This window comes from Leiobunum rupestre, chromosome 11, assembly GCF_980474605.1.
Source record: "Leiobunum rupestre chromosome 11, qqLeiRupe1.1.hap1, whole genome shotgun sequence".
Lineage (NCBI taxonomy): Eukaryota > Metazoa > Arthropoda > Arachnida > Opiliones > Sclerosomatidae > Leiobunum > Leiobunum rupestre.
This window is the reverse complement of record NC_143394.1, coordinates 27,908,850-28,196,565: the sequence shown is the minus strand read 5'-3', so window position 1 is coordinate 28,196,565 and position 287,716 is coordinate 27,908,850. Positions and strand designations below refer to the sequence as shown.

The 287,716-nt window shown below is 37.8% G+C and overlaps 8 protein-coding genes and 1 long non-coding RNA gene across 13 annotated transcripts; 5 read left to right on the top strand and 4 right to left on the bottom strand.

Annotated features, from left to right (window-relative positions):
- The first annotated feature begins 124,227 nt into the window (after positions 1–124,227).
- LOC149922136 (uncharacterized) lies at positions 124,228–163,636 on the top strand. Of its 3 annotated transcripts, none has more exons than XM_090164132.1 (11): positions 124,228–125,273; positions 158,446–158,532; positions 159,548–159,639; positions 159,878–161,177; positions 161,249–161,356; positions 161,424–161,597; positions 161,661–161,882; positions 161,950–162,084; positions 162,163–162,292; positions 162,367–162,447; positions 162,521–163,636. In XM_090164132.1, the coding sequence occupies exons 1-11, from the start codon at positions 125,248–125,250 to the stop codon at positions 162,605–162,607; spliced, it is 2,442 nt and encodes an 813-aa protein (XP_090020258.1). In that variant the 5' UTR covers positions 124,228–125,247; the 3' UTR covers positions 162,608–163,636. The 3 variants fall into 3 exon arrangements, with proteins under 3 accessions (XP_090020258.1, XP_090020256.1, XP_090020257.1); XM_090164130.1 differs by lacking the exon at positions 124,228–125,273 and adding an exon at positions 157,678–157,896; XM_090164131.1 differs by lacking the exon at positions 124,228–125,273 and adding an exon at positions 158,011–158,120.
- A 388-nt stretch (positions 163,637–164,024) lies between these two features.
- LOC149922135 (uncharacterized) lies at positions 164,025–165,457 on the bottom strand. Of its 2 annotated transcripts, none has more exons than XM_090164134.1 (8): positions 165,236–165,457; positions 164,966–165,175; positions 164,837–164,905; positions 164,690–164,774; positions 164,526–164,626; positions 164,392–164,462; positions 164,276–164,334; positions 164,025–164,218 (listed from the first exon to the last, which is right to left on the bottom strand). In XM_090164134.1, the coding sequence occupies exons 1-8, from the start codon at positions 165,260–165,262 to the stop codon at positions 164,130–164,132; spliced, it is 711 nt and encodes a 236-aa protein (XP_090020260.1). In that variant the 5' UTR covers positions 165,263–165,457; the 3' UTR covers positions 164,025–164,129. The 2 variants fall into 2 exon arrangements, with proteins under 2 accessions (XP_090020260.1, XP_090020261.1); XM_090164135.1 differs by having other exon boundaries at positions 165,248–165,455.
- On the top strand, positions 164,267–168,073 carry Use1 (Vesicle transport protein Use1). The gene is made up of 9 exons (XM_090164133.1): positions 164,267–164,281; positions 164,385–164,480; positions 164,547–164,611; positions 165,439–165,623; positions 166,247–166,299; positions 166,510–166,588; positions 166,654–166,819; positions 166,874–167,046; positions 167,803–168,073. The coding sequence occupies exons 4-9, from the start codon at positions 165,504–165,506 to the stop codon at positions 167,983–167,985; spliced, it is 774 nt and encodes a 257-aa protein (XP_090020259.1). The 5' UTR covers positions 164,267–164,281; positions 164,385–164,480; positions 164,547–164,611; positions 165,439–165,503; the 3' UTR covers positions 167,986–168,073.
- A 3,775-nt stretch (positions 168,074–171,848) lies between these two features.
- On the bottom strand, positions 171,849–226,088 carry LOC149922133 (protein Wnt-2b-like). The gene is made up of 6 exons (XM_090162934.1): positions 225,648–226,088; positions 199,474–199,730; positions 188,023–188,087; positions 186,561–186,764; positions 175,224–175,489; positions 171,849–172,269 (listed from the first exon to the last, which is right to left on the bottom strand). Exons 1-6 carry the CDS (start codon positions 225,713–225,715, stop codon positions 172,068–172,070), a joined length of 1,062 nt encoding a protein of 353 aa, XP_090019060.1. The 5' UTR covers positions 225,716–226,088; the 3' UTR covers positions 171,849–172,067.
- Positions 226,089–239,019: 12,931 nt separating this feature from the next.
- Positions 239,020–240,044, top strand: LOC149922132 (uncharacterized). Its single transcript, XM_090162860.1, has 2 exons — positions 239,020–239,346; positions 239,417–240,044. Exons 1-2 carry the CDS (start codon positions 239,139–239,141, stop codon positions 239,977–239,979), a joined length of 771 nt encoding a protein of 256 aa, XP_090018986.1. The 5' UTR covers positions 239,020–239,138; the 3' UTR covers positions 239,980–240,044.
- Positions 240,045–244,494: 4,450 nt separating this feature from the next.
- On the top strand, positions 244,495–245,231 carry LOC149922131 (uncharacterized). Of its 2 annotated transcripts, XR_016477394.1 has the most exons (4): positions 244,495–244,655; positions 244,774–244,895; positions 244,972–245,034; positions 245,102–245,231. It is a non-coding gene; the product is annotated as an uncharacterized LOC149922131 (long non-coding RNA). The 2 variants fall into 2 exon arrangements; XR_016477393.1 differs by having other exon boundaries at positions 244,972–245,228.
- Positions 245,232–266,883: 21,652 nt separating this feature from the next.
- On the bottom strand, positions 266,884–270,427 carry Smox (Smad on X protein). Its single transcript, XM_090162786.1, has 6 exons — positions 269,722–270,427; positions 268,184–268,521; positions 268,059–268,127; positions 267,746–267,994; positions 267,541–267,678; positions 266,884–267,466 (listed from the first exon to the last, which is right to left on the bottom strand). The coding sequence occupies exons 1-6, from the start codon at positions 269,916–269,918 to the stop codon at positions 267,198–267,200; spliced, it is 1,260 nt and encodes a 419-aa protein (XP_090018912.1). The 5' UTR covers positions 269,919–270,427; the 3' UTR covers positions 266,884–267,197.
- A 420-nt stretch (positions 270,428–270,847) lies between these two features.
- Rheb (Ras homolog enriched in brain) lies at positions 270,848–272,588 on the top strand. Its single transcript, XM_090163072.1, has 8 exons — positions 270,848–271,117; positions 271,488–271,559; positions 271,630–271,697; positions 271,761–271,843; positions 271,904–271,960; positions 272,031–272,078; positions 272,151–272,232; positions 272,295–272,588. The coding sequence occupies exons 1-8, from the start codon at positions 271,069–271,071 to the stop codon at positions 272,382–272,384; spliced, it is 549 nt and encodes a 182-aa protein (XP_090019198.1). The 5' UTR covers positions 270,848–271,068; the 3' UTR covers positions 272,385–272,588.
- A 928-nt stretch (positions 272,589–273,516) lies between these two features.
- On the bottom strand, positions 273,517–275,362 carry LOC149922128 (uncharacterized). The gene is made up of 2 exons (XM_090163071.1): positions 274,251–275,362; positions 273,517–274,190 (listed from the first exon to the last, which is right to left on the bottom strand). Exons 1-2 carry the CDS (start codon positions 275,122–275,124, stop codon positions 273,790–273,792), a joined length of 1,275 nt encoding a protein of 424 aa, XP_090019197.1. The 5' UTR covers positions 275,125–275,362; the 3' UTR covers positions 273,517–273,789.
- Between the last annotated feature and the right edge of the window lie 12,354 nt (positions 275,363–287,716).

Here is a 287,716-nt window from a genome sequence, read left to right as displayed (position 1 = left end):
TGCAATCTACATTCCTAAGAAGTTCCCTCGTTCACGTTTTTAAGAGGTGGCTTAACGTAGCTTTATTCTTTGCAATCTACATTCCTAAGAAGTTCCCCCGTTCAGGTTTTTAAGATGTGGCTTAACGTAGCTTTATTCTTTGCAATCTACATTCCTAAGAAGTTCCCTCGTTCACGTTTTTAAGAGGTGGCTTAACGTAGCTTTATTCTTTGCAATCTACATTCCTAAGAAGTTCCCTCGTTCACGTTTTTAAGAGGTGGCTTAACGTAGCTTAATTCTTTGCAATCTACATTCCTAAGAAGTTCCCTCGTTCACGTTTTAAAGAGGTGGCTTAACGTAGCTTTATTTTTTGCAATCTACATTCCTAAGAAGTTCCCTCGTTCACGTTTTTAAGAGGTGGCTTAACGTAGCTTTATTCTTTGCAATCTACATTCCTAAGAAGTTCCCCCGTTCAGGTTTTTAAGATGTGGCTTAACGTAGCTTTATTCTTTGCAATCTACATTCCTAAGAAGTTCCCTCGTTCACGTTTTTAAGAGGTGGCTTAACGTAGCTTTATTCTTTGCAATCTACATTCCTAAGAAGTTCCCTCGTTCACGTTTTTAAGAGGTGGCTTAACGTAGCTTAATTCTTTGCAATCTACATTCCTAAGAAGTTCCCTCGTTCACGTTTTAAAGAGGTGGCTTAACGTAGCTTTATTTTTTGCAATCTACATTCCTAAGAAGTTCCCTCGTTCACGTTTTTAAGAGGTGGCTTAACGTAGCTTTATTCTTTGCAATCTACATTCCTAAGAAGTTCCCCCGTTCAGGTTTTTAAGATGTGGCTTAACGTAGCTTTATTCTTTGCAATCTACATTCCTAAGAAGTTCCCTCGTTCACGTTTTAAAGAGGTGGCTTAACGTAGCTTTATTCTTTGCAATCTAAATTCCTAAGAAGTTCCCCCGTTCAGGTTTTTAAGATGTGGCTTAACGTAGCTTTATTCTTTGCAATCTACATTCCTAAGAAGTTCCCTCGTTCACGTTTTTAAGAGGTGGCTTAACGTAGCTTTATTCTTTGCAATCTACATTCCTAAGAAGTTCCCTCGTTCACGTTTTAAAGAGGTGGCTTAACGTAGCTTTATTCTTTGCAATCTACATTCCTAAGAAGTTCCCTCGTTCACGTTTTTAAGAGGTGGCTTAACGTAGCTTTATTCTTTGCAATCTACATTCCTAAGAAGTTCCCTCGTTCACGTTTTTAAGAGGTGGCTTAACGTAGCTTTATTCTTTGCAATCTACATTCCTAAGAAGTTCCCCCGTTCAGGTTTTTAAGATGTGGCTTAACGTAGCTTTATTCTTTGCAATCTACATTCCTAAGAAGTTCCCTCGTTCACGTTTTTAAGAGGTGGCTTAACGTAGCTTTATTCTTTGCAATCTACATTCCTAAGAAGTTCCCCCGTTCAGGTTTTTAAGATGTGGCTTAACGTAGCTTTATTCTTTGCAATCTACATTCCTAAGAAGTTCCCTCGTTCACGTTTTTAAGAGGTGGCTTAACATAGCTTAATTCTTTGCAATCTACATTACTAAGAAGTTCCCTCGTTCACGTTTTAAAGAGGTGGCTTAACGTAGCTTTATTTTTTGCAATCTACATTCCTAAGAAGTTCCCTCGTTCACGTTTTTAAGAGGTGGCTTAACGTAGCTTTATTCTTTGCAATCTACATTCCTAAGAAGTTCCCCCGTTCAGGTTTTTAAGATGTGGCTTAATGTAGCTTTATTTTTTGCAATCTACATTCCTAAGAAGTTCCCTCGTTCACGTTTTTAAGAGGTGGCTTAACGTAGCTTTATTCTTTGCAATCTACATTCCTAAGAAGTTCCCTCATTCACGTTTTAAAGAGGTGGCTTAACGTAGCTTTATTCTTTGCAATCTACATTCCTAAGAAGTTCCCCCGTTCAGGTTTTTAAGATGTGGCTTAACGTAGCTTTATTCTTTGCAATCTACATTCCTAAGAAGTTCCCTCGTTCACGTTTTTAAGAGCTGGCTTAACGTAGCTTTATTCTTTGCAATCTACATTCCTAAGAAGTTCCCTCGTTCACGTTTTAAAGAGGTGGCTTAACGTAGCTTTATTCTTTGCGATCTACATTCCTAAGAAGTTCCCTCGTTCACGTTTTTAAGAGGTGGCTTAACGTAGCTTAATTCTTTGCAATCTACATTCCTAAGAAGTTCCCTCGTTCACGTTTTTAAGAGGTGGCTTAACGTAGCTTTATTCTTTGCAATCTACATTCCTAAGAAGTTCCCCCGTTCAGGTTTTTAAGATGTGGCTTAACGTAGCTTAATTCTTTGCAATCTACATTCCTAAGAAGTTCCCTCGTTCACGTTTTTAAGAGGTGGCTTAACGTAGCTTTATTTTTTGCAATCTACATTCCTAAGAAGTTCCCTCGTTCACGTTTTTAAGAGGTGGCTTAACGTAGCTTTATTCTTTGCAATCTACATTCCTAAGAAGTTCCCCCGTTCAGGTTTTTAAGATGTGGCTTAACGTAGCTTTATTCTTTGCAATCTACATTCCTAAGAAGTTCCCTCGTTCACGTTTTAAAGAGGTGGCTTAACGTAGCTTTATTCTTTGCAATCTACATTCCTAAGAAGTTCCCTCGTTCACGTTTTTAAGAGGTGGCTTAACGTAGCTTAATTCTTTGCAATCTACATTCCTAAGAAGTTCCCTCGTTCACGTTTTAAAGAGGTGGCTTAACGTAGCTTTATTTTTTGCAATCTACATTCCTAAGAAGTTCCCTCGTTCACGTTTTTAAGAGGTGGCTTAACGTAGCTTTATTCTTTGCAATCTACATTCCTAAGAAGTTCCCCCGTTCAGGTTTTTAAGATGTGGCTTAACGTAGCTTTATTCTTTGCAATCTACATTCCTAAGAAGTTCCCTCGTTCACGTTTTAAAGAGGTGGCTTAACGTAGCTTTATTCTTTGCAATCTAAATTCCTAAGAAGTTCCCCCGTTCAGGTTTTTAAGATGTGGCTTAACGTAGCTTTATTCTTTGCAATCTACATTCCTAAGAAGTTCCCTCGTTCACGTTTTTAAGAGGTGGCTTAACGTAGCTTAATTCTTTGCAATCTACATTCCTAAGAAGTTCCCTCGTTCACGTTTTAAAGAGGTGGCTTAACGTAGCTTTATTCTTTGCAATCTACATTCCTAAGAAGTTCCCTCGTTCACGTTTTTAAGAGGTGGCTTAACGTAGCTTTATTCTTTGCAATCTACATTCCTAAGAAGTTCCCTCGTTCACGTTTTTAAGAGGTGGCTTAACGTAGCTTAATTCTTTGCAATCTACATTCCTAAGAAGTTCCCTCGTTCACGTTTTAAAGAGGTGGCTTAACGTAGCTTTATTCTTTGCAATCTACATTCCTAAGAAGTTCCCTCGTTCACGTTTTTAAGAGGTGGCTTAACGTAGCTTTATTCTTTGCAATCTACATTCCTAAGAAGTTCCCCCGTTCAGGTTTTTAAGATGTGGCTTAACGTAGCTTTATTCTTTGCAATCTACATTCCTAAGAAGTTCCCTCGTTCACGTTTTTAAGAGGTGGCTTAACGTAGCTTTATTCTTTGCAATCTACATTCCTAAGAAGTTCCCTCGTTCACGTTTTAAAGAGGTGGCTTAACGTAGCTTTATTCTTTGCAATCTACATTCCTAAGAAGTTCCCCCGTTCAGGTTTTTAAGATGTGGCTTAACGTAGCTTTATTCTTTGCAATCTACATTCCTAAGAAGTTCCCTCGTTCACGTTTTTAAGAGGTGGCTTAACATAGCTTAATTCTTTGCAATCTACATTCCTAAGAAGTTCCCTCGTTCACGTTTTAAAGAGGTGGCTTAACGTAGCTTTATTCTTTGCAATCTACATTCCTAAGAAGTTCCCTCGTTCACGTTTTTAAGAGGTGGCTTAACGTAGCTTTATTCTTTGCAATCTACATTCCTAAGAAGTTCCCCCGTTCAGGTTTTTAAGATGTGGCTTAACGTAGCTTTATTCTTTGCAATCTACATTCCTAAGAAGTTCCCCCGTTCAGGTTTTTAAGATGTGGCTTAACGTAGCTTTATTCTTTGCAATCTACATTCCTAAGAAGTTCCCTCGTTCACGTTTTTAAGAGGTGGCTTAACGTAGCTTTATTCTTTGCAATCTACATTCCTAAGAAGTTCCTTCGTTCACGTTTTAAAGAGGTGGCTTAACGTAGCTTTATTCTTTGCAATCTACATTCCTAAGAAGTTCCCCCGTTCAGGTTTTTAAGATGTGGCTTAACGTAGCTTTATTCTTTGCAATCTACATTCCTAAGAAGTTCCCTCGTTCACGTTTTTAAGAGGTGGCTTAACGTAGCTTAATTCTTTGCAATCTACATTCCTAAGAAGTTCCCTCGTTCACGTTTTAAAGAGGTGGCTTAACGTAGCTTTATTTTTTGCAATCTACATTCCTAAGAAGTTCCCTCGTTCACGTTTTTAAGAGGTGGCTTAACGTAGCTTTATTCTTTGCAATCTACATTCCTAAGAAGTTCCCCCGTTCAGGTTTTTAAGATGTGGCTTAATGTAGCTTTATTCTTTGCAATCTACATTCCTAAGAAGTTCCCTCGTTCACGTTTTTAAGAGGTGGCTTAACGTAGCTTTATTCTTTGCAATCTACATTCCTAAGAAGTTCCCTCATTCACGTTTTAAAGAGGTGGCTTAACGTAGCTTTATTCTTTGCAATCTACATTCCTAAGAAGTTCCCCCGTTCAGGTTTTTAAGATGTGGCTTAACGTAGCTTTATTCTTTGCAATCTACATTCCTAAGAAGTTCCCTCGTTCACGTTTTTAAGAGCTGGCTTAACGTAGCTTTATTCTTTGCAATCTACATTCCTAAGAAGTTCCCTCGTTCACGTTTTAAAGAGGTGGCTTAACGTAGCTTTATTCTTTGCAATCTACATTCCTAAGAAGTTCCCCCGTTCAGGTTTTTAAGATGTGGCTTAACGTAGCTTTATTCTTTGCAATCTACATTCCTAAGAAGTTCCCTCGTTCACGTTTTTAAGAGGTGGCTTAACGTAGCTTAATTCTTTGCAATCTACATTCCTAAGAAGTTCCCTCGTTCACGTTTTAAAGAGGTGGCTTAACGTAGCTTTATTCTTTGCAATCTACATTCCTAAGAAGTTCCCTCGTTCACGTTTTTAAGAGGTGGCTTAACGTAGCTTTATTCTTTGCAATCTACATTCCTAAGAAGTTCCCTCGTTCACGTTTTTAAGAGGTGGCTTAACGTAGCTTAATTCTTTGCAATCTACATTCCTAAGAAGTTCCCTCGTTCACGTTTTAAAGAGGTGGCTTAACGTAGCTTTATTTTTTGCAATCTACATTCCTAAGAAGTTCCCTCGTTCACGTTTTTAAGAGGTGGCTTAACGTAGCTTTATTCTTTGCAATCTACATTCCTAAGAAGTTCCCCCGTTCAGGTTTTTAAGATGTGGCTTAACGTAGCTTTATTCTTTGCAATCTACATTCCTAAGAAGTTCCCTCGTTCACGTTTTTAAGAGGTGGCTTAACGTAGCTTTATTCTTTGCAATCTACATTCCTAAGAAGTTCCCTCGTTCACGTTTTAAAGAGGTGGCTTAACGTAGCTTTATTCTTTGCAATCTACATTCCTAAGAAGTTCCCCCGTTCAGGTTTTTAAGATGTGGCTTAACGTAGCTTTATTCTTTGCAATCTACATTCCTAAGAAGTTCCCTCGTTCACGTTTTTAAGAGGTGGCTTAACATAGCTTAATTCTTTGCAATCTACATTCCTAAGAAGTTCCCTCGTTCACGTTTTAAAGAGGTGGCTTAACGTAGCTTTATTCTTTGCAATCTACATTCCTAAGAAGTTCCCTCGTTCACGTTTTTAAGAGGTGGCTTAACGTAGCTTTATTCTTTGCAATCTACATTCCTAAGAAGTTCCCTCGTTCACGTTTTTAAGAGGTGGCTTAACGTAGCTTAATTCTTTGCAATCTACATTCCTAAGAAGTTCCCTCGTTCACGTTTTAAAGAGGTGGCTTAACGTAGCTTTATTTTTTGCAATCTACATTCCTAAGAAGTTCCCTCGTTCACGTTTTTAAGAGGTGGCTTAACGTAGCTTTATTCTTTGCAATCTACATTCCTAAGAAGTTCCCCCGTTCAGGTTTTTAAGATGTGGCTTAACGTAGCTTTATTCTTTGCAATCTACATTCCTAAGAAGTTCCCTCGTTCACGTTTTAAAGAGGTGGCTTAACGTAGCTTTATTCTTTGCAATCTACATTCCTAAGAAGTTCCCCCGTTCAGGTTTTTAAGATGTGGCTTAACGTAGCTTTATTCTTTGCAATCTACATTCCTAAGAAGTTCCCTCGTTCACGTTTTTAAGAGGTGGCTTAACGTAGCTTTATTCTTTGCAATCTACATTCATAAGAAGTTCCCTCGTTCACGTTTTAAAGAGGTGGCTTAACGTAGCTTTATTTTTTGCAATCTACATTCCTAAGAAGTTCCCTCGTTCACGTTTTTAAGAGGTGGCTTAACGTAGCTTTATTCTTTGCAATCTACATTCCTAAGAAGTTCCCTCGTTCACGTTTTTAAGAGGTGGCTTAACGTAGCTTTATTCTTTGCAATCTACATTCCTAAGAAGTTCCCTCGTTCACGTTTTTAAGAGGTGGCTTAACGTAGCTTTATTCTTTGCAATCTACATTCCTAAGAAGTTCCCCCGTTCAGGTTTTTAAGATGTGGCTTAACGTAGCTTTATTCTTTGCAATCTACATTCCTAAGAAGTTCCCTCGTTCACGTTTTTAAGAGGTGGCTTAACGTAGCTTTATTCTTTGCAATCTACATTCCTAAGAAGTTCCCTCGTTCACGTTTTAAAGAGGTGGCTTAACGTAGCTTTATTCTTTGCAATCTACATTCCTAAGAAGTTCCCCCGTTCAGGTTTTTAAGATGTGGCTTAACGTAGCTTTATTCTTTGCAATCTACATTCCTAAGAAGTTCCCTCGTTCACGTTTTTAAGAGGTGGCTTAACGTAGCTTAATTCTTTGCAATCTACATTCCTAAGAAGTTCCCTCGTTCACGTTTTAAAGAGGTGGCTTAACGTAGCTTTATTTTTTGCAATCTACATTCCTAAGAAGTTCCCTCGTTCACGTTTTTAAGAGGTGGCTTAACGTAGCTTTATTCTTTGCAATCTACATTCCTAAGAAGTTCCCCCGTTCAGGTTTTTAAGATGTGGCTTAATGTAGCTTTATTCTTTGCAATCTACATTCCTAAGAAGTTCCCTCGTTCACGTTTTTAAGAGGTGGCTTAACGTAGCTTTATTCTTTGCAATCTACATTCCTAAGAAGTTCCCTCATTCACGTTTTAAAGAGGTGGCTTAACGTAGCTTTATTCTTTGCAATCTACATTCCTAAGAAGTTCCCCCGTTCAGGTTTTTAAGATGTGGCTTAACGTAGCTTTATTCTTTGCAATCTACATTCCTAAGAAGTTCCCTCGTTCACGTTTTTAAGAGCTGGCTTAACGTAGCTTTATTCTTTGCAATCTACATTCCTAAGAAGTTCCCTCGTTCACGTTTTAAAGAGGTGGCTTAACGTAGCTTTATTCTTTGCAATCTACATTCCTAAGAAGTTCCCCCGTTCAGGTTTTTAAGATGTGGCTTAACGTAGCTTTATTCTTTGCAATCTACATTCCTAAGAAGTTCCCTCGTTCACGTTTTTAAGAGGTGGCTTAACATAGCTTAATTCTTTGCAATCTACATTCCTAAGAAGTTCCCTCGTTCACGTTTTAAAGAGGTGGCTTAACGTAGCTTTATTCTTTGCAATCTACATTCCTAAGAAGTTCCCTCGTTCACGTTTTTAAGAGGTGGCTTAACGTAGCTTTATTCTTTGCAATCTACATTCCTAAGAAGTTCCCTCGTTCACGTTTTTAAGAGGTGGCTTAACGTAGCTTAATTCTTTGCAATCTACATTCCTAAGAAGTTCCCTCGTTCACGTTTTAAAGAGGTGGCTTAACGTAGCTTTATTTTTTGCAATCTACATTCCTAAGAAGTTCCCTCGTTCACGTTTTTAAGAGGTGGCTTAACGTAGCTTTATTCTTTGCAATCTACATTCCTAAGAAGTTCCCCCGTTCAGGTTTTTAAGATGTGGCTTAACGTAGCTTTATTCTTTGCAATCTACATTCCTAAGAAGTTCCCTCGTTCACGTTTTAAAGAGGTGGCTTAACGTAGCTTTATTCTTTGCAATCTACATTCCTAAGAAGTTCCCCCGTTCAGGTTTTTAAGATGTGGCTTAACGTAGCTTTATTCTTTGCAATCTACATTCCTAAGAAGTTCCCTCGTTCACGTTTTTAAGAGGTGGCTTAACGTAGCTTTATTCTTTGCAATCTACATTCCTAAGAAGTTCCCTCGTTCACGTTTTAAAGAGGTGGCTTAACGTAGCTTTATTTTTTGCAATCTACATTCCTAAGAAGTTCCCTCGTTCACGTTTTTAAGAGGTGGCTTAACGTAGCTTTATTCTTTGCTATCTACATTCCTAAGAAGTTCCCTCGTTCACGTTTTTAAGAGGTGGCTTAACGTAGCTTTATTCTTTGCAATCTACATTCCTAAGAAGTTCCCTCGTTCACGTTTTTAAGAGGTGGCTTAACGTAGCTTTATTCTTTGCAATCTACATTCCTAAGAAGTTCCCCCGTTCAGGTTTTTAAGATGTGGCTTAACGTAGCTTTATTCTTTGCAATCTACATTCCTAAGAAGTTCCCTCGTTCACGTTTTTAAGAGGTGGCTTAACGTAGCTTTATTCTTTGCAATCTACATTCCTAAGAAGTTCCCTCGTTCACGTTTTAAAGAGGTGGCTTAACGTAGCTTTATTCTTTGCAATCTACATTCCTAAGAAGTTCCCCCGTTCAGGTTTTTAAGATGTGGCTTAACGTAGCTTTATTCTTTGCAATCTACATTCCTAAGAAGTTCCCTCGTTCACGTTTTTAAGAGGTGGCTTAACGTAGCTTAATTCTTTGCAATCTACATTCCTAAGAAGTTCCCTCGTTCACGTTTTAAAGAGGTGGCTTAACGTAGCTTTATTTTTTGCAATCTACATTCCTAAGAAGTTCCCTCGTTCACGTTTTTAAGAGGTGGCTTAACGTAGCTTTATTCTTTGCAATCTACATTCCTAAGAAGTTCCCTCGTTCACGTTTTTAAGAGGTGGCTTAACGTAGCTTAATTCTTTGCAATCTACATTCCTAAGAAGTTCCCTCGTTCACGTTTTTAAGAGGTGGCTTAACGTAGCTTTATTCTTTGCAATCTACATTCCTAAGAAGTTCCCTCGTTCACGTTTTTAAGAGGTGGCTTAACGTAGCTTAATTCTTTGCAATCTACATTCCTAAGAAGTTCCCTCGTTCACGTTTTAAAGAGGTGGCTTAACGTAGCTTTATTTTTTGCAATCTACATTCCTAAGAAGTTCCCTCGTTCACGTTTTTAAGAGGTGGCTTAACGTAGCTTTATTCTTTGCAATCTACATTCCTAAGAAGTTCCCCCGTTCAGGTTTTTAAGATGTGGCTTAACGTAGCTTTATTTTTTGCAATCTACATTCCTAAGAAGTTCCCTCGTTCACGTTTTTAAGAGGTGGCTTAACGTAGCTTTATTCTTTGCAATCTACATTCCTAAGAAGTTCCCCCGTTCAGGTTTTTAAGATGTGGCTTAACGTAGCTTTATTCTTTGCAATCTACATTCCTAAGAAGTTCCCTCGTTCACGTTTTTAAGAGGTGGCTTAACGTAGCTTTATTCTTTGCAATCTACATTCCTAAGAAGTTCCTTCGTTCACGTTTTAAAGAGGTGGCTTAACGTAGCTTTATTCTTTGCAGTCTACATTCCTAAGAAGTTCCCCCGTTCAGGTTTTTAAGATTTGGCTTAACGTAGCTTTATTCTTTGCAATCTACATTCCTAAGAAGTTCCCTCGTTCACGTTTTTAAGAGGTGGCTTAACGTAGCTTAATTCTTTGCAATCTACATTCCTAAGAAGTTCCCTCGTTCACGTTTTAAAGAGGTGGCTTAACGTAGCTTTATTTTTTGCAATCTACATTCCTAAGAAGTGCCCTCGTTCACGTTTTTAAGAGGTGGCTTAACGTAGCTTTATTCTTTGCAATCTACATTCCTAAGAAGTTCCCCCGTTCAGGTTTTTAAGATGTGGCTTAATGTAGCTTTATTCTTTGCAATCTACATTCCTAAGAAGTTCCCTCGTTCACGTTTTTAAGAGGTGGCTTAACGTAGCTTTATTCTTTGCAATCTACATTCCTAAGAAGTTCCCTCATTCACGTTTTAAAGAGGTGGCTTAACGTAGCTTTATTCTTTGCAATCTACATTCCTAAGAAGTTCCCCCGTTCAGGTTTTTAAGATGTGGCTTAACGTAGCTTTATTCTTTGCAATCTACATTCCTAAGAAGTTCCCTCGTTCACGTTTTTAAGAGCTGGCTTAACGTAGCTTTATTCTTTGCAATCTACATTCCTAAGAAGTTCCCTCGTTCACGTTTTAAAGAGGTGGCTTAACGTAGCTTTATTCTTTGCAATCTACATTCTTAAGAAGTTCCCCCGTTCAGGTTTTTAAGATGTGGCTTAACGTAGCTTTATTCTTTGCAATCTACATTCCTAAGAAGTTCCCTCGTTCACGTTTTTAAGAGGTGGCTTAACGTAGCTTAATTCTTTGCAATCTACATTCCTAAGAAGTTCCCTCGTTCACGTTTTAAAGAGGTGGCTTAACGTAGCTTTATTCTTTGCAATCTACATTCCTAAGAAGTTCCCTCGTTCACGTTTTTAAGAGGTGGCTTAACGTAGCTTTATTCTTTGCAATCTACATTCCTAAGAAGTTCCCTCGTTCACGTTTTTAAGAGGTGGCTTAACGTAGCTTAATTCTTTGCAATCTACATTCCTAAGAAGTTCCCTCGTTCACGTTTTAAAGAGGTGGCTTAACGTAGCTTTATTTTTTGCAATCTACATTCCTAAGAAGTTCCCTCGTTCACGTTTTTAAGAGGTGGCTTAACGTAGCTTTATTCTTTGCAATCTACATTCCTAAGAAGTTCCCCCGTTCAGGTTTTTAAGATGTGGCTTAACGTAGCTTTATTCTTTGCAATCTACATTCCTAAGAAGTTCCCTCGTTCACGTTTTTAAGAGGTGGCTTAACGTAGCTTTATTCTTTGCAATCTACATTCCTAAGAAGTTCCCTCGTTCACGTTTTAAAGAGGTGGCTTAACGTAGCTTTATTCTTTGCAATCTACATTCCTAAGAAGTTCCCCCGTTCAGGTTTTTAAGATGTGGCTTAACGTAGCTTTATTCTTTGCAATCTACATTCCTAAGAAGTTCCCTCGTTCACGTTTTTAAGAGGTGGCTTAACATAGCTTAATTCTTTGCAATCTACATTCCTAAGAAGTTCCCTCGTTCACGTTTTAAAGAGGTGGCTTAACGTAGCTTTATTCTTTGCAATCTACATTCCTAAGAAGTTCCCTCGTTCACGTTTTTAAGAGGTGGCTTAACGTAGCTTTATTCTTTGCAATCTACATTCCTAAGAAGTTCCCTCGTTCACGTTTTTAAGAGGTGGCTTAACGTAGCTTAATTCTTTGCAATCTACATTCCTAAGAAGTTCCCTCGTTCACGTTTTAAAGAGGTGGCTTAACGTAGCTTTATTTTTTGCAATCTACATTCCTAAGAAGTTCCCTCGTTCACGTTTTTAAGAGGTGGCTTAACGTAGCTTTATTCTTTGCAATCTACATTCCTAAGAAGTTCCCCCGTTCAGGTTTTTAAGATGTGGCTTAACGTAGCTTTATTCTTTGCAATCTACATTCCTAAGAAGTTCCCTCGTTCACGTTTTAAAGAGGTGGCTTAAAGTAGCTTTATTCTTTGCAATCTACATTCCTAAGAAGTTCCCCCGTTCAGGTTTTTAAGATGTGGCTTAACGTAGCTTTATTCTTTGCAATCTACATTCCTAAGAAGTTCCCTCGTTCACGTTTTTAAGAGGTGGCTTAACGTAGCTTTATTCTTTGCAATCTACATTCCTAAGAAGTTCCCTCGTTCACGTTTTAAAGAGGTGGCTTAACGTAGCTTTATTTTTTGCAATCTACATTCCTAAGAAGTTCCCTCGTTCACGTTTTTAAGAGGTGGCTTAACGTAGCTTTATTCTTTGCAATCTACATTCCTAAGAAGTTCCCTCGTTCACGTTTTTAAGAGGTGGCTTAACGTAGCTTTATTCTTTGCAATCTACATTCCTAAGAAGTTCCCTCGTTCACGTTTTTAAGAGGTGGCTTAACGTAGCTTTATTCTTTGCAATCTACATTCCTAAGAAGTTCCCCCGTTCAGGTTTTTAAGATGTGGCTTAACGTAGCTTTATTCTTTGCAATCTACATTCCTAAGAAGTTCCCTCGTTCACGTTTTTAAGAGGTGGCTTAACGTAGCTTTATTCTTTGCAATCTACATTCCTAAGAAGTTCCCTCGTTGACGTTTTAAAGAGGTGGCTTAACGTAGCTTTATTCTTTGCAATCTACATTCCTAAGAAGTTCCCCCGTTCAGGTTTTTAAGATGTGGCTTAACGTAGCTTTATTCTTTGCAATCTACATTCCTAAGAAGTTCCCTCGTTCACGTTTTTAAGAGGTGGCTTAACGTAGCTTAATTCTTTGCAATCTACATTCCTAAGAAGTTCCCTCGTTCACGTTTTAAAGAGGTGGCTTAACGTAGCTTTATTTTTTGCAATCTACATTCCTAAGAAGTTCCCTCGTTCACGTTTTTAAGAGGTGGCTTAACGTAGCTTTATTCTTTGCAATCTACATTCCTAAGAAGTTCCCCCGTTCAGGTTTTTAAGATGTGGCTTAATGTAGCTTTATTCTTTGCAATCTACATTCCTAAGAAGTTCCCTCGTTCACGTTTTTAAGAGGTGGCTTAACGTAGCTTTATTCTTTGCAATCTACATTCCTAAGAAGTTCCCTCATTCACGTTTTAAAGAGGTGGCTTAACGTAGCTTTATTCTTTGCAATCTACATTCCTAAGAAGTTCCCCCGTTCAGGTTTTTAAGATGTGGCTTAACGTAGCTTTATTCTTTGCAATCTACATTCCTAAGAAGTTCCCTCGTTCACGTTTTTAAGAGCTGGCTTAACGTAGCTTTATTCTTTGCAATCTACATTCCTAAGAAGCTCCCTCGTTCACGTTTTAAAGAGGTGGCTTAACGTAGCTTTATTCTTTGCAATCTACATTCCTAAGAAGTTCCCCCGTTCAGGTTTTTAAGATGTGGCTTAACGTAGCTTTATTCTTTGCAATCTACATTCCTAAGAAGTTCCCTCGTTCACGTTTTTAAGAGGTGGCTTAACGTAGCTTAATTCTTTGCAATCTACATTCCTAAGAAGTTCCCTCGTTCACGTTTTAAAGAGGTGGCTTAACGTAGCTTTATTCTTTGCAATCTACATTCCTAAGAAGTTCCCTCGTTCACGTTTTTAAGAGGTGGCTTAACGTAGCTTTATTCTTTGCAATCTACATTCCTAAGAAGTTCCCTCGTTCACGTTTTTAAGAGGTGGCTTAACGTAGCTTAATTCTTTGCAATCTACATTCCTAAGAAGTTCCCTCGTTCACGTTTTAAAGAGGTGGCTTAACGTAGCTTTATTTTTTGCAATCTACATTCCTAAGAAGTTCCCTCGTTCACGTTTTTAAGAGGTGGCTTAACGTAGCTTTATTCTTTGCAATCTACATTCCTAAGAAGTTCCCCCGTTCAGGTTTTTAAGATGTGGCTTAACGTAGCTTTATTCTTTGCAATCTACATTCCTAAGAAGTTCCCTCGTTCACGTTTTTAAGAGGTGGCTTAACGTAGCTTTATTCTTTGCAATCTACATTCCTAAGAAGTTCCCTCGTTCACGTTTTAAAGAGGTGGCTTAACGTAGCTTTATTCTTTGCAATCTACATTCCTAAGAAGTTCCCCCGTTCAGGTTTTTAAGATGTGGCTTAACGTAGCTTTATTCTTTGCAATCTACATTCCTAAGAAGTTCCCTCGTTCACGTTTTAAAGAGGTGGCTTAACATAGCTTTATTTTTTGCAATCTACATTCCTAAGAAGTTCCCTCGTTCACGTTTTTAAGAGGTGGCTTAACGTAGCTTTATTCTTTGCAATCTACATTCCTAAGAAGTTCCCTCGTTCACGTTTTTAAGAGGTGGCTTAACGTAGCTTTATTCTTTGCAATCTACATTCCTAAGAAGTTCCCTCGTTCACGTTTTAAAGAGGTGGCTTAACGTAGCTTTATTCTTTGCAATCTACATTCCTAAGAAGTTCCCCCGTTCAGGTTTTTAAGATGTGGCTTAACGTAGCTTTATTCTTTGCAATCTACATTCCTAAGAAGTTCCCTCGTTCACGTTTTTAAGAGGTGGCTTAACGTAGCTTAATTCTTTGCAATCTACATTCCTAAGAAGTTCCCTCGTTCACGTTTTAAAGAGGTGGCTTAACGTAGCTTTATTCTTTGCAATCTACATTCCTAAGAAGTTCCCTCGTTCACGTTTTTAAGAGGTGGCTTAACGTAGCTTTATTCTTTGCAATCTACATTCCTAAGAAGTTCCCTCGTTCACGTTTTTAAGAGGTGGCTTAACGTAGGTTAATTCTTTGCAATCTACATTCCTAAGAAGTTCCCTCGTTCACGTTTTAAAGAGGTGGCTTAACGTAGCTTTATTTTTTGCAATCTACATTCCTAAGAAGTTCCCTCGTTCACGTTTTTAAGAGGTGGCTTAACGTAGCTTTATTCTTTGCAATCTACATTCCTAAGAAGTTCCCCCGTTCAGGTTTTTAAGATGTGGCTTAACGTAGCTTTATTCTTTGCAATCTACATTCCTAAGAAGTTCCCTCGTTCACGTTTTAAAGAGGTGGCTTAACGTAGCTTTATTCTTTGCAATCTACATTCCTAAGAAGTTCCCCCGTTCAGGTTTTTAAGATGTGGCTTAACGTAGCTTTATTCTTTGCAATCTACATTCCTAAGAAGTTCCCTCGTTCACGTTTTTAAGAGGTGGCTTAACGTAGCTTTATTCTTTGCAATCTACATTCCTAAGAAGTTCCCTCGTTCACGTTTTTAAGAGGTGGCTTAACGTAGCTTAATTCTTTGCAATCTACATTCCTAAGAAGTTCCCTCGTTCACGTTTTAAAGAGGTGGCTTAACGTAGCTTTATTTTTTGCAATCTACATTCCTAAGAAGTTCCCTCGTTCACGTTTTAAAGAGGTGGCTTAACGTAGCTTTATTTTTTGCAATCTACATTCCTAAGAAGTTCCCTCGTTCACGTTTTTAAGAGGTGGCTTAACGTAGCTTTATTCTTTGCAATCTACATTCCTAAGAAGTTCCCTCGTTCACGTTTTTAAGAGGTGGCTTAACGTAGCTTTATTCTTTGCAATCTACATTCCTAAGAAGTTCCCTCGTTCACGTTTTTAAGAGGTGGCTTAACGTAGCTTTATTCTTTGCAATCTACATTCCTAAGAAGTTCCCCCGTTCAGGTTTTTAAGATGTGGCTTAACGTAGCTTTATTCTTTGCAATCTACATTCCTAAGAAGTTCCCTCGTTCACGTTTTTAAGAGGTGGCTTAACGTAGCTTTATTCTTTGCAATCTACATTCCTAAGAAGTTCCCTCATTCACGTTTTTAAGAGGTGGCTTAACGTAGCTTAATTCTTTGCAATCTACATTCCTAAGAAGTTCCCTCGTTCACGTTTTAAAGAGGTGGCTTAACGTAGCTTTATTTTTTGCAATCTACATTCCTAAGAAGTTCCCTCGTTCACGTTTTTAAGAGGTGGCTTAACGTAGCTTTATTCTTTGCAATCTACATTCCTAAGAAGTTCCCCCGTTCAGGTTTTTAAGATGTGGCTTAACGTAGCTTTATTCTTTGCAATCTACATTCCTAAGAAGTTCCCTCGTTCACGTTTTTAAGAGGTGGCTTAACGTAGCTTTATTCTTTGCAATCTACATTCCTAAGAAGTTCCCTCGTTCACGTTTTAAAGAGGTGGCTTAACGTAGCTTTATTCTTTGCAATCTACATTCCTAAGAAGTTCCCCCGTTCAGGTTTTTAAGATGTGGCTTAACGTAGCTTTATTCTTTGCAATCTACATTCCTAAGAAGTTCCCTCGTTCACGTTTTTAAGAGGTGGCTTAACGTAGCTTTATTCTTTGCAATCTACATTCCTAAGAAGTTCCCTCGTTCACGTTTTAAAGAGGTGGCTTAACGTAGCTTTATTTTTTGCAATCTACATTCCTAAGAAGTTCCCTCGTTCACGTTTTTAAGAGGTGGCTTAACGTAGCTTTATTCTTTGCAATCTACATTCCTAAGAAGTTCCCTCGTTCACGTTTTTAAGAGGTGGCTTAACGTAGCTTTATTCTTTGCAATCTACATTCCTAAGAAGTTCCCTCGTTCACGTTTTTAAGAGGTGGCTTAACGTAGCTTTATTCTTTGCAATCTACATTCCTAAGAAGTTCCCCCGTTCAGGTTTTTAAGATGTGGCTTAACGTAGCTTTATTCTTTGCAATCTACATTCCTAAGAAGTTCCCTCGTTCACGTTTTTAAGAGGTGGCTTAACGTAGCTTTATTCTTTGCAATCTACATTCCTAAGAAGTTCCCTCGTTCACGTTTTTAAGAGGTGACTTAACGTAGCTTAATTCTTTGCAATCTACATTCCTAAGAAGTTCCCTCGTTCACGTTTTAAAGAGGTGGCTTAACGTAGCTTTATTTTTTGCAATCTACATTCCTAAGAAGTTCCCTCGTTCACGTTTTAAAGAGGTGGCTTAACGTAGCTTTATTCTTTGCAATCTACATTCCTAAGAAGTTCCCTCGTTCACGTTTTTAAGAGGTGGCTTAACGTAGCTTTATTCTTTGCAATCTACATTCCTAAGAAGTTCCCTCGTTCACGTTTTTAAGAGGTGGCTTAACGTAGCTTTATTCTTTGCAATCTACATTCCTAAGAAGTTCCCTCGTTCACGTTTTTAAGAGGTGGCTTAACGTAGCTTTATTCTTTGCAATCTACATTCCTAAGAAGTTCCCCCGTTCAGGTTTTTAAGATGTGGCTTAACGTAGCTTTATTCTTTGCAATCTACATTCCTAAGAAGTTCCCTCGTTCACGTTTTTAAGAGGTGGCTTAACGTAGCTTTATTCTTTGCAATCTACATTCCTAAGAAGTTCCCTCGTTCACGTTTTAAAGAGGTGGCTTAACGTAGCTTTATTCTTTGCAATCTACATTCCTAAGAAGTTCCCCCGTTCAGGTTTTTAAGATGTGGCTTAACGTAGCTTTATTCTTTGCAATCTACATTCCTAAGAAGTTCCCTCGTTCACGTTTTTAAGAGGTGGCTTAACGTAGCTTAATTCTTTGCAATCTACATTCCTAAGAAGTTCCCTCGTTCACGTTTTAAAGAGGTGGCTTAACGTAGCTTTATTTTTTGCAATCTACATTCCTAAGAAGTTCCCTCGTTCACGTTTTTAAGAGGTGGCTTAACGTAGCTTTATTCTTTGCAATCTACATTCCTAAGAAGTTCCCCCGTTCAGGTTTTTAAGATGTGGCTTAACGTAGCTTTATTCTTTGCAATCTACATTCCTAAGAAGTTCCCTCGTTCACGTTTTTAAGAGGTGGCTTAACGTAGCTTTATTCTTTGCAATCTACATTCCTAAGAAGTTCCCTCGTTCACGTTTTAAAGAGGTGGCTTAACGTAGCTTTATTTTTTGCAATCTACATTCCTAAGAAGTTCCCTCGTTCACGTTTTTAAGAGGTGGCTTAACGTAGCTTTATTCTTTGCAATCTACATTCCTAAGAAGTTCCCTCGTTCACGTTTTTAAGAGGTGGCTTAACGTAGCTTTATTCTTTGCAATCTACATTCCTAAGAAGTTCCCTCGTTCACGTTTTTAAGAGGTGGCTTAACGTAGCTTTATTCTTTGCAATCTACATTCCTAAGAAGTTCCCCCGTTCAGGTTTTTAAGATGTGGCTTAACGTAGCTTTTTTCTTTGCAATCTACATTCCTAAGAAGTTCCCTCGTTCACGTTTTTAAGAGGTGGCTTAACGTAGCTTTATTCTTTGCAATCTACATTCCTAAGAAGTTCCCTCGTTCACGTTTTAAAGAGGTGGCTTAACGTAGCTTTATTCTTTGCAATCTACATTCCTAAGAAGTTCCCCCGTTCAGGTTTTTAAGATGTGGCTTAACGTAGCTTTATTCTTTGCAATCTACATTCCTAAGAAGTTCCCTCGTTCACGTTTTTAAGAGGTGGCTTAACGTAGCTTAATTCTTTGCAATCTACATTCCTTAGAAGTTCCCTCGTTCACGTTTTAAAGAGGTGGCTTAACGTAGCTTTATTTTTTGCAATCTACATTCCTAAGAAGTTCCCTCGTTCACGTTTTTAAGAGGTGGCTTAACGTAGCTTTATTCTTTGCAATCTACATTCCTAAGAAGTTCCCTCGTTCACGTTTTAAAGAGGTGGCTTAACGTAGCTTTATTCTTTGCAATCTACATTCCTAAGAAGTTCCCTCGTTCACGTTTTTAAGAGGTGGCTTAACGTAGCTTTATTCTTTGCAATCTACATTCCTAAGAAGTTCCCTCGTTCACGTTTTTAAGAGGTGGCTTAACGTAGCTTTATTCTTTGCAATCTACATTCCTAAGAAGTTCCCCCGTTCAGGTTTTTAAGATGTGGCTTAACGTAGCTTTATTCTTTGCAATCTACATTCCTAAGAAGTTCCCTCGTTCACGTTTTTAAGAGGTGGCTTAACGTAGCTTTATTCTTTGCAATCTACATTCCTAAGAAGTTCCCTCGTTCACGTTTTTAAGAGGTGGCTTAACGTAGCTTAATTCTTTGCAATCTACATTCCTAAGAAGTTCCCTCGTTCACGTTTTAAAGAGGTGGCTTAACGTAGCTTTATTTTTTGCAATCTACATTCCTAAGAAGTTCCCTCGTTCACGTTTTTAAGAGGTGGCTTAACGTAGCTTTATTCTTTGCAATCTACATTCCTAAGAAGTTCCCCCGTTCAGGTTTTTAAGATGTGGCTTAACGTAGCTTTATTCTTTGCAATCTACATTCCTAAGAAGTTCCCTCGTTCACGTTTTTAAGAGGTGGCTTAACGTAGCTTTATTCTTTGCAATCTACATTCCTAAGAAGTTCCCTCGTTCACGTTTTAAAGAGGTGGCTTAACGTAGCTTTATTCTTTGCAATCTACATTCCTAAGAAGTTCCCCCGTTCAGGTTTTTAAGATGTGGCTTAACGTAGCTTTATTCTTTGCAATCTACATTCCTAAGAAGTTCCCTCGTTCACGTTTTTAAGAGGTGGCTTAACGTAGCTTTATTCTTTGCAATCTACATTCCTAAGAAGTTCCCTCGTTCACGTTTTAAAGAGGTGGCTTAACGTAGCTTTATTTTTTGCAATCTACATTCCTAAGAAGTTCCCTCGTTCACGTTTTTAAGAGGTGGCTTAACGTAGCTTTATTCTTTGCAATCTACATTCCTAAGAAGTTCCCTCGTTCACGTTTTTAAGAGGTGGCTTAACGTAGCTTTATTCTTTGCAATCTACATTCCTAAGAAGTTCCCTCGTTCACGTTTTTAAGAGGTGGCTTAACGTAGCTTTATTCTTTGCAATCTACATTCCTAAGAAGTTCCCCCGTTCAGGTTTTTAAGATGTGGCTTAACGTAGCTTTATTCTTTGCAATCTACATTCCTAAGAAGTTCCCTCGTTCACGTTTTTAAGAGGTGGCTTAACGTAGCTTTATTCTTTGCAATCTACATTCCTAAGAAGTTCCCTCGTTCACGTTTTTAAGAGGTGACTTAACGTAGCTTAATTCTTTGCAATCTACATTCCTAAGAAGTTCCCTCGTTCACGTTTTAAAGAGGTGGCTTAACGTAGCTTTATTTTTTGCAATCTACATTCCTAAGAAGTTCCCTCGTTCACGTTTTAAAGAGGTGGCTTAACGTAGCTTTATTCTTTGCAATCTACATTCCTAAGAAGTTCCCTCGTTCACGTTTTTAAGAGGTGGCTTAACGTAGCTTTATTCTTTGCAATCTACATTCCTAAGAAGTTCCCTCGTTCACGTTTTTAAGAGGTGGCTTAACGTAGCTTTATTCTTTGCAATCTACATTCCTAAGAAGTTCCCTCGTTCACGTTTTTAAGAGGTGGCTTAACGTAGCTTTATTCTTTGCAATCTACATTCCTAAGAAGTTCCCCCGTTCAGGTTTTTAAGATGTGGCTTAACGTAGCTTTATTCTTTGCAATCTACATTCCTAAGAAGTTCCCTCGTTCACGTTTTTAAGAGGTGGCTTAACGTAGCTTTATTCTTTGCAATCTACATTCCTAAGAAGTTCCCTCGTTCACGTTTTAAAGAGGTGGCTTAACGTAGCTTTATTCTTTGCAATCTACATTCCTAAGAAGTTCCCCCGTTCAGGTTTTTAAGATGTGGCTTAACGTAGCTTTATTCTTTGCAATCTACATTCCTAAGAAGTTCCCTCGTTCACGTTTTTAAGAGGTGGCTTAACGTAGCTTAATTCTTTGCAATCTACATTCCTAAGAAGTTCCCTCGTTCACGTTTTAAAGAGGTGGCTTAACGTAGCTTTATTTTTTGCAATCTACATTCCTAAGAAGTTCCCTCGTTCACGTTTTTAAGAGGTGGCTTAACGTAGCTTTATTCTTTGCAATCTACATTCCTAAGAAGTTCCCCCGTTCAGGTTTTTAAGCTGTGGCTTAACGTAGCTTTATTCTTTGCAATCTACATTCCTAAGAAGTTCCCTCGTTCACGTTTTTAAGAGGTGGCTTAACGTAGCTTTATTCTTTGCAATCTACATTCCTAAGAAGTTCCCTCGTTCACGTTTTAAAGAGGTGGCTTAACGTAGCTTTATTTTTTGCAATCTACATTCCTAAGAAGTTCCCTCGTTCACGTTTTTAAGAGGTGGCTTAACGTAGCTTTATTCTTTGCAATCTACATTCCTAAGAAGTTCCCTCGTTCACGTTTTTAAGAGGTGGCTTAACGTAGCTTTATTCTTTGCAATCTACATTCCTAAGAAGTTCCCTCGTTCACGTTTTTAAGAGGTGGCTTAACGTAGCTTTATTCTTTGCAATCTACATTCCTAAGAAGTTCCCCCGTTCAGGTTTTTAAGATGTGGCTTAACGTAGCTTTATTCTTTGCAATCTACATTCCTAAGAAGTTCCCTCGTTCACGTTTTTAAGAGGTGGCTTAACGTAGCTTTATTCTTTGCAATCTACATTCCTAAGAAGTTCCCTCGTTCACGTTTTAAAGAGGTGGCTTAACGTAGCTTTATTCTTTGCAATCTACATTCCTAAGAAGTTCCCCCGTTCAGGTTTTTAAGATGTGGCTTAACGTAGCTTTATTCTTTGCAATCTACATTCCTAAGAAGTTCCCTCGTTCACGTTTTTAAGAGGTGGCTTAACGTAGCTTAATTCTTTGCAATCTACATTCCTAAGAAGTTCCCTCGTTCACGTTTTAAAGAGGTGGCTTAACGTAGCTTTATTTTTTGCAATCTCCATTCCTAAGAAGTTCCCTCGTTCACGTTTTTAAGAGGTGGCTTAACGTAGCTTTATTCTTTGCAATCTACATTCCTAAGAAGTTCCCTCGTTCACGTTTTAAAGAGGTGGCTTAACGTAGCTTTATTTTTTGCAATCTACATTCCTAAGAAGTTCCCTCGTTCACGTTTTTAAGAGGTGGCTTAACGTAGCTTTATTCTTTGCAATCTACATTCCTAAGAAGTTCCCCCGTTCAGGTTTTTAAGATGTGGCTTAACGTAGCTTTATTCTTTGCAATCTACATTCCTAAGAAGTTCCCTCGTTCACGTTTTAAAGAGGTGGCTTAACGTAGCTTTATTTTTTGCAATCTACATTCCTAAGAAGTTCCCTCGTTCACGTTTTTAAGAGGTGGCTTAACGTAGCTTTATTCTTTGCAATCTACATTCCTAAGAAGTTCCCCCGTTCAGGTTTTTAAGATGTGGCTTAACGTAGCTTTATTCTTTGCAATCTACATTCCTAAGAAGTTCCCTCGTTCACGTTTTTAAGAGGTGGCTTAACGTAGCTTTATTCTTTGCAATCTACATTCCTAAGAAGTTCCCTCGTTCACGTTTTTAAGAGGTGGCTTAACGTAGCTTTATTCTTTGCAATCTACATTCCTAAGAAGTTCCCCCGTTCAGGTTTTTAAGATGTGGCTTAACGTAGCTTTATTCTTTGCAATCTACATTCCTAAGAAGTTCCCTCGTTCACGTTTTTAAGAGGTGGCTTAACGTAGCTTTATTCTTTGCAATCTACATTCCTAAGAAGTTCCCTCGTTCACGTTTTAAAGAGGTGGCTTAACGTAGCTTTATTATTTGCAATCTACATTCCTAAGAAGTTCCCTCGTTCACGTTTTTAAGAGGTGGCTTAACGTAGCTTTATTCTTTGCAATCTACATTCCTAAGAAGTTCCCTCGTTCACGTTTTAAAGAGGTGGCTTAACGTAGCTTTATTCTTTGCAATCTACATTCCTAAGAAGTTCCCTCGTTCACGTTTTTAAGAGGTGGCTTAACGTAGCTTTATTCTTTGCAATCTACATTCCTAAGAAGTTCCCCCGTTCAGGTTTTTAAGATGTGGCTTAACGTAGCTTTATTCTTTGCAATCTACATTCCTAAGAAGTTCCCTCGTTCACGTTTTAAGAGGTGGCTTAACGTAGCTTTATTCTTTGCAATCTACATTCCTAAGAAGTTCCCTCGTTCACGTTTTAAAGAGATGGCTTAACGTAGCTTTATTCTTTGCGATCTACATTCCTAAGAAGTTCCCTCGTTCACGTTTTTAAGAGGTGGATTAACGTAGCTTTATTCTTTGCAATCTACATTCCTAAGAAGTTCCCCCGTTCACGTTTTTAAGAGGTGGCTTAACGTAGCTTTATTCTTTGCAATCTACATTCCTAAGAAGTTCCCTCGTTCACGTTTTTAAAAGGTGCCTCAAAGTAGCTTTATTCTGCGCACTCTACATTCCTAAGAAGTTCCCTCGTTCACGTTTTTAAGAGGTGGCTTAACGTAGCTTTATTCTTTGCAATCTACATTCCTAAGAAGTTCCCTCGTTCACGTTTTAAAGAGGTGGCTTAACTTAGCTTTATTCTTTGCAATCTACATTCCTAAGAAGTTCCCTCGTTCACGTTTTTAAGAGGTGGCTTAACGTAGCTTTATTCTTTGAAATCTACATTCCTAAGAAGTTCCCTCGTTCACGTTTTTAAGAGGTGGATTAACGTAGCTTTATTCTTTGCAATCTACATTCCTAAGAAGTTCCCTCGTTCACGTTTTAAAGAGGTGGCTTAACGTAGCTTTATTCTTTGCAATCTACATTCCTAAGAAGTTCCCCCGTTCACGTTTTTAAGAGGTGGATTAACGTAGCTTTATTCTTTGCAATCTACATTCCTAAGAAGTTCCCTCGTTCACGTTTTAAAGAGGTGGCTTAACGTAGCTTTATTTTTTGCAATCTACATTCCTAAGAAGTTCCCTCGTTCACGTTTTTAAGAGGTGGCTTAACGTAGCTTTATTCTTTGCAATCTACATTCCTAAGAAGTTCCCCCGTTCAGGTTTTTAAGATGTGGCTTAACGTAGCTTTATTCTTTGCAATCTACATTCCTAAGAAGTTCCCTCGTTCACGTTTTTAAGAGGTGGCTTAACGTAGCTTTATTCTTTGCAATCTACATTCCTAAGAAGTTCCCTCGTTCACGTTTTAAAGAGGTGGCTTAACGTAGCTTTATTCTTTGCAATCTACATTCCTAAGAAGTTCCCTCGTTCACGTTTTTAAGAGGTGGCTTAACGTAGCTTTATTCTTTGCAATCTACATTCCTAAGAAGTTCCCCCGTTCAGGTTTTTAAGATGTGGCTTAACGTAGCTTTATTCTTTGCAATCTACATTCCTAAGAAGTTCCCTCGTTCACGTTTTTAAGAGGTGGCTTAACGTAGCTTTATTCTTTGCAATCTACATTCCTAAGAAGTTCCCTCGTTCACGTTTTAAAGAGGTGGCTTAACGTAGCTTTATTCTTTGCAATCTACATTCCTAAGAAGTTCCCCCGTTCAGGTTTTTAAGATGTGGCTTAACGTAGCTTTATTCTTTGCAATCTACATTCCTAAGAAGTTCCCTCGTTCACGTTTTTAAGAGGTGGCTTAACGTAGCTTAATTCTTTGCAATCTACATTCCTAAGAAGTTCCCTCGTTCACGTTTTAAAGAGGTGGCTTAACGTAGCTTTATTTTTTGCAATCTACATTCCTAAGAAGTTCCCTCGTTCACGTTTTTAAGAGGTGGCTTAACGTAGCTTTATTCTTTGCAATCTACATTCCTAAGAAGTTCCCTCGTTCACGTTTTTAAGAGGTGGCTTAACGTAGCTTAATTCTTTGCAATCTACATTCCTAAGAAGTTCCCTCGTTCACGTTTTAAAGAGGTGGCTTAACGTAGCTTTATTTTTTGCAATCTACATTCCTAAGAAGTTCCCTCGTTCACGTTTTTAAGAGGTGGCTTAACGTAGCTTTATTCTTTGCAATCTACATTCCTAAGAAGTTCCCCCGTTCAGGTTTTTAAGATGTGGCTTAATGTAGCTTTATTCTTTGCAATCTACATTCCTAAGAAGTTCCCTCGTTCACGTTTTTAAGAGGTGGCTTAACGTAGCTTTATTCTTTGCAATCTACATTCCTAAGAAGTTCCCTCATTCACGTTTTAAAGAGGTGGCTTAACGTAGCTTTATTCTTTGCAATCTACATTCCTAAGAAGTTCCCCCGTTCAGGTTTTTAAGATGTGGCTTAACGTTGCTTTATTCTTTGCAATCTACATTCCTAAGAAGTTCCCTCGTTCACGTTTTTAAGAGGTGGCTTAACGTAGCTTTATTTTTTGCAATCTACATTCCTAAGAAGTTCCCTCGTTCACGTTTTTAAGAGGTGGCTTAACGTAGCTTTATTCTTTGCAATCTACATTCCTAAGAAGTTCCCCCGTTCAGGTTTTTAAGATGTGGCTTAACGTAGCTTTATTCTTTGCAATCTACATTCCTAAGAAGTTCCCTCGTTCACGTTTTAAAGAGGTGGCTTAACGTAGCTTTATTCTTTGCAATCTACATTCCTAAGAAGTTCCCCCGTTCAGGTTTTTAAGATGTGGCTTAACGTAGCTTTATTCTTTGCAATCTACATTCCTAAGAAGTTCCCTCGTTCACGTTTTTAAGAGGTGGCTTAACGTAGCTTTATTCTTTGCAATCTACATTCCTAAGAAGTTCCCTCGTTCACGTTTTAAAGAGGTGGCTTAACGTAGCTTTATTCTTTGCAATCTACATTCCTAAGAAGTTCCCTCGTTCACGTTTTTAAGAGGTGGCTTAACGTAGCTTTATTCTTTGCAATCTACATTCCTAAGAAGTTCCCTCGTTCACGTTTTTAAGAGGTGGCTTAACGTAGCTTTATTCTTTGCAATCTACATTCCTAAGAAGTTCCCTCGTTCACGTTTTTAAGAGGTGGCTTAACGTAGCTTTATTCTTTGCAATCTACATTCCTAAGAAGTTCCCCCGTTCAGGTTTTTAAGATGTGGCTTAACGTAGCTTTATTCTTTGCAATCTACATTCCTAAGAAGTTCCCTCGTTCACGTTTTTAAGAGGTGGCTTAACGTAGCTTTATTCTTTGCAATCTACATTCCTAAGAAGTTCCCTCGTTCACGTTTTAAAGAGGTGGCTTAACGTAGCTTTATTCTTTGCAATCTACATTCCTAAGAAGTTCCCCCGTTCAGGTTTTTAAGATGTGGCTTAACGTAGCTTTATTCTTTGCAATCTACATTCCTAAGAAGTTCCCTCGTTCACGTTTTTAAGAGGTGGCTTAACGTAGCTTAATTCTTTGCAATCTACATTCCTAAGAAGTTCCCTCGTTCACGTTTTAAAGAGGTGGCTTAACGTAGCTTTATTCTTTGCAATCTACATTCCTAAGAAGTTCCCTCGTTCACGTTTTTAAGAGGTGGCTTAACGTAGCTTTATTCTTTGCAATCTACATTCCTAAGAAGTTCCCTCGTTCACGTTTTTAAGAGGTGGCTTAACGTAGCTTAATTCTTTGCAATCTACATTCCTAAGAAGTTCCCTCGTTCACGTTTTAAAGAGGTGGCTTAACGTAGCTTTATTTTTTGCAATCTACATTCCTAAGAAGTTCCCTCGTTCACGTTTTTAAGAGGTGGCTTAACGTAGCTTTATTCTTTGCAATCTACATTCCTAAGAAGTTCCCCCGTTCAGGTTTTTAAGATGTGGCTTAACGTAGCTTTATTCTTTGCAATCTACATTCCTAAGAAGTTCCCTCGTTCACGTTTTAAAGAGGTGGCTTAACGTAGCTTTATTCTTTGCAATCTACATTCCTAAGAAGTTCCCCCGTTCAGGTTTTTAAGATGTGGCTTAACGTAGCTTTATTCTTTGCAATCTACATTCCTAAGAAGTTCCCTCGTTCACGTTTTTAAGAGGTGGCTTAACGTAACTTTATTCTTTGCAATCTACATTCCTAAGAAGTTCCCTCGTTCACGTTTTAAAGAGGAGGCTTAACGTAGCTTTATTTTTTGCAATCTACATTCCTAAGAAGTTCCCTCGTTCACGTTTTTAAGAGGTGGCTTAACGTAGCTTTATTCTTTGCAATCTACATTCCTAAGAAGTTCCCTCGTTCACGTTTTTAAGAGGTGGCTTAACGTAGCTTTATTCTTTGCAATCTACATTCCTAAGAAGTTCCCTCGTTCACGTTTTAAAGAGGTGGCTTAACGTAGCTTTATTCTTTGCAATCTACATTCCTAAGAAGTTCCCCCGTTCAGGTTTTTAAGATGTGGCTTAACGTAGCTTTATTCTTTGCAATCTACATTCCTAAGAAGTTCCCTCGTTCACGTTTTTAAGAGGTGGCTTAACGTAGCTTAATTCTTTGCAATCTACATTCCTAAGAAGTTCCCTCGTTCACGTTTTAAAGAGGTGGCTTAACGTAGCTTTATTCTTTGCAATCTACATTCCTAAGAAGTTCCCTCGTTCACGTTTTTAAGAGGTGGCTTAACGTAGCTTTATTCTTTGCAATCTACATTCCTAAGAAGTTCCCTCGTTCACGTTTTAAAGAGGTGGCTTAACGTAGCTTTATTCTTTGCAATCTACATTCCTAAGAAGTTCCCTCGTTCACGTTTTTAAGAGGTGGCTTAACGTAGCTTTATTCTTTGCAATCTACATTCCTAAGAAGTTCCCTCGTTCACGTTTTTAAGAGGTGGCTTAACGTAGCTTTATTCTTTGCAATCTACATTCCTAAGAAGTTCCCTCGTTCACGTTTTTAAGAGGTGGCTTAACGTAGCTTTATTCTTTGCAATCTACATTCCTAAGAAGTTCCCCCGTTCAGGTTTTTAAGATGTGGCTTAACGTAGCTTTATTCTTTGCAATCTACATTCCTAAGAAGTTCCCTCGTTCACGTTTTTAAGAGGTGGCTTAACGTAGCTTTATTCTTTGCAATCTACATTCCTAAGAAGTTCCCTCGTTCACGTTTTAAAGAGGTGGCTTAACGTAGCTTTATTCTTTGCAATCTACATTCCTAAGAAGTTCCCCCGTTCAGGTTTTTAAGATGTGGCTTAACGTAGCTTTATTCTTTGCAATCTACATTCCTAAGAAGTTCCCTCGTTCACGTTTTTAAGAGGTGGCTTAACGTAGCTTAATTCTTTGCAATCTACATTCCTAAGAAGTTCCCTCGTTCACGTTTTAAAGAGGTGGCTTAACGTAGCTTTATTTTTTGCAATCTACATTCCTAAGAAGTTCCCTCGTTCACGTTTTTAAGAGGTGGCTTAACGTAGCTTTATTCTTTGCAATCTACATTCCTAAGAAGTTCCCCCGTTCAGGTTTTTAAGATGTGGCTTAACGTAGCTTTATTCTTTGCAATCTACATTCCTAAGAAGTTCCCTCGTTCACGTTTTAAAGAGGTGGCTTAACGTAGCTTTATTCTTTGCAATCTACATTCCTAAGAAGTTCCCCCGTTCAGGTTTTTAAGATGTGGCTTAACGTAGCTTTATTCTTTGCAATCTACATTCCTAAGAAGTTCCCTCGTTCACGTTTTTAAGAGGTGGCTTAACGTAGCTTTATTCTTTGCAATCTACATTCCTAAGAAGTTCCCTCGTTCACGTTTTAAAGAGGTGGCTTAACGTAGCTTTATTCTTTGCAATCTACATTCCTAAGAAGTTCCCTCGTTCACGTTTTTAAGAGGTGGCTTAACGTAGCTTTATTCTTTGCAATCTACATTCCTAAGAAGTTCCCTCGTTCACGTTTTTAAGAGGTGGCTTAACGTAGCTTTATTCTTTGCAATCTACATTCCTAAGAAGTTCCCTCGTTCACGTTTTTAAGAGGTGGCTTAACGTAGCTCTATTCTTTGCAATCTACATTCCTAAGAAGTTCCCTCGTTCACGTTTTAAAGAGGTGGCTTAACGTAGCTTTATTCTTTGCAATCTACATTCCTAAGAAGTTCCCCCGTTCAGGTTTTTAAGATGTGGCTTAACGTAGCTTTATTCTTTGCAATCTACATTCCTAAGAAGTTCCCTCGTTCACGTTTTTAAGAGGTGGCTTAACGTAGCTTAATTCTTTGCAATCTACATTCCTAAGAAGTTCCCTCGTTCACGTTTTAAAGAGGTGGCTTAACGTAGCTTTATTTTTTGCAATCTACATTCCTAAGAAGTTCCCTCGTTCACGTTTTTAAGAGGTGGCTTAACGTAGCTTTATTCTTTGCAATCTACATTCCTAAGAAGTTCCCCCGTTCAGGTTTTTAAGATGTGGCTTAATGTAGCTTTATTCTTTGCAATCTACATTCCTAAGAAGTTCCCTCGTTCACGTTTTTAAGAGGTGGCTTAACGTAGCTTTATTCTTTGCAATCTACATTCCTAAGAAGTTCCCCCGTTCAGGTTTTTAAGATGTGGCTTAATGTAGCTTTATTCTTTGCAATCTACATTCCTAAGAAGTTCCCTCGTTCACGTTTTTAAGAGGTGGCTTAACGTAGCTTTATTCTTTGCAATCTACATTCCTAAGAAGTTCCCTCGTTCACGTTTTAAAGAGGTGGCTTAACGTAGCTTTATTTTTTGCAATCTACATTCCTAAGAAGTTCCCTCGTTCACGTTTTTAAGAGGTGGCTTAACGTAGCTTTATTCTTTGCAATCTACATTCCTAAGAAGTTCCCCCGTTCAGGTTTTTAAGATGTGGCTTAATGTAGCTTTATTCTTTGCAATCTACATTCCTAAGAAGTTCCCTCGTTCACGTTTTTAAGAGGTGGCTTAACGTAGCTTTATTCTTTGCAATCTACATTCCTAAGAAGTTCCCCCGTTCAGGTTTTTAAGATGTGGCTTAACGTAGCTTTATTCTTTGCAATCTACATTCCTAAGAAGTTCCCTCGTTCACGTTTTTAAGAGGTGGCTTAACGTAGCTTAATTCTTTGCAATCTACATTCCTAAGAAGTTCCCTCGTTCACGTTTTAAAGAGGTGGCTTAACGTAGCTTTATTCTTTGCAATCTACATTCCTAAGAAGTTCCCTCGTTCACGTTTTTAAGAGGTGGCTTAACGTAGCTTTATTCTTTGCAATCTACATTCCTAAGAAGTTCCCCCGTTCAGGTTTTTAAGATGTGGCTTAACGTAGCTTTATTCTTTGCAATCTACATTCCTAAGAAGTTCCCTCGTTCACGTTTTTAAGAGGTGGCTTAACGTAGCTTAATTCTTTGCAATCTACATTCCTAAGAAGTTCCCTCGTTCACGTTTTAAAGAGGTGGCTTAACGTAGCTTTATTCTTTGCAATCTACATTCCTAAGAAGTTCCCTCGTTCACGTTTTTAAGAGGTGGCTTAACGTAGCTTTATTCTTTGCAATCTACATTCCTAAGAAGTTCCCTCGTTCACGTTTTTAAGAGGTGGCTTAACGTAGCTTAATTCTTTGCAATCTACATTCCTAAGAAGTTCCCTCGTTCACGTTTTAAAGAGGTGGCTTAACGTAGCTTTATTCTTTGCAATCTACATTCCTAAGAAGTTCCCTCGTTCACGTTTTTAAGAGGTGGCTTAACGTAGCTTTATTCTTTGCAATCTACATTCCTAAGAAGTTCCCCCGTTCAGGTTTTTAAGATGTGGCTTAACGTAGCTTTATTCTTTGCAATCTACATTCCTAAGAAGTTCCCTCGTTCACGTTTTTAAGAGGTGGCTTAACGTAGCTTTATTCTTTGCAATCTACATTCCTAAGAAGTTCCCTCGTTCACGTTTTAAAGAGGTGGCTTAACGTAGCTTTATTCTTTGCAATCTACATTCCTAAGAAGTTCCCCCGTTCAGGTTTTTAAGATGTGGCTTAACGTAGCTTTATTCTTTGCAATCTACATTCCTAAGAAGTTCCCTCGTTCACGTTTTTAAGAGGTGGCTTAACATAGCTTAATTCTTTGCAATCTACATTCCTAAGAAGTTCCCTCGTTCACGTTTTAAAGAGGTGGCTTAACGTAGCTTTATTCTTTGCAATCTACATTCCTAAGAAGTTCCCTCGTTCACGTTTTTAAGAGGTGGCTTAACGTAGCTTTATTCTTTGCAATCTACATTCCTAAGAAGTTCCCTCGTTCACGTTTTTAAGAGGTGGCTTAACGTAGCTTAATTCTTTGCAATCTACATTCCTAAGAAGTTCCCTCGTTCACGTTTTAAAGAGGTGGCTTAACGTAGCTTTATTTTTTGCAATCTACATTCCTAAGAAGTTCCCTCGTTCACGTTTTTAAGAGGTGGCTTAACGTAGCTTTATTCTTTGCAATCTACATTCCTAAGAAGTTCCCCCGTTCAGGTTTTTAAGATGTGGCTTAACGTAGCTTTATTCTTTGCAATCTACATTCCTAAGAAGTTCCCTCGTTCACGTTTTAAAGAGGTGGCTTAACGTAGCTTTATTCTTTGCAATCTACATTCCTAAGAAGTTCCCCCGTTCAGGTTTTTAAGATGTGGCTTAACGTAGCTTTATTCTTTGCAATCTACATTCCTAAGAAGTTCCCTCGTTCACGTTTTTAAGAGGTGGCTTAACGTAGCTTTATTCTTTGCAATCTACATTCCTAAGAAGTTCCCTCGTTCACGTTTTAAAGAGGTGGCTTAACGTAGCTTTATTTTTTGCAATCTACATTCCTAAGAAGTTCCCTCGTTCACGTTTTTAAGAGGTGGCTTAACGTAGCTTTATTCTTTGCAATCTACATTCCTAAGAAGTTCCCTCGTTCACGTTTTTAAGAGGTGGCTTAACGTAGCTTTATTCTTTGCAATCTACATTCCTAAGAAGTTCCCTCGTTCACGTTTTTAAGAGGTGGCTTAACGTAGCTTTATTCTTTGCAATCTACATTCCTAAGAAGTTCCCCCGTTCAGGTTTTTAAGATGTGGCTTAACGTAGCTTTATTCTTTGCAATCTACATTCCTAAGAAGTTCCCTCGTTCACGTTTTTAAGAGGTGGCTTAACGTAGCTTTATTCTTTGCAATCTACATTCCTAAGAAGTTCCCTCGTTGACGTTTTAAAGAGGTGGCTTAACGTAGCTTTATTCTTTGCAATCTACATTCCTAAGAAGTTCCCCCGTTCAGGTTTTTAAGATGTGGCTTAACGTAGCTTTATTCTTTGCAATCTACATTCCTAAGAAGTTCCCTCGTTCACGTTTTTAAGAGGTGGCTTAACGTAGCTTAATTCTTTGCAATCTACATTCCTAAGAAGTTCCCTCGTTCACGTTTTAAAGAGGTGGCTTAACGTAGCTTTATTTTTTGCAATCTACATTCCTAAGAAGTTCCCTCGTTCACGTTTTTAAGAGGTGGCTTAACGTAGCTTTATTCTTTGCAATCTACATTCCTAAGAAGTTCCCCCGTTCAGGTTTTTAAGATGTGGCTTAATGTAGCTTTATTCTTTGCAATCTACATTCCTAAGAAGTTCCCTCGTTCACGTTTTTAAGAGGTGGCTTAACGTAGCTTTATTCTTTGCAATCTACATTCCTAAGAAGTTCCCTCATTCACGTTTTAAAGAGGTGGCTTAACGTAGCTTTATTCTTTGCAATCTACATTCCTAAGAAGTTCCCCCGTTCAGGTTTTTAAGATGTGGCTTAACGTAGCTTTATTCTTTGCAATCTACATTCCTAAGAAGTTGCCTCGTTCACGTTTTTAAGAGCTGGCTTAACGTAGCTTTATTCTTTGCAATCTACATTCCTAAGAAGTTCCCTCGTTCACGTTTTAAAGAGGTGGCTTAACGTAGCTTTATTCTTTGCAATCTACATTCCTAAGAAGTTCCCCCGTTCAGGTTTTTAAGATGTGGCTTAACGTAGCTTTATTCTTTGCAATCTACATTCCTAAGAAGTTCCCTCGTTCACGTTTTTAAGAGGTGGCTTAACGTAGCTTAATTCTTTGCAATCTACATTCCTAAGAAGTTCCCTCGTTCACGTTTTAAAGAGGTGGCTTAACGTAGCTTTATTCTTTGCAATCTACATTCCTAAGAAGTTCCCTCGTTCACGTTTTTAAGAGGTGGCTTAACGTAGCTTTATTCTTTGCAATCTACATTCCTAAGAAGTTCCCTCGTTCACGTTTTTAAGAGGTGGCTTAACGTAGCTTAATTCTTTGCAATCTACATTCCTAAGAAGTTCCCTCGTTCACGTTTTAAAGAGGTGGCTTAACGTAGCTTTATTTTTTGCAATCTACATTCCTAAGAAGTTCCCTCGTTCACGTTTTTAAGAGGTGGCTTAACGTAGCTTTATTCTTTGCAATCTACATTCCTAAGAAGTTCCCCCGTTCAGGTTTTTAAGATGTGGCTTAACGTAGCTTTATTCTTTGCAATCTACATTCCTAAGAAGTTCCCTCGTTCACGTTTTTAAGAGGTGGCTTAACGTAGCTTTATTCTTTGCAATCTACATTCCTAAGAAGTTCCCTCGTTCACGTTTTAAAGAGGTGGCTTAACGTAGCTTTATTCTTTGCAATCTACATTCCTAAGAAGTTCCCCCGTTCAGGTTTTTAAGATGTGGCTTAACGTAGCTTTATTCTTTGCAATCTACATTCCTAAGAAGTTCCCTCGTTCACGTTTTAAAGAGGTGGCTTAACATAGCTTTATTTTTTGCAATCTACATTCCTAAGAAGTTCCCTCGTTCACGTTTTTAAGAGGTGGCTTAACGTAGCTTTATTCTTTGCAATCTACATTCCTAAGAAGTTCCCTCGTTCACGTTTTTAAGAGGTGGCTTAACGTAGCTTTATTCTTTGCAATCTACATTCCTAAGAAGTTCCCTCGTTCACGTTTTAAAGAGGTGGCTTAACGTAGCTTTATTCTTTGCAATCTACATTCCTAAGAAGTTCCCCCGTTCAGGTTTTTAAGATGTGGCTTAACGTAGCTTTATTCTTTGCAATCTACATTCCTAAGAAGTTCCCTCGTTCACGTTTTTAAGAGGTGGCTTAACGTAGCTTAATTCTTTGCAATCTACATTCCTAAGAAGTTCCCTCGTTCACGTTTTAAAGAGGTGGCTTAACGTAGCTTTATTCTTTGCAATCTACATTCCTAAGAAGTTCCCTCGTTCACGTTTTTAAGAGGTGGCTTAACGTAGCTTTATTCTTTGCAATCTACATTCCTAAGAAGTTCCCTCGTTCACGTTTTTAAGAGGTGGCTTAACGTAGCTTAATTCTTTGCAATCTACATTCCTAAGAAGTTCCCTCGTTCACGTTTTAAAGAGGTGGCTTAACGTAGCTTTATTTTTTGCAATCTACATTCCTAAGAAGTTCCCTCGTTCACGTTTTTAAGAGGTGGCTTAACGTAGCTTTATTCTTTGCAATCTACATTCCTAAGAAGTTCCCCCGTTCAGGTTTTTAAGATGTGGCTTAACGTAGCTTTATTCTTTGCAATCTACATTCCTAAGAAGTTCCCTCGTTCACGTTTTAAAGAGGTGGCTTAACGTAGCTTTATTCTTTGCAATCTACATTCCTAAGAAGTTCCCCCGTTCAGGTTTTTAAGATGTGGCTTAACGTAGCTTTATTCTTTGCAATCTACATTCCTAAGAAGTTCCCTCGTTCACGTTTTTAAGAGGTGGCTTAACGTAGCTTTATTCTTTGCAATCTACATTCCTAAGAAGTTCCCTCGTTCACGTTTTTAAGAGGTGGCTTAACGTAGCTTAATTCTTTGCAATCTACATTCCTAAGAAGTTCCCTCGTTCACGTTTTAAAGAGGTGGCTTAACGTAGCTTTATTCTTTGCAATCTACATTCCTAAGAAGTTCCCTCGTTCACGTTTTTAAGAGGTGGCTTAACGTAGCTTTATTCTTTGCAATCTACATTCCTAAGAAGTTCCCCCGTTCAGGTTTTTAAGATGTGGCTTAACGTAGCTTTATTCTTTGCAATCTACATTCCTAAGAAGTTCCCTCGTTCACGTTTTTAAGAGGTGGCTTAACGTAGCTTTATTCTTTGCAATCTACATTCCTAAGAAGTTCCCTCGTTGACGTTTTAAAGAGGTGGCTTAACGTAGCTTTATTCTTTGCAATCTACATTCCTAAGAAGTTCCCCCGTTCAGGTTTTTAAGATGTGGCTTAACGTAGCTTTATTCTTTGCAATCTACATTCCTAAGAAGTTCCCTCGTTCACGTTTTTAAGAGGTGGCTTAACGTAGCTTAATTCTTTGCAATCTACATTCCTAAGAAGTTCCCTCGTTCACGTTTTAAAGAGGTGGCTTAACGTAGCTTTATTTTTTGCAATCTACATTCCTAAGAAGTTCCCTCGTTCACGTTTTTAAGAGGTGGCTTAACGTAGCTTTATTCTTTGCAATCTACATTCCTAAGAAGTTCCCTCGTTCACGTTTTAAAGAGGTGGCTTAACGTAGCTTTATTTTTTGCAATCTACATTCCTAAGAAGTTCCCTCGTTCACGTTTTTAAGAGGTGGCTTAACGTAGCTTTATTCTTTGCAATCTACATTCCTAAGAAGTTCCCCCGTTCAGGTTTTTAAGATGTGGCTTAACGTAGCTTTATTCTTTGCAATCTACATTCCTAAGAAGTTCCCTCGTTCACGTTTTTAAGAGGTGGCTTAACGTAGCTTTATTCTTTGCAATCTACATTCCTAAGAAGTTCCCTCGTTCACGTTTTAAAGAGGTGGCTTAACGTAGCTTTATTCTTTGCAATCTACATTCCTAAGAAGTTCCCCCGTTCAGGTTTTTAAGATGTGGCTTAACGTAGCTTTATTCTTTGCAATCTACATTCCTAAGAAGTTCCCTCGTTCACGTTTTAAAGAGGTGGCTTAACGTAGCTTAATTCTTTGCAATCTACATTCCTAAGAAGTTCCCTCGTTCACGTTTTAAAGAGGTGGCTTAACGTAGCTTTATTCTTTGCAATCTACATTCCTAAGAAGTTCCCTCGTTCACGTTTTTAAGAGGTGGCTTAACGTAGCTTTATTCTTTGCAATCTACATTCCTAAGAAGTTCCCCCGTTCAGGTTTTTAAGATGTGGCTTAACGTAGCTTTATTCTTTGCAATCTACATTCCTAAGAAGTTCCCTCGTTCACGTTTTTAAGAGGTGGCTTAACGTAGCTTAATTCTTTGCAATCTACATTCCTAAGAAGTTCCCTCGTTCACGTTTTAAAGAGGTGGCTTAACGTAGCTTTATTCTTTGCAATCTACATTCCTAAGAAGTTCCCTCGTTCACGTTTTTAAGAGGTGGCTTAACGTAGCTTTATTCTTTGCAATCTACATTCCTAAGAAGTTCCCTCGTTCACGTTTTTAAGAGGTGGCTTAACGTAGCTTAATTCTTTGCAATCTACATTCCTAAGAAGTTCCCTCGTTCACGTTTTAAAGAGGTGGCTTAACGTAGCTTTATTCTTTGCAATCTACATTCCTAAGAAGTTCCCTCGTTCACGTTTTTAAGAGGTGGCTTAACGTAGCTTTATTCTTTGCAATCTACATTCCTAAGAAGTTCCCCCGTTCAGGTTTTTAAGATGTGGCTTAACGTAGCTTTATTCTTTGCAATCTACATTCCTAAGAAGTTCCCTCGTTCACGTTTTTAAGAGGTGGCTTAACGTAGCTTTATTCTTTGCAATCTACATTCCTAAGAAGTTCCCTCGTTCACGTTTTAAAGAGGTGGCTTAACGTAGCTTTATTCTTTGCAATCTACATTCCTAAGAAGTTCCCCCGTTCAGGTTTTTAAGATGTGGCTTAACGTAGCTTTATTCTTTGCAATCTACATTCCTAAGAAGTTCCCTCGTTCACGTTTTTAAGAGGTGGCTTAACATAGCTTAATTCTTTGCAATCTACATTCCTAAGAAGTTCCCTCGTTCACGTTTTAAAGAGGTGGCTTAACGTAGCTTTATTCTTTGCAATCTACATTCCTAAGAAGTTCCCTCGTTCACGTTTTTAAGAGGTGGCTTAACGTAGCTTTATTCTTTGCAATCTACATTCCTAAGAAGTTCCCTCGTTCACGTTTTTAAGAGGTGGCTTAACGTAGCTTAATTCTTTGCAATCTACATTCCTAAGAAGTTCCCTCGTTCACGTTTTAAAGAGGTGGCTTAACGTAGCTTTATTTTTTGCAATCTACATTCCTAAGAAGTTCCCTCGTTCACGTTTTTAAGAGGTGGCTTAACGTAGCTTTATTCTTTGCAATCTACATTCCTAAGAAGTTCCCCCGTTCAGGTTTTTAAGATGTGGCTTAACGTAGCTTTATTCTTTGCAATCTACATTCCTAAGAAGTTCCCTCGTTCACGTTTTAAAGAGGTGGCTTAACGTAGCTTTATTCTTTGCAATCTACATTCCTAAGAAGTTCCCCCGTTCAGGTTTTTAAGATGTGGCTTAACGTAGCTTTATTCTTTGCAATCTACATTCCTAAGAAGTTCCCTCGTTCACGTTTTTAAGAGGTGGCTTAACGTAGCTTTATTCTTTGCAATCTACATTCCTAAGAAGTTCCCTCGTTCACGTTTTAAAGAGGTGGCTTAACGTAGCTTTATTTTTTGCAATCTACATTCCTAAGAAGTTCCCTCGTTCACGTTTTTAAGAGGTGGCTTAACGTAGCTTTATTCTTTGCAATCTACATTCCTAAGAAGTTCCCTCGTTCACGTTTTTAAGAGGTGGCTTAACGTAGCTTTATTCTTTGCAATCTACATTCCTAAGAAGTTCCCTCGTTCACGTTTTTAAGAGGTGGCTTAACGTAGCTTTATTCTTTGCAATCTACATTCCTAAGAAGTTCCCCCGTTCAGGTTTTTAAGATGTGGCTTAACGTAGCTTTATTCTTTGCAATCTACATTCCTAAGAAGTTCCCTCGTTCACGTTTTTAAGAGGTGGCTTAACGTAGCTTTATTCTTTGCAATCTACATTCCTAAGAAGTTCCCTCGTTGACGTTTTAAAGAGGTGGCTTAACGTAGCTTTATTCTTTGCAATCTACATTCCTAAGAAGTTCCCCCGTTCAGGTTTTTAAGATGTGGCTTAACGTAGCTTTATTCTTTGCAATCTACATTCCTAAGAAGTTCCCTCGTTCACGTTTTTAAGAGGTGGCTTAACGTAGCTTAATTCTTTGCAATCTACATTCCTAAGAAGTTCCCTCGTTCACGTTTTAAAGAGGTGGCTTAACGTAGCTTTATTTTTTGCAATCTACATTCCTAAGAAGTTCCCTCGTTCACGTTTTTAAGAGGTGGCTTAACGTAGCTTTATTCTTTGCAATCTACATTCCTAAGAAGTTCCCCCGTTCAGGTTTTTAAGATGTGGCTTAATGTAGCTTTATTCTTTGCAATCTACATTCCTAAGAAGTTCCCTCGTTCACGTTTTTAAGAGGTGGCTTAACGTAGCTTTATTCTTTGCAATCTACATTCCTAAGAAGTTCCCTCATTCACGTTTTAAAGAGGTGGCTTAACGTAGCTTTATTCTTTGCAATCTACATTCCTAAGAAGTTCCCCCGTTCAGGTTTTTAAGATGTGGCTTAACGTAGCTTTATTCTTTGCAATCTACATTCCTAAGAAGTTGCCTCGTTCACGTTTTTAAGAGCTGGCTTAACGTAGCTTTATTCTTTGCAATCTACATTCCTAAGAAGTTCCCTCGTTCACGTTTTAAAGAGGTGGCTTAACGTAGCTTTATTCTTTGCAATCTACATTCCTAAGAAGTTCCCCCGTTCAGGTTTTTAAGATGTGGCTTAACGTAGCTTTATTCTTTGCAATCTACATTCCTAAGAAGTTCCCTCGTTCACGTTTTTAAGAGGTGGCTTAACGTAGCTTAATTCTTTGCAATCTACATTCCTAAGAAGTTCCCTCGTTCACGTTTTAAAGAGGTGGCTTAACGTAGCTTTATTCTTTGCAATCTACATTCCTAAGAAGTTCCCTCGTTCACGTTTTTAAGAGGTGGCTTAACGTAGCTTTATTCTTTGCAATCTACATTCCTAAGAAGTTCCCTCGTTCACGTTTTTAAGAGGTGGCTTAACGTAGCTTAATTCTTTGCAATCTACATTCCTAAGAAGTTCCCTCGTTCACGTTTTAAAGAGGTGGCTTAACGTAGCTTTATTTTTTGCAATCTACATTCCTAAGAAGTTCCCTCGTTCACGTTTTTAAGAGGTGGCTTAACGTAGCTTTATTCTTTGCAATCTACATTCCTAAGAAGTTCCCCCGTTCAGGTTTTTAAGATGTGGCTTAACGTAGCTTTATTCTTTGCAATCTACATTCCTAAGAAGTTCCCTCGTTCACGTTTTTAAGAGGTGGCTTAACGTAGCTTTATTCTTTGCAATCTACATTCCTAAGAAGTTCCCTCGTTCACGTTTTAAAGAGGTGGCTTAACGTAGCTTTATTCTTTGCAATCTACATTCCTAAGAAGTTCCCCCGTTCAGGTTTTTAAGATGTGGCTTAACGTAGCTTTATTCTTTGCAATCTACATTCCTAAGAAGTTCCCTCGTTCACGTTTTAAAGAGGTGGCTTAACATAGCTTTATTTTTTGCAATCTACATTCCTAAGAAGTTCCCTCGTTCACGTTTTTAAGAGGTGGCTTAACGTAGCTTTATTCTTTGCAATCTACATTCCTAAGAAGTTCCCTCGTTCACGTTTTTAAGAGGTGGCTTAACGTAGCTTTATTCTTTGCAATCTACATTCCTAAGAAGTTCCCTCGTTCACGTTTTAAAGAGGTGGCTTAACGTAGCTTTATTCTTTGCAATCTACATTCCTAAGAAGTTCCCCCGTTCAGGTTTTTAAGATGTGGCTTAACGTAGCTTTATTCTTTGCAATCTACATTCCTAAGAAGTTCCCTCGTTCACGTTTTTAAGAGGTGGCTTAACGTAGCTTAATTCTTTGCAATCTACATTCCTAAGAAGTTCCCTCGTTCACGTTTTAAAGAGGTGGCTTAACGTAGCTTTATTCTTTGCAATCTACATTCCTAAGAAGTTCCCTCGTTCACGTTTTTAAGAGGTGGCTTAACGTAGCTTTATTCTTTGCAATCTACATTCCTAAGAAGTTCCCTCGTTCACGTTTTTAAGAGGTGGCTTAACGTAGCTTAATTCTTTGCAATCTACATTCCTAAGAAGTTCCCTCGTTCACGTTTTAAAGAGGTGGCTTAACGTAGCTTTATTTTTTGCAATCTACATTCCTAAGAAGTTCCCTCGTTCACGTTTTTAAGAGGTGGCTTAACGTAGCTTTATTCTTTGCAATCTACATTCCTAAGAAGTTCCCCCGTTCAGGTTTTTAAGATGTGGCTTAACGTAGCTTTATTCTTTGCAATCTACATTCCTAAGAAGTTCCCTCGTTCACGTTTTAAAGAGGTGGCTTAACGTAGCTTTATTCTTTGCAATCTACATTCCTAAGAAGTTCCCCCGTTCAGGTTTTTAAGATGTGGCTTAACGTAGCTTTATTCTTTGCAATCTACATTCCTAAGAAGTTCCCTCGTTCACGTTTTTAAGAGGTGGCTTAACGTAGCTTTATTCTTTGCAATCTACATTCCTAAGAAGTTCCCTCGTTCACGTTTTTAAGAGGTGGCTTAACGTAGCTTAATTCTTTGCAATCTACATTCCTAAGAAGTTCCCTCGTTCACGTTTTAAAGAGGTGGCTTAACGTAGCTTTATTCTTTGCAATCTACATTCCTAAGAAGTTCCCTCGTTCACGTTTTTAAGAGGTGGCTTAACGTAGCTTTATTCTTTGCAATCTACATTCCTAAGAAGTTCCCCCGTTCAGGTTTTTAAGATGTGGCTTAACGTAGCTTTATTCTTTGCAATCTACATTCCTAAGAAGTTCCCTCGTTCACGTTTTTAAGAGGTGGCTTAACGTAGCTTTATTCTTTGCAATCTACATTCCTAAGAAGTTCCCTCGTTGACGTTTTAAAGAGGTGGCTTAACGTAGCTTTATTCTTTGCAATCTACATTCCTAAGAAGTTCCCCCGTTCAGGTTTTTAAGATGTGGCTTAACGTAGCTTTATTCTTTGCAATCTACATTCCTAAGAAGTTCCCTCGTTCACGTTTTTAAGAGGTGGCTTAACGTAGCTTAATTCTTTGCAATCTACATTCCTAAGAAGTTCCCTCGTTCACGTTTTAAAGAGGTGGCTTAACGTAGCTTTATTTTTTGCAATCTACATTCCTAAGAAGTTCCCTCGTTCACGTTTTTAAGAGGTGGCTTAACGTAGCTTTATTCTTTGCAATCTACATTCCTAAGAAGTTCCCCCGTTCAGGTTTTTAAGATGTGGCTTAATGTAGCTTTATTCTTTGCAATCTACATTCCTAAGAAGTTCCCTCGTTCACGTTTTTAAGAGGTGGCTTAACGTAGCTTTATTCTTTGCAATCTACATTCCTAAGAAGTTCCCTCATTCACGTTTTAAAGAGGTGGCTTAACGTAGCTTTATTCTTTGCAATCTACATTCCTAAGAAGTTCCCCCGTTCAGGTTTTTAAGATGTGGCTTAACGTAGCTTTATTCTTTGCAATCTACATTCCTAAGAAGTTCCCTCGTTCACGTTTTTAAGAGCTGGCTTAACGTAGCTTTATTCTTTGCAATCTACATTCCTAAGAAGTTCCCTCGTTCACGTTTTAAAGAGGTGGCTTAACGTAGCTTTATTCTTTGCAATCTACATTCCTAAGAAGTTCCCCCGTTCAGGTTTTTAAGATGTGGCTTAACGTAGCTTTATTCTTTGCAATCTACATTCCTAAGAAGTTCCCTCGTTCACGTTTTTAAGAGGTGGCTTAACGTAGCTTAATTCTTTGCAATCTACATTCCTAAGAAGTTCCCTCGTTCACGTTTTAAAGAGGTGGCTTAACGTAGCTTTATTCTTTGCAATCTACATTCCTAAGAAGTTCCCTCGTTCACGTTTTTAAGAGGTGGCTTAACGTAGCTTTATTCTTTGCAATCTACATTCCTAAGAAGTTCCCTCGTTCACGTTTTTAAGAGGTGGCTTAACGTAGCTTAATTCTTTGCAATCTACATTCCTAAGAAGTTCCCTCGTTCACGTTTTAAAGAGGTGGCTTAACGTAGCTTTATTTTTTGCAATCTACATTCCTAAGAAGTTCCCTCGTTCACGTTTTTAAGAGGTGGCTTAACGTAGCTTTATTCTTTGCAATCTACATTCCTAAGAAGTTCCCCCGTTCAGGTTTTTAAGATGTGGCTTAACGTAGCTTTATTCTTTGCAATCTACATTCCTAAGAAGTTCCCTCGTTCACGTTTTTAAGAGGTGGCTTAACGTAGCTTTATTCTTTGCAATCTACATTCCTAAGAAGTTCCCTCGTTCACGTTTTAAAGAGGTGGCTTAACGTAGCTTTATTCTTTGCAATCTACATTCCTAAGAAGTTCCCCCGTTCAGGTTTTTAAGATGTGGCTTAACGTAGCTTTATTCTTTGCAATCTACATTCCTAAGAAGTTCCCTCGTTCACGTTTTAAAGAGGTGGCTTAACATAGCTTTATTTTTTGCAATCTACATTCCTAAGAAGTTCCCTCGTTCACGTTTTTAAGAGGTGGCTTAACGTAGCTTTATTCTTTGCAATCTACATTCCTAAGAAGTTCCCTCGTTCACGTTTTTAAGAGGTGGCTTAACGTAGCTTTATTCTTTGCAATCTACATTCCTAAGAAGTTCCCTCGTTCACGTTTTAAAGAGGTGGCTTAACGTAGCTTTATTCTTTGCAATCTACATTCCTAAGAAGTTCCCCCGTTCAGGTTTTTAAGATGTGGCTTAACGTAGCTTTATTCTTTGCAATCTACATTCCTAAGAAGTTCCCTCGTTCACGTTTTTAAGAGGTGGCTTAACGTAGCTTAATTCTTTGCAATCTACATTCCTAAGAAGTTCCCTCGTTCACGTTTTAAAGAGGTGGCTTAACGTAGCTTTATTCTTTGCAATCTACATTCCTAAGAAGTTCCCTCGTTCACGTTTTTAAGAGGTGGCTTAACGTAGCTTTATTCTTTGCAATCTACATTCCTAAGAAGTTCCCTCGTTCACGTTTTTAAGAGGTGGCTTAACGTAGCTTAATTCTTTGCAATCTACATTCCTAAGAAGTTCCCTCGTTCACGTTTTAAAGAGGTGGCTTAACGTAGCTTTATTTTTTGCAATCTACATTCCTAAGAAGTTCCCTCGTTCACGTTTTTAAGAGGTGGCTTAACGTAGCTTTATTCTTTGCAATCTACATTCCTAAGAAGTTCCCCCGTTCAGGTTTTTAAGATGTGGCTTAACGTAGCTTTATTCTTTGCAATCTACATTCCTAAGAAGTTCCCTCGTTCACGTTTTAAAGAGGTGGCTTAACGTAGCTTTATTCTTTGCAATCTACATTCCTAAGAAGTTCCCCCGTTCAGGTTTTTAAGATGTGGCTTAACGTAGCTTTATTCTTTGCAATCTACATTCCTAAGAAGTTCCCTCGTTCACGTTTTTAAGAGGTGGCTTAACGTAGCTTTATTCTTTGCAATCTACATTCCTAAGAAGTTCCCTCGTTCACGTTTTTAAGAGGTGGCTTAACGTAGCTTAATTCTTTGCAATCTACATTCCTAAGAAGTTCCCTCGTTCACGTTTTAAAGAGGTGGCTTAACGTAGCTTTATTTTTTGCAATCTACATTCCTAAGAAGTTCCCTCGTTCACGTTTTAAAGAGGTGGCTTAACGTAGCTTTATTTTTTGCAATCTACATTCCTAAGAAGTTCCCTCGTTCACGTTTTTAAGAGGTGGCTTAACGTAGCTTTATTCTTTGCAATCTACATTCCTAAGAAGTTCCCTCGTTCACGTTTTTAAGAGGTGGCTTAACGTAGCTTTATTCTTTGCAATCTACATTCCTAAGAAGTTCCCTCGTTCACGTTTTTAAGAGGTGGCTTAACGTAGCTTTATTCTTTGCAATCTACATTCCTAAGAAGTTCCCCCGTTCAGGTTTTTAAGATGTGGCTTAACGTAGCTTTATTCTTTGCAATCTACATTCCTAAGAAGTTCCCTCGTTCACGTTTTTAAGAGGTGGCTTAACGTAGCTTTATTCTTTGCAATCTACATTCCTAAGAAGTTCCCTCGTTCACGTTTTTAAGAGGTGGCTTAACGTAGCTTAATTCTTTGCAATCTACATTCCTAAGAAGTTCCCTCGTTCACGTTTTAAAGAGGTGGCTTAACGTAGCTTTATTTTTTGCAATCTACATTCCTAAGAAGTTCCCTCGTTCACGTTTTTTAGAGGTGGCTTAACGTAGCTTTATTCTTTGCAATCTACATTCCTAAGAAGTTCCCCCGTTCAGGTTTTTAAGATGTGGCTTAACGTAGCTTTATTCTTTGCAATCTACATTCCTAAGAAGTTCCCTCGTTCACGTTTTTAAGAGGTGGCTTAACGTAGCTTTATTCTTTGCAATCTACATTCCTAAGAAGTTCCCTCGTTCACGTTTTAAAGAGGTGGCTTAACGTAGCTTTATTCTTTGCAATCTACATTCCTAAGAAGTTCCCCCGTTCAGGTTTTTAAGATGTGGCTTAACGTAGCTTTATTCTTTGCAATCTACATTCCTAAGAAGTTCCCTCGTTCACGTTTTTAAGAGGTGGCTTAACGTAGCTTTATTCTTTGCAATCTACATTCCTAAGAAGTTCCCTCGTTCACGTTTTAAAGAGGTGGCTTAACGTAGCTTTATTTTTTGCAATCTACATTCCTAAGAAGTTCCCTCGTTCACGTTTTTAAGAGGTGGCTTAACGTAGCTTTATTCTTTGCAATCTACATTCCTAAGAAGTTCCCTCGTTCACGTTTTAAAGAGGTGGCTTAACATAGCTTTATTTTTTGCAATCTACATTCCTAAGAAGTTCCCTCGTTCACGTTTTTAAGAGGTGGCTTAACGTAGCTTTATTCTTTGCAATCTACATTCCTAAGAAGTTCCCTCGTTCACGTTTTTAAGAGGTGGCTTAACGTAGCTTTATTCTTTGCAATCTACATTCCTAAGAAGTTCCCTCGTTCACGTTTTAAAGAGGTGGCTTAACGTAGCTTTATTCTTTGCAATCTACATTCCTAAGAAGTTCCCCCGTTCAGGTTTTTAAGATGTGGCTTAACGTAGCTTTATTCTTTGCAATCTACATTCCTAAGAAGTTCCCTCGTTCACGTTTTTAAGAGGTGGCTTAACGTAGCTTAATTCTTTGCAATCTACATTCCTAAGAAGTTCCCTCGTTCACGTTTTAAAGAGGTGGCTTAACGTAGCTTTATTCTTTGCAATCTACATTCCTAAGAAGTTCCCTCGTTCACGTTTTTAAGAGGTGGCTTAACGTAGCTTTATTCTTTGCAATCTACATTCCTAAGAAGTTCCCTCGTTCACGTTTTTAAGAGGTGGCTTAACGTAGCTTAATTCTTTGCAATCTACATTCCTAAGAAGTTCCCTCGTTCACGTTTTAAAGAGGTGGCTTAACGTAGCTTTATTTTTTGCAATCTACATTCCTAAGAAGTTCCCTCGTTCACGTTTTTAAGAGGTGGCTTAACGTAGCTTTATTCTTTGCAATCTACATTCCTAAGAAGTTCCCCCGTTCAGGTTTTTAAGATGTGGCTTAACGTAGCTTTATTCTTTGCAATCTACATTCCTAAGAAGTTCCCTCGTTCACGTTTTAAAGAGGTGGCTTAACGTAGCTTTATTCTTTGCAATCTACATTCCTAAGAAGTTCCCCCGTTCAGGTTTTTAAGATGTGGCTTAACGTAGCTTTATTCTTTGCAATCTACATTCCTAAGAAGTTCCCTCGTTCACGTTTTTAAGAGGTGGCTTAACGTAGCTTTATTCTTTGCAATCTACATTCCTAAGAAGTTCCCTCGTTCACGTTTTTAAGAGGTGGCTTAACGTAGCTTAATTCTTTGCAATCTACATTCCTAAGAAGTTCCCTCGTTCACGTTTTAAAGAGGTGGCTTAACGTAGCTTTATTTTTTGCAATCTACATTCCTAAGAAGTTCCCTCGTTCACGTTTTAAAGAGGTGGCTTAACGTAGCTTTATTTTTTGCAATCTACATTCCTAAGAAGTTCCCTCGTTCACGTTTTTAAGAGGTGGCTTAACGTAGCTTTATTCTTTGCAATCTACATTCCTAAGAAGTTCCCTCGTTCACGTTTTTAAGAGGTGGCTTAACGTAGCTTTATTCTTTGCAATCTACATTCCTAAGAAGTTCCCTCGTTCACGTTTTTAAGAGGTGGCTTAACGTAGCTTTATTCTTTGCAATCTACATTCCTAAGAAGTTCCCCCGTTCAGGTTTTTAAGATGTGGCTTAACGTAGCTTTATTCTTTGCAATCTACATTCCTAAGAAGTTCCCTCGTTCACGTTTTTAAGAGGTGGCTTAACGTAGCTTTATTCTTTGCAATCTACATTCCTAAGAAGTTCCCTCGTTCACGTTTTTAAGAGGTGGCTTAACGTAGCTTAATTCTTTGCAATCTACATTCCTAAGAAGTTCCCTCGTTCACGTTTTAAAGAGGTGGCTTAACGTAGCTTTATTTTTTGCAATCTACATTCCTAAGAAGTTCCCTCGTTCACGTTTTTAAGAGGTGGCTTAACGTAGCTTTATTCTTTGCAATCTACATTCCTAAGAAGTTCCCCCGTTCAGGTTTTTAAGATGTGGCTTAACGTAGCTTTATTCTTTGCAATCTACATTCCTAAGAAGTTCCCTCGTTCACGTTTTTAAGAGGTGGCTTAACGTAGCTTTATTCTTTGCAATCTACATTCCTAAGAAGTTCCCTCGTTCACGTTTTAAAGAGGTGGCTTAACGTAGCTTTATTCTTTGCAATCTACATTCCTAAGAAGTTCCCCCGTTCAGGTTTTTAAGATGTGGCTTAACGTAGCTTTATTCTTTGCAATCTACATTCCTAAGAAGTTCCCTCGTTCACGTTTTTAAGAGGTGGCTTAACGTAGCTTTATTCTTTGCAATCTACATTCCTAAGAAGTTCCCCCGTTCAGGTTTTTAAGATGTGGCTTAACGTAGCTTTATTCTTTGCAATCTACATTCCTAAGAAGTTCCCTCGTTCACGTTTTAAAGAGGTGGCTTAACGTAGCTTTATTCTTTGCAATCTACATTCCTAAGAAGTTCCCCCGTTCAGGTTTTTAAGATGTGGCTTAACGTAGCTTTATTCTTTGCAATCTACATTCCTAAGAAGTTCCCTCGTTCACGTTTTTAAGAGGTGGCTTAACGTAGCTTTATTCTTTGCAATCTACATTCCTAAGAAGTTCCCTCGTTCACGTTTTAAAGAGGTGGCTTAACGTAGCTTTATTCTTTGCAATCTACATTCCTAAGAAGTTCCCTCGTTCACGTTTTTAAGAGGTGGCTTAACGTAGCTTTATTCTTTGCAATCTACATTCCTAAGAAGTTCCCTCGTTCACGTTTTTAAGAGGTGGCTTAACGTAGCTTTATTCTTTGCAATCTACATTCCTAAGAAGTTCCCTCGTTCACGTTTTTAAGAGGTGGCTTAACGTAGCTTTATTCTTTGCAATCTACATTCCTAAGAAGTTCCCCCGTTCAGGTTTTTAAGATGTGGCTTAACGTAGCTTTATTCTTTGCAATCTACATTCCTAAGAAGTTCCCTCGTTCACGTTTTTAAGAGGTGGCTTAACGTAGCTTTATTCTTTGCAATCTACATTCCTAAGAAGTTCCCTCGTTCACGTTTTAAAGAGGTGGCTTAACGTAGCTTTATTCTTTGCAATCTACATTCCTAAGAAGTTCCCCCGTTCAGGTTTTTAAGATGTGGCTTAACGTAGCTTTATTCTTTGCAATCTACATTCCTAAGAAGTTCCCTCGTTCACGTTTTTAAGAGGTGGCTTAACGTAGCTTAATTCTTTGCAATCTACATTCCTAAGAAGTTCCCTCGTTCACGTTTTAAAGAGGTGGCTTAACGTAGCTTTATTTTTTGCAATCTACATTCCTAAGAAGTTCCCTCGTTCACGTTTTTAAGAGGTGGCTTAACGTAGCTTTATTCTTTGCAATCTACATTCCTAAGAAGTTCCCCCGTTCAGGTTTTTAAGATGTGGCTTAATGTAGCTTTATTCTTTGCAATCTACATTCCTAAGAAGTTCCCTCGTTCACGTTTTTAAGAGGTGGCTTAACGTAGCTTTATTCTTTGCAATCTACATTCCTAAGAAGTTCCCCCGTTCAGGTTTTTAAGATGTGGCTTAACGTAGCTTTATTCTTTGCAATCTACATTCCTAAGAAGTTCCCTCGTTCACGTTTTTAAGAGGTGGCTTAACGTAGCTTAATTCTTTGCAATCTACATTCCTAAGAAGTTCCCTCGTTCACGTTTTAAAGAGGTGGCTTAACGTAGCTTTATTCTTTGCAATCTACATTCCTAAGAAGTTCCCTCGTTCACGTTTTTAAGAGGTGGCTTAACGTAGCTTTATTCTTTGCAATCTACATTCCTAAGAAGTTCCCTCGTTCACGTTTTTAAGAGGTGGCTTAACGTAGCTTAATTCTTTGCAATCTACATTCCTAAGAAGTTCCCTCGTTCACGTTTTAAAGAGGTGGCTTAACGTAGCTTTATTCTTTGCAATCTACATTCCTAAGAAGTTCCCTCGTTCACGTTTTTAAGAGGTGGCTTAACGTAGCTTTATTCTTTGCAATCTACATTCCTAAGAAGTTCCCCCGTTCAGGTTTTTAAGATGTGGCTTAACGTAGCTTTATTCTTTGCAATCTACATTCCTAAGAAGTTCCCTCGTTCACGTTTTTAAGAGGTGGCTTAACGTAGCTTTATTCTTTGCAATCTACATTCCTAAGAAGTTCCCTCGTTCACGTTTTAAAGAGGTGGCTTAACGTAGCTTTATTCTTTGCAATCTACATTCCTAAGAAGTTCCCCCGTTCAGGTTTTTAAGATGTGGCTTAACGTAGCTTTATTCTTTGCAATCTACATTCCTAAGAAGTTCCCTCGTTCACGTTTTTAAGAGGTGGCTTAACATAGCTTAATTCTTTGCAATCTACATTCCTAAGAAGTTCCCTCGTTCACGTTTTAAAAAGGTGGCTTAACGTAGCTTTATTCTTTGCAATCTACATTCCTAAGAAGTTCCCTCGTTCACGTTTTTAAGAGGTGGCTTAACGTAGCTTTATTCTTTGCAATCTACATTCCTAAGAAGTTCCCTCGTTCACGTTTTTAAGAGGTGGCTTAACGTAGCTTAATTCTTTGCAATCTACATTCCTAAGAAGTTCCCCCGTTCAGGTTTTTAAGATGTGGCTTAACGTAGCTTTATTCTTTGCAATCTACATTCCTAAGAAGTTCCCCCGTTCAGGTTTTTAAGATGTGGCTTAACGTAGCTTTATTCTTTGCAATCTACATTCCTAAGATGTTCCCTCGTTCACGTTTTTAAAAGGTGCCTCAAAGTAGCTTTATTCTGCGCACTCTACATTCCTAAGAAATTCCCCCGTTCAGGTTTTTAAGATGTGGCTTAACGTAGCTTTATTCTTTGCAATCTACATTCCTAAGAAGTTCCCTCGTTCACGTTTTTAAGAGGTGGCTTAACGTAGCTTTATTCTTTGCAATCTACATTCCTAAGAAGTTCCCTCGTTCACGTTTTAAAGAGGTGGCTTAACGTAGCTTTATTCTTTGCAATCTACATTCCTAAGAAGTTCCCCCGTTCAGGTTTTTAAGATGTGGCTTAACGTAGCTTTATTCTTTGCAATCTACATTCCTAAGAAGTTCCCTCGTTCACGTTTTTAAGAGGTGGCTTAACGTAGCTTAATTCTTTGCAATCTACATTCCTAAGAAGTTCCCTCGTTCACGTTTTAAAGAGGTGGCTTAACGTAGCTTTATTTTTTGCAATCTACATTCCTAAGAAGTTCCCTCGTTCACGTTTTTAAGAGGTGGCTTAACGTAGCTTTATTCTTTGCAATCTACATTCCTAAGAAGTTCCCCCGTTCAGGTTTTTAAGATGTGGCTTAATGTAGCTTTATTCTTTGCAATCTACATTCCTAAGAAGTTCCCTCGTTCACGTTTTTAAGAGGTGGCTTAACGTAGCTTTATTCTTTGCAATCTACATTCCTAAGAAGTTCCCTCATTCACGTTTTAAAGAGGTGGCTTAACGTAGCTTTATTCTTTGCAATCTACATTCCTAAGAAGTTCCCCCGTTCAGGTTTTTAAGATGTGGCTTAACGTAGCTTTATTCTTTGCAATCTACATTCCTAAGAAGTTCCCTCGTTCACGTTTTTAAGAGGTGGCTTAACATAGCTTAATTCTTTGCAATCTACATTCCTAAGAAGTTCCCTCGTTCACGTTTTAAAGAGGTGGCTTAACGTAGCTTTATTCTTTGCAATCTACATTCCTAAGAAGTTCCCTCGTTCACGTTTTTAAGAGGTGGCTTAACGTAGCTTTATTCTTTGCAATCTACATTCCTAAGAAGTTCCCTCGTTCACGTTTTTAAGAGGTGGCTTAACGTAGCTTAATTCTTTGCAATCTACATTCCTAAGAAGTTCCCTCGTTCACGTTTTAAAGAGGTGGCTTAACGTAGCTTTATTTTTTGCAATCTACATTCCTAAGAAGTTCCCTCGTTCACGTTTTTAAGAGGTGGCTTAACGTAGCTTTATTCTTTGCAATCTACATTCCTAAGAAGTTCCCCCGTTCAGGTTTTTAAGATGTGGCTTAACGTAGCTTTATTCTTTGCAATCTACATTCCTAAGAAGTTCCCTCGTTCACGTTTTAAAGAGGTGGCTTAACGTAGCTTTATTCTTTGCAATCTACATTCCTAAGAAGTTCCCCCGTTCAGGTTTTTAAGATGTGGCTTAACGTAGCTTTATTCTTTGCAATCTACATTCCTAAGAAGTTCCCTCGTTCACGTTTTTAAGAGGTGGCTTAACGTAGCTTTATTCTTTGCAATCTACATTCCTAAGAAGTTCCCTCGTTCACGTTTTAAAGAGGTGGCTTAACGTAGCTTTATTTTTTGCAATCTACATTCCTAAGAAGTTCCCTCGTTCACGTTTTTAAGAGGTGGCTTAACGTAGCTTTATTCTTTGCAATCTACATTCCTAAGAAGTTCCCTCGTTCACGTTTTTAAGAGGTGGCTTAACGTAGCTTTATTCTTTGCAATCTACATTCCTAAGAAGTTCCCTCGTTCACGTTTTTAAGAGGTGGCTTAACGTAGCTTTATTCTTTGCAATCTACATTCCTAAGAAGTTCCCCCGTTCAGGTTTTTAAGATGTGGCTTAACGTAGCTTTATTCTTTGCAATCTACATTCCTAAGAAGTTCCCTCGTTCACGTTTTTAAGAGGTGGCTTAACGTAGCTTTATTCTTTGCAATCTACATTCCTAAGAAGTTCCCTCGTTGACGTTTTAAAGAGGTGGCTTAACGTAGCTTTATTCTTTGCAATCTACATTCCTAAGAAGTTCCCCCGTTCAGGTTTTTAAGATGTGGCTTAACGTAGCTTTATTCTTTGCAATCTACATTCCTAAGAAGTTCCCTCGTTCACGTTTTTAAGAGGTGGCTTAACGTAGCTTAATTCTTTGCAATCTACATTCCTAAGAAGTTCCCTCGTTCACGTTTTAAAGAGGTGGCTTAACGTAGCTTTATTTTTTGCAATCTACATTCCTAAGAAGTTCCCTCGTTCACGTTTTTAAGAGGTGGCTTAACGTAGCTTTATTCTTTGCAATCTACATTCCTAAGAAGTTCCCCCGTTCAGGTTTTTAAGATGTGGCTTAATGTAGCTTTATTCTTTGCAATCTACATTCCTAAGAAGTTCCCTCGTTCACGTTTTTAAGAGGTGGCTTAACGTAGCTTTATTCTTTGCAATCTACATTCCTAAGAAGTTCCCTCATTCACGTTTTAAAGAGGTGGCTTAACGTAGCTTTATTCTTTGCAATCTACATTCCTAAGAAGTTCCCCCGTTCAGGTTTTTAAGATGTGGCTTAACGTAGCTTTATTCTTTGCAATCTACATTCCTAAGAAGTTCCCTCGTTCACGTTTTTAAGAGCTGGCTTAACGTAGCTTTATTCTTTGCAATCTACATTCCTAAGAAGTTCCCTCGTTCACGTTTTAAAGAGGTGGCTTAACGTAGCTTTATTCTTTGCAATCTACATTCCTAAGAAGTTCCCCCGTTCAGGTTTTTAAGATGTGGCTTAACGTAGCTTTATTCTTTGCAATCTACATTCCTAAGAAGTTCCCTCGTTCACGTTTTTAAGAGGTGGCTTAACGTAGCTTAATTCTTTGCAATCTACATTCCTAAGAAGTTCCCTCGTTCACGTTTTAAAGAGGTGGCTTAACGTAGCTTTATTCTTTGCAATCTACATTCCTAAGAAGTTCCCTCGTTCACGTTTTTAAGAGGTGGCTTAACGTAGCTTAATTCTTTGCAATCTACATTCCTAAGAAGTTCCCTCGTTCACGTTTTAAAGAGGTGGCTTAACGTAGCTTTATTTTTTGCAATCTACATTCCTAAGAAGTTCCCTCGTTCACGTTTTTAAGAGGTGGCTTAACGTAGCTTTATTCTTTGCAATCTACATTCCTAAGAAGTTCCCCCGTTCAGGTTTTTAAGATGTGGCTTAACGTAGCTTTATTCTTTGCAATCTACATTCCTAAGAAGTTCCCTCGTTCACGTTTTTAAGAGGTGGCTTAACGTAGCTTTATTCTTTGCAATCTACATTCCTAAGAAGTTCCCTCGTTCACGTTTTAAAGAGGTGGCTTAACGTAGCTTTATTCTTTGCAATCTACATTCCTAAGAAGTTCCCCCGTTCAGGTTTTTAAGATGTGGCTTAACGTAGCTTTATTCTTTGCAATCTACATTCCTAAGAAGTTCCCTCGTTCACGTTTTAAAGAGGTGGCTTAACATAGCTTTATTTTTTGCAATCTACATTCCTAAGAAGTTCCCTCGTTCACGTTTTTAAGAGGTGGCTTAACGTAGCTTAATTCTTTGCAATCTACATTCCTAAGAAGTTCCCTCGTTCACGTTTTAAAGAGGTGGCTTAACGTAGCTTTATTTTTTGCAATCTACATTCCTAAGAAGTTCCCTCGTTCACGTTTTTAAGAGGTGGCTTAACGTAGCTTTATTCTTTGCAATCTACATTCCTAAGAAGTTCCCCCGTTCAGGTTTTTAAGATGTGGCTTAACGTAGCTTTATTCTTTGCAATCTACATTCCTAAGAAGTTCCCTCGTTCACGTTTTAAAGAGGTGGCTTAACGTAGCTTTATTCTTTGCAATCTACATTCCTAAGAAGTTCCCCCGTTCAGGTTTTTAAGATGTGGCTTAACGTAGCTTTATTCTTTGCAATCTACATTCCTAAGAAGTTCCCTCGTTCACGTTTTTAAGAGGTGGCTTAACGTAGCTTTATTCTTTGCAATCTACATTCCTAAGAAGTTCCCTCGTTCACGTTTTTAAGAGGTGGCTTAACGTAGCTTAATTCTTTGCAATCTACATTCCTAAGAAGTTCCCTCGTTCACGTTTTAAAGAGGTGGCTTAACGTAGCTTTATTTTTTGCAATCTACATTCCTAAGAAGTTCCCTCGTTCACGTTTTAAAGAGGTGGCTTAACGTAGCTTTATTTTTTGCAATCTACATTCCTAAGAAGTTCCCTCGTTCACGTTTTTAAGAGGTGGCTTAACGTAGCTTTATTCTTTGCAATCTACATTCCTAAGAAGTTCCCTCGTTCACGTTTTTAAGAGGTGGCTTAACGTAGCTTTATTCTTTGCAATCTACATTCCTAAGAAGTTCCCTCGTTCACGTTTTTAAGAGGTGGCTTAACGTAGCTTTATTCTTTGCAATCTACATTCCTAAGAAGTTCCCCCGTTCAGGTTTTTAAGATGTGGCTTAACGTAGCTTTATTCTTTGCAATCTACATTCCTAAGAAGTTCCCTCGTTCACGTTTTTAAGAGGTGGCTTAACGTAGCTTTATTCTTTGCAATCTACATTCCTAAGAAGTTCCCTCGTTCACGTTTTTAAGAGGTGGCTTAACGTAGCTTAATTCTTTGCAATCTACATTCCTAAGAAGTTCCCTCGTTCACGTTTTAAAGAGGTGGCTTAACGTAGCTTTATTTTTTGCAATCTACATTCCTAAGAAGTTCCCTCGTTCACGTTTTTAAGAGGTGGCTTAACGTAGCTTTATTCTTTGCAATCTACATTCCTAAGAAGTTCCCCCGTTCAGGTTTTTAAGATGTGGCTTAACGTAGCTTTATTCTTTGCAATCTACATTCCTAAGAAGTTCCCTCGTTCACGTTTTTAAGAGGTGGCTTAACGTAGCTTTATTCTTTGCAATCTACATTCCTAAGAAGTTCCCTCGTTCACGTTTTAAAGAGGTGGCTTAACGTAGCTTTATTCTTTGCAATCTACATTCCTAAGAAGTTCCCCCGTTCAGGTTTTTAAGATGTGGCTTAACGTAGCTTTATTCTTTGCAATCTACATTCCTAAGAAGTTCCCTCGTTCACGTTTTTAAGAGGTGGCTTAACGTAGCTTTATTCTTTGCAATCTACATTCCTAAGAAGTTCCCTCGTTCACGTTTTAAAGAGGTGGCTTAACGTAGCTTTATTTTTTGCAATCTACATTCCTAAGAAGTTCCCTCGTTCACGTTTTTAAGAGGTGGCTTAACGTAGCTTTATTCTTTGCAATCTACATTCCTAAGAAGTTCCCTCGTTCACGTTTTTAAGAGGTGGCTTAACGTAGCTTTATTCTTTGCAATCTACATTCCTAAGAAGTTCCCTCGTTCACGTTTTTAAGAGGTGGCTTAACGTAGCTTTATTCTTTGCAATCTACATTCCTAAGAAGTTCCCCCGTTCAGGTTTTTAAGATGTGGCTTAACGTAGCTTTATTCTTTGCAATCTACATTCCTAAGAAGTTCCCTCGTTCACGTTTTTAAGAGGTGGCTTAACGTAGCTTTATTCTTTGCAATCTACATTCCTAAGAAGTTCCCTCGTTCACGTTTTTAAGAGGTGACTTAACGTAGCTTAATTCTTTGCAATCTACATTCCTAAGAAGTTCCCTCGTTCACGTTTTAAAGAGGTGGCTTAACGTAGCTTTATTTTTTGCAATCTACATTCCTAAGAAGTTCCCTCGTTCACGTTTTAAAGAGGTGGCTTAACGTAGCTTTATTCTTTGCAATCTACATTCCTAAGAAGTTCCCTCGTTCACGTTTTTAAGAGGTGGCTTAACGTAGCTTTATTCTTTGCAATCTACATTCCTAAGAAGTTCCCTCGTTCACGTTTTTAAGAGGTGGCTTAACGTAGCTTTATTCTTTGCAATCTACATTCCTAAGAAGTTCCCTCGTTCACGTTTTTAAGAGGTGGCTTAACGTAGCTTTATTCTTTGCAATCTACATTCCTAAGAAGTTCCCCCGTTCAGGTTTTTAAGATGTGGCTTAACGTAGCTTTATTCTTTGCAATCTACATTCCTAAGAAGTTCCCTCGTTCACGTTTTTAAGAGGTGGCTTAACGTAGCTTTATTCTTTGCAATCTACATTCCTAAGAAGTTCCCTCGTTCACGTTTTAAAGAGGTGGCTTAACGTAGCTTTATTCTTTGCAATCTACATTCCTAAGAAGTTCCCCCGTTCAGGTTTTTAAGATGTGGCTTAACGTAGCTTTATTCTTTGCAATCTACATTCCTAAGAAGTTCCCTCGTTCACGTTTTTAAGAGGTGGCTTAACGTAGCTTAATTCTTTGCAATCTACATTCCTAAGAAGTTCCCTCGTTCACGTTTTAAAGAGGTGGCTTAACGTAGCTTTATTTTTTGCAATCTACATTCCTAAGAAGTTCCCTCGTTCACGTTTTTAAGAGGTGGCTTAACGTAGCTTTATTCTTTGCAATCTACATTCCTAAGAAGTTCCCCCGTTCAGGTTTTTAAGATGTGGCTTAACGTAGCTTTATTCTTTGCAATCTACATTCCTAAGAAGTTCCCTCGTTCACGTTTTTAAGAGGTGGCTTAACGTAGCTTTATTCTTTGCAATCTACATTCCTAAGAAGTTCCCTCGTTCACGTTTTAAAGAGGTGGCTTAACGTAGCTTTATTTTTTGCAATCTACATTCCTAAGAAGTTCCCTCGTTCACGTTTTTAAGAGGTGGCTTAACGTAGCTTTATTCTTTGCAATCTACATTCCTAAGAAGTTCCCTCGTTCACGTTTTTAAGAGGTGGCTTAACGTAGCTTTATTCTTTGCAATCTACATTCCTAAGAAGTTCCCTCGTTCACGTTTTTAAGAGGTGGCTTAACGTAGCTTTATTCTTTGCAATCTACATTCCTAAGAAGTTCCCCCGTTCAGGTTTTTAAGATGTGGCTTAACGTAGCTTTTTTCTTTGCAATCTACATTCCTAAGAAGTTCCCTCGTTCACGTTTTTAAAAGGTGGCTTAACGTAGCTTTATTCTTTGCAATCTACATTCCTAAGAAGTTCCCTCGTTCACGTTTTAAAGAGGTGGCTTAACGTAGCTTTATTCTTTGCAATCTACATTCCTAAGAAGTTCCCCCGTTCAGGTTTTTAAGATGTGGCTTAACGTAGCTTTATTCTTTGCAATCTACATTCCTAAGAAGTTCCCTCGTTCACGTTTTTAAGAGGTGGCTTAACGTAGCTTAATTCTTTGCAATCTACATTCCTAAGAAGTTCCCTCGTTCACGTTTTAAAGAGGTGGCTTAACGTAGCTTTATTTTTTGCAATCTACATTCCTAAGAAGTTCCCTCGTTCACGTTTTTAAGAGGTGGCTTAACGTAGCTTTATTCTTTGCAATCTACATTCCTAAGAAGTTCCCTCGTTCACGTTTTAAAGAGGTGGCTTAACGTAGCTTTATTCTTTGCAATCTACATTCCTAAGAAGTTCCCTCGTTCACGTTTTTAAGAGGTGGCTTAACGTAGCTTTATTCTTTGCAATCTACATTCCTAAGAAGTTCCCTCGTTCACGTTTTTAAGAGGTGGCTTAACGTAGCTTTATTCTTTGCAATCTACATTCCTAAGAAGTTCCCCCGTTCAGGTTTTTAAGATGTGGCTTAACGTAGCTTTATTCTTTGCAATCTACATTCCTAAGAAGTTCCCTCGTTCACGTTTTTAAGAGGTGGCTTAACGTAGCTTTATTCTTTGCAATCTACATTCCTAAGAAGTTCCCTCGTTCACGTTTTTAAGAGGTGGCTTAACGTAGCTTAATTCTTTGCAATCTACATTCCTAAGAAGTTCCCTCGTTCACGTTTTAAAGAGGTGGCTTAACGTAGCTTTATTTTTTGCAATCTACATTCCTAAGAAGTTCCCTCGTTCACGTTTTTAAGAGGTGGCTTAACGTAGCTTTATTCTTTGCAATCTACATTCCTAAGAAGTTCCCCCGTTCAGGTTTTTAAGATGTGGCTTAACGTAGCTTTATTCTTTGCAATCTACATTCCTAAGAAGTTCCCTCGTTCACGTTTTTAAGAGGTGGCTTAACGTAGCTTTATTCTTTGCAATCTACATTCCTAAGAAGTTCCCTCGTTCACGTTTTAAAGAGGTGGCTTAACGTAGCTTTATTCTTTGCAATCTACATTCCTAAGAAGTTCCCCCGTTCAGGTTTTTAAGATGTGGCTTAACGTAGCTTTATTCTTTGCAATCTACATTCCTAAGAAGTTCCCTCGTTCACGTTTTTAAGAGGTGGCTTAACGTAGCTTTATTCTTTGCAATCTACATTCCTAAGAAGTTCCCTCGTTCACGTTTTAAAGAGGTGGCTTAACGTAGCTTTATTTTTTGCAATCTACATTCCTAAGAAGTTCCCTCGTTCACGTTTTTAAGAGGTGGCTTAACGTAGCTTTATTCTTTGCAATCTACATTCCTAAGAAGTTCCCTCGTTCACGTTTTTAAGAGGTGGCTTAACGTAGCTTTATTCTTTGCAATCTACATTCCTAAGAAGTTCCCTCGTTCACGTTTTTAAGAGGTGGCTTAACGTAGCTTTATTCTTTGCAATCTACATTCCTAAGAAGTTCCCCCGTTCAGGTTTTTAAGATGTGGCTTAACGTAGCTTTATTCTTTGCAATCTACATTCCTAAGAAGTTCCCTCGTTCACGTTTTTAAGAGGTGGCTTAACGTAGCTTTATTCTTTGCAATCTACATTCCTAAGAAGTTCCCTCGTTCACGTTTTTAAGAGGTGACTTAACGTAGCTTAATTCTTTGCAATCTACATTCCTAAGAAGTTCCCTCGTTCACGTTTTAAAGAGGTGGCTTAACGTAGCTTTATTTTTTGCAATCTACATTCCTAAGAAGTTCCCTCGTTCACGTTTTAAAGAGGTGGCTTAACGTAGCTTTATTCTTTGCAATCTACATTCCTAAGAAGTTCCCTCGTTCACGTTTTTAAGAGGTGGCTTAACGTAGCTTTATTCTTTGCAATCTACATTCCTAAGAAGTTCCCTCGTTCACGTTTTTAAGAGGTGGCTTAACGTAGCTTTATTCTTTGCAATCTACATTCCTAAGAAGTTCCCTCGTTCACGTTTTTAAGAGGTGGCTTAACGTAGCTTTATTCTTTGCAATCTACATTCCTAAGAAGTTCCCCCGTTCAGGTTTTTAAGATGTGGCTTAACGTAGCTTTATTCTTTGCAATCTACATTCCTAAGAAGTTCCCTCGTTCACGTTTTTAAGAGGTGGCTTAACGTAGCTTTATTCTTTGCAATCTACATTCCTAAGAAGTTCCCTCGTTCACGTTTTAAAGAGGTGGCTTAACGTAGCTTTATTCTTTGCAATCTACATTCCTAAGAAGTTCCCCCGTTCAGGTTTTTAAGATGTGGCTTAACGTAGCTTTATTCTTTGCAATCTACATTCCTAAGAAGTTCCCTCGTTCACGTTTTTAAGAGGTGGCTTAACGTAGCTTAATTCTTTGCAATCTACATTCCTAAGAAGTTCCCTCGTTCACGTTTTAAAGAGGTGGCTTAACGTAGCTTTATTTTTTGCAATCTACATTCCTAAGAAGTTCCCTCGTTCACGTTTTTAAGAGGTGGCTTAACGTAGCTTTATTCTTTGCAATCTACATTCCTAAGAAGTTCCCCCGTTCAGGTTTTTAAGATGTGGCTTAACGTAGCTTTATTCTTTGCAATCTACATTCCTAAGAAGTTCCCTCGTTCACGTTTTTAAGAGGTGGCTTAACGTAGCTTTATTCTTTGCAATCTACATTCCTAAGAAGTTCCCTCGTTCACGTTTTAAAGAGGTGGCTTAACGTAGCTTTATTTTTTGCAATCTACATTCCTAAGAAGTTCCCTCGTTCACGTTTTTAAGAGGTGGCTTAACGTAGCTTTATTCTTTGCAATCTACATTCCTAAGAAGTTCCCTCGTTCACGTTTTTAAGAGGTGGCTTAACGTAGCTTTATTCTTTGCAATCTACATTCCTAAGAAGTTCCCTCGTTCACGTTTTTAAGAGGTGGCTTAACGTAGCTTTATTCTTTGCAATCTACATTCCTAAGAAGTTCCCCCGTTCAGGTTTTTAAGATGTGGCTTAACGTAGCTTTATTCTTTGCAATCTACATTCCTAAGAAGTTCCCTCGTTCACGTTTTTAAGAGGTGGCTTAACGTAGCTTTATTCTTTGCAATCTACATTCCTAAGAAGTTCCCTCGTTCACGTTTTAAAGAGGTGGCTTAACGTAGCTTTATTCTTTGCAATCTACATTCCTAAGAAGTTCCCCCGTTCAGGTTTTTAAGATGTGGCTTAACGTAGCTTTATTCTTTGCAATCTACATTCCTAAGAAGTTCCCTCGTTCACGTTTTTAAGAGGTGGCTTAACGTAGCTTAATTCTTTGCAATCTACATTCCTAAGAAGTTCCCTCGTTCACGTTTTAAAGAGGTGGCTTAACGTAGCTTTATTTTTTGCAATCTCCATTCCTAAGAAGTTCCCTCGTTCACGTTTTTAAGAGGTGGCTTAACGTAGCTTTATTCTTTGCAATCTACATTCCTAAGAAGTTCCCTCGTTCACGTTTTAAAGAGGTGGCTTAACGTAGCTTTATTTTTTGCAATCTACATTCCTAAGAAGTTCCCTCGTTCACGTTTTTAAGAGGTGGCTTAACGTAGCTTTATTCTTTGCAATCTACATTCCTAAGAAGTTCCCCCGTTCAGGTTTTTAAGATGTGGCTTAACGTAGCTTTATTCTTTGCAATCTACATTCCTAAGAAGTTCCCTCGTTCACGTTTTTAAGAGGTGGCTTAACGTAGCTTTATTCTTTGCAATCTACATTCCTAAGAAGTTCCCTCGTTCACGTTTTTAAGAGGTGGCTTAACGTAGCTTTATTCTTTGCAATCTACATTCCTAAGAAGTTCCCCCGTTCAGGTTTTTAAGATGTGGCTTAACGTAGCTTTATTCTTTGCAATCTACATTCCTAAGAAGTTCCCTCGTTCACGTTTTTAAGAGGTGGCTTAACGTAGCTTTATTCTTTGCAATCTACATTCCTAAGAAGTTCCCTCGTTCACGTTTTAAAGAGGTGGCTTAACGTAGCTTTATTCTTTGCAATCTACATTCCTAAGAAGTTCCCCCGTTCAGGTTTTTAAGATGTGGCTTAACGTAGCTTTATTCTTTGCAATCTACATTCCTAAGAAGTTCCCTCGTTCACGTTTTTAAGAGGTGGCTTAACATAGCTTAATTCTTTGCAATCTACATTCCTAAGAAGTTCCCTCGTTCACGTTTTAAAAAGGTGGCTTAACGTAGCTTTATTCTTTGCAATCTACATTCCTAAGAAGTTCCCTCGTTCACGTTTTTAAGAGGTGGCTTAACGTAGCTTTATTCTTTGCAATCTACATTCCTAAGAAGTTCCCTCGTTCACGTTTTTAAGAGGTGGCTTAACGTAGCTTTATTCTTTGCAATCTACATTCCTAAGAAGTTCCCTCGTTCACGTTTTAAAGAGATGGCTTAACGTAGCTTTATTCTTTGCGATCTACATTCCTAAGAAGTTCCCTCGTTCACGTTTTTAAGAGGTGGATTAACGTAGCTTTATTCTTTGCAATCTACATTCCTAAGAAGTTCCCCCGTTCACGTTTTTAAGAGGTGGCTTAACGTAGCTTTATTCTTTGCAATCTACATTCCTAAGAAGTTCCCTCGTTCACGTTTTTAAAAGGTGCCTCAAAGTAGCTTTATTCTGCGCACTCTACATTCCTAAGAAGTTCCCTCGTTCACGTTTTTAAGAGGTGGCTTAACGTAGCTTTATTCTTTGCAATCTACATTCCTAAGAAGTTCCCTCGTTCACGTTTTAAAGAGGTGGCTTAACTTAGCTTTATTCTTTGCAATCTACATTCCTAAGAAGTTCCCTCGTTCACGTTTTTAAGAGGTGGCTTAACGTAGCTTTATTCTTTGAAATCTACATTCCTAAGAAGTTCCCTCGTTCACGTTTTTAAGAGGTGGATTAACGTAGCTTTATTCTTTGCAATCTACATTCCTAAGAAGTTCCCTCGTTCACGTTTTAAAGAGGTGGCTTAACGTAGCTTAATTTTTTGCAATCTACATTCCTAAGAAGTTCCCTCGTTCACGTTTTTAAGAGGTGGCTTAACGTAGCTTTATTCTTTGCAATCTACATTCCTAAGAAGTTCCCCCGTTCAGGTTTTTAAGATGTGGCTTAACGTAGCTTTATTCTTTGCAATCTACATTCCTAAGAAGTTCCCTCGTTCACGTTTTTAAGAGGTGGCTTAACGTAGCTTTATTCTTTGCAATCTACATTCCTAAGAAGTTCCCTCGTTCACGTTTTAAAGAGGTGGCTTAACGTAGCTTTATTCTTTGCAATCTACATTCCTAAGAAGTTCCCTCGTTCACGTTTTTAAGAGGTGGCTTAACGTAGCTTTATTCTTTGCAATCTACATTCCTAAGAAGTTCCCCCGTTCAGGTTTTTAAGATGTGGCTTAACGTAGCTTTATTCTTTGCAATCTACATTCCTAAGAAGTTCCCTCGTTCACGTTTTTAAGAGGTGGCTTAACGTAGCTTTATTCTTTGCAATCTACATTCCTAAGAAGTTCCCTCGTTCACGTTTTTAAGAGGTGGCTTAACGTAGCTTTATTCTTTGCAATCTACATTCCTAAGAAGTTCCCTCGTTCACGTTTTTAAGAGGTGGCTTAACGTAGCTTTATTCTTTGCAATCTACATTCCTAAGAAGTTCCCCCGTTCAGGTTTTTAAGATGTGGCTTAACGTAGCTTTATTCTTTGCAATCTACATTCCTAAGAAGTTCCCTCGTTCACGTTTTTAAGAGGTGGCTTAACGTAGCTTTATTCTTTGCAATCTACATTCCTAAGAAGTTCCCTCGTTCACGTTTTAAAGAGGTGGCTTAACGTAGCTTTATTCTTTGCAATCTACATTCCTAAGAAGTTCCCCCGTTCAGGTTTTTAAGATGTGGCTTAACGTAGCTTTATTCTTTGCAATCTACATTCCTAAGAAGTTCCCTCGTTCACGTTTTTAAGAGGTGGCTTAACGTAGCTTAATTCTTTGCAATCTACATTCCTAAGAAGTTCCCTCGTTCACGTTTTAAAGAGGTGGCTTAACGTAGCTTTATTTTTTGCAATCTCCATTCCTAAGAAGTTCCCTCGTTCACGTTTTTAAGAGGTGGCTTAACGTAGCTTTATTCTTTGCAATCTACATTCCTAAGAAGTTCCCTCGTTCACGTTTTAAAGAGGTGGCTTAACGTAGCTTTATTTTTTGCAATCTACATTCCTAAGAAGTTCCCTCGTTCACGTTTTTAAGAGGTGGCTTAACTTAGCTTTATTCTTTGCAATCTACATTCCTAAGAAGTTCCCCCGTTCAGGTTTTTAAGATGTGGCTTAACGTTGCTTTATTCTTTGCAATCTACATTCCTAAGAAGTTCCCTCGTTCACGTTTTTAAGAGGTGGCTTAACGTAGCTTTATTCTTTGCAATCTACATTCCTAAGAAGTTCCCTCGTTCACGTTTTAAAGAGGTGGCTTAACGTAGCTTTATTCTTTGCAATCTACATTCCTAAGAAGTTCCCCCGTTCAGGTTTTTAAGATGTGGCTTAACGTAGCTTTATTCTTTGCAATCTACATTCCTAAGAAGTTCCCTCGTTCACGTTTTTAAGAGGTGGCTTAACGTAGCTTAATTCTTTGCAATCTACATTCCTAAGAAGTTCCCTCGTTCACGTTTTAAAGAGGTGGCTTAACGTAGCTTTATTCTTTGCAATCTACATTCCTAAGAAGTTCCCTCGTTCACGTTTTTAAGAGGTGGCTTAACGTAGCTTTATTCTTTGCAATCTACATTCCTAAGAAGTTCCCTCGTTCACGTTTTTAAGAGGTGGCTTAACGTAGCTTTATTCTTTGCAATCTACATTCCTAAGAAGTTCCCTCGTTCACGTTTTAAAGAGGTGGCTTAACGTAGCTTTATTCTTTGCAATCTACATTCCTAAGAAGTTCCCTCGTTCACGTTTTTAAGAGGTGGCTTAACGTAGCTTTATTCTTTGCAATCTACATTCCTAAGAAGTTCCCCCGTTCAGGTTTTTAAGATGTGGCTTAACGTAGCTTTATTCTTTGCAATCTACATTCCTAAGAAGTTCCCTCGTTCACGTTTTTAAGAGGTGGCTTAACGTAGCTTTATTCTTTGCAATCTACATTCCTAAGAAGTTCCCTCGTTCACGTTTTAAAGAGGTGGCTTAACGTAGCTTTATTCTTTGCAATCTACATTCCTAAGAAGTTCCCTCGTTCACGTTTTTAAGAGGTGGCTTAACGTAGCTTTATTCTTTGCAATCTACATTCCTAAGAAGTTCCCCCGTTCAGGTTTTTAAGATGTGGCTTAACGTAGCTTTATTCTTTGCAATCTACATTCCTAAGAAGTTCCCTCGTTCACGTTTTTAAGAGGTGGCTTAACGTAGCTTTATTCTTTGCAATCTACATTCCTAAGAAGTTCCCTCGTTCACGTTTTAAAGAGGTGGCTTAACGTAGCTTTATTCTTTGCAATCTACATTCCTAAGAAGTTCCCCCGTTCAGGTTTTTAAGATGTGGCTTAACGTAGCTTTATTCTTTGCAATCTACATTCCTAAGAAGTTCCCTCGTTCACGTTTTTAAGAGGTGGCTTAACGTAGCTTAATTCTTTGCAATCTACATTCCTAAGAAGTTCCCTCGTTCACGTTTTAAAGAGGTGGCTTAACGTAGCTTTATTTTTTGCAATCTACATTCCTAAGAAGTTCCCTCGTTCACGTTTTTAAGAGGTGGCTTAACGTAGCTTTATTCTTTGCAATCTACATTCCTAAGAAGTTCCCTCGTTCACGTTTTTAAGAGGTGGCTTAACGTAGCTTAATTCTTTGCAATCTACATTCCTAAGAAGTTCCCTCGTTCACGTTTTAAAGAGGTGGCTTAACGTAGCTTTATTTTTTGCAATCTACATTCCTAAGAAGTTCCCTCGTTCACGTTTTTAAGAGGTGGCTTAACGTAGCTTTATTCTTTGCAATCTACATTCCTAAGAAGTTCCCCCGTTCAGGTTTTTAAGATGTGGCTTAATGTAGCTTTATTCTTTGCAATCTACATTCCTAAGAAGTTCCCTCGTTCACGTTTTTAAGAGGTGGCTTAACGTAGCTTTATTCTTTGCAATCTACATTCCTAAGAAGTTCCCTCATTCACGTTTTAAAGAGGTGGCTTAACGTAGCTTTATTCTTTGCAATCTACATTCCTAAGAAGTTCCCCCGTTCAGGTTTTTAAGATGTGGCTTAACGTTGCTTTATTCTTTGCAATCTACATTCCTAAGAAGTTCCCTCGTTCACGTTTTTAAGAGGTGGCTTAACGTAGCTTTATTCTTTGCAATCTACATTCCTAAGAAGTTCCCTCGTTCACGTTTTAAAGAGGTGGCTTAACGTAGCTTTATTCTTTGCAATCTACATTCCTAAGAAGTTCCCCCGTTCAGGTTTTTAAGATGTGGCTTAACGTAGCTTTATTCTTTGCAATCTACATTCCTAAGAAGTTCCCTCGTTCACGTTTTTAAGAGGTGGCTTAACGTAGCTTAATTCTTTGCAATCTACATTCCTAAGAAGTTCCCTCGTTCACGTTTTAAAGAGGTGGCTTAACGTAGCTTTATTCTTTGCAATCTACATTCCTAAGAAGTTCCCTCGTTCACGTTTTTAAGAGGTGGCTTAACGTAGCTTTATTCTTTGCAATCTACATTCCTAAGAAGTTCCCTCGTTCACGTTTTTAAGAGGTGGCTTAACGTAGCTTAATTCTTTGCAATCTACATTCCTAAGAAGTTCCCTCGTTCACGTTTTAAAGAGGTGGCTTAACGTAGCTTTATTTTTTGCAATCTACATTCCTAAGAAGTTCCCTCGTTCACGTTTTTAAGAGGTGGCTTAACGTAGCTTTATTCTTTGCAATCTACATTCCTAAGAAGTTCCCCCGTTCAGGTTTTTAAGATGTGGCTTAACGTAGCTTTATTCTTTGCAATCTACATTCCTAAGAAGTTCCCTCGTTCACGTTTTAAAGAGGTGGCTTAACGTAGCTTTATTCTTTGCAATCTACATTCCTAAGAAGTTCCCCCGTTCAGGTTTTTAAGATGTGGCTTAACGTAGCTTTATTCTTTGCAATCTACATTCCTAAGAAGTTCCCTCGTTCACGTTTTTAAGAGGTGGCTTAACGTAACTTTATTCTTTGCAATCTACATTCCTAAGAAGTTCCCTCGTTCACGTTTTAAAGAGGAGGCTTAACGTAGCTTTATTTTTTGCAATCTACATTCCTAAGAAGTTCCCTCGTTCACGTTTTTAAGAGGTGGCTTAACGTAGCTTTATTCTTTGCAATCTACATTCCTAAGAAGTTCCCTCGTTCACGTTTTTAAGAGGTGGCTTAACGTAGCTTTATTCTTTGCAATCTACATTCCTAAGAAGTTCCCTCGTTCACGTTTTAAAGAGGTGGCTTAACGTAGCTTTATTCTTTGCAATCTACATTCCTAAGAAGTTCCCCCGTTCAGGTTTTTAAGATGTGGCTTAACGTAGCTTTATTCTTTGCAATCTACATTCCTAAGAAGTTCCCTCGTTCACGTTTTTAAGAGGTGGCTTAACGTAGCTTAATTCTTTGCAATCTACATTCCTAAGAAGTTCCCTCGTTCACGTTTTAAAGAGGTGGCTTAACGTAGCTTTATTCTTTGCAATCTACATTCCTAAGAAGTTCCCTCGTTCACGTTTTTAAGAGGTGGCTTAACGTAGCTTTATTCTTTGCAATCTACATTCCTAAGAAGTTCCCTCGTTCACGTTTTTAAGAGGTGGCTTAACGTAGCTTAATTCTTTGCAATCTACATTCCTAAGAAGTTCCCTCGTTCACGTTTTAAAGAGGTGGCTTAACGTAGCTTTATTTTTTGCAATCTACATTCCTAAGAAGTTCCCTCGTTCACGTTTTTAAGAGGTGGCTTAACGTAGCTTTATTCTTTGCAATCTACATTCCTAAGAAGTTCCCCCGTTCAGGTTTTTAAGATGTGGCTTAACGTAGCTTTATTCTTTGCAATCTACATTCCTAAGAAGTTCCCTCGTTCACGTTTTAAAGAGGTGGCTTAACGTAGCTTTATTCTTTGCAATCTACATTCCTAAGAAGTTCCCCCGTTCAGGTTTTTAAGATGTGGCTTAACGTAGCTTTATTCTTTGCAATCTACATTCCTAAGAAGTTCCCTCGTTCACGTTTTTAAGAGGTGGCTTAACGTAGCTTTATTCTTTGCAATCTACATTCCTAAGAAGTTCCCTCGTTCACGTTTTAAAGAGGTGGCTTAACGTAGCTTTATTCTTTGCAATCTACATTCCTAAGAAGTTCCCTCGTTCACGTTTTTAAGAGGTGGCTTAACGTAGCTTTATTCTTTGCAATCTACATTCCTAAGAAGTTCCCTCGTTCACGTTTTTAAGAGGTGGCTTAACGTAGCTTTATTCTTTGCAATCTACATTCCTAAGAAGTTCCCTCGTTCACGTTTTTAAGAGGTGGCTTAACGTAGCTTTATTCTTTGCAATCTACATTCCTAAGAAGTTCCCCCGTTCAGGTTTTTAAGATGTGGCTTAACGTAGCTTTATTCTTTGCAATCTACATTCCTAAGAAGTTCCCTCGTTCACGTTTTTAAGAGGTGGCTTAACGTAGCTTTATTCTTTGCAATCTACATTCCTAAGAAGTTCCCTCGTTCACGTTTTAAAGAGGTGGCTTAACGTAGCTTTATTCTTTGCAATCTACATTCCTAAGAAGTTCCCCCGTTCAGGTTTTTAAGATGTGGCTTAACGTAGCTTTATTCTTTGCAATCTACATTCCTAAGAAGTTCCCTCGTTCACGTTTTTAAGAGGTGGCTTAACGTAGCTTAATTCTTTGCAATCTACATTCCTAAGAAGTTCCCTCGTTCACGTTTTAAAGAGGTGGCTTAACGTAGCTTTATTTTTTGCAATCTACATTCCTAAGAAGTTCCCTCGTTCACGTTTTTAAGAGGTGGCTTAACGTAGCTTTATTCTTTGCAATCTACATTCCTAAGAAGTTCCCCCGTTCAGGTTTTTAAGATGTGGCTTAACGTAGCTTTATTCTTTGCAATCTACATTCCTAAGAAGTTCCCTCGTTCACGTTTTAAAGAGGTGGCTTAACGTAGCTTTATTCTTTGCAATCTACATTCCTAAGAAGTTCCCCCGTTCAGGTTTTTAAGATGTGGCTTAACGTAGCTTTATTCTTTGCAATCTACATTCCTAAGAAGTTCCCTCGTTCACGTTTTTAAGAGGTGGCTTAACGTAGCTTTATTCTTTGCAATCTACATTCCTAAGAAGTTCCCTCGTTCACGTTTTAAAGAGGTGGCTTAACGTAGCTTTATTCTTTGCAATCTACATTCCTAAGAAGTTCCCCCGTTCAGGTTTTTAAGATGTGGCTTAACGTAGCTTTATTCTTTGCAATCTACATTCCTAAGAAGTTCCCTCGTTCACGTTTTAAAGAGGTGGCTTAACGTAGCTTTATTCTTTGCAATCTACATTCCTAAGAAGTTCCCCCGTTCAGGTTTTTAAGATGTGGCTTAACGTAGCTTTATTCTTTGCAATCTACATTCCTAAGAAGTTCCCTCGTTCACGTTTTTAAGAGGTGGCTTAACGTAGCTTTATTCTTTGCAATCTACATTCCTAAGAAGTTCCCTCGTTCACGTTTTTAAGAGGTGGCTTAACGTAGCTTTATTCTTTGCAATCTACATTCCTAAGAAGTTCCCTCGTTCACGTTTTTAAGAGGTGGCTTAACGTAGCTTTATTCTTTGCAATCTACATTCCTAAGAAGTTCCCCCGTTCAGGTTTTTAAGATGTGGCTTAACGTAGCTTTATTCTTTGCAATCTACATTCCTAAGAAGTTCCCTCGTTCACGTTTTTAAGAGGTGGCTTAACGTAGCTTTATTCTTTGCAATCTACATTCCTAAGAAGTTCCCTCGTTCACGTTTTAAAGAGGTGGCTTAACGTAGCTTTATTCTTTGCAATCTACATTCCTAAGAAGTTCCCCCGTTCAGGTTTTTAAGATGTGGCTTAACGTAGCTTTATTCTTTGCAATCTACATTCCTAAGAAGTTCCCTCGTTCACGTTTTTAAGAGGTGGCTTAACGTAGCTTAATTCTTTGCAATCTACATTCCTAAGAAGTTCCCTCGTTCACGTTTTAAAGAGGTGGCTTAACGTAGCTTTATTTTTTGCAATCTACATTCCTAAGAAGTTCCCTCGTTCACGTTTTTAAGAGGTGGCTTAACGTAGCTTTATTCTTTGCAATCTACATTCCTAAGAAGTTCCCTCGTTCACGTTTTTAAGAGGTGGCTTAACGTAGCTTTATTCTTTGCAATCTACATTCCTAAGAAGTTCCCCCGTTCAGGTTTTTAAGATGTGGCTTAATGTAGCTTTATTCTTTGCAATCTACATTCCTAAGAAGTTCCCTCGTTCACGTTTTTAAGAGGTGGCTTAACGTAGCTTTATTCTTTGCAATCTACATTCCTAAGAAGTTCCCCCGTTCAGGTTTTTAAGATGTGGCTTAACGTAGCTTTATTCTTTGCAATCTACATTCCTAAGAAGTTCCCTCGTTCACGTTTTTAAGAGGTGGCTTAACGTAGCTTAATTCTTTGCAATCTACATTCCTAAGAAGTTCCCTCGTTCACGTTTTAAAGAGGTGGCTTAACGTAGCTTTATTCTTTGCAATCTACATTCCTAAGAAGTTCCCTCGTTCACGTTTTTAAGAGGTGGCTTAACGTAGCTTTATTCTTTGCAATCTACATTCCTAAGAAGTTCCCCCGTTCAGGTTTTTAAGATGTGGCTTAACGTAGCTTTATTCTTTGCAATCTACATTCCTAAGAAGTTCCCTCGTTCACGTTTTTAAGAGGTGGCTTAACGTAGCTTTATTCTTTGCAATCTACATTCCTAAGAAGTTCCCTCGTTCACGTTTTAAAGAGGTGGCTTAACGTAGCTTTATTCTTTGCAATCTACATTCCTAAGAAGTTCCCCCGTTCAGGTTTTTAAGATGTGGCTTAACGTAGCTTTATTCTTTGCAATCTACATTCCTAAGAAGTTCCCTCGTTCACGTTTTTAAGAGGTGGCTTAACATAGCTTAATTCTTTGCAATCTACATTCCTAAGAAGTTCCCTCGTTCACGTTTTAAAAGGTGGCTTAACGTAGCTTTATTCTTTGCAATCTACATTCCTAAGAAGTTCCCTCGTTCACGTTTTTAAGAGGTGGCTTAACGTAGCTTTATTCTTTGCAATCTACATTCCTAAGAAGTTCCCTCGTTCACGTTTTTAAGAGGTGGCTTAACGTAGCTTAATTCTTTGCAATCTACATTCCTAAGAAGTTCCCCCGTTCAGGTTTTTAAGATGTGGCTTAACGTAGCTTTATTCTTTGCAATCTACATTCCTAAGAAGTTCCCCCGTTCAGGTTTTTAAGATGTGGCTTAACGTAGCTTTATTCTTTGCAATCTACATTCCTAAGATGTTCCCTCGTTCACGTTTTTAAAAGGTGCCTCAAAGTAGCTTTATTCTGCGCACTCTACATTCCTAAGAAATTCCCCCGTTCAGGTTTTTAAGATGTGGCTTAACGTAGCTTTATTCTTTGCAATCTACATTCCTAAGAAGTTCCCTCGTTCACGTTTTTAAGAGGTGGCTTAACGTAGCTTTATTCTTTGCAATCTACATTCCTAAGAAGTTCCCTCGTTCACGTTTTAAAGAGGTGGCTTAACGTAGCTTTATTCTTTGCAATCTACATTCCTAAGAAGTTCCCCCGTTCAGGTTTTTAAGATGTGGCTTAACGTAGCTTTATTCTTTGCAATCTACATTCCTAAGAAGTTCCCTCGTTCACGTTTTTAAGAGGTGGCTTAACGTAGCTTAATTCTTTGCAATCTACATTCCTAAGAAGTTCCCTCGTTCACGTTTTAAAGAGGTGGCTTAACGTAGCTTTATTTTTTGCAATCTACATTCCTAAGAAGTTCCCTCGTTCACGTTTTTAAGAGGTGGCTTAACGTAGCTTTATTCTTTGCAATCTACATTCCTAAGAAGTTCCCCCGTTCAGGTTTTTAAGATGTGGCTTAATGTAGCTTTATTCTTTGCAATCTACATTCCTAAGAAGTTCCCTCGTTCACGTTTTTAAGAGGTGGCTTAACGTAGCTTTATTCTTTGCAATCTACATTCCTAAGAAGTTCCCTCATTCACGTTTTAAAGAGGTGGCTTAACGTAGCTTTATTCTTTGCAATCTACATTCCTAAGAAGTTTCCCCGTTCAGGTTTTTAAGATGTGGCTTAACGTAGCTTTATTCTTTGCAATCTACATTCCTAAGAAGTTCCCTCGTTCACGTTTTTAAGAGCTGGCTTAACGTAGCTTTATTCTTTGCAATCTACATTCCTAAGAAGTTCCCTCGTTCACGTTTTAAAGAGGTGGCTTAACGTAGCTTTATTCTTTGCAATCTACATTCCTAAGAAGTTCCCCCGTTCAGGTTTTTAAGATGTGGCTTAACGTAGCTTTATTCTTTGCAATCTACATTCCTAAGAAGTTCCCTCGTTCACGTTTTTAAGAGGTGGCTTAACGTAGCTTAATTCTTTGCAATCTACATTCCTAAGAAGTTCCCTCGTTCACGTTTTAAAGAGGTGGCTTAACGTAGCTTTATTCTTTGCAATCTACATTCCTAAGAAGTTCCCTCGTTCACGTTTTTAAGAGGTGGCTTAACGTAGCTTTATTCTTTGCAATCTACATTCCTAAGAAGTTCCCTCGTTCACGTTTTTAAGAGGTGGCTTAACGTAGCTTAATTCTTTGCAATCTACATTCCTAAGAAGTTCCCTCGTTCACGTTTTAAAGAGGTGGCTTAACGTAGCTTTATTTTTTGCAATCTACATTCCTAAGAAGTTCCCTCGTTCACGTTTTTAAGAGGTGGCTTAACGTAGCTTTATTCTTTGCAATCTACATTCCTAAGAAGTTCCCCCGTTCAGGTTTTTAAGATGTGGCTTAACGTAGCTTTATTCTTTGCAATCTACATTCCTAAGAAGTTCCCTCGTTCACGTTTTTAAGAGGTGGCTTAACGTAGCTTTATTCTTTGCAATCTACATTCCTAAGAAGTTCCCTCGTTCACGTTTTAAAGAGGTGGCTTAACGTAGCTTTATTCTTTGCAATCTACATTCCTAAGAAGTTCCCCCGTTCAGGTTTTTAAGATGTGGCTTAACGTAGCTTTATTCTTTGCAATCTACATTCCTAAGAAGTTCCCTCGTTCACGTTTTTAAGAGGTGGCTTAACATAGCTTAATTCTTTGCAATCTACATTCCTAAGAAGTTCCCTCGTTCACGTTTTAAAGAGGTGGCTTAACGTAGCTTTATTCTTTGCAATCTACATTCCTAAGAAGTTCCCTCGTTCACGTTTTTAAGAGGTGGCTTAACGTAGCTTTATTCTTTGCAATCTACATTCCTAAGAAGTTCCCTCGTTCACGTTTTTAAGAGGTGGCTTAACGTAGCTTAATTCTTTGCAATCTACATTCCTAAGAAGTTCCCTCGTTCACGTTTTAAAGAGGTGGCTTAACGTAGCTTTATTTTTTGCAATCTACATTCCTAAGAAGTTCCCTCGTTCACGTTTTTAAGAGGTGGCTTAACGTAGCTTTATTCTTTGCAATCTACATTCCTAAGAAGTTCCCCCGTTCAGGTTTTTAAGATGTGGCTTAACGTAGCTTTATTCTTTGCAATCTACATTCCTAAGAAGTTCCCTCGTTCACGTTTTAAAGAGGTGGCTTAACGTAGCTTTATTCTTTGCAATCTACATTCCTAAGAAGTTCCCCCGTTCAGGTTTTTAAGATGTGGCTTAACGTAGCTTTATTCTTTGCAATCTACATTCCTAAGAAGTTCCCTCGTTCACGTTTTTAAGAGGTGGCTTAACGTAGCTTTATTCTTTGCAATCTACATTCCTAAGAAGTTCCCCCGTTCAGGTTTTTAAGATGTGGCTTAACGTAGCTTTATTCTTTGCAATCTACATTCCTAAGAAGTTCCCTCGTTCACGTTTTTAAGAGGTGGCTTAACGTAGCTTAATTCTTTGCAATCTACATTCCTAAGAAGTTCCCTCGTTCACGTTTTAAAGAGGTGGCTTAACGTAGCTTTATTCTTTGCAATCTACATTCCTAAGAAGTTCCCTCGTTCACGTTTTTAAGAGGTGGCTTAACGTAGCTTTATTCTTTGCAATCTACATTCCTAAGAAGTTCCCTCGTTCACGTTTTTAAGAGGTGGCTTAACGTAGCTTAATTCTTTGCAATCTACATTCCTAAGAAGTTCCCTCGTTCACGTTTTAAAGAGGTGGCTTAACGTAGCTTTATTTTTTGCAATCTACATTCCTAAGAAGTTCCCTCGTTCACGTTTTTAAGAGGTGGCTTAACGTAGCTTTATTCTTTGCAATCTACATTCCTAAGAAGTTCCCCCGTTCAGGTTTTTAAGATGTGGCTTAACGTAGCTTTATTCTTTGCAATCTACATTCCTAAGAAGTTCCCTCGTTCACGTTTTTAAGAGGTGGCTTAACGTAGCTTTATTCTTTGCAATCTACATTCCTAAGAAGTTCCCTCGTTCACGTTTTAAAGAGGTGGCTTAACGTAGCTTTATTCTTTGCAATCTACATTCCTAAGAAGTTCCCCCGTTCAGGTTTTTAAGATGTGGCTTAACGTAGCTTTATTCTTTGCAATCTACATTCCTAAGAAGTTCCCTCGTTCACGTTTTTAAGAGGTGGCTTAACATAGCTTAATTCTTTGCAATCTACATTCCTAAGAAGTTCCCTCGTTCACGTTTTTAAGAGGTGGCTTAACGTAGCTTAATTCTTTGCAATCTACATTCCTAAGAAGTTCCCTCGTTCACGTTTTTAAGAGGTGGCTTAACGTAGCTTTATTCTTTGCAATCTACATTCCTAAGAAGTTCCCTCGTTCACGTTTTTAAGAGGTGGCTTAACGTAGCTTAATTCTTTGCAATCTACATTCCTAAGAAGTTCCCTCGTTCACGTTTTAAAGAGGTGGCTTAACGTAGCTTTATTTTTTGCAATCTACATTCCTAAGAAGTTCCCTCGTTCACGTTTTTAAGAGGTGGCTTAACGTAGCTTTATTCTTTGCAATCTACATTCCTAAGAAGTTCCCCCGTTCAGGTTTTTAAGATGTGGCTTAACGTAGCTTTATTCTTTGCAATCTACATTCCTAAGAAGTTCCCTCGTTCACGTTTTAAAGAGGTGGCTTAACGTAGCTTTATTCTTTGCAATCTACATTCCTAAGAAGTTCCCCCGTTCAGGTTTTTAAGATGTGGCTTAACGTAGCTTTATTCTTTGCAATCTACATTCCTAAGAAGTTCCCTCGTTCACGTTTTTAAGAGGTGGCTTAACGTAGCTTTATTCTTTGCAATCTACATTCCTAAGAAGTTCCCTCGTTCACGTTTTAAAGAGGTGGCTTAACGTAGCTTTATTTTTTGCAATCTACATTCCTAAGAAGTTCCCTCGTTCACGTTTTTAAGAGGTGGCTTAACGTAGCTTTATTCTTTGCAATCTACATTCCTAAGAAGTTCCCTCGTTCACGTTTTTAAGAGGTGGCTTAACGTAGCTTTATTCTTTGCAATCTACATTCCTAAGAAGTTCCCTCGTTCACGTTTTAAAGAGGTGGCTTAACGTAGCTTTATTCTTTGCAATCTACATTCCTAAGAAGTTCCCCCGTTCAGGTTTTTAAGATGTGGCTTAACGTAGCTTTATTCTTTGCAATCTACATTCCTAAGAAGTTCCCTCGTTCACGTTTTTAAGAGGTGGCTTAACATAGCTTAATTCTTTGCAATCTACATTCCTAAGAAGTTCCCTCGTTCACGTTTTAAAGAGGTGGCTTAACGTAGCTTTATTCTTTGCAATCTACATTCCTAAGAAGTTCCCTCGTTCACGTTTTTAAGAGGTGGCTTAACGTAGCTTTATTCTTTGCAATCTACATTCCTAAGAAGTTCCCTCGTTCACGTTTTTAAGAGGTGGCTTAACGTAGCTTAATTCTTTGCAATCTACATTCCTAAGAAGTTCCCTCGTTCACGTTTTAAAGAGGTGGCTTAACGTAGCTTTATTTTTTGCAATCTACATTCCTAAGAAGTTCCCTCGTTCACGTTTTTAAGAGGTGGCTTAACGTAGCTTTATTCTTTGCAATCTACATTCCTAAGAAGTTCCCCCGTTCAGGTTTTTAAGATGTGGCTTAACGTAGCTTTATTCTTTGCAATCTACATTCCTAAGAAGTTCCCTCGTTCACGTTTTAAAGAGGTGGCTTAACGTAGCTTTATTCTTTGCAATCTACATTCCTAAGAAGTTCCCCCGTTCAGGTTTTTAAGATGTGGCTTAACGTAGCTTTATTCTTTGCAATCTACATTCCTAAGAAGTTCCCTCGTTCACGTTTTTAAGAGGTGGCTTAACGTAGCTTTATTCTTTGCAATCTACATTCCTAAGAAGTTCCCTCGTTCACGTTTTAAAGAGGTGGCTTAACGTAGCTTTATTTTTTGCAATCTACATTCCTAAGAAGTTCCCTCGTTCACGTTTTTAAGAGGTGGCTTAACGTAGCTTTATTCTTTGCAATCTACATTCCTAAGAAGTTCCCTCGTTCACGTTTTTAAGAGGTGGCTTAACGTAGCTTTATTCTTTGCAATCTACATTCCTAAGAAGTTCCCTCGTTCACGTTTTTAAGAGGTGGCTTAACGTAGCTTTATTCTTTGCAATCTACATTCTTAAGAAGTTCCCCCGTTCAGGTTTTTAAGATGTGGCTTAACGTAGCTTTATTCTTTGCAATCTACATTCCTAAGAAGTTCCCTCGTTCACGTTTTTAAGAGGTGGCTTAACGTAGCTTTATTCTTTGCAATCTACATTCCTAAGAAGTTCCCTCGTTCACGTTTTAAAGAGGTGGCTTAACGTAGCTTTATTCTTTGCAATCTACATTCCTAAGAAGTTCCCCCGTTCAGGTTTTTAAGATGTGGCTTAACGTAGCTTTATTCTTTGCAATCTACATTCCTAAGAAGTTCCCTCGTTCACGTTTTTAAGAGGTGGCTTAACGTAGCTTAATTCTTTGCAATCTACATTCCTAAGAAGTTCCCTCGTTCACGTTTTAAAGAGGTGGCTTAACGTAGCTTTATTTTTTGCAATCTACATTCCTAAGAAGTTCCCTCGTTCACGTTTTTAAGAGGTGGCTTAACGTAGCTTTATTCTTTGCAATCTACATTCCTAAGAAGTTCCCCCGTTCAGGTTTTTAAGATGTGGCTTAATGTAGCTTTATTCTTTGCAATCTACATTCCTAAGAAGTTCCCTCGTTCACGTTTTTAAGAGGTGGCTTAACGTAGCTTTATAATTTGCAATCTACATTCCTAAGAAGTTCCCTCATTCACGTTTTAAAGAGGTGGCTTAACGTAGCTTTATTCTTTGCAATCTACATTCCTAAGAAGTTCCCCCGTTCAGGTTTTTAAGATGTGGCTTAACGTAGCTTTATTCTTTGCAATCTACATTCCTAAGAAGTTCCCTCGTTCACGTTTTTAAGAGCTGGCTTAACGTAGCTTTATTCTTTGCAATCTACATTCCTAAGAAGTTCCCTCGTTCACGTTTTAAAGAGGTGGCTTAACGTAGCTTTATTCTTTGCAATCTACATTCCTAAGAAGTTCCCCCGTTCAGGTTTTTAAGATGTGGCTTAACGTAGCTTTATTCTTTGCAATCTACATTCCTAAGAAGTTCCCTCGTTCACGTTTTTAAGAGGTGGCTTAACGTAGCTTAATTCTTTGCAATCTACATTCCTAAGAAGTTCCCTCGTTCACGTTTTAAAGAGGTGGCTTAACGTAGCTTTATTCTTTGCAATCTACATTCCTAAGAAGTTCCCTCGTTCACGTTTTTAAGATGTGGCTTAACGTAGCTTTATTCTTTGCAATCTACATTCCTAAGAAGTTCCCTCGTTCACGTTTTTAAGAGGTGGCTTAACGTAGCTTTATTCTTTGCAATCTACATTCCTAAGAAGTTCCCTCGTTCACGTTTTAAAGAGGTGGCTTAACGTAGCTTTATTCTTTGCAATCTACATTCCTAAGAAGTTCCCCCGTTCAGGTTTTTAAGATGTGGCTTAACGTAGCTTTATTCTTTGCAATCTACATTCCTAAGAAGTTCCCTCGTTCACGTTTTTAAGAGGTGGCTTAACGTAGCTTTATTCTTTGCAATCTACATTCCTAAGAAGTTCCCTCGTTCACGTTTTAAAGAGGTGGCTTAACATAGCTTTATTTTTTGCAATCTACATTCCTAAGAAGTTCCCTCGTTCACGTTTTTAAGAGGTGGCTTAACGTAGCTTTATTCTTTGCAATCTACATTCCTAAGAAGTTCCCTCGTTCACGTTTTTAAGAGGTGGCTTAACGTAGCTTTATTCTTTGCAATCTACATTCCTAAGAAGTTCCCTCGTTCACGTTTTAAAGAGGTGGCTTAACGTAGCTTTATTCTTTGCAATCTACATTCCTAAGAAGTTCCCCCGTTCAGGTTTTTAAGATGTGGCTTAACGTAGCTTTATTCTTTGCAATCTACATTCCTAAGAAGTTCCCTCGTTCACGTTTTTAAGAGGTGGCTTAACGTAGCTTAATTCTTTGCAATCTACATTCCTAAGAAGTTCCCTCGTTCACGTTTTAAAGAGGTGGCTTAACGTAGCTTTATTCTTTGCAATCTACATTCCTAAGAAGTTCCCTCGTTCACGTTTTTAAGAGGTGGCTTAACGTAGCTTTATTCTTTGCAATCTACATTCCTAAGAAGTTCCCTCGTTCACGTTTTTAAGAGGTGGCTTAACGTAGCTTAATTCTTTGCAATCTACATTCCTAAGAAGTTCCCTCGTTCACGTTTTAAAGAGGTGGCTTAACGTAGCTTTATTTTTTGCAATCTACATTCCTAAGAAGTTCCCTCGTTCACGTTTTTAAGAGGTGGCTTAACGTAGCTTTATTCTTTGCAATCTACATTCCTAAGAAGTTCCCCCGTTCAGGTTTTTAAGATGTGGCTTAACGTAGCTTTATTCTTTGCAATCTACATTCCTAAGAAGTTCCCTCGTTCACGTTTTAAAGAGGTGGCTTAACGTAGCTTTATTCTTTGCAATCTACATTCCTAAGAAGTTCCCCCGTTCAGGTTTTTAAGATGTGGCTTAACGTAGCTTTATTCTTTGCAATCTACATTCCTAAGAAGTTCCCTCGTTCACGTTTTTAAGAGGTGGCTTAACGTAGCTTTATTCTTTGCAATCTACATTCCTAAGAAGTTCCCTCGTTCACGTTTTAAAGAGGTGGCTTAACGTAGCTTTATTTTTTGCAATCTACATTCCTAAGAAGTTCCCTCGTTCACGTTTTTAAGAGGTGGCTTAACGTAGCTTTATTCTTTGCAATCTACATTCCTAAGAAGTTCCCTCGTTCACGTTTTTAAGAGGTGGCTTAACGTAGCTTTATTCTTTGCAATCTACATTCCTAAGAAGTTCCCTCGTTCACGTTTTTAAGAGGTGGCTTAACGTAGCTTTATTCTTTGCAATCTACATTCCTAAGAAGTTCCCCCGTTCAGGTTTTTAAGATGTGGCTTAACGTAGCTTTATTCTTTGCAATCTACATTCCTAAGAAGTTCCCTCGTTCACGTTTTTAAGAGGTGGCTTAACGTAGCTTTATTCTTTGCAATCTACATTCCTAAGAAGTTCCCTCGTTCACGTTTTAAAGAGGTGGCTTAACGTAGCTTTATTCTTTGCAATCTACATTCCTAAGAAGTTCCCCCGTTCAGGTTTTTAAGATGTGGCTTAACGTAGCTTTATTCTTTGCAATCTACATTCCTAAGAAGTTCCCTCGTTCACGTTTTTAAGAGGTGGCTTAACGTAGCTTAATTCTTTGCAATCTACATTCCTAAGAAGTTCCCTCGTTCACGTTTTAAAGAGGTGGCTTAACGTAGCTTTATTTTTTGCAATCTACATTCCTAAGAAGTTCCCTCGTTCACGTTTTTAAGAGGTGGCTTAACGTAGCTTTATTCTTTGCAATCTACATTCCTAAGAAGTTCCCCCGTTCAGGTTTTTAAGATGTGGCTTAATGTAGCTTTATTCTTTGCAATCTACATTCCTAAGAAGTTCCCTCGTTCACGTTTTTAAGAGGTGGCTTAACGTAGCTTTATTCTTTGCAATCTACATTCCTAAGAAGTTCCCTCATTCACGTTTTAAAGAGGTGGCTTAACGTAGCTTTATTCTTTGCAATCTACATTCCTAAGAAGTTCCCCCGTTCAGGTTTTTAAGATGTGGCTTAACGTAGCTTTATTCTTTGCAATCTACATTCCTAAGAAGTTCCCTCGTTCACGTTTTTAAGAGCTGGCTTAACGTAGCTTTATTCTTTGCAATCTACATTCCTAAGAAGTTCCCTCGTTCACGTTTTAAAGAGGTGGCTTAACGTAGCTTTATTCTTTGCAATCTACATTCCTAAGAAGTTCCCCCGTTCAGGTTTTTAAGATGTGGCTTAACGTAGCTTTATTCTTTGCAATCTACATTCCTAAGAAGTTCCCTCGTTCACGTTTTTAAGAGGTGGCTTAACGTAGCTTAATTCTTTGCAATCTACATTCCTAAGAAGTTCCCTCGTTCACGTTTTAAAGAGGTGGCTTAACGTAGCTTTATTCTTTGCAATCTACATTCCTAAGAAGTTCCCTCGTTCACGTTTTTAAGAGGTGGCTTAACGTAGCTTTATTCTTTGCAATCTACATTCCTAAGAAGTTCCCTCGTTCACGTTTTTAAGAGGTGGCTTAACGTAGCTTAATTCTTTGCAATCTACATTCCTAAGAAGTTCCCTCGTTCACGTTTTAAAGAGGTGGCTTAACGTAGCTTTATTTTTTGCAATCTACATTCCTAAGAAGTTCCCTCGTTCACGTTTTTAAGAGGTGGCTTAACGTAGCTTTATTCTTTGCAATCTACATTCCTAAGAAGTTCCCCCGTTCAGGTTTTTAAGATGTGGCTTAACGTAGCTTTATTCTTTGCAATCTACATTCCTAAGAAGTTCCCTCGTTCACGTTTTAAAGAGGTGGCTTAACGTAGCTTTATTCTTTGCAATCTACATTCCTAAGAAGTTCCCTCGTTCACGTTTTTAAGAGGTGGCTTAACATAGCTTTATTCTTTGCAATCTACATTCCTAAGAAGTTCCCTCGTTCACGTTTTAAAGAGGTGGCTTAACATAGCTTTATTTTTTGCAATCTACATTCCTAAGAAGTTCCCTCGTTCACGTTTTTAAGAGGTGGCTTAACGTAGCTTTATTCTTTGCAATCTACATTCCTAAGAAGTTCCCTCGTTCACGTTTTTAAGAGGTGGCTTAACGTAGCTTTATTCTTTGCAATCTACATTCCTAAGAAGTTCCCTCGTTCACGTTTTTAAGAGGTGGCTTAACGTAGCTTTATTCTTTGCAATCTACATTCCTAAGAAGTTCCCCCGTTCAGGTTTTTAAGATGTGGCTTAACGTAGCTTTATTCTTTGCAATCTACATTCCTAAGAAGTTCCCTCGTTCACGTTTTTAAGAGGTGGCTTAACGTAGCTTTATTCTTTGCAATCTACATTCCTAAGAAGTTCCCTCGTTCACGTTTTAAAGAGGTGGCTTAACGTAGCTTTATTCTTTGCAATCTACATTCCTAAGAAGTTCCCCCGTTCAGGTTTTTAAGATAAGGCTTAACGTAGCTTTATTCTTTGCAATCTACATTCCTAAGAAGTTCCCTCGTTCACGTTTTTAAGAGGTGGCTTAACGTAGCTTAATTCTTTGCAATCTACATTCCTAAGAAGTTCCCTCGTTCACGTTTTAAAGAGGTGGCTTAACGTAGCTTTATTTTTTGCAATCTACATTCCTAAGAAGTTCCCTCGTTCACGTTTTTAAGAGGTGGCTTAACGTAGCTTTATTCTTTGCAATCTACATTCCTAAGAAGTTCCCCCGTTCAGGTTTTTAAGATGTGGCTTAACGTAGCTTTATTCTTTGCAATCTACATTCCTAAGAAGTTCCCTCGTTCACGTTTTTAAGAGGTGGCTTAACGTAGCTTTATTCTTTGCAATCTACATTCCTAAGAAGTTCCCTCGTTCACGTTTTTAAGAGGTGGCTTAACGTAGCTTTATTCTTTGCAATCTACATTCCTAAGAAGTTCCCCCGTTCAGGTTTTTAAGATGTGGCTTAACGTAGCTTTATTCTTTGCAATCTACATTCCTAAGAAGTTCCCTCGTTCACGTTTTAAAGAGGTGGCTTAACGTAGCTTTATTCTTTGCAATCTACATTCCTAAGAAGTTCCCTCGTTCACGTTTTAAAGAGGTGGCTTAACGTAGCTTTATTCTTTGCAATCTACATTCCTTAGAAGTTCCCTCGTTCACGTTTTTAAGAGGTGGCTTAACGTAGCTTTATTCTTTGCAATCTACATTCCTAAGAAGTTCCCTCGTTCACGTTTTAAAGAGGTGGCTTAACGTAGCTTTATTCTTTGCGATCTACATTCCTAAGAAGTTCCCTCGTTCACGTTTTTAAGAGGTGGATTAACGTAGCTTTATTCTTTGCAATCTACATTCCTAAGAAGTTCCCCCGTTCACGTTTTTAAGAGGTGGCTTAACGTAGCTTTATTCTTTGCAATCTACATTCCTAAGAAGTTCCCTCGTTCACGTTTTTAAAAGGTGCCTCAAAGTAGCTTTATTCTGCGCACTCTACATTCCTAAGAAGTTCCCTCGTTCACGTTTTTAAGAGGTGGCTTAACGTAGCTTTATTCTTTGCAATCTACATTCCTAAGAAGTTCCCTCGTTCACGTTTTTAAAAGGTGCCTCAAAGTAGCTTTATTCTGCGCACTCTACATTCCTAAGAAGTTCCCTCGTTCACGTTTTTAAGAGGTGGCTTAACGTAGCTTTATTCTTTGCAATCTACATTCCTAAGAAGTTCCCTCGTTCACGTTTTAAAGAGGTGGCTTAACTTAGCTTTATTCTTTGCAATCTACATTCCTAAGAAGTTCCCTCGTTCACGTTTTTAAGAGGTGGCTTAACGTAGCTTTATTCTTTGAAATCTACATTCCTAAGAAGTTCCCTCGTTCACGTTTTTAAGAGGTGGATTAACGTAGCTTTATTCTTTGCAATCTACATTCCTAAGAAGTTCCCTCGTTCACGTTTTAAAGAGGTGGCTTAACGTAGCTTTATTCTTTGCAATCTACATTCCTAAGAAGTTCCCCCGTTCACGTTTTTAAGAGGTGGATTAACGTAGCTTTATTCTTTGCAATCTACATTCCTAAGAAGTTCCCTCGTTCACGTTTTAAAGAGGTGGCTTAACGTAGCTTTATTTTTTGCAATCTACATTCCTAAGAAGTTCCCTCGTTCACGTTTTTAAGAGGTGGCTTAACGTAGCTTTATTCTTTGCAATCTACATTCCTAAGAAGTTCCCCCGTTCAGGTTTTTAAGATGTGGCTTAACGTAGCTTTATTCTTTGCAATCTACATTCCTAAGAAGTTCCCTCGTTCACGTTTTTAAGAGGTGGCTTAACGTAGCTTTATTCTTTGCAATCTACATTCCTAAGAAGTTCCCTCGTTCACGTTTTAAAGAGGTGGCTTAACGTAGCTTTATTCTTTGCAATCTACATTCCTAAGAAGTTCCCTCGTTCACGTTTTTAAGAGGTGGCTTAACGTAGCTTTATTCTTTGCAATCTACATTCCTAAGAAGTTCCCCCGTTCAGGTTTTTAAGATGTGGCTTAACGTAGCTTTATTCTTTGCAATCTACATTCCTAAGAAGTTCCCTCGTTCACGTTTTTAAGAGGTGGCTTAACGTAGCTTTATTCTTTGCAATCTACATTCCTAAGAAGTTCCCTCGTTCACGTAATAAAGAGGTGGCTTAACGTAGCTTTATTCTTTGCAATCTACATTCCTAAGAAGTTCCCCCGTTCAGGTTTTTAAGATGTGGCTTAACGTAGCTTTATTCTTTGCAATCTACATTCCTAAGAAGTTCCCTCGTTCACGTTTTTAAGAGGTGGCTTAACGTAGCTTAATTCTTTGCAATCTACATTCCTAAGAAGTTCCCTCGTTCACGTTTTAAAGAGGTGGCTTAACGTAGCTTTATTTTTTGCAATCTACATTCCTAAGAAGTTCCCTCGTTCACGTTTTTAAGAGGTGGCTTAACGTAGCTTTATTCTTTGCAATCTACATTCCTAAGAAGTTCCCTCGTTCACGTTTTTAAGAGGTGGCTTAACGTAGCTTAATTCTTTGCAATCTACATTCCTAAGAAGTTCCCTCGTTCACGTTTTAAAGAGGTGGCTTAACGTAGCTTTATTTTTTGCAATCTACATTCCTAAGAAGTTCCCTCGTTCACGTTTTTAAGAGGTGGCTTAACGTAGCTTTATTCTTTGCAATCTACATTCCTAAGAAGTTCCCCCGTTCAGGTTTTTAAGATGTGGCTTAATGTAGCTTTATTCTTTGCAATCTACATTCCTAAGAAGTTCCCTCGTTCACGTTTTTAAGAGGTGGCTTAACGTAGCTTTATTCTTTGCAATCTACATTCCTAAGAAGTTCCCTCATTCACGTTTTAAAGAGGTGGCTTAACGTAGCTTTATTCTTTGCAATCTACATTCCTAAGAAGTTCCCCCGTTCAGGTTTTTAAGATGTGGCTTAACGTAGCTTTATTCTTTGCAATCTACATTCCTAAGAAGTTCCCTCGTTCACGTTTTTAAGAGCTGGCTTAACGTAGCTTTATTCTTTGCAATCTACATTCCAAAGAAGTTCCCTCGTTCACGTTTTAAAGAGGTGGCTTAACGTAGCTTTATTCTTTGCAATCTACATTCCTAAGAAGTTCCCCCGTTCAGGTTTTTAAGATGTGGCTTAACGTAGCTTTATTCTTTGCAATCTACATTCCTAAGAAGTTCCCTCGTTCACGTTTTTAAGAGGTGGCTTAACGTAGCTTAATTCTTTGCAATCTACATTCCTAAGAAGTTCCCTCGTTCACGTTTTAAAGAGGTGGCTTAACGTAGCTTTATTCTTTGCAATCTACATTCCTAAGAAGTTCCCTCGTTCACGTTTTTAAGAGGTGGCTTAACGTAGCTTTATTCTTTGCAATCTACATTCCTAAGAAGTTCCCTCGTTCACGTTTTTAAGAGGTGGCTTAACGTAGCTTAATTCTTTGCAATCTACATTCCTAAGAAGTTCCCTCGTTCACGTTTTAAAGAGGTGGCTTAACGTAGCTTTATTTTTTGCAATCTACATTCCTAAGAAGTTCCCTCGTTCACGTTTTTAAGAGGTGGCTTAACGTAGCTTTATTCTTTGCAATCTACATTCCTAAGAAGTTCCCCCGTTCAGGTTTTTAAGATGTGGCTTAACGTAGCTTTATTCTTTGCAATCTACATTCCTAAGAAGTTCCCTCGTTCACGTTTTAAAGAGGTGGCTTAACGTAGCTTTATTCTTTGCAATCTACATTCCTAAGAAGTTCCCCCGTTCAGGTTTTTAAGATGTGGCTTAACGTAGCTTTATTCTTTGCAATCTACATTCCTAAGAAGTTCCCTCGTTCACGTTTTTAAGAGGTGGCTTAACGTAATTTTATTCTTTGCAATCTACATTCCTAAGAAGTTCCCTCGTTCACGTTTTAAAGAGGTGGCTTAACGTAGCTTTATTTTTTGCAATCCACATTCCTAAGAAGTTCCCTCGTTCACGTTTTTAAGAGGTGGCTTAACGTAGCTTTATTCTTTGCAATCTACATTCCTAAGAAGTTCCCTCGTTCACGTTTTTAAGAGGTGGCTTAACGTAGCTTAATTCTTTGCAATCTACATTCCTAAGAAGTTCCCTCGTTCACGTTTTAAAGAGGTGGCTTAACGTAGCTTTATTTTTTGCAATCTACATTCCTAAGAAGTTCCCTCGTTCACGTTTTTAAGAGGTGGCTTAACGTAGCTTTATTCTTTGCAATCTACATTCCTAAGAAGTTCCCTCGTTCACGTTTTTAAGAGGTGGCTTAACGTAGCTTAATTCTTTGCAATCTACATTCCTAAGAAGTTCCCTCGTTCACGTTTTAAAGAGGTGGCTTAACGTAGCTTTATTTTTTGCAATCTACATTCCTAAGAAGTTCCCTCGTTCACGTTTTTAAGAGGTGGCTTAACGTAGCTTTATTCTTTGCAATCTACATTCCTAAGAAGTTCCCCCGTTCAGGTTTTTAAGATGTGGCTTAATGTAGCTTTATTCTTTGCAATCTACATTCCTAAGAAGTTCCCTCGTTCACGTTTTTAAGAGGTGGCTTAACGTAGCTTTATTCTTTGCAATCTACATTCCTAAGAAGTTCCCTCATTCACGTTTTAAAGAGGTGGCTTAACGTAGCTTTATTCTTTGCAATCTACATTCCTAAGAAGTTCCCCCGTTCAGGTTTTTAAGATGTGGCTTAACGTAGCTTTATTCTTTGCAATCTACATTCCTAAGAAGTTCCCTCGTTCACGTTTTTAAGAGCTGGCTTAACGTAGCTTTATTCTTTGCAATCTACATTCCAAAGAAGTTCCCTCGTTCACGTTTTAAAGAGGTGGCTTAACGTAGCTTTATTCTTTGCAATCTACATTCCTAAGAAGTTCCCCCGTTCAGGTTTTTAAGATGTGGCTTAACGTAGCTTTATTCTTTGCAATCTACATTCCTAAGAAGTTCCCTCGTTCACGTTTTTAAGAGGTGGCTTAACGTAGCTTAATTCTTTGCAATCTACATTCCTAAGAAGTTCCCTCGTTCACGTTTTAAAGAGGTGGCTTAACGTAGCTTTATTCTTTGCAATCTACATTCCTAAGAAGTTCCCTCGTTCACGTTTTTAAGAGGTGGCTTAACGTAGCTTAATTCTTTGCAATCTACATTCCTAAGAAGTTCCCTCGTTCACGTTTTAAAGAGGTGGCTTAACGTAGCTTTATTTTTTGCAATCTACATTCCTAAGAAGTTCCCTCGTTCACGTTTTTAAGAGGTGGCTTAACGTAGCTTTATTCTTTGCAATCTACATTCCTAAGAAGTTCCCCCGTTCAGGTTTTTAAGATGTGGCTTAACGTAGCTTTATTCTTTGCAATCTACATTCCTAAGAAGTTCCCTCGTTCACGTTTTAAAGAGGTGGCTTAACGTAGCTTTATTCTTTGCAATCTACATTCCTAAGAAGTTCCCCCGTTCAGGTTTTTAAGATGTGGCTTAACGTAGCTTTATTCTTTGCAATCTACATTCCTAAGAAGTTCCCTCGTTCACGTTTTTAAGAGGTGGCTTAACGTAGCTTTATTCTTTGCAATCTACATTCCTAAGAAGTTCCCTCGTTCACGTTTTAAAGAGGTGGCTTAACGTAGCTTTATTTTTTGCAATCCACATTCCTAAGAAGTTCCCTCGTTCACGTTTTTAAGAGGTGGCTTAACGTAGCTTTATTCTTTGCAATCTACATTCCTAAGAAGTTCCCTCGTTCACGTTTTTAAGAGGTGGCTTAACGTAGCTTTATTCTTTGCAATCTACATTCCTAAGAAGTTCCCCCGTTCAGGTTTTTAAGATGTGGCTTAACGTAGCTTTATTCTTTGCAATCTACATTCCTAAGAAGTTCCCTCGTTCACGTTTTAAAGAGGTGGCTTAACGTAGCTTTATTCTTTGCAATCTACATTCCTAAGAAGTTCCCCCGTTCAGGTTTTTAAGATGTGGCTTAACGTAGCTTTATTCTTTGCAATCTACATTCCTAAGAAGTTCCCTCGTTCACGTTTTTAAGAGGTGGCTTAACGTAGCTTTATTCTTTGCAATCTACATTCCTAAGAAGTTCCCTCGTTCACGTTTTAAAGAGGTGGCTTAACGTAGCTTTATTTTTTGCAATCCACATTCCTAAGAAGTTCCCTCGTTCACGTTTTTAAGAGGTGGCTTAACGTAGCTTTATTCTTTGCAATCTACATTCCTAAGAAGTTCCCTCGTTCACGTTTTTAAGAGGTGGCTTAACGTAGCTTTATTCTTTGCAATCTACATTCCTAAGAAGTTCCCTCGTTCACGTTTTAAAGAGGTGGCTTAACGTAGCTTTATTCTTTGCAATCTACATTCCTAAGAAGTTCCCCCGTTCAGGTTTTTAAGATGTGGCTTAACGTAGCTTTATTCTTTGCAATCTACATTCCTAAGAAGTTCCCTCGTTCACGTTTTTAAGAGGTGGCTTAACGTAGCTTTATTCTTTGCAATCTACATTCCTAAGAAGTTCCCTCGTTCACGTTTTAAAGAGGTGGCTTAACGTAGCTTTATTCTTTGCAATCTACATTCCTAAGAAGTTCCCTCGTTCACGTTTTAAAGAGGTGGCTTAACGTAGCTTTATTCTTTGCAATCTACATTCCTAAGAAGTTCCCTCGTTCACGTTTTTAAGAGGTGGCTTAACGTAGCTTTATTCTTTGCAATCTACATTCCTAAGAAGTTCCCTCGTTCACGTTTTTAAGAGGTGGCTTAACGTAGCTTAATTCTTTGCAATCTACATTCCTAAGAAGTTCCCTCGATCACGTTTTAAAGAGGTGGCTTAACGTAGCTTTATTTTTTGCAATCTACATTCCTAAGAAGTTCCCTCGTTCACGTTTTTAAGAGGTGGCTTAACGTAGCTTTATTCTTTGCAATCTACATTCCTAAGAAGTTCCCCCGTTCAGGTTTTTAAGATGTGGCTTAACGTAGCTTTATTCTTTGCAATCTACATTCCTAAGAAGTTCCCTCGTTCACGTTTTAAAGAGGTGGCTTAACGTAGCTTTATTCTTTGCAATCTACATTCCTAAGAAGTTCCCTCGTTCACGTTTTAAAGAGGTGGCTTAACGTAGCTTTATTTTTTGCAATCTACATTCCTAAGAAGTTCCCTCGTTCACGTTTTTAAGAGGTGGCTTAACGTAGCTTTATTCTTTGCAATCTACATTCCTAAGAAGTTCCCTCGTTCACGTTTTTAAGAGGTGGCTTAACGTAGCTTTATTCTTTGCAATCTACATTCCTAAGAAGTTCCCTCGTTCACGTTTTTAAGAGGTGGCTTAACGTAGCTTTATTCTTTGCAATCTACATTCCTAAGAAGTTCCCCCGTTCAGGTTTTTAAGATGTGGCTTAACGTAGCTTTATTCTTTGCAATCTACATTCCTAAGAAGTTCCCTCGTTCACGTTTTTAAGAGGTGGCTTAACGTAGCTTTATTCTTTGCAATCTACATTCCTAAGAAGTTCCCTCGTTCACGTTTTAAAGAGGTGGCTTAACGTAGCTTTATTCTTTGCAATCTACATTCCTAAGAAGTTCCCCCGTTCAGGTTTTTAAGATGTGGCTTAACGTAGCTTTATTCTTTGCAATCTACATTCCTAAGAAGTTCCCTCGTTCACGTTTTTAAGAGGTGGCTTAACGTAGCTTAATTCTTTGCAATCTACATTCCTAAGAAGTTCCCTCGTTCACGTTTTAAAGAGGTGGCTTAACGTAGCTTTATTTTTTGCAATCTACATTCCTAAGAAGTTCCCTCGTTCACGTTTTTAAGAGGTGGCTTAACGTAGCTTTATTCTTTGCAATCTACATTCCTAAGAAGTTCCCTCGTTCACGTTTTTAAGAGGTGGCTTAACGTAGCTTAATTCTTTGCAATCTACATTCCTAAGAAGTTCCCTCGTTCACGTTTTAAAGAGGTGGCTTAACGTAGCTTTATTTTTTGCAATCTACATTCCTAAGAAGTTCCCTCGTTCACGTTTTTAAGAGGTGGCTTAACGTAGCTTTATTCTTTGCAATCTACATTCCTAAGAAGTTCCCTCATTCACGTTTTAAAGAGGTGGCTTAACGTAGCTTTATTCTTTGCAATCTACATTCCTAAGAAGTTCCCCCGTTCAGGTTTTTAAGATGTGGCTTAACGTAGCTTTATTCTTTGCAATCTACATTCCTAAGAAGTTCCCTCGTTCACGTTTTTAAGAGGTGGCTTAACGTAGCTTTATTCTTTGCAATCTACATTCCTAAGAAGTTCCCTCGTTCACGTTTTAAAGAGGTGGCTTAACGTAGCTTTATTCTTTGCAATCTACATTCCTAAGAAGTTCCCCCGTTCAGGTTTTTAAGATGTGGCTTAACGTAGCTTTATTCTTTGCAATCTACATTCCTAAGAAGTTCCCTCGTTCACGTTTTTAAGAGGTGGCTTAACGTAGCTTAATTCTTTGCAATCTACATTCCTAAGAAGTTCCCTCGTTCACGTTTTAAAGAGGTGGCTTAACGTAGCTTTATTCTTTGCAATCTACATTCCTAAGAAGTTCCCTCGTTCACGTTTTTAAGAGGTGGCTTAACGTAGCTTTATTCTTTGCAATCTACATTCCTAAGAAGTTCCCTCGTTCACGTTTTTAAGAGGTGGCTTAACGTAGCTTAATTCTTTGCAATCTACATTCCTAAGAAGTTCCCTCGTTCACGTTTTAAAGAGGTGGCTTAACGTAGCTTTATTTTTTGCAATCTACATTCCTAAGAAGTTCCCTCGTTCACGTTTTTAAGAGGTGGCTTAACGTAGCTTTATTCTTTGCAATCTACATTCCTAAGAAGTTCCCCCGTTCAGGTTTTTAAGATGTGGCTTAACGTAGCTTTATTCTTTGCAATCTACATTCCTAAGAAGTTCCCTCGTTCACGTTTTTAAGAGGTGGCTTAACGTAGCTTTATTCTTTGCAATCTACATTCCTAAGAAGTTCCCTCGTTCACGTTTTAAAGAGGTGGCTTAACGTAGCTTTATTCTTTGCAATCTACATTCCTAAGAAGTTCCCCCGTTCAGGTTTTTAAGATGTGGCTTAACGTAGCTTTATTCTTTGCAATCTACATTCCTAAGAAGTTCCCTCGTTCACGTTTTTAAGAGGTGGCTTAACGTAGCTTTATTCTTTGCAATCTACATTCCTAAGAAGTTCCCTCGTTCACGTTTTAAAGAGGTGGCTTAACATAGCTTTATTTTTTGCAATCTACATTCCTAAGAAGTTCCCTCGTTCACGTTTTTAAGAGGTGGCTTAACGTAGCTTTATTCTTTGCAATCTACATTCCTAAGAAGTTCCCTCGTTCACGTTTTTAAGAGGTGGCTTAACGTAGCTTTATTCTTTGCAATCTACATTCCTAAGAAGTTCCCTCGTTCACGTTTTTAAGATGTGGCTTAACGTAGCTTTATTCTTTGCAATCTACATTCCTAAGAAGTTCCCTCGTTCACGTTTTTAAGAGCTGGCTTAACGTAGCTTTATTCTTTGCAATCTACATTCCAAAGAAGTTCCCTCGTTCACGTTTTAAAGAGGTGGCTTAACGTAGCTTTATTCTTTGCAATCTACATTCCTAAGAAGTTCCCCCGTTCAGGTTTTTAAGATGTGGCTTAACGTAGCTTTATTCTTTGCAATCTACATTCCTAAGAAGTTCCCTCGTTCACGTTTTTAAGAGGTGGCTTAACGTAGCTTAATTCTTTGCAATCTACATTCCTAAGAAGTTCCCTCGTTCACGTTTTAAAGAGGTGGCTTAACGTAGCTTTATTCTTTGCAATCTACATTCCTAAGAAGTTCCCTCGTTCACGTTTTTAAGAGGTGGCTTAACGTAGCTTTATTCTTTGCAATCTACATTCCTAAGAAGTTCCCTCGTTCACGTTTTTAAGAGGTGGCTTAACGTAGCTTAATTCTTTGCAATCTACATTCCTAAGAAGTTCCCTCGTTCACGTTTTAAAGAGGTGGCTTAACGTAGCTTTATTTTTTGCAATCTACATTCCTAAGAAGTTCCCTCGTTCAGGTTTTTAAGATGTGGCTTAACGTAGCTTTATTCTTTGCAATCTACATTCCTAAGAAGTTCCCTCGTTCACGTTTTAAAGAGGTGGCTTAACGTAGCTTTATTCTTTGCAATCTACATTCCTAAGAAGTTCCCCCGTTCAGGTTTTTAAGATGTGGCTTAACGTAGCTTTATTCTTTGCAATCTACATTCCTAAGAAGTTCCCTCGTTCACGTTTTTAAGAGGTGGCTTAACGTAGCTTTATTCTTTGCAATCTACATTCCTAAGAAGTTCCCTCGTTCACGTTTTAAAGAGGTGGCTTAACGTAGCTTTATTTTTTGCAATCCACATTCCTAAGAAGTTCCCTCGTTCACGTTTTTAAGAGGTGGCTTAACGTAGCTTTATTCTTTGCAATCTACATTCCTAAGAAGTTCCCTCGTTCACGTTTTTAAGAGGTGGCTTAACGTAGCTTTATTCTTTGCAATCTACATTCCTAAGAAGTTCCCCCGTTCAGGTTTTTAAGATGTGGCTTAACGTAGCTTTATTCTTTGCAATCTACATTCCTAAGAAGTTCCCTCGTTCACGTTTTAAAGAGGTGGCTTAACGTAGCTTTATTCTTTGCAATCTACATTCCTAAGAAGTTCCCCCGTTCAGGTTTTTAAGATGTGGCTTAACGTAGCTTTATTCTTTGCAATCTACATTCCTAAGAAGTTCCCTCGTTCACGTTTTTAAGAGGTGGCTTAACGTAGCTTTATTCTTTGCAATCTACATTCCTAAGAAGTTCCCTCGTTCACGTTTTAAAGAGGTGGCTTAACGTAGCTTTATTTTTTGCAATCCACATTCCTAAGAAGTTCCCTCGTTCACGTTTTTAAGAGGTGGCTTAACGTAGCTTTATTCTTTGCAATCTACATTCCTAAGAAGTTCCCTCGTTCACGTTTTTAAGAGGTGGCTTAACGTAGCTTTATTCTTTGCAATCTACATTCCTAAGAAGTTCCCTCGTTCACGTTTTAAAGAGGTGGCTTAACGTAGCTTTATTCTTTGCAATCTACATTCCTAAGAAGTTCCCCCGTTCAGGTTTTTAAGATGTGGCTTAACGTAGCTTTATTCTTTGCAATCTACATTCCTAAGAAGTTCCCTCGTTCACGTTTTTAAGAGGTGGCTTAACGTAGCTTTATTCTTTGCAATCTACATTCCTAAGAAGTTCCCTCGTTCACGTTTTAAAGAGGTGGCTTAACGTAGCTTTATTCTTTGCAATCTACATTCCTAAGAAGTTCCCTCGTTCACGTTTTTAAGAGGTGGCTTAACGTAGCTTTATTCTTTGCAATCTACATTCCTAAGAAGTTCCCTCGTTCACGTTTTAAAGAGGTGGCTTAACGTAGCTTTATTTTTTGCAATCCACATTCCTAAGAAGTTCCCTCGTTCACGTTTTTAAGAGGTGGCTTAACGTAGCTTTATTCTTTGCAATCTACATTCCTAAGAAGTTCCCTCGTTCACGTTTTTAAGAGGTGGCTTAACGTAGCTTTATTCTTTGCAATCTACATTCCTAAGAAGTTCCCTCGTTCACGTTTTAAAGAGGTGGCTTAACGTAGCTTTATTCTTTGCAATCTACATTCCTAAGAAGTTCCCTCGTTCACGTTTTTAAGAGGTGGCTTAACGTAGCTTTATTCTTTGCAATCTACATTCCTAAGAAGTTCCCTCGTTCACGTTTTAAAGAGGTGGCTTAACGTAGCTTTATTTTTTGCAATCCACATTCCTAAGAAGTTCCCTCGTTCACGTTTTTAAGAGGTGGCTTAACGTAGCTTTATTCTTTGCAATCTACATTCCTAAGAAGTTCCCTCGTTCACGTTTTTAAGAGGTGGCTTAACGTAGCTTTATTCTTTGCAATCTACATTCCTAAGAAGTTCCCCCGTTCAGGTTTTTAAGATGTGGCTTAACGTAGCTTTATTCTTTGCAATCTACATTCCTAAGAAGTTCCCTCGTTCACGTTTTAAAGAGGTGGCTTAACGTAGCTTTATTCTTTGCAATCTACATTCCTAAGAAGTTCCCCCGTTCAGGTTTTTAAGATGTGGCTTAACGTAGCTTTATTCTTTGCAATCTACATTCCTAAGAAGTTCCCTCGTTCACGTTTTTAAGAGGTGGCTTAACGTAGCTTTATTCTTTGCAATCTACATTCCTAAGAAGTTCCCTCGTTCACGTTTTAAAGAGGTGGCTTAACGTAGCTTTATTTTTTGCAATCCACATTCCTAAGAAGTTCCCTCGTTCACGTTTTTAAGAGGTGGCTTAACGTAGCTTTATTCTTTGCAATCTACATTCCTAAGAAGTTCCCTCGTTCACGTTTTTAAGAGGTGGCTTAACGTAGCTTTATTCTTTGCAATCTACATTCCTAAGAAGTTCCCTCGTTCACGTTTTAAAGAGGTGGCTTAACGTAGCTTTATTCTTTGCAATCTACATTCCTAAGAAGTTCCCCCGTTCAGGTTTTTAAGATGTGGCTTAACGTAGCTTTATTCTTTGCAATCTACATTCCTAAGAAGTTCCCTCGTTCACGTTTTTAAGAGGTGGCTTAACGTAGCTTTATTCTTTGCAATCTACATTCCTAAGAAGTTCCCTCGTTCACGTTTTAAAGAGGTGGCTTAACGTAGCTTTATTCTTTGCAATCTACATTCCTAAGAAGTTCCCTCGTTCACGTTTTAAAGAGGTGGCTTAACGTAGCTTTATTCTTTGCAATCTACATTCCTAAGAAGTTCCCTCGTTCACGTTTTTAAGAGGTGGCTTAACGTAGCTTTATTCTTTGCAATCTACATTCCTAAGAAGTTCCCTCGTTCACGTTTTTAAGAGGTGGCTTAACGTAGCTTAATTCTTTGCAATCTACATTCCTAAGAAGTTCCCTCGATCACGTTTTAAAGAGGTGGCTTAACGTAGCTTTATTTTTTGCAATCTACATTCCTAAGAAGTTCCCTCGTTCACGTTTTTAAGAGGTGGCTTAACGTAGCTTTATTCTTTGCAATCTACATTCCTAAGAAGTTCCCCCGTTCAGGTTTTTAAGATGTGGCTTAACGTAGCTTTATTCTTTGCAATCTACATTCCTAAGAAGTTCCCTCGTTCACGTTTTAAAGAGGTGGCTTAACGTAGCTTTATTCTTTGCAATCTACATTCCTAAGAAGTTCCCTCGTTCACGTTTTAAAGAGGTGGCTTAACGTAGCTTTATTTTTTGCAATCTACATTCCTAAGAAGTTCCCTCGTTCACGTTTTTAAGAGGTGGCTTAACGTAGCTTTATTCTTTGCAATCTACATTCCTAAGAAGTTCCCTCGTTCACGTTTTTAAGAGGTGGCTTAACGTAGCTTTATTCTTTGCAATCTACATTCCTAAGAAGTTCCCTCGTTCACGTTTTTAAGAGGTGGCTTAACGTAGCTTTATTCTTTGCAATCTACATTCCTAAGAAGTTCCCCCGTTCAGGTTTTTAAGATGTGGCTTAACGTAGCTTTATTCTTTGCAATCTACATTCCTAAGAAGTTCCCTCGTTCACGTTTTTAAGAGGTGGCTTAACGTAGCTTTATTCTTTGCAATCTACATTCCTAAGAAGTTCCCTCGTTCACGTTTTAAAGAGGTGGCTTAACGTAGCTTTATTCTTTGCAATCTACATTCCTAAGAAGTTCCCCCGTTCAGGTTTTTAAGATGTGGCTTAACGTAGCTTTATTCTTTGCAATCTACATTCCTTAGAAGTTCCCTCGTTCACGTTTTTAAGAGGTGGCTTAACGTAGCTTAATTCTTTGCAATCTACATTCCTAAGAAGTTCCCTCGTTCACGTTTTAAAGAGGTGGCTTAACGTAGCTTTATTTTTTGCAATCTACATTCCTAAGAAGTTCCCTCGTTCACGTTTTTAAGAGGTGGCTTAACGTAGCTTTATTCTTTGCAATCTACATTCCTAAGAAGTTCCCTCGTTCACGTTTTTAAGAGGTGGCTTAACGTAGCTTAATTCTTTGCAATCTACATTCCTAAGAAGTTCCCTCGTTCACGTTTTAAAGAGGTGGCTTAACGTAGCTTTATTTTTTGCAATCTACATTCCTAAGAAGTTCCCTCGTTCACGTTTTTAAGAGGTGGCTTAACGTAGCTTTATTCTTTGCAATCTACATTCCTAAGAAGTTCCCTCATTCACGTTTTAAAGAGGTGGCTTAACGTAGCTTTATTCTTTGCAATCTACATTCCTAAGAAGTTCCCCCGTTCAGGTTTTTAAGATGTGGCTTAACGTAGCTTTATTCTTTGCAATCTACATTCCTAAGAAGTTCCCTCGTTCACGTTTTTAAGAGGTGGCTTAACGTAGCTTTATTCTTTGCAATCTACATTCCTAAGAAGTTCCCTCGTTCACGTTTTAAAGAGGTGGCTTAACATAGCTTTATTTTTTGCAATCTACATTCCTAAGAAGTTCCCTCGTTCACGTTTTTAAGAGGTGGCTTAACGTAGCTTTATTCTTTGCAATCTACATTCCTAAGAAGTTCCCTCGTTCACGTTTTTAAGAGGTGGCTTAACGTAGCTTTATTCTTTGCAATCTACATTCCTAAGAAGTTCCCTCGTTCACGTTTTTAAGATGTGGCTTAACGTAGCTTTATTCTTTGCAATCTACATTCCTAAGAAGTTCCCTCGTTCACGTTTTTAAGAGCTGGCTTAACGTAGCTTTATTCTTTGCAATCTACATTCCAAAGAAGTTCCCTCGTTCACGTTTTAAAGAGGTGGCTTAACGTAGCTTTATTCTTTGCAATCTACATTCCTAAGAAGTTCCCCCGTTCAGGTTTTTAAGATGTGGCTTAACGTAGCTTTATTCTTTGCAATCTACATTCCTAAGAAGTTCCCTCGTTCACGTTTTTAAGAGGTGGCTTAACGTAGCTTAATTCTTTGCAATCTACATTCCTAAGAAGTTCCCTCGTTCACGTTTTAAAGAGGTGGCTTAACGTAGCTTTATTCTTTGCAATCTACATTCCTAAGAAGTTCCCTCGTTCACGTTTTTAAGAGGTGGCTTAACGTAGCTTTATTCTTTGCAATCTACATTCCTAAGAAGTTCCCTCGTTCACGTTTTTAAGAGGTGGCTTAACGTAGCTTAATTCTTTGCAATCTACATTCCTAAGAAGTTCCCTCGTTCACGTTTTAAAGAGGTGGCTTAACGTAGCTTTATTTTTTGCAATCTACATTCCTAAGAAGTTCCCTCGTTCAGGTTTTTAAGATGTGGCTTAACGTAGCTTTATTCTTTGCAATCTACATTCCTAAGAAGTTCCCTCGTTCACGTTTTAAAGAGGTGGCTTAACGTAGCTTTATTCTTTGCAATCTACATTCCTAAGAAGTTCCCCCGTTCAGGTTTTTAAGATGTGGCTTAACGTAGCTTTATTCTTTGCAATCTACATTCCTAAGAAGTTCCCTCGTTCACGTTTTTAAGAGGTGGCTTAACGTAGCTTTATTCTTTGCAATCTACATTCCTAAGAAGTTCCCTCGTTCACGTTTTAAAGAGGTGGCTTAACGTAGCTTTATTTTTTGCAATCCACATTCCTAAGAAGTTCCCTCGTTCACGTTTTTAAGAGGTGGCTTAACGTAGCTTTATTCTTTGCAATCTACATTCCTAAGAAGTTCCCTCGTTCACGTTTTTAAGAGGTGGCTTAACGTAGCTTTATTCTTTGCAATCTACATTCCTAAGAAGTTCCCCCGTTCAGGTTTTTAAGATGTGGCTTAACGTAGCTTTATTCTTTGCAATCTACATTCCTAAGAAGTTCCCTCGTTCACGTTTTAAAGAGGTGGCTTAACGTAGCTTTATTCTTTGCAATCTACATTCCTAAGAAGTTCCCCCGTTCAGGTTTTTAAGATGTGGCTTAACGTAGCTTTATTCTTTGCAATCTACATTCCTAAGAAGTTCCCTCGTTCACGTTTTTAAGAGGTGGCTTAACGTAGCTTTATTCTTTGCAATCTACATTCCTAAGAAGTTCCCTCGTTCACGTTTTAAAGAGGTGGCTTAACGTAGCTTTATTTTTTGCAATCCACATTCCTAAGAAGTTCCCTCGTTCACGTTTTTAAGAGGTGGCTTAACGTAGCTTTATTCTTTGCAATCTACATTCCTAAGAAGTTCCCTCGTTCACGTTTTTAAGAGGTGGCTTAACGTAGCTTTATTCTTTGCAATCTACATTCCTAAGAAGTTCCCTCGTTCACGTTTTAAAGAGGTGGCTTAACGTAGCTTTATTCTTTGCAATCTACATTCCTAAGAAGTTCCCCCGTTCAGGTTTTTAAGATGTGGCTTAACGTAGCTTTATTCTTTGCAATCTACATTCCTAAGAAGTTCCCTCGTTCACGTTTTTAAGAGGTGGCTTAACGTAGCTTTATTCTTTGCAATCTACATTCCTAAGAAGTTCCCTCGTTCACGTTTTAAAGAGGTGGCTTAACGTAGCTTTATTCTTTGCAATCTACATTCCTAAGAAGTTCCCTCGTTCACGTTTTAAAGAGGTGGCTTAACGTAGCTTTATTCTTTGCAATCTACATTCCTAAGAAGTTCCCTCGTTCACGTTTTTAAGAGGTGGCTTAACGTAGCTTTATTCTTTGCAATCTACATTCCTAAGAAGTTCCCTCGTTCACGTTTTTAAGAGGTGGCTTAACGTAGCTTAATTCTTTGCAATCTACATTCCTAAGAAGTTCCCTCGATCACGTTTTAAAGAGGTGGCTTAACGTAGCTTTATTTTTTGCAATCTACATTCCTAAGAAGTTCCCTCGTTCACGTTTTTAAGAGGTGGCTTAACGTAGCTTTATTCTTTGCAATCTACATTCCTAAGAAGTTCCCCCGTTCAGGTTTTTAAGATGTGGCTTAACGTAGCTTTATTCTTTGCAATCTACATTCCTAAGAAGTTCCCTCGTTCACGTTTTAAAGAGGTGGCTTAACGTAGCTTTATTCTTTGCAATCTACATTCCTAAGAAGTTCCCTCGTTCACGTTTTAAAGAGGTGGCTTAACGTAGCTTTATTTTTTGCAATCTACATTCCTAAGAAGTTCCCTCGTTCACGTTTTTAAGAGGTGGCTTAACGTAGCTTTATTCTTTGCAATCTACATTCCTAAGAAGTTCCCTCGTTCACGTTTTTAAGAGGTGGCTTAACGTAGCTTTATTCTTTGCAATCTACATTCCTAAGAAGTTCCCTCGTTCACGTTTTTAAGAGGTGGCTTAACGTAGCTTTATTCTTTGCAATCTACATTCCTAAGAAGTTCCCCCGTTCAGGTTTTTAAGATGTGGCTTAACGTAGCTTTATTCTTTGCAATCTACATTCCTAAGAAGTTCCCTCGTTCACGTTTTTAAGAGGTGGCTTAACGTAGCTTTATTCTTTGCAATCTACATTCCTAAGAAGTTCCCTCGTTCACGTTTTAAAGAGGTGGCTTAACGTAGCTTTATTCTTTGCAATCTACATTCCTAAGAAGTTCCCCCGTTCAGGTTTTTAAGATGTGGCTTAACGTAGCTTTATTCTTTGCAATCTACATTCCTAAGAAGTTCCCTCGTTCACGTTTTTAAGAGGTGGCTTAACGTAGCTTAATTCTTTGCAATCTACATTCCTAAGAAGTTCCCTCGTTCACGTTTTAAAGAGGTGGCTTAACGTAGCTTTATTTTTTGCAATCTACATTCCTAAGAAGTTCCCTCGTTCACGTTTTTAAGAGGTGGCTTAACGTAGCTTTATTCTTTGCAATCTACATTCATAAGAAGTTCCCTCGTTCACGTTTTTAAGAGGTGGCTTAACGTAGCTTAATTCTTTGCAATCTACATTCCTAAGAAGTTCCCTCGTTCACGTTTTAAAGAGGTGGCTTAACGTAGCTTTATTTTTTGCAATCTACATTCCTAAGAAGTTCCCTCGTTCACGTTTTTAAGAGGTGGCTTAACGTAGCTTTATTCTTTGCAATCTACATTCCTAAGAAGTTCCCTCATTCACGTTTTAAAGAGGTGGCTTAACGTAGCTTTATTCTTTGCAATCTACATTCCTAAGAAGTTCCCCCGTTCAGGTTTTTAAGATGTGGCTTAACGTAGCTTTATTCTTTGCAATCTACATTCCTAAGAAGTTCCCTCGTTCACGTTTTTAAGAGGTGGCTTAACGTAGCTTTATTCTTTGCAATCTACATTCCTAAGAAGTTCCCTCGTTCACGTTTTAAAGAGGTGGCTTAACGTAGCTTTATTCTTTGCAATCTACATTCCTAAGAAGTTCCCCCGTTCAGGTTTTTAAGATGTGGCTTAACGTAGCTTTATTCTTTGCAATCTACATTCCTAAGAAGTTCCCTCGTTCACGTTTTTAAGAGGTGGCTTAACGTAGCTTAATTCTTTGCAATCTACATTCCTAAGAAGTTCCCTCGTTCACGTTTTAAAGAGGTGGCTTAACGTAGCTTTATTCTTTGCAATCTACATTCCTAAGAAGTTCCCTCGTTCACGTTTTTAAGAGGTGGCTTAACGTAGCTTTATTCTTTGCAATCTACATTCCTAAGAAGTTCCCTCGTTCACGTTTTTAAGAGGTGGCTTAACGTAGCTTAATTCTTTGCAATCTACATTCCTAAGAAGTTCCCTCGTTCACGTTTTAAAGAGGTGGCTTAACGTAGCTTTATTTTTTGCAATCTACATTCCTAAGAAGTTCCCTCGTTCACGTTTTTAAGAGGTGGCTTAACGTAGCTTTATTCTTTGCAATCTACATTCCTAAGAAGTTCCCCCGTTCAGGTTTTTAAGATGTGGCTTAACGTAGCTTTATTCTTTGCAATCTACATTCCTAAGAAGTTCCCTCGTTCACGTTTTTAAGAGGTGGCTTAACGTAGCTTTATTCTTTGCAATCTACATTCCTAAGAAGTTCCCTCGTTCACGTTTTAAAGAGGTGGCTTAACGTAGCTTTATTCTTTGCAATCTACATTCCTAAGAAGTTCCCCCGTTCAGGTTTTTAAGATGTGGCTTAACGTAGCTTTATTCTTTGCAATCTACATTCCTAAGAAGTTCCCTCGTTCACGTTTTTAAGAGGTGGCTTAACGTAGCTTTATTCTTTGCAATCTACATTCCTAAGAAGTTCCCTCGTTCACGTTTTAAAGAGGTGGCTTAACATAGCTTTATTTTTTGCAATCTACATTCCTAAGAAGTTCCCTCGTTCACGTTTTTAAGAGGTGGCTTAACGTAGCTTTATTCTTTGCAATCTACATTCCTAAGAAGTTCCCTCGTTCACGTTTTTAAGAGGTGGCTTAACGTAGCTTTATTCTTTGCAATCTACATTCCTAAGAAGTTCCCTCGTTCACGTTTTTAAGAGGTGGCTTAACGTAGCTTTATTCTTTGCAATCTACATTCCTAAGAAGTTCCCCCGTTCAGGTTTTTAAGATGTGGCTTAACGTAGATTTATTCTTTGCAATCTACATTCCTAAGAAGTTCCCTCGTTCACGTTTTTAAGAGGTGGCTTAACGTAGCTTTATTCTTTGCAATCTACATTCCTAAGAAGTTCCCTCGTTCACGTTTTAAAGAGGTGGCTTAACGTAGCTTTATTCTTTGCAATCTACATTCCTAAGAAGTTCCCCCGTTCAGGTTTTTAAGATGTGGCTTAACGTAGCTTTATTCTTTGCAATCTACATTCCTAAGAAGTTCCCTCGTTCACGTTTTTAAGAGGTGGCTTAACGTAGCTTAATTCTTTGCAATCTACATTCCTAAGAAGTTCCCTCGTTCACGTTTTAAAGAGGTGGCTTAACGTAGCTTTATTTTTTGCAATCTACATTCCTAAGAAGTTCCCTCGTTCACGTTTTTAAGAGGTGGCTTAACGTAGCTTTATTCTTTGCAATCTACATTCCTAAGAAGTTCCCCCGTTCAGGTTTTTAAGATGTGGCTTAACGTAGCTTTATTCTTTGCAATCTACATTCCTAAGAAGTTCCCTCGTTCACGTTTTTAAGAGGTGGCTTAACGTAGCTTTATTCTTTGCAATCTACATTCCTAAGAAGTTCCCTCGTTCACGTTTTTAAGAGGTGGCTTAACGTAGCTTTATTCTTTGCAATCTACATTCCTAAGAAGTTCCCCCGTTCAGGTTTTTAAGATGTGGCTTAACGTAGCTTTATTCTTTGCAATCTACATTCCTAAGAAGTTCCCTCGTTCACGTTTTTAAGAGGTGGCTTAACGTAGCTTTATTCTTTGCAATCTACATTCCTAAGAAGTTCCCTCGTTCACGTTTTAAAGAGGTGGCTTAACGTAGCTTTATTCTTTGCAATCTACATTCCTAAGAAGTTCCCTCGTTCACGTTTTTAAGAGGTGGCTTAACGTAGCTTTATTCTTTGCAATCTACATTCCTAAGAAGTTCCCTCGTTCACGTTTTAAAGAGGTGGCTTAACGTAGCTTTATTCTTTGCGATCTACATTCCTAAGAAGTTCCCTCGTTCACGTTTTTAAGAGGTGGATTAACGTAGCTTTATTCTTTGCAATCTACATTCCTAAGAAGTTCCCCCGTTCACGTTTTTAAGAGGTGGCTTAACGTAGCTTTATTCTTTGCAATCTACATTCCTAAGAAGTTCCCTCGTTCACGTTTTTAAAAGGTGCCTCAAAGTAGCTTTATTCTGCGCACTCTACATTCCTAAGAAGTTCCCTCGTTCACGTTTTTAAGAGGTGGCTTAACGTAGCTTTATTCTTTGCAATCTACATTCCTAAGAAGTTCCCTCGTTCACGTTTTAAAGAGGTGGCTTAACTTAGCTTTATTCTTTGCAATCTACATTCCTAAGAAGTTCCCTCGTTCACGTTTTAAAGAGGTGGCTTAACGTAGCTTTATTCTTTGCAATCTACATTCCTAAGAAGTTCCCCCGTTCACGTTTTTAAGAGGTGGATTAACGTAGCTTTATTCTTTGCAATCTACATTCCTAAGAAGTTCCCTCGTTCACGTTTTAAAGAGGTGGCTTAACGTAGCTTTATTCTTTGCGATCTACATTCCTAAGAAGTTCCCTCGTTCACGTTTTTAAGAGGTGGCTTAACGTAGCTTTATTCTTTGCGATCTACATTCCTAAGAAGTTCCCTCGTTCACGTTTTTAAAAGGTGCCTCAAAGTAGCTTTATTCTGCGCACTCTATATTCCTAAGAAGTTCCGTCGTTCACATTTTAAGAGGTGGATTAACGTAGCTTTATTCTTTGCAATCTACATTCCTAAGAAGTTCCCTCGTTCACGTTTTAAAGAGGTGGCTTAACGTAGCTTTATTCTGCGCACTCTACATTCCTAAGAAGTTCCCTCGTTCACGTTTTAAAGAGGTGGCTTAACGTAGCTTTATTCTTTGCAATCTACATTCCTAAGAAGTTCCCTCGTTCACGTTTTTAAGATGTGGCTTAACGTAGCTTTATTCTTTGCAATCTACATTCCTAAGAAAATCCCTCGTTCACGTTTTTAAAAGGTGGATTAACGTAGCTTTATTCTTTGCAATCTACATTCCTAAGAAGTTCCCTCGTTCACGTTTTTAAAAGGTGCCTCAAAGTAGCTTTATTCTGCGCACTCTACATTCCTAAGAAGTTCCCTCGTTCACGTTTTTAAGAGGTGGCTTAACGTAGCTTTATTCTTTGCAATCTACATTCCCAAGAAGTTCCCTCGTTCACGTTTTAAAGAGGTGGCTTAACGTAGCTTTATTCTTTGCAATCTACATTCCTAAGAAGTTCCCTCGTTCACGTTTTTAAGAGGTGGCTTAACGTAGCTTTATTCTTTGCAATCTACATTCCTAAGAAGTTCCCTCGTTCACGTTTTTAAAAGGTGGCTTAACGAAGCTTTATTCTGCGCACTCTACATTCCTAAGAAGTTCCCTCGTTCACGTTTTTAAGAGGTGGCTTAACGTAGCTTTATTCTTTGCAATCTACATTCCTAAGAAGTTCCCTCGTTCACGTTTTTAAGAGGTGGCTTAACGTAGCTTTATTCTTTGCAATCTACATTCCCAAGAAGTTCCCTCGTTCACGTTTTAAAGAGGTGGCTTAACGTAGCTTTATTCTTTGCAATCTACATTCCTAAGAAGTTCCCTCGTTCACGTTTTTAAGAGGTGGCTTAACGTAGCTTTATTCTTTGCAATCTACATTCCTAAGAAGTTCCCTCGTTAACGTTTTAAAGAGGTGGCTTAACGTAGCTTTATTCTTTGCAATCTACATTCCTAAGAAGTTCCCTCGTTCACGTTTTTAAAAGGTGGCTTAACGAAGCTTTATTCTGCGCACTCTACATTCCTAAGAAGTTCCCTCGTTCACGTTTTTAAGAGGTGGCTTAACGTAGCTTTATTCTTTGCAATCTACATTCCTAAGAAGTTCCCCCGTTCAGGTTTTTAAGATGTGGCTTAACGTAGCTTTATTCTTTGCAATCTACATTCCTAAGAAGTTCCCTCGTTCACGTTTTAAAGAGGTGGCTTAACGTAGCTTTATTCTTTGCAATCTACATTCCTAAGAAGTTCCCCCGTTCAGGTTTTTAAGATGTGGCTTAACGTAGCTTTATTTTTTGCAATCTACATTCCTAAGAAGTTCCCTCGTTCACGTTTTTAAGAGGTGGCTTAACGTAGCTTTATTCTTTGCAATCTACATTCCTAAGAAGTTCCCCCGTTCAGGTTTTTAAGATGTGGCTTAACGTAGCTTTATTCTTTGCAATCTACATTCCTAAGAAGTTCCCTCGTTCACGTTTTTAAGAGGTGGCTTAACGTAGCTTTATTCTTTGCAATCTACATTCCTAAGAAGTTCCCTCGTTCACGTTTTAAAGAGGTGGCTTAACGTAGCTTTATTCTTTGCAATCTACATTCCTAAGAAGTTCCCCCGTTCAGGTTTTTAAGATGTGGCTTAACGTAGCTTTATTCTTTGCAATCTACATTCCTAAGAAGTTCCCTCGTTCACGTTTTTAAGAGGTGGCTTAACGTAGCTTTATTCTTTGCAATCTACATTCCTAAGAAGTTCCCTCGTTCACGTTTTAAAGAGGTGGCTTAACATAGCTTTATTTTTTGCAATCTACATTCCTAAGAAGTTCCCTCGTTCACGTTTTTAAGAGGTGGCTTAACGTAGCTTTATTCTTTGCAATCTACATTCCTAAGAAGTTCCCTCGTTCACGTTTTTAAGAGGTGGCTTAACGTAGCTTTATTCTTTGCAATCTACATTCCTAAGAAGTTCCCTCGTTCACGTTTTTAAGAGGTGGCTTAACGTAGCTTTATTCTTTGCAATCTACATTCCTAAGAAGTTCCCCCGTTCAGGTTTTTAAGATGTGGCTTAACGTAGCTTTATTCTTTGCAATCTACATTCCTAAGAAGTTCCCTCGTTCACGTTTTTAAGAGGTGGCTTAACGTAGCTTTATTCTTTGCAATCTACATTCCTAAGAAGTTCCCTCGTTCACGTTTTAAAGAGGTGGCTTAACGTAGCTTTATTCTTTGCAATCTACATTCCTAAGAAGTTCCCCCGTTCAGGTTTTTAAGATGTGGCTTAACGTAGCTTTATTCTTTGCAATCTACATTCCTAAGAAGTTCCCTCGTTCACGTTTTTAAGAGGTGGCTTAACGTAGCTTAATTCTTTGCAATCTACATTCCTAAGAAGTTCCCTCGTTCACGTTTTAAAGAGGTGGCTTAACGTAGCTTTATTTTTTGCAATCTACATTCCTAAGAAGTTCCCTCGTTCACGTTTTTAAGAGGTGGCTTAACGTAGCTTTATTCTTTGCAATCTACATTCCTAAGAAGTTCCCCCGTTCAGGTTTTTAAGATGTGGCTTAACGTAGCTTTATTCTTTGCAATCTACATTCCTAAGAAGTTCCCTCGTTCACGTTTTTAAGAGGTGGCTTAACGTAGCTTTATTCTTTGCAATCTACATTCCTAAGAAGTTCCCTCGTTCACGTTTTTAAGAGGTGGCTTAACGTAGCTTTATTCTTTGCAATCTACATTCCTAAGAAGTTCCCCCGTTCAGGTTTTTAAGATGTGGCTTAACGTAGCTTTATTCTTTGCAATCTACATTCCTAAGAAGTTCCCTCGTTCACGTTTTTAAGAGGTGGCTTAACGTAGCTTTATTCTTTGCAATCTACATTCCTAAGAAGTTCCCTCGTTCACGTTTTAAAGAGGTGGCTTAACGTAGCTTTATTCTTTGCAATCTACATTCCTAAGAAGTTCCCTCGTTCACGTTTTTAAGAGGTGGCTTAACGTAGCTTTATTCTTTGCAATCTACATTCCTAAGAAGTTCCCTCGTTCACGTTTTAGAGAGGTGGCTTAACGTAGCTTTATTCTTTGCGATCTACATTCCTAAGAAGTTCCCTCGTTCACGTTTTTAAGAGGTGGATTAACGTAGCTTTATTCTTTGCAATCTACATTCCTAAGAAGTTCCCCCGTTCACGTTTTTAAGAGGTGGCTTAACGTAGCTTTATTCTTTGCAATCTACATTCCTAAGAAGTTCCCTCGTTCACGTTTTTAAAAGGTGCCTCAAAGTAGCTTTATTCTGCGCACTCTACATTCCTAAGAAGTTCCCTCGTTCACGTTTTTAAGAGGTGGCTTAACGTAGCTTTATTCTTTGCAATCTACATTCCTAAGAAGTTCCCTCGTTCACGTTTTAAAGAGGTGGCTTAACTTAGCTTTATTCTTTGCAATCTACATTCCTAAGAAGTTCCCTCGTTCACGTTTTAAAGAGGTGGCTTAACGTAGCTTTATTCTTTGCAATCTACATTCCTAAGAAGTTCCCCCGTTCACGTTTTTAAGAGGTGGATTAACGTAGCTTTATTCTTTGCAATCTACATTCCTAAGAAGTTCCCTCGTTCACGTTTTAAAGAGGTGGCTTAACGTAGCTTTATTCTTTGCGATCTACATTCCTAAGAAGTTCCCTCGTTCACGTTTTTAAGAGGTGGCTTAACGTAGCTTTATTCTTTGCGATCTACATTCCTAAGAAGTTCCCTCGTTCACGTTTTTAAAAGGTGCCTCAAAGTAGCTTTATTCTGCGCACTCTACATTCCTAAGAAGTTCCGTCGTTCACATTTTAAGAGGTGGATTAACGTAGCTTTATTCTTTGCAATCTACATTCCTAAGAAGTTCCCTCGTTCACGTTTTAAAGAGGTGGCTTAACGTAGCTTTATTCTGCGCACTCTACATTCCTAAGAAGTTCCCTCGTTCACGTTTTAAAGAGGTGGCTTAACGTAGCTTTATTCTTTGCAATCTACATTCCTAAGAAGTTCCCTCGTTCACGTTTTTAAGATGTGGCTTAACGTAGCTTTATTCTTTGCAATCTACATTCCTAAGAAGTTCCCTCGTTCACGTTTTTAAAAGGTGGCTTAACGAAGCTTTATTCTGCGCACTCTACATTCCTAAGAAGTTCCCTCGTTCACGTTTTTAAGAGGTGGCTTAACGTAGCTTTATTCTTTGCAATCTACATTCCTAAGAAGTTCCCTCGTTCACGTTTTTAAGAGGTGGCTTAACGTAGCTTTATTCTTTGCAATCTACATTCCTAAGAAGTTCCCTCGTTCACGTTTTAAAGAGGTGGCTTAACGTAGCTTTATTCTTTGCGATCTACATTCCTAAGAAGTTCCCTCGTTCACGTTTTTAAGAGGTGGCTTAACGTAACTTTATTCTAGGCGATCTACATTCCTAAGAAGTTCCCTCGTTCACGTTTTTAAGAGGTGGCTTAACGTAGCTTTATTCTTTGCAATCTACATTCCTAAGAAGTTCCCTCGTTCACGTTTTAAAGAGGTGGCTTAACGTAGCTTTATTCTTTGCGATCTACATTCCTAAGAAGTTCCCTCGTTCACGTTTTAAAGAGGTGGCTTAACGTAGCTTTATTTTTTGCAATCTACATTCCTAAGAAGTTCCGTCGTTCACGTTTTTAAGAGGTGGATTAACGTAGCTTTATTCTTTGCAATCTACATTCCTAAGAAGTTCCCTCGTTCACATTTTTAAAAGGTGCCTCAAAGTAGCTTTATTCTGCGCACTATACATTCCTAAGAAGTTCCCTCGTTCACGTTTTTAAGAGGTGGATTAACGTAGCTTTATTCTTTGCAATCTACATTCCTAAGAAGTTCCCTCGTTCACGTTTTAAAGAGGTGGATTAACGTAGCTTTATTCTTTGCAATCTACATTCCTAAGAAGTTCCCTCGTTCACACTTTAAAGAGGTGGCTTAACGTAGCTTTATTCTTTGCAATCTACATTCCTAAGAAGTTCCCTCGTTCACGTTTTTAAGAGGTGGATTAACGTAGCTTTATTCTTTGCAATCTACATTCCTAAGAAGTTCCCTCGTTCACGTTTTTAAAAGGTGCCTCAAAGTAGCTTTATTCTGCGCACTCTACATTCCTAAGAAGTTCCGTCGTTCACGTTTTAAGAGGTGGATTAACGTAGCTTTATTCTTTGCAATCTACATTCCTAAGAAGTTCCCTCGTTCACGTTTTTAAAAGGTGCCTCAAAGTAGCTTTATTCTGCGCACTCTACATTCCTAAGAAGTTCCGTCGTTCACGTTTTAAGAGGTGGATTAACGTAGCTTTATTCTTTGCAATCTACATTCCTAAAATGTTCCCTCGTTCACGTTTTTAAAAGGTGCCTCAAAGTAGCTTTATTCTGCGCACTCTACATTCCTAAGAAATTCCCTCGTTCACGTTTTTAAGAGGTGGATTAACGTAGCTTTATTCTTTGCAATCTACATTCCTAAGAAGTTCCCTCGTTCACGTTTTAAAGAGGTCGCTTAACGTAGCTTTATTCTTTGCAATCTACATTCCTAAGAAGTTCCCTCGTTCACGTTTATAAGAGGTGGATTAACGTAGCTTTATTCTTTGCAATCTACATTCCTAAGAAGTTCCCTCGTTCACGTTTTTAAGAGGTGGATTAACGTAGCTTTATTCTTTGCAATCTACATTCCTAAGAAGTTCCCTCGTTCACGTTTTAAAGAGGTGGCTTAACGTAGCTTAATTCTTTGCAATCTACATTCCTAAGAAGTTCCCTCGTTCACGTTTTTAAGATGTGGCATAACGAAGCTTTATTCTGCGCACTCTACATTCCTAAGAAGTTCCGTCGTTCACGTTTTAAGAGGTGGATTAACGTAGCTTTATTCTTTGCAATCTACATTCCTAAGAAGTTCCCTCGTTCACGTTTTAAAGAGGTGGCTAAACGTAGCTTTATTCTTTGCAATCTACATTCCTAAGAAGTTCCCTCGTTCACGTTTTTAAGAGGTGGATTAACGTAGCTTTATTCTTTGCAATCTACATTCCTAAGATGTTCCCTCGTTCACGTTTTTAAAAGGTGCCTCAAAGTAGCTTTATTCTGCGCACTCTACATTCCTAAGAAATTCCCTCGTTCACGTTTTTAAGAGGTGGATTAACGTAGCTTTATTCTTTGCAATCTACATTCCTAAGAAGTTTCCTCGTTCACGTTTTTAAGAGGTGGCTTAACGTAGCTTTATTCTTGCAATCTACATTCCTAAGAAGTTCCCTCGTTCACGTTTTTAAGAGGTGGCTTAACGTAGCTTTATTCTTTGCAATCTACATTCCTAAGAAGTTCCCTCGTTCACGTTTTAAAGAGGTGGCTTAACGTAGCTTTATTCTTTGCGATCTACATTCCTAAGAAGTTCCCTCGTTCACGTTTTTAAGAGGTGGCTTAACGTAGCTTTATTCTTTGTGATCTACATTCCTAAGAACATCCCTCGTTCACGTTTTTAAAAGGTGCCTCAAAGTAGCTTTATTCTGCGCACTCTACATTCCTAAGAAAATCCGTCGTTCACGTTTTAAGAGGTGGATTAACGTAGCTTTATTCTTTGCAATCTACATTCCTAAGAAGTTCCCTCGTTCACGTTTTAAAGAGGTGGCTTAACGTAGCTTTATTCTTTGCGATCTACATTCCTAAGAAGTTCCCTCGTTCACGTTTTTAAGAGGTGGATTAACGTAGCTTTATTCTTTGCAATCTACATTCCTAAGAAGTTTCCTCGTTCACGTTTTTAAGAGGTGGCTTAACGTAGCTTTATTCTTGCAATCTACATTCCTAAGAAGTTCCCTCGTTCACGTTTTTAAGAGGTGGCTTAACGTAGCTTTATTCTTTGCAATCTACATTCCTAAGAAGTTCCCTCGTTCACGTTTTAAAGAGGTGGCTTAACGTAGCTTTATTCTTTGCGATCTACATTCCTAAGAAGTTCCCTCGTTCACGTTTTTAAGAGGTGGCTTAACGTAGCTTTATTCTTTGTGATCTACATTCCTAAGAACATCCCTCGTTCACGTTTTTAAAAGGTGCCTCAAAGTAGCTTTATTCTGCGCACTCTACATTCCTAAGAAAATCCGTCGTTCACGTTTTAAGAGGTGGATTAACGTAGCTTTATTCTTTGCAATCGACATTCCTAAGAAGTTCCCTCGTTCACGTTTTTAAGAGGTGGCTTAACGTAGCTTTATTCTTTGCAATCTACATTCCTAAGAAGTTCCCTCGTTCACGTTTTAAAGAGGTGGCTTAACGTAGCTTTATTCTTTGCGATCTACATTCCTAAGAAGTTCCCTCGTTCACGTTTTTAAGAGGTGGCTTAACGTAACTTTATTCTAGGCGATCTACATTCCTAAGAAGTTCCCTCGTTCACGTTTTTAAGAGGTGGCTTAACGTAGCTTTATTCTTTGCAATCTACATTCCTAAGAAGTTCCCTCGTTCACGTTTTAAAGAGGTGGCTTAACGTAGCTTTATTCTTTGCGATCTACATTCCTAAGAAGTTCCCTCGTTCACGTTTTAAAGAGGTGGCTTAACGTAGCTTTATTTTTTGCAATCTACATTCCTAAGAAGTTCCGTCGTTCACGTTTTTAAGAGGTGGATTAACGTAGCTTTATTCTTTGCAATCTACATTCCTAAGAAGTTCCCTCGTTCACATTTTTAAAAGGTGCCTCAAAGTAGCTTTATTCTGCGCACTATACATTCCTAAGAAGTTCCCTCGTTCACGTTTTTAAGAGGTGGATTAACGTAGCTTTATTCTTTGCAATCTACATTCCTAAGAAGTTCCCTCGTTCACGTTTTAAAGAGGTGGATTAACGTAGCTTTATTCTTTGCAATCTACATTCCTAAGAAGTTCCCTCGTTCACACTTTAAAGAGGTGGCTTAACGTAGCTTTATTCTTTGCAATCTACATTCCTAAGAAGTTCCCTCGTTCACGTTTTTAAGAGGTGGATTAACGTAGCTTTATTCTTTGCAATCTACATTCCTAAGAAGTTCCCTCGTTCACGTTTTTAAAAGGTGCCTCAAAGTAGCTTTATTCTGCGCACTCTACATTCCTAAGAAGTTCCGTCGTTCACGTTTTAAGAGGTGGATTAACGTAGCTTTATTCTTTGCAATCTACATTCCTAAGAAGTTCCCTCGTTCACGTTTTTAAAAGGTGCCTCAAAGTAGCTTTATTCTGCGCACTCTACATTCCTAAGAAGTTCCGTCGTTCACGTTTTAAGAGGTGGATTAACGTAGCTTTATTCTTTGCAATCTACATTCCTAAAATGTTCCCTCGTTCACGTTTTTAAAAGGTTCCTCAAAGTAGCTTTATTCTGCGCACTCTACATTCCTAAGAAATTCCCTCGTTCACGTTTTTAAGAGGTGGATTAACGTAGCTTTATTCTTTGCAATCTACATTCCTAAGAAGTTCCCTCGTTCACGTTTTAAAGAGGTCGCTTAACGTAGCTTTATTCTTTGCAATCTACATTCCTAAGAAGTTCCCTCGTTCACGTTTATAAGAGGTGGATTAACGTAGCTTTATTCTTTGCAATCTACATTCCTAAGAAGTTCCCTCGTTCACGTTTTTAAGAGGTGGATTAACGTAGCTTTATTCTTTGCAATCTACATTCCTAAGAAGTTCCCTCGTTCACGTTTTAAAGAGGTGGCTTAACGTAGCTTAATTCTTTGCAATCTACATTCCTAAGAAGTTCCCTCGTTCACGTTTTTAAGATGTGGCATAACGAAGCTTTATTCTGCGCACTCTACATTCCTAAGAAGTTCCGTCGTTCACGTTTTAAGAGGTGGATTAACGTAGCTTTATTCTTTGCAATCTACATTCCTAAGAAGTTCCCTCGTTCACGTTTTAAAGAGGTGGCTAAACGTAGCTTTATTCTTTGCAATCTACATTCCTAAGAAGTTCCCTCGTTCACGTTTTTAAGAGGTGGATTAACGTAGCTTTATTCTTTGCAATCTACATTCCTAAGATGTTCCCTCGTTCACGTTTTTAAAAGGTGCCTCAAAGTAGCTTTATTCTGCGCACTCTACATTCCTAAGAAATTCCCTCGTTCACGTTTTTAAGAGGTGGATTAACGTAGCTTTATTCTTTGCAATCTACATTCCTAAGAAGTTTCCTCGTTCACGTTTTTAAGAGGTGGCTTAACGTAGCTTTATTCTTGCAATCTACATTCCTAAGAAGTTCCCTCGTTCACGTTTTTAAGAGGTGGCTTAACGTAGCTTTATTCTTTGCAATCTACATTCCTAAGAAGTTCCCTCGTTCACGTTTTAAAGAGGTGGCTTAACGTAGCTTTATTCTTTGCGATCTACATTCCTAAGAAGTTCCCTCGTTCACGTTTTTAAGAGGTGGCTTAACGTAGCTTTATTCTTTGTGATCTACATTCCTAAGAACATCCCTCGTTCACGTTTTTAAAAGGTGCCTCAAAGTAGCTTTATTCTGCGCACTCTACATTCCTAAGAAAATCCGTCGTTCACGTTTTAAGAGGTGGATTAACGTAGCTTTATTCTTTGCAATCTACATTCCTAAGAAGTTCCCTCGTTCACGTTTTAAAGAGGTGGCTTAACGTAGCTTTATTCTTTGCGATCTACATTCCTAAGAAGTTCCCTCGTTCACGTTTTTAAGAGGTGGATTAACGTAGCTTTATTCTTTGCAATCTACATTCCTAAGAAGTTTCCTCGTTCACGTTTTTAAGAGGTGGCTTAACGTAGCTTTATTCTTGCAATCTACATTCCTAAGAAGTTCCCTCGTTCACGTTTTTAAGAGGTGGCTTAACGTAGCTTTATTCTTTGCAATCTACATTCCTAAGAAGTTCCCTCGTTCACGTTTTAAAGAGGTGGCTTAACGTAGCTTTATTCTTTGCGATCTACATTCCTAAGAAGTTCCCTCGTTCACGTTTTTAAGAGGTGGCTTAACGTAGCTTTATTCTTTGTGATCTACATTCCTAAGAACATCCCTCGTTCACGTTTTTAAAAGGTGCCTCAAAGTAGCTTTATTCTGCGCACTCTACATTCCTAAGAAAATCCGTCGTTCACGTTTTAAGAGGTGGATTAACGTAGCTTTATTCTTTGCAATCGACATTCCTAAGAAGTTCCCTCGTTCACGTTTTTAAGAGGTGGATTAACGTAGCTTTATTCTTTGCAATCTACATTCCTAAGAAGTTCCCTCGTTCACGTTTTAAAGAGGTGGCTTAACGTAGCTTTATTCTTTGCAATCTACATTCCTAAGAAGTTCCCTCGTTCACGTTTTTAAGAGGTGGATTAACGTAGCTTTATTCTTTGCAATCTACATTCCTAAGAAGTTTCCCCGTTCACGTTTTTAAGAGGTGGATTAACGTAGCTTTATTCTTTGCAATCTACATTCCTAAGAAGTTCCCTCGTTCACACTTTAAAGAGGTGGCTTAACGTAGCTTTATTCTTTGCAATCTACATTCCTAAGAAGTTCCCTCGTTCACGTTTTAAAGAGGTGGCTTAACGTAGCTTTATTCTTTGCGATCTACATTCCTAAGAAGTTCCCTCGTTCACGTTTTTAAGAGGTGGATTAACGTAGCTTTATTCTTTGCAATCTACATTCCTAAGAAGTTTCCTCGTTCACGTTTTTAAGAGGTGGCTTAACGTAGCTTTATTCTTGCAATCTACATTCCTAAGAAGTTCCCTCGTTCACGTTTTTAAGAGGTGGCTTAACGTAGCTTTATTCTTTGCAATCTACATTCCTAAGAAGTTCCCTCGTTCACGTTTTAAAGAGGTGGCTTAACGTAGCTTTATTCTTTGCGATCTACATTCCTAAGAAGTTCCCTCGTTCACGTTTTTAAGAGGTGGCTTAACGTAGCTTTATTCTTTGTGATCTACATTCCTAAGAACATCCCTCGTTCACGTTTTTAAAAGGTGCCTCAAAGTAGCTTTATTCTGCGCACTCTACATTCCTAAGAAAATCCGTCGTTCACGTTTTAAGAGGTGGATTAACGTAGCTTTATTCTTTGCAATCGACATTCCTAAGAAGTTCCCTCGTTCACGTTTTTAAGAGGTGGATTAACGTAGCTTTATTCTTTGCAATCTACATTCCTAAGAAGTTCCCTCGTTCACGTTTTAAAGAGGTGGCTTAACGTAGCTTTATTCTTTGCAATCTACATTCCTAAGAAGTTCCCTCGTTCACGTTTTTAAGAGGTGGATTAACGTAGCTTTATTCTTTGCAATCTACATTCCTAAGAAGTTTCCCCGTTCACGTTTTTAAGAGGTGGATTAACGTAGCTTTATTCTTTGCAATCTACATTCCTAAGAAGTTCCCTCGTTCACACTTTAAAGAGGTGGCTTAACGTAGCTTTATTCTTTGCAATCTACATTCCTAAGAAGTTCCCTCGTTCACGTTTTTAAGAGGTGGCTTAACGTAGCTTTATTCTTTGCAATCTACATTCCTAAGAAGTTCCCTCGTTCACGTTTTTAAGATGTGGCTTAACGAAGCTTTATTCTGCGCACTCTACATTCCTAAGAAGTTCCGTCGTTCACGTTTTAAGAGGTGGATTAACGTAGCTTTATTCTTTGCAATCTACATTCCTAAGAAGTTCCCTCGTTCACGTTTTAAGAGGTGGCTAAACGTAGCTTTATGCTTTGCAATCTACATTCCTAAGAAGTTCGCTCGTTCACGTTTTTAAGAGGTGGATTAACGTAGCTTTATTCTTTGCAATCTACATTCCTAAGATGTTCCCTCGTTCACGTTTTTAAAAGGTGCCTCAAAGTAGCTTTATTCTGCGCACTCTACATTCCTAAGAAATTCCCTCGTTCACGTTTTTAAGAGGTGGATTAACGTAGCTTTATTCTTTGCAATCTACATTCCTAAGAAGTTTCCTCGTTCACGTTTTTAAGAGGTGGCTTAACGTAGCTTTATTCTTGCAATCTACATTCCTAAGAAGTTCCCTCGTTCACGTTTTTAAGAGGTGGCTTAACGTAGCTTTATTCTTTGCAATCTACATTCCTAAGAAGTTCCCTCGTTCACGTTTTAAAGAGGTGGATTAACGTAGCTTTATTCTTTGCAATCTACATTCCTAAGATGTTCCCTCGTTCACGTTTTTAAAAGGTGCCTCAAAGTAGCTTTATTCTGCGCACTCTACATTCCTAAGAAATTCCCTCGTTCACGTTTTTAAGAGGTGGATTAACGTAGCTTTATTCTTTGCAATCTACATTCCTAAGAAGTTTCCTCGTTCACGTTTTTAAGAGGTGGCTTAACGTAGCTTTATTCTTGCAATCTACATTCCTAAGAAGTTCCCTCGTTCACGTTTTTAAGAGGTTGCTTAACGTAGCTTTATTCTTTGCGATCTACATTCCTAAGAACATCCCTCGTTCACGTTTTTAAAAGGTGCCTCAAAGTAGCTTTATTCTGCGCACTCTACATTCCTAAGAAAATCCGTCGTTCACGTTTTAAGAGGTGGATTAACGTAGCTTTATTCTTTGCAATCGACATTCCTAAGAAGTTCCCTCGTTCACGTTTTTAAGAGGTGGCTTAACGTAGCTTTATTCTTTGCAATCTACATTCCTAAGAAGTTCCCTCGTTCACGTTTTTAAGATGTGGCTTAACGAAGCTTTATTCTGCGCACTCTACATTCCTAAGAAGTTCCGTCGTTCACGTTTTAAGAGGTGGATTAACGTAGCTTTATTCTTTGCAATCTACATTCCTAAGAAGTTCCCTCGTTCACGTTTTAAAGAGGTGGCTAAACGTAGCTTTATTCTTTGCAATCTACATTCCTTAGAAGTTCCCTCGTTCACGTTTTTAAGAGGTGGATTAACGTAGCTTTATTCTTTGCAATCTACATTCCTAAGATGTTCCCTCGTTCACTTTTTTAAAAGGTGCCTCAAAGTAGCTTTATTCTGCGCACTCTACATTCCTAAGAAATTCCCTCGTTCACGTTTTTAAGAGGTGGATTAACGTAGCTTTATTCTTTGCAATCTACATTCCTAAGAAGTTTCCTCGTTCACGTTTTTAAGAGGTGGCTTAACGTAGCTTTATTCTTGCAATCTACATTCCTAAGAAGTTCCCTCGTTCACGTTTTTAAGAGGTGGCTTAACGTAGCTTTATTCTTTGCAATCTACATTCCTAAGAAGTTCCCTCGTTCACGTTTTAAAGAGGTGGATTAACGTAGCTTTATTCTTTGCAATCTACATTCCTAAGATGTTCCCTCGTTCACGTTTTTAAAAGGTGCCTCAAAGTAGCTTTATTCTGCGCACTCTACATTCCTAAGAAATTCCCTCGTTCACGTTTTTAAGAGGTGGATTAACGTAGCTTTATTCTTTGCAATCTACATTCCTAAGAAGTTTCCTCGTTCACGTTTTTAAGAGGTGGCTTAACGTAGCTTTATTCTTGCAATCTACATTCCTAAGAAGTTCCCTCGTTCACGTTTTTAAGAGGTGGCTTAACGTAGCTTTATTCTTTGCAATCTACATTCCTAAGAAGTTCCCTCGTTCACGTTTTAAAGAGGTGGCTTAACGTAGCTTTATTCTTTGCGATCTACATTCCTAAGAAGTTCCCTCGTTCACGTTTTTAAGAGGTGGCTTAACGTAGCTTTATTCTTTGCGATCTACATTCCTAAGAACATCCCTCGTTCACGTTTTTAAAAGGTGCCTCAAAGTAGCTTTATTCTGCGCACTCTACATTCCTAAGAAAATCCGTCGTTCACGTTTTAAGAGGTGGATTAACGTAGCTTTATTCTTTGCAATCGACATTCCTAAGAAGTTCCCTCGTTCACGTTTTTAAGAGGTGGATTAACGTAGCTTTATTCTTTGCAATCTACATTCCTAAGAAAATCCCTCGTTCACGTTTTTAAAAGTTGGCTTAACGTAGCTTTATTCTTTGCAATCTACATTCCTAAGAAGTTCCCTCGTTCACGTTTTAAAGAGTTGGCTTAACGTAGCTTTATTCTTTGCAATCTACATTCCTAAGAAGTTCCCTCGTTCACGTTTTTAAGAGGTGGCTTAACGTAGCTTTATTCTTTGCAATCTACATTCCTAAGAAGTTATCTCGTTCACGTTTTAAAGAGGTGGCTTAAAGTAGCTTTATTCTTTGCAATCTACATTCCTAAGAAGTTCCCTCGTTCACGTTTTTAAGAGGTGGCTTAACGTAGCTTTATTCTTTGCAATCTACATTCCTAAGAAGTTCCCCCGTTCACGTTTTTAAGAGGTGGCTTAACGTAGCTTTATTCTTTGCAATCTACATTCCTAAGAAGTTCCCTCGTTCACGTTTTTAAAAGGTGCCTCAAAGTAGCTTTATTCTGCGCACTCTACATTCCTAAGAAGTTCCCTCGTTCACGTTTTTAAGAGGTGGCTTAACGTAGCTTTATTCTTTGCAATCTACATTCCTAAGAAGTTCCCTCGTTCACGTTTTAAAGAGGTGGCTTAACGTAGCTTTATTCTTTGCGATCTACATTCCTAAGAAGTTCCCTCGTTCACGTTTTTAAGAGGTGGCTTAACGTAGCTTTATTCTTTGCGATCTACATTCCTAAGAACATCCCTCGTTCACGTTTTTAAAAGGTGCCTCAAAGTAGCTTTATTCTGCGCACTCTACATTCCTAAGAAAATCCGTCGTTCACGTTTTAAGAGGTGGATTAACGTAGCTTTATTCTTTGCAATCGACATTCCTAAGAAGTTCCCTCGTTCACGTTTTTAAGAGGTGGATTAACGTAGCTTTATTCTTTGCAATCTACATTCCTAAGAAAATCCCTCGTTCACGTTTTTAAAAGTTGGCTTAACGTAGCTTTATTCTTTGCAATCTACATTCCTAAGAAGTTCCCTCGTTCACGTTTTAAAGAGTTGGCTTAACGTAGCTTTATTCTTTGCAATCTACATTCCTAAGAAGTTCCCTCGTTCACGTTTTTAAGAGGTGGCTTAACGTAGCTTTATTCTTTGCAATCTACATTCCTAAGAAGTTATCTCGTTCACGTTTTAAAGAGGTGGCTTAAAGTAGCTTTATTCTTTGCAATCTACATTCCTAAGAAGTTCCCTCGTTCACGTTTTAAAGAGGTGGCTTAACTTAGCTTTATTCTTTGCAATCTACATTCCTAAGAAGTTCCCTCGTTCACGTTTTTAAGAGGTGGCTTAACGTAGCTTTATTCTTTGCAATCTACATTCCTAAGAAGTTCCCCCGTTCACGTTTTTAAGAGGTGGCTTAACGTAGCTTTATTCTTTGCAATCTACATTCCTAAGAAGTTCCCTCGTTCACGTTTTTAAAAGGTGCCTCAAAGTAGCTTTATTCTGCGCACTCTACATTCCTAAGAAGTTCCCTCGTTCACGTTTTTAAGAGGTGGCTTAACGTAGCTTTATTCTTTGCAATCTACATTCCTAAGAAGTTCCCTCGTTCACGTTTTAAAGAGGTGGCTTAACTTAGCTTTATTCTTTGCAATCTACATTCCTAAGAAGTTACCTCGTTCACGTTTTTAAGAGGTGGCTTAACGTAGTTTTATTCTTTGAAATCTACATTCCTAAGAAGTTCCCTCGTTCACGTTTTTAAGAGGTGGCTTAACGTAGCTTTATTCTTTGCAATCTACATTCCTAAGAAAATCCCTCGTTCACGTTTTTAAAAGGTGGCTTAACGAAGCTTTATTCTGCGCACTCTACATTCCTAAGAAGTTCCCTCGTTCACGTTTTTAAAAGGTGCCTCAAAGTAGCTTTATTCTGCGCACTCTACATTCCTAAGAAGTTCCCTCGTTCACGTTTTTAAGAGGTGGCTTAACGTAGCTTTATTCTTTGCAATCTACATTCCTAAGAAGTTCCCTCGTTCACGTTTTAAAGAGGTGGCTTAACTTAGCTTTATTCTTTGCAATCTACATTCCTAAGAAGTTCCCTCGTTCACGTTTTTAAGAGGTGGCTTAACGTAGCTTTATTCTTTGAAATCTACATTCCTAAGAAGTTCCCTCGTTCACGTTTTTAAGAGGTAGCTTAACGTAGCTTTATTCTTTGCAATCTACATTCCTAAGAAAATCCCTCGTTCACGTTTTTAAAAGGTGGCTTAACGAAGCTTTATTCTGCGCACTCTACATTCCTAAAAATTTCCCTCGTTCACGTTTTAAGAGGTGGATTAACGTAGCTTTATTCTTTGCAATCTACATTCCTAAGAAGTTCCCTCGTTCACGTTTTTAAAAGGTGCCTCAAAGTAGCTTTATTCTGCGCACTCTACATTCCTAAGAAGTTCCGTCATTCACGTTTTAAGAGGTGGATTAACGTAGCTTTATTCTTTGCAATCTACATTCCTAAGAAGTTCCCTCGTTCACGTTTTTAAAAGGTGCCTCAAAGTAGCTTTATTCGGCGCACTCTACATTCCTAAGAAGTTCCGTCGTTCACGTTTTAAGAGGTGGATTAACGTAGCTTTATTCTTTGCAATCTACATTCCTAAGATGTTCCCTCGTTCACGTTTTTAAAAGGTGCCTCAAAGTAGCTTTATTCTGCGCACTCTACATTCCTAAGAAATTCCCTCGTTCACGTTTTTAAGAGGTGGATTAACGTAGCTTTATTCTTTGCAATCTACATTCCTAAGAAGTTCTATCGTTCACGTTTTAAAGAGGTGGCTTAACGTAGCTTTATTCTTTGCAATCTACATTCCTAAGAAGTTCCCTCGTTCACGTTTATAAGAGGTGGATTAACGTAGCTTTATTCTTTGCAATCTACATTCCTAAGAAGTTCCCCCGTTCACGTTTTTAAAAGGTGCCTCAAAGTAGCTTTATTCGGTGCACTCTACATTCCTAAGAAGTTCCGTCGTTCACGTTTTAAGAGGTGGATTAACGTAGCTTTATTCTTTGCAATCTACATTCCTAAGATGTTCCCTCGTTCACGTTTTTTAAAGGTGCCTCAAAGTAGCTTTATTCTGCGCACTCTACATTCCTAAGAAATTCCCTCGTTCACGTTTTTAAGAGGTGGATTAACGTAGCTTTATTCTTTGCAATCTACATTCCTAAGAAGTTCCCTCGTTCACGTTTATAAGAGGTGGATTAACGTAGCTTTATTCTTTGCAATCTACATTCCTAAGAAGTTCCCCCGTTCACGTTTTTAAGAGGTGGCTTAACGTAGCTTTATTCTTTGAAATCTACATTCCTAAGAAGTTCCCTCGTTCACGTTTTTAAGAGGTGGCTTAACGTAGCTTTATTCTTTGCAATCTACATTCCTAAGAAAATCCCTCGTTCACGTTTTTAAAAGGTGGCTTAACGAAGCTTTATTCTGCGCACTCTACATTCCTAAGAAGTTCCCTCGTTCACGTTTTAAGAGGTGGATTAACGTAGCTTTATTCTTTGCAATCTACATTCCTAAGAAGTTCCCTCGTTCACGTTTTTAAAAGGTGCCTCAAAGTAGCTTTATTCTGCGCACTCTACATTCCTAAGAAGTTCCGTCGTTCACGTTTTAAGAGGTGGATTAACGTAGCTTTATTCTTTGCAATCTACATTTCTAAGAAGTTCCCTCGTTCACGTTTTTAAAAGGTGCCTCAAAGTAGCTTTATTCGGCGCACTCTACATTCCTAAGAAGTTCCGTCGTTCACGTTTTAAGAGGTGGATTAACGTAGCTTTATTCTTTGCAATCTACATTTCTAAGATGTTCCCTCGTTCACGTTTTTAAAAGGAGCCTCAAAGTAGCTTTATTCTGCGCACTCTACATTCCTAAGAAATTCCCTCGTTCACGTTTTTAAGAGGTGGATTAACGTAGCTTTATTCTTTGCAATCTACATTCCTAAGAAGTTCCCTCGTTCACGTTTTAAAGAGGTGGCTTAACTTAGCTTTATTCTTTGCAATCTACATTCCTAAGAAGTTCCCTCGTTCACGTTTTTAAGAGGTGGCTTAACGTAGCTTTATTCTTTGCAATCTACATTCCTAAGAAAATCCCTCGTTCACGTTTTTAAAAGGTGGCTTAACGAAGCTTTATTCTGCGGACTCTACATTCCTAAGAAGTTCCCTCGTTCACGTTTTAAGAGGTGGATTAACGTAGCTTTATTCTTTGCAATCTACATTCCTAAGAAGTTCCCTCGTTCACGTTTTTAAGAGGTGACTTAACGTAGCTTTATTCTTTGCAATCTACATTCCTAAGAAAATCCCTCGTTCACGTTTTTAAAAGGTGGCTTAACGAAGCTTTATTCTGCGCACTCTACATTCCTAAGAAGTTCCCTCGTTCACGTTTTTAAAAGGTGCCTCAAAGTAGCTTTATTCTGCGCACTCTACATTCCTAAGAAGTTCCCTCGTTCACGTTTTTAAGAGGTGGCTTAACGTAGCTTTATTCTTTGCAATCTACATTCCTAAGAAGTTCCCTCGTTCACGTTTTAAAGAGGTGGCTTAACGTAGCTTTATTCTTTGCAATCTACATTCCTAAGAAGTTCCCTCGTTCACGTTTTTAAGAGGTGGCTTAACGTAGCTTTATTCTTTGAAATCTACATTCCTAAGAAGTTCCCTCGTTCACAGTTTTAAGAGGTGGCTTAACGTAGCTTTATTCTTTGCAATCTACATTCCTAAGAAAATCCCTCGTTCACGTTTTTAAATGGTGGCTTAACGAAGCTTTATTCTGCGCACTCTACATTCCTAAGAAGTTCCCTCGTTCACGTTTTTAAGAGGTGGCTTAACGTAGCTTTATTCTGCGCACTCTACATTCCTAAGAAGTTCCCCTGTTCACGTTTTTAAGAGGTGGATTAACGTAGCTTTATTCTTTGCAATCTACATTCCTAAGAAGTTCCCCCGTTCACGTTTTTAAGAGGTGGCTTAACGTAGCTTTATTATTTGCAATCTACATTCCTAAGAAGTTCCCCCATTCAGGTTTTTGAGAGGTGGCTTAACGTAGCTTTATTCTGCGCACTCTACATTCCTAGGAAGTTCCCTCGTTCACGTTTTTAAGAGGTGGATTAACGTAGCTTTATTCTTTGCAATCTACATTCCTAAGAAGTTCCCTCGTTCACGTTTTTAAGAGGTGGATTAACGTAGCTTTATTCTTTGCAATCTACATTCCTAAGAAGTTCCCTCGTTCACGTTTTTAAGAGGTGGATTAACGTAGTTTTATTCTTTGCAATCTACATTCCTAAGAAGTTCCCTCGTTCACGTTTTAAAGAGGTGGCTTAACGTAGCTTTATTCTTTGCAATCTACATTCCTAAGAAGTTCCCTCGTTCACGTTTTCAAGAGGTGGATTAACGTAGCTTTATTCTTTGCAATCTACATTCCTAAGAAGTTCCCCCGTTCACGTTTTTAAGAGGTGGCTTAACGTAGCTTTATTCTTTGCAATCTACATTCCTAAGAAGTTCCCCCATTCAGGTTTTTGAGAGTTGGCTTAACGTAGCTTTATTCTGCGCACTCTACATTCCTAAGAAGTTCCCCTGTTCATGTTTTTAAGAGGTGGATTAACGTAGCTTTATTCTTTGCAATCTACATTCCTAAGAAGTTCCCCCGTTCACGTTTTTAAGAGGTGGCTTAACGTAGCTTTATTCTTTGCAATCTACATTCCTAAGAAGTGCCCCCGTTCATGTTTTAAGAGGTGGCTTAATTTAGCTTTATTCTGCGCAATCTACATTCCTTAGAAGTTCCCCTGTTCACGTTTTTAAGAGGTGGCTCAACGTAGCAGGGTCATTCCATTCGATTTCGACCAATCATGTCACCATGGGTCAATCGTTTTTTTTTAATTTTAAACACCGATAGATTTGTCTAAAAAACCGTGAAATCCAAGGTTTTAGTTTAAAATATTAAGAAGTTTTAGAATAAACACAGTTTAACCGAAACCCCCCATTTTTTTGGTATATCGTACCTTGATTTCAGTACCCATTCGCTTTAAGTTTAATAACTTTTTAGAAATATGTTTTATTTTAACAAAATAACACAATCTTACACATTTCGGCAAGGCCAATTCAATGGTGGAGTTTATATAGTCCTAACTGGAATTGATACCAGGTTATTGGTTGTCAAAGTGTACATTTTTATTTTTGGGGGGTCTCATTCGAGGGGTTAAAGGGTCATGTGGGCTATTGAAAACACTAAATATAAATACACTATTAGATAGCTCTAGCAAAGAGTTTTAAAATAAGCTCTTAAAAAAAGGGGTATTTTCCTTGTTTTTATTTGATAAATCAAAAACTATTTTCTTGAAAAAATGGTTTAAATCTTTTAGAAATTATTGCTACGTATTTATATATATACATAAGTTAGTAGTCTGTCATGGCCTAAACGGGACGACAAATGCCATGTACCTCTTAACTTGATTTTACGACTGATAACAACGCCTACAGCGACTGCTTCCAGAGCTAGATCCTTTATTCTTAAAGAAAATATTCCAGCATTATTTATCACACATCGTTAAATACGTAGCAATAATTTCTAAAAGATTTAAACCATTTTTTGTACGATATCAAAAATATAAAATTTCAAAAGTGTTGAATTTCAAGAAAATAGTTTTTGATTTATCAAATAAAAACAAGGAAAATACCCCTTTTTTTAAGAGCTTATTTTAAAGCTCTTTGCTAGAGCTATCTAATAGTATATTTATATTTCGTGTTTTCAATCGCCCACAGGACCCTTTAACCCCTCGAATGAGACCCCCCAAAAATAAAAATGTACATTTTGACATCCATTAACCTAGTATCAATTCCAGTTAGGACTATATAAACTCCACCATTGAATTGGCCTTGCCAAAATGTGTACGATTGTGTTATTTGGTTAAAATAAAACATTTTTCTAAAACGTTATTAAACTTAAAGCGAAGGGGTACTGAAATCAAGGTACGATATACCAAAAAATGTGGGGTTACGGTTAAACTGTGTTTATTCTAAAACTTCTTAATATTTTAAGCTAAAACCTTGGATATCACGGTTTTTTAGACAAATCTATCGGTGTTTAAAATTTAAAAAAAATCGATTGACCCATGGTGACATGATTGGTCGAAATCGTATGTAATGACCCAGCTTTTTTCTGCGCAATACCCATTCCTAAGAATTTCGCTTTAACCTGTATATTATCATTAAGTATAAATAAATTCATCCTTGGTTATACTTGTTATTTTTATGTTACTTATAATCTTACGAGATTAGTATCCACTTGTAATATGTATAAATTATATTAGGATATTTATTTAATTTAATAAATTTATGAAGTCAATATAATGGCGAAAAATCTACGGTAGCTTACGAAAGTTAACGTTTCAAGCCAATAACATCAACACTATAGTACTTCTCATCTTAATATATACTTATTTTGTATTGTTTACAAAAACCATCCCTAAGTTAAAATTGAACTAAGCCGCTAAGTAAATATGTTATTAATAGCAGTTTATTGTTATTTTAACAACACGGTTCCAATACATCACGATATTTTGGTCTTACTTTAGAGCCGCCTCAACAAAACGGATATAATATGTTAAGGTTCTATTTATATTGTCAAACTATCCGTACGCGTTTGACGTCATTGGCTTCTTCTCCAATGGGAAAAAATACACGGTTATTTAGGACTTCCAAAAGTCTCGCGTTAGTGGGGCGAAAAATACTGAGGGGGTGGGGGGGGGGAGAGAGGAAGCCAAGAGGGTCGGCCAAACGGGGGGGGCGCCTGTTTATTTGGGAATTGAACCCATTTCTCTCTTTTGTGTCCGGGTCTTCGGGCCGATGACGTTTTCGGAACTGGGCCGCGCGAAGATGCGATTCTGGAGAGAGAGAGAGGGAAGATGAAATCCCCTCCGTCGTCATGGCAACCGCTGAGCTGCCTTATCGACGATACTGCTATGACGTCAATCGAAATGACGTTGGGTCCGTTCCCCCTTCCCCCACTACCGGTACAGACCCCTCCTGTACGTTCGCGCAAACAGCCACCATTACTTAATTTTCTACTCATTATCTTTTTAATTGTTTTGCAAAAATAGTGCGTTATTTTCAAAATGGCGTTTTGCAAATTTTGCAATTCTGCAAACTTGCATTCAATGGTTTTATGATTTTCGGTATAATTGAAATTACGCGTTGTGGTTTTACATATAACCAGAAGAATGTAATAAAGTATAAGCCAAAGAAGTTTAGTATAAGAGTCCAGTGCAACATCTAGGGTGTGGTTTATCCAATTTTTGTCGTAATCAGTTAAATTGACCTATTTATATCAGTAAATTATGTTTAAGGAAGACAGACAGAAACGGACGCGGTTTAGATTTAATTCGACATTAGGCCTTGGCTCCAATACAAATTATTTCATTAATTATCTCTTTTTTAACTATGTAATTACACAGTTTTGTGAAAAACGTCAATTATCCAAAACATTCAGTGTTAGAACGAATCTGTGTTTTAAAATCCATTTTCTCGTAAGGTCATTTCCCGTGTGTGTTCCAATCATTTTTTCCGAGGCGACTTGCCAATGGATTTCAAAATACGCGGTAACACTTAAATAAATTTAGTTTAAGCCCCAGCCGTTTCTCCAAATGCATTGGCAGCGCGATAGCATCGAGGGCTAAGCGAGGGGCAGTTCACTCCCATGATTAAATCTGCGCTCTTGGCCGATTAAATCCGATTAAATCATGATTAAAATGATTAAATGGATTAAATCGCGATTAAATCAGGATTAAATCACGATTAAATCTAGATTGTGATTAAGTTGATTAAATCGCGATTAATACGATTAAATCTAGATTGTGATTAAGTTGATTAAATCGCGATTAATACGATTAAATCTAGATTGTGATTAAGTTGATTAAATCGCGATTAATACGATTAAATCTCGATTAAGCTGATTAAATTACGTTTTGAGAATAAAAGTACTCGGAAAAATTATTATCATTTCTTATAAAAAAAATCATAGTTTCGTCTAAAATAAAATATAGTTTATTACATTTCTACTTTACGTGTCCCTCTGAGTTTTAGACGGCTCGGTTTTAGAACTTTACGTTCGCTCGCTCGCGTCAACGGAATGATCAGTTAGAAAATTCCAGAAAAAAAGCGGCATTCCGTTTTTAAACGTTGAGGAGCTTAGTTCGGCATCCATCGATACATTATTATATTGTTTGGGTAAGTTTATATTGTACTTAAATTTATATTCGTTAATTTATAATGAAGCCTTTTATGCGAGATTTTATGACGATGTTTATAAATTAACACCTGTTTTTATAATTGTTTAACCGCAATATTTCAATTTTCTCGCGGAATTGGGGCATTTTATTTTTAGATTTAAATACTCCAAATTATATACGTCAGTAAAGTTAATTGGTTTAATTTTATCGATGTAAGATTAGATGGCGATACAAAAAAAATATTAAAACCTGATCATGATTAACTAGATGTAATCATGATTAAGTCTATTAAATCGTGATTAAAAAGATTAGATCATGATTAAGTCTATTAAATCGTGATTAAAAAGATTAGATCATGATTAAGTCTATTAAATCGTGATTAAAAAGATTAGATCATGATTAAGTCTATTAAATCGTGATTAAAAAGATTAGATCATGATTTGGTTGATTAAATCATGATTAAAAAATTAGATCATGATTAAGCCGATTAAATCGTGATTAAAAAAATTAGGGTATGATTAAGCCGATTAAATCTGGATTAAATCATGATTAAAAAGTTTAATCATGATTAAATCATGATTAAAAAGTTTAATCGTGAGTAAATCGGATTAAAAATTTAATCGTGATTAACTCGATTTAATACATTTAATCGGATTTAATCCGATTAAATCTGCGCTCCAAAAAGGAGTGAACTGCCCCTCCGGGCTAAGGCATTCCAAGTTTCGAATTTCCCGATAAAGCTTAATGAAAATTGGCTTAGATTACCGCTTTTTCGCGCTTTGAAACTTTTCAAAGTATAATTCGTTTTAAAAAGCAAATTTTTCCGGGAATTTGGCGCGGTTGTTGGCGAGAGCGCATTCCTCAATTATCTTTATCCATCCGAGAAGCCCAGACTATCCGCTGAAAGTGGAACAACTTTCCGTACCCCGGGTATACTTCCCTCGAAATGGCTCTCCGATTTACGTAACGCGGGCGCCACGGTGAGATAGAGGCTTTGGGGGGGGGGCTCGCTTTCCCTCCAATGCGCGCCGATCGTGATAAGCCTTGGCAGAAATAAAGGAGCTTTTACTAGGGAAACGCGCGCCGCTTTGGAAGGCGGGCTAGGTTAGACGCGTTCTCCTCAAACCGGAACGATCATCGACCGTCCTCGGAAAAGGAGGCTTTCGCGAGGGGGATTCGCTCTCTCGGTGCCGCGTGAGTTTCCTTCTCGGGCCTTCCTCCCCTTTCCGAGGAAAGCTAGCTTCTCCTCATTATACGGGCGCCTTGCGGAGAAAAGCGAGAGGGGAAGGCCTGGGCAAAACGCGGAATCCCGGGCTGCGGCGACCCGGCTAGACGTTGCGCTTCCAGCCAGCCACCGCCGCGACACCGACTCGCTTTTAAAATTATTTCCTTTCAAAACATCGTCGCCGTTCCGCGGTGGCGTACGTCTCAAAAACGCGTCCTGGCCACGCTCGTCTTTCTAGCGGGACATCGTCCTATTACCTCCAGGCCGATTGGGTCCGTCTCGGAGAATTAAGCGGAGCCCAATTTCCCCCAAAATGAATCGAATTACGCGGGGACTAGCCGTTGTTTACGCGCGTTTTAGGCTTAGCTCTCTCGCCTCTCCGAATCCAACGGCCGGCTCTCCTTCGATCGCTAGCCGGACTAGCGACTGAGAGAGCGCCCCTGGTTTTGTCAAATCATTACGGGGGACCCCCGTTATTTTCAATATCGGCCACTAAAACCGGTGGTGACTCATCCGAATCCCACCCTCGTCGAGCTCGTTATTAACTTCCGTTCATCTCATCCCCCCTCGTGGTTCCAATTGTCGTCATGTTCCCGTGAACCTTTATTCGGGCAGCTGCCAGTTCACCCCGAGATTAGTTACGTAAAAGGGGCGCCATGCTTTCCGACGAGGACACTTTCGCCGTTACGCCGCCCATCCCAATAAAGACCCGACCAACCTCCCACCAGCAACGCGTCGAACGAGAGTTCCAAGTCGTTTTTCGATGCTACTAGAATATTGGTGAGCGAACGAGCGACAACTGTCTCGCGAGACTATTTCAAGCATGAACAGCAACGACAAAATCAAAAGGTAACTTGGTGTTCATTTTTGCCGTCTTTTTTTGCGTCTTTTAGGCCTAATCGGCCCTATGAGTCTTATTTATTACGCGTTACAAGGGTGCTGTGACTGTTACTTTAAAAACGCGTCAAAACCTTCCCGAAATTCAATATTTAAATGTCCGTTTGCTTTTTAGGTTTATCATGGTGTGAAAACTAATTATATATCTTACGAAGCCGGTACAACATTTTGTAAACTCAATAGCATGCTCCAAGAGGGTCCATTTGACCATCGATAAATCTTATTCCCTAGTAATGATCACCCACTATTATCCCGACAGCAATTTGAAAAACGTCATAAATTTTAAGCGTGTATTGTTGAGCGTTTGCGATGTTGATAGTACTTTACAAGGTCATATCCGAACGTTGTTTTCCCACATCGGAAAAGCCAGGTAGCGGAAGATACAACGACTGACGTCACGCTTACGCGGGGAAATTCTAAATGTGGTAAACCGTAAACAATATTTTCCACTTCCCATCTGTTAGTGCCATTTTCGTCGGTGATGCTGTGTTGTTCCATTTCACAGTGGAACATCATTCATGCCATTAGCTTTTAGGTCCGTAGGTGCAGTCTCCTTATAAAGAGTTTAAGCGCGAAATAGGTAAAAACGCGTAGACAATACTAATAGGCGCTTAAATAAAACAACCTTCAAGGAAATCGCCTGGAAGTCATATTTCCGAGGAAACTTTTCCCCTGTTAACAGAACGTCGTGTTATTGCAAAGCCGTATTAAGAAAAAGCTACCTGGTTAAAAGGGAACATTTGTTGCGTACCGTATAGGTGAAAAATTTCCATTATTTTAACAAGCACTATGTTAACAGGGACTTGCAAGTCCTGACTCTCGGAAACATTACTTCTTGGCAATTTCCTTAAAGATATTTTATTGAAGCGTTTATTATGCTTTTGACATTTCGTTTGAACGGGCTAATAATCATAATCATAACAATCAGCTAGGCAAATACCCAAGGCAGCACCTTAGGCCCAAGTCATCGAGCGTCCTTTAAAGCCATTAATTCAGATGGCCGGGTTACGATGCGTAGGAGGTTCTTGGCAAGCCCTTCATGCCACGCGAGCAAACAGCTCCCTACACTTACTATTACTGTTAACCTCTACAAGTTTTTATGGTAAGGGGAGTTGTTCCGAGTTTTCATCCAGTGCCACAAGTTGGGATCGAACCCGGCTCCTCTGGGTACGAGGCGAAAGTGCTAACCACTCCGCCACCCCACTGTCTAATCAGTTACGTTCTTCTATTTGTCGAGTATTCTTTAACTGTAGTGCCACCTATTATCTACTTAGTTTCGTTCTCATATTCGTCGATTATCCTCTTACAGTAGTGCCATCTATTAGATGAAATGAGTCCTTAAATTTTATTGGTTCATAATCACCTAGAAAACATGGAAATATCAAATAATTATATTGATGATAAAAGAGTCAAGTAAATCTCGAAATGTTTATTATAAATCAGAGAATTTGGTGAGGTCCAATATGGTGGATGACTGAGTTAGGCATTTTTATCGTGGCTTATGAAAATATCTCACAAATAAACCCCTAATTCTGTAATTCGGCTATTAAAGAGTAAATCTTGAGCAAAAGAGCATTTTGCGCTGAGTTTCAGTTGGGAGGTCAAATTTAAAGTCCGCCATCTTGGGTTCAAGATGGCGGAAATAAAGCCAGTAGAAGGAAAGTAAGGTCGACGCTCAGATCCCGGGAACGGGATCGGGATCGAGATCGGGATCCGGGATTTTAGGGGTGAAATGGGGGTAAAATCGCTGAAAAGTCAACGTATTTATGATATTTCTCGCGACGATTCGTTTTTCCTCATGTCAACATATTGTGTTCAGGACCAGCTTGTTTTACGTTATCTTCATCCCCGCTTATCTCGAGTGTTGAGCGACATCACGAGACACTTATATGGTACTTGAACCTAAGTAAAGCATATACATTCAGGTTCGGCTTGTTTCTCTTTATCTCATGTTTTAAATAGCGTACGGAATAAGTTGAGAATGTATTGAAATAGTGTAAGGTGTAAAGAGTGATATGTTCTTGATAACGTGGGTGGGAGATGGTGCGCGCGATACCCTCACGCGTGCGCGGATTACCCGGAGCGCGGTTAACTTGAATTTAAATGATAAAATGGATTTTAATGTTTTAAAAAGAGACGTAATGGAATATTTGATAGTTTACAGTAAACTACGTCACAAGTGTTTTGTTAAAGATAATCAAATTAATTATAAAATCCATTAAGTGTCTATATACCAAAGTAGCGCTTTAGCCAACATCACAAGCATTTTGAGGACCTGGTAAATTTATATATACGTAACGCTGCTCATTTCAAATGGGTATACGAATACGTTAAATTACATTCCGATATACAAATATACATACTTGACGTTCAATACGTTTAAATAGATTTCCAAAATGCAAATATAGGTAGTAAAATACTAAAAAACCTCTTACTCTACGTTCAATACGTTAAAATGGATTTCAATACGCAAATATAGGTGGAAAAATACTACAAAAACACCTTAACTTGGCGTTCAATACGTTAAAATACTTTTCCGATACGTAAATATAGGTAGAAAGATACTATTAAAACATCTAAACTCTACTTTTAATACAACAAAATGCAATTCCGATATTCAAATATTTAAAAATACTTAATTAATGTACTGAGTTACGTTTGAAAGAACCTTTTATAAACACGAATTCATCCAATCGTTAAACATAAATTCCATATTAGATGGTGTATGTATGATTGGTAAGACTCTTGTCAGAAAGATGAATTCTTATGCATCTTCATTCCGCTTTTAATACGTTAAAATACATTTTCAATATGAAAATATAGATAGAAAAATACTACTAAAATCCATTTTTAAATTTGATAAAATACATTTCCAATATGTTAATAGGTAGAATAATACTATAAAAATTCCTTTTTCTACTTTTAATACGGCAAAACACAACTCCGATACGCAAATATAGACAGAAAATACTAAAAAAAACTACTCTACGTTCGATACGTTAAAATAAATTTCCGATACACAAATAAAGATAAAGAAATACTACAAAATGTAAAAAGGCAGAAAAATACTACACATTAACCATTATGAATTTAAGCTTACAACATCCGTAGAGTAAAAATACTACAAAAATATCTTTTCTTGGCGTTCAATATTTTAAAATAGATTTCTGAAATGCAAATATAGGTAGTAAATACTACAAAAGCCCCTTACTCTACGTTCAATACGTTAAATTTGATTTTCGATACGCAAATATACGTAGAAAAATTTTAATTATTTAAATATCGAAGGAGTAGCTTCTAAGGTTACTAATATCGTCATACGTTACTGTAGAATGTAAATATTTTTGAACTCCATTTAAGTATCATTAAGTGTCTAATTATTAAAGTGGCTGTTAAAGCAACGTAGAATGGAAATATTTTTAAACTTCATTTTTATATCATTAAGTGCTTAAGTAGTACTTGAAGGAGCACCCAAAATTGGACCGCAGTTTTTTTATTTTTAGGGGAATCTCTATGGCAGTTTAACATTACAATAAAGCTAAAAGGTCCAGTTTAGGGTACTTTTGGTCCATTTTGGTCCTTTTTTACCTATTCATCTGCTCAAGGTGTTAAAGAAAAATTGGTTCACACCAGAGCAAACCCTTTTTTCAATTGAAAAAGAATTTCACTCCCTGAAACTGACACTTGCTGACAATGTGTAAAATTGGGCTTACGGGATTTCAAGTAATTTAACATCCACGATTTTCCTGTTACAAATATGATTTCTTAAAAAATTCTTAACTTTTTTTGTAAGATGAGTCGAAAATGATATGCCAATTGTAATAAGCTTATAAATTTAGGGATAAACTTATATATTATAGATAGTGTTGTAAATAAGAAAATTAAATTTAATAAAACCCAATATGTAAATATATAAGTATAAAAATACGACAAAAACCAAGTATCTATGTTTTAAATACGCTGAAATTACAATTCTTATACACACATATAGTCAGAAAGATACTATAAAACTCTTTATTCAACTGTAATACGATAAATTAAATTTCCAATAGGTAATTAAATTCAAGATGGCGGAAATAAAGCCAGTAGAAGGAAAGTAAGGTCGACGCTCAGATCCCGGGAACGGGATCGGGATCGAGATCGGGATCCGGGATTTTAGGGGTGAAATGGGGGTAAAATCGCTGAAAAGTCAACGTATTTATGATATTTCTCGCGACGATTCGTTTTTCCTCATGTCAACATATTGTGTTCAGGACCAGCTTGTTTTACGTTATCTTCATCCCCGCTTATCTCGAGTGTTGAGCGACATCACGAGACACTTATATGGTACTTGAACCTAAGTAAAGCATATACATTCAGGTTCGGCTTGTTTCTCTTTATCTCATGTTTTAAATAGCGTACGGAATAAGTTGAGAATGTATTGAAATAGTGTAAGGTGTAAAGAGTGATATGTTCTTGATAACGTGGGTGGGAGATGGTGCGCGCGATACCCTCACGCGTGCGCGGATTACCCGGAGCGCGGTTAACTTGAATTTAAATGATAAAATGGATTTTAATGTTTTAAAAAGAGACGTAATGGAATATTTGATAGTTTACAGTAAACTACGTCACAAGTGTTTTGTTAAAGATAATCAAATTAATTATAAAATCCATTAAGTGTCTATATACCAAAGTAGCGCTTTAGCCAACATCACAAGCATTTTGAGGACCTGGTAAATTTATATATACGTAACGCTGCTCATTTCAAATGGGTATACGAATACGTTAAATTACATTCCGATATACAAATATACATACTTGACGTTCAATACGTTTAAATAGATTTCCAAAATGCAAATATAGGTAGTAAAATACTAAAAAACCTCTTACTCTACGTTCAATACGTTAAAATGGATTTCAATACGCAAATATAGGTGGAAAAATACTACAAAAACACCTTAACTTGGCGTTCAATACGTTAAAATACTTTTCCGATACGTAAATATAGGTAGAAAGATACTATTAAAACATCTAAACTCTACTTTTAATACAACAAAATGCAATTCCGATATTCAAATATTTAAAAATACTTAATTAATGTACTGATTTACGTTTGAAAGAACCTTTTATAAACACGAATTCACCCAATCGTTAAACATAAATTCCATATTAGATGGTGTATGTATGATTGGTAAGACTCTTGTCAGAAAGATGAATTCTTATGCATCTTCATTCCGCTTTTAATACGTTAAAATACATTTTCAATATGAAAATATAGATAGAAAAATACTACTAAAATCCATTTTTAAATTTGATAAAATACATTTCCAATATGTTAATAGGTAGAATAATACTATAAAAATTCCTTTTTCTACTTTTAATACGGCAAAACACAACTCCGATACGCAAATATAGACAGAAAATACTAAAAAAAACTACTCTACGTTCGATACGTTAAAATAAATTTCCGATACACAAATAAAGATAAAGAAATACTACAAAATGTAAAAAGGCAGAAAAATACTACACATTAACCATTATGAATTTAAGCTTACAACATCCGTAGAGTAAAAATACTACAAAAATATCTTTTCTTGGCGTTCAATATTTTAAAATAGATTTCTGAAATGCAAATATAGGTAGTAAATACTACAAAAGCCCCTTACTCTACGTTCAATACGTTAAAATTGATTTTCGATACGCAAATATACGTAGAAAAATTTTAATTATTTAAATATCGAAGGAGTAGCTTCTAAGGTTACTAATATCGTCATACGTTACTGTAGAATGTAAATATTTTTGAACTCCATTTAAGTATCATTAAGTGTCTAATTATTAAAGTGGCTGTTAAAGCAACGTAGAATGGAAATATTTTTAAACTTCATTTTTATATCATTAAGTGCTTAAGTAGTACTTGAAGGAGCACCCAAAATTGGACCGCAGTTTTTTTATTTTTAGGGGAATCTCTATGGCAGTTTAACATTACAATAAAGCTAAAAGGTCCAGTTTAGGGTACTTTTGGTCCATTTTGGTCCTTTTTTACCTATTCATCTGCTCAAGGTGTTAAAGAAAAATTGGTTCACACCAGAGCAAACCCTTTTTTCAATTGAAAAAGAATTTCACTCCCTGAAACTGACACTTGCTGACAATGTGTAAAATTGGGCTTACGGGATTTCAAGTAATTTAACATCCACGATTTTCCTGTTACAAATATGATTTCTTAAAAAATTCTTAACTTTTTTTGTAAGATGAGTCGAAAATGATATGCCAATTGTAATAAGCTTATAAATTTAGGGATAAACTTATATATTATAGATAGTGTTGTAAATAAGAAAATTAAATTTAATAAAATCCAATATGTAAATATATAAGTATAAAAATACGACAAAAACCAAGTATCTATGTTTTAAATACGCTGAAATTACAATTCTTATACACACATATAGTCAGAAAGATACTATAAAACTCTTTATTCAACTGTAATACGATAAATTAAATTTCCAATAGGTAATTAAATTCGGAAAATACGGCTTATACGCAAATATAGTCAGAAAGATACTATAAAAACTCTTTATTCGACTTTAATACGTTACGCTATTTAAGAAGCGCAATTTTGGGGACAGAAATAATGCAAAACCTTATAAGGTAGGATATATATATAAATTTAATGTGATGAAAAAGTATCAAAAACAATATTAAAACGAGTTATATTTATTGAGCGGAACGAGCGTAGCGAGAGTAGCTCTCTTAGCAGCGAGTTCTATGGGAAAGTTTTGTCCGACCGTCCGTCCGTTAGTAAGTTTCAAAGGAGGGGGGGGGGGGCGCAAGAGAAAGAGCCACGGGTTGCAAGAGAGAGAGAGAGAGAGAGCGAGAGGGTAGAGGGGATGGTAGGGGGGGGGGCTAGAGGGGTATTTTTTTAAATGTAATTGCTTGACTTATTTTATTTTATTTTATTTTCAATTTTTTGTTTTTACAGTATCTTTCTGACTATATTTGTGTATAAGAATTGTCTTTTACCGTATTTATAATATAGGTAAGTTGTTTTTGTCGTATTTTTATACCTATATTTACATATTGGAATTGTATTTCACCATATTAAAAGTAGAAAAAAGATTTTTTGCAGTATGTTTCCACCTATTTACATATCGGAAATAGATAATAATAATAATAATTATGGTCAATTTCAGGCTTTTATAAAAATGAAGTATTGTGGTATCGTTAATTAAAAATTTGGCATTTAAAACGGTTTACCCCCATTTCGCCCAAAATAGTTCTCCCAATTCCAATTTCTCCCAATCCCATTTCTCCCAATTCCCATTTCTCCCAATCCCATTTCTCCCAATCCCATTTGTCCCAATCCCATTTGTCCGAAAATAGTTATCCCAAATCCCATTTGTCCCAAAATAGTTATCCCAAATCCCATTTGTCCCAAAATTTCACTTGGTATAAACATGAATCTAAGTTTTATTTTAATATGCAAGTACATCAAATTTTGCCCATTTAATTTTACATCGAATCCCTATTTTATCGCTTCGAGGAATTCTTCTGGGGTCTTGGATCCTAACCTAATCTAACCTAACCTAACCTAACCTAACCTAACGCCAAGTCAATTCACATATTCACAAAACGGTAAACTTACTTTGTTTACCGATTCCAAATAATGATTGGGAGAAAGGGGAATCCATATTTTTGGGAATATTGATCGTTGGGAGAAATGGGGAATCAATTTTTTTGGGAAACTTTATCGTTGGGAAAAATGGGAATACATATTTTTGGGTTAAATGAACTCCGGTTCGGAGAAATGGAATTGGGACAAATGGGACACCATGTTTTTGGGAGAACTGATAACTTTGGGAGAAGGTAAAATTGGGTTAAATGGGAACATACCTTTAAAACGCTTTCAGGGGAAAATTTTCTTCCCCGTTTTAATGATCACTCGATGTAAATTTGAATAAATGAACATCCCATGAGAAGTCATTAAGTAAAACCCATTTTATTAGAGAACGTGTCGCTAAATTTTGCAGGAGCCGAAATTTCATTTATGTAGCTATAAAGAACGTAAAATTTAAGCTAACAAATCACCGGGGACGTCGAAAGGAGGAGTTGAATTACGAGAGTTTAAATGTCAAAAGGTCAAACTCTCCTTCCCCTTCCACTCTACGTCGGGATGCTTTCCCTCTTTACTTCAACCCCCCCCCCCTTCTCGCTCACGGCGCTTCGGAAACGGGTCTCTCCAAACTCTGAAGCATGCTTCTGGTTATCCCTAAGCTCAAAATTAATCTTACCTCCGTTTTCAATTCAATTTTTTAAAATATATCTGTATATTATTCGGGTGCTATAGAGATTAAACTAGTGATGGTATATTAGAATCCATTTAAAATATTCAAGATTCTAAAACTCGAACCACCTAAGTTCCTAACGCAATAAAACTGTTAAACCCTTTTTTTATATAAAATTCCTGTTTCAAATTGTTTCAGTTTACATTGAGTCCCCCAGCGGGTCAAACAGCTCGATTTTAATTTCCCAACCTCCCAAGGCGTACATATGTATCCTAAGCCTAACCAGGTGGATTTGTCAACAGCGCCCTCTATATTACATTAAATAGAGGCTCGTAAAAAAAAAGAAAACAATGGTCTGATCGAATAATTTACTTTTATATCTTCACCACCAGATCCGTAGAATAATTAAAAGTCCCTATTTTTTTTTCAAGGTCCCTAAATAATCACCCTTGAATCGAGACTTGGTCTCTAAAGTACCCTACTATGAATAAATTCTGGAAAAAACGCCAGCAGTTTAATATTTTTTTTATACCATGGAAGGGAACTTAAAATTTGTGAAAGTAGAAATGATATTAATCAATGTTTAATTGTTAGAACTTGCTAGAAATCTTATTTTTGCGTGTAATTAAAAACTAAATAATTTTTTGGGAACATATATTCAAAAATTAATTAGAGGTTTGGGATAGTATAATTCAAATAAATAATTTATTTTGTTGAACATTGGTCCCCATTTATTTCCTATTTTCAAAAAATTTGTCACTATTTTACCATATTTCTATAATGAAAAGTCCTTTTTACCCTTAATTATTTTCTAGATATCGGGGGTAGCCCTGTCAATGTAATCTATAAAGTTATAAATAGTTTATATAGATGGCAATCAGGCAATAACAGTAATTTACAAAGTTATAAATAGTTTACCTAGATGGCAATAACAGTAATTTACAAAGTTATAAATAGGTTACCTAGATGGTAATAACGATAACAGATTAGGAATTTAGGGAAAGTAAATCTGACATGTAAGCGCCATTAGAAAGCTACTGCAATTCAACCTCCTAAAGTTGAATAACTCTGCCTTGGAATAACCTTGTAGATTTCCACTGTTTTATCACATTTTTTAAATCCTTAATATTCGGTGTTTACTTCGAAAATAATTTTAATAAATAAGGTTCATATACAAGACATTTATTTAAAATCTTTTTATGTCTTTTTGATGTCCAACCATTTTGTAGGGACGTAACGTTAATGCAAGACCCAGTGAAAATAGTTGGATGCTCGCCCACCCAAAAGCTGCATGTCGTAAAATGAGAAATAGTTGGGACAATTCAAACTCAATTAGCTAGTTATAACGAAATTAGCCTTGACTTATGTTATTATGTATTCACAACTAAAAAAAGATTATCTAAGAAGCTTTATTAGTGTCACTAACTCGAAATAGCTTCGCTATATCTAATTATAGATTATTGAAATTTATCCATTTCCACACTGGTCGTCTCTTAATCTTCCTAATGATTTGTAAATCTGTAAAAAATATTTCCAAAAATATAAAGTTAGTTATGATTTCTACCATTTTGAAACTGACGTTTTCTGGAGCCCTAAATTCCTCGAATGTAGGACAAAATATCCAAAACTAAAAAATCTATTGATAAAAAATCTAAACTGAAAAATCCAAAACCAAAATATCTCACGGATAAAAAATCCATGTAAATAAAAGCCAAATTGTCTTTATTTAAAAAATTAAATTTATTGTCGAAATCTACTGTTATACGAAATCGCATTTAAGAAGTCAGGTAAACCACGAACATTATTTGAATATTCTTCACAAAGACATTTAAGTCTAAGTTGAAGGTCACCGAAAATCTTTCGGTTTTTTTGGTGGTAAATTACCTAAAGAATGTTGCGCAATTTTCGTTTTGGATTTTATTTCCGTTTACCAAATTCCTCATACAGCTAAAAATACTTTATTAGCTTTTAGTTTAAAAGTTTAATAACTAAATAAAACTAGCGTTAATTATAGATTATGAAAATATATATCAACACTGGCAGTCTCTTTAACTTCTTAATGCATAGTAAATTTGTAAGTTAGAAAACACTTAAAAAATTGTAATATTTATCGAATGGAAGAACACTTATATTAAACAAGTTGGCAAGCCAAAATATACCTCTCCTCGGTAGAATTGTCCCTAGTGGTATTAATTTCTCGAGATAACCCTTAAAGATATATCTCCGCAATTTAGAGTTATTTGTTAAAAATATTAACCCATTTCTATCCCGCCCGGTATAAAATTTTAATTATAATTAAAATAATTGAGACGAAACGACCAATTTTAATTTATTCAGAATATCATAAGTTAAGTAGTTACAACAGTACGTTAGACGTACTATAACAATGCACAATTGAATTAAACCCTTTTACAGAACAAGTTTATCAGTTAAATATAATACGACGCAAATTTTAATGAAAGAAATATCTACAGAGGCTTTTTGGAATTACTCGCTTACGAAATACTTGCCGCATCTTTAACGCTCATTTTATTTCAACACTCGCCCTTGATGAAGATACCGTAGATATCTGGTAGTGGACGACTCGTTCACTTCCTGTTGACGTTGTGACGCATACCACATGAAAAAGACCAATGCCGTCCAATTTCCAATATCATATAATGACTCGCACACCCAAGAAATCGTAGATATCCAAATATCCACACCAAATGTATTTACAAGAAGCAAAAACCTTACCATCAACAAAGCACAGAGAGCCACTTGACTAACCGCCAGCTTTTAAAGCAATTAACGTTAAATTATCTCCTTTGAATTAACAGAACTATATATAGGTCGTTAAGAAAGTGGACTACCCACAGGGTCTACCCTTTAACCCTCTAATCTCGGCTGACTGCGCTAAAACAAGATTTAACCTTTAAAAAATACCAGATTAGGCCTTCATAAATTCATTAATAAAAAAAGACTTTATTACCTATTATGCTTACGATGCCTGTCTTAATTTCAGTGAATCTAAGCAGCTATCGGTGGTTCTGTGGTAGAGCGCTCGACTGCCAAGCCGAATGGTCTGGGTTCGAAACCTGGGTGGCGCATTTGTTTTTAATCAATAGAGAAACGCTAAATTAGAATTTCTTCGATGCAATAATTTCAATTTCAATTCTATTTCAATTAAACCAAAATTTCGTACTCTATTAAATACGCTTCCGATAAAGCTGAAGGTCTAATTTTCAATAAGGCGTAACAAGTGTCGGTGGTTCTGTGGTAGAACGTCCGCCTGTCAATCAGGAGGTCTCGGGTTCAAATCCCGCCCGATGCGATCGCAAATTGATACTAAGACGAATACCGTGTACAACTGGTGGAAACCCTGCCATTGAACGTTGAGAGGTAGCATTACACTCAGCACTCGGTCCGTCCCAAAGTCATTAAGAAGAAGTTGGAGAGAAAACGCCCATATAAACACAACAGACTCAACATGCACATCCATCAGAACACAAACACAACAAATTCAACACTCACAACCTACGCATAAACATTACAAAAACGTAATACACCAAACCGTCACGACGGTGAGCGAAAAAACACCATCCAAACCAAACCGCAAATGCATCCGTTAACGCTCACCGTCACACGGTGGTTTTGCCAACCCTTTGAGAAACTGCGTACGCAGGGATTACACTTTGCACCGAAAATGCGAACGCGTTCGCAGTCCTGACAGACAGACACACCCACAGACCCACCCACAGACCCACCCACAGACCCACCCACAGACCCACAGACAGACACGGTCGTTGTATAACCCCTCCTAGGGGACTTTGTCCCCTCGGAGAGGTAAAAAGACAATTAAATTGCTACACTCGAACTGAGTGGAACAGTTTTATACTTAAACCATAACTTTCTTTCAATAAATATTGAAATTCTTAAATTAGAGCATGGAAAATATTTTAAGAAACCTCAACAAAAGCCTTTTAAGGATGGATTTTCACTATAGAGTCTGAAACCCTGCGACGTCACCATTGTAATTTGCCTATTGATAAAAAACTGTCATGGCGGCCACTATTATCACTACAGCTGTGACGTTACAAGTTTTCAAAATCGTAACAAACGACAACACTCTATAGCAAAAATGATGAGACACTGGCGGTCCATTTTTAAAATCTCCATTTTGATCTAGTGAAAATTGGTATAAACCTCACATTTTAAAAGTTTACCATCGTTGTCGCTGCAATTTTGCTTATAGTATGCTTATTTCCGCAATAACTACGCTATTTTCATTACTCAACAGTGGTCTTTTAAATTAAAATATATAGATAAAATAAAATGAAGAATTTTCATTAATAATCAGTATTATTTTACAGTTTTAATTGAAAACGTTGACCATTAAATCGAATATTTAAATTGGCAACCATTATAATCTAAACATAACTTATAATAATATAAGAATAATATAGCTCCCAGCATATTGATGTGTTAGTTTACCGTCATGTACCCACTTGTTAGCTATCGATCCCGGCGCTGGTTTCGATTCTGTCGGGGTTCCGCGTTGCAGGATGGACACCATCAGCCGACATCACGCTCGAAGACGGTCTTCGGGGGTAAACACAGCGCCGAAAAGAGCCACTCCTAACTTCCCAAGTGTCATCTTATGTCCCGTTCGTCCCGGATCCGGGCGGGAAGGAGAAGGGAATGGATGAGTCCCCAGCCAGAATCTATCCCCTGAAAGCGAGGGGGCGCCGCTATTTTTAGAAATTTCTCGGGATGTGTCACGTCGCGTTTCGTCCATTGGCTAACGCGGCCGAAGCTGTACATTAATCTAGAAGCTAGCTCTCTCTCTCTCTCTCTCTCTGGTATCGACAATGGGCCAGTGCGTATCTCTCTCTCTCTTTGTTGTCCCGCGTAGGAGCGCTTCTTTTTTCGTTGTCTGCTTCGTTCTGGGAGCTATTTATGGAAGTCTTGATTTCTTCGAGGCTAAAAATGTTGGCGCGGAAAATGATAAAACTATATAATTATATATTATACTTTGTGGCGGGATTCTGTTAGCGAAGCTTATCTCTCCAATTCGCCATTTAGGCTCAGTTTCTCATCATTATATTTAGCTTTTGTACGTCAATTATAAAAATGCGTAGATTGGAGTTTCGTCTTTCTTCCCCCCCCCCCCCGCCCGTAAAACGCTCAGTGTAAAGGCTCGTCCAATGAAATTTGTACGCAACAATGTGTTAGCGTATTTAAAGGCTAGCTGCGTTCTCCTTGTGTTTGTTGCTTCTAGCTTTAATATTGTGACCATTGGGTAAAAAATAGGTGAAAACGCCTGTAGAAGTGTTCCACCCGTTTCGCACCACTGTCCAGGGTGAAGTAAGCTACCAGGGGAGAGAATGATAATTGTAGGGCCTCGTGTTTACAAATAATTTTATTAAAAAGTTTGTTTTGTTTCTAGGGTTACAACGAATGAAGGGAATAGAATAGTTCTTTTATAAAGTAACGTGGCCTTCTTGTTTAAATGTTGCTTTTACGTCAAAGCATGGACCAAGAATCTAAAGGGACTAACTGTTCAGGCTTTAAAAAGCACGCGTTAATACTGGGAATAGGAAAATCACGGGTAATTTTATTTCAATGTGGACAAACTTGGCGTCGCTAAAGTCGAATTCGGGCGTAGTTTCATAGATAAGCTCACGTTCAATGTTGACAAAATGGCGCCGTTGTTCTCGGTTAAATGATTTGGCTTAGTAAGTTTTTGAGCTTTTATTTTTGAAATTGGGCCTTTAAAAGTTTAAGTAATGATAATTAAGTTAAGTAAAAATAACCAGTAAGCCGCGTATGAATGAGGTTTTTTAATTAAATTTATTGGAATCCATTTAATTTCTAAACTTAAAAAAATTAATGAACTAAGCCTAACCTAACTTTCTTGCACGTACTGTCTCCTAAGCCCCAACTCGCAGTGATAGTTGAACTGAATTCTTGAGGCCCTTCAAAGCGGCTGATGTACCTCAGTAAGCCTTCCGATTTAGGCCACGCCTACCGTGTCAAAATATCGGGAAAAGTGAGTCCCCTTAGATTCTTGGTCCGTGGTCAAAGTCTAGTACTTTTACAAGTCTACGAGCGCGCGCTGCAGTCGCCAGAGGAATATAGCTTTTTCTGGCGCGCGTGCGAAGAATATACTAATTAAGCTGCGCTTTGTGGCGTAAGAGCAACGTATTCTATTTTTTACTTTTTAATCATTTTATTTTATAGAAACATCTATTACGTTTGCATTCTCAGGTTCTTTACGGATACTATAGATAAATCGATTCAAAATTGAATGATACTTTTAAAAATAAAGAGAAGAACGGACGACGCACTGTTGCCATTGACAAATCCCCGAAATAGTTCCCCATATATACCATGTGTACCGTAACTTTAATCGTTTGGTATTATTTGGTCTAAATACGTTGAAATTGAAATTGTTCCGTTTGCTTACGTGGGCTGGCGCTATTAAAGAAATGCTTACAACGCGCCTCTTTCAAAACAGAGAGTTTGAGCCAAGTCCCGCTGACGTTAGAACGGAGAACATTGGGGAAGTTAGCCGGCTGAAACGTCAGCGTGGAAAGCTGAACGTCGAGGACTTAAGCTCCATTCGGCGTCAGCAATTGCTTTCCCCGACGACTTCCCGTTCCTTTCAGGTGAGGTCTGGCAAGATGACGGCACATCGAGGGACGGATTCGGGGCTGGTCTATAAAAAGAATAGGATAAATATGTAATGGCTAAAAATAGGCGCCCGTTGCGGGTTTATTTAGTCGCTCGTACGAACTTCATTCAAAGGGAATTTTATGCGCCAACAGAGTTCCTCATTTTCGAGTTCATTCTGAATCTCGAACCCTATTGATACAATGTTCCGCGTAATCTGATGTGACTTTGAACTTGACTTTACCATGTATTCGTAGCTATAGAAAAGCGAATGTTGATCGAGCATTGGTTCTCGAGCTAGACTATACCGTATCCTGAAACGTTAAATTTCACTCTGTAATGCGAGGTAACCTCGCACCCTAGGGTTAAATTACTTTGTTTCATAAGGCTTGATTGCCTTGTTTCGCAAGGTGAAATTAAATTCTTCCGTAAGAACTTGTTTACTAAGATTAAACTAAATTCTTCCGTAAGACCTTATTTACCAAGGTTAAATTACTTTACGCTAGACCAACTTGTTTCGCAAGGCATTATGATCTCGTTTCGTAAGGTTAAATTACCTTGTTTCGTAAGATTAAATTACCTTGTTTCGTAAGGTTAATTTACCTTGTTTCGTAAGATTAAATTACCTTGTTTCGTAAGGTTAAATTACCTGGTTTCGTAAGGTTAAATTACCTTGTTTCGTAAGGTTAAATTACCTTGTTTCGTAAGGTTAAATCAAATCACCTTGTTCCGTAATTTTAAATTACCTTGTTCCGTAAGCTTAAATTACTTTGTTCCGTAATATCTTGTTTACCCAGGTTCGTAAGGCATGGCTATTTGATTTCGTAGGGTTAAATTACCTTGTTTCTTAAGACATGAATACCTTGTTTTGCAAGGTTAAGTTACGTTGTCTCGTTAAGCATGATTATTTTGTTTTGTAAGGTTAAATTATCTTGTTTTGTGAGGTTAAATTACCTTGTTTCGTAAGGTTAAATTACCTTGTTTCGTAAGGTTAAATCACCTTGTTTCGTAAGATTAAATTACTTTGTTTCGTAAGGTTAAATCAAATCACCTTGTTCCGTAATTTTAAATTACCTTGTTCCGTAAGGTTAAATTACCTTGTTCCGTAAGGTTAAATTACCTTGTTTCGTAAGGTTAAATTACCTTGTTTCGTAAGATTAAATTACCTTGTTTCGTAAGGTTAAATCAAATCACCCTGTTCCGTAATTTTAAATTACCTTGTTCCGTAAGGTTAAATTACCTTGTTTCGTAAGATTAAATTACCTTATTTCGTAAGGTTAAATTACCTTGTTTCGTAAGATTAAATTACCTTGTTTCGTAAGGTTAAATCAAATCACCCTGTTCCGTAATTTTAAATTACCTTGTTCCGTAAGGTTAAATTACCTGGTTTCGTAAGGTTAAATTACCTTGTTTCGTAAGATTAAATTACCTTGTTTCGTAAGGTTAAATTACCTTGTTTCGTAAGATTAAATTACCTTGTTTCGTAAGGTTAAATTACCTGGTTTCGTAAGGTTAAATTACCTTGTGTCGTAAGGTTAAATTATTTTGTTTCGTAAGGTTAAATCAAATCACCTTGTTCCGTAATTTTAAATTACCTTGTTCCGTAAGGTTAAATTACTTTGTTCCGTAATATCTTGTTTACCCAGGTTCGTAAGGCATGGCTATTTGATTTCGTAGGGTTAAATTACCTTGTTTCCTAAGACATGAATACCTTGTTTTGCAAGGTTAAGTTACGTTGTCTCGTTAAGCATGATTATTTTGTTTTGTAAGGTTAAATTATCTTGTTTTGTGAGGTTAAATTACCTTGTTTCGTAAGGTTAAATTACCTTGTTTCGTAAGGTTAAATCACCTTGTTTCGTAAGATTAAATTACTTTGTTTCGTAAGGTTAAATCAAATCACCTTGTTCCGTAATTTTAAATTACCTTGTTCCGTAAGGTTAAATTACCTTGTTTCGTAAGGTTAAATTACCTTGTTTCGTAAGATTAAATTACCTTGTTTCGTAAGGTTAAATCAAATCACCCTGTTCCGTAATTTTAAATTACCTTGTTCCGTAAGGTTAAATTACCTTGTTTCGTAAGATTAAATTACCTTATTTCGTAAGGTTAAATTACCTTGTTCCGTAAGGTTAAATTACCTTGTTTCGTAAGGTTAAATTACCTTGTTTCGTAAGATTAAATTACCTTGTTCCGTAAGGTTAAATATTCTTGTTTCGTAAGGTTAAATTACTTTGTTCCGTAATATCTTGTTTACCCAGGTTCGTAAGGCATGGCTATTTGATTTCGTAGGGTTAAATTACCTTGTTTCCTAAGACATGAATACCTTGTTTTGCAAGGTTAAATTACGTTGTCTCGTTAAGCATGATTATTTTGTTTTGTAAGGTTAAATTATCTTGTTTTGTGAGGTTAAATTACCTTGTTTCGTAAGGTTAAATTACTTTGTTCCGTAATATCTTGTTTACCCAGGTTCGTAAGGCATGGCTATTTGATTTCGTAGGGTTAAATTACCTTGTTTCCTAAGACATGAATACCTTGTTTTGCAAGGTTAAATTACGTTGTCTCGTAAAGCATGATTATTTTGTTTTGTAAGGTTAAATTATTTTGTTTTGTGAGGTTAAATTACCTTGTTTCGTAAGGTATGATTAATTTATTCGTAAGGCTAGACTAGATTACTTTGTTGTGGAAGGCTAAATTGTATGTAGGTCTGGAATAATTTGGAACAGATTTACAGATTTTTGTCTCTTTTGGCTTATCTAATGTAGCTGAAGGGGAAAAAGTAAGACCATTGAGGCATTTATACGTTTTTCGTGGCGCCCCTGGTTGTCGAACATTGAACTAGAGGTGGCGGACCCGCAACTAAAAAAAAAGGGAACCCTTAAAAAGTCAGTCACCCGCGGGTGGATAGGCTATATTTTTAACAGACATTTAGTGTACAGATGGCTTAAATAAATTATTATTATTATTTTTATAATCAATAATATTTCAATATCTTCAGTGTTTTAAAGCCCTTTTTGGTTTTGACGTTGTACAAGAGATATCTTAATTGAAAAAGCGTATAAACAAAATTATAATTAGTATTATCAAGAATAAATTTATTAATGCATGAGGGGTGAGGAAAATCATCAATTTAAGGGAACAAATGAGATACGGGGCTGTTTTTATTTTTTTTAGGAGGAAGGAACACACGGAGAACGCTACTAGCTTAACCCGGTAACGCAGTGTTGTGTACAAATTTCATTTCAATAGCCTTTTCGCTGAACGTTTTACGGGCGGGGGGGAAGACAATTGCCGAATTTTCCCCTTCTGACGGCAGCAGGCGCTTAAAGGCCTAGGTTTTCTTCCGCCTGTCCCCCTTTAAATTAGGCCAACATGTTCAGCGGTTGGCCTACCACCAGGGTGTTTATGCTCCACTAAGTTAATTTAAAGGGGGACAGGCAGAAAAAAACCTAGGCCTTTAAGCGTCTAACCAATGAAAACTGTGCACAAGAAAATGCAGGACTTTTGACGGGTTGCGTTCTCCTTGTGTGTGTGCTGTGTTTGTTGCTCCTAGCCTTAATAATGATTATGTTGATGTAATTTTAAACGTTTCCTTCAACCCCCCTCGCCCCCCCTAATCTCCTTCCGCCCCCTAATCAAATCAAATCAGCCCAGTATCTGATTGGTTCCCTAAAACTGACGTCTTTAGACGTCATTGAAGTACACGCTGGTGACGTTTTTCCTTCCCCCTTTTCGTGCAGGTTGAAAATTCGATCAGGATGCCACGGACTGTCTCCACATAGTATCTTGGATTAAGAATGTGCCACTGGATATAGCACTTCCGGGTTTTGTAGGCTTCCAAAATTCTGAACCACGCTGGGCGCCATCTAGCGGTTTGACGCGTTTTAATGATTCAAACAAAGACGTGTGTTTTCGGCGTGTATGTTAAGCTTGAATGGCAGTGCTACGTCACACGACGTCAGCCATGCTTTTCCTATTCATAAAAAATTCGTGCCCACAATGGCGGCCATGGGCAAAGCTACGGAGTGCTACTACGCTATTGTACAGTTATATATTAACAGAGACTTTATTATATTTTTTGCTTAAATATTGGTGTTGTAAAGTAAGTAGATACTTATTTATTATTTATATTAATTCAAAATAGTATATAATAATAATCCTGACCGCTGTACGATATGCGCATGCGCCGAGACGCAAAACAATTTGTAGGTATTACCGTTCCCTGGCACTCTTTTTTTTTTATCCCTTCCGTTAGGCGCCTTACAGTTAGAGGATAGCGCCGCCGATCAAACGCCGCCGCCGCCGATTATTTAGATAACGCCGAAACGCTGCTGCCGATAAATTTAATTTCGCCGCCGAATTAATTTCCATTATTAAAGTATAATAATTACGTTTTGAGATCTAAACTACATAGATTTTTCTTTTGGTAGTGCTACGATTCCTAGGCTGTTGGGTGCACCGTACTAGCGTTATAAAATTAAAAATAATTAATAATTTCCAAAAGATCTGGCACCACTGCACCGCGCGCACCAAGATTTTCTGCAGCAGATAGCTGGGATAGGAGAGAGAGAAATGAAAACGGCTTTGGAGTTGCCTCGCATCGTATTTTGTAATAAGTACAGAAACGTATCAGCTGCATTGGCTGCATTCAGCAATAACTATTCTATTACATTTTAAAAATTCCTTTGATACAAAGGTAAAATAATTTGTGATAATAGACTTAAATGCGCGGGGAAAAACCCGGATTTGGGGGGATGAAATTTCTGCGGTAGAGGGCTGGCTCGTTGGTTGTCTGTACGATAATGGCGGCGCCCAGCAAAAGTTTCCTAAAAGAGTGTATAGATAATAATACTAGTGAAATGGTAGTAAATTAGTACAGTATTGTTATTACTAGCGTAAATGTTTTAGTTTAATAGTATCATATGTGACATAGTTACTCATAAGTGTGCCTCTGTTTAACATATCTGTATTAAAAATTTAAATGAGACCTTGTTTCACAGCCACCAAAGACTATATAAAGCTACGCGTAACTTTATATAGTCTTTGACAGCCACCAAAGAAAATACAGCACTAACGTCGCGTAAAACTGGTTTTAACTTCCTTCCCCCCTACGCGAGAACTAGTTTTGATGAGGATAAAACCGTCATCGACTGGGAAGTGACGTCAATAACGTCATATCCTTGCAACAAGGTATCATTATGAAAAAATTCTTTCAGGCACACTTATGATTAAATAAGTTACATCTGATAGTATGTAACCAAAGTTACTTTTTCTTTGTTTTGGAAACAAGTGGTTCCTATTTTAATAAAATACATTATATTAAACATGTATTTTTTAAATGTGTTTAACAATTTAAGTTCTAGCGGTCTATTAAAAGGCTGGCGCTATTTCTGAGGGGGGGGGGGCAGTTTTTCCCCTTAGGCGCCGCCGCCGCCGATTTTTTTCAACGCCGCCGATTATTTTCGGAAAATCGGCGCGCCACGCCGCCGCCGTTGAAAATTGGTTCGGCGCTATGCTCTACTTACAGTGGCGTAGCTAAGCCAAACTAGCCCCCCCCCCCGGGAAACTCGTTTTTGGGTTTTAGTCGATATTTAGCATATTATTTGATAGCAATTTAGGGGCCCCCTCTAGCCCTGTGGCCCTACTACATTACGGGGTCTGCGGGGGGCCTTATTTACGCCACTGGTACCTAAGAATGTCTTGACGAAGGTTAGCTTATATTATTAATCCAAGATAGAATGAATAAATACATTTTCGGTATTTACAACTGTGTGGCGCTGCAGTCGGTATGGTGTACCTTTTCTTCGTGGTAATAATATCATATTGACCACTACAATGAATAAAAACACGGTAATGAAGCTCATTATATTGTCCCCCAAATTAAACCAGGCTTAATTTGCATCCAATTAATTGTTTTTAATGAAAACAATCCGAAGAAAGGGCTGCAAATTGGCTGGAGACAAAAGATCAATTTGAAAGACACGTGGCAGTAATAACTGTAACATCTGCGGAAACGGACTTCTAAGCAACATGACGAATGACGTCTACTTAAAAGGCGTAATTATTTCACTCCCCGCGTGACATTGGGACCCCCCCCCCCCTCTATAGTGAAGACATTGAAGCGCCGTAATGAGGGCTCCGCTAGAAAAGGTCAACGCACGGGGCCCCACTGCCATCTCCCGCAAAAATACTTAATCGCCCTCTTATTTTGGCCTATCGTAAATAGGTTTTGCGCCTTCTTGTCCAATCTGTTTAATTACTAAATCGCATCTGCCGCTAGAGAGCGCACCTGCGCCGAAGTCGCTCGCGCCGGGAAACGCGTGCCAAAAACCCCGGGAAAACCAAGGCCACGGGCGCGTGCGCCGTCTCTCTCTCTCTCGCTCTAGCCCGGGGATAACCGTGGCGCGTGCCGGCTCTCTGTCTCTCTCCCTCGCCCGCCGTCGCCTCGTGCCTCGTGCCTCGCGCGCGCGGCCAAGGCCTCGCTCCCTCTTCCCCAGTCGCCGGGTCTCCGCGCCAGGGAAAGGGGAAACCAGGCACTCCGGAGAGCAGATGAAAAAGAGACGTTAGAAAGGGGGGGGGAGAGTAGGGTAGCGTGGCTAGAAACGGTTTATTTCGCCCTCTATCGTTCGTCTTTCAAATGAAGGTCCGTTTCCCAAGCTCTAATTTTGGAGTTTTAAGAGTTGGGATAAATCTTAAAAATTCGATGATAATTTCGGGGAAATCGACTGTGTTACGTTGTCGTCTTCCTCCCTTTCCACACTAATTAAATATTTAATTAGAAACTAAATCACATTCTGGTCATTTGAGAGAGGTCTCAAACTATAGTTGCTAATGAGGGGACAAAAAGAAATTTATGCAACTTGAGATTTTGCAGTGGATAGAATAGGCTTTATTAGAGTCACGTGGAATTCTGGTTTTAAGGGGAAAGGCTGCCTTCAACTTTGGACGAATAATTACTGGTATCGAAACCTAAGCAAAATCGCCCATCAGCGCTCCTACCGAGAGAATCGCGAAATATTTCTATACAAATACAAAACAAACTGCCGTTTTTAGTAGAAGTGAGGCTTTTGGAATTTTAATAGGCTTTAGATTATTCAGTAATAATTGTATTGGTATAAAAATGAAAGGGTAATGATTTAATTAATTTAAATAGGAAGTTCGCTTTAATGTTTTTGCATATATAGTTTGTGTGAAGGTTTAAATAGATTATAAATTTAAAAATGTTTAGTCAAAATGGAAATAAAGGTGTAAGCTTTGACGACCGTGACGAGCTAAGAACTAAACACGTGCCCAATATTATATTGGGCACGTGTTTAGTATTTGGATAGATATCTTTCCAATACTTGACACTACGGCGCTACAAGCGGCGCTGCCGTAAAAGCACCAAGCGCGCCATTTGGTTTCAGGTACAGAAATTATTCGTCCAAGCTTCAACTATGCTTCCATTAGCTTTCCCACCAAAGAGCCTATGAGTTCATCCATAGACTTTAACTGTACTATTTCGTAACCTAATTTAACAAGCTGGGCAAGCATAGCCGACTTTGTTCTATCGCTTATTGCGACATCAGTCGTAACATGAAAAACAGTATTCCTTTGCTAATTCTACGAGGCTTAAATAGGTGTTTCTATAAAATACGTTAGGTCACGTGCAGTGGTGTAGTCCTAAAATAAAAAGAACCGGGGCGCTATCTGGGTACGGCCAACTTCGATTTCGCGCGTAACCTAATTTGGCTGTACCATAGAAATCTCATAGGTAACTAGAATGCTGCCGTGTAACTGGCAAATGGGCCAAACGCCGTGGCAGTCGATAGCCAGATCTCAGCCAATCAGAGCTCAAAGAGTGGTTCTGCCAAGAATTTAATGTCACCAGAGAGAATGACGTCACCTATCTCCCGCTACAGTAGCGGATCCAAGGAGGATTATTATCCTCCTTGGCGGAACCACTCTACGGCCTCTCATTGGCTGAAGGTTCAAGGCGAACTGGCGTCAAGCTCGGCCGTAGGCGGCAGCATTCTAGTTACCTATGAGATTTCTATGGGCTGTACCGACTGCTATAAATGTAGGTCCAACTTCGATTTTTAGCGTGATCGAAGTTGGCCGTACCTAGGTAACGATTTGAAATTGTTATGGCATTTTTCTGCGGCCAAAATTTATCATAAATTCACACACCCTTTATCTGAGAAAAATGATTTACGAAATAGAAGCAAGGCGCGCCCTGGCAAGTGGAAAAAAAGAGCAGGGCGCGCCCTGGCAAAATGGATAAACCAAGGCCTTTGAAAAAAGCACCGGGGCGACGTCCTGCCCCGCCCTGGCCCGACTACTCACGTGCAAATGTTTTTTCTACGTCACTAGCGAAAGTTATTGAAGATACAGAGCGCGCGCTCGAGTCGATAAAGATTTTGGAATTTGGAAGTCCACGTGCGAAACGCGCGTGCCGATAAAGCACTAAAAAGCTTAAGCTCGTGACGCGGGAAAAAACATTTAATACATTTAATTTTTTTATTTATTTATTTTATAGAAACACCTATTGATTCATTTTTGTAGTAATAGTGATTTTTGCATTATTTCAGTTATGCAATGAACCTATTTCAAGCGGTTGTGGAAAACTACCATCTTGGATTAATAATACTAGTTCCTACCGGGATATATCACTTGAAATAAAACCTAACCAGCAAATGGCTTTTGCGACAGCAGCGCCGCTTCGACGAAGTTAGCGGAGAATTTCCAAAACTCCCGTAACACGTATCCTTCTACAAGGCAGAATCCGTAACAAACACTTAGCAAATGCTCGCGGGACTATAAAGTGATATATCCAGGTATGAACTACTATTATTTATCCAAGCTACCATGGCCCCGGAATAAATAAATGTCGTATCGGGCCCGTCTAACTGAATTTTGCAAGGGAAGGGGGTGCTGGTGGAGGTCAATGCGATGGGCCCATAAAAAGCGTGTTTGTGGCTGGGACGTCATTTCCGGATTTTCCAGGGGGGGGGGGGCACAACTTGTGCTCCCGAAAACCGTATTTGTAATAGTTAAATTTAATATTTTTGGGATTTTTAATCGAAATAGTGATTGCACAATTGTATCTAAAATGACGTGTATTTACAATTTCTTCCTTTTATGGCAAAAGTAAACGGGACAATGAAAATACCTTTAATAAACACTTTTTTGCGCGAAATATGCCAACAAATTTTTATCATTTTTCATCCCAGCTCAACAAAAAGCTTTAAAAGTGGTTTTTTACAACTCGTAAATGCATTAATCCAGAGGTATTACTATAATTAATTATTTATCAGTTTCTATTAGAAATTTAATTTAATTTAAATTATTAAATCTGCCTTTTTTATTATGAACTCAAGTCGTATTTTTTATATTTACAAACTTATGCATTTTTTGCCAATACTATTTTAGATTTAATAAGAATAATAATAATAATAATAATAATCAGCTAGGCTAATATACCTAAGTCATTAAGCGACTTTTGAAGCCATTAATTCAGGTGTGTGGGTTACAATGCGTAGGAGGGTGGTGGCCAGCCCTTCAAGCCACGCGAGCCAACAGCTCCCTACACTAACTATTACCGTTAACCTCAACCAGTTTTCAAACATGAAAATGGGGTGGAGGAAATATTACATAAACTTAAGCTTAACTGTAATACTTTTCGTAAATTCTTTGTTTCTGGCATATCTAATTTTATTTCAACTGAATTAATAGGAAAGTCACTTATAATTTAAAAATAAATATATCTAAGTCTACATTTAAACTTTTTAGATTTTAGTAGACGTTAAAACAGGAGGTAATTTATTTTCTAAAATCGCAAACAAAATTTGGATAAAAATCCACAAAAAACAAAACCCTAGATTTCCCTTCTAATTGACTCAATATGGAAAATCCTTAAAAGAAAATCCAGAATTTTTAAAATTAAAACTTTAACCACTTAAAAATCGGTGGCAACAAGCATTACTAAAAATACTTCCAAAAATCGCCCCATAACGTGCATCTAAAAGAGATAGTAAATAAACTAAATTTTATATCCTGCTAATACATATTATTTTTAGGAACTTTTGGAGCTGAATTGGAAGAATAAAATTGTTTTCCCACCAAAATTTATAAAACACTAATTCTTTAGATCACAATTATTATTTGCATAATTAACATCCAGTTATCCATCGTTTTAAATCTCTAATAACGCGTTTTGCTTCCAAAAGGGAGTAAGAAATTTTGACATAATTATCATAACATTATCTGTCGTTTGATACCAATCTATTTATCCCAAAAAGATATAAAAACGACATCAAACGATTCTTCGAACTTCTAACCCATTTCATGTTAACTAAAACACCAACTGCGATAAACCTACTACTTTAACATTACTATATGAAACTTAAAAGAACTTGTTTTTTTTTAAATTGAAAATGCAATACAAATGTATTCAAATTTAATTTAATTTTTATCTCTTTATTGACTTGTTTTTTTTAAGATTAAAATTTAATTTAATGCCATAAATAATAGCTTTATGAATTTTGGGTGAAGTGGTAATTGGGAGAAGTGGATTTGGGTCAAACGATACCACTCTTATCTTTTGGGTAAAGTGGGAATTGGGAGAAATGGGCTTGGGTCAAATGGGAACATACCGTTTTTAACAGCCACGAAATCAGCGCATTTGGATATACCAGCTGATAACCAAAGTTACTAGAAACGCAGATGTGCGTAACAACGGACCGATTTTTAATTACTTTCTTAGATACCCGATCATCTCTTTATTTATGCTAATTTATATAATTATAAATGCTATATTTAAAAGGCGAAAATGTATATTTAGCTTCCTTGTGAATTTATGATCGTACTCTTCTTATTATAGAAGCTCTCTCTTTTTTATGGGCAGCCGTTAGAGCGTTTTCTTTTGTGTGATTGCGAAATAATGGCGCGGAAGGGGGGACTCCCGATAAAACGATCGGCCGCGATATTGAAAAGAGCGACGAAGGGCGTATGACGAAATAGCCGTTTCTTAGCAACCGCGTCTAAGACAGGCCAGACACGTGCGGATTTCGCTTTCGAAGCGATTGACAAGCTCTTTCTTATCCGCGCTTTTTGCATACCTCGATCCGGCTTTTTTTATACAGAATTATATTAACGCCGAAAAGGTCTATCTTCAAAAATAACGTTCGAAACTTAACGTTAGTTTCACCATAAGTAACTTAATAAGAGTAAGACTTCGGTCATTACGGGGGTCTTTAGTCATTATCCTGATTTACCCCGCAACAACTAAAATCGATTAAATTGCTTTGATCAAACAATTGATATTTCTCACGTATTTCGTGTTTCTTCCTTTACCTAAACGTGTATATCATTCGAATGTATTTGTATATTTATTAGGGCCATGCGAGTACTCGAACATGATCGAGTACTCGGCCTTTTTTGGGGTGAAGTACTCGAACTCGACCTCGAATAAGTAATTGGAGAATACTCGTCGATTACCGAGCACCAAAAATTGCATATTCGGGTCCCCGATTACTCGAATAAGCTGCTCTCTAAACTCGTCGAGTATTTGTTTTTTCTATCCTCGCTTCTTCAAACTTTTTGGGGGTAATAAATGGTACCTACAAAGTTGTGGAAACTGTGGTTCATTTAAATTAAAGGAATATTTTTCAGCATTGAAAGTTACTCCTTTTAATTTTATTTTCATAATTAGTTAATTACTTAAATAAAACCAGCTCCTAATCAAGTACTCGATAAACCGAATCTTTAAAAATATTACTCGGTTTATTTTTAAATACTCGACTCGAATAAGATAAAGCTTCCCCTTAATCAAGTACTCGATTACTCGATGAAATAAAGTTGATACTCGATTGCCTTAATATTTACAGGCCAAAATTAAGTGATACCAATATACATAAATTAAACCTCTGACGGAAATCTGGAGGTTATCCCTATACTACCTATTTCACCGCTCTGGTAAAAATAACGATTACTTTAAATGTAAATCGCTAAATCGTTCAGTATCATACTTATAAAGTACTATTTTACTTATGATGATAATTGGTAATTGTAACGTTATTGAATGCGTGAAAATCAGATGTTACATTTTTTATTTTGCATACACATCTCATCATTTTATTTCTATTCTTGTAACCGCTGACCCAAAATTTGGCGTTTTCAAATAAGTTATTAAGACAAAATAACCGCCTCTATGAGCTCATTCGCCCGTAATTGGATCTCGTTAATCGGTGCATATATTGTTACGCAAATTCAGTAAACGGGGGGGGGGAGGCGAAAATCCGGGTTCTACTCCATAACGTTTGTGACGTCGCAAATGGGCTGTTCCACAGTTGCCAGGTATCAGTGTCGTCCCGCCCAAACGGAAATTAAACTAGCCCAAAAAATCGCCCACCGTCTGAAATGTTTTTTCCGAAAATAGCCTATTTTATAGCCAAATTTTCATGAAATATTAATTATTATTTATATTTATTTATGTAAAACAATTTACATTTGAAAAATTCTACGTTTATAATACTCAATATTCCCCCCTAGATAAGCAAAGTGCAAAGGCGATCATTTTTGGTCAAATAATTACTATTTATAAACAATAACAAAACCAAAAGAAGTATAATGTTAGTTTTAGCAGAATCGCGACCTTGGTGAAAACCACAAAAAAACAAGCTCTAAAATCAGCTTCCCGCGCAAAATATGTTTCCCCGCAAAGCTCTTTGAAAAGGAGCCCAATCGGGCGAGAAAACCGCCAAGCTGGCAACACTGGGCTGGTCCTCCGCTTTCGTAGCGGGTAATACTTGAATGCCCGCGTACCAGGTGTTCCAATGACATAGGCCGCGCGACCAGCCGCTTAGAACGTTTCCTAACGACTGCTCATCATGATATTGTATACGGAAAGCTATCGAGTCACGTCACTAAGGAAACGAATAACCATCTTAACCTGTCGTTTGCTTATTTTGTCAAGTGAATTACCGTAACAGCTGCCACACGCTCTGCCCGAAACTGGCCTCCCCCTTTTATATATTTTTTTTTTACCAACGTGGTGTAAAAAAATGCTTATCTGTAATGTAAGAAAGCGAATTCTAGTTGGATACCACCGGAGGAGTTTTGTTTCGCAGGTGTTAGCCAGGTTAATGGCCAAATTGCTAATTTATGACACTTCATTTTTATATTTATATTTTAGCATTTTTATAATTAAAATTATTGCGGCGACTTGAGCAATATTAATCAAATTATTAATTGCGTTTATGTTAATATTATTATTATGTATGTACTTTAAAATTGACTTTTTGCAAATTTATCGATTTTTTTACTTTAAATTTATATTTGTACTACAGACATATTTGTAAAAATGGAAAATTTTAGAAAAAGAACGGTTTATTCTTTATATAGTTATATTTAAGATTATAAAACGTCCATGCTGACTGCGTTAAAAAAAAATTAAATTCTAATAAAAAAACTAGAGATTAAGTTACTTTGGATAATAAATTTTATAAATGTAAAACTATCTTGGTCGAGATATTATCTCGATCGAGCTGGTTTTACGTTTATAAAATAATATGTCGGAGATATTACCATAAGCAACGTAACAAAATAAGTATGACACTATTAACTTAAAGCTAATTTTCTTACCCGTCATTTTCGAATTTTCGACATTCTCGTTCAGCTCCGACTCGAATTTGCAACTGAACTGACAAGGAGACATCCCGAAATGTAACCCAAACTCGGGGGATTGGTAGACCTCAAATTGATCAACAGTTGATTTTGATTTTTTCTATTTTTGGCATTTTCGAAATTTTGAAATTTATTCAAATTTTTCACAGGGATCGGTCAGAATCCCATGTTATTTTCAATGGGAAAATTTCCATTTGTTGTTGTCAAAAACCATTTTTTGTTGCCATGGCAAAACGGTTGCCCATTGAATATATTACCTTTATAACTTTTCATGATACCTGAAGGTCTACCAATCCCCCGAGTTTGAACAAAATCGGTGGGTTACACTTCGGGATGTCTCCTTGTGAGTAGTACATTAAGAAGATTAAGCCAGCCTCTTTAAAACGCGAACGGCAGAACTTGTAGCTGAGATTATTATTATTACTAAGTGTTTTCGAGTACTGGATTAACCAGTCTATTATCGACAGTGGCTTGGCGTATTTAGCACTAGAGGTCTCTGTGCTGAACTCCAATTTTAATGTCGTAATAAATCTGTAAATCAGTTTGGTGGTAAATTTGCTACTTGTCAAACGTTGATCAGCTACGCTAATACCCAAGGCACCACCCTAGTTCATCAAGCGACTTTTAAAGCCATTATTTCAGGTGGCCGGGTTAAAATGCGTGGAAGGGTGGTGGCAAGTCCTTTAAGCCACACGAGTCAACAGTTTCCTACACTAACTATTACCGTTAACCTCAACAAGTTTTTATGGAAGGGGAAACCGAAGAGCTCGTGGGAAAACCCCTTAAGCCAGTTGGGAGAGAACTTGCAAACTCAACGCGGAAGGAGTAGTTCCGAGTTTCCACCCAGTGCCACAAGCTGGAATCGAACCCGGCTCCTCTTGCTGCGAGGCGAAAGTGCTAACCACTCCGCTACCCCACCTTTGTATTATGTTACTTATGATATTATTATATTTCATTATAAAGGCTTTAACATAGTGATCAGCGAATATGGATATTTGCCAATAGTTTATAATTAAACGTTTTGGGAAGCCAAACCTATTAAATGAATGAATAGTTTGCGGGGCTTCGTGGAGTTCTAAAATGTAAATACTCAACTCGTACGAACTCGGCCGTCATACTTTACAAACTTCGTAAATTTATATGAAATGGTGAAACCCGCAAAACGCCTAACTTTTTTTCGTTGAAAAGACGCTAGGAAGAAACAGGCCCCCATTCATCTTTCGGCTCGTGGCCGGTTTGATATGGGCTAGAAAGTGGTTTGGGCGCGCAGCTGGCCCTCTGAACCAGTGGCAGATGCCACTATTTTCGACATCACCCTCGTGTTTCTCAAAGATATAGGGTGGCGTTTGCGAGAATCAGCCCGTAGCCTGGAAAGAGGCACGCGCGCCTCCGAGCGGCCCGCGCCGTCCTCGGCCCGGTTTCGAGACTTTGCCACGCGCCGCTCGCGCGCCCGTCTCTATTGTACCCGCCAAGACCCCGACGGTCAGAAAAAGCTGTTTGACCCCGGTACCAAACTAAATAATAGTTTGCTTTTCTTCGGTATTATTTAAAATCGAGGTCACTGCCCCGTTTGATCGGCGCTAGATTCTTTTTACACAATAGACCTCTGTCATAAAACTAATATTTTAGAAAATACGAAAGTTTTTAATCTTGCCATTTAAAAATTTTGGGGAAAATTAACTGTAAATTTTTCATTTGATTCGATGTGAATTAAATTAATTTCGAGTTTTCTTTCAAATTAGTTTAAAATTATTACATTTTATTTATTTTCGTAAATATCTTGAGAATAAACGGTTTACACAATTGTGTAACCGGGATGGTATAGCGAGACTCATTAAATTAATATAAATTTATTTTCTTTAAAATTATTTTGATTAGATATTTTTGGCTTAAATCATTGATATTTTTGGCTTAAATTATTGATATCTTTGGCTTAAAATATTGATATTTTTTCTGAAAATATTGACACCTTTGGCTTAAACTATTGATTTTTGACTTAAACTATTGATATTTTTGGCTTAAATTATTGATTTTTTTGGCTTAAACTATTGATATTTTTCGCTTAGATTATAAATAGCTTTGGCTTATATTTTTGATATTTTTAGAGGAAATTATTGATATATCTAGCTGAGAGTATTGATATCTCTAGCTGAGATTATTGATATCTTTGGCTTAAATTATTGATATTTTTATGTTATTATTGATAGTAAAGGGGAACATGATGATTTCTCGAACAAATTATTTTTTGTAAAATTTTCGTAGTCAATTGTGTGCCCCAAAATCTTGGCTACACCACTGAATGGTAACTTTTCGAAGTAAGAGGGATGAAAAATAATTGCAATTTTTAATTCATTTTATTTCGATATTCACGACAAATAAGTCATGCTTGAGCTCAGGCTTGGCCGCTATTGGTAAAGGAGATATGACACTATCCTTCAACTGTATAGTTCTTTACGTCACACGCAATCCGAAAATATTTTAGCCGTTTCTTTTATATCACGTTTGTTCAGTGCGTTTGCATAATAATTGTTTATCTCTCAATACTGATAATGTTATTTGCTTATTATTGGGATCCCGTTGGGTTTTATTCAAAATGCACGTTTCATAAAGCTTATTTAAGTATTTCTCTGTTAAGCGATTTATTACGAACTTCTGACGTTAATACAGTAGGGGAGGGGGCACGCAATTATACATACAACCCCCCCCCCCCGAGCTACACCACTGAGCTAATAATTTATATTACAAGGTTGACTTCGACGCGTTTACTATAAGCATCGCGAACATTTTACCTTTTCAGTTTTTTTGTAATTCTGTTTTTTTTTTATGTAATTGCCCCCTTTCTGCAGAATCTCGAAGGCGCTTTCGGAAGAAGTGTTTTCCCCGGCAGCCCGCACGCGCCGGCTTCCCCAGAAAAACACGAAACGACGTTCATCAACCCAACATCTGTTTGATTTTCTTTATCGCTCCGATGCACCGGGTTTTTTTATCCAGCCGATTCGGCGAAGTAGAGACGCGTAAAAATAAACAACTTTATTTCTATTAAATTACCATTTTACGCGGCTTAAATTGGACCCATTTAAAAAAATGAGATGCCAATTAAAATAAATGCAATTTTAATAAAAAGCTAGGTTGATTTTCCTTTAAAAAATATTCCTAGCTTTTTTAAAAAATAAGTCTTTAAAGAATAAATATTTCTTCGTAATTGATTTCTAGTAATTTTTTAATGGCTTATCGCTCCAGTTCGAACAGCGACGTTTTTATCACGTTCGTTAGAAATAAAAAAACAATGTGATCAATCAGCGTCGAGCGAACGTTGGACCTCGAATAATTGCGACGGGAATCCCAACTTTTGTTTTTCTTACAACATTCTTCGTCCTAATAACAAACGGTCATAAAAATTCCTCGTATTGGTAATACGATAAATATTCGGACCGCAAATATTTCAATATCATTAAAATTGGTTCGAATAATTTCGGCGGGTTTGATTTAATGGCACGGATTAAGATGAGTATTGATTGGCTCGGTTGCGCGACCCCCTGTTGTCCCCCACCCGGCTCGTATCATCTAGGATCCCCGGGTGACCTGGGGCTTGAATAAAAAATAACTGAACCCCAAATTTGAGCTGGCTTGGCGCGGGCTGAACACCGGCTGCTCCGGGTTAGCTATCTCTTTGTTGGAGCCGGCGTAGCTTTTATGGTAGCCGCGAGCTAGCTGGTTCGGACCTTCTGCCAGGCGCGTGGCGAGCGTTGTAATAGCGGGGAGAAAGATATTTAAATGGCCCGGGTCTACGGAGAGGGGGGGGAGGCACTCTCTTTGGAGCCGGAGTTTCCACAAAATGTACGGATTTCAGGTCCGGTGATGTTAGTCGCTTCTGGTCTCTAGAAGAGGAAGCGTACCTACATATCTTCCCGCGGATAGTCGAACGCGAAAATGGTGTTGATTTTTAACAATAAATATCGCGGCGCGACTTTGGAGAAAGTTGGGGCCAAGATAAAGACCGTCAGGTATTTAAAGCGATATTTAATTTTATACATCGCGATTACTTCGGCGGTTTATTTTTGCTTTTGTTAAGTGTTGGTATGACGCGCGTGTCGTATTTACCTTATCTCTCGAATCCAAACCGGCACAAGGTTGTGCATTAACGGAAATACTATCGAAGTCGCTGTTTCCACAAGCGAGAACTTATAATGATAATTTCGTGCAAAACTGCAAATTATTTTTGGAAAGGGTTAATTTGTTTTTATTTTCTCCTCGAATTTTAATATTTTTTTCTCGAGATGGTTAACTTTAATGTAAGAAATGGAGGATAAAACCTTGACGACTTTTTTATCAAAAAAATTGGGTTTTGAGTATTTATTTTAAATATAGTTGCACCCCCCCCCCCCCCCCGATCTGCGATGAAGCCAGGCGTGAGCGAATCCCGGGATTTTCCGTGTCTCCCCCCCTCTTGAACGAAATATAGGGCACAGAGTCGCGGCGAGTTATACGCGTACTCTTTGCCGGGATACGTTGAACGATTATAAAGTTTTGTTTTTCTGTGACTGTTTGTGCAGGTTAACGAGAAGTTTATCGGCGCCCAGGCGATGCAACAGCTGCAGGAAGATGGTTTACTTCACCGCGCTAAGATGCAAAGACTGCGGGTGAGTAACTCTTTCTTTCAGTTATATTATTTCTGTAAGACGACATTAAACGTTTTTCCAAGTAAATTTGTAGAAAGATAAGATTTACTTAACGCGAACTCGAATTTCGTAACGTTTTACTTCCGTGTACCAAAATATGTTCCCAAATAAAACGCGCTTTTACATTTAAGTCAAGTTTTCTTTTTATCGCGCTCCAATGATCGTGTTCGAAAACCTAGAAATAGATGAGACATTTTTTTCCGAATCGCGTTTGTTTATTTATAATATTACGAAATTATACACTAGGAATGTGTAAGACTTCGTTGCTACCAATGCATATGGAGTAACTGGGCTTAAACGAAATCAAATGTGAGATGTATTTTCAAATTCATATAATTGTATGTAAGCAAATTTTTTCACGAACTCAATGGAGTGGTTAAAAAAGAATTTCCCGCGTTACTTTACAATTTGTTGAATCTACTATCACGTCAAACACGAAGAAATCTCAGTTGATATTCAGACCCAATTCTTCAAATTATTCTGAGGTCCTTTAAGCGTCTATGTTTCCATGGTGATTTGCAAACCTTTTTTTAGCCGTGCCGCTATAGCATTCAAAATTTAACTTTGAAACGTAAATGCATTGCTTTAGGGTAACAAGATGGCTTAGATAAACCAAAGCTATAGTCGGTTATTGTAATTGATTTTTCCTCTGTGCCATAAATACCCTGGATTTTAAAATTTTAGTTTATAGTCTTAATCGATAGCTACGCCGCAAAATTTTCGTTTTGAAAACGAAAACATTTGGCCGTTTTCGATCTATCGAAATCTGGCAGCCTTGCCTGCCTTCCGGCCTGTATCTCCAATATTCTCCATACCGAAAATGGCCAACGATTACGCCGCCGAAAATATTTTACTAAACTGATCGGCGGCGTTTTTGATTGTTATTTTGAATTATCGACTAAGACTATTGCATTGCTTACTCTTTCTGCGGTTATAAACCTTTTAAAATGTGTTAATTTACCTTGTCTCTTTGCAGAAACGTCACCCACGAATCTTGCGCCATTGATTGCGCCCATCAGTGTCCGGCTACAGCCAGAAGACGCAGTTACCAACCATCTTCCGCGCCAGGTAGGTGTTTGTAATTCTAACTCTTGGCGTCGCTCGGTCGCGTTACATCGTGCGTGAGATACGTCACGTTTTGCGTAAATATAGTGTTTGACGTAGCTAACTCGTCAAATATAAAGTCGTCATTTAATACTTTTTAAATGTTCTTTTATCCTGTCAACGCGAAATAAGTTAGAGCGAAGTCAAAAGATGGGTTATTACGTCGTTGTGTAAATTAATCGAAGCCTTTGTTTCGTTTTAGTTATGGAATCTGAACCGGTATCGTCAAATTCGAGCGCTGAGACGGTCTCTCACCAACCACCGGTGCCCTCTCCGACATCCGGAAATTTCTTACATCCTGGATACCAACGACAATCGACCTCGAGCAAACCGATTCGAATACTATCGCAACTACCCCTGCGATCCCCTTCCAAAAGTAACGGTAGCAAGATGAGCGATCGCGACAAGTCCTCGAAATTCAGCCCACTTTCTTCGCCGAAAGCCACGACGCCCAGCCCGGTCTCTAGTCCCAGTTCGAGCGCCATTACCCTGTCGGGACTCCTGAAAGTGGTACACTGGCTTTCTCAAAGACGCCGAAGTCGTGATTTCAGTAAAGCGAACGCGGCCGACAAACACGTCAAGAGTAAATTTGGCCTGACACCGGACACTTTCGACGAGAAAATCGCCCACAAAAGGCTGAAGAGCTTCTTGAAGACTGCCGCTCACAAGAGAAACTCGATAGCCGAATGCGGCGGTGCTACTTCCTATTACCACCCTCCGCCGAACGTGACTAACCAAGGAATCAACTACGCGAACGTTTGCCCGTGCGGTCGCTTCCACGATCAACACGTTGACGGCGTCGTCCCCGTCGGTCATTATCCCAACAGAGGAGCTTTCAGGAGACAGACTTCTTTGAACAGTACCACGCAGGCGTTTTTCGCGTCGCCCAACAATAGCGTCTCTTCGAGTGGTTGTTTTTCGTCCGCCTCATCGACCGCCCATACGCCATCCGACAATGAAACCGAACGTACATCGACCATTACGATTCCCGAAACTAAAATAGCGCCCGCTTCAACGAACAATACCTACAGAGTGAGCCAGGTTTCGTCGCCTTTCGTCTGGAGCGAATTATCCAATCAGAGTTCCTCTACTTGCCCCGTTCCCGGATTCAGATTCTTCAGCGACCGAACGGACTCGACGGCGTCGAGACTAACGGTTTCGCCAATCTCCTCTATAGTCAGCTCGGAAGTTTTTCTTCGGTCGTCTCCTACGTCCGTGCTCGAAACTGGACTGACGGAACCGGACGTCATTCGACGTGGTAATCCCGCCGAAGATACTGATGGCGGTTCTAGAGGAATCCTGAGCAGACATGGACGCTTCGGGAGACATTGCTTCTCTCATAAAGCCAGAACTTTTAGCGTAGAAACGGGAACCACCAACGCCGAACGGTTGTGTTCCACTTGGCCGCCCGCTGGGAAGTGTAACCCTACCATTGATGAGTTACACGCGTTGGATGATTCCGAATCGGGGATTGGCGACTGTGATATTGGAGAGAGGAAAAAGTAAGGTTCCACTTTATTTTTTTCCCGTTATTTTGAATTTGAGCTAATTTATTTTAATTTGTTCTATGTAGATCTCGAAGTGATAGTGTGAAGGAAACTTTAGGAGAATGGTGCATTCCCTACAACGATTTGGTCTTCAAAGAGTGCTTGGTACATGGCATCAATGGTGATATATTTCGGTATGTATAGAGTATTAAAGTGGTCTTTATTAAGTAATGATTCTGATAATTTTTTTTAATATTCCAGAGGTCAATGGCATGGGGAAGTCCTTATTTACAAATTCGTTCAAAATACTGGTACTGATACGGAAGTACAACAGTTTTTAGACGAAGTTGCCCAGCTTTGTATGATACGTCACGAAAATATTTTGCTTTTCATGGGTGCTTGCATCGAACCTCCTCATTTGGCCATAATCACTAGGTACACGTTTATTTGGATTATTTTTCCTATGCACCTCGCTAATACTTAGATTTATTTAATCAGTATGAGAAAAGGACCATCACTGTATGAGCAAATACATTTAAAACGTCACACCCTTCCAATGCATACCAAATTCAGCATTGTCAGACAGGTAGCTCAAGGAATGAGTTATCTTCACGCCAAAGGAATTTTGCACCGTAAACTTAGCTCAAGAAATATCATCCTGGAGAGTAGAGTCAAAATTTGCATCATGGATCAAGCTGTCGTAGACCGAACGCAAGACCGGTAAGAGATAATCAATTGTCAAGTTTTAAATATGATTTTCTGATTACAATTTATTTACAACATTTAGACCTGATTTTGGGTGCATACCTCGGGGATATCTCTGCTACCTCAGTCCCGAACTAATGCAATCTTTGAATGTTGAACCACCGAGATTAAGATGCGCAGCTACTCATACTCAAGAATCTGATGTTTATTCCTTTGGGTAAGATACACATTAAGTCTTTTCAAGTGTTTTACCTGCAAATGTGTAGATACGATAATTTATTTCTAATTTTTTTAGAACGCTGTTATACGAAATCTTAACCGAATCGTATCCCTTTGCTCATCAACCCTCTCATTCCATAATCTGGCAAATTGGTTGCGGGAAGCACGCTACAGTTAATGATGTCAAATGTACAAGTAGCATACGAGTGAGTATATTTTTTTATAGATTCTTTGTTTTGAAATTTAAACTGAAGTTTAAAACTGTAACCAATTTTTAAAGACTCTACTTCTTGAATGCTGGGAAACGAATCCTACCCACAGGCCCAGTTTCTCTTACATCAACAGACAATTACAAGAAAATGTAAGTATAAAATCTGCGCTCTCCATAATGTTATCATATTTAAATGAAATTTACAATTGATATTGTTTCGCAGGTTTCATTACATCGGCGTCATAGTTCCTCAGAGCCCGAGCGATTAAACCGAGCTGGCTTACAAACTAGTTTGGCCATTTGCGCCTAATATATTCCGGAAGGAGAAAATTTCTGATTGATTTTCTTTACGTAAAAGCAGCAATAAGAAGGAAGATTTTTCATTTTAACAAAAAGGTGCGGAATTTGATCTTAAGCTTCACACGAAGGTCTTTTACTACTACCCAAAACTTAAATTTGACTGGTCATTTCTCGTGAGAAAAAAGCCAGTGTTTTTGTAAGCCACAAAGCAAAACAAATTCATTCCTTACATAATGAATCTCGTCAGCATATGTAAAAATGAAAATCATACACAATTTGTGCCAACTGTAATAACTTCTAACAAAGCGGGAAGGTTAATTTTTTTATTTTTAAATATCATTGTCTGTATATTACTTAAAGCGAAGTCTTTAACTTTGATGTTGTGACTTCGAGGGGCATTATTCTCTATTCCTTAACAGAGTTATTTTGATTAATATAATACTCCTTAAACAAACATCGAAAAAGTAATTTTCTATTTATTTTTTTAAATTCCAAAAATGTATGGTTTTATCATAGGTGTTTTACATTTTTCTTTCATTTTTAAAACTCCTTAATTTTAAGGGATTTATGGCCAGTAACTTGTTCTAGTCAGTTTTAAGTTTTATTTTTAATTCCATCTGTATGAACACGAATCAAAAGTATGCGAAACTTAAGTCAGTCGATTATTCAAATGTACCTTCAAGCGAGGTGGTTTATTTTTATTTTTATTCTAGTCAAAGAATTGTGAGAATTATGCCTCTTTGAAGGTCTGTATCAGCTGTTTTAAGCTGCCCTTTAAATGCCTTACATTAAAAAAAATGTTTGTCAGTGTTTGTGAAGATTTAAATTGTCATAAAATGTTTCAATTAGGTCTGATTCCCAGCTAAAGCTTAAATTTAAATGAATTTAAAATAGTGAGTTAATTCTCTAAACAAACAAGATTTGGAGAAGTCCGCAAATATTAAATAAGAAGTTTGAAAGTTTTTTTTGCATTTTTTTTATCATTTCAAATTCAATACATTTTTTTGGTACTAATTTCAAAAAAGTACCTGCAGATTTATTTAGTAATTACTCAATACCTCTATAAACATTATTTAATTTCACAATTATTTAAAAAAATAAGCATATAGAAATTAGTAGTGCCTTAACTTGCTAATTTTAAAGAAAAACGCAAGATTTAATAAGACAATATAAAAAATCAAATGTGATATTACCATGGAAATTAACTAAGTGTACATATCAATTAATTCAACATATTGTATAATATTTGCGGACTTTTTCTTACAAAAATCAAATAATTATCAAACAGCTGGGCTTCCCAACCAAAAAGAAATACAAATCATGTCCCCCTTTTCTAAATTTATGGAAGTATAAAACAAAATTTATCATCCTTTGAGTGTATTTTCAAGCTATGTATTGTTGTGTTAATAAACATACACAAACTCGCGTAAATTGAAAAAGTTTTCTTTATTGCGCCATTTAAACAACAAGGTTAGTATACTTGGACAGTTATTCTTTCAAGGTTTAGGTGGTAAAATATTTCAAGTTTACCATTACCCATCTTTTACATTTCGTTTCCTGGCTGAACCATTTGACATAGGTTCTGGAGTTTCAAGTGGCTCGTCAAAATGTTCCGTAGATTCTAAAGAAATCAATCAATAAAAGGCCTATATTTTGAAATTTTCGCTCAACAAATTACCTCCAAGTAAGTCAATAGGAGGATCTAGTAAACTTCTTTTTGACTGAAGAGTATAATACCTAACAAAAGGTTAACTTCAAATAACAACATTTGATGTTTGTCAATTAAGGAATTACCTATTTAATCTGGCACAGGTATAGCCTAAAGCTGAACATATTAAAATAATCAATAATTTCAACAAGGGATTCTGTTAAAAGATATTTTGGTATATTATTTCGGTTCGATTTGGTTAGATGTTAAGACTACTAACTCCAACTATTGGTTTTTCTAGTAAAACGTGATCAGCGACAACTAGGAAGACCCCGAGAACGAATCCAAAGCCAGCTCCAACCCAAGGTATTTGAAGATTTGCTATTGTATAAATTTTAAGTTAAAATATTGTTTCATATAGGCAAGATTTAAGTATATCACAACCTTTTTTGTTCTCAAAACTTTCTTTTTTGGCTTTGTTGATTGCTTCTAATATATTTTTATCTTCATTTTGTAACATATACGCTTGCTTAAATGGATTTTTACACATTATTTTAAAACTTTAATGTTGGGGTAAGATTTTTAACTAACTTTGAATGATTGTATCGCATCTTCGTAGAATCCGCACTCAAATTCAATCTCGCCTTTACGATAGTAAGCCTGAAATTATATATATATGGTTAACAATACTTATAGATCAATTTAGATTTAATTTTTCACCTTCGCCCATTTAGGATTTAACTTTAAGCATTCAATTGTATCTTCCCTAGCATAGTAATATTGTTCTATCTTATGGAATGCTAATGCACGATTACTATATAGCTGATATTGGTTTGGGTCAAGTTTTATGGCATGCGTGTAATGGAAGACGGCTTCGGCATGTTTTCCTTCTTTCATGCATGCATTGCCTTGCTCTTTCAGTTCCTTTACCTGAAACGTTCATAATTAACCATTACCCCAAAATATATAGAGCAAAATACTCATTCTTACAGATGAAATTACCTTACTTGATACCATATTTAAAATTTGACACTATAGGGTTTATAATAAAAAAATTATATAAAAATATATTACACTTATTTATTATATAACGATTTTACAATTTTGAAATAACGTAATTTGTTTATATTGCATAATCTAATAATCTTCATTTACGACATTTCACCCTCATTTTTAGGGTCACATTATTTTAGTTAAAATTGTTAATCCGATAACACGTGACCGTCGTGACGTTCCTGAAAGAGAGTGAAAGTTGAAAATGGCAGTAACGACTCCTGCGAAATTGATGTCGAGGCTGGAAGTTAATTTTGTTCGTCTTTTATCAAGATGTGAATCCATGGCATCCGAAAATAAAATTACAGAATGGCGTTTTGAAAAGGTAATAAAGCGTTGCATTGTTTAGATAGTTCTTAATTTGTTTGGTACAGTGAATTTTTTTAGAGAGCTGCTAACCCTTGGTGTACGTTCCCTACAGAGTTACAGAGTACAGTACAGTTTTATGTTACATATTATTAATCCATGGACTAATTAACAACGATTAATCCAAGAGTACAGCATGTTGAGTTACTTGAGTACAGTAACTTAGTAATCGGTGTTTGCTTATTTTTTATTTTCACCTTGCAATATATTTGGATCTATTGTTTAGGTGTAGGCTGGTGTTATTGTCATCTTTGTTATAAATTACGATATCTTTTGTAATACAGTTCTATAGTGTGTAGAAGCCTAGAAGGGTCCTATTTAAGCACGGGGAATGGAACAACTGCCAAAGAGAATTGGGTAGCAGGGACACCCAGCCTTAAACATCATCAACTAGCCATGTATTATAGTAAGAAACAACAATCAAAGATGATAGTGAAAGGGATCTGTACTACCAATTATGGGAAGCTTTTATAGTAGTAGCCAAAAGCGTATGCACTTGCAAAATATGTTTGGGAGAAATTAGATCATTTTAAATGTATTAAGATTCTGTATTTCAATTCTTTGTTGTTTTCATGATTACAGTATATTGAATCTCTCGAGGAAAAGCTTTCTGAATTAAAGAAGTTGAATGTTTGGTAAGAAAGAGCATGGAAAGAGTTAGCTTTTCATTTCTTACAAATATATAAGAAAATTAAAAAATTTATAAGTCAATGAAAAAATCAAAAGAAAAGGCTGATAAACTTTGTGCAAAATATCTTTTATTTGTTGGTCTTATCTATTTGTTAGTGTTATTTATATTTCATACTCTCCAACCAATAATGATTGTCTACATTTTTATTTAACAGTCAGCCCAGTAAAGATACGCTAACAGAATATACTCTTAAAGTTGAATTTCTAAGAGGACTTTTGGTTACTGAGAAAATGGTGAGACTTTTCTTTTTATAAAATAGTAAAGGTCTGTTAATAAATCTTATATTTTAAATTAATAGCCAACTGTAATGGAAAAGTCAGTCGCAAGCCAATTGTTAGTTTCTGGCAGTACACAAAATGTTGGCAACCAGTCAAAAATAAAAGAAATTCAACTTCAAACTCAAAGTAGATACAGTAACGCAGTACGAAACGAACTCTTTCAAAAAAGCGGGGATCAATCTCCCAGTGAGCTACAGCAATTATATTCAATATGTAAGGAATAATGCTGTCCATTTGTAGCTACGGATGGGGTCAGGCATCGCCAAGTTGATAATTCACCTGAGGATTTAGATTCCTTACTTCAATATCACAACAATATGCAAGAAAAAGTCGCTGCTGAAATGGTCTCTTTAGTACAGAACATGAAACAAAATTCAATGCTAGCATCTAGGATTATTAAGAAAGATATTGAGGTTAGCGTTTTTATTTATTATTTTTTAGTCACAGTGCATTTGTACGAAAAGTAGAATTGCATTGCCAATGGAATGGTTGGGTGGTAGAGTGCAGAGCACTCTTGTCTCGCAGCAAGAGGAGCCGAGTTCTATCCCAGCTTGTCGCACTGGGTGAAATCTCGGAATTACCTCTTTCTACGTAGAGTTTGTAAGTTCTCTCCCAACTAGTTAAATAGGTTTTCCTCTCGAGTTCTTTGGATTTCCCCTTTCCATAAAAACTTGTAGAGTTTAACGGGAATAGGGAGCTGTTGGCTCATGTGGCATGAAGGGCTTGCTACCACCCTCCTACTCATTATAACCTGAGCACCAGATTTAAAGGCATTAAAAGTCCCTTGATGACTTGGGTATAAGTGTAGCTGATTATTATTATTCTACGCTACTTAGTTACGTTCTCCTATTTGTTGATTATCCTCTAACAGTAGTGCCATCTATTAGATAAAATCAGTCCTTAACTTAAAATTAATTTATATTTCTTAATTCGTTTTTTTCTCAGTAATTTTTTATGGTTCATAAGAACCAAGAAAACATGGAAATATCCTATACATTGTAACCTGAGCACCTGATTTAAAGGCATTAAAAGTCGCTTGATGACTGTGGCCTAAGGTGGTGTCTTGGGTATTAGCTTAGCTGATTATTATTATTGGTTTGGCATGCTTTCTGAACTTTTTTGCGTATGTCAGGAGTATTGGAATTAATTTGTACCAATCCTTTTTCCAGACATTGGAGAAAACAACTAATTTAGCGGAAAAAAACTTTGGAAATTTAAAAGTTGAGAGCGAAAGGCTCGAGGTTCACGTAAAGAATGCCTGCAAATGGTGGATTTGGATATTATTGGGCGTTGTGTGTCTAACGTTTCTTTGGATGATTGTTTTTATCAAACTCTTTCCAAAAAGGAGGTGATGAACGGGTTTATTAATGTCGCAATAACTAGGAATTATTTATTTAAATTTTTATATATACATATATTAAAAGCCCTATTTTTGTTCAATGGTTACCTACTGTTTCTAACTTATAGTAATGTCTCGCCTGCCAACTTTGGCAAAGTACATTCTTTTTTAAGTGTGTCATATTCAGCCATGCATGTAACTGAATTGAGATATGAAGGTAATAAGACTCTAAAGTAATTGCGTAACTGAATGGTAATTTTCTAAATAGCAATGCATTTGATTCAACTGCAGGCATTTGATATTCCCTCTTTGGTACACTTGGTTTTTAATTTCTTCTGTCTCTTGACACGACGTTCTGTTTAAAAAGTTTCCATTATTTCAACAAGCAATATATAAATAGTAACTTTGGTCCTGGCTCTCGGAAATATTAATTCAGGGTGATTTCTTTGAAGATGTTTTATTTAAGCACCTATTGTCCTTCAAAAATCCCATGAAACCCGTGAACGGGTGGATCTATTATGAAAAAAACAAAATTAACTGTTGTAGCGTTTTCCATTTGACTGCTCTAGATCGATCTGATCAACATTTTATGTTCCATTTGCATGCTCGGATCTGCTCCGATCAAGTTTTGCGTGTTCCATTTCCCGCTCTTGGCTGCTCCGAGATCGCCCAAACCCGATCTGTCGAAATAACGGATCGAGATCGGAGCAAATTTTTGCGTGTTCCTTTTAGTTTTGTTGGCAAAATAGCAGACCAAGAAATTAATTAATATTACTAGAAGATTAAAAACAACAAAGCTCGGGAATATGTTAATGTTATGTTCCATTTGCTGTTTTACTCTAGTCGATTGGGGCGAGATCTAAGACATCAGAGACCGATTCGGAGTGAATCTCGAGCAATCAAATGAAAAACGCTATAAGTTATATCTGTCAAAATGGTGTTGGATAGCATTTTCCATTTGATTACTGGAGATCAGTGGCGTAGACAAGGAGGGGTTTCCGTGTCTAAACCCCCCCCTTGGGTCTACCTTTGACTGTACTAAATTTCCACCCCCTTCTCGACCCCCTCTTAACATTCACATACTTCGACCCCCCCCTTGAGGAATTTCTGGCTACGCCACTGCTCGAGATTCCCCGAATCTGTCTCTGACGTAATAGATCCAAGGCCGATCTAGTAAAACTAAACTTGTTTCCAAGATTCAAGCGTTTTTTCCCGATCCCTAAAGGAACACAAAAAACTATCCAAGAGTAATCTTGATCCGTTGATCTGAAATCGGCAGATCGATGTCGGGCAATCTCAGATTGCTCTAGAGCAGTAAATGGAACGTGCGTTATTTGGTCAGAGCTGATTCTCATACGCAAATAAAATTTATAGCGTTTTCCATTTGACTGCTCTCACGCGCTCTAGATCGCTCTGATGAACATTTTATGTTCCATTTGCGTGCTCGGATCTGCTCCGATCAAGTTTCGCGTGTTCCTTTTCCGGCTCTCGGGTGCTCCGATATCGCCTAAAACCATTTGTCGATTTCGACAGATCAACGGATCGTGATCGAGATCGGAGAAAATTTTCGCGTGTTCCTTTTAGATTTTTTTGCCAAATGCCAGACCAAGACGCGAAAATTCAAATTACTAGCAGACGAAAAACAACAAATCGCGTGAATATGGTCATGGACTAATTAACACAGGAACACCCTGCTCCCATGTTATTCCTATAGGGAGCTCCGAAAGACCCTTGTTAAATGCTCTTCCTCTTTTTATCCCCTCCGACAGAATTTTACTTGGGTCAAAACTTCAAAAGTTTCAAAACGACACAAAAAGGAAACGGCTACCGCCATCTAGTAGTTTTCAATATCACTTCTGAATTTAGAAAAAAATTGCAGACGGTTCTATCTCAGTTTTTACAACGGTCTTTTTTTGCCGCGACAATACGTTTTATGATGGTTTTTTAGCATAGGTTATATGGCATACGAAAAAACTGTGTATGTAAATCGTGTATAAGTGGCTCAAGATTCAGCAGTAAACAGCATATTGCTTTCAATTTGAAACTCATGACGTCACCAATGTTATTCGCCTATTGAGAATAACCTGTAACTGTCATAGCGGCCACGGTGTACACTGCAGCTGTGAAACGAAAGCGCTCTATTAGTGGAGTGTTTTTACTATACCATTCCATAACCCTAAATCATCATCACCATTTACAAAATAAAATCAATATTACAATAGATAAATTTTGAAATTGATAGCGATAAAAAGACTGTTTATTAAGCCTTGGAAAACACTAACCAGAAACAAAATCGACATACAATTCTTTTTCCCCCTTTTTTAAATGGAGAAATGAACATCGTTTCATAAGTTAATGAAGAAAAGTTTGATTTCTTTTTACTTCAAATTAAGAAGGACAATTCTAGCTAATCTAAATCTGAAAAACGAAACTGTATGCGCCACAACATGGTAGCCACATGCACTAGCTTTATGTTCATCCACCCCCCTTTTCTCATCCCCGTTTGACCCTAGTGTCCGTTAGTTCTTAACAATACCTCCAGAGCGTACATTTAACAATCGCCCGAAACAAATATTCGGGAACGGGGTGTAAATGTGTTAATTCGTTCATGATATGGTAATGGCATGTTCCATTTTCAATTTTACTCTAGTCGATGGGATCGAGATCTTTGACCAGTATTTTAATTGAATCACATCAAGTGGTTTCTTTTCGCTTGTTCCAGGATTTCGGAGTAGGCTAAGCAGAATAAAGTTACGACGTCCTTTTACTCCAATTCTCTAGTCGGAGTAAAAACGTTTTCCAAAATGGCTGCCTATGACCTTTTCAGTAGATAAATTTTGGCTAGCAGACGACAAAATCTGATTTACGCTCTTTACACCTTCTTAAAAACGTTTTAGGTTATAAAAGGTGGTTTCTTTTCGCCTGTTCTCGGACTAAAAGTGTACTCTTTTTACCCTAAAACGTTTAATTCGCTTGTTCCGGCGGTGAGAATTACCCCGCCCCATAATCTATTCGCTTGTTCCGGAGTATTAGGGCTACACTCTTTTTACTCCTTCTGAAAAGGAGGAGTAAATCGGATTTTGTCGTCTGCTATCCAGAATTTATCTGCTAAAAAGGCCACAGGCAGCCATTTTGGAAGAACGTTTTCACTCCGACTCGCCACCACAGAATCGTAGAAAAATGACGTCATAGCCTTACTCTTCTTACCCTACTCCGAAGTCCCGGAACAAACGAAAATAAACCACCTAATGAGTACACTTTTAGTCCGAGAACAGGCGAAAAGAAACCACTTATTAACGTCCAATGATATATAGATTAACCATCTGTGAAATCTTCTATAGGCACTGGTTGCTCATCAGCGGCGTTTTTTGGGTATTTTTATAACTAAAATGACTTACGATTAAACTATGTCAGATAAAGGCAATAGGTTTTTTTTATAATAACTTTATTTTTCACCCGTTTTTGTAAAGATACCTTTTACTTTTGACATGAGTCACGTGACACTAACTGCGGCCCTTAATGATTAGACCATTACATTATTGAACGATGAACTAGGATGATAAAATTCACGGTTAAGCCTGGAACTGGGAGACCATTTTTACCACCTCTTAAAAAATAGACCATATCAAAATGGGGGAGGAGGGTGGAAAACCTAACTTTCCATCATGGGTAAATGAAACACACTTTCGGAACTTTTAAAGGAAGCGTTAAAACCTATTATTTTCTATATACATATTTACAAGGACCACACCATATAGATAATATACTTTATGTAAAACATTTTGAGATTTTTTTACGATATTTTTTCAAGATATGTTTTGATAAATTTGCTAGTTAGCATTTTTTTTATTTGGACGTCAATAAAATTGGCAGAATTAGTTGACAAGACATGACGGCATATATTGTTCTATACATTGACACCTATTTTAAGAAATAACATCCTAGATCTAGGTTTTTTTTTAAATAATTAATTCATTGTTCTATCTCAACTACTCAATCATTTAATTTTGTCACGAATATCGTGGTAATGTTTATTTTACGGGTTTGTTTTATTAAGTCTCAGTTCGTATATAAATTAGTTTTTGGGTGTGACATTTATTTGCAATAGTGTTCCTCCCTCATAAATCGGCATTTCTCGCACTGCACTTTACAACACCAAACAAATTTGCAGCGGCATTTTTCCTCCACTTCTTTGACTACAGTGTGGTATCCTCTGCCGCAGCACAACAGCCGACATCCGTCCATGCCGTAACTTGTGTTGTTGCAAAGCCTGCCTTCAGTCCCAAGTACACCAACACTGTGTATACAAAAGAAATGTTACACTCGGGACAATTTTTTTAAACAATAAAGGTTTGGGATTTCACGTTCGAAGAAAGAAGCGACTAAACGTAGCAACTGATTATCGGGGTCTATGAAACTTGCGAATTAGGGTTAGGTTGGGTTTAAATTAGGTTAATATATGAATACAAAGGTTTGCTGGAGGATTTTAAAGCAACGAAAATTGCCACGTTAAATCACACGTTGATCAAGCTAAAAGGATGTTTTTTTTTCGGTCTTGGAAAATTCACTAGGTGGCACCGTGGCAGAAGTGTAGTGTTATTTTCCGGTAAATAATGAAAAAAAGACAGCTGCTGGTTTCACGCAAAAATAAACTATTTTCAATAAATAGTGTCGTGCTTGTGGATATTATAATACGATACCAAAAAAACAGTTGCTGACGTTGTAATAAAGGCCCGTGCACGCGAAATTTCTTCAATTTATTTCTGACATTTTAGTTTGCCAATTATATCTACTAGGTTCTCTCGTGTCTGCCTAGAAACTATAGACCTCGACGCCGCGAAATTTTGACCGGCGGCGACGATCCGATGATTTTACATCGGCGGCAGCGGTGCAATCGGCGATGAACCAAAATTTAACGGCAGCGTTGGGGTCTACTAGAAACTCCAAGGCTTTAAAGGCGCACAGAATCGTTAAAACAATTCTGGGCGAATTTCAGGTAGCTCCTCCCATTCCGTTAAGTGATTCAGGCATACTTTCCCGCTTTCATATCGCCCTCAAAATTCAAAAGATTCGACGGTGGCCTTTTCAGAGTAAAGACCCACAAAAAATATGGCGACCCAATCTGTTGCATTAAACAAATAAAGGGTGTAATTTACAATTTGTTTTAATTTCCTTTAAGGGGGAAGACTACAGTGGCTATTGTCTACTTTCGCGCTATTTCTAGCTGAACTCCTTAAATTTTGTATTTTAACTTATATAATTAATATTTATGTGTAAAACAGCCTCTTGTTTAGTGACTAAAATAATTTTAACAATTTTAAATTTAAAAGTAATTAAGTTATTACGTTTTAATTCGGACCCCGGAGCTAAACAAGTTGGGCAAGCGCCCAAACTACCCTTTAGTTAGGACCTTATATCTCGTTAACTATTTATATTAGAATTATTAAAATTATTTTAAGCACTAGAGGAAGGTCCAGCCTAATAATAAAAATATAATTCAATTGTGTAATTGTTAAAACAGAAACGTTCAGCTTGAACGAAAAAGAGGCTTTTACTGTATTCTCCCCCTTAAGAAGGTTAGTTCCCAGAATTTAAGAACAACAAGACGAGGACGCCCACCTTGAATAAGCTCATAACGAGCTTCGTGAAAAACTCTTATAATTAGGTCCAGATCAAAGAGTCGCCTTTCTTGAATCAGAAGCGAAAACAAGTCGTCGCGTCGGAGTCGGGGTTAGGGGCGTGCACAGGCCTTTATAATAACGTAGGTAACGAAAAAAATCCAGTTCTATTATTATCACAGCTATCTTCCGCAATAAATTAGACCGGTTAAGCCCGCTCTAGAAAACGTGTATAGACTTTTTCATACAGGTTCTCCTCTGAGTTTTCCTAGCACACCTTTAATCTGTACTGTTAGCTCTTAACCAGATGGGCTCAAAATTCTACCGCGTACCAACGTGTATTACACTTACCGATGGTATCATCTTTTTAGGAGGTTGACCTGAATTTGCCAACTCACTGGCCTAAAAAAGTCAGGGAATTTAAATTTATCTCGATAATTTTATGAAGGTAATTTTACTATAGCTCCAAGGTTCCAATCAAAAGTTTTTTTTGTTAATGCGTAACTGGAATAGACGGTAAAATAAATTCCAACGGCTTCCCAGCCTCTGAAGGGTTTTTGAATTTGGGGGTAGGAAAAAAGGGGAAACGTTTCGTGACAGCATGGCTGCCAGCCTCTCCACTTCGCGACTTCAATTGTCACTGAAGTCAATTCAATCGTTTTTCACGTCTATTACGATTGATCTCAATTAATAATTTGTATTTTAATTTAAAGAATTCAAGTTATAGGTAAATTTACAGTTAAACAACCATTTTGTCTAGGTTTTATTCCCAAAATATAATGGTCAGTTTACTTAGATGGCACCACGTGCTCTACGAAGAATCATGATTTAGATATTTGTTACTCGGCTACAGTTAAAAATTGGTCTCTGCGCATGCTCCAATACCAACCAATCCGGTGTTCCCTCCCTGGCTAGTGTCTAGTTTTTAAGTGGCAATGACGGTTTAAAATTCCACCCCCATTTATTTTACCGTCTATAGTCACCTAAAATTTAAGGAAATTCACTAACTTCTGATGAAAATAAAATAAAAAGTTACAAATTGTTTTAAAAAGGTCACTGAAAATCGTAAAGGTAGGGGAATTTGAATCAGACTATATTGTGGAAACTCTGAAATATTTTCCAGAGTTAGCGAAGTCAAAGATAAAGATTCAAAAGTTATTTTAAAAGTTAGTAAAATTTAAATTGTAAACAATTTTACTTCCGATCGCAATCAGTTGAAAGAGCTGATTTTGGTAGAAACAAAAGTAGCATAGACCAATGAGATATTAATTAGTCCATTACTAGCTAGTAGGCTATGTAGTCTATGTTTAGGGATGGCTCTCAGCGTATATTTTAATAGGCGAAAAGGTACTTTTGGGTCCTACGCTACTTTTGGTAGAAATACCCCAGGAAAATCCTGATTAGAGGAACTTCATTGTTGATAACCCCGTTTAACCGGGGTAATACATTCGGATGGGCTTCTAACACAAAACCCTAATGTATCATTTATTTTTGATTCGGTTCGGAGATAGAGGGGGAGGATAAAGGTATATTTTTACAGCGGTGACTAATACAATACGTGGGGGAAATCGCTCTTTACAATGGTCGTGGGGAGAGAGAGAGAGAGAGAGTGGTGTGAGGAAATGGTACTGGCCTCTCGTTGCTGGCGCAGTAGTCCGGTGACTCGTCCAAGTAAATCATGTCCTTCTTGCTGGGCCGCTTGACGTTTCGCCTGACTGGCCTGAGCTTGGTCTTCTGGAGGCGGATGACCGCGCGCACGTGGGTAGCTCCGTCGAACTTGCGCGTCAGTTCGTCGCCAATGGCCCGGAAAGTCTTCATCTTGCGCCAACAGACGCGAATCGTGCACGAACCCGAGACCCCGTGGCATTTGCACATCAATTCCATTTGAGAACGAAGCGTCTGCCCACGCGAAAGAGACGCCCCACGCAGAACGGTTGCAAAAACAATCACCGACAAACGTTGACAGTCCGACCGTTTCAATACGACGGTGGACGCATTTCGTTACGGAGCCAAGGATATTTTCCATCATTGCGAAGAAGAGAACATGAAAGAGAGAAAAATCTATTAGCTTAAATCAAAATTAGCTGCCGAATTGTTCCGATATTAAGCTCGATTACGTACAAAGATCCAACGCGTCCTTGCTAGTAAAAGTAAACTATAAGTATGTCTCTGTATAATATTTTCATATAACACACATAACGTAGAATAAGTGGTCTGAAAAGATTACTTGACCAATTATGATGTGGCACTCTGAGAAGGATATTTTTAGAACTACACAAATTGATAGTGCATTAACTGCCTTCTACAGACAGAAAAACAATTTGAGAACAGCTTAAACTGCTAGTGCACTAACTGCCTTCTACAGACAGAAAAGCAAGTTTAGAACAGCTTAAACTGCAAATGCACTAACTGCCTTCTACAGACAGAAAAGTAAGTTTAGAACAGCTTAAGCTGCTAGTGCACTAACTGCCTTCTACAGACAGCAAAGCAAGTTTAGAACAGCTTAAACTGCAAATGCACTAACTTCCTTCTACAGACAGAAAAGCAAGTTTAGAACAGCTTAAACTGCTAGTGCACTAACTGCCTTCTACAGACAGAAAAGCAAGTTTAGAACAGCTTAAACTGCAAATGCACTAACTTCCTTCTACAGACAGAAAAGCAAGTTTAGAACAGCTTAAACTGCTAGTGCACTAACTGCCTTCTACAGACAGAAAAGCAAGTTTAGAACAGCCTAAACTGCTAGTGCACTAACTGCCTTCTACAGACAGAAAAGCAAGTTTAGAACTCTTCAAATTGCTAGTGCGACAATAAACGTCTGTATAAAAAAAAACAAAATACGGCACGGTTATCCGCTAAAATTGGCCCATCAAAAAAGTTGATACGCGTATTTCATCATCCGTTAAGTTTCGTTAACGAAAAACTTGTTAAAAGTATATAAACATACTACACTTTTGTCGCTAGTTCAGGGCTGTCGAAAACGGGTTTTATTAGCTACTCTAACCACTCGAACCTCAACCCTTTCAACATTGCCTCTGGTGGTAGACTCGCTTCGCGCGCATCGGTGCACCGCGCTTAGAACACTTCTAAAGGCGTAAATAGATCAAAAATAGACCACATCGTAGTAATAAATATCCGGAGTGTGGGTAAGAAGCCAATCGAGAGTTGTTTCAGTGAACGTTTTTGACCTCCGTAAGGATGTTCTATTATAAATTGGGTGTCTTTTTTATGATTTGGAGTGCCGTAGCCTCTCCCTCTTTTTCCGTTACCATAGATACGGGGAGTTTTACAACTTGAGAGTCGCTCTCGTCGAGTATATTAGATACCCTCGGATGAATTTTGGCGACGTCGAACATGTCCAAACTGTGAAGAGAGAAAAGTGGAGTGCACCCCTGGGGTCATCTTCCCGTCCAGAAATACTGCTTTGTCTCTCCGCGACTTGGCGCTGCTGGGATCGTAAAAATCACGGCTTCATTGATGAAAAGTTTATGGATTCGTTGCCCCCGGAATCTCTCTCTTTTTTGCCACGTATTTTGGCAGAAACGAATGAAAAGAGGGAGGATAAAAATTGCGGGACGGTTCGCTAGAATTTTTATGCCCGCGGAGGGCGCCTTAGTATCGTTACATGCCCCGATCAAGGGTGAAATCGGGGGCTGAGAACTGGCCACTCGAGGTGCGGCCCTGAAACCACCCGGATCTCTGGGAAAATTGGGGATTACCGTATAAATTAATAATTAATTATAACATCGTCACTGACGTTATTACGGTTGGACACGATATTTTGTTCGCAAAATAATGTGAGCCATAATGCTTAGTGCTTAGAAAAACTTGCACTTTGGCCATTTGAAATATTAACACGATTGTTTTTCTTGAATCACTAAATTAATATATTGGGATTGATCGCTATCTGAAGAGCGAGCTCTAAAATGAACCGTATTTTGTGATTGTCAGAAGCGCTAGGTCGCCGTGGCAGCGTTTTTTGTCCTGGTCAGGGATCCTACCAGGTCCTTAGAATGCCTAAACTCCTTATTTTTCTTCAAGGTCCCTAAGCCATCCTAACATTGAGATTTGGTCTCTAAAGTGCCTTATTTTCAATACATCACCAAAAAGCATCAGCATACGTTTTCCTAGTGCTCGGCAGGGGCGTAGGAACCGGGAGGGGCAGGGGGGGCAATGCCCCTCCCTAGAATTATGTTGGGAGGGGCAACTAATGTTATTGCCCCCTCCAACATTTTGGTCAGTTGAAATTTTCAAAAGACTCAAATTATCATTTTATAAGCATATACAGTTTATAGAACCTCAACTGTGTTTAAATTTCAGTCTTTTCCCGCCAATTTACATAGTAGTAACAAGTACACATGCATTTGGAGAAGCTACACCCCATTAGAAATTCAAAACCATTCTCCAGACCACTTTTCGTTTCTCTTTGCCCCCTCCAACTTCTAGAAAGTTCCTACGCCCCTGGTGCTCGGAATTGTTTATTCATTATCCACAAAATTTCCGATTTATTTAACAAAAGTTCGCAAAAGTTGGTAAAAAGAATATAATTTTAACTTATTTAATTATGTTTTTTACGCAAACAACCATTTATTTGAATTAAAATGGTATTTATTTAAATAATTGTTTGTTTTGTTTAAATAATAGGCTTATCCGCTTTCGATTATTTAAACATTTTACAATTATTATTCAAATATTGGTTATTTAAATAAATATTATTTAAATATCGCCGAACTTATTTTGTCCATGGATAAAAGTTAATCGAACGCCAACCTCTACTTTTTCCAAGGGTACGTTATAAAATTATCAAACCTGAAGTAACACTGGTTGCGTATTAGTACGTAAGTCAGTTTTTGAGATAAGTAAAAATTACAATCGATAATAAAAAAACTTAATTAGCTTTTGTGATAATTTCATTAAAATCAAATATTTTATTTTAACATTGAACCCTTTTTGGTCTAGGGTCTAGTCACTTAGAGTTTTCCTGTACGCTGATAACGCCAGGAATCCATACCTCCACTTGGAATGCTTATCGCGGCAGATTTCCGTCTCGATGTGGCTGACGGTTTTTTTGACGTCACTATGTTAACTTAACAAACAACAACGTGAGAGGGGAGCGCGCGCAGATTGGATTTTTCTCTCGTAGGCGGGGCCAAAGCCGTCAGTTATCTTACGATACGCGATACGGCCTGATAAGCATTCCAAGTAGAGGTATGGATTCCTGATTACGCCAAGATTACGTACTCTTTTACACCAGTTACACAGATTGGCAACCCCTCGCTTTTTGGTTCCTATTTTTTCATGAAGTACCTCCACCCCTGGCTGGTGAAAACAAGCCTTGAATCAAATAAGCCACTATCGTCTGGTAACACTTGCTAGGGTTATACTCCCTTTAAGATAAATATTTAAAACCTTTTTCCCCCACGGAAACCCAAATGCGCGAAACGCTAAAGTCGTTTAACCCGAGCTAGAATATTTTCCACTTAATTGTTTTAACCCTTTGACCTTATATACATTCAACGCGGAGTAGCCTCTTAAGATTGAACGTTAATGGTCGTGGAGATGGGGTTGATGGATTCAATATTCGAATCGTATTTAAACGATTAGCCTTAAGCGCTCGATTAAGCGAGTGGATCTTTCCACCCCGCGAAAGGTGTGTTTTCTTCTTATAATAAAAATACCTTTCCTTCGCACTAACTTACCGTTTCCCCCCGGACTAAGAGTGACCGTGTCATAGGTACGAGAGTGGGTGGGTGGGCCAAAGTGAAAGAGTAACTGCCCGATTTATGAGTCTGTCAGACGAATAGATTACGCAGGTGCGGGATTTCTCAAATGATTCCCACCGCCCTCCCGCTTAGACAATGAGCGCGAACTCCTCTCCTTCGTTTTGCTTAATAGTGATTATTTTTCCATTTCCTCCCCAAAAGATAAGACCTTTTTAGTGCCTTTCCCCGCCACATTCCAGTTCGTTTCATTTCTCCGCGCCGCTTTACTCGCCATTATCATATATTTCTATTAACCTTTTTTGCGCCGGGCTCTTGATATAATGCGCTACTAAATCTGCCACATTTATTTAGTTAAACGTCCCAAACACAGAACCGCTTTTGAAGGTCAAACTAAAGTTGTTGTTTTATCCGTAACCAATTCGTAATTACCGCCCAAAGCGAATGTTCCACCAAAATATTATAGTCTTTCAAAGTTGATTATTTAAGAGCTCGGTTATTATCAAAGTGTAGTTTCTGGTTAGATTTATAATAGGTTAAAAACAGCGTTTAGTCATTTATTTAAATAACTTAATGAATTTCAATGAAGGAATGAAAAAATTGAAAAATATTGTTTCGTTAAAAAACCCGGTACTAAACAAATCTGAGCAGACTAAATTTGTAATTATATTAATTGAATTTAAATAAGAGTAAATATATCCAACCGATGGAAGTAATATAGAAAACTTTAATTGTGCAATAAAAATAAAATTTAGGTTATAATATCTATTTTTACCTCTCCGAGGGGACAAAGTCCCCTAGGAGGGGTTATACAACGACCGTGTCTGTCTGTGGGTGGGTCTGTGGGTGGGTCTGTGGGTGTGTCTGTCTGTCAGGACTGCGAACGCGTTCGCATTTTCGGTGCAAAGTGTAATCACTGCGTACGCAGTTTCTCAAAGGGTTGGCAAAACCACCGTGTGACGGTGAGCGTTAACGGATGCATTTGCGGTTTGGTTTGGATGGTGTTTTTTCGCTCACCGTCGTGACGGTTTGGTGTATTACGGTTTTTGTAATGTTTATGCGTAGGTTGTGAGTGTTGAATTTGTTGTGTTTGTGTTCTGATGGATGTGCATGTTGAGTCTGTTGTGTTTATATGGGCGTTTTCTCTCCAACTTCTTCTTAATGACTTTGGGACGGACCGAGTGCTGAGTGTAATGCTACCTCTCAACGTCCAATGGCAGGGTTTCCACCAGTTGTACACGGTATTCGTCTTAGTATCAATTTGCGATCGCATCGGGCGGGATTTGAACCCGAGACCTCCTGATTGACAGGCGGACGTTCTACCACAGAACCACCGACACTTGTTACGCCTTATTGAAAATTAGACCTTCAGCTTTATCGGAAGCGTATTTAATAGAGTACGAAATTTTGGTTTAATTGAAATAGAATTGAAATTGAAATTATTGCATCGAAGAAATTCTACTTTAGCGTTTCTCTATTGATTAAAAATAAATGCGCCACCCAGGTTTCGAACCCAGACCATTCGGCTTGGCAGTCGAGCGCTCTACCACAGAACCACCGATAGCTCCTTAGATTCACTGAAATTAAGACAGGCATCGTAAGCATAATAGGTAATAAAGTCTTTTTTATTAATGAATTTATGAAGGTCTAATCTGGTATTTTTTAAAGGTTAAATCTTGTTTTAGCGCAGTCAGCCGAGATTAGAGGGTTAAAGGGTAGACCCTGTGGGTGGTCCACTTTTTTAACGACCTATATATAGTTCTGTTAATTCAAAGGAGATAATTTAACGTAAATTGCTTTAAGAGCTGGCGGTTCGTCAAGTGGCTCTCTGTGCTTTGTTGATGGTAAGGTTTTTGCTTCTTGTAAATACATTTGGTGTGGATATTTGGATATCTACGATTTCTAACGCAGTCAATGATTTCTTGGGTGTGCGAGTCATTATATGATATTGGAAATTGGACGGCATTGGTCTTTTTCATGTGGTATGCGTCACAACGTCAACAGGAAGTGAACGAGTCGTCCACTACCAGATATCTACGGTATCTTCGTCAAGGGCGAGTGTTGAAATAAAATGAGCGTTAAAGATGCGGCAAGTATTTCGTAAGAGAGTAATTCCAAAAAGCCTCTGTAGATATTTCTTTCATTAAAATTTGCTTCGTATTATATTTAACTGATAAACTTGTTCTGTAAAAGGGTTTAATTCAATTGTGCATTGTTATAGTACGTCTAACTTACTGTTGTAACTACTTAACTTATGATATTCTGAATAAATTAAAATTGGTCGTTTCGTCTCAATTATTTTAATTATAATTAAAATTTTATACCGGGCGGGATAGAAATGGGTTAATATTTTTAACAAATAACTCTAAATTGCGGAGATATATCTTTAAGGGTTATCTCGATAAATTAATACCACTAGGGACAATTCTTCCGAGGAGAGGTATATTTTGGCTTGCCAACTTGTTATTCGTTTGATTTTATACCCACGAAATCCAAAATAATTTTGAACTTTCATCGAAAGCAATATATCCACTAATTGGAGTGATTAAAATACAATAATTGTTTTAAAAAATATTGATAAATTCTAAATAAATCAAATCCAATTTAAATAAAAAGATAATGATTTGATTTTTATTTAAAAAAATTAAAAACTATTAATCAAAGTGTCTTTGACTACAGCTAGTGCTCGGAATTGTTTATTCATTATCCAAAAAATTTCCGATTTATTTAACAAAAGTTGGTAAAAAGAATATCATTTTAACTTATTTAATTATGTTTTTTTACGCAACCAAGCATTTATTTGAATTAAAATGGTATTTATTTAAATAATTGTTTGTTTTGTTTAAATAATAGGCTTATCCACTTTCGATTATTTAAACATTTTACAATTATTATTCAAATATTGGTTATTTAAATAAATATTATTTAAATATCGCCGAACTTATTTTATCCGCGGATAAAAGTTAATCGAACGCCGACCTCTAACTACAGCGCCAACATTAGCCTCCATAGACTGGTAAAACCATGAATCGATTTAATTAATTAAATTAGTTTTTAATTTTTTAAATAAAAATCAAATCACTCTATTTTTATTTAAATTGGATTTTAACTGATCATCGAAATTTAAATAAAACCGTAAATAGTTAATTTATATTTAGAGCAAGTTAAAGCAGTTTTTGACGGTCCAAAAAATAGACATTATGGTCATTTTTAGATCCTTTTAGAAGATATAAAAAATAATTTACCTGAGAAAATCGTAAAAAGTTTGGATAACGGTCGAAAAATTACGACACCGTCACAAAATATATCAAAGAACGTATATCCGATTAGGAGTTTTTTTCCCATAAGTGAACAAATATCGCTAACGTATTAAATAGAGTGTATAAAAAAAGAGGAGAGGGGTATGCCGAATATTACCGCTGACGAAGTTTGAGGAAACTTTGGGCTCCGAGTGTACTCATCCGGAACTCGCCGAGAGAGAAATCGGATATAAAAGGTGGCGCTCCTAGTTCGCTCCGTTTTGTTTGAACCCCGCCGGGTCATATAATAATTCGAGGCGGTAAATTTTACGACGCGGCGGCCTGTCCTGCCCTCTACAAAGTTGGCCATCCAATGGGCCAGTGAATGGAATCGCCAGCTCTTTATGACGCGTCAATATAACAACTCGGGAGAAAGGACACTATAAAAACATCCGGAGCCAAAGGGAGCACTAAAGGAGCGCTTTTATAGGGAGCCACGTATCGGGAACCAAACAACATCTCTCCTTCAACCCCCATATCCATTTCTACCAGGAAAATATCCCCTCCCGACTGGTCGGAGTCGCGGTTGGCGTTAGCTAAGGATACCTTCCACCTCGATTCAAATTTACCGTAGCGCCGCTAAGATTTACACGAGGCTTTTGTTAAGAATCATATCTTAAAGGGGAACGGTCAAGCTTTAACCAGTTAGATAGCCCTATAGCCCATTAAAAACTACAATTTATGGCGAAAACCGCATCAAAAAATATTGAGTTGTTAATTTTTAATAAAATAAAGAAATTTCGGGAAATCGAAAAGCGCGCGTCCGCCGCGACACCTGGTGAGAAGTCGGTGAGACGGAAAAACAACGTAAAAGCGCGTGCTGCTAAAGACGCAAAAAATTTGTTTCGCACGCGCGGCGCGTTCCAGTTATAAGAGACTTAAGCCTAAATTGCGCGATTTTAAAAGTTAGGATTATTCGCAAATCGCTCATACGGGGTTAGGGGCGCTGGCAGCAGCCCCTAAGGTGGCGGGGAAAATTCAAACCCAAACACCTGGCGTTATTTTTCGTTTCAACTTTTTGGGCCAAAAGCTATTTTTTCAAGACAAAAAAAGGTACGTGTTAGTATATTGAACATCTTTTTAATCTTTTGATACGGAAATAAGGAAATATTTGGAAAAGCTTGGCCGTTCCCCTTTAAGGAAATTACAATTCTATCCCTAGAAATTGAAAATTACCTTAAGTATTAAATATTAAATGAATTGCAGTTTATTTTATCATCTCTACAACGAAATTATTATTAGTCCTATAATAGTTCTAACCAGATTCAAGACTGGTCCTACACGGATGCCAGACTGGTCCTAAACGGATCCTAAGCTGGTCCTAGATTAAGGATTCTACGACGAAAGCGAGTTCGCCTTCAACGCATTATAATCTGGCCACCATTAACAAGGTTTTACAAGTTGCTAGATGATTTAGGCCTGCGTGGTTACTTTAGTAGTAGCTTAGTTTTTTCTTCATAGACGAAACAAAAATGCGAACAAGCTAGTAGTGTATCTCTCTTTGTTGGCAGGTAATATGCTACCTGGTTACGTTGTTAGTTTCAAGTTTTAAAATAAATACTTTCGAAAAACGAAGCTTGTGTTTATAATAATGAGGTTCTCTGAATTATATATTCCATCGTTATTCATCGAAGTAAGCGTTATTTTTATGAACCAATGGCAAATGAAAAATGATTAATAGAAATATTGCAATCAACTCGAAAATATCGAAATCCGGGCGAAAATCACTTCCAAAATATCGAAATCAACCTAAAAAACTAGAAATTAATCGTGCTCTGAAATATCGAAATAATTTTCTTATTTCTGAAATCACTTTGACATTCAAAATCCCATACGCAAAACTTGCAAGTGTTGAACATCTCGCCCGTAACCCATTTAAAAGTAGTCGCAATTGTGATTCTATTGGCAATCGCCATGGCGACCATGTCCTCTGAAACATCAAGGGGGTGAGGCGATGGGGGCCTTTATTGTCTTTAGGGTTTCTGAGCGCGAGAGATTTCCAAAGGAGGAGCGGCGTTTTTATGGGGCGCCTTTTTAGACGAGCCGGAGAGGAACGAACATTGTAAAAGTGTTTGAGAGAGCCCATAGACTTAATTAAGAAGATCTGCGGTGAAGCGAGCCGTCGTTAAAAGGGCTCCGAGTCGTACCTTTCTTCGGAGGCGCGCTGTGGCGGCCACTCGTAAATCTGCGCGTCGGAGGGGGAAGTAGTCCGAACCCCTCATCGTCGGCGGCACGGATAAAAGAGCCCCTTCTAGTTAGTGGTGGTGCGAAGGTGCGATTGAGTCGCTCCTGATGGTTCCTTTACTTAATTGTCCGAAAATTCGGGCGACGAGAGGAAAACGCCTTAGAAACATCTTTTTAATTTACCGCCAGAGCGTTATTAATCGCGTTTTCTCTCGATCGGAATTTGTAAAAGGTGGTTCCATGAATGACAAATTTCACCCATAGTTACGGTTAATGTTACCAGAAGTAAAGACAAACGTAAAAGGCGTATCGTATTTTTCTCGTTTTTATTTTCACGTTACTCAGCCAATGTGGGAATGGGTCTTTCTATAAAGTAACGTTGCTTGCTTGTTTCAATATAGTTCTGACATCACTGTATCTTACTGAAAGCGACACTTTTATAAATGGTTATTCAATTATTAACTTCTGATAATACTTGAGAAGGAATGGTTCCTCAATTATTAACTTCTGATAAAACTTGATAAAGTATGGTTCCTCAATTATTTACTTCTGATAATACCTGAGGACGTATAGTTCACTAATTATTTACTTCTGATAATACTTGAGGAAGTATGGTTTCTCAATTATTAACTTCTGATAAAACTTAAGAAGGAATGGTTCCTCAATAGACGGTAAAATAAATTCCAACGGCTTCCCAGCCTCTGAAGGGTTTTTGAATTTGGGGGTAGGAAAAAAGGGGAAACGTTTCGTGACAGCATGGCTGCCAGCCTCTCCACTTCGCGACTTCAATTGTCACTGAAGTCAATTCAATCGTTTTTCACGTCTATTACGATTGATCTCAATTAATAATTTGTATTTTAATTTAAAGAATTCAAGTTATAGGTAAATTTACAGTTAAACAACCATTTTGTCTAGCTTTTATTCCCAAAATATAATGGTCAGTTTACTTAGATGGCACCACGTGCTCTACGAAGAATCATGATTTAGATATTTGTTACTCGGCTACAGTTAAAAATTGGTCTCTGCGCATGCTCCAATACCAACCAATCCGGTGTTCCCTCCCTGGCTAGTGTCCAGTTTTTAAGTGGCAATGACGGTTTTAAATTCTACCCCCATTTATTTTACCGTCTATTATTTACTTCTGATAATACTTGAGAAAGTATGTTTCCTCAATTATTTACTTCTGATAATACTTGAGGAAGTATGGTTCCTCAATTATTTACTTCTGATAATACTTGAGGAAGTATGGTTCCTCAATTATTTACTTCTGATAATACTTGAGGAAGTATGGTTCCTCAATTATTTACTTCTGATAATACTTGAGGAAGTATGGTTCCTCAATTATTTACTTCTGATAATACTTGAGGAAGTATGGTTCCTCAATTATTTACTTCTGATAATACTTGAGAAAGTATGTTTCCTCAATTATTTACTTCTGATAATACTTGAGAAAGTATGTTTCCTCAATTATTTACTTCTGATAATACTTGAGAAAGTATGTTTCCTCAATTATTTACTTCTGATAATACCTGAGGACGTATAGTTCACTAATTATTTACTTCTGATAATACTTGAGGAAATGTAGTTTTGTAACTGTCACTTAATTTGTATGTCAGTCTTAAGATACGTCCGCAAACGACGGCAAAATTAATTAACTCCAGATAATTATTTCAATTAGCAAACCCTTATAAAAGTATATGTTGGGACGGTGAAAATAACGGTAAGGGCACCACTATGACGAGAGGCGAAACGCGTCTGAAATGTTCTTACCCTGCGTCCGGCTTCGTTATTATGTACATTCATGAGTCCCTTGGCGTCGCTGCCGTCCTCTCCGGAGTCGACGAAGTCTTTGCTGAATTTGGAGCCAAAGCGGATGTCGTCGGAACAGCCGCCCCACTCCCAGCGGCCCTTCGTGTCCCTCTTGCGGACGCGGTCGTCGCAACCGCACTCGGACAACTCGCCTCGGCTGCACGCCTGAGAATATCACGCGACATATCGCGGGAAACCGTTCCAATTATTCGCCAGAAAACAGATATGCTTAACTAAACCTGATAATCAGAGTTGCCAGTTGGTCGTTTTTGCCACCCGATTGGGCTTGTTTCAAAAGTACTTTGCGGGGAAAGTCAAATGTTTAAAGCAAGTGTCGGCTCGACGTCACGTAGCTCTTTTTTTTCAACAGATGCCGCTATCGTCGTAATCAAAACAAGTTAGTTAAGCTACATTTTGACCCAAAAGGCGGGTACTTATAGGTATCCCTCGCGTTGATTGGAGCGTTTGTAAATAGGTCAATAACATAAATTACAGTAATTTTAAACAGTATTTTTTACATGGGATATATAGTTTAGGTTAAAGCCCACTAAATAAAGTATAAGTTGTCTAAATATACTACTCTACAAGGTTCTCTGACGACTTTATCATTTGACTATTTTGAATTTAAGCTTCCTTTTCCAAATGCTAATAGATGGCACCACGCTCTCCACTAAAGTCGTTTTTTTCGAAGAATCGGATAGATTCATGGCCATCTCTAATAACAGGGGCCTTTTCATAATACAGGTGGCAATGTTAGAGCCGACAGTTGCTTTAATAATACTGACAATATTGCAGTTTTATTCATGCTTAAAACGTCGCTACCTAAAAGCAAGAGTCAATCAAGATTCGGGACTTTTGAAATATTTAATAAATAAATTAATACATTTTCGTCATAATTGCAGATTTAAAACAAAAACCTGTTTTTTCCCAAAATATGGGATTTTAGACTTAATCGACTTTTGCTCACAGATAGACTATTTTTAGTGTTTGAAAAATGTAATTTTAATATTCAGAAATTTAGGTTAATTATTAATGTAAATGGTTAGCAATTTGATGGATATTTGAACGGAAATAGAATGGGAAATTTGTTTTTTTTAGGTAAGTATGGATTTTAAATCCGTAAAGGATTTTCATTATAAAGTCTATGGGAGGGTAATTCTAAGACTTTAGATTTGTGGAATTTTGACCCAATTTTCTACGGGATTTAGTCAAATGTCCGACCCTTCAAACCAAACGTAATATAAAACAAAGCTCTATCTTAAAAATGGGATAATATTTTTACAGAAATGGGCGATAAATTAGACTACTTTTAAAAATCCAATTTTAAACCGCGGGCAGCCTTTTGGATACTACTTCTGTTTCTATTTTGGGCTGGAAAGGACGTCGCTTGTACCTGGCAACTCTGCTGAGAATAAATGCTTACCCTGGTAATGGCGTAGGCGACACCGGCCGCCGAGATGGCGTGGACGTAGGCTTTCTCTCGACTACCTGCGGAAGAGAACGACACAAATAAATAGACCTATATAATAACAAGAATGTATTTATTTATACTCAGGGAGAATGAATATGTCGAGACTATCAACGGACACGTTGAGCCCCTAACCCCGTCGCGCTAAGGGGGGGAGGGGAAAAGGAGGCAGTCTTATTTTTTGCGTCCTCACTGCAGCGTTAATCGCGTCGAAAAACGTAATTTTTAAGAACCAATGAGATTGCGGTATTATTTGATTTTATTAAAGCGGAGGAGCATACCGGGGGGCCCAACGGGTGGAATTGGAGAAACGCTAAAAATAATCTCGACATATTCATTCTCCCTGAGTATAAATAAATACATTTTTGATAATAACAAAATAATTAAACTATTAGGAAAACAATCAACGTGAAATTGTTGCGGACCATCAGGCCACGTAGTAGTGCTTTGACCATCTTATTCAATAATAGGTTTTATCCAAAATAGCCCGTAAATGGTTTCGAAATTGAGGCTCTTCTACCTCTCGAGTCTCGCTAGACTTCGTGGCGTGAGAAGAGGTAGTTTCCTCCAAGAGAACCCGGTACTTAAAGAGGGAGGAGGTATAAAATAGACCTTTAACGGGTTCTTCGAGTATCGAGGTTATTTTGGATTAGTCTTTAAATGGAAATCCGCCTAAAATTGGCCTTCCCCTCCTCACTCCTTAATAGCCTGGGGTGGGATCGGGTTCCTCACGACATTCTATTCTTACGACTTTAAATCTATATTGAACGGGTTATTGCGGGTGAAGACCATGACCTTCACTGTCAAATCGATCTTTTCGTGTTTGGCACATTTCGCCACGGTGCCCTGCCTTTTTGCTATATTCGCCATCTTAAGGGAATTTCGCGCGAATCTTTAAAAGAGTTGATTAATAACTGTAACGCTGATTATCGTTTTAATCATCCTCCGGTAAAAATGATCGTGCAACCTAGGAGCAACAAACGCGAGGAGAACGTGGCTAGCCTTTAAACACGCTAACGCAGTGTTGCGTACAAATTTCATTGGACGAGCCTTAAAGATGCACATTTTACGGAAAGGGGGAAGACAATTTCCAAATTTTAGCAGCAGCTAAAGCGTCTAACCAATGAAAAATGTACGCGAGAAAATGCGTTCTCCTTGTGTGGGTGCTGGGTTTGCTGCTCCTGGGTGGAACGTTCTAGTCGGGATTGAGATTGAATCTTTGGGCTGTCGCGTGAGTGGGGTGACTGTCCCTGTAATACAAGAAGAGGCTCCTTGTTCGAAGGGAAAGTCGCGAAATAGCGCGAATAATTTCACTAACGCGCCGTGAGATTGAAATAATTTGGCACCACTGACAGAGTGGCTATAGAGGAACCATTTGGGATGTTCAAAAATTAATTTGTTTTCGTTCTTCGTCTCCTAATATTAAAGCCGGGAATTTTAGCTCGCAAATTTTAAGAAATCCAGAACAAATTAACACGCGGTTGAAAATTGCGAACCCTAATGATTTTGAGGGCGCTCTCCCAGTAGCGGCGCTAAGGTTTTTTCACAGGTGGGCTAATTATTTTGTGGTCCCTAAGAATTGTGTGACTTTCTCGTCGCGTTTACTGGACTCCCTTGTTTATGGTCTTCTTGAGTAAACGAATTGATTTTGAAAGATTTGGTTTCCAGAAAAACGTTTCTTGGCAATAAAACAAATTTCTAGAGATAAAGAAAATTCATAAATTCAAATATGTAGCCTCTAAATTATAAATATGTGGCCCTTTTAATATAAATATGTGGCCCCTCTCAGAAATGTAGGGGGGCTAAGGCCCACTTCAGCCCACCCTTAGCGCCGCCACTGTGCTCTCCCGCGTTCTTCCATTTTTAAAATTTCCGCCTTCGTGGGAAATGGCGGCCGAAATTCATTCAATTACACGTAACTCTGGTTCTATTTCTCCAATAGACGCTTTATTTATTACTCTAACTACATGCATGCGCGGGTAACTTAATTAAATAGTCACGCGGAGGCGCGTGTGAAATTGAAACATTAAGCAGCACGCGCTTTAAAATATCACCTTTCTACAAGTATGTCCTGGCTCTCTGTATTACTACTTCTAGGCAAATCACTGAGCAGGTAATCAGACACTGAAGTTGAGTTCAATGAGTAATACGCCAATTTCCATAAACCATTAGCTGCCACTAAAATCTCGAACCAGGCTTGAGCTACTAACCCTTGGCCCTTCAATTAAGTGGAATTATCATTATCACCAATTCTTAACATAATTTTATTTCTGCGTTTAATTTAACTGCTTATAAAGAGGAAAAATATTAAAAAAATTCGAATTTAGAGTGAAGAATTAAAAAAAATCGTCAAATGTGTAGCAAAATTTCATCTCTAACCCAGTCATCGTGTAAGTTAGTAATTCAGAAACGAATTTTCCCTTCATTTCATTTGACAAAAAAGCGTAATTTATAAAGAAATATATTATAAACTTCTTCTATTAGGTCCCACCTCAATTTTTATAAAAACTTCTTAATTAATAAAGTAGTCAAATTGACCAGGGACGCTCATAAAGTGTCCAAGCAATTATTGAAGTGGTATTTGACTACTAAACCATAATTATTTCTGACCCTATCACGAATTTAGTAGGGGTTAGTAGGCATCCTCCATAACAATCTGGAGTTCGTGGTACCTTTTCGCGAACAAAAACGGCGGAGTTAGCAGCCGGCTCCAACCAACCTGGAGAATAAGTATAACACTTCCTATTGTATTAAAGCAACTGTCGGCTCTATCATTGCCACCTACAGTGTGATAAGGCCGTTGTTTTTAGAGATGGCTATGAATCTATCCGATTCTTCGGAAAAAAACGGCTTTACTGGAGAGCGTGGTGCCATCTATTAATGGCAAAGGAAGCTAAAATTCAAAACAGCGAAACAATAACGTCGTCAGAGAACCAATTATAATTATTATAATTAGCCAACTTATAATCTACTTAGAGGACTTTAACCTAAATTATATATCCCATATAAAATATATTATAAAAATATTACTATAATTTAAGTTATTGTCAAATTTAGAAACGAGCCAATTAATGCGAGGGGTACTTTTTTGTGTCGACGTTTTGGTCAAAATGTAGCTTAAGCATCTTGTTTTGATTTCGACATCTTTTGAAAATATAGGTACTTCACATCGAGCCGACACTTGCTTTAATGCTAATTTCCTCACGGAACCTTTTTCGACAGTGACATTCATTCGAACTGAATGGCGTGTTATCGTCCTTGGTAGTAGCAAAAGTGACATAATTACCAAAAGTGTGACAATCCCTGTACTTTCGTATTCCAAAGATTTAATGAATGCTCGACTCGAGATCGACCACATAAAAGACTATTTATTGTCGTCTTTCTGGATCTTTTTTAGTCTATGGTATTATATCGTAGGTAGATGGCGATAGCATCTCCACAGAACGACGAAAAATAAAAAAAAAACACACTAACTTTGACCAGTGCTACTTAGTTCCTCCGTTCCTCACAACGAGGCGTTATTTGTTGGTTTTAACTTCCTCACCTCCCCAAGGCATATTTTCCCTTCTCCCCCCAACTTCTATTTCGCTCGTAACATTAATTATGAAATAGGTCCGATTGACACACTTTTGGTAATTATGTCACTTTTGGTAATATTATATTTCGCCCTGGGCCAATTTAGTTCCTGCGCTGAACTAAACCGTGATTGCGCAATAACTCTGAAAATCAGTTCGGTGATAGTTTTGGCTAATTGCAATACTAATTGTTATTATCTTACTTATGGTTAAACTACGTATATATAATCTTGTAAAGCTAAATCTATCGTTATGAACTGTATGAAATGTACGAATGGTATTTATAAATAAATTAAATTTAATTAAATTTAATTTATTAAAAATATTTCAATTTTCTTTTATCTCACTTCCACCAAAGCATTCCATAGTTAACTGTACTTCCCACTTAACCTAATCTAGAGCTTAGTCAGATTGAAAAAGTAAAACTAATCTAAAACTAAATAAGAATAATGAAGACTTTTGTTTTACGTAATCATTAAAAGTTTTTAATACAAAGTAATTGTTTTAGGAATAATAATGAAATAAAATTTCCTTATATTTTAATATTTTTTCATGAAGGAAGAAATATCACTTGAAAAGCACATTTTTTTCTAGTGCTCCTGGAATATGACTCCAATGTTAGGAAATTATTGAAAAATCATTTACATTGAATGAAAAATTCATGAAAGCAAAAATTTAATTGTCATTGGGAACCTTTAATTAACAGCCTAATTAATTTGAAATCGGTATTTTCACTCAAATGAACCCGTGCTTGATGATTTGCTTTTCGATCAAAGGAACTTTTGTTGATCGCTTGTTTTTCGATCAAATGAACTCGTACTTGACCGTTTCAATTCGATAACATCACGGTTGATTGATTCTATTCGATCAAATAACATCACGGTTGATCGTTTCAATTCGATCAAATAACATCACGGTTGATTGTTTCAATTCGATCAAATAACATCACGGTTGATCATTTTAATTCGATCAAATGAACTCGTACTTGATCTTTTCAATTCGATCAAATAACATCACGGTTGATTGTTTCAATTCAATCAAATAACATCACGGTTGATTGTTTCAATTCGATCAAATAACATTACGGATGATTGTTTCAATTCGATCAAATAACATCACGGTTGATTGTTTCAATTCGATCAAATAACATCACGGTTGATTGTTTCAATTCGATCAAATAACACCACGGTTGATCATTTTAATTCGATCAAATGAACTCGTACTTGATCTTTTCAATTCGATCAAATAACATCATGGTTGATTGTTTCAATTCAATCAAATAACATTACGGGTGATCGTTTTAATTCGATCAAATGACATCACGGTTGATTGTTTCAATTCGATCAAATAACACCATGGTTGATCATTTTAATTCGATCAAATGAACTCGTACTTGATCTTTTCAATTCGATCAAATAACATCACGGTTGATTGTTTCAATTCAATCAAATAACATCACGGTTGATTGTTTCAATTCGATCAAATAACATTACGGATGATTGTTTCAATTCGATCAAATAACATCACGGTTGATTGTTTCAATTCGATCAAATAACATCACGGTTGATTGTTTCAATTCGATCAAATAACATTACGGATGATTGTTTCAATTCGATCAAATAACACCACGGTTGATCATTTTAATTCGATCAAATGAACTCGTACTTGATCTTTTCAATTCGATCAAATAACATCACGGTTGATTGTTTCAATTCAATCAAATAACATTACGGATGATTGTTTCAATTCGATCAAATAACATCACGGTTGATCATTTTAGTTCGATCAAATAACATCACGGTTGATCATTTTAATTCGATCAAATGAACTCGTACTTGATCTTTTCAATTCTATCAAATAACATCACGGTTGATCGTTTTAATTCGATCAAATGACATCACGGTTGATTGTTTCAATTCGATCAAATAACATCGCGGTTGATCATTTTAATTCGATCAAATGAACTCGTACTTGATCTTTTCAATTCGATCAAATAACATCACGGTTGATTGTTTCAATTCAATCAAATAACATTACGGATGATTGTTTCAATTCGATCAAATAACATCACGGTTGATCATTTTAGTTCGATCAAATAACATCACGGTTGATCATTTTAATTCGATCAAATGAACTCGTACTTGATCTTTTCAATTCGATCAAATAACATCACGGTTGATCGTTTTAATTCGATCAAATGACATCACGGTTGATTGTTTCAATTCGATCAAATAACATCGCGGTTGATCATTTTAATTCGATCAAATGAACTCGTACTTGATCTTTTCAATTCGATCAAATAACATCACGGTTGATTGTTTCAATTCGATCAAATAACATCACGGTTGATCGTTTTAATTCGATCAAATGACATCACGGTTGATCGTTTCAATTCGATCAAATGAACCCGTGCTTGGTCGTTCAAATGAACACGTGCTTGGTCATTTGATCTTTAATCAATTGAAACTAACTCACATAACATTCCTCTTGGAATTTGACTTCCCACCCTCAGAAAACAATTTTAGTACGGATATTTTGTCCAACTCAAGTGAGTAGGACGCATTAGTAATAGACAAATATTATTATTATTGTAATTTTACTCAAGAGTTTCTCAAGTGGACCTTTATCATTAATAAAATAAAAAACTAAAACAGTTTTTCCGTTATTGTTTCAACATTGAATTTTAGAAATGAGGGGTATTTGTTATTAAGTTCAAGGGGGGGGGGGTCTGTCAATTATTAGTTTTCGTTACGAAGGGGGAGGGGTTTGACGAAAAAGTGTTAGTTTTCCATTACATCACTTTTGGGGTCCTTATAAATAGCATTATCAAAGAATATAAAGTTTGGTTTGATATTAGCTACATTTGAAAATCATGCAAATCGGTTAAGTAGAATTAAAAAACACGCAGTTCTTATTAACTTAACTTTAAGTAGAGTCAACTGTAATTTTAATGCTTTTGGCCGCCATTTTACAACATGGCGGAAGGGAAAGAAAATAAAAAATATATTTGATGTATAAATTTTATTTCAGACCGACTACTTTTCATATTTTTTTAAATTTTATTTTCTGATTAGACTCAACGTACGGATATGATTACGACCTTGCGGTTCGTTCTAGCATAAAAAAACACCGACTATTAAAGATTATAAAACCTAGGGTCAATGGAGGTAAGTGTGATCAAAATATTTTTTTTTGGCGTTTACCTGAAATTACTCTTAAACTAAAAATAGCACCCTCTTAAGAATTGGTACAATTAATACGGCCACTTTATCCTACACAACCACACAATCAAATATAATATCAATTAAATAGTGATATAAATATTTATTATTTAATTTAACTCCGTTACTGATCACCCAAAATGCGGGGCAAGTGTGATAGGGGGGTGGGGTAATTGTGATAACTTGAAATCCTTGATCAATCGCAATAAATTTGCATACAGAGGTTTAAAATGGTGTCCCAATAAAGCTATATTTTTTTCATAGATCTAAAATAATATCTTCGTGTGGTCACACTTACCCCCAAAATGCGGGGCAAGTGTGATAGGAAGGTTGATTAATTGTGATCTTGTGAAATCCTTGATCAATCGCAATAAATTTGCATACAGAGGTTAAAAATGGTGTCCCAATAAAGCTATATTTTTTTCATAGATCTAAAATAATATCTTCGTGTGGTCACACTTACCCCGCACCGTAAATTTTGAAAGACCTTTTTCAGATTAAATTTTGAAAACCTCAAAATATTAGCAAAAACACCGAATTTTCCTAGCAGGTAAAAGGTTAAGCCTACTACAAAACACCAAAATGTAAAACCGGTTTGTCAGCTAGAAAAAAAATGACAGAACTTTTCTTTTGGGCATAAAATCTCTAAACACGAGTAGAAGAGTATAACATTTTTTCAACTAAAATTTTTAAAACCTAAATTTAATTCAAATTAATATTGAAAATAAACAAAATGTGTACAATTAAGTATATTTCAATATCCATTCATCAAATATTATGTTATAATATTATTTGGGGAAATAATAAGGGGTGATCACACTTACCCCCTGATCACCCTTACCTCCATTGACCCTACTATTAGTTTGAAATATCTAACTTAGTGTCAATCGTATAAACAGAACCAGAGCTATGTGTAATTATTTTCATTTTGTCCACCATTTTACAAGATGGCGAAATTCCATTAATGTGAGACTGTGAGAGACCACACCAGGCCTCAAAAAATATATAAAATCACATCTTTTCAGCTTTGTGTGTGAAAATGACATTATCAGGTCGGCTTAATTATCAGGACCAATAAATTATCAGGGGTTGATTTATTATCGGTTCAGCTTACTTATCTGGGTTCATAAATTATAAGGTCGGCTTAATTGTTGAGGATCTATCAGATCAGTTTAAATATCAGGGCCATACATGATCAGATCGACTTATTTATCGCAATCCTCCCAATTATCAGGTTCTTTTAAAAACCTAGGTTTTCTTCTGCCTGTCACCCTTTTAATTTACTTTCCTTACAAACAAATACCCTGGTGGTAGGCCAACGTGTTCTGCGGTTGGCCTACCACCAGGGTATTTGTTTGGGAGGAAAGTAAATTTAAAGGGTGACAGGCAGAAGAAAGCCTAGGCCTTTAATTGTCGAGGATCTATCAGGTCAGTTTAAATATCAGAACCCGTACATGATCAGGTCGACTTAATTATCAAAAACTCTCAAATTATCAGGGTCAATAAATTATCAGGTTCGTTTAATTATCAGTGTCCATAAATGATTAGGTCGACTTAATTATCGGGAGCCCATAAAAGATCAAGTCAGCTTAGCTATCATGGGCCCATAAACTATCAGGATCGATAAATTAATATCGCGTCATGAACTTCATTTATTCAATGCAACAGAAGTTCTTCCAGCCAGTAGTGAGTCTAGTAGGAAAGAACGGAGAGGTAAATTATATGTAATGCGAACGGGACGGCCAGTATATTAATAATTGTCGATCCCGCGAAAGGGGCGAGCTATAGGGGTCAAAGCTCGCGTTGCAGAACGGCAATAGACGCGAAACACTCTCGAACCCCGGGAAGAGAACGGCAGCGAAATCTTCCATTAACGTATAAAAGATGATTACGTCGTTGACAGATGACTTTCAAATGACGACAGTGGAGCCCCATCGTGCCATCGAATAAGGAATCTGGTGTTCCGCGTTCAGGGGGGTTCGGTGATCATTTACATTCGTAACATGCCCGCCATTGAAACTGCCACTTTCAAACAGATTGCCCCGGGACGGCCCCCGTCTTGTCTGTCTTCCACGCGTCACATTTCGACGTCATGTACGTCACAATTATCTTATTTTGTTGTTGATGTCCTTTCGCGAATAATTTCATTTCCAAAGTTAGTGAATAAAATTCTACTTGGACACAGAATTCACCTGATTAGTTTTTAACGTTAGGTGGCAGATTTATCTACAGAACTTCAAGTACCGTTGAAACAGAGACGTTTCCGTTTATAACAGGGTTGCCACACGCCCGGAAAAAAGGTCAGGGGATTTAAAAATGGGCCTAAAAAGTCAGGGAAAGGTCCGGGAATTTAAAAATGGGCCTAAAAAGTCAAGGAAAGGTCCGGGAATTTGAAAATGGGCCTAAAAAGTCAAGGAAAGGTCCGGGAATTTAAAAATGGGCCTAAAACGTCAAGGAAAGGTCCTGGAATTTAAAAATTGGGCTAAAAAGTCAAGGAAAGGTCCGGGAATTTAAAAAATGGGCCTTAAAAGTCAAGGAAAGGTCCGGGAATTTAAAAATGGGCCTAAAAAGTCAAGGAAAGGTCCGGGAATTTAAAAACGGGCCTAAAAAGTCAGGGAAAGGTCCGGGAATTTAAAAATGGGCCTAAAACGTCAGGGAAAGGTCCGGGAATTTAAAAATGGGCCTAAAAAGTCAAGGAAAGGTCCGGGAATTTAAAAACGGGCCTAAAAAGTCAGGGAAAGGTCCGGGAATTTAAAAATGGGCCTAAAAAGTCAGGGAAAGGTCCGGGAATTTAAAAATGGGCCTAAAACGTCAGGGAAAGGTCCGGGAATTTAAAAATGGGCCTAAAAAGTCAAGGAAAGGTCCGGGAATTTGAAAATGGGCCTAAAAAGTCAGGGAAAGGTCCGGGAATTTAAAAATGGGCCTAAAAAGTCAAGGAAAGGTCCGGGAATTTGAAAATGGGCCTAAAAATTAAAGGATAGGTCCGGGAATTTAAAAATGGGCCTAAAAAGTCAAGGAAAGGTCCAGGAATTTAAAAATGGGCCTAAAAAGTCAAGAAAAGATCCGGGAATTTAAAAATGGGCCTAAAAATTAAAGGATAGGTCCGGGAATTTAAAAATGGGCCTAAAAAGTCAAGGAAAGGTCCAGGAATTTAAAAATGGGCCTAAAAAGTCAAGAAAAGATCCGGGAATTTAAAAATGGGCCTAAAAAGTCAAGGAAAGGTCCTGGAATTTAAAAATGGGCCCAAAAGTCAAGAAAAGGTCCGGGAATTTAAAAATGGGCCTAAAAGGCAGGGAAAGGTCAGGGAATTTTAATAATTTGTAAAAAGTCAGAAAAAGTCCGGGAATTCAATTTTATCTTTACACTTTTTGATGGTAATTTTACTCTATATCTATGACAAATTCTATGATTATCATTTATTTCCTTGAAAGTTTGGCTAATTTTTTCAACATTGCAATAACCTTTTTACTGAAATACAAGTCCATATAAATTTATTAACTTTTGATAAAAGTAAAGTATAAAATAAAAATTTTAGTCTTAAAAAGTCAGGGAAAATCTCTTAAAATGATCAGGGAAAACCCGGGGAATTTGAATCTGAAAATTTGTGGTGCCTTGGGTATTAGCTCTATTTTTAAAAAACAAAATCCTGTATAATGCTTAACCACTCTATTATTGTTGAATAAAAGCTTTATAACTGTAAGTTAATTAACACTAATGGAGAAAATAATGGCTTTTTTTCAAACTATCCCACCAAAAAATGGTCCACAAATAATTAATTATCCCTATGCAGTGTAATTTTAACATTAAATATCATTAAGTAGATTAATATATATATACAGGGTGTTTCAAAAGGTTATGCAAAAATGTTAAGGAGTTGTAGGGGGTGACTCGGTGAGTTGAGAAGTATGCCTATTGTTTTTACCATTTTCCTACGATGAGTTAAAAAAGCGCCAGAGAGCTTCAAAGTGTGGCCTACTAGCCCCTGGAAGTAGGCTGCAACAAGCGCCAAACCAAGCAGCAGGGAAATGCGAACATTAAGGTTTGGTTTCGTGTGATAGGTAAAAAAGGACTTTGTAAATAAATAGAGGTAACCAGCGTAAAAAAGTGAACTTAAACAGTGTTTAAAGTCCCTGCTGCTTGGTTTGGCGCTTGTTCCAGCCTACTTCCAGGGGCTAGTAGGCCACACTTTGAAGCACTCTGGCACTCTTTTAACTCATCGTAGGCAAATGGGGGAAAAAACAGGCATATTTCTCAACTCACCCCCTACAACTCCTTAACATTGTTGCATAACCTTTTGAAACACCCTGTATATATAATCCCCTTCATGCTTGATAAAATGTCAAATCGTCAAACATCCCATTGGTTCCCTAAAAATGACATCTTCCGACACTATTGAACCAAAGGCCGGTGACGATTTTCCTCCCCCCCCCCCCCTTTCGTGTTGAAGGGGGAAGATTTAACTCTCCCGACAGCATAAATAAATACAATTTTTTTGGGTGTATAGTTTTTGGGTGCAAATCCCACTAATTGGTAAGACATGGAATAAGAATTTTACAACATAATATCGCTTTAAAACGGCTAAGCGATTGGTTGATCGAAAGAGTACTTACAAATGCCCAAGATTCCGCCGAAGACGGAGGAGCTGTTGTGGAAAGTGGAGCAATTCCAGCGGTTCATTTGGAATTGGAACTGGCACTCGTCGATGCCCATCTTGGCGCCTCTCCCCACCGTCTGCAGAATGTTGTGGCTCAAGCCGCACAGCTCGCGTTGCTTCTCCACCAAGTAGTGCAGTTTGCGGCAGTAGTTCTTGTACGTCGTCGGTTTCAGCTCCAAGGTGCTCTGGTACGTTCCGGGCATGCCCAACAACCTGAAAACACGCAAAGAGACTCGTCTCAAACATTGTATAAATCTGATTGGTCTATAGGCTTCGAGCTTAGGAAATATAGCGCCATCTGCCAACTAGCAGACGGCTTTTGGTTGCCAGAGTGAATTTCATATATTAAATATATTAAATTTAAAACTCGGTCGGTAGGCGGCGATACTTAAGACCAAAATTTAAACTACGCACGTAGCCTATTGAGAGTAGTTTATCTTATTATCATCAGATATAATTTCAAATATCTCGCGTCACAAACACAATTTGAAGTTGCTCTTACAAGTTAGTGGTCTGTTCTCGTTACTCTCCAAAATGTCATTAAAATATATTTATACCAAAAGTGACATAATTACCAAAAGTGTGTTAATCGGACCTATTTCTGAATGAATGTTACGAGCGAAATACAAGTTGGGATGGGAGAACGGAAAGTACGCCTTGGGGAGGGAAGGAAGTTAAAACCAACAAATAACGCCTCGTAGTGAGGAACGGAGGAACTAAGTAGCACTGGTCAAAGATAGTGTATTTTTGGATTTTTCGTCGTTCTGTGGAGATGCTACCTACGATATAATACCATAGACTAAAAATATCCAGAAAGGCGACAATAAATAGTCTTTTATGTGGTCGATCTCGAGTCGAGCATTCATTAAACCTTTAGCATACGAAAGTACAGGGATTGTCACACTTTTATTAAGTATGTCACTTTTGTTTATACTAATAACTATTTAATTTAATAACATATTGGTCGTTGTTTTATGGGACACCGGACATTGCCAATTATATAATTACGTCAAATTTGAGCCACATTATTTTTGGTCACAGATGGTATTTTCTATTTCGACTCGTCTGTCTTTTCGAGCGATGTGTTAGTGTGGTGGTTTATAATTTCATTCAAATCGTTTGATTCACGCGAATCTACATCAGCGGTTCCCAATTTCTTTTTGCTATGGAACCCTAAATTATGCAGCTAATACTGGCGGAACCCCAACTAATTTTTTTTACTTATCTTAGAAGACTGTTGCCACGACCAAAGATGACCGCGCTGCGAATTCTCGGAACCCCTGCCACCCTTCCACGGAACCCCAGGGTTCCGCGGAACACCTTTTGGGAACCGCTGATCTACATTATCATTGTCTGACCGTGGTAATTAAAATATCTTTGGACGTCACATCGAACTAGCAAATGGTCAATGGTGGTAAAAATGTCCGAATGATCATTTGTCCGAATGCCGGAAAACAGGATCGTATGTCCGAAACCGTATTTCATTTGCCCGAAAAATTTATCATAACTTTTGTTGGTGATTTAGTCGCTCAATTTATTTAACATTTTTTTTTTTAAATTATCAGACCAAAAACATTTTTCCCTAAATTATCAGACCAGAAACATTTTTTCGAAGGGCTAACCACTTCTTTAAATTCTGTACACCGATTACAAAGAGTACACCCTTTCGTAGTGCTAAATGTTTAATCTATTACGTAATCACTTTAGTACAGTCACAGCTTAAGGCAGTGGCGGACTGGGTCTAATATTTTTAGCTGCCAGAAGACAAAGGGCTCCAGCCTTAACAACTATGACGCTATCATGTTTGAGGGGCCCACTTCTTGAACGGTCCGTGGGGCCCACCTGCCATTGGGCAGGTTCACTCTATGGCCAGTCCGTCACTGGCTAAAGGCTTGTACACCGATTACTGATAGTAATCAGCCCCTTGCATTTTTTCTAAAATTATCAGACTAGAAACTTTTTTTTTTTTCAAAATTATCAGGTCCCCAATATTTTTTCTAAAATTATCAGGTCCGAAATAGTTTTCCAAAATCATCAGACACGAAATATTTACCAAAATTATCAGACTATAATCATTTTTCCAAAATTATCAGACTAGAATTTCTTTCCCAAAATTATCAGACTAGAATTTTTTCCCAAAATTATCAGACTAGAAATATTTCCCAAAACTATCAGACTAGAAATATTTCCCAAAATTATCAGACGCGAAATATTTTTCTAAAATTAGCAGACTACAAAAATACATCGCATCTTGATTTTTGTAAAACTGAAATAACGTTTCTAAATCAAAGTGAGCCGCCCTTTTAGTGAAAATACTTTGTTTTATAGTAGTACTTGGCGCGATATTTCGAGAAAGTACTCGCGTATAAACCTTTTATGATTTCCGTTCCGTATAAGATGGCCTTTTTTTAGCCCAACTACAGGCGCTACTACAAAATGGAGACAGCTGGTTGGCCCCTTAAAACAAGTTACGCCGCCAACCATTTTGTTATTATACCTACACAGAGCCTCGAATACTAGTTGTAACTACGTTTATATGGATGGCCCGGGCGAGGGGGGGGGGGACCCGGCGACCATAAAAAAGAACGCGAGAGGTTCGCGACAAACTAATATAAAATAAATATAGTGACATATGCACCCCCGAAATTCTCGACCCAGCGATGAATACGACTTGACACGGAGGATAGAAACTTAACGCACTGACAAGCTAAAACGGCTGAAAGCACGGTTTAACGTCTTCGGCGTCAATTTCACTTGTCAGAGCGTTTTCAACTGACACTAGCGTTGCGACAACTATTTCTAAAGCCGTGGAAAATTTCAGCCGGGCATTTTCCTATCTCACTGCAAAAATATGGTATCTTAAAAAAATTTTACTTAAAAAAAATCAGTGATTCGAGATATAACGATGTCTGGGATTTCAGTTGCATCTTTAGAAAGGGAAATATAATAGAGTTTCAGCACACCCATTTCTAGGCGTTTACGCGATCGTCTACCAATCTCCTGTACGTTGCAGACGTTCGCGTAAACGCCTAGAAATGGGTTTGCTGAAACTCTCTAATAGTACAGTTTGGTCAAAAATCTCAATTATTATTTTACTTATTTGCAGAATTTTTCACTTGACTGGTCGAAGATTCGGCTTATCAATGTGCCTGTGTTATCTAAATTAATAAATAAATAATATTTGAATTTAATTTCTCTATAGGGTGTATTCTCGTGACGTCATCATCGCTGTAGTGGAAGGCTAGTGTCATCCCCCTTTCCCCCATAACTATCTACCTTAGAGCAATGGCCGCCATCTTCTCGTGAATACCACCTATTAGAATATTTCTAAGGGTGCAACTGAATATACTGAAAAAATACACATTTAAATTTTGCAAACGGAATAGAATCACGTAATAGTCTTAGTCGATAATTCAAAATAACGGTCAAAAACGCCGCCGATCAGTTTAGTAAAATATTTTCGGCAGCGTAATCGTCGGCCATTTTCGGTATGGAGATACAAAATGGAAGGCAGGCAAGTCTGCCAGATTTCGATAGACCGAAAACGGCCAACTCTCTCAAATGTTTTCGTTTTCAAAACGAAAATTTTGCGGCGTAGCTATCGACTAAGACTATAGTCAACGTGAGCAGAGATGGGCAAAAACCGAATTTTCCGAGCAATTTTGCGCTCTTTTTTTGGCCGAGAGTGGAGTTCACGCTCAAAAATAACTCTCGCACTCTTTGAAGTTCAGAGCGCGCCCATCTCTGAACTTGAGAACCTCATATTAGTAAATAGTCAGCTTCCAGCAGATAATGAGCTTTTCGCGTTGACCGCAACGTGGCCGCTACTGTAAAAGTTAATCCCACTATGCCTATGTTGTTTTAACTTGAAAATATAGTAAATTTTGCAATAAATAATATTCAAAGAATGTAGATAATTTATTTATCTAAAAAATATGCCAATTAGCAGTCAGAAAAACTCGGCGCTAATTTGTTTTTTATCTAAATGTCAAGAATTACGTGACACGCGCAAAATCCATGATACCATATTTTGCCACTGGATCGTCGATTTGCGCTTTGCCATTTTCAATGTTGTAACCTTGACATGATTTAGAACTTTGGGGGCCTTTCGAAGCGACAGTCGCGGCGGTCGGTTCTGTCTCCCCGTCCGACATTCGTTACGCGCGGAGGCAACTTTATAGCGGTTTAAATCCAAATCATTAACGTTTTCCCCATCCTCGTCGTTTTGGGAGCCGCCAAAGACGCGAAAGGTGCGTCCGCAGCGACGGAGCCCAATTACGAAGGGTGTATTCCCAAATTCCGGTAGCTAACAAGCCTGTTATTAGAGATGACAGAAGATCGGTTTTTGACGAGTGACGGGAGGCCGATTCGGGGCCCCCAAATCGAGCCCGGCGTAAATTAAAAGGCGCCTTTGGATTGCTTCATTCGATTGCGCCGCTATCTGCTTAATTGCTATATAGTTATTCATGGCCTTATCCCATTCAACATTTTGTTACGCCGAAATTGCTCGATAGACTTTGATTTTTACGAGGCTTTTTACGACTTTTATTAATGCTCTTGGTTCTAACGAAGGCTCTGCGCGATGTCTATTATCAGTTCATTATAATTATGAATGCATCAAAAGGGGGTGCCATAGTGGGGTAGCGATAATATTGGCTTTAGGCCGGTCTGAACCTAAAACCCTATTCATTTTCCGCGTAATGCGTCTCTGTATTATCAAATTGAAAAAAAATCAAAATACAGTTATTTTTAAATTATTAAAATACAATATTTTGTCAATTATCAAAATACAATAATTTTTCAATTATCAAAATACAATAATTTTTCAATTATCAAAATACAATAATTTTTAAATTATTAAAATACAATATTTTGACAATTATCAAAATACAATAATTTTTCAATTATCAAAATACAATAATTTTTCAATTATCAAAATATCATATTCTTTCAATTATCAAAATACAATATTGTTCAATTATCAAAATACAATATTGTTCAATTATCAAAATTAGTGTTGTAAGTCGGAAAATTTCCCGCTCGGAAGATTGTCCGGAAAATGACCGAGGCCTTTTTTCCGGAAAATTTTCCGTATTTTTCCGAAAAAAATAAAAAAAGTTTTAATTCCATGATTAGTCTAATATTGTTTGCAAATTTAAATAAAGCGGCATTTTCGCCTCATTTTTTCGAATCTAAAAGTAAAACTAAACCTCTAGACTAGTTTAAACTGATTTACAATGTAACACTGTAATGTTTTTTAGTATGTTTACTGATATTAGACATTTTACATCGATAAAAAGTTTAAAACATTAAAAACCCTTAAAAAGTAATTTATGTTCCAATTTTTTATTTTTCCGATTTGCGGAAAATTTCTGGAAATTTTTCCTAATTTTATTTTTCCGGAAAATTAACAACACTAATCAAAATACAATATTGTTCAATTATCAAAATACAATATTTTTCAATTATCAAAATACAATATTTTTCAATTATCAAAATACAATATTTTTTCAATTATCAAAATATCATATTCTTTCAATTATCAAAATACAATATTTTTCAATTATCAAAATACAATTTTTTTCAATTATTAAAATACAATATTTTTCAGTTATCAAAATACAATATTTTTTAAATTAGCAGATTCCAATATTTTTTAAATTAGCAGATTCCAATATTTTTAAATTAGCAGATTCCAATATTTTTTTAAATTATCAGATTTCCTTTTCAAATTATCATATTTAATTTTCAAATTATCCGATTTCTTTTTGTTAAATTATCCGATTTCTTTTTGTTAAATAATCCAATTTATTTTTGTTAAATTATCCAATTTATTTTTGTTAAATTATCCGATTTATTTTTGTTAAATAATCCGATTTCTTTTCTTAAATTATCCGATTTCTTTTTGTTACATTATCCGATTTCTTTTTGTTAAATTATCCGATTTCTTTTTGTTAAATTATCCGTTTTATTTTTGTAAAATTATAAGATTTATTTTGGTTAAATTATAAAATTCCAATTTTTGTTAAATTATCAGATTTATATTTGTTAAATTATTCGATTCTAAATTTTGTGAAATAAATTAGATTATTTTTTTTTGAAATTATAAGGTTTGCGATTGAAATGATTGATGATTGATGAAAAAAAAATAAGAAAAACCTGTATAATTAGACCACTAGGTTTAGATTACACGAAAGGTATCTAAAGGGTGTTCATTTAACGTCATTGTAGGCAGTCGGTTCAGACCTTTTTCGTTTTTGTTTATTTCATTTAATTTTTTTTTAATTTGCACAAGTTAAATAACTAAATAAAAATAAAAAGTAATTTGTACAAGGATGATACTATACTGAATCCTTTTGACCGTTATACCTTTTTCAGAGGCTGGTTACAAAACCGGACTTAGTAAACTAAAGTTTATTTTTAATAAATGTTTCTGTATAAAAAGGTAACATCGCTATTACGTAAGTGGAGCGAAATTTCAAATTGTAGTAAGAATAACTTTGTATTTTTGCTGTAAAATGTATTTATTTGTAGGACAAAGAAATAGCATGGAGGCAAAATCATTTCTAACGACCAAAGACATTGGTGTACTGCCAAATTAATCGGGGGCCGAAATTTAAAAAGTCTGATATTAGAAAATAAAACATTTAATTAGAAAATCATTAATAGAAAAGTTATCCCTCAAAATTTTTATAAATTTACTTCTAACATTGCTCTAAACTAAAATAAAATAAAATTTTATGTATCCAAATTTTATTCATTTAATGATTAACTGCAAACTATATTTTTCAAATTAACTAAAAAATTTATAATTCAACGATTTAAAAATTATTAGATTGAAAAACTATAACATAGGAATCCTCAAAAGAATTATCGGGTCCGTAAAAAGCCTAGGCTATGGGCTATTTCGTGACCACTATTTTAAACATTTTTATTCGATAAAAGAACTGTAGGACCCCCACTCAAATCTTAAAATTTTGTACATGAAAAATAGAATCATATTTCTAAAAATATTGGAATTTATAGGACTATTTTTTTTCAAAATTATAGGATTTTAAAAGACTATATATGATATTTCATTAACTAACTTTATGCATTTAAAAACAAAATCTATATTTAGTGAAATAAATCTTCTCTTCAAAAATAGAAACTATTTAACCATCACCAAAATATACTAGTAGCTAAACTTGTTAACAATAAGAAAAGTATAGACTAGAATGACTTTATATAGGAATTTATCCTGTAGCGAAATCTAGAAATTTAACTGAGTGGCAAAATATCAAAATTATAGGATTTGATAGGACGTTTTTGGGGATTTTGCAAAAAATATAGGATGTTATAGGACATTTTTGAAAATGTAGGATTTTATAGGAATTATAGAACCTCTGGGGGCCATGGAACTGTTTAACATCCAATTTAAAACCTCCATTCTACACTCTGCAGACTACATCAATCAAATTAAGATTTGATTATTAAACGTCTCAAAGCACGTTCTTAATAATGAGAAATAGTGAGAATGCTGGCGTAAAATCGTAAAGCTTGGCTTTGACGAGAGGCGAAAAGCGGAACTCTAAGAATTTAATTTTATAAACAGACCGTTCATAATCGGAGGCGGACAATATGAGGAGGCTCGTAAATCGACTCCCCCCATCCTAAGGTCAGGTCTAAAAATGGCCTTGTATAAATAAATAAGCGAGATTCATCGACGTTTCGCCCTCACCCGAGCGCCAACATTTCGCCTTAAAACCTAAAAGTATTTCTCTTCGATATCAAGCGAAAGACTTTGTCTTCTCTCTGCCGCTTTTTCTGGGATCGTAAATCGCCCTGGAAGTGTATAGCTTCGCTCCCTCCGCCATAAAAATGTTTCCTTAAAATGTTTTGGCTACGCCGAATGCGCCCTCCCTCCATATATAAGTAGGTAGCTCCCCCCCCCCCCCCCCTCGTAAGACTTTCCATTCTGCTATTATATATTATGTATTCCATATTTATACGAACCTTTCGCTACAGAATCTCATACATAGAGGGTACAATCTGCGGGATTTTGGTATACCAAAGCGGTTTTTAACCTATAAATTCTAGCGGAGGACAAAATCTGTTGAGTGTTTTGGTTCTGGGAATTTCTATACGTAGCTTGGTATTTTAAATAAAATTGGAAGAATATTGCTATTCCGAAAGTTACTGGGTGAAAATTTTGATCTCTCTATCTCGCTCGCTATCAGGGTTGGACATAAGGCACTAGTCACGGCATTAGTCAATTTGACTAGTGAAAAATTTACCTGAAAATTTATAAATAATGGCGTATCACAAATTCATCATTCATCAATCCCATTTTATTTAAAAAAATCCAATCATGTAACTCAAGTGATACTAAACTCCTATTTTAATTCTGACGGGTAAAGCAAAATGTTGGCTGTCCTTCCTGTTTTATACCATCATTTTTACCCCCCAAGTCAGGAGTGTAGTATAGGAGGCTCACTAGTCAGGCTGACTACTGCAACAAAATCCTTATGTCCCACTCTGCTCGCGATGCTCACTTCACCTACGTTATAACGTCGTCTGCTCCGTCGTCTACTCTCCCATTCGGCCACGTTCAAGGAAAGAGGACGGAACTGACAATCTTATGACGTAGGGGAAGTAAGTCTTCGCGGGCTAGGGCTGTGGCTTGAAATATTTAGCGGGCCCTGCAAATCCAAATAAGAGAAAACATTTATGTGTTAGCTTTTAAATTCAGTAAAATTCTACAGAAATTTTGAGCATTAATCAGCATAGTTTTCTTGCTTTAAAAAATGAAGAAGCTTCAAAATCCTTCGAAGGGGCCCCCAAAAATTAAAATTGGGACACCTTAATACGAGCCTTTAAAATAATAAATAATAATCAGCTAGGATAATACCCAAGGCACCAACTTAGGCCTAAGTCATCAGGTGGCCGGGTTACAATGCCACGCATGCCAACAGCTCTCTACACTCACTATTACCGTTTATGGACCTTACCCAGATCCTGGGGCCGCCACTGAAATAGGAGAAGGAAAATTTCACCAACTTACTTTTGAATAGACCATTCTATAAAATACTACTTATGTGGTTATTTACTTTTGTGTATAGTGAGGAAGAAGATTTGGCCCGATTTATCACGAACCAGGGATGCTCAATAATGGATTATCTGGCAAACCTGCCAAACTAATTGTCTGGATAAATAGTGGGTTTTTTTATCAAAATCCTACTCGTTTAACGGTTATAGTTTTATAAAAATCATTATAAATAGTTAACTAAGTAAAATTTAATAAAAGTTCTGCTACTACATAGTGGTTAATAAAATAAAATAAAATTTATTATTGGTAGCTTTCGGACCGCGGTCCTTCGTCAGCCGTTGTTACAAACCCACTAAAATTTATAAATATGTATTCCATTTTTTTTAATTGTTTTTTATCCAAAACAATATTATCCGATAAATCCATCACTAATCAACATTTTATAAAAATTATTTTTTAGCATTGAAAACCTCCCCAACCTTTCACGTTAATTTGGATCGTAGGCAGAATTTTTAAACCAAAGAATAAATAAATTTGCCAGTCCTAATGAAGTAGCGCTATGTTGTTTTTGTAAAAGTGTTTGGCCTGTTTAGCTAGGAATTAATAGAAAGGTCTATTGAACTATTCATGGGAAATTTAATAAAGATGGCAGCCACCTCGGGGCATGATAGGGACGTAGTGGGATAATACCTTTGACATAATTATTGACGCGAAACGAGCCAAACTTCCTGGTCACCGACTCAAACGGCGAAATGTTTGTCACAGGGGATCTGACATTTACCTCTATAGAGTAGTTTCAGTTCGTAGCTTTGGCTATGGCCGCCATTTTGTGCGGGATTTTTTCTCTATGGGAAAAAGCATAGGTGACGTCGTGTCAAGTGATACTGAAATCACTGTATTGTGAACGGGATTTGGGATTTTGGATTTTGAAAAATCCATTAATTTTTATTGCGTCATGTAAAGTCTGTGGTAGGGAAATTCTTGGATTTTGGATTTTTATCTAAATTTTGAACGGGATTTTGCCAAATGACTAACCCCTCGGTTTCTCATCCTCCCAAGCAGAGTGAGAAGTAACCGTTTTGAATGAGATTTTAAACGCAACTGGAAATTGTGTCCTAATAAAGCCCAATTTTTAAATTTTCACTTGTGTGATATTTGAGATTAAAGTTTTATTCATAACGCGCGTATCTTTGGGAATCTAAGACAACAGAGAAAAAGGCTTTCGGCGAAAGTTAAATTTTAATATCTCATCACGTGAAAAATAGATTTCAGAAATTAACGCGACTGATATTTGTTGAATTGGTTGCTTTATTGCCTTACGTAAAATAAGCTACGCTTGCTTTGTTTTTACGTAGCTCATTCGTCACGAAATACGTAGAATTTCCGTTCAGTTTATACTTAAAAACAGGGTGCCTCGTCGATTTTACCTTATGTTCAGGGCTTTTCGTAGTAAAACGTCACCCCCCCCCCCGCAAGGAGAACGCGACCCGCCAAAAGTCGTGGATTTTCTTGCGTACATTTTTCATTGGCTAGACGCTTTAGCGCCTGCTGCCGTCGGAAGGGGAAAATTCGGAAAGTGTCTTCCCCCCTGCCCGTAAAACGTTCAGCGTAAAGGCTCGTGACGCTCGTCCAATGAAATTCGTACACAACCCTTCGTTAGCGTGTTTAAAGGCTAGCTGCGTTCTCCTTGTGTTTGTTGCTCCTAGGCAGCAGCAACATCAAAACTAGGAAGCCAATGTTAAATCGTTTTCCATTTGACTGCTCTCGAGCGCTCTAGATCGCTCTGATCAACATGCATTTTATGTTCCATTGACGGGCTCGGATCTGCTCCGATCAAGTTTCGGGCGTTCCATTTCCCGCTCTCGGGTGCTCCGAGATCGAGATCCTAGCAAAATTTTTGCGTCTTCCTTTTAGATTTTTTTGGCAAATGGCAGACCAAGACGTGAAAATTCAAATTACTAGCAGAGGAAAAACAACAAAGCGTTGGAATATACTTATAGAATGTTCCGTTTGAGGTTTTACTCTAATCGATTGGGGTGAGATCTATGACGTCAGAGACAGATTCGGAGCGAATCTCGAGCAATCAAATGGAAAACGCTATTACTTTACAGAAAGGCCTATAATCCACCTGTTATTTTTTAAATTATAAGTTCAAAAATGCTTTGTAGAATATTAATTTTGAATTTCATGACTCGCGGGCCAATGGGTGCTCAAACGCTAGATTTGAAGTTTCGATCGCGACGGCGCAATTTGTCGTGTCGTCATAGCTTAGCTCGGAATTTAATAAATTGAGGGATTATCTCCTGGATTATCTAAAAACCCCGCGGTCTTTTCCATTAGTTTACACGTGGCCCTCTCGGAACGGCGAGCCTCCCCGACCCGAGAGTGAAAGAGGGGCCCGCCCTCTCTTTCCGAGTGACAACCCGTGACAATATCGATGACGTGGATTATCCAAACCAAGATCAAATATTTGAAAGAAAAAAAAACTACCGCAATTCCCGCATTTTCAAAAGGTGGAACTAAAAGTGAACATTTCTTACCATAAATCTAACCGTCAGGGACGTAATTTGGGTTGGGCAAAAGGTGGAATTGCCCCCCCCCCCCTGAATTTTTATGAGCAAAAAATGTTCAAGAATTTTTCTAAAATTCCCACGAATACAAATAAATTAAAAGTAATATTGAAAATTTTCTTAATTATTATTTACTTCAACTTTTTTTAAATTAAACAAAGGAATTATCAATCAGTCCTTGATAATTAATTTTACTATTAAATTAATCTTGTCACCGTTGAGCGACTAAAAACCTACTCTTCCAGTCGTTGACTTCGTTGAAAAAACCAATCATCAATGTGGCGTTGAAACCAGAATCTCGAAAAACAGTAAAGTAGGAAACCGGACTCAAGGTTTACTTAACGCTGAGTCCGTTGAGCGTTACTGAACGCAGCCTTGCTCTTCTGTAAAGCGATAGTCGTCCGCTTAAAAGTCGAGTTTGGAGCTGCACTGATATTATAATAATTTTTATCATTGATTCAACACTTTGAACGAAACACTGATGTGACACACGCGTGACTAATCATAGCAACGGGTTTTCAGATGTTATTGCCCCAAAATTAATTCGAAACGCCCAGTCATATTTTCAAACAGAAGACCACCTTCCCTTACGAATACAACTACGTCCAATGTTCAAATTTGGATCTAAAAGGAATCTAGACTTCTCTAGTTTGAATTCAATTGCATTTGCATCTAATACATTTGATCAAATATAACACATTTTGGACTGTAATTTTAGATTAAAGTCGGATTTGGAATAAAATTTGATATAATTTTCCTATCAAATTTAATATAATTTTAGAATCAAATTTAATATAATTTTAGAATCAAATTTGATATAATTTTAGAATCAAATTTGATATAATTTTGGAATCAAATTTGATATAATTTTCTTATCAAATTTGATTCACCAACTTCGCATGGGAATTAGTACAATAGAGACGCAATTTAAATATACAATTTCACATAACGTAACCATACAAAAAAATTAGTTCTAGAACCGATTGTCTAATTTCAGAGACACTTTAGTGCGGTGGTGAAGTGGTTAGCGCTTCACCTCGCAGCAAGAGGAGCCGGGTTCGAAAACTCGGAACTACTCCTTCCGCGTTGAGTTTGCAAGTTATCTCCCCACTGGTTAAAGGGGTTTCCCTCTAGTTCTTTGGTTTCCTCTTCCCATAAAAACTTGCAGAGGTTAACGGTAATAGTAAGTGTAGGGAGCTGTTGACTCGCGAGCCATGAAGGGCTTGCCACCACCCTCCTACGTAAATTTGTTTTAAACCGGCCACCTGTTTAAAGGCATTATAAGTCGCTAGATGACTTGGGCCTAAGATTGTGTCTTGGGCATTAGCCTAGCTGATTATTATTATAACGGTGGCCGAAAAAAACCGATGACGTAATCCGCAGAAAAACTTAAAATTTTGAACCATTGCTAAGCTCAGCTGCTTCTACGAATATCTCTAAAGGTATCTCTTAAAAAAAGCAGGGTACTAAACTTTATTAATGTACCACTGAATAATAAAATCCCCGGGAGAAATCTGGCCAGCGGCTATTAATGAGTACGTTATCCGCTAGGTGTCACTTTACAACGTCGGATATTGCCCCTAATTAAATCATTTTTAACGAGAGGAAGGAGGGGGGGGGTACCTTTACCTAATTAAGGCCGGGGGTTTAATCCGGCAAGGGAACCACGAAACCCCTATGACGAAACCCGAGATTTCGCCGCGGGGCTGATATCATCTCTAGAGGCATACTCTCCGGAGAGGTAAGGGTCGAGACGATGACCGAGAAGAGGTCCTTTCGACTGTGTTGATGCGGGCTCGTGTGATACAATCATTTCACCTGCTCCCTTTGCCGGGCCTAGAGTGACTCACGTAATCGTCACACGGGCTATTAAGCGCCCCCCTACGTAGGGTGTCCCGTGACCATTATACCCCCAAATCGAGCTGTTTCTAGAAGCACTCTGGGGTCATCGGAGCTCCAAACCCCCACCGTAGTCACCTATCATTATACCCTTACGATACTTCGCGTATGACTACTTTTTCCCCCGCGACAGATTACGCGGCGTATCATTCTGCCGTAGTTTCGCGCGTATGGTCATAAGCGACTGAAACTAGCACCGGGTATCTATTCTATTTGTTTTGTATTACATTGTGTAATATGTTTATCACATTCTACGTCATGTTCGTACTGGTTGGTCAATGCGTATGAATTAACCGACCACACTGTTTTTGAGTATGGGTTCCTAATTTTATTTTAGAGGTCAATTTGAAGTATTTTGGGTAGTGTTGTAAGTCGGAAAATGACCGAGGCCTTTTTTCCGGAAAATTTTCAGTATTTTTCCGAAAAAATAAAAAACGTTTTCATTCCATGATTAGTCTAATATTGTTTTCAAATTGAAATAAAGCGGAATTTTCGAATCTGAAAGTAAAACTAAACCTCTAGATTAGTTTAAACTGATTAACAATGTAACACTATTAATGTCTTGTAGTATATTACTGTTATTAGACATTTTATATCGATAAAAAGTTAAAATTTAAAAAACCCTTAAAAAGCAATTTATGTTTCAATTTTTAATTTTTAAAATTCGCGGAAAATTTTCCGCATTTTATTTTCACGGAAAATTAACAACACTAATTTTGTGACACCATTATTTTTCCAAAGCTAGATATACTCGATCTGAAAAATATTCAATATAATTTTAAAGAAATTGAAAGTTAATTCTTTAATGTTATCTCTAATTTAAATATTTTTGGACACTCTTATAGTACGATTCCGGAGCCCCTACAAACATCATGAACTAGCCCATGCGCTTCTTTCATTCTTAAAAATAAACTAACAGATTTTCAGATTAAAATATTAATAAATGAATTTTTGGCAAGTTTTTGAAGCAAGCCTCCTCTTAGATTTTCACGAAGTCCGCCAACCTTTTTCAAGCTCTGTTTTTGACAATATTCCAGAATACAGAATAAAAAAAATCCCACAACGAATATGGAAATATTTTTTTAATTTTAGAATACCATTTATTTCGATGTCCGCCTAATCAACGAACTTAACTTACGATAGGGTAGTGCATTTAATAACCGAGACAAATAAATAAATTAGTTTGGGACTTGTAAAAACGTGGAATAGGGTGGCGCGCAGACTGCGGCGAGGGGTACCAGCTGAGAGGAACAGCTTGGCCCTGTTTATAGTTTCCGTTCGCCCGTGAACCGTCGCATCCCTCTCCGCATCCGCAGAGTACAGCCGAGATGAAACGCGTAACGAACGCTTAAAATAAAGATATTCTCATCTTTTAGCGTTCCTCCTCAAACGATCCCCCTCCATCTCTACGGATGAAAACAACTAAAAACTCGATAGCTATATTTCGGGGAGCCGGGCTCTCGAGGGGATAATAGTCAGGAGGTCCCGCCACGGAGGGGTGTAGGATACGTTGCCGAATTGGATCCGTTTTGTAACCACGTGTATTTCTCATACATCCATTCTAACTTTGGAGGGCCGTGTTTTTTTGGAGGAGCCAGCGTATATCGACGCTTCGAGTCAGGTCGATAAATTTGCGTCGGCTGTTGTACGGTTGAAGGCGGGGTTGACGGTGAAGTCTGCGAGCCTTATTTGTTTCCGTCTCTGTTGATCATTTTTCTCTGGCGTAGTCTATCTCTCTCACTCCAACAAAGTCTTTTTACGCCAGTGCTATATTGGTTTTAGCTTGAATGGGAATCGTTGTGTTTCTCCAACCAAGCTCGGCGTGTTCCTTGATGCGAAACTAGACGGGCTTCAATCCCGAAGTGTGGCGAACACGCTCTGTAAAAACTGCTCGTTACACAGAGCGTTACATTCAAGTAGTACTTGTCGCGACAATTTTTCTCGATATGAGTTACATACGTTGAATTTCTCGGTGCCGCTCGCGATAATTAATTATTACTTCAAATAATTGAATATTAACTTTTATTAATTAAATTCCAAAATATTTTAATTAATTAGCGAGTTAGGCTCGACGACCCTCGACTATCGTTGGCCGTCATCTGGACTTCTCGACCATGACCGCCGCAATCGGGCCTGGGCCCCGGTAAATCAATTATTCCGGCCCATTGAGAGTCATTATTACTGAACATAATTTTTTGGGGAAGAAACCAGACATAATTGCACTTCCGTACCTCATGATCCAACAAATAATAATTTGGCAGTTTCAAGCATTCAACAATACCAAAAGTGGCGTGGGTCTTATGTTACTTTTGACTATACTGAAGCCCTTTAACCATGTATGTATTCATTTCAACCATGAATATTGAACTGCATTAGGTAGTCTGACCTCAGTCGCTAGGATGGGTGGGGCTTAGTTATTACGACGTCGTTCACGCGCCACCCCAACGGTTTGAAACTTGACTGGCTTTCAGCTAGGAGCAACAAACACAAGGAGAACGCAGCTAGCCTTTAAACACGCTAACGAAGGGTTGTGTACGAATTTCATTGGACGAGCGTCACGAGCCTTTACGCTGAACGTTTTACAGGCAGGGGGGAAGACAATTTCCGAATTTTCCCCTTCAGACGGCAGCAGGCGCTAAAGCGTCTAGGGTTGCGTTCTCCTTGTGTGGGGTACTGTGTTTCTTGCTCCTAGCTTTCAGTAAGAAGGGTTAGCGCTAAATTTAGTTTAAAAAATTTTAATTCACATCTTTTTGATTGATCGAAAATTGGTAAGAATATTAATAATAAATTCCGTTATTTATAATTATCAAGTAATGTTGTTAAAGTACAGGAATTGTTCTAAGAATCACGAGTCATTTTCTTCGCCGGTTAAAGCGCGCAATCCCGGTAACGTTTTTTGAATCGTGTCAGCAAACTCCTGTCTCCTGATTGGCTCGAGTGATGACGTAGAAACGCACCGGCCATCTCAGTCCCAGAAGGTAGAATGGGTCATGTGTTGTAAGTCGGAAAATTTTACGTGAAAAATGACCGAGACCTTTTTTCCGGAAAATTTCAGTATTTTTCCGAAAAAAATAAAAAAACGTTTTCATTCTATGATTAGCCTAATATATTGTTTGCAAATTTAAATAAAGCGGCTTTTTCGCCTAATGTTTTCGAATCTGAAAGTAAAACTAAACCTCTAGACTAGTTTAAACTGATTAACAATGCAACATGGGCTAAGTAATGTTTTTTAGTATGTTTACTGATATTAGACATTTTATATCGATAAGAAGTTAAGAAAATTAAAAAAACCCTTAAAAGTAATTTACGTTTCAATTTTTTATTTTTCCGGAAAATTAACAACACTAGGTCATGATATATATTTGGATATTCAAAGATGAAATGAATTCACGCTTTAACCAGATCCGTGTTCGTCCGGTGTGACGGGACCCGGTAATTTGTCCTCATCGACAGATGTAATACCCATTGAATCAACATGGTAGATCGTAATTATTCAAAATGCTAAAAAAACCAACTGCACCGGTTGTCAAATTGATTCCATATTCAACCTTCAAATAAGTTTATTGATTGAACTACTAGCTGACAAATCATTTATATTTGTGGATAACTAAAAATAATATTGCAAATATTTATAATAATATGGCCCGCAGGAAGTTCAAACATACACACTGCGTAAGATTATTTTAATTTTTAATTTATTAAGTCATTCATCGTCAAGTAAAATAAACTAACAACTGTAATAAGATAATTCATTCCGTAAACAAATCGGGTGGCCCGTCGCTCTTTGAATCTGATTGAAAAAAATGGCATTAGTTCCTCGACGAATCTTAATCATTGTAAACATTCAGTTACGAGGATCATAAACAGATGCTGAAGAGAAGGAAATTGCCGATTTGAAACTCCCAAATCCGCAATGCGAAAAGATACTAACGCCAAAATGTCAAGTATTGAAAACAATTTTTTCCTAAAGTTTTAAATCATGATTATATTTTTAATCTTGATTATTAGGACACACTGAAACAGAATGACCTGCTTTTCGCGGCGGGTTAACACAATGAGTTACCGACCTTAGTGACGCTACTGCACATTTTATAACTCACATTTTGAAACGGCTTTTGGTCAACTTAAAGTTTAAATCGTAAATACGCTAACTTTTTTTGTTACTTAACTTTCGCAGCCAGTACATTTATTAGAATCTATGACAAATCTGAGTTACGAATGTTTGGCTCTCGGATAAGGAGAGAGTACAGAGCGAGTGGGACAGGGCTATTTCGGTTATGAGCCATTTCGAGTCCCAGCTACGGAAGAAATAAATAATTAGGGACTAACAGCCGACGCCTATACTTCTAAGGGTGCACTGGGTATAATACGCCTAGACTTTACCCATCGCCTCGGCTTCGATTGAACTATTGCCTAAAGCGGGGTTTCTACAATAGGATTTATCACTCGGTCTTCTACGCATCCGGGGGACACGTAGTCTGTTTCTGGGTTCCCAAAATAAAAAGCGACCCGACTTGAAACAACAAACAAATTGGTGGCCGACCAGTTGATCTCCTCCGGAAGAATAGTCGACTTGTTCTCGTTTCTCGGGGAAGTTATCCGAGATTAATTAACGAAGATCCAAATGAAGACGTCGAAGATAACAACAAAATCCCCTTCTCATTTCGCTTCTTCCGATTCTTCTCCGGAATCCCTACAAACCTCGCTCTTGTCTTTGTTGATGTAAAAATTCGCTCGTCATCACCCGTTTAAAAGTAACAAGCTGGTTTCTCCTTCCAAAACTTGAGCAGTTTCTTAAATACGGACTCTTCTTCCTGTTGCGTTGCTTCTTTCTGACTGATTTGCTTGTTAAAATAACCGGCTCCTTTCGCTAAAGTTTGCTTTCGAGAAAAATTGGATTCCAATTTCTTTGGTTTGCAGCTCAAGTTTCGCACTATTTTCAGCCGTTTTCTATTTATCCTGGATTCAGGGTCCCGTTTCCCATGATCGTTATTTCTAGGGTGTTTCTTAATTGTTTTCCTATCCTTAAATTATTTTTGTTTTAGTTTCTACAGTATATTACCATAAGTAACGTAATAATCTAAAGTTCTACACTTTCTATTCTCCCTCCTCTAGTCAGTCTTTCCAATTACCATATTGATTCATTACATGGCTAAGAACTAACAAGGAGAGTACCCGAAGTGTTTATTGCCGATTTTGTTCAAAGTCGGGCGTAATGTAGGCCTATATGAAATATGAAATTTCCCAAAAGGAGACGTTGCACTACCCATTCGATTTGCCATGGCAACCGAAAATGTTTTTGATCACTTAAAACAAAAAATCTCCATTTTAAAAGCATGGGATTTTCTCGGTTTCACCTACGAAAATTTTAAAAAATTTTGAAAATCACGAAATGGGTAATTTGGACCACATTTAGGTAAATTTCATAAAGTTTGGGTAAAATGGAAATTTTTGGGGTAAAATTGTAAGCATTTTTGGGTAAAATAAGGAAAAAATCTCATTTTTGTCGTCGATTTTTGTTTTAAGTGGTCAAAATATTTTCGGTTGCCATGGCAAATCGAATGGGTAGTGCAACGACTCCTTTTTGGAAATTTCATATCTCATATAGGTATACATTACGCCCGACTTTGAACAAAATCGACAATAAACACTTCGGGTACTCTCCTTGTAAGCATCGGACCAGGATTATGGAAAATTTCAACGCTTTTGGCTAGTAAAAATAAGCCATAATCACTGTCTAAATCGTTTACTTTGGAAAAATATTATAATTTATTGAAAACGAACATTAAACTGACCAAATTATGCACCTGAATTAAAGGCAACAAAAGTCGATAGATGACTTCGGTGGTGCCTTGGGTGTTAGCTTAGCATCCCATTCGTGGGGTATGGCGAAAACAACGTCATATTTCAACTATTACGTTACTAATATTAATTTTACTAGTTCTAAAATGTCTGAGCTTCCAAATACGGCATACAGGGGGCCTCGTGCATTTGGTATTTTTAGGAAAAGAAATTGCGTTCCTAGCTACGCTACCGTTAATTAAAAATTAATTAATAGTTGTAGTTGTTTCCCGTCAAAATTCCCGGAATACAATGTTATCAGATTCTCACACGGTATAATGTCACCCACGGAGTCGGTTCGTGCGAAACACGCGGTTTCTTCGTTCGCGTATAAGGGGGAACTTGTTGGAATAGTAAAAGTAGCTTTATCGCGCGCAAACCGTTTACCCAACACGACCCTCCTTGACGTTTCGTAGAGCGGGCTTAAGGAGCAGTTGCTTATTATTGTAGCGGCGGTCTCGGTTTCCCTCGGCGCCACAATCGTCCTCTTTGTCCTCGGGCGGCGTTATTTAAATCCGAACAGATTGTGGCACATTGCGCGAAGTGTGGCTCTCAGCCCCGCCGTCAATCGACGCGCCTCCCTTAAAGCAACAACCCAAACCTTGTCACGAGGCGCAACAGGGTCACTCGGGGCGGGCAAACACTGCCCCTTAAAGGTGCTGCTTGACATTCTCCCCCTCCCCTCCCCTCCCCTTTCTCGATATAAGATACTAAATTTAGTGCCGTTGTAATATCAGATAAACAACACCAGAAGCTAAATCTTCGAGGAAAGATGGCTATCCTTATAAATAAAGTCGAGGAAGTGAACTGCGGGATCAACTTGGGCTTAGGATAAATCTCCCTACCGCGTTCTTATTAGCAAGTTTTGGCAACTTGTACAAATTTGCAAACGTTTAGTTTGGTTGTAAATATCGTTATGTAAGTAGCTGTTGAAGGGGAACTTAACCAGTGCCGTATTAACCCGTGGCAGGGCCCCTAAGCTTCGAGCTTCTTTGGGCACCTTAACCCCTTAACATCCCCTTACCCCTTGTGGGCCCCTATAGGCTATAGCCTAGTCAGCCTTATAATATGGGGCACTGAACTTAACTAATTAAATGTGGGGTGGCGGAGTGGTTAACACTTTCGCATCGCAGCAAGAGGAGCCGGGTTCGATCCCATCTTGTGGCACTGGGTGATAGCTCGGAGCCAAGTTCTCTCCCCGCTGGTTAAAGCGGTTTCCCCCGAGCCCTTCGGTTTCAGGTTCCATAAAAACTTGTTGAGGTTAACGGTAATAGTTAGTTGTAACCCGGCCTGAAATAATGACTTCAATAGTCTCTTGATGACTTAGGCCTAAGGTGGTGGTTCAGAAGTCAGGAAAGTCAGTGACGTAGACATTCGCTTTGATACACTATAGTTGCTAAAACTGTTTATCCCACTAAATGGCCAGCTATGCGTATCAATTTCAAATGAGCCGCCGAGTTGAATTAACTGTTTTGAAGACGCTGATGGGAAAGTCATATACACCGCGCTTGTTCATCTTCCGTTCCTTTGCTATCAATTGAGAGGATTTTGGAACAATTAAAATTGGCAGCAGAGTTTCCACGAAAGTTTGTAGCTTGTAAAATTCGGCTTGAGCGAGAAATATTTTAAAATACACGCTCCCACTACAATCATTTCAATTTCCATGATCGCTTGAACTTTAGCTTGTAGCTCGCGCTTGCGAAACTGGATTGGTACAAGCTTCTAGCGCCGATCAAATCCAACTAAATATTTCCACACTCAAGCCAAAGATTGGCGCGTCGGTTCTACCCTCCTGACTGCAGTCGTCCAATGGGGAACTAGTTGGACTTCGTAGTGCAATATCTCAATCCCAGAGGTCACCATGGGTCCCGTAGAGGGTTTATTTAGACGCAATGATTATTAAAAATGTAAACAAAAATATATTCTTGAAATCTCTGAAGATGAAACACGCTTAAAACATTTCATGGAAACACAAAGCTATGGGCATATGGCGTTTAGCAAGAAATTCTTTAATAAAATTTATTTCAGGTTAATAGAAATATCACAAGCTATTAATTTTCAAGCTACAAGCGTCCGTGGAAACGGGCCTTAAGTCAAGTATATGTAAAAGGTGTTTTTGCATTTCATTTGAAGTTCATAATAGATCTCTTAATAGAGAAGTATCCGTACAGGTCATTACATTGAAACGCGTATTTTCGCAGTGTTCCGACAAACCTCCGATATCTAACGGCTCAAAATTTACCGCCTACCAATGCCAAATGTTAAAATTACACTGCGTATAATTAACTTTTGATAAGCGATATATGAAATACTTCTGGTTTCACAGCTTATTAACTAGATTAATTCGGCTGCTTTTTCTATTCTACGGATAAAATAATTTGATTATTTTTTGGTAATTTGTAGAAATTTATTTTCTAATATCATCGTCGTTTTCTTAATTAAACCTTAGCCAACAAGCCATTCTGATAGAAAGGGAGGGTATGATATTCCCGACGGCTCAATTTCTCAACGTACCCCTCCCAATTTTTGGAAAGACCTCTCTCACACACACGACACACGAAAGCGGCTATAATATACTGATAACCTTTACGATATATACCTATATAAAGGTATATATATAACGTTTTATCTTCCTATCTAGATTTAGTTTAATAGCTCAACGTCCAATCTGCGATATTCTGGAGATTCGGTCCCCCTGATTTTTTTCTCTTTAACTATCGCGGGGGTCTGCGAGGGGAGGGAGGGGTGAGAGGGAGGGCCGGAATTTCCTTATTTTGGGGCGAAATGAAGACATCAAAAGGAGAAGAGGGTCTGAAACGAGCGGCTTTCTTAACACCTACACATCGGAAAATGCCGAAATATGCGCCAGAGATTTCGCGCTAATCTGACGGGGTCGATCTGCGCGAGCTCCGAAGCGAGCCTCCCGCTAAAATTATAAATTAAAACCGCTCTTCGGGAGATTAATCGGCCTTAGTGAAATTAAAAACTAGCTTGGGAAGCGACCAAAAATATACCCCCCCCCCGATTATGCCCTTCGCAACTCTCTTTAGCGTCCCCCCCTCTACTCCGGGCATCTTTAGAGGTCCTTCTCATCCCCGTTCGGATTTTGTTTTTATAAAAATATCTGGTGCAAAAGCCAAATATTTTCATCAAGCGTTAAGAAGTTTTCGTTTGCACTGTGCCGTATGAAAAATTGAAAGGCCCTATTTAATAGAGGATAAATATATAGGCATTTTTTTTAAGGAATTTCGAAATGTATTTTCTCAAATTTAATAAAAGCTATTTCACCGAGCGTAATTAAAACGTCAAAGTAAGGTTCTATAGATTATGTAATCAGGAGGGTACGCCGGGAAAATTACATTATGACTACGTGGAGTATCCTACATTTGCGAAGATATTTATCGGAGCACTCCGGGATTACACGAAGAGTACAACAAGATTAGACGGTTTACCCCGAGATTACACGAAGAGTACTCAAAATTTGGGAAAATATTTATCGGAATACTCCGGTAATACACGAAGAGTATAGATTACTCCGGTATTACACGAAGAGTATTTGAAGATTACTCCGAGATTACACGAAGAGTATTTGAAGATTACTCCGAGATTACACGAAGAGTATTTGAAGATTACTCCGAGATTACACGAAGAGTATTTGAAGATTACTCCGAGATTACACGAAGAGTATTTGAAGATTACTCCGAGATTACACGAAGAGTATTTGAAGATTACTCCGAGATTACACGAAGAGTACATCAAGAATACTCAGTGTACTCCGGGATTGCACGAAGAGTATGTTAAGATTACTCCGGGATTACACGAAGAGTACAACAAGATTACACGGTTTACCCCGAGATTACACGAAGAGTACTCCAAATTTATTGTGAAGATTACTCCGAGATTACACAAAGAGTACATCAATATTACTCAGTGTACTCCGGGATTGCACGAAGAGTATGCCAAGATTACTCCGGCATTACACTAAGAGTATATCAAGATTACCCAGTTAACCTCGGAGATTACCAAGAGTACTCCAAATTTGGGCAGATATTTCACGGAAAACTCCGGGATTACAGGAAGAGTATGTCAAGATTACCCAGTTAACCTCGGAGATTACCAAGAGTACTCCAAATTTGGGCAGATATTTCACGGAAAACTCCGGGATTACAGGAAGGCTATGTCAAGATTACTCCGAGATTACAGGAAGACTATGTCAAGATTACTCCGAGATTACACGAAGAGTACATAAAGATTACTCATTATGGGTAGCGGTTGAGCACCTATTACCGATTTAATTAAAATGAATGTGGGATGATTTATTTGAGGTCAAACGTGGCACGTCTCTTATCGGTTAAAATCACGTCCTTTACGAAGAACTTATTATATTAGCTAAACATAACAGGTGTTAAGTGGTAAATAATAACGTAATCTGAGAGATTTCAAGCGCTGTTTCGAAACCAAACGTTATTTTTTGCGATTTGGAAAAACATTTCATTCGGCGACTTTTCCCAAACTCTTAATTGATACGTTGAAACTATAAAATGATGAAATGACGTTGGCGGTGACCCCAACCGGTTTCTATTTTGACCTCTATGCCCCCTCCCTTCCTCTAGGGGTGATGATTTCCCAATTCCAACAATTTCTTGGAAAGTCAATTTGATTTAGGATAGCCAGGAAACTCCATTTTATCCCAGACTCGATTTTTTTACTCCGACGAAATGATTGATGGGTTTTAAGCTTTCGCTCAGACACTGTTCCCCAAAGGATTTATTAATTCAACGAAAACTAAATAAAGAGTTAGGATTAAATAACCACTAATTGAAAGCGTGACATGGCGGCTCCGGGATCAGCAACTTCATTTATCTCTCTTTTGGGACCACTTCGTTTCGAGGACATCCTTTGAATGTTATTTCTTTGTTAAGAAACGTCTTTCCCTTTCGCCTCTTTAATTCTCGTAATATTTATCACGTTTTAGGGCGTTTAGAACTAATTCTAACATTATTAACATTGAAATACTCTAATTTTTGTTTTTACATTTGTTAAAATAATTTTCACAAGCACCCTAGTGCTTAAAATAAATTTGTAAATTTTCAAACTCAATTGTTAATAAGTTAAAAAGCAATCTTCAAAGAGCAAAATAAATCGTATAATATATCTCTTAGAGGTAAGTATTAATATTTAAGAGATACGTATTAATTTTTTAGACATAAGTATTAATTTTTAAGATATACTTATTAATTTTTAAGAGATACTTATTATTTTTTTAGACAGAAGTATTAATATTTAAGAAATACTTATTAATTTTTTAGAGTTAAGTATTAATTTTTAGAGATAAGTATTAGTTTTTTAAGAGATAAGTATTAATTTTTTAGGTATAATTAAGTAATAATTTTTAGAGATAAGTATTAATTTTTTAGAGATAATTAAGTATTAATTTTTACAGAAAATAAATAAGTATTCATCTCAGATCTAAGTAATCACCTCTTAGAGATAAGTAATCACCTCTCAGAGATAAGTATTCATCTGTTAGAGATAAGTATTGATCTGTTAGAGATAAGTATTCATTTTTTAGAGATAAGTATTCATTTTTTAGAGATAAGTATTCATCTCTTAGAGATAAGTATTCATCTCTTAGAGATAAGTATTCATCTCTTAGAGATAAGTATTCATCTCAGAGATAAGTAATCACCTCTTAGAGATAAGTATTCATCTCTTAGAGATAAGTATTCATCTCAGAGATAAGTACTCACCTCTTAGAGATAAGTAATCACCTCTTAGAGATAATTAATCACCTCTTAGAGGTAAGTAATCACCTCTTAGAGATAAGGAATCACCTCTTAGAGATAAGTAATCACCTCTTAGAGATAAGTAATCACCTATTAGAGATAAGTATTCATATTTTAGAAATAAATTTTTATCTGTTATAGATAAGTATTCATCTCTTAGAGATAAGTATTCATCTCTTAGAGATAAATATTCATCTCTTAGAGATAAGTATTCATATTTTAGATAGAAGTTATACTGCCTTCTGGTTGATTTTCCGAAAATCGTCACTAAATTTATTTCATATTTAAAATAGGGTTTATAAATAAGTAAACATCACTATAGAGAGTACTTAGTACATTTCCCATCTTCAAGCTCAGTAATACACTCGGCAAATATTTAGCCGTCACACGGCTGTGCGCTTCCGTGGTTTGGCGGGAAATTATCTCCTGTTGAAAACTGCCTGCGTGTTTACGTCCTTTAGGTTTACTTTTATCGCGTAAGATGTCATAGATTATTCAACTTAAGCCCTCGAGGAATGGTTCAAACTCCTTTAAACTAGGATGAAAATAAACTACTATTATGCTAGATCTTTTCAGAATTAAGAGTTTGCTCTACCGCGACTAAGATATTCAACTGGTTTTCAAAACTGACCCGGGGCCAGTATCCGAAACCGCGTTTGATTTCTCAACAGTCACTTGGACATTCTAGACCCTAAAATCTAGTCGGTTCGAATGTCAGTTTTGAGCAATAAAATTGAGGGAATCTCAAGAACGGTTTCGAGCGCGTCTTTAGCCACCAACGCGATTGATTAATGGGCCTTGTCTGATATTTCTAATGACAACAATAACAACGATGTTTTCGCGTCCGGGGTCTGCTTAGCGTCGTCATTCATCACAAAGAGAACTCCTTGTAGCGACATCCTATTGAGAGGGTACACCCTGAGCCCGACCATGTGGCCGTTCGGGAAGCGAGTGTCGCGCTCGAGAGAACCGAAGCTAGAATCAGGAGAAAGCGACCGCTACTTACCACCAGTGTCCCTTGGTCGTCGGAATGAACAGAAGGAGAGAGTGGACAACGAGAAAGGTCAGACGCATGGCCGAAAAATTCCTCTTTATGTTTCGCAACCACGAATCGCCCGGAGGACAAACTCTTTATTGAGGATCTCGATGTTGAGGACGCGTGCTTGGAAGCGCGGGACAGGGACCGAACATTGTCCCTCTTCTATCCCAAACTGCGACGGCTCCGGACGCTGACTTTCGCGTCGAAATATTCATAGGGGATCCGAACTGACCGCGAATTACGGAACGAAATCTTCAAGGCGCTATCGTAGGCCGCATACCGAAAATTGAATCGTCGCGCGAAATTCTCGAAGTGGAAAGAGTCGTCCAGTCGGCTCTCGTCGCTCGCTGGGTGCTGGTGTGCGAGGATCTAATTTTTTGTCGCTCGTATCGTCGGGAAGCGGCTCTTTTTAGTAGCGCCAAGAGCGTCCCCCTCCGCCGTACGCCGCGCTAGACCGTTAAAAGCTGGCGCGAGTAGTAGGCCTATAACTCACGCGGATCCCGGAGCGCCTCTCCTCCAATGGTTTGCCGGGAAGCCCCTTTGCCAGGGAGAAAGAAAAAGATTCCCCAACCCTTACCGTTGACTTGGGCGGGAAAATGCCTCTCTGCCCATTGGTCCGACCTCGCTGGAGAGGGCGGGGCGTCGTCGGGCCGTCGCGTGCCCTTTAAAACACGTGCGCCCTTTAACTAGACTAATCAAAAAATATATTTTGTTTCCTGCGGGAAGGGGGGCTATGCGGTTGCGGATCCAATTACTTTTGTTACGCGCGCGTCGCGTTACTAATAATCAAAATGGAGGTCTCTCCAGTTAGTTCATTTTCCCATACATTTCCCTCATTAAAAATGCCGAGGTTAAGCGGACCACGATTGTCAGGCTAACTTGACACCGCTGTCGAAGCGTTCTGAAGTTTCCTTTTTAAATTTTAACAATTTCTACTGGGAACTTTTAATATTGACTCGAATTTCCTATAGAGTGTAGAATATCTGTGGTAAAACTAAAAATAATTTTTTAAATTCGTCGTCCAGCTCGTTTAGTATTTTCATAAGTATATTCTAACATAAGTGTGACACTTCCTACTCTTCAAACGCAAACGTTTTACTGACGACGTGAGAGCTATTCACAAGACAGACTGCATAACGGGCTTTTCTTCTTGTGATGACGTCACTCCGTTACTAGCTCTCAGTAAAATATTCCCCATAGTGACCAACTTCTGGAACGATATTATGTTATTTTATACCCAGGGCAACCGCCAGGGGTTCCGAATAATTATTTGAAAGCAAAGACTATATATACGCTTCACTTATTAGACAGGCGTCTCCGTACAAAAAAACCTGTTAAAGGGGAATTGTCACCACCCTAAAATCGGTTAAAAACCATTTAAATGGATAGAGGACGTCCGAAAATGGTTATACATAAAATTTCATGTTAATATTTCCAGTATTTGATTTATTATTAGTAACCAAATTTCGAGTGTTATCCCCACGACTCGAGAATCTCAGAACCGCTTGTTTGAACCTACCTGCAGCGCCATCTCATGAACGAAATATTATTTTCCCCGGTTTTATCGTTTTTCGGTCGGAACTGTCGTCTGCTACGACATTCTCCTTGACTTTTCAACCGAGTTATACTCGTAGATTGTAGTTTATCGTGTTTTTAAAATGCCTTACACGCCGCACTTTCTAAAATTTTTGCCGCTTCATTCTTTTGGCGCTGCACGTAGGTTCTGAAATTTTGGAGCCGTTTGATGTAGGTTGCGGAAAAAGTAGCGTAACTTTTTAAAGCAACTGTCGGCTCTATCATTGCCACCTGTATTATGAAGAGGCCCCTGTTATCAAAGATGGCCATGAATCTATCCGATTCTTCGAAAAAAAAACGACTTTAGTAGAGAGCGTGGTGCCATCTATTAATGGCAAAGGAAGCTTAAATTCGAAATAGCCAAATGATAAAGTCGTCAGAGAGCCTTTGTAGAGTCTTGGCTAAGGTAGAGTATTATATTTAGACAACTTATACTTTATTGAGTGGGCTGTAACAAGAATGTATTTATTTATACTCAGGGAGAATGAATATGTCCAGCCTAACGACGGACACGTTGAAGCCCTAACCCCGTCACGCTAAGGGGGGGGGGATGGAACAGGAGGCGGTCTTATTTTTTGCGTCCTCGCAGCAGCGTTAATCGCGTCGAAAAACGTAATTTTTAAGAACCAATGAGATTGCCGTATTATTTGATTTTATTACAGCGGAGGAGCATACCGGGAGCCCCAACGGGTGGAATTGGAGAAACGCTAAATATAATCTTGACATATTCATTCTCCCTGAGTATAAATAAATACATTCTTGGCTTTAACCTAAACTATATATCCCATGTAAAATATTGTTTAAAATTACTGTAATTTATATTATTGTCCTATTTACAAACGATCCAATCAACGCGAGGGGTACCTATAAACACCCGCCTTTTGAGTAAAAATGTAGCTTAACTAACTTGTTTTGATTACGACCAAAGATAATTTAAACTCGTACCCTAGATTCGAAATCACTCTCTCATGCGTTGCCGATAGCGTTTACCCACTTCCCGCTGGAACTCAGAAAAAATTCGCTCCATGGTTTGCGCCTTACCGCAACCGATGGAGCCCGATTTTTCTGAGGTCACGTGCCAGAAAAGGGTAAACTCTTCGTAACAAAACCGTCAATGGGAAAGCTCTCAGTATTCGAATCTAGGGTACGAGTTTAAATTATCTTTGTTACGACGATAGCGGCATCTGTAGAAAAAAAGAGGTACTTGACGACGAGTCGACACTTGCTTTAAATACTTTTCCAATAACTCTAAAATTTCAGGGGCATAATCATTAATATATTTTCTATCATTCTGTTAAAAAAACTGGTAAATTTTGGTTTTGGTGACAATTCCCCTTTAACACTTTCGAAATACGAGATAAGCGTTTGACCAGCCGTTAGAGGCGCCACTAGTAGCACTGCTGAAGCGCGGAAAAAAATTTGACCAGCGTCATCGTATGCAAGTTGAGTCATTGAAGGCGCCAGTCTATGTAGCGAAAGAATCAGTAGCCTAGCCAAAAAGGTTAATGCATTAAATCTAAAAATTGTCTGCTATAACGCCTTAAGGCTTGATTTTAACGTAGCTAACGTCAATCACCTCTAGCTTGTTAAGCATGGAAGCTGTAATATAAAAATCCTTGAACTACCATGAAGAAGTTCATATTCCCCTTTACACGAAATTGTCTATAAAATTTCACCTTTTTATTGGAGCCTCATTTTTATAGTTGAGTCAAAAATTTTATTCCATTCTAAGATCTGGGGTTTTTGGCTTTAAAAAAGTTATATTCGAAGCGTTGAGGCTGTGGTATCCGGACCCCGAACATTGCGATTTTGGTTCATATAGATGAACCACCATGGCTGCGCCATTATCCATGGTGCTAACAAACAAGATACTAATAAAATACTAATTGATAACGCCATTTTAAAGAGCTGAAAATAAGGCAATAATATGAATTGTCCCCATTTTAAAGAGCTGGAAATAAGGCAATAATATGAATTGTGCCCATTTTAAAGAGCTGGAAATAAGGCAATAATGTGAATTGTCCCCATTTTAAAGAGCTGGAAATAAGGCAATAATATGAATTGTCCCCATTTTAAAGAGCTGGAAATAAAGCAATAATATTCAGGCTGAATTTTTTAAATGATTTGTGGCCCTTTAAATCTTTACTCCACGCCGCTTTGGTATTTCATTAATTTGGGATCTTCAATCTTTACGAATTGGAATTATCAGCTGTATGTATTCAAGCAAACCAAATTGAGGATTACGTAGTACAATCAAAAGTGGATATATATCCACTTTTGGTACAATTCAAACAAATTCTAGTACTTTTCTGTTAATAATCGAATTACATTATTTAAAGGGGTCTATGATTCGCTCCCTTGTAGTTTTATCCGGAAATTCGGAGTCCAAGTCTAATTTGTATTATATTGTCTACCCCTTGGACACACCAAGTTGAATAAAGTCGAACCTCCGTTCTCCCAAAAACTAATGATCCAAAATTCGAAAAACTTTACGTGTTAGATTTGTGTCGCCATCTATTAAAGAGTGGCTACAAGTTTAATAGTTCATTTTTCAGTGTAGCATCCTCCATCTATCGGAGTTACGCGAAAATTATTAAAAAAAAAGATTTAATTTGTTCAGTTTTTTTTAATTTGTTTTGAGCTCGGTTTTATTGTACTTCAATAAAGATTTATACATACTAGTCGATAATATTTTTTATATTACTATGAACGCCTTAGCCGACCTCCTACCTCCCATCCTAAAATAAAATAGTAAAATTAAGTATGAACACATTATCGTGGATCAACAAATTTCACATTTCTGCCGCCAGGTTTGACAGATGCTATGCTAGGGCTCATTTAGCGCTAGTTACGTTAAAATAGATCGGAGCGCGTGAAATAGGCGATGCTTTATCGGCATTGCCTCATTTGTTCGCTTTTTCATAACTCCGACACGAAAAATTCAAAAATTAAATTTTTATTCATTTGAACGACCATCCATTTTCCCGACTGTTCATTTGGTAAACGGTTCAAAAAGCCGACTGTTCATTTGGCCGACTGTTGGTTTTAAGGGAGGATCGGTTTTATGAGCACTAATGTTGGAAAAATTCAGGCTCATAACCAGTGGCGCCGGAACGGGAGGTTAAGGGGTACAATGTACCCCCTTGAAATTTGAAAGGGGCGCCAAATTGTTTTAGAATTGTGCCAGAAATAACTTTTTCACAATGAGACCTTGTTGCAAGGATATGACGTAATTGACGTCACTTCCTAGTCGATGACGGTATTATCGTCATCAAAAGTAGTTCTGGCGGGAGGGAAGGAAGTTAAAACCAGCCTGTATTTTCTTTGGTGGCTGTGAAACAAGGTCTCATTTAAATTTTTAATACAGATATGTTAAACAGAGGCACACTTATGAGTAACTATGTTACATATGATACTATTAAACTAAAACATTTACGCAAGTAATAACAATACTGCACTTAGTATTATCAAGAATGTATTTATTTATCAGTAGCGGCCCCAAGAAGTTTTTCTGGTGGTGCGAGATCTCATTGTGGCGCCCCCCCCCCCCCCCCCCCCCATATGCGGTCGTATATTCGTGATTTTTTAATATATTTTCATTGTGGAGTCTCATTTGGAGGCTGTGTATTTAGAAGATCTATTTTCTAAATTTACTAGCGATTTAACTCCTCTTCACTTCGGTTTGACGTACTCCACTGTTAGACGCTACCTACAACGACTATCGGTTGCTAAATCTCCGGGTCCAGATAATTTATTTATTTATTTATTCATTTAAATCTGCTCAATAAGCCACCAGTAGGGCTTCTTGTTGAGCATCAAAAACAGATTACAGAGTAAAGGTGGAACAAAAAAAAACAATAACGAGAAAAAAAGTTATAATTAATTCAAATGAGAAGCAATGAATATAACAATTAAATAGTAATGGTAAATTGTGCGATTAAGAATAAGCTAGTATAAAGAGAAAATAGACTAAATTTAAACCATATAACAAATTTAGGGGAGAACTTTTATGGAAATAGTTAAAAAAAAGTTATAAACATTTCAATTATGAAGCATTGACTAAGGACAAAATGTAATGAAAAACGTAGGAAAACACATTTAATATTAGAGATTATAGGAGCAAATTGTATAGACTAAATTAAAATTCATATAACAAATTTAGGGGGTGAATATTTTACGTAAATGGTCAGAGACTTGGCGGCGAAATGTGTGTCTATTAGGTATTGATACGATATCATTGGGTAAAGAGTTCCAATCATTTATGACCCCACAAGAAAAATGATTTTGTCGTTGAGAGGAAGAGACTCTAGGCTTGGCTAGCTTTAGGGTGTGACCGCGGGTACGAGTGAGGTTAACGGAAAAGAAATCAGAAAAGTTTAGCAATAAGTTGTTGTAGAAAAAGTCGTGGAGCAAGCAGAGATTGTTAATACGATGACGCGGGTGAACAGGGTCGATACGAAGCAAACGCAGGCGAGTGGTGGCAGGGAGACGAGAAATTTTGTGGGAGAGTTTAGTAAAATAATTTTGGGCTTTCTGGAGGGCAAGTATGTCTGATTGAAGGTGGGGTTTCCAGACTGGGGAGCAGAATTCCAAGTGGGGAAGTACCAGGGAGTTATAGAGAGTCTGGATAGTTTTGGGGGAGCGAAAGAGTAGGTTACGACGGATTACACCAGTGGTAGAACGAATTTTTTAAACACTTTGTTAACTTGATTAGAAAAACGCAACGAGGGATCAACCATTACACCAAGATCACGCTCTGAGAGCGTGGTTTTAATTGGGGCACCATTAATGCTGTAGACAATATTTGGGTTAGATTTACCAAGGTGTAAAACGGAGCATTTGTCAGTATTGAAGGAGAGACCCTTGGAGGTAGCCCAAGAGACAACAGCATCAAGATTTGATTGCAGTTTGAGGCAATCAGCGGAAGTTTTAATACACATATACAATTTAGTGTCGTCAGCGAAAAGGGCAACGAAAGCCTCGCGAACAGCTTGAGGGAGAGAGTTTATTAGTACATTAAAAAGCAGGGGTCCAAGAATTGAGCCCTGGGGAACCCCCGAGTGAATAGCCGACCAATCTGACTCCTCACCATGAATCACAACGCGTTGTCGGCGGTTGGATAGATAGTTTGTGATCCAAGCAAGCGCATCGCCACAAACTCCAGCATCACGCAGAGCAGAGAGGATGGCAGCGTGGGGGAGGGAATCAAAGGCTTTAGCGAAGTCGAGAAAAATCACATCAACGCTAAAGCCCTGATCAAGCCAAATTGACCAGTGATTTGTAACGGAAATGAGATTAGATAAGCAAGAGCGCTTCGGGAGAAAACCATGTTGAGCATTAGCAAAGAAGTTGGTGGAGTGAAGAAAAAGACTAAGCTGATCAAAGACAAGGTATTCCGGTAATTTAGGTACCTGGTTTAATACACTAATAGGACGAAAGTTTTGGGCGAGGGAACGGGAACCCTTTTTATGAATAGGCGTGACCTTGGCTTCCTTCCAGGAAGGAGGAAGGGTACAACTAGAAAAGGAAAAGGAGATAAGCAAGTAGAGGGGAAAAGCGAGAGACTGAACGCAATTACGAAGAAGTGGATGAATACCATCAGAGCCAGGGGATTTGTCAATTTTAAGTTTGCCGAGTAAGAAAATAATATCTGTTGGTTCACAGCTAAATCTATCGAAAGTAGCCGGTGGGGGGATGGGAGGGGAGCTAGCAATGAACGGTTGAGGATGGACGGCAGTAGCAAAATAATTGTTGAATACATTGGCAGCCTCTTTAGGAGTAACTGTAAACGTACCGTTAGATTTCTGAATTTCAAAAAGTTTTAGGCGCATCACACGGAATTTGTTAATATGAGAGTAAAACGATTTTGGGTTTACCGCGATGGGATTAGAGAGAGCCGCTTCAGACTTCCGCCTTAGTTTGCGCAAATGATTAGAGTGGCCATTGCGGGCTTTGCGATACGCGTCTAGATGACGTGAGATAATGGGCAGGGTAGCTGAACGTTTTTTCGATAAGGATAAACGATGCCACGCTTTAGTCTTACGGCTCAGGGCGGTACGACGTGGGAGAATGGATCTGCGTTTAGGACGGGTGACAGGGATAAAAGAGGAGATGGCAGCCTGGACAATAGAGTGAAAAGAGGCCCAAGAGTCAGTTATAGAATCACTAGAAATCAGGAGAGACCAGTCTATTTCTGAGAAAAAAGCATTTAGCGACAAGTAAAACGGGGGAATCGCAAGCTAGGGCAAAGGAAAAACTAAGTACCGAATGATCACTAGAGCCAAGAGGGGAAGGGTTTTAACATGAGAAACAAGGTCGGGGTCTGATGATAAAATCAGGTCGAGAATATTGTCGCGACACATTGCGCCGCCATTTCTAGTGGGAGACAAAACAAATTGAGTAAGAGAATTTTCATTAATACAGTCAAGAAAATGTTTGGTTTGGGCATTGGCACCGATTGCCGGAATAGAGTTACACCAGTCAATAAAAGGGTAGTTAAAGTCGCCAAGGAGAAGTAGGGCAAGTCGATTAGAATCGCAGTGGGAACAAAGTGCATTAATTAAGGAGAGAATATAAGAGTTGTTTGAGTAGTTGGCATTGTTTGAGCGGTATAATACACAAACCACAGTACTCAAGGTTGGGGTAATAATTTGCACCGCAACAGCTTCAACACCGTGGTGGTCGGTTCCAGTAATACAATCTATACCAATAATATTAAGACTAAAAGGTCGAACACGTAGGGTGTCGAGTACATAGAGAGCGGTGCCCCCATGGGGATTCCGAGCACCGCCATGGGGATCGCGCTTACGATCAAAACGAAAAATAGAGAATCCGGGGATTCTAAGTTCAGACTCAGAGATATCACAATTCCACCAGGTTTCAGTAATAGCTACGAGAGAAACTTTGTTGTTAGAAATAATGTTAGTAAGTTCGTCAAGTTTATAACGAGAAAGTCCAGCAGCATTGATGAGAAGGACAGTGGAAGTAGTAGAGTAGTCCGGTTCAGCCGATAATGAATTCTGATCAACGGGTGCAGGGGAAATTGAGTTGAGTTCGCTAATAATAGAGCGAGAAGAGGTTGCACTGGATGGACGAAAGTTTTTGGCTAGTACGTTAAGAGAGTGTTCATTAAAGAAAGGGCTGTTGATGGTAGAGTTGAGGGAAAGCGTTCGCACCATTTGTAAAGTTATTGGGAGCTGAAGTGGCCGAACTGTAGAGGTGAGAAAATCCGGGGGGGCCCTGAGTAAAAGAATGCATTGGGCTGGGGGAGGGGAAACGGGGTAATTCGGTAAGGCCCTGGTCATGCGAGTTAAACCAAGGAGTAGGGCCACGAAGACGAAGAGGTAGAGTGGGACAAGGGGTCTTAGGGATAGCACCGGTAGCAGTGGAAGATCTAGAGGACTGGACGGGGTGGGTAAAATGAGTAGCAGTGGGGGGTGAGGCAACATTTGATGGGGTGGAAGAGGTAAGTAATCCCCGAGGATTGGCCGAGAGCTCTGGGTATCACGAGGTGAACGGGGTTGGAAAGCTTTCACAACTTTGAAGTTACGGATCACCCATCCTTGATCACCAGAGTTGATTTTAGCGTCGAGTTCCTCTCTGGCCTTGGCATAACGACCACGCTGAAGAGGGGTGAAGTCATCACGCGCAGAGTAGGGAAAAATACCATCCAAGAGACGCTATTGCCGTATATAGTTGAAGAGTTTAGATTTTTGATGGGGAAACTCCAGTACAACTTTGATGGGACGAGGGCGAGCACCGGTGGGAGGTAAGACCCTACCCAACCTAAAGAGTCGGACAAAGCTGGGAATGCCACAGCCAGATAGAAAGTCAGAAATGACTCTGTGATCATCCTCAGGAGAAGATTCCGTAAATCCAAACAATAGCACATTGTTACGTCGAGAGATAGTAGAGACAGATTCCGCACAGGCAGTCTCAATTCTGGAAGAAAATGAAGACTTTACTTCAGAGAGAAGTTCTTCAACTTTGGCTGAAGAGCAAAAGGTTTCTTCAATCTTGTTAAAATAGGACAATTCCCTCTGTTGTAAGATAGGGTTTAGTTTGTCAAAAACACTATTAGCAATAGTGGAAGTTTGGAGGTCTAATTTTTGCGAGAAAACTTGAAGCGTAGAATCCAGGTCGGAACGTATACTAGTTGAGTCCGCGGACAGTTTTTTTGTAAGGTTGAGAATGTGAGAATCAAGACCAGATTTAAGTTTTGAAGAATCATCCGAGAGTTTGCTTGTAAATACACGGAACTGGGCGTCGAGATCCGATTTGATACTAGAGGTATCAGAAGAAAGTTGAATAGAGAGTTTGCTGAATTCAGTAACTCGTGAAGATTCTATGTCTAGAAGCTTGGATTGCAGATCCGAAACTGCAGAGACGCAGCTAGATATTTCTGTCTTGGTGAGTTGTAGAGCAGTGTCAAGCGCAATGAGCTGAGCCGTGGAAGAGGATTCAGAGTTGCGAAGAGAGACAGCATCCGCCTTGATGAGTGAGAGTTCATTTTCGAGTACTGTTTGCTTAGCAGAGATGCTACAAAGTCGGCAAGAAAAAACAGTAGAGTCGATTATATATTCAATTGAGCCAAAAAGAGTCGAGTTCTCGAAAAGGTCCCATCTGTGACAGTCATCGCAACAAACCCAACCAATGGAATTAACGTTATCACGTGTTGTCATAGTTTTATTTTGGCGCTTTTTTGGCATTGTGGAGGTATTATTATTATTATTGAGTGGGGTGGCAAGCCAAACACTTCGACCTAAGGTCCATTGTGCATCCCCAAACTGGTTGACTTAAATAAGTCCTATTGCCGACATAAAGCTTAAAATCTGCCCGGCCGTGATATTAGAGACGTCATACGTCTCCAACCGATGCATACCCAAATGCTCAAACCTCTGGGCTGCATAGTAATCGCAGCTACAGAGTACATGTGAGGCAGTTTCCTCCTCAGCTAGACAAGATCTGCTAAGCCTAAATCTAAAAACAGAATTCAAAACTAAATTGAAAAATAGCGCGAGAAAAATTCATGCGACTGCGCGTGACGAATATTTGTTACAGGGTGCTTCGATTTTAGCCTCGCCTGTACACTCTCTTTATACGCGCTCTATCTCACTGGGTAGACTTCCTGGGTTGTTGAAACATGCGATCATCCGTGCTATCCGTAAAACCCCTGGCTCCTGTGCCTATGATAATTTTAGAGGCATTAGTCTCACCTGTATCCCTTGTAAACATTTGGAGACAAATGTTCGAGATACTTTGGTGTCTTTCCTCGAGGGTCGATCGTTCTTCTCTAAAGATCAACATGGTTTCCTGTTACGGCGATCTTGTTTCACTAATATGTTGTCAACTCTTGAGGAGGTCACTCGATGTCTTGATGGTGGTGACTCATTTTATTTAATTTATTTGGACCTGCGGAAAGCTTTCGACACGGTGCCACATTCTCTACTTATTCGTAAACTGGAGCTTTTAGAGGTCCCCTCTACGATTGTACATTGAATTTCTGAATTCTTGACTGGTCGCTCTCAGCGGGTTGTTTTGGGGGGTGCGCGTTCTTCTTGGTGTGAGGTGACCAGCGGTGTCCCCCAGGGTTCGGTTTTGGGTCAAACTCTCTTTGTCATCTTCATCAATGACATGCCCCAGGTTGTCAATGAGTCTTCTCTGAAACTATTTGCAGACGACAACAAAATAGGCCGCAAAATTTCGTGACTGGGTGACTCGACTTCCCTACAGAAAGACATCCAAGCTCTTGAGCAATGGGTGTCTTCCAAAAGCATGGGTTTCAACGCTTCTAAGTCAATGGTACTGCATTGTGGGGATAAAAACCCCTCTTTTGGGTACCGTTTGGGTGGTAGGCTGATTGAGGCTCGAACTGAAGTCCGTGATCTTGGGGTTATGCTCAGTGGCCGTATGTTTGGAGCTATATACTCATAGTCGCGCTGCTGCTGCTCGTGTTATGCGCGCTCTCTGTTTACTACACCGTTCCTTTTCGCATTTCAGTGTTAAGTCGTTTACAATAATTTACAACTTTTGAATATATTCGCCCTCATCTCGAATACTGCTCGAGTATTTGGTCGCCCCATCTAGTCAAAGATATTGAGCATATCGAGAGAGTACAAAAAAGCCTCGAAATTGGTTAATGGTATGCGTACTCATTCTTACGAAGAGCGCCTTAAACGCTTAAATTTAATGTCCCTTAAGAACAGGCGTGCAAGAAATGATCTCATTGAGACGTTTAAAATTATTCAGGGTCTCTACAATGTCCAATATAATGAGTTTTTTTAGGTCAAATGGTCTGAGCGCAAAGCCCCCACAATTATCAAAAAGCTCTGTAATAGTTTGCTATCTCTGATACAACCTAAGCTAATACAGTGTTTTGTATTAATTTGTGATTGTAACAATCAACAACACACTGAGAAATTGGATAAAACCATTATGAATCGCTTAGTTCCTCCTCTTCTGGACCATTTGATACACAATATTTCTCAAAAATTTTGAAAAAGTTAAACACCTACAATACAAACCAGTTAGTCGAAAAGTTTTGAAACTTTAAATTTTATCTAAAACACTTTTATATTTCACGTGAAATTTGTTACAAGAAATTAAATTCAATTTGTAAAACTATGAAATTTAATATAAGACAAGTTTTTAAAATTTAATACAGAGTTTGAAATAGGCCTACTTACTAGTGGAATTTATGTTTAGTTTTCAATCAGGTTTTATCCAATTTCTCAGTGTGTTGTTGATTGTTACAATCACAAATTAATACAAAACACTGTATTAGCTTAGGTTGTATCAGAGACAGCAAACTTTAACCATTTGAAATAATGTTTTGAACAGTTTAATAATAAAACGTAAAAATTTAAGTAATAAAATATTAACTAAAGTAAAAAATAGAACCCAAGTTGTATTTCAGATAATCTGAGATATTTTATTTTGTGTTCTTAGCTTTACATTTTTTAATCTCGCGCCACGCAAGATGACGCCGAGGCTTATTTTCGATACGGAGTCAATTCCTCGCCTTAAAATTTTGGTCGATTTTAAAAGAAGATTGTACGCGAACCAAAGATCGGAAAATTACAAACATAGTCTTAAAATAAGGCTAAAACCTTACTTCAAATCATTTTAAAATCTCAGCGTTGAACAATATTGCAAAGATAAGGGAAAAGGTTCCTAAAAGTGGGACTGTTTCGAAAAATTTTCTCCGTAGGATAACATTAGAAGGGTTGTCCCGGTTCCTAGCGCGCCAAGCGGAATTTTGCCGCGTAAATCGGCTTTTCCTCATACGGTCGTTAACATGGGATGAAAATAAAGCTGGGGGGCCTTCTAGTGCGAGTAGCAGTGGATCTAAGTTGGCCGTGGTTCGTAGTTTTACAATTTTAAATCTCGCGCCGCGCAAAATGACGCAAAAACTTTTTTTTCAATATGGAGTCAATTCCTTGCCTTAAAATTTTGGTCGATTTTAAAAGAAGATTGTGAGCGAACCAAAGATCGGAAAATTACAAAAGTAGGCTTAAAATAAAGCTTAAACCTTACTTCGAATCATATTAAAGTCTCAGCGTTGAAAAAAATGGCAAAGATAATGGAAAAGGTTCTTAAAAGTGGGACTCTTTCAAAAAAAATTCCCCGTAGGATAACATTAGAAGGGTTGTCCCGGTTCCTAGCGCGCCAAGCGGAATTTTGCCGCGTAAATCGGCTTTTCCTCATACGGTCGTTAACATGGGATGAAAATAAAGCTGGGGGGCCTTCTAGTGCGAGTAGCAGTGGATCTAAGTTGGCCGTGTACGAACACAAAATAAAATATCTGTAAATACATCTTTGGTTCTATTTTTACTTTAGTTATTACGTTTTATTATTATTAAACTGTTCAAAACATTATTTAATATGGTTAAAGTTTGCTGTGTACCATTTTGTAAGTCAACAAATAGGAAAAACGTTGCTGGGCTATCATTCCATGAGTTTCCAAGTGATCCTATTTTATGCAATGAATGGCTTAAAGCCATTGCCAGAAAAGATTTTGAACCGAATATGAAATCTAAATCATCAACCCTCGTTTGCAGCATTCATTTTAAAGAAACTGACTATAAATTAGGTATTTTCAAATATAATTATTTTTCAAAATCACAACTCGAGATTAGCAATATGGAATTGTAAACTTTCAGGACTGAAAAATCGAAAGCTACGCAATGATGTTGTCCCATCAATATTCCCCGGTTATCCATCTTATATGCAGCGTCAAATAGCTACAAAGAGGCCCCTCCGAGATTTGAGAAGTTTAACAAATAAAAGGGCATGTTTGGAAAACACCCCGAAAGTCTCAAAAAAGGTACCAAATGAAATAACTCCAACCACTATGAGTGAAAATAACATGAACAAGGAAGAAAAAGATGAATTATCAAGCTCAAAATCTACAAACGAAGAAAGCCCGGCCACTTTAGAAGTTCCCATCATTCCACTTCAAGAGTCAAAAGAAGACTTAATCATATTTCCTGACAAATACACAGATAATTTAAAGTTAAAGGCAAACAAACATTCGACAATTTGGAGATTAAAGCAGAAAATTGACCAACAAAATCATGAAAAACAAATACAACAGGAAGAAATTGATAAATTGAAAACCGAATTAGAATATTTGAAGAATCATGCCCTTTTGAAATCGGTAAATATCATTGACAAAGCACCCATGATGACGATTCTAGCCAGGCACAGTTTTTACTGGATTTAATCCAAAACTTCCCCAAAAAAAGCCCTAGATGGCAGGGTTCGAATTTATAAAACCCACCCAAAAAAACCCACAATAAAGCCCACTTAAAAAAACCCACCTTAAATAGTTTCAAAAATGACGAAAAAAGTTTAAATTTATTGTTTAATAATTAAACTATATTAAACTATATTAAAGAATTTAAAAAATTAAACTTTAATTCTTTAAATTCTATAATAATACAAAAATATTGCTTTTTTATAAAACGTATTTACACAAAATACATTACCAGTGTTTTGGTAAACACTAATCTAAGAGTAGCAAGTTAACAGTGTTAACTAAACAGTAAGTTTTAAACTTCTGCAACTTTCAATAAATATTTAGCAGAACATGGAGCAGACGATACTTTACGTCTACGAAAGATAAGAATAAGAGCGATAAATAAGTAGTGCTAAATTGAAAATAAAAAATAAAAATGAAGTAAATCATCGATTTAGGGTATCATTTTAGGTAAAAAACCCAAAAAAGCCCAATGGGCTGGGTGTTTTTAAAAAAACCCGGGTTTTTTTAAACCCTGCTAGATGGTCATATGACACCATTCGACAATGTATTCTTTGGAAATATTCGTCTCCGAAAGGCTACCGATATGCAAGAACATTATTGAAATTACCATGCAATTCGACATTAAGGACCTATTTGGGGAAGATGAATGGAGAATCTGGAATCACGGATCTTATTAAAACGAGGCTGACACTTGAGGCTGAAAAATTAACTAGCCATGAAAAAGTTGTTTCTATCGCAATTGATGAGATGTCCATTAACAGCCAACTGATTTACGACCGAAAACTAGACCACATATTTGGCCTGAAAGACACAACCCAATTTTTACACGAAAAATTTGCAAGACACAACTGTGAAGCTGCAGAAGAATTAAAACATTCTAAGTCTGATCACGCGGTTGCAAACCAGCTTCTCTGCTTTCTTGTAAATGGAATTTCCACGCCTTTGTCTTTACCATGCGCTTTTTTCTTCTCGAAGCAGCTAACTGGCATAGAACTTTACGATCTCACTGTCACTGTTATTCGTGAAGTGGAGAAATGTGGTTTTGTAATTCTAAGGTTGGTGGCAGACAACGCCAAAACAAATGTCGCTCTATTTCGAAGGTTTGCTGGGGGAGCCAGAATTCTCAAAGCAGAGGTTCCCCACCCATGTGGTGATGGCAATAGAAAATTATTCCTTAGCTTTGACCCAAGTCACGCAATCAAAAATGTAAGGTCACAGTTGTTGGAGGCAAAAATAAGAGAAGAACAGCCAGATGACATTTCCGGGGTATACGTTAAAGAGTTGTACGAACTCCAAAAGAATATGAGCTTCAAACCAGTGAAGAAATTGACTAGGAAACACGTGGACCCATCAAATTTTGAAAAAATGAATGTTGGTCGAGCTCTTGATATTTTTTCTACTGAAGTAACCACAGCATTAGAATTTTTGAAAGACAACCGGTTTTCTCATCCACAAGCAATTAAATTTAAGAACTGTCAATCTACAATAGAGTATTTAAAAATAATGAAGAAGTGGTTCGACATGCATAATATCCGAAATCGCTGCCATTATCTCCAAAGCCAAAATAGTGACAAAATGCCCTTTTTTTCAATAACTGACGAACGCCTGGATTGGCTCAAAAATACCTTTATTGACTATATTCACACTCAAAAAGACAACCAAATAGATATTTTAACAAAAGAAACCCTAGATTGCCTACTTCTCACTTCTCAATCCACCACTGCATCTGTGAAATATCTCCTAGAAAATGGCTTCCATTTCATACTTACAAGTAAATTAACGAGTGATTGTATTGAAATGTTTTTTTGCAACTTACGACAATCTTCCGGTGGAAATGACTTGATGGACGCAAGAGCAGTTGTTTCTGCCATGGAAAATATTTTAAGATGTGGATCGAAGAAATTGAACAAATTTGTTGGAGCCAACATTCAGCCAGACAGCCTCACACCCATTTTAGGATTACCTGAAATAGAGAAAGTATTCACAGACTAAAATATCTTCCCCGAAGAAGAATACGAATATTCAAAAGACATACCTGATAACATCCTGTCTTTGCTGGATCAACTCTATGAGTTACCCGAAAACAGCCCGGTTTCTATTAAACAAGCCACAGTGGCATATCTTGGAGGTGTGATTCTCCGTTACTGTGAAAAAGATGCAGTTTTTGAAATGTGCAATTTCAATCGAATCAGTACTCCATCATCGAACTCCCCACTCTTCGGTCTCATCAGTAGATCTGATTGTGGTAATCTGAAGTATCCAAGCAGAGAATTGGTTGCAATACTTGAAACTATTCAAAATTTTGTTGAAGCTGCATTACCATACTTGCCAACATCGGGGACCCTCATTAAGATCCAGTCAGTGATACAACCTAAGCTAATACAGTGTCCTGTATTAATTTGTGATTGTAACAATCAACAACACACTGAGAAATTGGTACAAACCATTATGAATCGCTTAGTTCCTCCTCTTCTGGACAATTTGATGCATAATATTTCGCAAAAATTTGAGAAAGTTAAACACCTACAATATAAACCAGTTAGTCGAAAAGTTTTGAAACTTTAAATTTGATGTTAAACACTCATATATTTAATATTTTACAAAAAATTAGATTAGATTCAATAAGTAAAATTATGGAATTTAATATAAGACTAGTTATTAAAATGTAATATACAGTTTGAAATACTTACTAGTGGAATTTATGTTTACATTTTTCAATAAGGCGCGCAAGTCTTAGCCTCGGCGTCATCTTGGTTTTTTTCCTCGCCTTAAAATTTTGGTCGATTTTAAAAGAAGATTGTGAGCGAACCAAAGATCGGAAAATTACAAAAGTAGGCTTAAAATAAAACTTAAACCTTACTTCGAATCATATTAAAGTCTCAGCGTTGACAAAAATGGCAAAGATAATAGAAAAGGTTCTTAAAAGTGGGACTCTTTCAAAAAAAATTCCCCGTAGGATAACATTAGAAGGGTTGTCCCGGTTCCTAGCGCGCCAAGCGGAATTTGCCGCGTAAATCGGCTTTTCCTCATACGGTCGTTAACATGGGATGAAAATAAAGCTGGGGGGCCTTCTAGTGCGAGTAGCAGTGGATCTAAGTTGGCCGTGGTTTTTCACTCAACGGGTTGTAAATGATTGGATTCAGCTCCCGACAATTGTGAAAGTTAAATCCTCAGCCCCAGCGTTCAAGACCCGCCTTGATAAGTTTTGTGGCTGCTAAAAAAATAAATAAAAAAAATGTATATATATATATCTATATAACTTTCTATCTGCTGTATACCCATATTATTATTATTATTATAGTAATAGTCCTGTTTATAAAAAGTAACTTTTTTTTTATAAACAGGATTACAGGACTATTAATAATATTGTTCCTAACTTTCGTTATTTAATATAACTTATATTTTGGCCAAACTAACGTTAAAAGCTTAGTATTCATTTCATTACTAATTACTAGTAATAGTAATAAGTTAGATACTGACACATAGTACCTGAAATTGTCTTCTGCTGAAAATTTGACTGCTTCTGTGAAAGTTCGTTACACAACTAGAAACTTTCATGAGGGCCTTTCGTCTAGAGTTCTAGACTACCGTTCTAAATTGACAATTTTAACTAATTTCACAACAAATAATTTGCTTCAAATACAACGAATTACGGTTTGTTCTTCTTTACTACATCGTTGGTTCTGCTCTATCGAGAATTTGATATAATTTACCGATTAATTTCCCAACGAAATCGAATCGAGATTACTTCGTGCACGTGGAACTTGGAAGGGAAATAATATAGTAAAGCAAAATACACGAATGGAAATAATAGAGTTTGTATAGTTGGGCATGACTAAATATAATATGTTAATAGAATATATTTTATTGATTTTGTTTACTTACTTTGATATTTTTTTAGGGTGCAAAATTATAATTTCAGGCGTTTCGGTCTTGCGGTCAAAAGGTATTGGTCCCGTCGTTTCGATCCCGTTTCGGCGCCCCCACCTATGACGGCGTTATACTCAGGGAGAATGAATATGTCGAGATTATTTTTAGCGTTTCTCCAATTCCACCCGTTGGGCCCCCCGGTATGCTCCTCCGCTTTAATAAAATCAAATAATACTGCAATCTCATTGGTTCTTAAAAATTACGTTTTTCGACGAGATTAACCGCCTCCTTTTCCCCTCCCCCCCCCCCTTAGCGTGACGGGGTTAGGTCATGGAGGAAGGATAAGGAGAGACGACTCAGCCGTTTATATGTAAAGTGCCTGGTTGCCTGCTGACTGTAGCGCCTCTGGCTGTCATACGTTACTAAAATAAATATCGTGGCGCGCGGGCCCGGCTACATTTCTCGTAATGGCCGATAATAGTCAAAAATCAAATCGCCGTTATTACGGTGGTTCAGGTTGTTGCTTTTTAAATTGTCCTAATTCTCAGAGAACAATCGCGAAAGGTATATTTTTTTTCAACTTCCCGAAAGATGAAAAAAGGTGAGTAAAAATATGTTAGAACCATATTTATTTTCATTTCTTAACTTAAGCCTTGGTTGTAGATGTAAAGATTGGTTGGAAAATCTGGAATAAATATGTTTAAGAAAAAATTCTAAGTTTGTAGCGCCCATTTCCAGAAGAACCAGTACCTCACATTAACGCCTAGGTAATAAAATTATTTGATTAATGTTATGTACCCGAAATATATAAATTTCTTTAGGTAGTTAAGTACAGTCAACAACTTATCCGAAGAATATCCTACAGCATATATATTATTCTTCCAGACCTAGATTATTGTGGAATGTCATTCCCAAAAGATTTGATGTAAATGAAGAAGCGGAGGCTAATTTAATTTCACTAGCCAAAAATCATACCTCTACAAGCCCACCCATCAAACTGGCAGGTGGTATGTGCTATAATGCTTAATTAGAAATACATTATAGACTAACATATAGTTGGTGTTCTTAATTTCTTTTGCACAGATTCCACAAATAGTCCACAAGATAAGGCTTATGAAAATAAAACTATAGAAATGCGATCTAGTGGTAACAAAATATTAAATTCTTTAAATATTATCACATAATAATCATTAATGAAAAACACATTCAACAGATAATACAGTATACCTAACCCCAGTGAAATCTAGAAAACCTAAAATTAGCGAAAGACGACGACTTTCTTTAGATAGTGGAAAAATATTATACAGGATATTTGAAAAGTATTTAATATTAGTTTTAGTCAATAATGTAATTAATTATACCAGGTTCAGTCATTAATTTAACGCCAGTGGCCAGGAAAACACGAGCATTGAGGCAGAACCCACTTAGAAAAGACCTAGATTTAATCCAAGAAATTTATTCAAACTAACCCTTATCAATACTAAATTAATTCAAGATAAAAAAAACTGAAAGCTAAACAAAATTGCTCTCCAAAAACCAAAAAAGACTCCGGAGCCAAAAAAATTATGAAACTTAAGCATGTATAAATCATTTTCATATATATTCAATAAAATTAACTAATTTTTAAAACCATCTCTGCATTCTTATATTAAATAAGTTTAAATTTCCCGCGCTTTGCTATGTGATATATCACTTTTGTAACGTATGACGGCCAGGTGGCGTTAGCATCTCCTTCTTTACATAGCTCAAAGGCAGAGTCGTCTCTCCTTATCCTTCCTCCATGGTTAGGTCCTCAACGTGTCCGTCGATAGCACGGCCGTCTCGAGATCTGCTTCGAGCGCGCGAAGCAGATCTCGAGACGGCCGTGTTCGATAGTCTCGACATATTCATTCTCCCTGAGTATAAATAAATACATTCTTGGTATTATTAATTATTTCCAATTTTATAACGCGAGCACGGTGCACCCAACAGCCTAGAAATCGTAGCACTACCAATAGAAAAATCTATGTAGTTCGAATTTAGATCTCAAAACGCAATTATTATACTTTAATAATGGAAATTAATTCGGCGGCGGCGTTTCGGCGTCATCTAAATAATCGGCAGCGGGGGCGTTCGATCGGCGGCACTATCCTCTAGCTGTACCCCCGTTAATCCAAAACGTTCCTACATGCCTGCTCATAACGCCGACTCCTCATATCCAGTATCGATTCATTTAGACGACTGTTAATTTGACCGACTGTTGGTTTTAAGAGAGGAGTTGGTTTATGAGCAATCACGTTATAGTAATGGGTTTTCGAATCAACCTCACTTGGGGCGCGTCAAAAATCTAAGAATTCTTCCCTTGATAGTGAGAATTCTCACTTCTCACGAGTTCTCTTGTCGAGAAGAGTGAAAATGCCTCCGAGCATTCTCACTTGGTCAAAAAGGGCGTGAAATTAATCAAATTATAAATAAAAATGGCTGCTAATGGAAGGGGGGCGTAACTTTTATTGAAAGACCTATAGGCGCTTAAATAAAACATCTTCCCAGAAATTTCCAAGAAGTAATATTTCCGACAGCCAGGACTCATAAGTTATTATTTATATAGTGCTTGTTGAAATATTAGAAAGCTGGAAACATTTCTCGATCATAACATCGGTTATTGCTAAGCCTTAACATGCCAAAAAAGTTACCTTGTTAAAAGGAAACACTTGTTGCATACCATACTGCAAAAGTAATACGTTTAGTTCTAAAGGAATTAGTTTTCATCTTTTTCCGAAAGATAATTTGATACGAAATGAATTAACTCTGTCTCCATGAGAAGCCTTAAAATTGCCCCGTAATATAAAAACATTCCGTATAATTTTAATTATTTATACCATAAGAGGATGATAATAATAATATTATTATTTTCTTATACTTAGTTTTAGTAACATTATATACCTATTTTACCTTAAAATATATATTCGCAAAATTCTCATGAGGGCAAAAACGCGTCTCCAATTGGCTTAAATATGACTTTTTGGCTAGCCATTCTAACCGTTTAACCGACCTACCGTAAATAGTTCCTTCCCAGATGAATTTGGAGAAGGGAGTAAAAACCGAGTATCTTTTATTGAAGCGTCCATAACCCTGTGAGCCCGAGCTCAATTTGTGACCGAGCTCAGGTATTTTAAATAAATATCGTGAGCCTGAGACGAGACTGGTAAGTTTTCACGTTAAAGCCGAGCCCGAGTGGAGGTATTGGGGAACGCATATTGTAATTCGTGAGCCCGAGCTTGAGCCCCTGTTAAAATACAAATTACTTCGAGCTCGACCTTGAACCCATTTCAAAATTCTCATTATTGGGCGCTCGAGCCCAAGCCCGTATTATAAATTAACGTACTAAGAGCTCAACCTTTAGCTCGACATAATATTTGAGCTCGAGCTCGAGACTCAATTTGGTAGTTGTCAAATCGGAGGTGAGCCAGAGCCCGAGACCGATTTGAATACTGTTTTCGTATCTGAGGATGAGCTCAACCTCCTTCAAATTCGCGATATTGTTTAGCCCTAAGCCCACGTTCGAAATTTATTTGGCAAAAAAAAAGCGTTAGAAGCTAGCGCCGTCTGGTTTTTCCGGGCCCAGGGCTGCCTGACCACCTCTGACTGTCTTCAATTTGTGCCAGTGTTGCCGGAATGGAGCTCGAATACACTAATTGGGCTATTTGATAACCAAATTGTGCGATGAAACATCGAGCTCGAGCTTGAGCCTTGTCATGGTTTTAAAATATAGTGAGACCGAGCTCGAGGCCACCATTTTATTTGTAAGTATCTATACACTCTTTTATATCCTTATTTGTGAAAGCTGCCATTTTATTACAGGTCTTGATTTCAAATAGTGCATGCATGGCCGCTTCACGCGGTCAAGTGCACGTGACGTCTCGAGCTGATGAGCACGTGCAGGCGCCCTTGCCTGTACTATTTTAAATTAGGCCCGTAATGAAATGGCCGACTTCGTAAAAGAGTGTATAGTGATTATTATCCTCCTTGGCGGAACCACTCTACGGCCTTTCATTGGCTGCAGGTTCAAAACGAACTGGCGACAAGCTCGGCCGTAGGCGGCAGCATTCTAGTTACCTATGAGATTTCTATGCTCGAGCCCAGCTCTTGGCGTTGACCCATAATATCAAGTACCAGTAAAGTTATACAAAAGCAAGTAAGAAATAGTAGCAATGACCATGTCATGGCGATGGATAAGATAAAAGGTACAGTTAAGAAAAACAAATTTGTTGCTCTTTACAACTATGTACAAGAATGAGTATTACCATCCGTAAAATTTGTCAAGCCGACTCTTAAAGGTAGAAATAGATAATTTATTCTTATTTATTGCCGGGAGGGCATTCCAAGAGTTCACAACTCCCTGTGTGAAGAAAACACGGCGTGAGATACATGAATAACGTTCCTTACTTATCGTAGTCTGAGCTTTCCTACCCTCGTTCCTACCCGTCCAGCGAATGGTAAAGAAAGAATCGCCCAGGACGTCATACAACTCATGAATGATTTTATAGGCCTCAACCAAACCAGTCAAGACGGGCTGGGTTAAATTAGGACCGGTCCAAATTTAGAGGCGCCACTAGTAGCACTCCTGAAGCGGGGGAAAATTTGGACCAGCGTCTGCTATCGTATGCAAGTTGGGCAATTGAACACGCCTGTCTAGTAAGCAAATCGTAGATATAGTCTTTGGTCAGTATACACCAAAAACTATACATACGCTGCGCTTATTAGACAGGTCACAGGAGTCTCCATATAACAAGTTGGCAAGCCAAAATATACCTCTCCTCGGAAGTATGGTCCCTAGTGGTATTAATTTCTCGATACGACCCCCAAAGATATCTCCGCAATGCAGAGTTATTTACGAAAAACGTATTCTCGGTTCAAATCCTGCCCGGTATAAAATTTTAATTTTAATTATATAATTGAGACGAAACAATCGAGTTTAATATATTCAGAATATTATAAATTAAGTAGTTACAACAGCGAGTTAGATTCACTAAAACAATGCACAATTGAATTTAACCCTTTTTACAGTACATGTTTATCAGTTGAATATAATACTAAGCAAATTTTAATGAAAGAAACATCTACAGATGGTATTTGTATTTTTCTCGCTTACGAAATACTTGCCGCATCTTTAACGCTCATTTTATTTCAACTTCCAGTTGACGTTGTGACACATACCGCATGAAAAAGACCAATGCCGTCCAATTTCCAATATCATATAATGACTCGCACACCCAAGAAATCATTGACTGCGTTAGAAATCGTAGATATCCAAATATCCACACCAAATATATTTACAAGAAGCAAAAACCTTACCATCAACAAAGCACAGAGAGCCACTTTACTAACCGCCAGCTCTTAAAGCAATTAACGTTAAATTATCTCCTTTGAATTAACACAACTATATATAGGTCGTTAATAATACCCGTAAATAAATAACAAAAAAAACTAACAAAGTGGACCACCCACAGGGTCTACCCTTTAACCCTCTAATCTCGGCTGACTGCGCTAAAACAAGATTTAACCTTTAAAAAAAAACCAGATTAGGCCTTCATAAATTCATTAATAAAAAAAGACTTTATTACCTATTATGCTTACGATGCCTGTCTTAATTTCAGTGAATCTAAGCAGCTATCGGTGGTTCTGTGGTAGAGCGCTCGACTGCCAAGCCGAATGGTCTGGGTTCGAAACCTGGGTGGCGCATTTGTTTTTAATCAATAGAGAAACGCTAAATTAGAATTTCTTCGATGCAATAATTTCAATTTCAATTCTATTTCAATTAAACCAAAATTTCGTACTCTATTAAATACGCTTCCGATAAAGCTGAAGGTCTAATTTTCAATAAGGCGTAACAAGTGTCGGTGGTTCTGTGGTAGAACGTCCGCCTGTCAATCAGGAGGTCTCGGGTTCAAATCCCGCCCGATGTGATCGCAAATTGATACTAAGACAAATACCGTGTACAACTGGTGGAAACCCTGCCATTGGACGTTGAGAGGTAGCATTACACTCAGCACTCGGTCCGTCCCAAAGTCATTAAGAAGAAGTTGGAGAGAAAACGCCCATATAAACACAACAGACTCAACATGCACAACCATCAGAACACAAACACAACAAATTCAACACTCACAACCTACGTATAAACATTACAAAAACGTAATACACCAAACCGTCACGACGGTGAGCGAAAAAACACCATCCAAACCAAACCGCAAATGCATCCGTTAACGCTCACCGTCACACGGTGGTTTTGCCAACCCTTTGAGAAACTGCGTACGCAGTGATTACACTTTGCACCGAAAATGCGAACGCGTTCGCAGGCCTGATAGACCCACAGACCCACAGACCCACAGACAGACACGCTGGTTGTATAACCCCTCCTAGGGACTCTTTACCCCCTTCTTAAGACATTTTTTAGGAGTCCCGTGATTTTTTTCAGGGTTTTTTGACGCGTAGACTGCAGCTATTTACAAGTGCGGATAATTTAGATGAATCGATCAAAATTTAAACCGCCATTAGCAAAAGAAAATGATTAATAATTCGTATTTTCTAGTTTAGATGGCGCTGCAGTTCTCCACAGAGTCACGTGACTACCATCTTTTCAGCCTCCCCCCCCCGGCATGTTTTATCTAAGAAGATGAAGACTACACACTCTTTCATCCTCTTAGGTTTTATAATGCAAGCCCATTTTATTACTTATAAATTATGAATTCCTTAAAGAATTGTTTGAATAAATTGCAAAAACCGTCCAAAAAATGATAGTGTCAGATGATGTTTTGAACTTTCTAGAAGTTTTTGAAGATATGATAATCAAAGACCAAGATTCAACATTCAAGATTTTATTGAAGACTTGTATATAAAAATACAGCATCTTTGTAACGAGGCGGCTCACCAGATGGGAGCACAGTCGATGAGAAAAATATAGGAGAGGGAATTTCAAATGATACTGTACAAAAAAAGTAATAATAAAAATAATAAAACCAAACATGAACTACAAAATACTGAGAATTACTACAAATAGTACTGAAAACTACTGACAATAAACTGTAGATAAAGTCATATAATAGGAATAACTTTTGTTAAAATTTGCATATTTTAGTCCAGGTACAGTAGCCTAACTTATTTACAACGAATATTGCAGATGCTAGTTTACAATTCTAACAAGGTGTTTACATACAATACTAACCAATTTATAATAATAAAGGAACTGACTAGCAGCAAACACTGTAAATGACCTAGAGTATAATAGAATTAATTTTTGTTTTAAAATATAATTGGAATAGTTTTTGTTTAAATTTTCATATTTCAGAAATGTCCCTTAAACCTTATTCTGAAGTCGCCAGGCATTCTTTGCTGCTTTAAAAGATACTAGGATGTTTTTAACCATAGAGTAATGGCAGTGCTACGTCACACGACGTCACCCATGCTTTTTCCTACTCATAAAAAATTCGCGCCCACAATGGCGGCCATGGCCAAAGCTACAGAGTGCTGCTACTCTATATTTAAATCGTTCACATTAACCTCTTGGAACTCTAAGAGTGATTCAACACTTCTGGAGTGGTTTAAGTCACGCCATAGCTGGGTGTCTTTATGAGTAGCTAGCACTGGGCAAATGATAAGATGTGATAAATGGCTTCGATCGGGGCCTGACATAGGCAGCAATTAGGGGTAGGCCTTGGAGCTGAAATTGGCGGGACCCTGTCAATAATGCTCCTGATCTTGCATCAAATAATAGGCCACTAGCCCAAGAACCATCGTAGAAATATTCCAACTTGGGGGAGGCCTGTGCCCGGTATACAGCCAAACTACGCTTCTTGTTAAAGGGGCTCCAAAGTTCGGTGGCAAAAAAAAAGGAAATTGAGCATGCTTTTCATCCCCCCCCCAACCCCTCACTCGGCCTTGCCAAAGTTGCCAGAGGCGCGCAGAGTCAACCGTAAATTTCGCACTTTACTGACTTTACACACATTTTGCCACTGAACTTTGGAGCCCCTTTAATCTCCTCACTCCACTTAGCTTCTTCAGCCTGACGTACCTCTTTGGTTACAACTGCCGCCCATTGAGCTTCGTTAGTGGTTGTACCTCGCTTACGAGGAGTGTACCCGAGGTGTAAATCACCGATTTTGATGAAACTCGGGGGGTATGTAGACCTTGGGGGTAACATGAATTTTCGCCAAGGGAAAAGTTACGCTGGGTTTCCGTTTTGCTATGGCACCCGAAAATGTTTTTGACAACATAAAATGAAAACATCTACATTTAAAAAAGCATGGGATTTTCTCTGTAAAGTTTTCATTATTTCAACAAGCACCAAATAAACAGTAAATTTCAGATCCTGGCTCTCGGATATATTACTTCTTGGCAATTTCCTTGAAGATGTTTTATTGAAGCGCCCATTCAAACCACTATGGCCTACTAATATTTAAAAATAGGCTGTGTCCGAAACACAGTTGGTGAAGGAAAACACATTATCGAGGGTAGAAATAAGCTTAGACTAAAAATGAATGGTTTTGTATTAGGCCTAAGGGGGCCCCTCTTGAACTCGGGGCCCTGGGCCAGGGCCCAACGGGCCCAATTTGAAAGACGGCACTGCCTGTCTCAGGGAACGAAAAACTTTACCAGGGAGCATATCTGAGGACATATGTAGAAGTCGGCCAAGATATTTCAATTTGCTTACAGCTTCTCTCTCTTCCATTAAGCTCCAACCCATCTCACCTTTAACCGCCACATTATGGGCAAAGAGACCCCAGAAAGGGCCAATCGGCCAACTACACGTTGGGCATATTCTAGGGCATCAAGGGTGGAGATCGTCACCACCTCATTTCCATACGTAATACATTGAATTGCCACTGCTTTCCATAGACTGCGAGATACTAAATAATTGTTATAGGAATGGGTAGCCAGATTTTTCACTGCCCAACGGAGACGCGTTGCCTTTAAAATTAGTTTCTTCTCAAACTGTTCCAGATAGGACTAGATAGTTGGTATTATTGGAGAAAAGAATTCCCAAGTATAAGTATTCTGTGGCCTCCATTAAGACATTACGTTGTAATAAAAACACAGTCGTTTCATCACATGGCAAACTATGTATTACATAGTTTGCATCCCTACGTCATCAATGACGCAGTTCCAAGAATAGATATATGCACCAAGAATAAATATGTAATTTGAGCAAGAATGAACCGTACAATGCCGCCATTTTAGATTTCTTAGTAAAACACGAGGGTTAAGAGTTTCAATCGTCTGTTTACGGATTTTAATTATTTTCATGTGATTAAGAATTTATTTTAACGTTAAAACTGGTTACCTGCCTTGTTAAAAATTGTTCGTGTAGTTAAATTAGAAAGGGAGACCGAAAATTGTCATTTTATTCGATATCGAAGATATTTGTAAAAGGGATCACCACAAAGGCCCAATTTGATAAACTTTGCCAAATTCATTTCGTAGATATTCCGGTTGGCATTTGCTATTTTATTTAAATAACCAGGATTTAAAATATGACCTGGTATTTTTAGGGCCCATAACGATATTACTTAAAGCATAAATCTAATTTTCGTATGTATTGTCGCTTCGATGAGATTACTAACGAAATGGCTACCTATTTAGTAGTTACGCGCGAAATGGTTTCTATGGAGACCATAAGCCCCTCCCGTTAGGTGCAAAATAATTTTGTGAATTTATTTGCCTTTTTTTCAAAATAGAGGTACTGACCATACCATTGAATTGGGAATAGTACCGCTAGAATGACAAAGTCGCTTTCGGGAGTCGTGGTTTCGCAAAACAATTTCTGAAATTTCGAGTCGGCGCACTCAGCCGTCAAATCGATCATTATACAGGTGGCGCCATCTATAACTTTCCAAGTACCTTAGTACTTTTAATTCAGTTGCATAAGATATAGTTCCCACTGCTAACAGCGGATGGCGCCCCCAACAAATGATAGACTCAATTCTAAAAATTTGTTTCGCGGAAGGCAGATTGAAATTGTCATTCTAGCGGTACTACTATTCCCAATTCAATGGACCATACTTCGCCGGTGCTCGACTGCGCTTCTCCGGATGTGGCGGAGCGCTTGGGCTGATGCTCCGACGGGCCGTTTCCTATTCTCCTTGCAGGACTTTCCGGCCCGTTCGTTGGTCTGGGGCTGTCATCTGGGCAGGCCCCAGGAACGCCTACTGTCATTGGCTCGTGTTGATCGGTTTCCGGTTCCCGCGGTATTGTGTCGTTTCGGTGTACGCTCCTCCTCCCTTTGTCCGCTCTGCCAGGTAGAGGGAGATTTGGCTCATTTTGCTTTATTCTGCCCCGGTTCAGCGGTTTCCCGCTTGGAGTTTCGGAACGCTTTTCGGGGAGTTGGCTTACCCCCTTCCTTTGGAAACACCCTGGCCTCTCTATTATCGTTCTACGCTCTTTCGGAAGGTAGCTCCCGCCCGGGATACTTCCACCTGCTGTCGGGATTTTTGAGATCCCTTCAGCGCTTCTAACGTTGGTGCCGTTATTGTCCGTGACGTTTATTTGTTGTGTTGGTGTCTAAGGCTCTAGCCGACACCATATCATGGGACTCTTAAAAAAAATGGACCATACTCATTTAATAAGATTGATAACACAAAAATAATTGGAGTATTTTAATTGTTCAGGGATTTGAGTTACTGAAAAAGTCTGAGAAATATCAGTTAACACAATGCTTTTTAGTCGCGAAGGAAAAAGATTTTAAGTAGTTGGTCCATTACCATCTACAAAATGCCAATTGCAAACATAATGGTGCGATTTTAGAGTTTCCACAGTAATAGCAGAGATCCTGGCAGTTATAGAGATGCGAAACTCCCTATACCCTAAGCAAACCAGTTTTTTTCAAATTTTTGCCGATCGCAGCGACGCCTGTACGTGGGGAGTAATCGCAGAGATCCTAGGATTGTTACCGTTGTTTACAATTTTTGCGTCTCTCGGCTTGAAACGGGCGCTTCCTTCCGGCCGAAGGGCGGCGCTGATGCTTGCATTTTTTTGTCAGGTTTTCGGCGGAGTTTCGCATCTCTATAACTGCCAGGATCTCTGGTAATAGTCTCACCGTTAATAATTTCAACCCATTTTTTGGTTAAACTTAAATGTTTCTTATTACTACCAGCAAATGTAACATAATTACTCATAAGTATGCCACTAGCTCTATTTCTTCACTAACGGTTTGTTTCACAGATATTGCGTCATCCGTACCCTACGTAATATTTCACATCATCGAATCTCAAATGCCGATAATGCCGTCGTATAATTAGCTCTACGTCTGATAAACCGACGGCCATTATTTTAGTAAACAAACCGGTTTGAACAACCAAGGCTTAGGAGCTAAAATGAAGTACAATATAGCATGGATTAAACACTAATCCATGAATATAGTGTCAAGTTCTGTTAATGTAATTTATTTGCAAATTAATGAAGTTCTCGGAGACTCACGTTCTAAAATAAATTTGCATTGTCAAATAAAAGAAGCAGGTTTATTGGAACAAATAGTTGAAATTCAGGTTGAGCTTTTCTGGCGCATCAACAAGGTTGGAGCTTGGATCAAAGATAAAATTTAAACTCGTACCCTAGATTCGAAATCACTCTCTCGCGCGTTGCCGATAGCGTTTACCCACTTCCCGCCGGAACTCAGAAAAAATTCGCTCCCTGGTTTGCGCCTTACCGCAACCGATGGAGCCCGATTTTTCTGAGGTCACGTGCCGGAAAAGGGTAAACGCTTCGTAACAAAACCGTCAATGGGAAAGCTCTCAGTATTCGAATCTAGAGTACGAGATTAAATTATCTTTGCTTGGATTCAAGGTTGGAGTCTTTGCAGATTCTTTTGAGCCTAGGCTTGATATTTGTTTTAATAAAGCTGGTGGAATACAACACTTCGACGACTTGTTCCATTTACGGAAAGCAATCACTTATTGGTCATTTTCCCCAACCTTTTATTTTTCTAAATTACTCATAATTTAACTTCATCCACACAAACCGAGCGAGTTTATAAATTTCAATAAAGCTACATTGGGCCATAGCCGTCCGTAATACAGGCCCAAGGTTGGTAAAATTTGGACTAGAAAAGGTTGCCTCGAAAAGGGGGCTTTGATTTACCCGTCGTCTGATTCTAGGTCTGTTACTCAGCCTTCTACTGTAGTACATGACGTCACTGGTTCGGAAAATGCTAGGCTTCTCAAAGTTACAAGTGACGTCACCTGGTTCGGTCAATAGCATTTATTTTCGTACATGAGACCCCCTTGATACAGGCCATAAAATAGAGATATTCGAGAGGGCGGCATTACGATTTTTTGAAACCCAACAGATGGCGGTAATATGGGGAAAATTATAAGAAGCGGCAATTGACGGATTTTGAAATGACGTTTTAGCGCGGGACACTACCGGTATGTGTCTTGGGCACACAGCCTTCTTTGCGTGCTTTTTTGACCATAACATGTAGAGGTATTTTCACGCGCAAAATGAATTTTAAAAGGCGTCAATTATCAAAGTTAACATTTTGTTTCACCCTAAGCCTTAAAATATCCATGTAATTATGAAAATATAACCAAGTACTTTATCATTTAAAACATTTTTGATTGTGAAAATATCACAAAATACTTTATCAGTTAATATATTTAATTTTAAAAATATTAAACAAGTGAATAGAGTGAGTATTATCACAATATATCACAGCGCATTTTAATTTGTACAAAATTTTAACTAGGGAATGCTTACTACAAATACGCTGAGGTTCGTCTAAGTTCAAGGTAAGTGGTTTATTTTCATTGTCATTAGGAATCTTCTCTAAAATTGTCGGTTCCCATTTCCGTCGAAGTTTTTCATTTTGAGGAAATTTGTGAAACTAAATAAAAGCAGATAATTATTTAATGTCAATTGCATTACACGCGTAACGTTATCATAGAAAGTAAACAAATAAGCCTTAGCTTGATGAATTAAAACGTTTGAAAAATCACACGCGCCACAGTTTAAATCGGTTTAAATGCAACAGTTGGCTAGCAAGCTAATGTCACGCGGATGGTTTTTTCTCCATATTACCGACATCTGGCGGTTATCAAATGCGGAAGCTAAGAGCCAGATTTGAAAAAAAATAATGTTCATTGGGCTGACTAAAATTCCGACGCAAAAAATTCCTTCTCAATTTAGAGGTTTTCCATTGGCTTAAATAAATATGTTACTAGCCAATAGGGTGACTCCCAAAATTACTAGGATGAATAAAAAGGTGCCAATCTAGGCTGTGGCTATTGACACACAAAGTGTGTGGCAATAGCTCAGTAACTATTGACACACACTCGAAGTGTGGCAATAGCGGAATGACTATTGACACACACTTGAGGTGTGGCAATAGTCTCTTAGCTATTGATACACTTTTTGCGTCAATAATAGTAACTTGACTACTACGACATTGTGTGTCATTAGGGAAGAAACTATTGACACACGGTACTTTAAATAATAATTAATTCGTATTTTCGTAGTAAAAAACTAATGGATTTTTGTATTAATTATGCGTCTAAGATTTCAATTAGACGCCAGCTCCCGACCTGATGAGAGGCTAGTCGTTGTATTTTAATGAAATATTTTAATACGTACTATTTTAATTATTTATCTTAGTAACATTTCTTATTGACACACAAATTGGTTTGTGTATTTTTTCTTGACACACATATTGGTTTGTGTATTTTTTCTTTACACCCAAATTGGTTTGTGTAATTCTTATTGACACACAAATTGGTTCGTATATTTTTTACTGGCACACAAATTGGTTTGTGTATTTTTTATTGACACACAAACTGGTTCGTTTATTTTTTCTTGACACACAAATTGGTTTGTGTATTTTTTACGGACACAAATTGGTTTGTGTAATCCTTATTGACACACAAATTGGTTTATGTAATTCTTATTGACACACAAATTGGTTCGTTAATTTTTTCTTTACACCCACTATTGACACACGGTACTTTAAATAATAATTAATTCGTATTTTTTAGTAAAAAACTAATTAATTTTTGAACTAATTATGCGTCTAAGATTTCAATTAGACGCCAGCTCCCGACCTGATGAGAGGCTAGTCGTTGTATTTTAATGAAATATTTTAATACGCACTATTTTAATTATTTATCTTAGTAACATTTCTTATTGACACACAAACTGGTTCGTTTATTTTTTCTTGACACACAAATTGGTTTGTGTATTTTTTATTGACACACAAACTGGTTCGTTTATTTTTTCTTGACACACAAATTGGTTTGTGTATTTTTTATTGACACACAAACTGGTTCGTTTATTTTTTCTTGACACACAAATTGGTTTATGTAATTCTTATTGACACACAAATTGGTTCGTTTATTTTTTCTTGACACACAAATTGGTTTGTGTATTTTTCTTTACACCCAAATTGGTTCGTTTATTTTTTCTTGATACACAAATTGGTTCGTATATTTTTTATTGGCACACAAATTGGTTTGTGTATTTTTTATTGACACACAAACTGGTTCGTTTATTTTTTCTTGACACACAAATTGGTTTGTGTATTTTTCTTTACACCCAAATTGGTTCGTTTATTTTTTCTTGATACACAAATTGGTTCGTATATTTTTTATTGGCACACAAATTGGTTTGTGTATTTTTTATTGACACACAAACTGGTTCGTTTATTTTTTCTTGACACACAAATTGGTTCGTATATTTTTTACTGGCACACAAATTGGTTTGTTTATTTTTTATTGACACACAAACTGGTTCGTTTATTTTTTCTTGACACACAAATTGGTTTGTGTAATTCTTATTGGCCCACAAATTGGTTTTTGTATTTTTTCTTGACACCCAAATTAATTGGTTTGTGTAATTCTTATTGACCCACAAATTGGTTTGTGTAATTCTTATTGACACACAAATTGGTTTATGTAATTCTTATTGATACACAAATTGGTTCCTGTATTTCTCGTGAACGTTCCTTTAAATCCATTTCATAACAATTTCCAGTTTCTCATCGCGACCGTTGAACAAAGTTGAGTTTTAATATTTGCAGTGCCGAATTAGCCATATAGGAGAAGTAGCAAATGCTACGGGCCCCGCGCCTAGATCCATTACCGTAACTAGGCAGGTGCCACAGGACCCGGAAACGAGGTTAAAAAATGTAATGGTAATCTCAGTAGTGACGTAGCTTCAGATTTTGGGCCCGCCAGCACTAGACTCCATGAACCTTTTTTTTGGAATTTACCGTTTAGAAAAGTATGGTCATAATTTTGAATAAGCCCCCTTAGGCCCGCCTGCATTGCGGTCTCGGCTCTCCCGTAGCTTCGCCACTGGTTCACAGTGGTATTCATTAAACCTTTAACATACGAAAGTACAGGGATTGTCACAGTTTTGGTAATTATGTCACTTTTGGTTTAAGCTTTTTGAACCCCAAACGGCGCCCGGCCTTACATGATTTCTCTGGTTCCCTGCAGTGGCGTAGACAAGGGTGGGTTTCCGGGTCCAGACCCTCCCTTGGGCTTACCTTTGAGTGTACTAAATTTCCACCCCCTTCTCGACCCCTATCTTAACATTCACATACTTCGACCCCCCTTGACGAATTTCAGGCTACGCCACTGGCTCCCTGTACGCTTTTTTATCTGACCTACGGCTATCTGGTTAAGACTGGTTTCGGTAACCGACGAGGCCACAGATATAGAAAGCCGCTTTATTCTCAGATAAGTGCTAACATATCTGTCTTTATGTTGCCTACCTAATTCAGTCATCTAGCTAAATGTTTTTATACTTTAAAAATTTTATATGGCAACAAAAAATTGGCTTAGTTCCTCCAAGCCAATATAAATATACACTAAAATAGTATATCCGCAGTTATCGCGGATTAAAGATACAACCCGTTAATATCAGACAATCTAAGTGTATCCGCATACTGCCGTTATAGTAAAATATCTGTTAACTGCTAAAGGTATATCTGATTAAAAATAATCCAGTTAATCCGTGAAAGCAACCGATACCAGATCACCTTTAGAACCCCTACTTTGATAATCTTCCTAAAACCGCCACTTTACTTTGACGTAAAAAAGGGTGTCGAGTTATTATGGTGGAAGTGATACCATAAGTTTATAATGGTGATACCATATGTAACATAATCACTCATAAGTATGCCATAAAAGCATTTTCGGGAATGAAATTACGTCACTTACAACTCCGTGACGAAATATGCGTTATCAACTTTACTGATGGGAAACGGAAGTTAGTGAGAATTCGTCGAGCGTTTCTGGCGTCAAGTTTAGCTCGTGCCTCGCGATCACATGATTTCATTTCCATGGTAACCTTTTCAATAAGCATTGTTGAATTTTTGGCTCCGCTCAATGTATGTTCCGCGTGAAACAAGGTCTCATTGAAGTTTTTTCAATGGAAATATTATGAGTAATTATGTTACTGTTTGTTACATATGGTGATAGTAATATAGTAAAGCAAGCACAGAAGTTGAGAAAGCAAATAATATAGTTTGGTCCATAGAGTAACTATAATATGTGAATAGGATATTTTTATTGATTTTGTTTACTTATTTTGATATATTTCTAGGGACACAATGCTATTTTGAAGGGGCTGAGAGAGTTTTTGAGGCGTACGATCGGCACTCGCAGATTTTGTTGACGGGAAACAAATTATTTTTGAGGTGGCCGGGCACCCACAGGCCTGGATAAGGCCTTAATTTGTAAAGTCTTTCTTTCGAATATGAATAAAAACACTATGATTTACAAAGCAAGAGTTAAGTTAAATTAGTTAAAAGTTAACAAAGCAAGAGACATGCAAGCGACACACCTCTTTTTTCAAAGACTTTTTTCATATTAAAATTAACGGAGGAGAAAGCCTGTTGCGTTAAAACTTTTAATACAATGAGGCGTAATTTGTTTTTCCCCTCTTAAATCTGAGCCAGAACCTTTTGTAACCTTACGTAATTTTTCAAAAACCTATTTTTTTTTTATATATTTTGTTTTGAGATAACAAATAAATATTTCGAAAAATTCATACGAAATGGCGCCCATACCAACGGGTTACAATTTGACCCAACTTTGGCGTTACGTCCTTGTTACAAATATGAGGCTCTTTCCATGAGCGCACCCAGAGCGACCTTTCGGTGTCGACGCATCTGAACGGTCATGGAAACGGGTTAGTGCGATAAAAGTGGTCGACCTTCTTGGCACGACAAAAGAGGTGTTCCGGGCAGAAAATATCGCTCCTTTTTGTTTCTTGGAAACGGTCATCGCATCGTTCTCACTACATTTTGGGTGTTTCTCTCCTTATTCCTTCTATACTCGGTGTGCCTCTTAGCCAATTTCCGAATTGAAAAACAACTGGTAAATCTAGTGCTTCTAATTTCTATCGGAACATATAAATCCGTTATCTTTTTCTCACATGATCAGGTACAATCTGAATTATATATCCAAACTGCTTCACTAATTTCACCGTCAAATTTACATTTATACGAACGTATAAATTTGTGGCGTAAGCGTAAGTCAAATTAGTTTGGGTGAAAGTCGAGTTTGACTTAATCCACCGCATTGAGCTAGAAAGAAGATATTAGGATAAATGCTTCAAAGTGCCAGTTAGTAGCGCTACAAATGGAGCGATCTACTCATCAGTGGGGGTTCGATTCGACAATGGAAACAGGCGGCGATATCGCGTCGTGTAATTTCATGACCGTTCAGATGCCGAGACACCGAAAGGTCGCTCTGGGTGCGCTCATGGAAAGAGCCTCTATGTAAATATCATATTTGACTGTTGGTAATTTTTAAATTTCTGCCGCATTTTGGGGTCTTCAAAACCCTGTGTGGTTTCATGAAAATACTAAAAAGGTCAAATTTAATAGTAAAAACTTTTTATTTAAAAATTTACCCTAATTTCGGTGATAATAATTTAACATTTTATAAGATTTATTTTAGCAAAGCAATATTCCGTGCGTCTTTCGAGGGTTACCATTTTTTCATGTTTTATTTTTCTATCGCCAATTCAAATCCCGGTATGGCTCTTTAAAGTAATTGGGCAGTTCACTCCTGCGCGTAGAGTATAGGCAGTGCTACGTCACCCATGCTTTTTCCTATTCATAAAAAATTTGCGCCCGCAATGGCCAAAGCTACGGAGTAGAAATTTTATCATGATTAAATGTAATACAGCCAAACCTACAGATATTAAATTTAATCGGATTAAATTTTTTACAGCCGAACTTACAAATATTAAATTTAATCGGATTTAATCCAGCAAGAGCGCAGATTTAATCGTGGGAGTAATTATGTCACTTTTGGTTAAACTAAAAGTTTTGAATAATTTGGCGGGAGATGAAATATCGGTTCTTAAAACATCTTTTGTTCTTGTTGTGTATTGTATTTAAAGGGCCACTTAATTTTGGCATTGAAAATTTACTAGAATCATAAAGGGATCAGCAGCCTGTATTACAGAAATTTATGAAAAGTTGGGTATAGTGAGAATACTAAGTAGGCGCGAAGCTACGAAGGAATGATTAGCATAATTTAAGGACCTCTAAATTCAAACATGCAACGTAGGTTGCGAGAGAGAATAACGAATCTGGAGCGAAGGGAAAACACTAATTACGTCCGTACGGGAACCGAGAACGTAAATGTTAAAAATTATAGGGAGTACAAATTTAGTAATTTTTTATAAGCAAAATTAATTGCAGTCTGTAAATAAATTTAGTTGTAAAATAAAATTACTTATATCAAAAGGAATTTTAATTTCTATAATATGGTATAGAATATAATTCGCAAGAGCGAATTTACACTAATGAGACTGTAGTGTCCAGTGATAAATCCAAAAAGGGGATCAGACGAGGATTGAATTAAGATTTTAGTACGGTGAAAGGTTTTGAGTACGATGCTAATGCAGAGAAGAAACATGCAGACACTTACCTCTAATTCCCCTTTATGTGAATATATTCCTTTTTTATTTTCCTTGTATTTGCGTTGTCAGTGCACAATAAGTGTATAGCTTTCTCTACCTGATGAAGTATTATTATTATCAAATTGCTACAAAGGTTCCTTTGAAAAACCAAATGTTGGAGGAACTAAGCCAATTTTTTGTTGCCATATAAAAATTTAAAAGTATAAAAACATTTAGCTAGATGACTGAATTAGGTAGGCAACATAAAGACAGATATGTTAGCACTTATCTGAGAATAAAGCGGCTTTCTATATCTGTGGCCTCGTCGGTTACCGAAACCAGTCTTAACCAGATAGCCGTAGGTCAGATAAAAAAGCGTACAGGGAGCCAGTGGCGTAGCCTGAAATTCGTCAAGGGGGGTCGAAGTATGTGAATGTTAAGATAGGGGTCGAGAAGGGGGTGGAAATTTAGTACACTCAAAGGTAAGCCCAAGGGAGGGTCTGGACCCGGAAACCCACCCTTGTCTACGCCACTGCAGGGAACCAGAGAAATCATGTAAGGCCGGGCGCCGTTTGGGGTTCAAAAAGCTTAAACCAAAAGTGACATAATTACCAAAACTGTGACAATCCCTGTACTTTCGTATGTTAAAGGTTTAATGAATACCACTGTGAACCAGTGGCGAAGCTACGGGAGAGCCGAGACCGCAATGCAGGCGGGCCTAAGGGGGCTTATTCAAAATTATGACCATACTTTTCTAAACGGTAAATTCCAAAAAAAAGGTTCATGGAGTCTAGTGCTGGCGGGCCCAAAATCTGAAGCTACGTCACTACTGAGATTACCATTACATTTTTTAACCTCGTTTCCGGGTCCTGTGGCACCTGCCTAGTTACGGTAATGGATCTAGGCGCGGGGCCCGTAGCATTTGCTACTTCTCCTATATGGCTAATTCGGCACTGCAAATATTAAAACTCAACTTTGTTCAACGGTCGCGATGAGAAACTGGAAATTGTTATGAAATGGATTTAAAGGAACGTTCACGAGAAATACAGGAACCAATTTGTGTATCAATAAGAATTACATAAACCAATTTGTGTGTCAATAAGAATTACACAAACCAATTTGTGGGTCAATAAGAATTACACAAACCAATTAATTTGGGTGTCAAGAAAAAATACAAAAACCAATTTGTGGGCCAATAAGAATTACACAAACCAATTTGTGTGTCAAGAAAAAATAAACGAACCAGTTTGTGTGTCAATAAAAAATAAACAAACCAATTTGTGTGCCAGTAAAAAATATACGAACCAATTTGTGTGTCAAGAAAAAATAAACGAACCAGTTTGTGTGTCAATAAAAAATACACAAACCAATTTGTGTGCCAATAAAAAATATACGAACCAATTTGTGTATCAAGAAAAAATAAACGAACCAATTTGGGTGTAAAGAAAAATACACAAACCAATTTGTGTGTCAAGAAAAAATAAACGAACCAATTTGTGTGTCAATAAAAAATACACAAACCAATTTGTGTGTCAAGAAAAAATAAACGAACCAGTTTGTGTGTCAATAAGAAATGTTACTAAGATAAATAATTAAAATAGTGCGTATTAAAATATTTCATTAAAATACAACGACTAGCCTCTCATCAGGTCGGGAGCTGGCGTCTAATTGAAATCTTAGACGCTTAATTAGTTCAAAAATTAATTAGTTTTTTACTAAAAAATACGAATTAATTATTATTTAAAGTACCGTGTGTCAATAGTGGGTGTAAAGAAAAAATTAACGAACCAATTTGTGTGTCAATAAGAATTACATAAACCAATTTGTGTGTCAATAAGGATTACACAAACCAATTTGTGTGTCCGTAAAAAATACACAAACCAATTTGTGTGTCAAGAAAAAATAAACGAACCAGTTTGTGTGTCAATAATAAATACACAAACCAATTTGTGTGTCAAGAAAAAATAAACGAACCAGTTTGTGTGTCAATAAAAAATACACAAACCAATTTGTGTGCCAGTAAAAAATATACGAACCAATTTGTGTGTCAATAAGAATTACACAAACCAATTTGGGTGTAAAGAAAAAATACACAAACCAATATGTGTGTCAAGAAAAAATACACAAACCAATTTGTGTGTCAATAAGAAATGTTACTAAGATAAATAATTAAAATAGTACGTATTAAAATATTTCATTAAAATACAACGACTAGCCTCTCATCAGGTCGGGAGCTGGCGTCTAATTGAAATCTTAGACGCATAATTAATACAAAAATCCATTAGTTTTTTACTACGAAAATACGAATTAATTATTATTTAAAGTACCGTGTGTCAATAGTTTCTTCCCTAATGACACACAATGTCGTAGTAGTCAAGTTACTATTATTGACGCAAAAAGTGTATCAATAGCTAAGAGACTATTGCCACACCTCAAGTGTGTGTCAATAGTCATTCCGCTATTGCCACACTTCGAGTGTGTGTCAATAGTTACTGAGCTATTGCCACACACTTTGTGTGTCAATAGCCACAGCCTAAAATCTAACGTAGTCTACCTTTTTACTGGTTCGTGGTGAAACAAACCGTTAGTGAAGATTTTTGAATGGAATAAAGGTACAGTGGCATACTTATGAGTAATTATGTTACATATGCTACCAGGTTTAGGAACTGTGTAAAAAGTTATATTCTTATGGCCCCTTGGATCACTACGTCAATTATTATTAAAGCAACAGTATTTCACATTACCAGAAGAAAATTTTCTTCTGACATTACTAATAATAACTCCAATAAAAACACATTTAAATACTCATATTGAATTTGTTTCCAAAGAGGTTTCCAATCTGTTATCGCTACTAAAATCTGTTACTGCCTGATAAATTCAAAATAGCAAAGTTTAGAACAACTAGCAGAACAAATTCAAAAAAGTAGTTGATCTGGCTGTCATGTGATGGCGCTAAAACTCGTATGTCCAAAGGTTTGAGTCGCCTAGATCGGGGAGCCCGTATTTGGGAATACAATTTTCTATTCCAGGATGCGTAGTCTACATCTTCCTAGGTTTAGTATCATTTCTATTACTTGGTGTAAAGAGAGTAGATCGGATTTTATCGTCTGCTAGCCAGAATTTATCTGCTTAAAGGGCCACAAGCAGCCATTTTCCTACGCATTGTAACCCGGCCGCCTGAATTAATGGCTTTAAAAGTTGCTTGATGACTTAGGCCTAAGGTGGTGCCTTGTTTATTAGCCTAGCTGATTATTATTTTATTATTTTGGAAGAACATTTTTACCCCGACTCAAACCACGGCTTTTATACAGAATCTTAGTAAAATGACGTCATACGGTTACTCTACTTACCCGTAACTCTACTCGGTAGTCTCGAGATCTAGACGGCCGTGCCCAGAACAAGCGAAAAGAAACCACATAAAATAGATGATTTCTTTTCGCTTGTTCTGGGATTTCGGAGAAGGGTAAGAAGAGTAAAGTTATGACGTCATTTTACTCCGATTCTGTGTTGGCGAATAATTTGTGTCGGAATAAAAACGTTTTTCCAAAATGACTGCCTGTGGCGAGGGGCACACCACTCTTAGAAAGTCTGTACACCGGATTACGCTTAGATTACCACTGCCAAAGGCAGGGACTTCAAAGATTACGCGTAATCCCATTAGTACAGTCAACGGTACGACTCTGTACACCGATTACGCGGAGTGATCAGCCTCTCGGCCTGTGGCCTTTTTAGCAGATAAATTTTGGCTAGCAGACGACAAAATCCGATTTCCTCTATTTACAGTTTACACCTCCTTTTCAGGAGTAAAAAGAGTAGCCCTAATACTTCAGAACAAGCGAATAGTTTATGGGGCGAAGTAATTATCATCCCCGGAACAGGCAAATAAAACGTTTTAGGTTAAGAAGAGTACACTTTTAGTCCGAGAACAGGCGAAAAGAAACCATCTATGTCAGCCTATCCTCTCTAATGTCTAAGCAACATTCTGATCTTCAAAGTCCTTTGACGATGCAGCCAAGTTAACTTGATAAAACGTTTGCATAGCACTTTGGAAGCCTGCGAATAACAATAGGTGCTTAACCTTTTCATGACACAATACAAACCCAAACAAATCAATGAATTTAAAACATCTTTATTCAATAAAAACCCAAGTAAAATATTCACTTTTAAATTCGTTTTTTTTTGTATTTTTTTCTTAAAAATACACTATTGAGACTATCTCTCAAAATTACAGCTAATCTTTTCTTTCATATCTCATAATTTCAATATCTTGGGGAAAATTAATAAAAGATACAATGAATATCTTTCAATTCTCTTCAAAAATCATCAGTTGTTAAAAAACATTCAAAAACCACAAGTCATTATAACTATTTAAAAAAAATGAAAAAAATAAACAAAGTTGGGGTAAGGGGGAGGAGATTATTTTTCTTTTAGGACATGGAGCTGCAAGGGATTCTGGGTGATCCCATTTGGGTTAAAACTCTGTCTAGCCATTGCAAAGGTCCGTTTAAATGAAGTTCAATCCAGCACGGCGTGGAGGTTACTGTTTGCCTTCGATACTCCGCACCCCACCCTTTCACAAAACTCATTCTAATCGTGCACATTCTAGTAAGTTGGTAGACTGCCTCGAAACCCTGACTAACAGATTGTGCCAATAACGCCGCAAATTCTTGATTATTGAATATCTTCAAATTACAGCCTAGAAAAAGGAACGTTTATAATTACGGATAATTTTAACAAAATTGAAATCTTATTACTTTAAGAGGAAATTACCTGGTGGGATTTTGCAAACAGTTGCGGGATGCCATCCATATCTTTGGTTGCAATTGGGGCTTTGCACAAAAATGCTGCTATCACTCAGACACTCCGCAAATACTTCACCGCCAATATAATACAATCGTACTCCTCTCCCTTGATGTTAAAAAATTATGTAAATTATTTTAAATTTTAATACAAGAATTCAATTAAGCGTGATTACCAATGTGGCGCCTCGTTTGTTCCACAACTGGGTTTCTATTAACATTTGACAATAAACCCAAGCAGAAGCGTTCCGAACTCGAAGGATCGGTGAATCCATCAACTGTCAGCGATGGTTGAGATGCGTGAAATGTTTCGCCAACTCTGGTATTGAGCTCATAGTACGAAATTGAACACCAAAATGCAGGCTCAGTATACGTTACAGGCTGTACATCTAAAGGTGGACTCGGTGATGGCATATTTGCAGTGTCTGTTAATAGCAATTTAAAGTTTTTAGAATAGACGCCTTTATCCGAGACTAGAATAAAGCTTACCCATGCTGTCAGTTCCATTTTGATCTTGATTTTCCCCATCTTCACTCATGTAGCCCGGAGGTGGTGTTTCTAAAATGATGTAAGGTGTTACGAGCGGACTGTTATGGGATAAATTTTTTAGTTACCTGTTAATGGAAAGTTTTGATTCTCGAGACTAACGATGGGAAACTCGGTATTGTCCGGCACCGACGTGCTGAAATCATCCAATGGCGGCAGCTGGGTGGGAACGGATCCCCCAGCCTGTCGCGGTACCAGAATAGGAGGCAGGGCTGGTGTTTCAATTCGCAAGTAATGATAAGGATTTATACACACTTCGTCTCGTTTTAAATTAAAAGCAAATTCGCAAGTGTCTATGGCACGCAATTCATGATGATTTTGTAAGTCGGGAAAACGCCAAAGACGACAATATATCACGTGTGGTAATCCTTTTCTATGAGAAACTTGCAATCTCCCATCCAATGATCTAAAAACACCAAATAAACAAAAGGTTTCTTTTTTAAATTGACGAATGTTTGATAATTTGGGAACGCCGCTATAACTTTTATAAAGTCGTTGGAATGCCGTCGATTAAGAAATCAAGTTCAATGTTATAATTAATACTTGACCCACTTTGTCTGGCTATCGTATGGCACATAGCGCTCCCCTTCGAGCTTGACCCAGTTTAAGACTCCAGTTACGTTATAACCCTTTCATCCAGCCGCGGCCGTTACTACGCCGCTTTCTCTCCCCCAGCAGGCTGTAAGCGCGCAAATCCCTCCAAGAACGCCGCCGCGGTAACAGCGAAAGCCCGGAGCTCTGTCGGTGTTCATTGGTCCCGTCTACAATAACCATCAAAGACGGAGAGCGGGGAGGGGTTGAAGAAGGGCTGAAACGCTCGTGTTAAAAGCGGAAAGACAACCCAGTCGAGAGTGAAATGTATTTTGTATAAAGGTTTTTGTTTTCTATCCGGAAGCCTTTTTTTAGCGTAATATATTTTTCTGTCGCGTCTTAAATTAACGATCGAACGACGGTTTATTATATGAAATATTAATCTTTAGAACGGTGTTTTTTCCTACTGGCTCAGTTTAATTTTCTGTTGTAAATAATTTCCCTTAGCTCTTTAGCATCTCCCCCTTACCCCCTTTGGTCCCGCCGAAGCGCGGGGAATCAAGTCGGCGGGATTCCAGACGGGGAGAGAGAAGGGGGAAAGGAATTTACCAGACAAAACTTATATGTCTACAATATAAGTCTGGAAATGGTGTGTATTTAAAAAAATATTTAACATTATGCACCTTATATGCGTTTAGCATATTAAATAGGCCTTAGGTCTACTGCACTATGTTAGGTTTAGAATTTATCACCTACTCCCCTACCCCAAAAATCCCTCTTGGAATTTAGAGATAAATAATATTTTAAAACCATACATAATATCAGAATTCATTTAAATTTTTTTTTGTAATTCCCATTCTTAAAATATACAAAATCTTCAACCAATTTTGTTGTAATACTAATTCTGTTATATTAAAATGGGTTACTCTTCTTTTATAAACTTTGAAAGTTTGAATTATAAATACTATACAAATATGCAGTCTTATTTCGATTTTGTGGTTTAAGCCTGATAGAAAAAGGAAATATAATTATAACTGGTACTTGGACGATGGGACAAAACTATTATATATCATACCTAGGAATAGTGATACACTTGGTGCTTGGGTCTTGAGATGTGATGGATTTTTCTAGTTCATCTAAACCCCCAGTTTTTTTTAGTTTCTTTACAAGACTTTTAACAGCCTTCTCACTCCACTTATCTTCACCTTCACTTTTTTTCCATCCCAGTAATCTCTTTACTACTGGTGGTGTAAATGGTAAAATAGATGACATAATTTGGTAACTCCTTTAAAACACATTGGATTTTTCTTCATTAGCGTTCGTTTTTCTGAGCTGTGTAAGGGATAAAGTTCTTAATCAAAAGGCCTTCGCAAACTAGGAAGGTGGTGTTTCTGGTCTTAATATTGATAAGCTCAAGTTTGATATGGTTGGGAGTGATAAGAAACTGGGGTTCCTATCTTACGTTAGCGAAATAATAAATATACCACTCTTTTTCTTCACTTCTTGAAATGATGAGCCTTCGATTTCAGTCTATGAACCATGGACCGTAAATTTATGAACTAAAGAATATTGGCAAAGGCCAAAGGAAATAGTCTTGTTCTTTTCTCTCTCGTTAACGTCGAGGATTTTCCCTTGGCAGTTTCAACCAAACTTCAAAGTAGCTTCGCTGCTTTTTTATCTTTTAAACTGTAATAAAGAAAAATTGTGTCGAAACATTTCATATGATCGAACACAAACGTGAACTTTTACGATTTTGCAACTTTTATGATGACTCTCTAATTTCGTTTTGGGATTTGTAAGTCGATAATAAAATTCGACAAACATTTTTTGCTCTTTTATCATTGGTTGATTATTAACATGTGATCACGAAAGTTTGGGAAAAGGGCCAGACAAAGATTTTACTATGCATATTGTTAGATTAAAGATTTTAATTTTTTTTCGTTATAATCTATGATGTGTAGGAAAATAAATAAATAAAAACTAATCTGCTTATTTTTTAAGAATTACCTTTAATATGCACTTTCTGTTCGAATAATTTACGCATTCACTCCTCAAAAATATATTTTGTTGCTAAGCCTATGTAAAAATTTTGAAACCGTGTTACCAGAGAAATGTTTTTATATTATTTTTACGACCGACTCTATTTTTAAACACCAAAAAGTTTAGAAGCCGTAGTTGGACTTTATTGTGAAATTGGCAAATCTACCTCGCATTAGATAAATAAGTGTGCGCGTTGTGTAAGGGTCTGAAAAGTTTTATAATTAAATATTTTATTATATATAAATTTAATTTTCCAGTTATATAGCTACTTATGACGTTTAATTTGTAACATCAAATTCGAATGTTTTCAAGTTCATTTATGATTAGATATCTGTATTCTCCTTAATTTTTTTTTAGCCAAGGCCCGTTTCAAAGATTAATCATGCCACCCAAACAACGTAAAATCGCTGTTATGGGTTTTCGTTCAGTGGGTAAGCATAAACATTTTCGGGGTGATAGTTTTTATTTACCCGGCTTAATCTTTATTATGAATCGTACTAGAAATCGTCTATCTCTCGCTGCTAACGAATGGTCTTTACCTACTATTACTTAAACGTAGAGGCATTGTTCCAAGTTCCTTGACCTTAATGCAATCAATAATGTTAATGTTTTGATGAGTTCTTATGTAAAAATACGTGCTAATTTACGAAATAGTTAATCGGTTTATAACTTTTTTGTCAAACTTTACCAATTTTATACTTAAATGTAATAAACGTGGACTGTAATGGAGGAAATTTTGCCGTTAACTGGGGAAAATTAATGCACCTTTTGAGTATATCTGATGAGCTTATGGTATTTCAGGAAAGTCATCATTAACAATTCAATTTATTGAAGGACGTTTTGTGGATTCCTATGAACCAACAATTGAAAATAGTAAGAAACTACAATCTTTAATAGTTCAACTTGAAAGTATTATAAATAAAATATTTAATACATCCTATAGCCTTCACCAAGTCTATAAAAGTCAGGGGCCAGGAATTTTTTGTCAAATTAGTTGACACTGCTGGACAGGTAATCAAATATTAATTTTCTTTCCCATGCATCCTAATTAAATATGATAAAATTTAAATTTAGGATGAATATTCAATATTTCCACATTCATATTCTATGGACATTCATGGATATGTACTTGTGTATTCTGTTACATCCAGCAAAAGGTTATTAATTAATATCCTCAAATGTAAAATACAGGAAAATAAATATATTTTATTTAATAGTTTTGAGGTAATTAAACTAATATACGAGAAGCTTCTTGATATGACTGGCAAAGTCGAGTAAGAATTTTTCTTTGAACTTTATTTTTAAAGAAATTAAACATTTCTAACACAATCTTTTAAAAACAAGTGTTCCAATTGTCTTGGTGGGTAATAAGGTGGATTTGCACATGGAAAGGTATCATTTATCATTGCATTTTTGAACCCAGTATAAATTCTTAATTTTAATTTGAAAATTTACCATTCTTAGAGTAATAAGTTTAGAGGAAGGAAAACGGGCTGCTGATGAAATGAAAGCCGCTTTTGTTGAGGCATCTGCCAAGCAAAACCAAGTAAAATTTGGGGAAATATTAGATATAGTAAATGGTTTTGGTAACAGTATTAAATATTACAGAGTGTCACTGATATTTTCACAACTATCCTTATGGAGATTGAAAAAGCCTATGGCAATGTACAAGAGAAGTCTAGCTGTTCCATTTCGTGACACCGCTGCTTTATTGCGTTACAAAGTTGAAATACAGATAAGGGGTTTAAGTGATGATAGAATGTGAGATTTATATAATTGCCAATTGGGCGTTATTATATTTGTGAAATATAATTTTTTCCCGCAACTGTTTTCTTTTTTATTTGCCAAATGAAAGCTGGATTTTAATTAGCTATAGAAGGCTAATTACCACAATAACAAAAAGGATAATTACCTTTGTACAGTATAGTAACAGATTAGAGCGATTGTAATTCATTTACTATATAATACCATGTACATAAATATTGTACCATATATTGTAAATTCGGAACATCTTTAAACGGTAATTTTCTTACCGGCCTATAATAATTACTGGATAACATCTTATAATGTGTGTGTAAAAACATACTTTAAGCTTCATCAAATTTATTGTGTAAAATATGCTAAATTTAATCCCACTGAAGTTTTTATCAACTCTAGTTGTTTTCTAAAATTTATCAATTAAAATGTCAAAATTTTGAATGTTTTCCATATTACCAAGAGTCTATAACCTTTCTTTTAGTAGTAATCATATTGTTCATTTATGTTTCTTGTCTTTTTATTAAGTTATATTTTACTCTTGTTAACTTAGTCACAGATTTAATTTCAAACTTTTTCACTATTCATTTAATATTTTTGAAAAAATTACGAGCAAAAGATTTAAATTTTACACAAGGAAAGCTACACTTGCTTGTATTAAAAGCACTGCAAAAACTCTTTAAAATGGTCCCAATTTAACTTGTTTGAAGTTCTTTCCTAATAATTCAAGGAAGTTATTATAAAGGTAATTTACTCTTGAAACTGCGTGTACCGGAATTTTCTACCAAATGAATCCAAAATTTTGTAGTTAACCCAAAAAACTGTGTGGGATTGCATCTAGTGTATCTTTTGCAAATTCACTGTAAAATTCCAAAATCCATTTTGAAATTAAGGAATTTCTTTTTGAATTTATCAGTCATTGATAGGTTTTTAAAACTTTTAATAATGAAAACAGTCCATCCAGACGTGTTACTTAAACGCGTGTCAAATGTTTGAAGAACTACGCATTAGGAAAACATTTTTGTTTGTTTTTTATTAGCTTTAATAAATTTCGATTAAAATTTACCAAGAAAATAACATAAATATCACTTGGTATATAGGTTACATGATTTATATATACACAAAATAAGGGCTTCAAATTTTTGCTAAAAATCCCTTTAATATAGGCACTAAAAACTTTTTTTTTTTAAATTCTATACTTTGGCATCGCAAATGGTTAATGACCTTTACTATATACATATTTCTTCAGATCCAAAATTATTACCTTCCTAAATAAACCTATACAGAATATCCCGTTATAATACAATTTCTGCATAAATAAATCAAGAGATTAACTTTTAAGGGAAATCTAATGCTCCAAAATGTTTTTAGAATCAAGATGATCAAATACGTGATCTTCAAACTCAGATTGAGTAACTTTGGAAGGGAATTTGCGTTCGCAAATAGGGCAGATTTTATCATCCTCTTGTTGAGTGATCTCAGTAGCTTTTAAGGTAGCGTCCTTGTGCTCAGCATCATGTGTAGGTTCTATTGCCCGATTCTTTCTTTGAGGCGTATCTTTCACAGTAGCTTTCAACAATGGTTGATCAAATGGGTTTTCAGCACCTGCTAATAATTCTCCACCATTTGCGTTGGGTGAATTAGACCCATTATGTAGTTGCTTTGTAAAATAGGCTCGGAACAATTCATCTGATGGTTGACTAAGTCTTTTGGAAGATGTTGACAGTGCTGTATTTCCTCTTGCAGCATCTGTTTAAAAAAAACATAATTAGTCAATTAAAGGAAATCAATGCTTGAGCAATAGCACACCGAAAGCTTTTGAAAACTTGTGAAGTTGTTCTAGGGTGGATTTTAAAACTGCTCTTTGGTTCATTGTTTGATTTCTCAAGTGCTCCACTTGACTTTTCAAATGGTGTATTAAAGATTTGGCGCATAGCAACTCGCATTCGTCACTGAAAGCTATACTGGAAGGTACCAAATTTTGGTGAGAGGTATGTGAGGTTTCTCCTTCTAATGCACTGTTTGGAAGCGGAGACTGTAGGTGATATTCGGTCGAAGACACTTTGTTTGGCTCAACGAAATATTTAGAATTGAAATTTTCTAATTCCATCATCTCCTCTTCCATCTGATGTATCAATTTCTGTGATATTTCTTCCCAACTTTCGGAGGGTTCAACTTCAAGTTTCTTCAATTCCTTAGAACCTGATTTGTGACCCGCAAGTTGACCAGGTGTCCAATTTTTTTCCCAAGCACGAGAGGAGTGAGTCAGGGCTTTGTTGTACATTTTTTTCAGTTGACATATTTGGTTATAAAGTGCCCTATTTTCTTCCAAGAAGGCAATACCTTTTAACTTCAGTCTTTGATTTTCTAGTGTCAGTTCTGACAATTCATCCATTAAATCCGCATTTGTTTTGGAGGACACTATCAGATGATCTTGAAATTCCCGACATTCTCTTTCCTTTTGAACCAGTGCTTTCAGAAGTTTGTTGTTAGATTCTTTAAGTATTGTAATTTCGTGAGCCATTTCTGATTTGCTGCTTGATGTGATAAGGTTTTTGTCAAATGGATCTTCAGTTATACCTATGCGGTTACGCAGTGCAGATGCGCTACTATTTCGAGAATAAGCATCACTTCCTGAAGATCCCCGAAGCAGATAATGTAAAGGTTTTCCAGGATTTGACATGTTAAAGTTTCAAATTGAATTTCGATAACATGTCAAACACTCAAACCATGTCACTATGTGGCAGTTTCATAAGGCGAAGGCTTAGGCAAAAACTCGAATTTACTCACGAAACTGGTAAAAGACAAAATTTTCAAACAAATATTTAAGTTGTAAATATTTATCTTTGCATTTAATCTAAATTTTTTATATTAAAATAACAGAGAAAGCTTTTTACCAAAGATATCTTAGGTGCCCTAAATTATTTACAGGAAACAAAGGCAGTGCGAAAATCTAAGCTAGATTAAGTTCGGGCATGGACTAACAAATCGTTTTGTTAGTCCATGGTTCGGGCACGGTACGCGCGATCGAAGTTGGACGTGGTTCGGGGCTATCACATGATGCGATAGAATGCAGGACTGGTGCTACGTTGAATTTGAAGAGGGATTTTCAAGTGGAAGACCTAGGCCGCCTCAATTTGGTATGAAAAGTTGTAATATCGGTAACTAATACATGTATCTTTAAAATAAAATGGACAAAAACAAAGAAAAATATATTGCTGTTGCGTCACATATATATATATAAACTTCGTACCCTACATTCGAAGTAACAGCCCGACAGTGGCGTAGCTAGGAAAATTTGACCTATGGCAAACCGTAGAAATTGGGCCCCTTCCCAGGTGGTCAGAATTATAGGAAATGGAATATAAGTGAAACTTTAGTTATTTTTTAATAACTATAATCTTTTATTGTACAAGAAATATTGTGTAATTCGACACCAACTTTATAGTGTTACCTTCCTTGCTTTGATTCACGAAAATTTGTCAATAATATCGTTGAAGTCTGTTTTTTCCGTTTGTTCTCTCGCGATAAGTTAGCAAAGCAAGTTCACACAACCTTCCTTGGCCCCAGGCATTTTTCCAGAAAGTTACCTGAATCTAATCTCAACTTAGAGATATATATAACGGAAATATAAACATTAAAAATAAACCTAAAACACAACACCAAACATAATTTGGCGCCCCCCCGTCGAGTTGCGCCCATGGCACGCGCCATGGCTGCCATACCCTAGATACGCCTCTGCAGCCCGAGCGTAGTCAATAGCGTTTATTGATTTATTTATTTGAACAATAAACATCTGTGAAGCCGTTGCCGACTTGTATACACTGCCCTACATTTCAGAAACGCATTAATATCGACCAATTTTGAGATTTTGAGTTTCACTACCTTTTATACTAATTTTAAGTCGCTGATTCCTAATTTCAAATCCATTTATTTTTATATCTCCTAGATTTCAAGATATTGTAATTGACTAAACGCATTTTTAAGCCAAAGTTTCAAAATTACCGCGCAGAAACGCATTATCGTGCAGGAGATAAGCATCTGCTTGGGACATAACGTTGGAATTGTCCGAATTGGTCCGATAAATTTTTCAAACGCGATAGCATTGTCTGCTAGACTTTCTCGATGGGGCCCCTACTAAAAAGCATACCGGCATACCATTAGCCAAGATAGGAGCGAACTTGGCCAGAAATTTTCCTAGCTTATACAAATCGGCCTGGTTCGCTCTTATCTTAGCTAATGGTATGCCCATGCTTTACAGCACGGGCATACCATTTTCTAAGATAAGAGCGAACTTGGCCAGCTTATACAAAGCGTTTTAGCTTCATTTTCGCGCAAGGTTTTGAATGTTTATCCATTTTACCGACATTTTTATTCAGTTTAAATTTCTTATAACTTCATTTTCACACAAAGTTTTGAATGTTTATCCATTTTACAGACATCTTTATTCAGTTAAAATTACTTTAAAATGATTTAATTTAATTTCAATAATAAAACTTGATAATAAATTGTTTTAACTTCATTTCCGAGTACTTTTCAATGAGCATACCTGCGCTTAAAGGGGGCATACTTGGGCCAAAGGGATGGAAATTCATGCAAACGTCATATTTAAATGTTTTTCCTTCATTTACGACTACTTTTCAATGGGCATACCTGCGCTTAAAGGGGGCATACTGGCGCCAAAGGGATGGAACTTCATGCAAACGTCATATTTAAATGTTTTTCCTTCATTCCCGACTACTTTTCAATGGGCAATTAATCCTTCCAAGAAAGCTAAACTAATTGAGGAAATTATTTGTCGAATCCCCGTGATTCATAGATTATTTTGGATGGAGCTGCCAGAAAACAACAATAGCGATGACTTACTAAAGAGTCGTCGATTGGCCGAAGAATAGAACGTTATATGGAATGTTATGTTATAATGTAAATTAGTTATAATAGTTTTTATGCTGTGAACAAAATGTTCCTTATTTAAGAATATTTCTTTTAACAAATAAAATGTTTTCATTTTTTTTATTTTAATACTAAGCTTATTTATAATTAACTTATGATAATATCATTAAATAATTTTTTTAATTAAGTTATGATAATATATAATGTTAAGATAATAGTTATTCTTTACTACTTATTTAACTTATGATAATATATTTATTATGTTAAGATAGTGACTTTACTTAAGTTATTCTTTACTAATTATTTTGATTATTTTCCTTTAAAATTAACTTATAACTAAGCCTAGGTACTCTGACAAACACGATTTTTGTGGAATCGTCCGATTATAATTAGAAATGCAACAAATTGCATTTAATGCGTTTCTGTTTTGACTCAGGAGTTGGAATTTACTGCGAAGAAACGCATTAGGGGGCGTCCATTAATTACGTGAGGCGTTTAGGGGGGGGGGGAGGGGGTCGTGCTGAATCTCACCCAATCTCACGTGGGGGAGAGGGGGGGTTTCGGAAAATATCACGTAATTTTTTTCCGCAAGAAACAGCGTAAAATTGAGAGCAAACTGGGCTAAATATATAAGTAAAACATGTTTCTCAACTAAAATATGGCTAAATGCTACACAATAACACCTTTGCGCAGTGGCGTAACTACGCCGATGCAGTGCATTGGGACCCACCGTAGATAGGGTGCCCATAAACCTTCACTTTGTCGACTATCCGATCGGTGTTCCACGAAAAAAACGCCGTATATATAAAGTCAATTACAGAGAAAATTAAAGAAGAACATACAGAATAAATATAAATGCGTCTAATGTAGTATTGTCCAAGATTCCAATTACGAATTTTTCCTTTCTAAGTCCGGCGGCTACCAACGTAGTAATAACCGTAAGTTATAAATTACATCCAACCGCGTCGAGGTTTTAGCCGATCGACGATCATATTCAGTCTTATAGATTAACGAAACCTGATTATACCGTTAGATATCACTCATTTGACTCAGTCGAAATTAAAATTGTTAGTTCTTTTTCTTTTCTGTATTTTTTATTACTTCATTAATTTAACATAGCAGTGATAGTGCATATAGTTAAGAATTAAGCTGAATTAAAGTTTAAGATCGAAAATCTTAAAATCGAAAGTGAAACTAAAACTATTGCTTTCCTCAAACACCCCATATTTTTCTGATGTAGTAGGGTACACTACCACACAAAATATAATAGTTTGTTTAGGTAATACTAATATACCATTATATAAAACCCATTTTAATTCCAACTAATTCTAAGGTTCTACGTAGGCTATGATGGGAAAATATAATAATAAAACCTTTATAGTTATTCTCTTTACCGAAAAAACACGTTCAAACAATCTTATTCTGTTAAAATACCTTGAACACATGTGCATTGTGCACCTTGTTATTTGCAATTTAAGGAGTTCTACTTTACTTCACTTTATTTTGCAACTGCCTTGAATTTGTTCATAAAACGGAATACACGACGGTGGCGTATTTACATGGTTTGTTAATAGACTGTTTCCAGACAACGTTCTGTCTATACTAGTCTTATTAAACTAGTCTTAAATATAAATAATAAATCAAATTGTTTTTTTAAATAAATTTAACGCTATCAAACACATACTAACGTATTTACACTAAAAATACGCATTTTGAAAATCTCACGTGATATTAGGGGGTGAGGGAGGGGGTTTAGCCAAATCTCACGACATCTCAGCAAGGGGGGAGGGGGGGTTGAAAAATCGTCAAAATCACCTCACGTAATTAATGGACGCTCCCTTATGTGTTAATAATGCGTTTCTGCGCAGTATTTTGTTCCTTTGGTAACGTTCAAAACGCATTATGTCGCATTATTCAAACATCCAAGTAATTTAAGTCATTGGTAATGTCATATTCGGAATCTTCGTTAAAAATACCCCAAATCAATTAATTTCCTCATTTCTAGTTAGTTTAATTTTCTTATTTTTTATAAAAATCACAAAAAGCGATTTTTCTCGAAAACAGCTTTTTGGAGATAATGCGTTTCTGAAATGTAGGGCAGTACAGACTTCGGATTAGATACAAAAGTAGTGTTGTTCCAGAATATAATGTACCACAATGAGATCATATGAGTGAGAAAAAAAAAGAATATAAAAAAAATTATTTACAGACAATGCCCGATAGGGACTAGAATATAACAGAAAAAGGGGGGCAAATGTTAGTTATACGTGATTAGGGAACAGTGATAAACAGGTTATTAAATACAAAAAAGAAAGAAAAAAATATCTAATACTTATTGATTTGGTCTATTAAAGGGGCTCCAAAGTTCGGTGGCAAAATGTGTGTAAAGTCAGTAAAGTGCGAAATTTACGGTTGACTCTGCCCGCCTCTGCCAAGGCCGAGTGGGGGTTGGGGGGAATGAAAAGCATGCTCAATTTTCTTTTATTTTGCCACCGAACTTTGGAACCCCTTTAAAGAGGTCCGAAATTTGGAATAGTTTTTAAGGGAAATAATATCTTGGGGTAAAGAGTTCCAGTCATTTATAACGGTGTGAGCAAATGAATTAAGTCGAGTGGTAGTGAGAGCTCGGGGCTTATTTAGTTTTAAGGAATGACCTCTTTCGTGCTAACCAACAGGTACCGTGAAGAATTCATTGAAGTCAAGAACCAGGTTGTTAAAAAAATTTATGCAGCAAACTAAGGTTATTAATTTTATGTCGAATTGTAACTGATTGTATTTTAAATGATTTAAGGCGGGAGGGTGCGGGAATGGATTGATATTTGGTGGTTAATTTGGAAAAGCGGTTCTGGGCCTTTTGAAGTGCCAATTGATCAGATGCAAGGTGGGGGGTCCAGATAGGGGAACAATAATCATAAATTGGGAGAACCAGAGTATTGTATAGTGTGCGAATAATATGTGGGGAGCGAAAGTAGAGGTTGCGACGAACTAGTCCAGCTATCGAGCGAACACGTTTAGTGACTTTGTTGGAGTGAGAGTAAAATTTTAGGGCAGGATCAATCATGACACCGAGGTCACGCTCTGAGAGAGTTGTCTTTAGGGGTACCCCAGCGACGTAATAAGTATGGTTAAGGTTTTTGGATCCAAGATGGAGCACCGAACACTTAGAACTGTTAAAGGACAGCCCGTGTTTAGTGGCCCAGACTGTAACCGAATCAAGGTCCGCCTGCAAACGCAAACATTCGGAGAGCGACTTTAATTTGGCTGATAGTTTGGAGTCATCCTCAAATAACAATAAGAGCCCGAAGACGACTGCCTCTGGCATTGAGTTTATTAGGACATTGAAAATGAGGGGCGCCAGGATCGCTCCTTGGGGGACACCCTTTCCAATAGGACACCAGGAGGATGCTTCACCCTGAAGGACAACCCGTTGACGGTGGTCATGCATGTATTTCTCAATCCACGCTAATGCATCCCCCACGACACCTGCAGAGTGAAGAGCATTCAGAAGGCAAGAGTGAGGGATAGAGTCAAATGCCTTGGAGAAGTCCAAGTAAATGACGTCCACGGTGTAACCCTCGTCAAACCATCTGGACCAGGTGTTAGTAGCGTGGAGCAAATTATTAGTTAAATTAGTTTAAAATCCGTGTTGAAAGGGCGAAAAGAAATTTGTGGAAACAAGAAATGACCGTAGTTGTCCGTGGGCTAAGGATTCAGACAGTTTTGGAGTGTGGTTTAAGTTACTAATTGGGCGAAATGTGGTAGGATCGGAACGAGAGCCAGATTTATGAATTGGGGTAATGTTAGCTTCCTTCCAAGCAGAGAGGAGCTCACATTTATAATAATGTTTTTAATTCAGGATAAAAAAGCTGTACACTTATTGGGCCCTGATACGCGATACAAAATATACTATAACGCTCGAAACAAAATAAACTATTTACATTAATATTAATTGATACAATGATAGTGCCCGAAAAACGAAAATAAAAAACAGAATTTCACAAAAATAAAAGATACATATGAAGCGACAGTAATAAAATTAAAAAAAAGGCTAATTGTAAGTAATGCTGAAATGAACAATAGTTCAGCCCCAGTTTTTATATGTATCTAATCGACACTTGAATGCCGATGCGGAGGATTCGGTCTTAACGGCAGCCGGCAGATCATTCCAAAATTTAACAACCCGTTGAGTGAAGAAAACCCGCCTAGCTACCCCGTTGCACCACTTTTTACGGATTGTGGGAGCCTTTCGGCCCTCCCACTTGATGTCGAAGAAGTCAACTGCAGTAACATCATACAGGCCATAAATGATTTTGAAGGTGTCAACTAAGTCAGCGCGAAGACGTCTGTCCTTAAGGAACAGAAGACCCAACCTTTTTAACCTTTCATCATATTGTAAGGTTCTGAACCCTGAAACTAGCTTCGTGGCCTTTCTTCGCACCCTTTCCAGCTTCTCAATGTCTTTGACCAGGTGGGGGGACCAAATGCTGGAACAGTAGTCTAAGTGAGGGTGAATGTAGACACTGTACAGGATTTTGAAAGATTTGACACTAAAATGAGATAATGATCTCCGCAGCATATAAAAAGCCCTTGTACCGCGCGCGGAAGCGGCTTTGCTATGGGTATCCCCAAAATTATGGCCGGAAAGCATGACCCCAAGGTCCCGAACCACAGCATGCGCCTCTATCGCTTTACCCCCCAAACCGCTTTGGAGAACAACCGATTTAGTAGTATTGAAGCTCATACCGTTCGAGGAGACTCAATGGGCCAAAGCATCAATGTCCCGTTGGAGTAATAGCGAATCAGTCGGTGAAGCTATTTTATGACCAATCTTATTGTCATCGGCAAACAATTTGAGAAAAGACTCCTTGATTACCATTCCGAACAGACCCCACGCAGGACCACTCGCTGCGTTCGACCACTCAAAAAATCTGCGATCCAATTGACAATCAAAGGTGGAACCCCTAAATACTCAAGTTTCCGAATAAGCAGCGAATGCGGGACCGTATCGAAAGCCTTGCGTAGGTCTAAATAGACCAAGTCAACGGAATGCCCCAAATCTAGGCACGTAGTGACTTCCTCGAGGGTTGAGAGGAGGTTCGTAAAACACGAACGTCTTAAGAGAAACCCATGTTGGTCTCTCGAGAAGAAAGATCGGCTAGTAAGGAACGCCTCCAAGGAATCTCTATGCTGGTCTCCAGTTCCTTACACGACAGACAGGTTAGACTTATACCCCTAAAAGTGTCAACCGCGTTGGAGTGAGGAAGTTTTTTGATCGCGGTAGCATTAGCCCGCTTCCATAAAAGTGGAAGGCGACCAGACGAAATAGAGTGATTTAAAATGGCTAATAGAGGGTAAGCTGAGATGGCTGAACCCTCTGAAAGTAATCACGGATGAAGGTCATGAGGCCCTGGGGATTTAAAAGTGGGCAGTCGCTTTCAATATCGTTGGACTGTGGAATACGATAGGCCAAAGTCTAGGGGACTGAAAACCAAATCAGAGGACTCACGGGTGAACAAGGAGCTAAAGAAATCGTTAAGCACCGTTACCACCTCAACCGGATCGCGGATTAATACCCCCGCAGAGTTCTCCACCACCATTAGAGAGGGTTTGGGTTTAAGAGAACGGGAAACACGCGAGTAGAGCGCCTTGGGGTTGGTAGGGATTTCATCAATTAAACGGGCTTCGTACTTATATTTCGCGGAACGAATGTGTTTAGTAAGTAAGTTACGTTTTTTCGCAAATGCATGTCTGTTGTCAGTAGAAGGTGACGCTCTGAATATACGAAAGGCAGAACGCTTGTCTCGAATTAGGTGCTCGGTTTCCTTGGACCACCAGGGCTCCCTCAACAGACCCGAACGTTTAGTGGGTTTGATGGAGATCAAGGGCACCAACATGTCCCTGGCTTCAGTAACGTAAAGGAGAAGGATATCAAGCATTTCGTCCAAGGTAGGGGCATCGAGGATGGCTGACCAATCCTTCGAAAGTAGTGCAGCGTGAAATAGATCATAGTCCCCACGACTATAGGCAAAGCGTGTAGACGGGGAAATGCGCACCGGAAGGGAACACTGGAGGTCGAAAGAGAAAGTGAGAACATCATGATCGCATTTATCAAGGGAGGGAAGGTGGGAAAGGTCATGAACAGAATCCCAATCAAAAGTAAAAATGAGGTCTAAAAGTGAAGGGATATTGTTCCCACGGCGGTGAGTGGGAGATAAAACATGTTGTGTTAGTTGAAAGGAAGACACAGTATCAAGGAGCCTTTTCTCAACCTGTGTTACAAGAAGCCCAGTTTATCGCAGGCGCGTTAAAATCCCCCATATTAAGCACACGGTCAGCTAACTTGCAGGCTTTCTCCATCGTCCCCAATAAAATCTTCAAGAACTCAGGAGTCGCCGAAGGGCTACGATAGCAACATAACACAAAAAATAATTGTTTATCAAGTTTAATTTGGCAAGCCAAAATGTTTGGAGAAGTTAGGGAGCGATTAGCAGTAGCCAAATGGTGTGATCTAAAATACAGAACACATCCCCCGCTTCTTGACCAATCACAATCGGAGCGAAAGGAATTATAACCCGGAATGTGGAACAATTCAGAACATATGTCCTTATTTAACCAGGTCTCTGTTATGGCAATACAGTCAGGAACCAGTTCCCAGACCAACGCACGCAGTTCAAGGATTTTAATAATAATAATTATCAGCTAGGCTAATACCCAAGGCACCACCTTAGGCCTAAGTCATCTTGCGACTTTTAAAGCCTTTAATTCAGGTGGCCAGGTTACAATGCGTAGGAAGGTGGTGGCAAGCCCTGCAAGCCGCGCGAGCCAACAGCTCCCTACACTAACTATTGCCGTTAGCCTCAACAAGTTTATATGGAAGGGGAAACCGAAGAGCTCGGGGAAAAACCCGTTAAACCAGTGGGGAGAGAACCTGCAAACTCAACGCAGAAGGAGTTGTTCCGAGTTTTCACCCAGTGCCACAAGTGCTGCGAGACGAAAGTGCTAACCACTCCGCCACCCCACCTAATCAAAGACCCAGAATTTGTTGCTAAAAAGGTAAAAGCACAAGGCGCACAGTTTCGAGGATAAAAATCATCAGGAGACGGTAAAGATAACACAGCCGAACAGCTATAAGGGACAAACGGCAGAGCGTCAGGGTTGAGATCAGTTACTGTCGATGAGAGGATATTGTCAAGATCATTAGTATGGGATATCAGCGAGAGAGAGCGCACCAAGGTAGGCCGCGCCGAAGTCAGTGGCGAAAGCGCGGCGGGACCGAGTTTTTTGGCTGGAAATAATTTGGAGAATGTGGGCCGGCGTGTTGAAGCGGCTTGTAGACGCCATTAGCCGGATAAGGAAGCCCAATCCCGGAGGTGGCCCTGGGGGCCGTGGCGCGTTTCCCGAGGCTGCAAATTGGTCATACGTTAGAGAAACCACGACATTGTTGCGGATAGCGAAGTGAGTTTCGCCATTGGCCAAACGATGGCTAAGTTCTTCGCAAGAGCGACGGTAGTTCGCCAACTGCTGTGGTGTTTGGTCAATATGAGCAGCCAGACGGTAAGCCGAATCCTCCAGACAAAAGAGGACAGCATTCAGCCGTCTGGATTCACGAACCAGGTCTTCAGAGGTTACATAATCTGCGGGAGAGGGAGGCTGGTGCGTACCCGCCAGTTTTTCCACAAGTAAATTTTCCAGGGTTGTAAAATTGTCGCGTAGGGAGGAGGAGAGCGAGTGCACCTCAGAAGCGAGCAAAGTTAATGATTCGCCATTTGTTAAAATAGCCTTGTACAGGCCGTCTATGCGGTGAGATTGAGCGGTAGAGGCTGTATGGAGCGTATCTTGGACGGATTGGAGGTTTTCAAAGGCCGTCTTATAATGGCCTTCAAACTGCGAAAGCTCGTCGGCAGCCAAGCGGATGTCCGCTCTGTCGGCCCTTTGCGCCGCCTGGCAGAACCGCAGTTGGTTTTCAAAATCGGAAAGAGAGGCTTTGACTGACTCAGAGGAGGGAGGGCAAACTCCGAAAGTTTATTTTCTAAATCGGCAATCTTCGCCTGCACAGTTTGAAAGGAGACGAACAAAGCCAATGAAAACGTGAGTCGTTGACGACCCCCTCGTACACCTTGTCAGGTATGTCGACACAAGGGGCATGGTACCAGTCTCCACATTGGGAAAAGGAACGAGATATAATTAAATAGAGAGGGAGGGTAAGAGCGTTGGCTAAAGATTTGAGTAGGAACGGATGGACCAGGAATTCATAACTCGAATTTGGAATGGTTATCCGGCCGTATTCCCTATGGTAAGATCTCGGGGACCGTTTTCAGTGACGTGTATGAGAAAAAAAAATCGCCCCCTCGCACGCGTCTCCCCTCTTTAGGAGTTTTTACCCCGCGCAACCTCCCGTTTTTACAACTGTAGTTTTTTGTTGTTCGACTCCCCGGCCATTTCGAAATTTAGGGTTTGAAACCCCACCATTGATAGAGACAGGTCAGCTCGCTCTCCCGACCTCTCCATGTGGAAGGATTAAGTACGGCATTGTTAGCGCTGTCAAAATTGTCAGCAGTTACAATGCCCTAAAGAACCGCGAAGTCCGAATTCAATACGGGGATAGCGAAGGGAAAAGCAAAAAGATGTTTGAACCCTTTTTCGACACTGGGGGATGAAATTATCTGAAACTGGGATTTAATACCATTGAAAATCGTATGAGAAAACACGTATGCTCCGACGTCAAAATGATGGAAAAAAAAACGGTCCCCTAGATAGAGACGGAAATCGATCGAGATAACCATTCCAAGTTCGATGTATGAATTCCTGATGGACACCATCAGGTCCCGGGGATTTATTAGCATTGGTCTTGGAAAGGAAGTGATAGATGTCGTAAGGTTCACATGTAAATTTCGATAGGGTAGGGTAGGAAGAGCGGAGCTAGTCCTGGACCGAATGGGGTGTGCAGGAGTGAGTGTAGATCCCTGATTGTTTACGGTGGAGGCAAAAAAGGATTTGCGGCTTCGGATGCCGATGAGGTAAAAGTTACATCAGTTTTTTTGAGTTCGGTAAGATTTAATCTCGAGGAGCGAAAGCGATTGATGTGTGCCCAAAAGGACTTAGGATTACTCTTTATTAGGGTGGTAAGGTTATTTTCGTTTTTCCTACGGATATTTCTACAATGTGACGTGTGAGCGTTGCGAGCCCTATGGTACTTTTCAGTCAAAGCTACTAGAACAGTAGCGGAAACACCACGTTTTTTCGCACGCACGAGATTAGACCAAGAAGTGGATTTGTAATTACTGCTACGGATTGTCCTTGGGGGGAGAATAGGGGCCGCTGGGGGTTTCCGTATTTGGACAAAATGATCAATACTGGCATTCCACGGGTAGAATGATAAAGTTTTCTCGTCATTTGGGAGCAGACGGCAGTATTCTTATTTTTTAAAAACTTGTTTCGCGAAATACTGAAATCCGACATTTTGATTGGACCTCTAGAGTAATATTCCCAACTCAATGGTGGACACCCTGTATAAACCATACCTTGCGGGTCCTGGGCTCCTGGCTCACGGAAATATTTCTTCTTGGCGATTTCCTGGGAGGATGATTTATATTAGGGCCTATATGAAAGCCATAGATATAAGTAATGTATATAAAGGTCTAGATAAATTTCGGGGCGTCTAAGCCTAACGCAAATTACGGAATTGACACCTAGCAGACACCGAGGAAGGCTAGTGACCAAGAGCGCGAGCTCTCTTAGCATTTTAGTACTAAGTGCATGACCTTTCCGCAGGCCGTAGTCTTTAGACACCATCTGTTGGTGACTTAAGTATAATTGACAATGGCTCTCGCGACGATAGCACGAGCTTTCTTACCCTTATAGCGCCTTATAAGGATAGCCTGCAGAAATTACGCGTTTCTGCTAGCTGTCACCTCCGTATTCACTCCCTTTGAAATATTTTATCTAGACCTTTATATACGTTTCCTATATCTATGATGATCACCATGAAAGTTCTCAGAATTCGAATCTAGGCAACGGAGTTGATAAGTACAATCTTAGCACGCGCGCTAGAAGTAAAAACCATTGAGTTAAAATAAACATTAAAGCAAGAAGACCAAGTTAAAATGGTTTTTGAAGTGATATAAAAACTGTTTAATCGTGATTTAAAATTGAAACATTTGAGTTTAAAAGTGGATTAATTCATGATTTTATAATTATTTAATAATGTCTTTTTTAATTGTGATTATTGGGATTATCTCATTATAAGACTTATTATTATGAAATTTGTATTATGTTGTAAAATCAAAAGTTTTGTTAACGTATGGCTTAATGTTTTATTTATTTTGGCTAAATTGGAAATTTTCGGTATTTTTTAGAAATTCGCACTCCTATTTAAAAGTAAG

Bases quoted from the DNA above. Each gene is read 5' to 3' on its own strand.
- LOC149922136 (XM_090164130.1), top strand. From the start codon at position 157,823: ATGGTGTTGATTTTTAACAATAAATATCGCGGCGCGACTTTGGAGAAA. The intron at 161,178-161,248 runs GTAAGGTTCCAC...TGTTCTATGTAG, and splicing joins GATATTGGAGAGAGGAAAAA to ATCTCGAAGTGATAGTGTGA. The intron at 162,448-162,520 runs GTAAGTATAAAA...ATTGTTTCGCAG, and splicing joins ACAGACAATTACAAGAAAAT to GTTTCATTACATCGGCGTCA.
- LOC149922135 (XM_090164134.1), bottom strand. From the start codon at position 165,262: ATGGTATCAAGTAAGGTAATTTCATCT. The intron at 164,775-164,836 runs GTTAGTTAAAAA...AATCCATTTAAG, and splicing joins ATGCGATACAATCATTCAAA to CAAGCGTATATGTTACAAAA. The intron at 164,335-164,391 runs GTAATTCCTTAA...ACCTTTTGTTAG, and splicing joins ACCTGTGCCAGATTAAATAG to GTATTATACTCTTCAGTCAA.
- Use1 (XM_090164133.1), top strand. From the start codon at position 165,504: ATGGCAGTAACGACTCCTGCGAAATTGATGTCGAGGCTGGAAGTTAAT. The intron at 166,300-166,509 runs GTAAGAAAGAGC...TTTATTTAACAG, and splicing joins TTAAAGAAGTTGAATGTTTG to TCAGCCCAGTAAAGATACGC. The intron at 166,589-166,653 runs GTGAGACTTTTC...TTAAATTAATAG, and splicing joins TTTTGGTTACTGAGAAAATG to CCAACTGTAATGGAAAAGTC.
- LOC149922133 (XM_090162934.1), bottom strand. From the start codon at position 225,715: ATGCGTCTGACCTTTCTCGTTGTCCACTCTCTCCTTCTGTTCATTCCG. The intron at 186,765-188,022 runs GTAAGCATTTAT...TGATATTCTCAG, and splicing joins TCGCCTACGCCATTACCAGG to GCGTGCAGCCGAGGCGAGTT. The intron at 172,270-175,223 runs GCCAGTACCATT...TTGTATACACAG, and splicing joins TACTGCGCCAGCAACGAGAG to TGTTGGTGTACTTGGGACTG.
- LOC149922132 (XM_090162860.1), top strand. From the start codon at position 239,139: ATGGTTAAAGTTTGCTGTGTACCATTTTGTAAGTCAACAAATAGGAAA. The intron at 239,347-239,416 runs GTATTTTCAAAT...GTAAACTTTCAG, and splicing joins AGAAACTGACTATAAATTAG to GACTGAAAAATCGAAAGCTA.
- Smox (XM_090162786.1), bottom strand. From the start codon at position 269,918: ATGTCATCTATTTTACCATTTACACCACCAGTAGTAAAGAGATTACTG. The intron at 268,128-268,183 runs GTAACTAAAAAA...ACATCATTTTAG, and splicing joins TCAAAACTTTCCATTAACAG to AAACACCACCTCCGGGCTAC. The intron at 267,467-267,540 runs GTAATTTCCTCT...TCCTTTTTCTAG, and splicing joins TGTTTGCAAAATCCCACCAG to GCTGTAATTTGAAGATATTC.
- Rheb (XM_090163072.1), top strand. From the start codon at position 271,069: ATGCCACCCAAACAACGTAAAATCGCTGTTATGGGTTTTCGTTCAGTG. The intron at 271,118-271,487 runs GTAAGCATAAAC...ATGGTATTTCAG, and splicing joins TATGGGTTTTCGTTCAGTGG to GAAAGTCATCATTAACAATT. The intron at 271,961-272,030 runs GTAAGAATTTTT...TTTAAAAACAAG, and splicing joins GATATGACTGGCAAAGTCGA to TGTTCCAATTGTCTTGGTGG.
- LOC149922128 (XM_090163071.1), bottom strand. From the start codon at position 275,124: ATGTCAAATCCTGGAAAACCTTTACATTATCTGCTTCGGGGATCTTCA. The intron at 274,191-274,250 runs GTGTGCTATTGC...TTTTTTAAACAG, and splicing joins CAAGTTTTCAAAAGCTTTCG to ATGCTGCAAGAGGAAATACA.